Raw genomic sequence first — 288,358 nt, forward strand, 5'->3', positions numbered from 1 at the left:
AAACTCCATGGGAACAGGAAATGGAAAAGTAAAGGCTTCATCTTTCCTGTAAGGTGGAAGTCACTTGTGAGGCCTGGGGTCCCCCAAGGTGCCAAACTGGGCTCCAGCCTGGAACATGCCTCCAGGAGGGGATCTTGCACTTGCGTTGGGACTGAAATCACTCATTCCTGAGCCTCATGAGCTGCTGCTTCTGCACCTGAGGAGTTCAGATCTCCCTTGGCTGTGGTTTCCCCTGGTTCTGGGGGACTGTGAGCCCCTCGCTGTCCCTGAGACAGCACCTGGAGAACCAAGTAGAGCTGTGGGCTCAGCCGCAGATTGTCTGTGCCCCAGCCCCTGGAGCGAGCACCCCTTGGAAGGTGCTGCCTCCACAGATAGACAGAGAGCTGCCCCCACTCAGCTAGGCCATGATGTCACAGAGCACCATAGTGCCACCCAGCACTAAGAACCGCCGCTCAAACCCAGCCCTAACTGCAGAGGCAGCGGGAGAGGCCATAGCAGTAGCTCTACAGCTGTAGCAGCAGCTATACCAGAAATAGCAGCAGCAGCAACAGCAGCAACTGCAATACCAGCAGCAGCAGCATTAGCAGCAGGAGCTGCAATAGCAGCAGCAGCCTCAGCAGTGTGGTGTGAGTGCAGGGAGCAATGGCCCTCGCTGATCACCTCCTCCTCATCCTCCCACTGACCTCACAGCCTGCACCTGCTCCATAGCGAGCGTGGAGAGCAGGTGAGCAGCGGCGCTGGTGCTTCAGGCAGGGCTTCCTCTGTGTGCAGGAGCACTCCCTGGAAGAGCGCCCCAAGTGGCCTCATGTTGGTCCTTCCACCCCTCGAGGGGTGCTGGACATGGCCTTGAAAGGGGCTTTGTAGCTGCTACATGCCAGCCAATAGCTCACCAGTACCCCCAGAAGCTCTGTCAAGCTCCCACGTTGTTACCTGACCCTCGCAGTGCCTGATGTTCACTAAGGCAGAAATGGATCTCCAAATGTAATGCAACGTTTCTCCCCTGTGTTTGGGTCTAGATAAGGCCGATGGCAATGGTCGAGAGGCTACTTGGCAGGATGTTGGTTTAGTGCCCTTGGAGACCTTGGAGCAGCCTGGGGGTAAGTCCTCAATGTCCCTTTCTTTGAGAGAATCAACAACTGTCAATGTGGCAAGAGCTTATGCATGTGCAACATTCCTTCAGATCCTCTCCAGGCCAACGGCTTCCTAGCTCCTTATGCTGATCTTCTTCCCAAGCCTGAGAGCAATCCTACAGCTATGGCAGAGGGAGGAAGAAGGAAAAAACGTCCCTGGAGCAACCTCAAGTCTCAAGGCAAATATTGGAGGAACTGGAGAGAGGACATGGGGGGTTTTCTGTAATTGTTTGTATGAAACTGAACCAAATACTTCCTGTTCAGGTCCTCCAAGAGGAAAGCTCCAGGATGAAGGCAGAATAACGACCCCAGAGCCCTCTGAAGTTCTAAGGCAAATACTGGAGGAACTGAGGAGAGGACACGGTGAGTCTATCTCACTCTGCTTTAGCTGTGAGGTTGTAGCTACACATCTGGAGTTGCCATAGCCTGCCCAGAGAGAAGGGATCGATCAGAGCCTCACTGCAGCGATGCTGCTTTCAGGCCTTGTAGGAGCTGGAGAGCACAGAGATGGGTCAGAGCCTCTGCTGCCAGATGTGGTTCCAGCGAGTGCCAGGGGCAGCTGCTCCCCAGTGCTCCCATTAGGGCTGAGAGCTGGTCTCTGTAAATGGCAGTAGCAGAACTGAGGCCTGGTGTGTGCCCAGATTGTGTTCAGCTCATGTGCAGCGCTGCTCAGCCACAGGGCCAGTTGCAGGTGGGAACGAGGTCCCAGCCAACCTGGCAACCCTTTCCCAGCACTGGAAATTGGGTGGAGATGCTGATTCAGCAGCTTCTTGGGATGTATTCCATTTCCTGCCTGCAGAGCGATGGCTGGATGGGATGAATGTGACCACTGCTGGTTCTCATAGGGATGGGTGCAGGAGTCCTTCTCAGAAAGGCTGTTTCCTCACTGTCCTGGCTGCAGCTTCCTCCTGTCCTCTCTGAAGAACAATTTAGCATCACCTTACAGGGGACAAAATGCACTTGTGTACTGCCCACCATGAGGCAATTGTCAGTCCCTGGTCCCCAGTGCTCAGGCTGGTGGCTCCATGGAGTAGTGATGAGATGCAGCACCAAAACCTGGCTGATGTCCTTGAGAACGATTGCCTCATGAAGGTGCCATCTCCCTGGTGGGGAACGGTTCCATCATATCCAACTTTCTTTCCCAAGGGATGGAACAAGAGGCTGTGCAGAGCGAGGCGGCTGCGGGAGGACGCAGAATCCTAGAGCCTGTCTCTGCCCAAGACACAGCAGCGATGCAGGACACTGACATGCCAGGTAATTGCCCTGACTGGCAGGTTGGGCCGGGGCTTAGAGGGAACCTCCTGCCCTCCTGCCCCCTCTGGGCCTGCACCAAGCTGAGGCTCTACCTGTCATCTCTGCTTTTTGGCAGCGATGTCACAAGCTGGAGAGGAACAGCATGGCCGCTTGTATGCCTTCTATTCATTGGACTCAGGTACTGAATGCCGTTGCTGGGGTCCCTAAGCATGAGACACATCCCACAACCTGGGAGGGGCTGTGAACCGTGCCTGTGCTGGAGGCAAGGCAGAAGGGGAGAGGAAAGCTCAAGTCTTTCCCGAGAGGGGTGTCTCTGTCCCCTCGGGGTGTGGGAGCTGGCCTGAGGTGAGGGAGAGCTGGGGCTGGCACTGCCTGCTTCAGGGATGGGTTCTGTCCCTGTCCCTCGAAGGGGCAGTCGGTCAAGCAGCTGTGACCCCCCAGGCTCTCCTCCTGGCCCCTGAGTTGTGTTCACTGGGGCATTCTGGCCCAAAGGCAGGGAGCAGCCTCCAGGCACCAGCCCTGGGGGAAACAGTCTTTCTTGGGCACAGCACCATGCTGCCAGTTTAGCAGCTGTGCACAGGCCACGCTCACCTTCTGAACTGCCCCTGCAGGCGCTGACAAGGAGAGATCCTCAAGCACTTCCAGTGCTCAGGGTGCCGCAGGTTCTGTGTGTCCACAAGACGTGAGAAGGAGCTGCATGATCGGCACAGCAGCCATCGTGATTTCCGTGCCTCTTGCACTTGTGTTTTGCTACTGCATGTACCAGCGACGGAAGAAGTCATAAGAGTGAGTTGGTCATTTCTCCCACACACACTCTGCTTCCTTCGTGCCTGCTCTTGGTACAAAGCATTTCTCATCAGGCTGCTGTGGAGTGGCAAATGTGTGGTTGGCCAAGACAATCTGTGGAGGTTTCTGCTGCAGTCGAATGTTTTAATTGGCCTCTTAACTCCTGGCCCCCCTTATGGGGAGCCCACTCTGACTGCAGCCGGTGCCAGCTCCAACAGCCTGCCGGGACAACAGCAGCTCCCAGGAGCGACAGGCAGAGGCAGGGCGAGATGGGGCAGGGGATGAGTTTGCACTGCGAGATGGGAACTTGTGCCCTCTCCTGACGTGTGAACCTGTCCAGAGGAATGCCCCTGCTTGCTGTGAGGTGCACGTGTTCACCTCGGTCACAGCGCGCCAGCAGCTGCACTCGTGGTGGCCTTGCCAGCTCTGTGCTGTGGAGGAGAGTCCCTGTGCCCCATCTGCAGCCGAAGGCTTCAGTGGCCTCCTATACTGATATGCACCTCTCTGCAGGCCAACAGACCACCTGGAAACTGGTGCCTGCCCCTCGTGACCGGGCAGCAGGACCATCCATGCTATCACACCTGGGAGCTGGACCATCCAAACCATCACCCTGAGAGCTGGACCATCCAAACCATCACACCTGGGAGCTGGACCCCACACCAAGAACTGCTCCTGCCTGGAAAATCATCGTTCTCAGCTTCCCCATGGGCCCACACCTTCCAGCCTGCCCTCACGGTGCAAGCAGCCCAGCATCCTGCAGCCCCAGCTGAAACAGCCCCACTGCTCCTGCCCTCAGCTACGGCTGAAGTGCCCCACCAGTCTAGAGACTGGGGGTGCGCTGACAGAATCTGACTCACAGCTTCGGGGGTCAGCTGTTTGAGCCAGTAAAGATGAAAGCTTGCACAGGTGTCCCAGAGGAGAAGAAGTGGAGAGAACCTTGGCTAAAGTTAATGTAATAGGAAAGACACAGCCTCAATCTGTGCAACAGACCAAAGCAGAAAAGGGAAACTGAGGAGTGCCCTCCATCAGCACTGAGCATGAGAGGTGATGGGAGATGTGCTGGGAGATGTGCTTAGACAAAGGGCCCTCCCTGAGTGCATTAAATGGGCTCACAACTCCCAGTTACAGCAACTGGTTGGGTTTCCCTCATGAATTCCTCACCACTGTCCTGTGGGATCTATGTCAGGAGAGGGATTGACACCATACAACATGGTGTTTGGGGTGTGAGCCCAGTCCATCAGCATTGAACCTAGGCTGCCAACATGCAGGAATCAAGACTCAGACCTTGATCCTCAGGGCCGCTGTCCCTGCTGCTCTGGCTCCCAGACCTGAGCTGATGGCAGCTGTTACTGATTGCTACTTCACAATATTCCTTACGGACACAGGCGCCTGAAGGCTGATGGTAGATAGGGACACGAGAAGGAACAGACTCCACTGAGGAGGCACATTGTTTCTCTTTCAGGTGGCAATGGCAACTACCCACTGGTCAGGGCTAAGTTAATTCTACCTAATGGACAGTCTGGCTTTACTTCTAGGTCACATAATAGGTTAGTTATGGATGCAAAGAAGGGTCAGTTGAGGGTGGACTCGTGGGAAAGATGGGAAATAGGGGCACCATTCACTCTGCTCCACAGTTTACCTCCCACCAAGACATCCCTGGGCATGAACCTGTTGCGAACACAACTACCAACACCACAGCACATCCAAAAGTTAACAGACACCTCACAGTTAGATTATGGGGACCTGGTTTTCAGGATAGATGGAAAGTCCATATCCTCTTCTGTGTAACGTTCTCCCACAGGATTTTATGATCATCTGTTGTCCTTAAGACCCTAAAGACAAGAGCAGGCTGCAGGCCAGCCCACAAGTGCTCACTATGCAGGTGCCACAGGAGAGCCCAGGTCCCAGGAGTAACACTGGGAGCACAGAACTCAGTGGGACAGGTTTCCTTGACCCAGGCTGTGAAGCAGTGAGACAGCCCCCACAGCTCTCGTGGCATCAAACCAGGCTGCTCCCAGCTTTGGAGCACTTACATTCCTCTTGGGCACTGCAGCACAGCCAGCAACAGAGGAGGGCCCCCAACAGCCCCCCAGATTCCATGCAAACCAAATTATGAGCAAAGAACAAAAACCCGCAGCCACCCCTTCCCACAGCCTCCCTCTGTGCATTGCTTCCAGTGCCGTGGCTATATCCGCTTCAGAACATCAGCTAAGTGCATTGGTTTGCCTTGCTGTGCCACCTGTCCCCATTCCAGGAGCACACAAGAGGAGGGGAACATGCCAGCAGGCAGCAGCCCAGGTTATTCACATGACAGAATCATCAGGTTTGGAAGGGACCTCTGGAGACCTGGTCCAAATCCCTGCCAAGGCAGGGCCACCCAGAGAAGGTTACACATATGAGAGAGCAAAGCAAACAGTGCACTTCAGCCCTTGGCTGAAAAGGAAATATTCGTGTCCATCTTCTTTAGTAAACACATGTCTATGGAAATCTGTGTTTGATGCAACATCTTCCCCTTTCAAAAAGTAGTAAGAGAAATAATCTCTGTATCTAGTTTTACATCCATGTTGAGGGACATCAATGAAAAACAACCTGGTGAGAGCACAAGAGAGTGACTGATGGTGTTTGCCCAGCCATGGGCTCTTACCTTCTATTTACATTTCAGGAGTCACACACAGAGACTGGAATTTGCTCTCCTTCTCACACTGAGGTGACCTATGAAGTGCCAGGCCCCTTGCACACTGCACAGGGGCTGGACACCAGCCCTGTGGCAACTCAGCTCCTTTTAATCCAGTTTCTGATTTGTGTATGTGAAACTTGACCAACAGTGACATGTCCGAGGTCATTTTCATCTTTAGAAACATGTTCCTGGGTTGTTTTGGGGTTTTGAAAAAACAAGCTATCTATGACAAAAGAGTAAATGTCTTTCATAGGATGGGTTCTGCAGTTTAGGACAACCCCTGTTTGTCAGAGAAATGACATTATTTTCACAGATCTGGGAAACCAAAAATATTCTGACCTTTCTGCATGAAACAACAGAATTACCTGTAATCCTTAATCGTGACCCTAGGAAGCACTAAGATATCCCAGTGAGGAGCAACTTCTTGGAGAGACTCTTTTGCAGTTGGAGATTTGTACCTAATCACAGCCAGATCAGCCACCACCATGACAATTCCAGGCCTTTTCCAAGATAGCTTTGAAGGAGTTTTGCTCTTTTGTGTAAAACCAGTTCATGTACGGGGCACCTCTGACAAGGTCACCTGCCAGGCTCCAAACACAGCAGGATCCGGGAAGCTCCCAAGGACACCATCCTGGTTTGTGCTGGAAGAACTCGCTCTCCCTGATGGAACAAGGGAGGTGCTCTTAGCCCCATTCCCACTCCTCCAGCTGGAGATGCAGCACCAATGTGGCTCCCGGCTCGCTTTCCCATGAAACCGATTTCAGTGCTGTGAAAGACATTGCCTCTGCACACCAGCTCAGCAAGATTTGAGAAGCTTTATATCCTTGTTTACATTAGCTTGTTGGGTTCTCTGAACAAGAGCTTAGCTTTTGAGTGATATATTTCACCTGGCAGAAGAACTAATGCTCCATTTCTTACAGAGGCTAAACTCCCATTGACTTTAATAGCTGTCTGGCCAGCTGTAAGACCTGGAAAACCATTTAATGGAGCTATTTAGTACAGAAAATGGCCCAACATCCATATGAAAAGAAGCTTGTTTAAATGTTGGAGCCAATTAGAGCACCCCTTAAATTAGTCAATGGCAAATCTTTCTCCTTCCCTCCCCTCCATGACTTGGGAGCAGCATGCTTTGACACAGTTCTTTTTCCCAGAAACTAAACTGCCTGGTTTTAATCTGGAAAGAAAAAGTCAATGTGTTGTGCGTTATCATCATCAGAATGAGCTGCTCAATAAACACACGTTAACAGCTCTGACTGTGGACTTATTTCCTCAGACTTTAACTCTGAAGGATTTCTGTGAGCAGTTATAAAACAGGCTCTATCATATCACCCCATGCAAGTGTAGTGCTATCATCTTCAAAAGCAGTTTGAGGCAGTGCTACAGCCTCCAGACATTACTCTGGAGTCAACCACAGCAATATGAAAGCTTTAGTGATCAGGTCTACACCAATACCAACACCTCTCTCACATCCGGAGCAAACACCAAACCATTTCACACCTGAACAGCAAAGCTGCCCATGGAAAAACACATGCTGAAGGGTGCTCTGACTCTCAGGATGGACACTATCATCCTGCATTAGGACTAGATGGGGACCAGAGATTACATCTGGCAAGAAGAAAACAAGGTGGCAGAGGTCTCTGGCACCTACCCAGGAGGGCTGCCCAGACCAGAGCTCTTCCAAGCCCACGTGCCTGCTGACACTCCAGGTGGGAACAGCTCCACAGCTCAACCTCTGAAACCTGCAATGTCCTGCAGCTGCAGTACCCAACACAACAAAATGAGGCAAATCCTGCTCAGCTATCGGGAGCAAGTCGAGCCAAGCCAAGCTGTAGGCTGTAGGCTGGCCGCTTTGGTCACCATCCTGCCTAATCCCAGCTGCACCTTGCTGTGCTCTAAATTTAAACCACTCTTCTGCTCTGTCGGATGTGCTGGGGTCACGACACCAGGACTCTCAGAAAGGCCTCAGTTTGAGTGGTCAGCAGCGGCCTGGCTCCACAGAGCACACACTGATAAGCTTTGGCTATTTTGAGAGTACAGACTTGCAGCCCTGAGGGGGGAAATCAAAGCCCATGGACACACTGTCTCTCATTTTATCAAAAGGCTTTGGACAGAGATGAGGGAGCCCCGTTCTTCACAGCTGAAGCTCCTCTGCCCTGTGAGGACAGGAGCTTTCTCTCTGTTTTTCTGACATTTGTTTTACACTGGACAAGAGGGGTGGGATTTATTTGGCTCCCTCAGTAACGGAGCTGGGAGCCTGCACCTTTCTGCACCTCTCATTTCTGGGGATTTAGAAAACTCACCTGAGCTCTTTTCCTGCACAGCAAAAGATAAGCAAGTCCCAGCTCCAGCCCCTCATGCATCCACTGCCCACAATGAGGAACAGAACAAATATGCTATGCAGGCAAACACAACATCTGCTTTCCGGATGAGAGTACAGGGTGAGGCTTGGGCTCTGCATGTGACTGGAGAAGAAGGTCTAATGCAAACATAAGAGACACACTGCTATTCAGGTCTTTGATGCTTGCAGGGTGCAGATTGCTCTCCGTATATTGTTAGAGATGACCCCTGGTCTTTTCATTCTTAGCTGTTCCTTTGATTTATCTTTCTCTTCCCAAAAGACAGAGCAACACAGGTTGGAAGCACTGGGACCACCCTTTCAGAAGCTGTCAGGGGTACAGAAAAATCCATGTTAACTTCTCCGCTATACCCTCACCAACTCGCATGCACCACTCCAGGTTAACTCACCTGATCAGAAGAGGTTGTGTACTTTAGGAAACTACATTATTGCTGATTAATAGAGCTTTTTCTTCTGCTTAATAAGCTTTTAACACTGCTCAAAGGTGAATTAATATTTTGAAAGTTAAAATCTCCTCTGACTGCCCCAGAGATCAGGAAAATCTCCCCCTACATGTACAAAACCAGAAGTGAAGAATTGTCTCAAGGAACAACTGAAATGTAGAAAATGTTTCCCTTTCCTTGTTTACTAAAAGCTTAATGACTTCCTAAACCACACAAAACCAAACCAACAACCCCAATCTTCCCTAGTGGAAGTGGGACTTGTCAAGTTCAGAGGCCCCTTCTCCTCCTCCTTCAGAGCATCCCCAGCCTCCAATATCTCCCCACGTTGCATCTCTGACTCCCAACAGACTTGGGGGTTCGAGTCACAGATCCCAAAACAAGGAGCCTGTGATGCTCTCCTTGATGGTGCTCAGGTTACAACCCCAGAGAAGCTGTGGCTGCCCCATCCCTGGCAGTGTTCAAGGCCAGGCTGGACACAGGGGCTTGGAGCAAGCTGCTCCAGTGGAAGGTGTCCCTGCCCGTGGCAGGGGTTGGAGCTGCATGAGCTTTAAGGTCCCTTCCAACACAAACCAGGCTGGGATTCTGTGATTCTATAATTTGAAAACACAGGCAGTGTAGCAATAACTACTGATGACAGGAGACAATGTGTGTGTGCGTTCTCACCCTCACAGCAGCTGCACCCTTGGCCTCTCCTTCAAAGCATCCTTACCTTCAGAGAATGAAATAGAGCGAATGTGACGTGGCATGAAAGGGGAAATGGAGGTCAGCCTCTCACTACTGCCCACCCCTGTCTTACAATTCTTACGCAGTGCTTTTGCTTAAAACTCCCTCGATGTTTGCATATTTTTCCACTTGAGTGCAAAAGAAGAAAACTAAATGTGATACTTTGAATGCATTGGGTTGCCCCAACATGACTGTGTTGTGCCTACAAAGAACAAACAAAATGCTTTTGCGAGTGAACTCAGTATGTGAAGTACTGTAAGGTTCAGATTTCCTGCCAGAGTTTTGTGTTGCCCATCCAGACAGCGTCAAAGTATTTCTTTAATGAAAAACAAACCAGGAACTCCAATAAAAACCTGGCGTTAGTTGTGACTGGGATAAATGTAGATGCAGAGCAGAAAACAGTGTTCTAGTTGGACTCGGTTGTATGGCCAAATCATGGCTTGCCATTGTTGTGGACACATTAAGATGTGTTTGCTAACTTTGAAAAGAATAATGAAAAATGTCTTTTCCCAAAAGGACAGCCATGCTGCTGGGTAATGGACAGCAGATATCAAAAAGTGTTTCAAAGGCTTGAAAAAGAAAGAAAACAAACTCAGGAACGCAGCACGCAGGCTGTGGTCACCGGCTGTGACAATCCCCAACACCCGTGTGTTATCACTTTGCTTTAACTGGGGAGCACAACCCCTGGGGCTCTGGCATGTGCGCTCTGTGCCCATCCACCCCTTCCGCAGCACAGACCTGGCCCAGGAAGGGAATCTTTTCCCAGCAGTGGGAAATCTCCCTTCTGAGGAGAAATTGCAAGACAAAGAATAACGTGTGCAGCACAACCAAGGAAACACAGCAGGGATGCATGTCATGCTCCAGGCATGGGTGCCACACACATAGGCCTTCCCTGCTACGCTCCTCCTCATCTTCCTCCAGGGCCAGGGCAGGAGCCAGGACTCTCACACCAAGGGAAAGGGCTGGATCCTTATTGGATGCATGGCAGCAGATTTGCTTTGGCTTCAGGCAGCAGTTTACACCGCTGAGTAACCAGCTCATTTTTTAAGCGTTTAAATTGCAAAACTGAGTTCAAGTTTCAGTGCGATTTTATTAGAGGGCAGAATTGCAACCAAGTGTTTATCTGGTGTCTGGCCTAAGTGCTGATAAAGATTTGGCTGAAATTTATACCATCTGCCATTAATAAATGTAATTTATGATAGTCTCAAGGAAAGACACGACCACTGCTGGCTCCATTAATGGTACTCTCAGCAGAAGCCAAGGATTTAGTCTGTACAGGGACAAGACTTAATTCATTTCTTGTCCCTAAATGCTTGTGATTTAGGTCAGGACCAAGAAAAAAAACCTACGTAAACCTAAAGGCTCCATCCAGAACTGCCAGGCTTTGCTAATATGAGCTCAGTTGCTTTAATACAGCCCAGCACCCTACTTTATAATTCCATCTAAAGCAAATGCTGGCTCCAATAACCACACTCCAGTTAAAGCGATAAGCCCTGAACCTGACATAAATAGATGCCTGAGCTTAATTTTACACACTAGGAGTAGTTCTGCTGAAGAGCAGCAGAACAGAGCATGGCTCATAAACACCTTCTCAGGACCAGAGGCATCAAGATCAGAGACAGAGAAAACCTATTACACTGTGTGGCCCAGGCTCCCCCTCTGCTCTCCCTCCTTTCTTCCTGCTGTGCTTTGGTGAGCTGGGAGCTGCTCAAGCTCTCTATGTGCCTCACCTCTGCTCAGCACCCACCCTGACTGCCAGGATCCCAGCTCCACACAGGTCTGCTCAATGCTCATCAGCTGCTGAACACCCCTGTGCAAAACACTGTCAGGAGAACTACCATATGCAAGCGGGCAAAACAAAACAGAGAATCCCAGACTGGTTTGGCTTGGAAAGGACCTTAAGATCATCCAGTTCCAACCCCCTGCCATGGGCAGGGACATATATACAGGAATAACTTTGGTTGCAATTCACGATGCTTGATGAGAACAGAATTAATTCAAGGAAATAAATTTACTTGCCAAATGCTGACATATTTGAAATGTAACCCCAGCTTAACACAGAGCTGCATATTCCATTGCCAATGATAAATTTAAAATTTACACTTACCATTAAAGGAATATATACAAACCTGATCCTTATGTAAGCTCTGCAGATTTAAAGGAACTTATATTTAAATGTATATACACTTTATAGTTTGAATTCATCCTCTGAAAAATTCCATGGCCCTATCTGAAAGCCAAGAGACATTTCAAGATCTGTGATGAATGAGATCCAGACACAGGGCTGTTTCACCAAGTATCACCCATGCCAAAAGCTTCATCCAAAGAAAAATTCCAAGAACAATTATGAGGATCTAACTATCAAAGCCCCAGTTCTGCTCTATTCCAAGCAAAAGAGAAATTTATAAACGCATGGATAAATCACTTAAAAAGTACATGCCAGAAGACATTAAAATCAGGCACCTAAAATAATTTCGAAGATATTCCTAAATGAACAAAATTTGCATTATCTTTTCAGTGTCTAACATAACATCACTGCAATTTAGTGCTAAAGGATCCTGATATGTTTGCTCATTTTAACCTGGAATTTAATCATCAGAGTTTGAATCTTCTAGATAATATGACCCTGCAACATGATGAAATTCAAAGGAGACAATGCAAATAACAGCAAATGCTGCAGAATTTCACTGAAAAACATTTAAAACTCATCTGGGCTCTTTTCTCTATCCCCACCTACTTCAAGCTCCTTCACAACCCCCAGTCAGAGGGGACAAAATCTCTTGGCATCAAAGGTTAAGCCATGACCAGACTTGGGCTCCAGGTATGAAGCTCTCCAGGACAAATCTCTGCCAGCTCTTGCCAGGAGACCCAGCTTGCAGTCCTCTTCCTGCTGTGGCCACCCTGCTCTCAAGCACCCTCAGATGGTGGGACCACAACACCTGCTGGCTGTGGGTTGCAATTCAATTGCAGACATCTCCAACATGCAGTCCTACACCTGCTGGGCTCTGAAGAGACCTGAGAGCAGGCAGAAAACTGAGCTCCATCAGACAGTGATTGAAAACAGCAACAGTCGAACTGTGAGCTTTTGGGAACTTGGGCAACCTTCCGCTATCAATTGCATCTAATCCATGGCAATGCAAGTGAAGCAGTGGAGATGAACTCCATTTACAGCCACTAATGGGAAAAGGATTTCACCTCTGTTGAACCCAAGACAAAACCTGAGCATACAGGGGGTGAAACAGCATGCAGGGTGTACCTGCTGCTTTCCAAGGAACATTGCTGCTGCTGTGGGGTTCTCTGACAGACATGTCGACCCTGACTCTGCTCAGCCATCCCTCACCACAGTCATGTGGGTGAAATGTCCACTGGGAAAGCTGGGTAGAGCAGACATATGAAGACCCTCCTTGATTTGGTACATGGGGGGTCCTCAGGTACTGAGTTGTGATCAAGGCAACTCTCACTGGCATCCCAAAAAGAACAGCCCAACTAGTAGGTATTTCTGTGCTAAAACCCCCACAACTAAAGTGTAACATGTCTATGACCACGCTGATGAGAACAGATGTTGATTAAAAGACAGCAAGCATTGCAGTGCTGAGGCCTTTAGACAGTGACTCAGTGATGGTGTGTCTGTTTAAAAAGACACGATAAGACTTGATACTGTGAACCACAGTACTCAAATAATTAAAATGCTCTATAACAGCACTACACTTGAAAAAGCATTCAACAACCTCAGCAGAGAGCACGTGTGTGAAAAACACTGCTTGTAAATGACATGATTATTACGTGTGCTTTATAAGATTTTGTCATAGAACAGAACAGTTTGAGTTGAAGGGACCTTAAAGTTCATCCAGCTCCAACCCCTGCCACAGGCAGGGACACCTTCCACTGGAGCAGGTTGCTCCAAGCCCCTGTGTCCAACCTGGCCTTGAACACTGCCAGGGTTGGGGCAGCCACAGCTTCTCTGGGCACCCTGTGCCAGCACCTTACCATGGCATAGGTGGTTTCCGTTCTCCCACAGGAGGCAGGCATCCCTTGGTGATACCCATGAGAGAAGCCAGGACCGTGTTTATGGGAATCACATAGCTCCTTGACTCACAGAGGGACCACAGTGTGGCCGAGGGCATCCTTCATACCATTTGCTCAGCTTCAGGGGTGGCATGCCCACATTTTATGGGTCAGCCACTAAACAGTGCTGATCTGGATGACTTGCCCAATTGTGCTGTGGTGTGATTTTACTGTTTTTTCTTTTAAGTTTGTAAGCCTATTGAACAGACCCATTTACAGCAGTTTTCACCAGCAGTTTTGGGGTCCAGCCAATACTCACAGATTTTACTTAAACTCCCCTCATTTTAGCTGTACTGAATGTGACAGAACAGATACAGCACTAAATTGCAAAGAGACTGCATTAGCAGCTGGGATAGCTGCATTAGCAGCTCTCCCCTCCAGAGAGGAGCCAGCTCAAGATCCAGAACACAAAGAACTCTTTACCTGTGCAGACCGGAGGGTGATGAGTCAAGGCAGACCTGCAGGAGTGCTCACCTCAGCAAAAATCACCCATCAGCTGGTTTGACACAGAAGGAAGCTCAGTGCAGTCACAGAATAGTCCTACGTCCTGTTTTAAAGACAAACCCAAATGCTTTCCTAATAAAATGAACACAAAACAATTGACATTTATCATTGCTTAGGTAATTGATTTGGGCTTCCAGCTGTATGAAAGTGATCAAGCTCTCTGTATTTCCATACATGAACCGTTATTAGCTACTCAACATTCCCTTTTCTCAAGCAGCACTGTGTTCTGAGCAGCCCTGTTCTTACCAGAAGCTTTAGGGCTACAAATCTCAGGCATCTGTCAGTCAAAAATATGTTTCCCATCTGGCTGCCTTTCAGTCAAGCTCAAGCCTCAAGAGACCTTTGCACTGAAGTGATTCTCAGAACAACAGAAGAGCTGCTCAGAGTATGGGAACAGAACTCACCACAATTACAACGGAAATTAATACATGCGCTTGTGGGTGAAATAGTGCTTGCTGGCAGCATCCAGCAAGGAAATCTGCAGACATACTTTCTGACTAACGCACAGAAATGCTTCCTAGGAGTGATCAGTTTACCTTCCAGATACAGCCCCTGCCAGAGCTGTTTACTGGGGTTCGTACATCTACACCACAACATTCATCTCCTTTTAGACAATTCTAATAGTTTTACTCCTTTTTTAATGTCCATGAGGTTCTTCGCTTCTCCATTATTAGTAGAACAATACCAAATTTTCCACATAAAAGGGGTATTTCGGATAGCTTGTATTTCTGGGGAGCAGACACCAGTATGAATATCCATCCTGGAGGGAGCTGTTGAGAACCAGTGAGATGTGCTGCAGAGAACAGCAGTTTTTATACGAGGCACACAGGCACACCGGTGTTGACACTGCACAGGAACTGACTGACTGATACTTTCAGACTATCCCATCTCCTCATGGTTATAACGGCACTTTATCAAAGCTGAATTCACTTTGACACTTCAGTGATTCACAGAAACTGAACAGAGCCAGTTCTGTAACTTAACCCAGCAAATTGCCTCTTTCCAATCTGCAGGGTATGGGACGCACAAGCGGCTCTTGGAGGAGATGAATTTATCTGATTCACGAGGGATGACTTCCTAAGTCAGTAAGTTCATGATGCAACCAAAATGAGTTGTGGGATTCAGCAGAAGAACATCTATATTCAGTTATTCCTTATGGTTATAGCAGCTCTGTGGATGTAATCAAAAACCTAGATACATTGCTGCTACCGCCATGGGACTCTGTTACAATTCCATGCCCTGATCAATGAAAGCAGCAGCAAATTCTATCAGCTTGCCCTGAAGCATACCTATATTGTCCTGCTTGGATCCCACTACATAAAACAATGCTTTTTGATGGACATCCTACTTCTGAAGCTGTTCCAAGATGGAGACAGAAAAAGAACTGTACTTTCTCCTTTCTCTTCCCAGAGGAAGCAAAGCTCTGCCCCTGTTTCCTATACATGCCAGACCCACACACTGGGCTCAGCACCATTCACTTGATGGCCTCCTGATTCTGCCATAGCCAGAGCACAAGAGCATCATGGGCTGGTAAAGCATGAGACCATCCCACCCAGCTCTGCCATCACCCTGTGGAGAATCCCCAAAGGGAACGGTGTCTTTCTTGCTTCCTCTCTGCTGCTCACAAGATCAGCATGGGATCTACCTTCTTGCACAGTCCTTGTGGTGTGCCTTAGAGCAAAGGCCAAAGCTTAGCAAGCCTGAAAGAGACTAACAGTAAGTGTGAGCCTAACCAATTGCTCACAGAGGAACTCACCCAACTGAGGCATCACTCTTTATACTGAAAGGTCTCCCAGCAGTACTTTGCTTTTTTTGCAGCACTAAGCAGTAAGATCAGGTATTTTCTTTCACCTGGGGAAGGACAACATAACTGTCCTTGTTTGGGCACTGACTCAGCTTGAAGTAGAATCTGAGCATGGCAGCACTATGGATAGTTACAGTGCAAAACAAGCAAATCTTATCTGAGATTAAGTTAATCCAACAGAAAGACAACCCCTGTAATTTGGCATTTTGAACATGCAGTGATTAATTTCCCTAATAATAATGAGGCAGTGTCCTCTAGTGGTTAAAGCACTGGACATGGAGTTATGAGCCCAGCAGTTCACTCTGCTCTGCAGGTAACTTCTGCGGAGCCTTTAGCTACTCATGCTGGGTATGTTCCATAAAGCTATTGAGGTACGTAACATGCATTAAATTAGCCCAGGGAGCCCAAATATTTTCAGGAACTTGGGGTCCAGCCAATACTCACTGATGCCCTACTTGCAACATTGGGACTTCTTAGAACCTTTTATTTCTTCATTAAGTCATGAAGACACAGAGACCCCTCCCAGCGCTAGCGTAGCTCTTCTAATAGGCAGGATATTGAAAAGGGCATGGACAGCCCTTCACCACATGGGGCCCCATGGAGAAGCTGCTGGGAGGCCCATGTGGAATATCTTGGCTCTGCTTCCCAAATTTCTCATTAAAAAAAATAAGTACATCAAGCTACTCACCATGAAGACTCATGAAATAAGATTGAATAATGCACATCCTAGAACAAGTGGGGTCTAGGGGATCCAGATCTGGAATACACTGAAACTCTATGAAAGATTAGTGCCCTGTTTTACTATAAGCCTACCACATTATCAGCATCTTTAGCCTGGAGTGGTAACAAAGGAAGAGGGTCTTTGATCCATATGCAAACCTCATTGTTCTTTCAGCTGAAAATGATGAAGTCATTTGTTGGGCTACTTTTTAACAATTTGCTTGAAGGCACCATGCCAAGCCAAGAGAGGTCTGGTGTGAGATCTCAGGTACACTGTCAGCCAGTTTTACGCACTACAAATCTTAGCTTTGATTCACCAAAGATTTCTGTATTTCCACCCAGAAGAGAAACACCATCTAGATACAGTTCTTACAGAGATTTAAAGATTAAATAGACTGAAGTAAACCATTATCATAAAGTTCTCATTTAGTATGGTTGTAACAACTAGCTCAGGGACTTTTCAGATCTCCTGTATGTATTGGTTTGGACTATACCGAGTACACTGCTGAAAGCATAGCTAATTTCTGCTTTAGCCCAGAGTTAAGTGACTGGATGCTGCACACATTCTATCAGGTTAGGTTGATTAAAACTATTGCAGTTTATGGAATTAGAATAGATAAATACTCACAAAACTCAGTCAATCTCATCCAAAGCATGTAACATACAGTGAAACAACAGTGCATAACACAAATGCAGTCTGAAACAAGAAAGGAAGAATATTATTTTGATCAGACCTCTCTCCTAAGAGAATGTCATCCAGCATATACAATAAATACTCTCAGCTCATTGCAAAGTTGGTAGATTTCCAAGCAATAACAATTGTGATACATGGAGACACGTTTCTAGGGAACTGGATGAAATGTTGCAGTTGAAAGGTTTTTTGACCTAGTGGGAGTCCTGGAATTTCTCAGAGCATTGCATGTTTCTATCTCCATTTCAGTCAAAACCAGCAGGCCAGCCTTCAACATTAAATGCTTCTCCAGAGCACTTGCAGCCTCTACAATGGAGACAGAAAGCCTAATCACATTTTAATTGAGCTAAATCAGATTTCCAAATTCAACACACATTCAAGCAATATTTCCTCCAGTGCAAATGTAAAACTGCTAGGCCCTCCTGCAGTAAGTAACTTAAAAAAGCCAGACTGGAGGGTTTAAATGTGACCATGCACACAGATGAAAACACATCTTTAAAAGCATTACCATCATGAGGATAATTGGTATTGTCTGCTCTTCAAGGCACTGGCTTTTCTTCTCCATTAAAACAGCAGGGTTTCCCATTAGCTTCCTGTAAACACTGGTCATCTTCCCCATCACCACTCTTTGCTGTGAGGAGAAGCTGAATGGGATGGTGGTGAGATTGCCACGGGCCACAGAGGCCATTTACTGGCAGCAAGCTGGGCCACACAATGATGTCATACGAAAGGGACCAAGCAAGAGCTCATGAAAAGGCTCACACAGTGACTCAACACTTGCTAAACTGAGCACTTTTGGGTCTTTCATTGCAGAGCACTGAATCTGTTCTAAATGCAGTAAGAGTTGAAATAACTTAATTTCAATATTGTGCCTCTTATGTTATGCTGCCTGTTCAATAGGCCTGGAAGGAACAAGTGTGACATGGTCCAAGAATAAGTGACAATTATTTACAAATGGCCTGCCAGCGCAGTGCCCACCAACCCAGCTCACATTGTGATAAACACCAGTTATTTTTCTAGGGCTGTTACGTCTTTAAAAAGAGGAATAATGCAATCCTGTGCTCACTGACTGATAGAACCATACCCTTGTAGGCAGCAGGTTGCTTCAAAACACCTCACTTCTCCCCCAGCTGTTTTCACAAAGATTTAAAGGTAATTTATTTCCCTGATCATGATATGACTAAGTTTAAAGGAAATTTATCATTTGGTTCAAGCAAAGCATTGCTATTTCCTCCATGGAAATGGACGCACTAAATCATATATTTTTCTCACATACCATATTTTGAAAGGTCTGCATTCTTTCACGTTTCACGCTCAAATGTTCCCACAACTAAAGCTTATTATAAAAGCATTCAACTCCTAAAGCACTCCCACCTCTAGTAAGCAGTCAACCCAAGAACACCCCAGTTTTACATGTAGCCTCGTTCATCCAAAATAAATAACTTGGCTGGTCCACTGGAGATTTATTATCTTAATGTGCTCATTTCATTGTTGGCCTTGGCAGAGATGTCCAGGTTCAGAATGAAAGACAGAAAAAAATGACAAACCTTAAATCCCAGGGCTACAAATTCCTATTAAGTAACAGATGGAAAAGATAATTAGCCTACAACTCAACCATCACACGCTTCATTAGGAGCCCTGCTCCTATCGGACACAATGTCTCAGAGTCTATCCCCATGACAATAACGGCTGTTGTTTTCCACCACAGGTCCTTGAACTGGCAAAACAAGGCAAGCTCTTGAAATCTAGAAAACATTTCTCTTCTTTAAATCCAGTGGTTTACTTACATGTTAGTAACTATAGCCATAAACCAGAACTAGGATTGCTTGGTAGGAGGTTATCTTAGTGGCAGAAAGGACAGTTCAAGAGTGTCCTGGCAGCAGAGACTTGTTAAACAGCTATCATGCAGTGTAAAATGAATACATGTACACATACATATACCAACAGCAACGACAGTTTCCTCTTGACGTGCATGCAGCCAAAATTTAACCACTCTTGCTCTGTGTTTCAAAAGAAATACTGAAAGAGACTTGGGCATCTTAAATTGCTACACAGCTCTGCACTGCGTGAGAAGACACTCCAAGTGTAGATAGATGAATATCCTTTAATGTTACAATAGCTTGTTGAGATTTGTATGTCACTTCTCTAGGTCAGACCAATCTTTCTCTGGAAAGACCTCTGGAAAAAAAAAAAGGTAATTTCTAGGATTTGTGGCCTCACTGTCCCTCGATGAGTTACTTGCCCATGGGACAAACCCTTGCCTGCTGCCAGACTCAGACTCCTCAGCCCCTGCAGGGTCTGTACCTTTCCTATCATTTGTGTGATACCCTGTATTTCTAGTCATATTTTCACTCCCTCTATAAACAGTTAAAGATTAAGCATTGTATCTTTTGAGCAGTTGTGCTCTGGTTTATTCATCTAACATAGAGACTGCACAGCAAAGGAACCCAATGGAAGCAGAGCAGAATACCAAATACCACGTAACACACAGGAACGTTCAAAAGCAACTTCCACACATTCTGCCATTTCTGTATTAAGTCACCAAAGATTATGCAACTTCTGGTTGATGACACAGAGACTGCATCCCCCTCTCTTCCGTGAAAGAACAGCTTGAAAACCACCCATACAGAGTGCAAAAGAAAAGCAAGCCATTTCCATAGTTGCAGGGGAAGTATCATTATAAAAGCAGCATATTTTTTTCTAATCTACAATTTTATTCTCAATGGAATTCTTCCAAATAGTCAAGGAAGAACTGAGCCAAACCTTTGATTTGCAAAAATCTTTCCCACCTCCTTTTAAGCAGAACAGCTACAGCAGAGGAGGGAAGAGATGAAACACAACCAGAGCCCCAAGTATTAGATACACCAGGAGTCCAGTTCGGTAAACTTAAGCTGCTATAATGGAAGGAAAATGTTAAAAATAAACAAAAAAATTAGACATTTTAAGCATCTGATTGATCACCTTCAAGTGTAAAATACCTTCAGTGAGCTGCCAGTCCCTGAGTCTGGGCAGCACTTATAGGCAGTCACAGGTCAAGGGTGAGCAACAATATTATTCCTCTCCCTGAGGTGAACTACCATCAAAATATACCTGCCTGGATATTACTCTGCTTCTAACTTTGAACTGTTCCTGATGGCTAAAGTGACCCCATGATTCCCTTTAGGCTCATTTAAAACACTGCCGAGTATTACAAAAGAGTCTGCTTGTTCAGAAAGGTGGTGGATGCCCCATCCCTGAAGACACCCAATGCCAGGCTGGATGTGGTGGGTTCAGGGGTACCTGCTCTAGTTGAAGATGTCCCTGCTCATTGCAGAGGGGTTGGACTACATGAGCTTTGAAGGTCCATCCAACCCAAACTATTCTGTGATTCTATGACTGCACATTTCCAACTATTCCCCCTGGATGCCATACACTTCCCAAACAGTGCAGGCTGCTCTCCTCACAGCACAGGAGGAGGTATACATGTATTCTATAGGGACAGTATGGAAGCAGCATGCACCTCAAAGACAGCATCTCACTGAGATGTGCTAAAAGAGTGAATTTCCCACACTGTGTCATTTAAGGTGCATGCCTTGAAAAAAGAAACAAGAAGTGTATCGCTGTTGCGTGACCATCACTGATTCCATCACCTCCACAGCATGCTGATTTGGTCTGTTGCTTGTTTCTTACCCCAGCAGTACCTCAGGGGTGACAATTAAATCAAACCCAAGCCTCTAGACACTGTCCTTGTGGTAGAAATGCACAATAAATCAGGCTCAACTTCATTAGCTCTGACCTTGACAATTCCTTATAGGTTTATACTGTCCACATCTAAGTTCAAATATTCCTTGTCCTTAGCTGGGAAAGACCTGTCTGTGAACTAAAGCTTACAACTTCATTTCTGAAACATTATCACCTCTTGCCCACAGCCCCAATAAATTGGTTTTATAATAAAATTGACTTTAATAACAACCATCCAGATAACTGTGCAGCACATGTAGTTACTTGGTTTAGACCAACTAGGTGAAGGCTCTGGAAGGACTGACCACCTCTATGGACAAATAGAAGGTTAGCGTTTGGTTTTACCTCTACTCCGAGAATGTTTCTTCTAAATTTCCTCAAGTTATTTGCTTAAGAGCATGAAAGGGAGACATAGTGTATGATCCTCAAGTTGTAAACGACATGGGAATGGCCATGCTACAAGACTGGAACGCCCCATTTTCACTGCAGTCTTTGGGAAAAATCAGCCTTCCAGTTTCAATGAGGAATATAAAAAAGGCCCAGATGGCAAGTGTTTTGAATGCAGTTTATTGCATTATTTATTTGGTGACTCAGCTTTACTTCTCATGCTGGGTAGACCCATCTCATCAAGAGCATCAGGTAATTAAAAATAAGATAGAATTACTGAAACTACACCATAAAGAACAGATCTCTTGTAGCTTGTTAATTTCCAGACATATTTACTTTTCTGAGGTCAAGATAAGGTAAACTTCTGGAATTCTTAATACTTTTCTCTGTAACATGCAGCCACATCTGCAGTTCATCAGCACTGGTGCTGTCACACTTCATGAAACCCTTTAATTCAGTGTGCTGGCATGGCAGGCCACCCATTTATACTGCAAAACTCACCTTTCATGTTCCCACTCTGTGTATGCTGTTGGTCTGTGCAAATAACATTTTCATGAACAGGCAGAATCAACAACAATTTGCACATATCAAGCCAGCAGCACCAACATGAGAAGGTAACAGTGATTATTTGGGCTACCCCATAAGCCAAGAATTGCTATAAAATAAGGCTACCTAGCCTTTCTTTTGGCACATCCAATAAAACATCCTAACTGCAGGTTCAGATGATTTCTGAAAGTCCTGTTACTGAACACTTGTTAACAACCATCATTACTTTTGTATCACTATGTACTCAATTTTCAATTTACACTACATATGAGATTAAAAGTTTAAAGTGTATTCATTACCCTCAACTCTATTCAAGGAGCTGCAGCATTCAGACTGATACTACACTGCTTTCTGGCTTGTAAAGAACCATCAGTCTAAAAATGGACCAGTTTGGGTTGGAAGGGACCTTAAAGCTCATGCAGCTCCAACCCCTGCCACGGGCAGGGACACCTTCCACTGGAGCAGCTTGCTCCAAGCCCCTGTGTCCAACCTGGCCTTGAACACTGCCAGGGATGGGGCAGCCACAGCTTCTCTGGGCACCTTGTGCCAGAGCCTCAGCACCCTCCCAGGGAAGAGCTTCTGCCTAAGAGCTCATCTAAATACTGTATAAAACCAGATTAACTGACAAAATAAATCATGAGGTGCTTTGATGTATCAGTACAGCTGGTGACTCATCTTTACAGCTGCCTTTCCATTCTGACCGTTATTTATGGTATCAGAGAACAGGATTCCAATGTTGGCATAACACGTGCACAAATGGACACATGGAGAACTATCTATGCAACACAGCCTGCTTTTGTGAGTGGGTCACAAAGATTCTCTACAGACTGAGTAGAGAAATGGGCCTTAAACTTCTTGCTGTGATAAATTCCGCAGAAGTTCTCTCCTGCTGTAGCACTTTAGGAAATGCGCTGTAACTTCATTAATGATCAAGTCCTTTCTGTACAGCCACACACACATCCTCAACACCTACACAGAGCACCCTGTAATTGCTACCATCACACAGTTTCTGTAAGGAAGCAAGAAATCTGGGAAGAGTTTTTAAATAGCTTTAAATCAAGCTTTGCTCTTCATCTTTCTCTTGTGGCTCAGCAAACTCTACAGTCACAAAAATGTCATCTTTCTCTACTCAGCTTTTTGGGGTTCCCCCCCCCCCCCCCAGCATATCTTTCTCTGAACTAGTTTTGCTAGTTAACCAGCACAGAAATACAGCTCATATTTTAATCAAACAAATTAAAGCAGACTATAAAGCATTTAGTAATATCCCAGATTCTTATGACAATATAGCAAATATTGTCCCTAGCAGCAGATAGAGCTGATGAAGCATTAGGGTTTATATGGAGTTGTGTTCTTCAGCACAGTTAGATACAGTTTCCAGATTAATTTATCAGCATATGGTCTTGTATCTAATCACAACTAACACTGGGAAATCTTGATGGACCATGGAACATCTGTCACTCACCAGTTTTGTTTTAGTATTCTACTCCCTAAAGAGTAAATGAATGCAGGCTAGAGAAAATACAAGACTTCCCACTGCACACTGTACTTACTTTTCTTGCATAATATACTTATTTACTGTGTTAATCATAAAACTTGTGCTTAATTAAGTATTGGGTAAAGTGTGCATCTATTTGGGGGTTGGAACTGGATGATCTTAAGGTCCTTTCCAACCCTAACTATTCTATGATTCTATTCTACAGATCAGTGTCAAGTCCGAAACACTTCAGGTATGTTTTAATGCTATTGGCAAGTTGGAAATAATTCTTACCTGGGAAGTCTTAAGGCTTTCTAACAATATCAACAGTAAGAAGAAGAAATCACAAAGACAGTTGGCTTGAGCTACCTTGGTTGGTTTGCCTATTATTGGAGTTATATGGCAGAGTTACTTTACTGTCTTACTATGTGACATGTTCATAAATTAGTATACTAAGATAAGGAGGAATTGGAGGGCATCATCTGGGAAGCAAATCTGGGGTGATTTTCCCTCCAGAAATCAACACAACTGTTTAAATAAGGCTTCCACTCTAAAACTGCATCTTTGTGACACCACATTTACATCTAGAATCAGTAACCAAGAGACAAAAGATTAGCATCATTTACAGAGCTGGTGGTACTGCAGATTAGAAAGATTTAAAGGCTGGGTTTGGTTTTTCTCCTTCTCAGACTGCTTTTATACAGCTGTCTGTTTCTACCATCTCAAATACTTCTTTGAAAATCAATCAGTACTTAATGTTTGCCAGTTCTGTTCAATTGCATGGTATCAAGCCCTGGTCTGACTTTACATATAATTTCATAACATAATCATCAATCTTATATAATCTCATCACAGAATATTTCTTTGAGCTGTGAGTACATCTAATTTCTGTTTGTAGAATTTGTTCTCTGATCGTAATGTGGTAGCAACAGCTTTAAGTGTATTATTCAATTGCATGCCTAAATAAAAACTCCTGAAAGCATTTTCTCATAGTCCCTGTGATGCCCTGTGATGACCCAACACAAAGTTGCCCTGAAGTGTGAGGGTTTGGCTTTTAGTTTGGGGGTTTTTTTCTGCTTGGTTGGTTGTTTGTTTTGGTGACCAAAAGGCAACTTTAAGAAACAGTGGCCAAGACAGTTAACCTCAGAATCAGTTTCAGAGCAAGCAACCACAAAGCTGAAACAATTCACCCAGAAAAGGCTAATTTCATCCATATTTCTGTTTGTGACTTCCAATGGCCTCAGCACATCCTCTAACAGTATTTTGGGAAATTTTTATGAACTCAGTTCCTGGATAGGAAGAGTACTGTGCAATCTCACAGGGCCACCTGAGACAGATGCAGGAGAGCAGGGACCAGAACTGGGTGCTGCTGCTCCAGAGTGTTCCTGAGCAGCCTCTCCCATGGACTGCAAACAATTACATTTTAACTCTTCTGGGAAAAGTAAATAAGAATGAGAAACCTTAGAACCATTTACCTAATACAGCATTTCACCCTCCTGCTTATGTTCACAGACCAACAAGCATGGCTGCATCTTATGCCATTATTTCCTCTGCTAAGCCAAAGCAGTGCTGTATTCAAACTCGCATCGCAGCACCTGCAGCTCTGCCTTTTCTCCTCTCCACTTTAATCTGCACTTCCATGACTATGACAGGATGTAGAGTCTTGGCAAAGACTAACTCATCTAATTTACAATAGTACTCCATGACAATCATAGTATCTTGAAATTAAGAACCATCCAGAAATTAAGACATACCAGTTTTTAGTCATCTCACAGGAAAAACAAAATGAATCTACTTCTGATGTTTGTCAACCTGTTTTCATTTGTAAAGAAATCAAATTAAAATCTGATGCTGTTTCCATTCTCCAACAAGATATTATGTATTACTTGTACTCAGGCAGCAATCAAACACCTCTTTCTGATGCGGGGCCCTGTTGAGCTGCTTACCTTAAGCACAAACAGCTGTCAACCAGAAGTTGCTGTGTGTACCTGCCACAGACTCAGATTCCAGTGCACGTGCAGAGCCCACCTTGGCACATACATTTCTGAAAAACTCATATGCAAAACAAAATCCAAACCCTGATGTAGCCCAGACCAAAGCAAATAAGCCCAAAGTCCACTAACCCCTGAGACTGAGAATTTCTAAGTAGCCAGAGGTCTCTATAAAGTGGAAACCACTCAGCAGGAAGCTGTGCCACTGGTGGAGAACAGTGACAATGCTGGGGAAGTCCTGGTCACCAGCATGGGACAGCAGGAGGCTCCTGGTGACACTCTAGGTGGATGGTTGTCACAGGAGAGATTAGGAGAGAACGAAGAAAGAGAGAAGCTAGAGCACACACCATATATGGGAGCAACAAATAAATATGCCAATACCCACATACCAGGAAAGATTCTACCCAATTCACACAAGAAGTAGAGAGGCTCTTGCTGGCTGCAGCTCTGGTGCCTCATGCAAGGAAAGCAGAGAGCAGGCTCCATCTTTTTGTTTCGGAAACTCTCAGTATCCTTGTCTCATCTCTGCTACAGACCTAAGCAGACTTTAAGTCTATTCTGCCCTCTTCTGTACCTGTGGCAAATACAAGGGCAAACCCCACCCAGAACAAATGACAAGCTTTTAGCTAACAGGGTTAACAACAACCTTTCTTAGGTGTCAAAATTATAGGAAAGGAGACACCTCTTTGCTCTTACAAAGCATTGCAATCTGCTATAGCTCTACTAAGGGCTAAATTTAAGACACCATAAAGACAAGATGCATTATTTTAGGTTGGCTTTGAATAAATTTTCCTTTTTTTTTAAATCCATAAATCCAACATGCATTTCCAGAACAAAGATAATCAGTACCAGACAAGCTTAAAGGACATCTCTTCTCAACTGCAAAATAAACCAAGAATTTGGATCTTATTAGTGAAACATATAACTAACCTTCCATGTGACAACAAAGAGTTTAACTAATTATCTTTAATGCTACTTTTGAGAGAGGAAATGGTTTATGGAAGTGTGCCATGGCTCCACAGGCCACTGCACTGGCAACATACAATACTGCAGGATGGTAATACAGGAAGGGCATACAGGTCTCTTAATTTTTGTACTTAACTGATCTCCAAGCAGAGGCCTAATCTCAGGTAAGCTGCTGGGAGGGAGGCCAGAACTGCACCAGGCTAGTAAATCAGAACTACAGCCTCACTACGATCATTTCTTATGTTCACTCAACCTTTTCAATCAAAATGGCATTTCTGACTTCCCACAGAAGACTGAACTGAGCTTAGGGAGTCATCGCTATGTGCAGCACGCTACATTCTCGCACATTCGAAATCCTGTAGGAAAGCTGGGCAGGAGTTACTTGCTTTGTGTTAAAGGTCATCTACAGGTGTGTACTGCACTTGCATTGAGTGAGGCAGTGAGTGAAACCCACCTCCAGTTCTCAGTGCCATGGGAGAGAATCAGGCCCAGTAACACGGATTAGTCCTTCATGCAGTTTACCAGAAAACATCAGCTCTTTTTTGAAGGAATTAATTCTACTGAACTTTGGTAAAAAAGTGAGTGGTTGTAGCAAAATGGTCTGCATAAAGGGTAAAATAAAAAAGGGAAAATTAGATGCGCACTGCATGGAAAATCTAAGAGATTACCAAAAGCATCAGGACAAAGGAAAGACTAAAAACCTGAAAGTCACACCTGTTTGAAGTCTAAGCTAAAGTCTGGCACACAGCGAACAGCTTGCAAGCTTGCCTCTGGAATGGCTGGGGAATACATGCTCAATTCAAGTCAAGTTAAGACTTAGAATTAGGCCCTTTATTACTGCTTCTGATATGCTATTCATTTCAGAATCAACCCAGGGGTATATGGAAGATCATTTTCTGTTGCACAGACAGGAAGCGAATTCGCTTCTTCACCAGGGGATTGCAGTTTCCTTGAAAGAAAAATGTTTTCAATTATTCAAAAACTGGCTTAGTACACAGCACCACATCCAAACCCTGCAGCTTCTGAACCCAGCAAGCTCCTTCAGCTCCTAGCAGCACAGTGTGAGCAAAGCCTAGATCCAAGATTACTAACTTCATAACTTCTGGATTTGTCAGTGAGTCTTCTCCCCAGAGTGGCTCTGTTGCCTCTAGGACACAATGGTACAGTACAGTTTGTAAAGTACAAGGAACTCCACAGTGTCACTTCAGAGAGCACAAAAAAAATGTATGTAGCCAGCACTGACAGGAATTGTGTGCCTTCTGGTACATGCAAGAGAAGGCAGAAGCATTGCTGAGCAACTCTGGTAGCAGGAACAGAAGGTACCAAGGAACTGCTTCAGGGCCATTAGGTTCCTCAAGCTGTGAGAAACAGCAAGGAGCTAGGGAACCTGGAAGCACAGACATTTATTATTCACAAAACATAGGCTCCCCACACAATAAGCTGTCTACCAATTCATTTTCATAACCTCTAATTTTTCTTGTATTTTTTGGTTGCTTTTCTTTTTGAAATCACAGCTGTGGGACACTGGGTATTTCCCAAATTCATTCTTGCATTCAAGACAGGAGCCTGGGACTTCACAATGCAGGGTGTTAAAAACCCACAAGGGCAAACAAAGTCCTACCTTCAGCACGGAAGAGATGAAAGCTAAAAAATTCAGTGAGCGTAAGACTACAACCACAACACCCAGTGTTTTGAATGCCAAGCTCTATCCTGTGTGCCAACTGCCAGGCAGGCTGAAGCTCAACATGCCAACTGTCAGATCAAATAGATCAAACAACCACCTCTTCAGTTTGTTTCTTAAGTAACTTTCACACAGGGATCACTAGCAAGAAATGCAGGTTTGTACATTAACTATAAGCTACTGAACGATCTCAGCATTTCCGAAGTAGTTTGAATCAAAACATGTGTCTTATTACAAAGGATAAAATCTACTAGGTCTTCCTTCAAGACAGCTTTTTGTTGTATGTTAGGGCATCACTCCTGAAACACTGCTTCCTGTGATGGGAGAATTTTAGTGTTACAACTGCAATTAAGAAAGAACAGAACCAAAAAACTTGACATCTTTTCCCCACAATATTTGTGACTCCATGGTATTCTCCTAACAGACTTATACAGGATTTTGCGTTCCAAAAATCTGCAAAATGATAACAGTACATTAACTATGAATCATAGAACATCTGTGGTCTAAATTCAACGTAGAAACAGTTTCACCACTTCTTTTTGAAAAACAGTACACATTTATCTTCAACAAGCCAAAAGACTGATTTCTACACATTAACAACCAAGTCAAATATCACAATGAATTAACATCTTGAAAAAATATGAAGGAGTTGCCTGTTTACCCATTCTAACTCTGTCAGGCAAGTGCAGTCAGTACACCTGCTGTTTAACAACTGCAGACTTGCCAGGTGATTCTGAAAGCTACTAGCTCTTCTGCAAGCATTTAGCTCTCTGAAAAGATATTGATTTATAAAAGACTTCAAACTATTGCAGCCTTAACAGAAGCTTAGCAATACCTATAGCAATAAAATACTTGAAATAGGAATTACAAGATAGATAATGGGGCATAACTTGGAAATATAAAGTGACTCTGACCCCTTATGATAACATCTTAAAAGTATCTGGATACAAAACTTCCAAGCTCAAAAGTCATCTGCTGTTGACAAACTTGTACTGTTCACCCTTAAGACTCACTGCAGTTTCAGTTACATTTTAAGTATGAAAAACACATCCTCTTATCTTTTCAATAAGCTCCATTCAATTTTAGTAAGTTCCATTCAAAGCTTCTGACAGCCAAATACATGTAAAGTGAAAAGAAAAGTCAGTCAGCATTGTTCAACATCATTTTAATCTCCACTGAGAGAAAACCATATAAACATGTTAACACAAACAAAAGATGTTTTGGAAAAGCCCATATGGTACGATGACAGGGTTTAGGTTATAGAAATGTAATTTAAAATTTTATAAAAATTACATGAAAGAATAACAACATCTTTCAGTAACATCAGACAGTGTAGAAAAAATAAAACTTGACATTAGCTGTACTCTGATGGTTCTTCTAGTAAGAAATTTAAAAGTGCTTCTTAATAACAGTGCTGCAACTCAAGATTAGTGCAATACGTCAAATCTAAAAGCAGATATTTATAGCAATTGTGCATGTTCTTACAATTAACAAACCCCATCAATCTAAAAATTAACACTACGTGAGGTAAGTACTCTAATTAGAATTAGCTATTCCTTATATAGCTTACAAACCAGTTCTACATGATGTGAAACCTGTACTACAAATCAGTCAATATTTGGAAGTTAAAAAGGTCTTGCAGAATATATAGTTCAGTACATTTATGACCCAATGCTACAAACAGTGCCTAATGCAGTAAACACCAACTTAACTAAAACCAATTTTTACAGTTAGTGTACTGAATTTGCTTTAGAATATACTATTTTGTTCCCATCTCCTCATGGAAGCTCCTATATAAAGTTAGCACATTGTAAAAGACTCACTGTATTTTTACTGTAAATATGAACAATTAGGTTATCAACTGTGACTACTCATACCATCACTTTCTGAGCAAGTGAAAAATAAAGCACTACTTGAGGAAAAAAAACAAGTATCCAATTTACCTCTTCACTCATTTCTACATGACAAGCTGGCAATAATAAAAGATACCCTGTATTTCTACATTGTGATTTTGGCAGGAATTCTCAGAACTCTAAAATTAGTCTTCATTTTCTTGTAGTTCCTTTACTCTGTGATTTACAATGCATAGTACCTAACACTATTTATATGCAGGCCTCATTTTAAGAGAGGCGAAAACCAGAGTGTTAATACTGAGCCCTTATGGCTCATTTGCATAAGCAGCCAAAGGCATTTCATACTCTGTTTCTCAAGGTGTTTATAAGTAGGATTTAAGTCACTATCAACAACAATGATAAAATATAAATTAATAACTATTTGTCCTAATAGACTATGGCTTCGAAGCCTACCAACTGAACTGTTTTTTATAGTATTGCACTTAACTTTAATACTAAAGTGACAGTTGAAGCCTGCACAGAACTCTTTTTATAACAATATTTTGATTTTAAAAGCAATAAATAAAATGCAGTATCTAAAAAAAAAGTGCCAGTAGGTTTAGTCTGTATTTTCCCCATCACAATCCAAACTGCATCATCCAAAATAGGGCCAGTCTTTGGATACTAACTGCATAGTTCTTCCAACATAATAGACCACCCATAACAATAAGAGAAACAAAGCTATCTACAGTAATATTATAAACTGAAAGACAGTACCCTTGAGTATACATCTCAATTAGCTAAAAAGGATTTGTTGCCTTTGCTCAAGATAGCTTCAGCAGTTAGACACAGTTATTCTGTGACAGCGTATTATCTGTACTGTGCTATTTTACAGGCAAGTTGATTCTTTTTTCAACACATTTTATTAACCCTGATAACGATGTGCAGAATCCCTGCTCCTAAACCAGGAAGTCGTGTCCTAAAATTCAGTAACTTGTCACTGCAGTGACAAGTTGGTTAAGTCTTTAACAGAGTCTCTGATCATCTGTTCTACCCTAGGGTTTCCAGCTCCACTGGTTGCTAGCTCCTTGTCAATAAGCCCCAGGTTGTGCAGATTGAGGATGGAATCAGCAATGATCCGCGCTGTCCTCTTCTGGTAGCCCCCAGATGTCACCATCAGGATTGGGATTCTGCGGCGTCTGGCAGCCTTGAACACGACCTCATCCCTCTTCACAATTCCCTGCAAGTGTACAACAGGTGCAAAAAGTGTTGTATGAATGTGTTTTAGTTCTAGCCTGTGGCTTATGGATTTATAGTTATTAGCTACTCCATAAGTGATTAAGCTTTACATTTTAAAGTAGGAACAAAACCTCCATTTAGAAGTCCTGTTAGCTGCCCTACATGCATCATCACTAAAATAAACACAAAAAAGGAAAAAAAGGCAAATAAAAAATCCTTGACTTGCTTTTAGAGGGCACAACAGATAAAAGTCTTTAGTATCAATTCCTAGAATTCCTGCTCAAAGGCCTAAGATCTAACCTGAGTGCAAAGTTAAGGAATGTTCACCCTATTTTACATGTGAGGAATTGAGGCCAAGAAAGACTGAATTCAGAGTGGTTTAGTTTGTGCTCAACTTGCCCGGCACTCTCTGAAAAAAGCTAGTCAAGATTTCACAGACCTACAGAAGAACGAAGAGTCCAAATCAGACTGTACATGCTCACAATCACTAGCTGAGGTAGCAGCTTCCAGTTTCTTTAATAAAAGCCTGTAGTTAATACTAAAAGAATCCGTGGCTGAAGAATAGTTGCAGATATAATCAGTGGTAAATCCAGAAAAAGGAAAATAAACTCCAGATTATTTCTTACTAACAGAGAAGGGTATTGAACTAAAAACAGCAAAGACTGCTGACCAAGAGATACTGGACTGTCACTGAACAGATACAACAGGAGAGTTCAAGTCTCTTGGGCCTCAAAAAGTACATGTAGGAAAAAAGAGAATTCAGAAATAATTGAGAACAGAATTCAGATCTGCCTTTGTGGAAAGTAAAAGCAGAGCTGTAGATCCACAGCTGGCATAAATAACCCATTACAATGTCTCAAAAAAAAAGAAAACAGAAAAGGACTAACAACAAAATAGACAATAGCTTACAATGGACAGCTTGAAATGTAAATAGCTGCAGAACTTGGAGAAGGGGAAGGGATTCAAATGCAATCAAATATAAAAAAATGAGGAAGCAGCAGCCAAAGTGTTACACAATGAAGATGAACACTACTCTCACTGCTTACAGGAAGGCTGTAAATATAAAGAAATATTACCCTGCCATTAAAAAAGACCACAAACAAATGGTAAAGAATAAGATTCCAACACAGCTGACAAGAATATTGTGTAAAACCATGGAGCAGTCATGGGTTTTGTACAGACTGACAGAGTCCTGTGGAACAACAATGGGAGTAAGGAATAACAACTGAAAAATAAAGGCAAAGGAAAACAAAGAACTGCATTTGGAACCGGAAGTAACAGAGTTACTGTACATCTCTTGGGAACCATCAGTGGGTGCTGGAAACATTACAGCATACTGTTCCTAACTGCCTCATCCCTGCTCCAGCAACTCTGGTGCCTGAGCCTGGGAGAACTGAGAGGAAAACACATGGACTTATTGCAGCATCTGTGTGAAAGAAAAAAACAGCAGATGAATACAACAGCCTCATTACAAAGATTAGAAGGACTGAGCTCCTATACCTCGAGTTTTCTGGGTAGTTTCTGGCCTCAAGCACCAAGAAACTATCACTCATAGACAGAACTCTCAGGTGACACACTTCTAATAGGATTAACATTGCAGCAAGATTTTAAAATATGACACCCACAACTGTAGGACTGAAGACTGGACTAATGAACCTCGACAAGATGAGTTATCCAGGCTCAATGCTCAGTTTCAGCATTTCCAGTAGCCTGGAATTTCAAGATTGGTGAAACATGCCATTCACACCTAAGCCAACAAGATCCAAGAGTGACAAGAAACCCTGTCTTCAATTCAGAAAACAAACACTTGAGCTACAGAAACCTTTGCTCCATCAGTGTGCAGATGGCACTCTCTGACTTGCACCTCTACATGTGACCAGCAGAGACATTTCACCTTTCCCTCCCCAATCCTTACTTTCTGTCTGTCTTTCTCTATAAGCTGCAGCAACTCATTTCTCATTTTTCTTGGCACTGCTCCTTCTGCAAGAGAATGATTTTAACCCTTTCTTTTTTAAAGACACACCTTAAAGTATTCTCCTTCACTAAGTTTCTGTTTCTCTTAGTGGCCATTGCTTTCCGAAAAGCTCTCTTCCACCAAATGAGATCTGAACATCTTGGGTCATTTCCTTTACAAGGTCAAACCCAAACAAGCGGAAACACTCAGCTCTTCCTTCTCCTTAAAGACAGTTTTATACAGCCAAGGAAACAAAACCTGGAGATTCAGAGCAGCTCCCAAGTGGTCCCACCTTGGCTCCATCAAGGACTCTGCAGGGCAGTCAGCAATGAAAAGGCTGCTCAGTGACAGATGGTAAGAATGAGGAAATGCATAAGGAAACCCATAGAAACCAGCAAGGCACTAGAGACCTATGCAAGAGAACTAAAGTACTGCAAAACAATATGAGAACTGAGCAGATCAAGTGATGGCTCATCGAGAAGGAAACCCAAGAGCTCATATAGCAAGAAATCATTTTCCTATACTGAATGCGTGGACACTAAAAGAGTTTCCACCAAATGTGGAAACAGGAGAGACAGAACTGAGGAGCTGTCAGAGAAGGAATCATTAAAAAAAAAAAAAAAGGAGGAAACAGAAGATCTGCAAGTTATTTTTATTTTGAGAAAAGCAGACCCTGGAAGGTGAAGATTCCTTTAAAGCCATACAGAATAAACCAAAATTTGTATCTGGTACTAAACTGGGCGGGGGGGAAGGTAAACTGAACTGAGAAAGGGTAATGGTATCTGTGTAGAAAAGCACTAGGAAACAGGTGGAAAAGATCTGTTCATTTGCTAAGAGCACACAGGCAGCACAGCATTGCTAGCCTGGGAGATAACTGATGAGCACTTTAAAACGGCTGGGAGTGCTACAGAGAAAATTAAGTGTAAGAGCCATACTGGGAGCAGGTGATGAAAGTACATCACAAAATGGGGTATGTGAGGGGAAAAAGAAACAATGGAAGAACCAACCAAACAGGAAAAACACAGGTCAGATGAAGCATAAAAATATATGCATCTCTGGTTAGCCTGGATGTTCAAAATCAGTGTATTTTAGAGAGAAGATGCAGGCACCCTGGAGAGGAAAAGTATTATGAGTCAGGAAGAGACAACAAAAAACCATATGGTGAAAGAGCAAGGGAGATATATCTATACGTATCTATATGTATTTGCACTGGTTTAATGCAACTTCTGCACCTTACCTTCATCTAACAACTGCCACAAGTCACTCTCAGGACTGCCTTCAGTATCTAGTGAGGAGTGAAAGTCTGGAGATACATTAGTGGTCTACGAACCTGAGGTGAAATAGCAAGTCCTCCCAATGGATCACCATCCAGAATATCAGTCCCAGCATTATAAACAATGATGTCAGGTCTTAATTCATTTAATGCTCCTTCCACGTGAGTATGCACCTTCTGCAGGTATTCTGTGTCCTCTGTACCCCATTCTAATTCCACCTTGCGTTTTATGGCACCTAAAAAGAAATCGTTTCAATGTCACTCAATAAACAAAGCACTGCTTTGAAAGAAATGCAAGACTGAGGTAAGCAAAAGATACATTGCCTCTTCATAGAACCCTGAGCTACAGAAACGTATCCAAGTGCTTGCTTCCCTAGCAAATGTAAGCACAGTGACCTTGAAAAAATTCCACTGAAGAGAGAAAATCAGATGCAGGGGGAGGGTGGGGGGAATCTCTCAGACACAAGAGGAAAATGTGATTGAAAGGCAGCTGATGTACAAGTCCATTTACCAATCAGCAAAGAAATCAAAGAAAACTACTAAAAGTAACCTAAATAAAGGATAAGGGGAAGAAAACACTGAATTGTTATTGCAGTTGGTAGAAAAAACAAGATAAATATCACAGAGAAATCATTAAGATGTTTTATTTTTATCACAACACGCAAAGCTTACCAGTAAGGGATCACGAATTCATGTGAACTGCTTTATGAATGTCTAACAAGATTCAGCTTTGCCCTAAGCATTTTCCATTTAACGTTCTTACCCTGTAATCCTACCAGAAGAGCAAATATCCATTCTTAATTTAAATCAAATTATTTCTAATGCTTATAATAAAGTATTAGAAGAGGAGGGTTGAGAAGGTAGAGGGAAGAAGCCCAAGGTTATCCAGCCTAGCTTTGGGTGCTTTTACAGAGCTCTGTATAACTCATTCTGAATGAATCAAACCTATGCCAGAAATGCCTCAGGGTACAATTCTACCTCACCATACCCTATGCTTTCAATTAAATGATGGGTGTCTTACATCTTAAACATGTATTCAGCACCCACCAATAGTGCACAAATGCATATGACACAGAATGATGGTTACTTATTCTCTTCCCTGCTTTGTATCCTTGTTCAACATCAGTGAATCACACACAGGGGATGTACTTCTACAGCTTTGACAACTATAAAACAACACTCACACCAATAGCAACACTTTTCTAAGACCTGAACTTCAGTTTCCAGTTGTCAACTTATGCTCACTCCTCAGTGAATCTTCATCCAGGCTTTTTCCCCTGTGTGTTTTCTCCTTTCTTTTCCTCAAAATCTGCATAATTCCAAACTACTTCCACTTATGCACTCAATACTGTTATGGCTAAGCACTAGGCAACGTTAGCTCATATTTTTACTTCTTTTTTTCTCCCCTAATGAAGTGCATGGGGCAAAAAAAAAAATGTACAGAAGAAAGTCCTGTAATAAAATGTGCAGGAAGGTCACAGAGACAGCGATCTGTTAGAATTTAACCTAAATATTCAAACTCTCAGGTCCAACCTCTATCTTCCGTCAAAAAGATGCCCTCTGATCTCACTTTCATCTGGTCATGTAGCCAGGTTTGAAGGACTGAGCCACTGCCAACTACAAGAAACTACATATCCACGTGTCTCTGGCCACAGCCTTGTGCCTCATGCTTCACCGTGCAAAGGGAATGCTCATGTTCCCAGCTGCACAGGAGAGGGCTGAGCTCAGTACTTCACATTTGCTGACAAGGGCTTACTCTGCTTTGGTCTTAATCCAGCTGTTCAAATTGTTGCCATTTGATATATGAATAGAGGGATCCTTTTGTTAGGGAAAAAAGTAAATTTTCATTTGCTTAAATCTGTTTGCTTACAGACATGATGTGCTTTAAATGTCATTTTTCAGTTTAATGCCTTGAAATACATATACTACGATTTTTAAACTCTTTACTAGTTAAAAGTAGAATGCAGTGCACCTAATCTGTGCCAAGAATCCCAATTAAGTAGTCTTCTCAGAATGACAGCAGCATTGAGGAATTCAGCAGCAGAACAACATCTCCCCCAACAAATTATGATTCATTTCACAAATTAAGCCGGCTATAAATGACAATGTAACAGAATCAAAGATCAAATGAACTTTGGGCTTTTGTATTCCAAGGAACCATTATCAAAACATCAGTAATGACTGGTGACAGGTCTCAGACACAAGGGGCAAGTCACAGTAGGAATAAATAAACAGCAATAAAATCAAGCACCAGCTCTTAATGTTTGTGTGACTTCCTTCTGTTTCCAAACTTGTTTCACATTCATCAGGATGCTTATAAAACAAGTTCTACTGCAAAGTCAACACCTAAGTAATTTTCAAAACATAAAACCTTTTTACACAGTATAAGTCAATCCCTAATGAATTCCTTTATAAATTTACTGTAAGGCAAAGATTAAGTTTTAACAGCTCTCTTTAAATCCAAAGGATTATTTAACTCACTGTTCTAAGTGTGGCATGAGATTTTGAATGGACTACTAACAAAACCCTCCCTTGCATTCCAGAAATCCACTCCAGGAGTGAAGGGAGAACTGAAAATTGTGTGTTCAATGTACAATTTTCAAAAATAAGTATCTAGTTAACCTTGTTGCAGGAAAGCATTTTGGAACATTATTTTCAATCATACTTACGTTTAGCAAATCCGTCCCCTGGATAAATATATCTATTGTAGGCATCCATAATATAGACCCGATGATCATCCATAAAATCCCTCTCATGGCCATTTCCCTGAAGGAAATTTACAGTTAGCTACTCCTAGCAAACTAACACAGAAATAAATCACCCACAAATCCTACAGTAATTAAGCCTACAAAGATGTAATCTTTAAAACTCCTGTGTCATTTTCCTGTTTATAGCCTTGAAGGTTATTCTGAGGCAGAGAGCTCTGGGGCCTTTGATAGCATCAGTCTGAAGACTGCAGGTTTTATCAAAAGCAACATCCTTTTATCTCTGAGAAAGTATTATCATAGATCTCACTGCACACAGAAGTAAAATAAATGAAGATTAGAAGTTAATTGTCTTCAGCAGCATCACAAAAGCAACTGTGACCACTAAATAGATCCCTCATCTTCCAACTGGGGGAAGGATGGATGACACACATTACTTTCAGCTGCTATAGGGATACTCATTCTTGTACAAGGATTCATAAATACATAAAGCAAACTACAGCTCTTGATAATTCAAGCCTTAATGAGAAGTAATCCCTGAAAAAAATCACAAATACTAAGGACCCAATAGTTCTGCATATAGAATCATAGAATAGTTAGGATTGGAAAGGACCTCAAGATCATCTAGTTCCAACCCCCCTGCCATGGGCAGGGACACCTCACACTAAACCATATCACCCAAGGCTTCATCCAACCTGGTCTTGAACACTGCCAGGGATGGAGCATTCACAACCTCCCTGGGCAACCCATTCCAGTACCTCACCACCCTAACAGTAAAGAATTTCTTTCTTATACCCAGTTTAACACCAGGAATTTCCTACAAAAAGACTGCATTGGGTGAAAAGATGGATGGATGCTCAAGAGAAAACTCAGAGCCTAAAATTAAACAGCATTCTTTGGGTTCTCATTTAGACTTTTTTTCCCACTAGTACAAAAATCATCTTTTCACAGCAATCACCATGATGACATGATGACTGTATTGAAATCAGTGTATCATACAGCACCACAGACCCTACCCACCAGAGAATTTCATTGAAACTATTGAAACAGACATTTCCACAGATAGTATCTTTTGGAATTCTGTTACACAATTCAAGTTCCTGGGAAGCACCAGAACTGCTAATAAATGGCAACTCCTGCTTACTTCTTCAGCACCTTTGTTATACAAATGAAGAGCTCGTGAACAGAAACCCAGGAATATGAAAGTCTCCAGGAGAACCATTTCTCTGTGAAAGGTGAAAATCACCAATGCACCAAGAGCTGGACCACTGACAAGATGCGAATATCTGTATGCTCAGAGATGATCTGCTGAGTTAGTACATCCCACACCACTTATTCCCCAAAGAAAGGAAACAAATGGGTGATTTAGTGTGCAGACTGAGGTTACCTGAAAATCAAAATATATTCCAAGGAGGTTTAAAAAAAAAACAAAAAACCCAAAACCAAAACAAAACAACAAATAAAACATCCCAAAGAAGCACAACACATCCAGACCCTGAAAGAAGTGGCTGAAGAGAATCACAAACACAAAGCACCTTTCTATTGCATAATGTCTGTCCTTATTTAATAGTAATGTTAGGATGCTTTAACTTGCAGATAAGAGAAATGACAGAAGATAGAAAACTGCAGCCTTTAAGCTTTGTCAGTTCCATGGAACTTAAATGCTTAAAAATGCTTTATTTACACATAATAAATTACCTTCAATGGTTCAGCCTGGATATAAGTATGGTGCATTAACTGCTTTTCTAAAAATACCAGTTCCCTCCTTTCAGGATTTATTTTGGAAATGCTACCAAAGATGAGATCTTTTCTCAGTGCCCACAGTAAATCACTTTACCAGGTGAAGAGTGATGTGCTCTTCACTTCATTAGGCTGAAGCCAGGCTTCCCATTAAAACATTGAAGGTCAAATTCATCCCCTGCAAAGGTTGCTGCAACAATCATGCATGCTGAATGAACGGTAATTCTGCTTTAAAAGATTCTTGTTTCTTCTGGAATACTGATCTGCTCTGCAGCCTGTGTATACCACTCCAAAACAGTTCTACATCTAGCCACATGATGGAGCTACAACTCAGTTTAATTTTACTAACCTGGCCTACAAGCCTTTTGGGCCAGAATATAATTAAACAACTAAATTGTTCACAGTTGCCATCATCTATGATTATCTCTGCATTCCGAAAGCTGACAGTTTATACCACTATTACAAAAAATGGTATTTATCAAACACTTTCATTTCAAGCAAAACAACTGCAGCACTGAATAGAGGTAAGGTACTCACCTGGTGCGCATCCAGATCAATAATTGTGGCTTTAGACACCCCTTGTACTCTTTCAAATAGGAACTGGATATATAAGCAAAGAAAAAGATGGAGAAAGTTATGAAGCTGGGTGACAGATTAAAACCGGGGGCTTGAAGCTTGCCCAGTATACTACTGGTCTGGTTTGAATGTACTACATTTCATTCACCAAATGAACAGCTAAATGATTCCAATATATTTAATGGCAAAAGCTCTGGTTATTTCACATAATAAGGTCATTTTCGTGGTCATACAATAAAAACGCTATACATTTACACCAGATGAAATGCCTGGGACATGCATTTTGCAGTCACCTGTGCAGGTATCTGCCTACCTGCAGAGCAAGTCAGTAGAGAGAAGGAAGAGAGAGATTTCTACTAATCTCTTCTACCTCCCACAAAGCACCAGACATTAACATCAGATCAAAGATGTGTCTTTAGGAAGCATAAGCCCAATGGCCCAGGGTAACAAACCTGGCTGCAGCAGCGCTGGCTCTACACAGGGGTAGTGGGTCTATCTCTGCGCCTCACCCAGCAAGCCAGCAAAGGACAGGTCTACTAGGGGTTATAAAGCTGATCACTGGTGCTGTCACTGATTGAATGATCAGTGTCATTGATCACTGGTGCTGTCGGAGGCTGGAGTGGAACCAGCAACAGCACAGAAAAAGCAACAGCAACAACTGTGGGCTGGGATAGGGTAAAATAAGAGCTTCCCAGGCCCTAGAACATCGAGGAGCTCACTTCATGAGACATCAATGACAGCAGAAGTGAGGCTTGTTGGCAGAGAGGGAAAAACACCCCACTGTGATGACATCCACTGTATAAGCATAAACTCCACCATTTAGGCAAAGCTGCTGAAGGGACTGTATGCATTAAAGCCACTTTTAGAAACAGAATTAATTTCTTATCTCAGTCTGTGAAGAAAAAAAGCTTTTGAATTCTTTGAGTCTTAGCTTTGACAAGCTACTATCTTTAACACAGACATGGTAAACCCCCAGGATTTTGTACAAACTGCCACCCGCTCTAATTTCTCAATCTGTATTTTGATGGCAGGAAAACAGAACACTGGATTTCTTTTCTGAAAATTACCACGTACAGAAATTAGGATGTTATGTCATGTAGTGTGCCGCAATCATTAGAGCTTTTTATGTTTGATTATTACTGATACTTTATAAATAATCTAGTATACAAATATACCATAGTACATTTGATAAAAATAAGCCCTAATTGCAGAAGTCTCTTGCTTCAGTCTTTCAACAGCTAAATACCAAATGTATTCATTCACAGTCAGTGATTATTTTGGAGACATTCACATTTTTATTCATGATTTTGAACCACTCTGAGCACTGTATAGTGCAGCTTGATTCAGAGAGAGGATTGCTGTCTACATTCGTCTTGGCTATAACCACTGAAACTAATGTGGAATTTTCAGGTTCAACTGCAAGGCTGGGATAATCATCAGTGAGGATATTAAGTCAATCTGGCTTGATTTTGAGTGGTTTTTTTGCAGTTAGACATTATTAATGCAACTGTAGTAGTTCATTATTACATTCAGAATTCTGACCCCTGCAAGTCTTCCCTCCCACTTCACAATACTGCACACACATTCTGTTCTGCAGCATCAAGTATCACACCTTTTTCCTATTCCAATCCATCTATAGATGGCTTTATGTTCTCCTATTAAGATGTAAATTAGTCCTTATGAATTTATGTGGATTTTTTCCATTTGCATAAACAGTAGGAAGTACTGTGTTAAGAGCACTTCTTACCTTTATAGCCAGTGTGATATCAGCATATGCACAAAATCCTCCACCTTTGTCACTCGAGCAATGATGAAAACCACCCCCTAGACACAAAAATGTTGGCAACGTGAAAAGCTAGATACTAAGAAACATTTTGGTCTTCGCAAAGAGATGGAGCTTACTTACATGGCACACACTACCTTCTTTAGCAAATACCACCCCTAGAGCCATCAAACCCTTACCAGAAACACAAAACATCTCATGGGTTTCTGTACATACCTTATGTGTGGCCCAGTGAGCATCAAGCAAAGCAGCTTCCCTTTCATTTAGCAGCCACCCTAAGAACTAAGGAATGAATGTATGTTCAAGGCTAGGCTGGATGGGGCTTGGAGCAACCTGCTCCAGTGGAAGGTGTCCCTACCTATGGCAGAGAGTTAGAACTGGATGAGCTTTAAGGTCCCTTCCAACTCAAACCATTCCATGGTTCTATGGTAACACACAAAGAATTTCACTGTGACCATTCCGCTCACCAGACATGCTGGAGGTTCAAAATAAACATTATGGGCAAGTGGGAAGGACATGTAGAAGGTTCTTTTCCATGCTAAACACCAAGCTAAGCAGTATGGTGTTACCACTTGCACGATGTCTTTTGCAAACACTCAGACCAGAAGAAACTTTAGGTACTCCTCTTTACAACACAAACACACACATTCTTTACAGGAAAAAAGTACTTGGGCCTCCCCTTTCCAGATACTTTTTATACAATAAACTGGAACGTTTTACTGAAAAACCCACTACAAATATCTAAGCAGGAAACTTAACAAGCTCACTTATGTATCAGTAAATAAGACAGACCTTGGGCTTTGTTTTTAATGTCTGTTTAATTTTCAATATTGGATGTTCAGTTTATAGAAGATGTAAGAAAGAATAGAAAACCCCCAGAATTGATGAGCTCTATGGAAACAAGAAGCTATGAGTCAAGTAACACAAGCTATTGCTTCAATAGTTTCCTGGGTTTGCATTGCTGTTTGCTGCAAGCAGGAGAACACATTTATAGTCACTATAATTTCATTTCATGTAATTTCTTCATAATTTGTTCATTCAAGTCTTTCTCAGGAAAAACTGCACATAGACACTACCTGGTGCAGCCCTGCTCTCCAGCCTATCCACCATTCCTTTCAGTGCTATAACATATAAAATAGCTGATGATAAAATCTACAAAAATTATAAAACAATTTAATGAAAACAAAGACCTTATTGAAATATTTACATCTACTCCAAACATTTTACCTTAATACTTTTTGCACTACTTCAACCGAAACACTTTCATTATATATATATATATATATATATACATATATACACGATACCACTATCTTTATCCATTATCTTCCTTTTTCTTTCAAAAAAATATTGTAATTATAAACCACAATAGGCTGATAGTGGACAAGAAAACAAATCCAGCACTTTTCCCATTTGTTTTATCTTTAAAATTGAATTTAGTTAAACACAACCCAGTCACTTTCTATTATTATAATATAGATCATGCTAAATGAAAACAACAGTATGCTTTTAACCATGCTATTTCAAGTGTCACTCAGTGCCCCACATGTGTACTTACCCACATTGATTGCCCAGCCTCTTTCAACAGCCAGTTTTCCTGCCTTAAGGAGAAGACAGGGAGAACTTGTGAACAAAAGAGGAACCATTTCACACCTCCTGCTCCCTCCCAACACACAGCCCCTAGTCTCTGAACTACTCCCATGGAATGCTTGGATGTTTCACCACTGCAGGTCACTCTGAATCAGGTCTCTAAATACGAGCCAACCAAAACTATCCTCAGCATAATTAATTGAAAATACTATATGCTCTCTCCTCTGTATTTCAATCTCTGGCAATTGAATAGATTTAAAGGCAACTGAGCTTTGCAGAGGTGAACACTGACCCCCAGCAGAGAAATGATACAGGAAAAGTACGAGCACTTGTAAGAGTAAAAAATGAGCAAGGATCTTCAGTATCATTCCTGTTCATGGCAAAACAGGAGGAACCTAAGCTCCAGATCTTGAAAATACAGATGAAAGGTTACAGCAGGGGGTGAGGACAAAAAAAATGTTAGTGTGAAGTGTCCTGTGACTTCTTATTTTTCAAATGCTAATATATCCATAGTATAGAATATTACCAATCCTTTTTCCCTCCAATACAGCAAAACTGTGCCTGTATCTCTCCTTTGAGCTCAGATGACATTCAAGGAAGGGAAAGAACTGACAGAGAAGAGTTACACAAGGCTTAAATGATGACATTTTAATTGGAAAACCTGACTTATTTTGGCCTTACTTTGGTTCAGCAAGTGTATAACTGCAGTACTCCCTAATGTCATGTCAAAAGGAAGAAGATATTACTAGCTGTGATTTAAAAATAAATAAATAACTGAGAGACAAATTATTCTTTTCCATAATCATGGAAAGAACATATTACACATCATCTAAGGAAAGAACTTGGAGCAGCTGAGGATTCTTCATTACCAGTATTTACATTTGAACAGTTCTAACTTAGTATTAAGGACACTACTGGGAAGATCAACATCATTCTGTTATGAACGCATTAACTTACACAGATTAGATCTTGAGAAAAGATTGTAGTTTCTTAACTATAAACCCCATTAAATCACAGGAAAACACATTATGTGTGATTTAGCAGACTGCCTAGGGATTCCTCCCCAAAAAAGCAATCTTCCCATATTGCTAAAAAAAACATCATTAAAAGCACAGATACAATAATCTCCATGATAAACAGGACCATTAGCAATAGAAGATTGTACTTCTGGCTTGTACTGCACAAAGTTTACTCCCTGGTGAATCAAAACTGCTTTTAAAGTTTTGGTACCTACTTCCCCATAATGAAAACTAAAAAAGGTAAAACTAACAGCATATGGCATCAACAGCAATCCAAAAGTGAAGAGCAATGGCATCTCTATTTCAGGAGGCACGATACAAAACATAACAGACGCAGTGGATAGCTCTTCTACATGGTCATGTTTCTAACAAGTGCACACGCGTTTATAAATTAAAGATAACACCAGCACAATGAAAAAAATCACAAAACTACATAAAAGAATTGACTAGTTAGAACCAGGTTGAAATGGATACCATACACACGTACTGTCAAGGTTTTCACAAAGTATCAAAAGTAGACTATTAGGAAACTCTAGATTCTTCCCAATTATTTTTCTATTCTAGCATTTCCTTCTTTCCTCACAACCATGGTACAGAAAGTCAGTGTGGCTATAATAAGAGAAGGCTCTGCATGTTCCTATTCAGACAGGACTTTGTCAAAACCTTCAGCTCAATGAGAGCTACTGACTGCAGTCAGAAACACAGCACACAGGAAAGACCTAGCCAGGAGCCAGAAATGATGATGATGAAACTGAGACAGAATGGAGCTACTTCTTTGTCTGAGAGTGACAATCAAACATTTATATAAGCACCTTGAAGTATAGGAACCACATGAAACAGTAATTCTTTCTCTCTACTATAAATGCATTCAGCTCTGGGGCCCCCAACAAAAAGGTGGGTGTGAACCTGCTCAAGTCTCAAGGCTCTCCACCCCATCTTTCCGGAAGCAGGAAGGGGAAAAAGGGGGGGGAGTGAGTGAGCAGATGCATGGTTCAGAGTTACCAGCTGGGCTTAAAACCACAACAGTTCACCTCAATGATGCTCCAAAGGCTGGAGCAGCTCTGCTCTGGAGCCAGGCTGAGAGAGCTGGGCTGGGGCAGCCTGGACAAGACAAGGCTCCAGAAGGGGAGACCTGAGAGCAGCTCCAGTGCTTAAAGGGGCTGCAGGAAACCTGGAGAGGGGCTTTGGACAAGGGCCTATAGGGACAGGCCAAGGGGAATGGCTTTAACCTGCCAGAACAGGGGAGACTGAGATGAGCTCTCAGGCAGAAGTTCTTCCCTGTGAGGGTGCTGAGGCGCTGGCACAGGGTGCCCAGAGAAGCTGTGGCTGCCCCATCCCTGGCAGTGTTGAAGGCCAGGTTGGACACAGGGGCTTGGAGCAAGCTGCTCTAGTGGAAGGTGTCCCTGCCCATGGCAGGGGTTGGAGCTGGATGAGCTTCAAGGTTCCTTCAAGCCAGACCACTCTATGATTCTATGGTGATACCATTACCCAGCCTATAACATCAGGTTGTTTTTCTGTTTTGTTGGGGTTGGTTTGTTTGTTTCTTGTTTGTTTGTTTTTTTAACAATACCAGCAAAACCAGTTGTGTGCTATCTCTAGCTCCTGCTGGTAAATTGACAATGTTCCAGGTGGTTTATGCAGGTTTGCATTAGGGAGTTGCACTGCATTCCACTTCCATTACTCCCACTTTTGCCAGTGAGCACCTACTAAAGAAAGTAGCACTTTTCTTTATCTAGTGTACTACCATAATCCAGTAAACCTAAAGATTTATCCAGGACCTAGCATTTCTTTCCAAACTCATGTGCTTTGATAGTCCTTATAGTTGGTTTAACATTTGAAGTTATTTACCTATTTTTCTCATGCTTATGCAGACTTTTAGGCTTCAACAAAAGCATCAGACATTGCTACACTGTACAAACACTTCCATATGTTTCCTTACCTCATTATCCTTTGACTTTAAAGTACACATACATCCAAGAAAACAGAGTAACACAAAAGAATTAACGTACAATTAGGAAAGGAGGTGAGAACAGCAATAGTTCAAAAAACAGAGTCCAAGGTGGTCAAGAAACATACAGGCTTTATAAAATAAAACTATTTCCCACTCACAAGCCTGAATTAAAATCAGCCTCAGCAACTGTCAAGGATCCTTTAACCTGGTGAATGTCACAGGACTCTTCTATGATTTAGGAAGAAACCACTGGCCACTTTCATTTAACAGCTGAGAGCAATAAGCAGTTAACTCACTCCACACAATTTCAGCATAGAGGATGTGACTTTTTCATCCTTTCTTCTAGTATCCCCATACTATAGAACTTACTGGACCTTTCCTTTGCCACTTCTATGATTACAACTCTCAGCTCTTCCTCCAACCATGAACAAGATTTTTGTGAACACATAATTACGATCAGTGTTTGGTTTATTACAAAGGCAGTTAAGATGACCTACCTAAAACAAAACTGCACTGTTAGAAGATGCTTCTGAATCTTTATAGTAGAGATTTAAGATCAGTCACAAGTTGTCCAGTCCATTCTACTCCTTTGTCTACTACCTTTTGTAACAGACAACAACTGGCAAAGCTTCACTTACATACACACATGCAAATCCAGCAGCTGGATGGGACATAGGTTTAACAAGAGTACTAAAATACTGAATGAAGTTGACTTTTTTTCTGATAAAGATCAAGCACTGAATAGTTCTATCACTAAAAAGAAAATTGAACAGAAAAGCAGGATATTTCATCTTGCCTTAAAATCTGGTGAAAACTTGCTCTTTGCTTTCATTTCACACAGTGAAATGTAAGAGGGATGATACTAGTGCTCAGACCCACTTATACACACCAGGGACAGCAGCACCAGGTCATCTCACATCAGTTCCACAGAATTAAAGAGAACTTGGAAAACTGCTTCACCAAACTTCTGGGCCCTTTCAAAGACAGACTTCAACCTTCTTCACTGATTCTGAAAACTGCTGCACTGCCTTTGATGTTCTTCAGATGATTTAGGTCTTTAACAAATTGATACATTAATGAATGTAAGCATTTAAAAATAAGAAGCCTTGATTCCAGCGCAGACTAAGTACCTACATGTCTGTTGACACCAAAACATGCAGCTCCTTCCATAGAGCACCACAGCTCTATGGCAAACACGTGCTTTAAAAACCGCTTCTGTATCAGCAATTTGAACACTGTTAGAAGCTAATTCCACTTATGCATATGCCATAAGTCCATGTCTATTACTGCCAGGTCTCTTCTGCAAATTACAGACCATGAAATCGGGCATGCCCTTCTCCTGGGCAGCTGCTAACAAGTGGCAAACTGTGCTCATGGTCAGGACTGTAGCATATCTCACTTTCCTGCGCAGGCTTTGCGCTACACACAGTATTAACACTCATAGGTTTATAGTGTTTCAATCACCAAGTTTAAATAGGATAAAAGTGACTCAAGATCACCTTACCATTATTGTTCCTCCTGTCTGGGTCCGTAGAGGTTTCAAAACTTTTCTCTGAACCACAAAATTGGGCAGGAAGGCAACTGGTGGGATTTCTGTGATTGTAGCAACCACAAATGACCACTACAATGAGAGGAATAAGAAGTTCCAGTTAGTGTAGTCTGTCTTAATGATGACATTTAGATCTCTCATGACCCAAACAGTCCTTATTAGTAAGCTCCAAATATATTCATCCTCAAGTTGTTAACTACGAAAATCATCACTCCCTATCACCATTGCCAGGTTTTTCAGACCTTAGTATCAAATGGGAATAAACCGGCAATTTTCCAGCAAGCCAGTATTTCAGAAAATCTAACATCCCTGGGACTGGGAGGAAGAATTGTAACATGTCCTTCAACAGCATTAATAGCAGGCTATGCTTGTTCAAGCCTAAAGTATCGTTTCCTGTGTCAAGTAAAAGGACATACCAAGGAGAAAGGAAAAACAGACAACTAAGAAGTTCAATACTGAAGTGAAAGCACAGTGCGCATTTGAGCATGAAGAACTGATTAAAATTTATTTAGCATATTAAACACTTCTGGAAAACATTTCAAGGAAATGTTTTCTTGAAAAGTCCTATCATCACAAACGTGATTTGAAGGTTAGAACACAAAATATTTGCAATATGTAAATGTTTTTTTTGCAAACACATACATTACTTCAAAGAACTTCTACTAACATTGCTACCAGCGATAACACTTCTAAATATAATTCAAAGACTTAGTCACAAGCAATAAGATACCTCTTCATCCGATACCAAAACGGTCAGGTACTGAGAATTATGAAATAGACACCCTGCACAAAGAGTCTAAATAAATCCCATTTTAGAAGGGAAGAGAAAGCTCTGGGGAGAACTTAGAGCAGCTCCCAGTACCTAAAGGGGCTACAGGAAACCTGGAGAGGGGCTTTGGACAAGGGCCTGTAGGGACAGGCCAAGGGGAATGGCTTTAACCTGCCAGAACAGGGGAGACTGAGATGAGCTCTTAGGCAGAAGCTCTTCCCTGTGAGGGTGCTGAGGCGCTGGCACAGGGTGCCCAGAGAAGCTGTGGCTGCCCCATCCCTGGCAGTGTTGAAGGCCAGGTTGGACACAAGGGCTTGGAGCAAGTTGCTCTAGTGGAAGGTGTCCCTGCCCATGGCAGGGGTTGGAGCTGGATGAGCTTTAAGGGCCCTTTCAACAGTCTGGGATTCTATTTTCTTCAGCATTAGGGAATTAACTACATTCAGTACATTTGCTGCCCAACTGCTGTTAGCTGTCTGCTTACAGATTATAGGAGGTACAAGTGGTCAATTTTAACCAAGGACAATCTCATGCCAATTTCAGGGTTCTCTGACATTTAGAAATGCTTTGGCTTCACACCTACCAGTGTTTCAACTACAAAGTACAGTGAGATGAGCTGGAGGGATGGCATTATTCATAAAGTTAAATACTAACTATATTTTGTGAATAGTTCATTTTAAGCTCTTACTACTTTTATATTTGTAAGACATTCTGTTACTATATCATCAGGTCTCCAACATTAATGAAGTACCTTAACTATATTGCAATACAGTCAATTTTGGTAAAGTCCTTTTGCAAGATATTTTAGCTTTTAAGCAAGCATAATGTAAAGAACTGAGTTCAATCCTGTTTTTCTAAAATGGAATCAAAAAGGTCACATTGGATAAAACACAATTTGATCTCAAATGTGAATGATGATCACAAATTCTCCCAAAGTTTTAACATAGTTTTAAAATATTTTAATCTCAATAGGAACAAGTGGGAGTAATACAGACTCAAATGAGCATGTACCCTGCTGCAAGCTTTGTGGTGACTGCAAGAAATCCATACATGGTACAAGGAGAGTATGCACAGCTTTCTGTCCACAGCTGAGGATGCTCACAGAGCAGTGCCAAGCCCAACAGCTTTCCCTGCTTCAGATGCAGTCCTTGACTGTTTGTGGAATTCCTAACATACTGGGGAAGAGTCATGTGACTGTGACAAAAATCTTGCAGTTCAAGAATGCAGCTACAGACAAATTAAAATGCTTCCCCAAAACCACCACTGTAATAATAGAGAAATATATTGCCTCAAGTTGTGGACAGTTTTGTGCTATTTTAATTCAATGTGCTGATTTTGTTTTCCAACATTTCTTGCAGTAACTCCTCAGAACAGCTCTGTACATACTCATAAAAAGGAATTAAAAGCAATTATTTGATTGAATACTTTTTCATACTATAAAAATAAAATATGATTTTGCATAGACGAGGACTACATTAATTACATTTTCCAGGCTGTCAGTTGGCTTCTGTAACACGAGTCTTCACACACAGCAGTCTCCTACAACAGAGAACCAACCCTTCACATTTTATTTGTTTAATCACTATTGTTTTGCATCCAAATTGCACAGACCAGAATAACGCCAGTGACTGTTTTTTTTTTGGTAGATACTTGCTCTCACTCAGCCACCATCAAATGACTGACTCCGGTAGCATTTTGTAAACACGTAATTATGTAACTGAACAGAAATGAAACCTTGGTCTGGATTCAGGGAAGAGTATCATATATAAATTTAATAACACACCTTCACTTCCTCTTTAGTTATCAATTCCATTTAACTCTTCTTTATTTCTATTGCTCACAGCAGAAGATTTAAAAAAAAATATTTACTTTCCTGTGTTCTAGATAAATAATTCAATGCATAAACTTAAGTTCCAATTTTATGAAACACCCACTCCCTGTTAAAAGGGGTAAAGAAGCCAGGTGAACCCCTAACGAGGTACATTCTCCTTTAACACACCTCCTACTCAGTTAACTACTAGGTCGTATTATTAAACGTGGCTAAGTGCAGTAACTAAGGTTATATCCAAAGTTACATCAAACAAAACCAAACAAACCAACCAACCCATCACCAGCTTCAGAAGTTCGTAGTTTTCCTTGCTTACACCCAAACTTTCTAACAGCATAAAAATTTAAAGAGGATATTCTTGCAGGACTTAATCTTTGAAGTATTACCAGTATTAACTTTAGTTCCTTAACTCCAAAAACATCTTTTTAGTAAGGTTAAATGACTTTCCAAACCATTTCAAATTATTAGTGCTCAAGGATTAAAAGTTAAACTGAAAAACCAATATCAGGAAGAGAAAGCTAAAGTAGTTGCTGATATATCTGGATTAATACAAACAGCACGTTAATGATCAAAACCAACCCCTGATGTACTGCCTTGTGTTACGCATTCAGTGCATTCCAGTATTATGAAATACCCAACAACACATCAGGTTTTTAGGAAATGTGCAATTTCATTTGTTAATATCTAAATTTTACCTGTGTTTAAATCTTCGGTTCCTACAGCTACTCCCAGCTCAAAAGAAGATTCATGGACTTATAATTCCAACACCAAGCAACTGATGTAATATTCAGAAGATTGCCTGAGACAAAGCTATTTAGAACCATCTTCAAAAGATATCAAAAGTATGTCTTTAGCTTGAATTACTTCAGACAGTACCATAAAGGTGAGCAGGAAAATTAATTTCCACAAAATCTTCCAAGGTATGGAACACACTATTGGCACTGGAAATGAGACACTGTGCTGGCAGCAACCAATGGTAGCCAGGTAACACCACCCAAAAACCAACCAGCCAAAAAACAATTTGGGTGCAGTCTCCCACCAATGAGCTGGAAATATTAAAAGGAAAGAAAAAAAATAAAAAAAAAAAAAATCACTGCTAACCAAATGCTACCTTACCCTGAAGGGTTTTACCAGTCACTTTAGCTGCAAAGAATGCCCTGCAGCATTTGGGCAGCAGTGTAAGCACTGAAACCTGCCAGACCTTGTCACCATGACTATTCTCGTTCAGTTTTTGTATATTCCTACAGACCTCCCCTGACACATTAACATGCACATGAAAATTTAGGTAAAAGGGATCAAATTCATTTTTCTGCTCTCATGACCTTTTAAATTAACATTTTGTAGTAAATCACCACTCACCTTCATGAATTTCTCACCAATGAAGCTTGAAAAAAATTGAGCCAGGAGAAGGCACATCGCAGGGAGCAGAGACAGTGCTGACAGCACAAGCACTACATCCACTGAAGAACTGGACAGGGAAACCATGAGCACTTCTGAAGGAGGCCACAGCATCCAAACTAAACCCACATTTTCAGCTGCAGTCACCAGCACAGTGCACACAGCCCAAGCAGCATTCCATGTTGGTTTATCTCAATGCCAAACACAGCCACAGGTATTGCGGGCTGAACTGAGTATTTTATGAGACTGCTTCGACTGCCTTCACTCCCCAGAGTCCAACTCTCTTCTCCAGCACCCTGCTGACACGACCACTAGACAGGCAGGCAGGCAGGTACCTCAGGTCTCCTGGCAAAGGCACTCACACCACCAGGCAAGAACCAAAGCCCATAAGCACTTGAGCACCAGACAACACTCTTTGTAATCACATCAACCCACTTCTCATGGGTATAAAACCTCATATTTTTAACAGAACTATTAATTTAAACCTACAACATTTAGAAATATGTAAAACAGACTTGGATTTGCAGTTCAACTGATGGATCATCTGTTTTGGATCACCTTCAAAAAAGCACCTCTTGCATTCCACTGATGCACAAGCATCACCCTCCTCATCTGCACTTCAGTATTTGCTCATTTATAACAGAACTTCTCACATACAAAAAATGGTTCAAATGAAGACTCGCACTTTCTGAAACCTGCTTTAGCATTATTGCCTACCTTCTTCCAAACTTTCATAATGCTGCTATGCAGGAAATTCATCATTTTACGTATCACTAGAATGAGGCAGTAAGTGGAAAAGTAATGCAAGCAAGTTATCCAAAGTCCAGTCCATACCCTGCAAATCTAAACTCTTCTAAGGAACAACTGAGGGGGAAGCACCCAAATCAAAATGCCAAATGCCATGCTACCTAAAGCAGGGAAAAAGGGAGACCATTCCTTCCAACACAGACCTAATGTCCAGTACAGCTTGATCTACTTTGTGCACACCATTTTGTTTCTCTTCAACCAGCCTCCAGCCAGCTCCTCCAGCTGCTGCTAAGGTACCAAACAGCACTTCCTATCAAATTCATGCTCAAGTTTTACATGAAAAGTACTCAAGTGATCCATTACTTTAAGAGAGCTAAGCATTCCCAGAAAGGCAGGCACCTTTGTAGTCTTCAGAGCTGATCTAATACAAACCTACACGAGTTATTGGTAGGTCTGTATTGGTCTGAATTTATATATAGAAAAGCACAGCAGACTTTGGCTAAAGCCATACAGAGGCCTTTTCATGTTTAGCCATGTTCTTTTCAATTTGCAACTAAGCACTTCTATTTTCACTGCCTGGTAGGAATTTGCTGACCTGACCAATTCAACATCTTCCAGTTTCTACAGTTGCAGGAAATACTCTCAAGGAGAGACGCACAGTTCATCACACCTGAAAGCATACCACAGTACTGGTTTTGAACACCAAGATACAAGTTATGCAGACAATTCCCTGTGAAGCCATCCTGTAGGTAATAAAAATATCACAGTATTCCAAAGTGTGCTATGCACATTACACCCCACTTCAAAGATGTGCTTCAGTAGTAGAGGTAGGTGGTTCAATGGAATTAAAAGCTCAATATCAAGAAGAGCTGCAGTAAGATCAAATCTAATGATGTATTAAATTCCATATAACTTTATAGCACAGAAAGAAGCATGAGACAACTCAGAAAAGGACTAAGAGTGAAAAAGGTTGACACAAATTATAGAGCCCTTACACAGAAAAATAAGACATTCCAGAAACAGCAATACAAGTACTCTTTCATTGCAGAAGGGCAAAGGTGACAAAAATAACTCCCTTTGAATTATGAAATGGAAAATTACTTCTCATACAAATCCCTTCTCTGCCCTCCAAGAGTTGCAAAATAAAAGCAATGTCACCTGCACTCATCTGCTAATTCCACCTATAGATGACTTAATATATTCAGACACAGAGATCTCAAGTTTATGTTTTAAAGCTACATTTAACAAGCAGATGTTTCATCTAGAAATGCTTAGTGAATACTCTTTAACTCTGTGAATATGATCTTATATAAGCTGGTACTGGAAACCTTCACACACAGATAATGTACAAAGTTATATCCCTACATCTATCTTTCAACTCTCTCAATTTTCCACTGATACAGGCTGTGTCTAAGTAGGAAGTCATTACTCCCCCCACAACAGACTGACAACAGAATCCCCATGTGAGTGCTCTTTTGAGAGTACATAAACCCTGAACTCACAGGGCAATCCCCATATTAAAAAACATCCAAGGAAGTATTCCATTTTAGTGCTCTGCAATGTATTTTCAACTTCAGAAAAATTTAGTAAATGAAAACTTACACTGTTGAAGACAAACTCTGCTACTAAGAATATAATTTACATCTCAACCATTAACATCTTCCTTATGTTCATGTATCTAACATGACAGACCACCTTTTCCCTCTATCCCTCTCTAGTGTGAATTGCTTACTATGGCTATGGTTTTCTTTCCGTCTTCTCAATAACAATGTTATCAAATATTACCAAAATGTATCATGTTATCGTATGGAAAAGAGGATTCTGTAATAAATCTAGTAGGATATCTGTTACCTTTGACACTAATTCTAGACAATCTGCTTGAAAAAACAACATGAATGAGTACAGCACCTTTAATTTATTAAGGTAGCGCCTTGTGTGAACAACCAAGAGATCTTCATCAGTGGCTTCCCGTGCCTGTACAATCAAGTCATCTGCAATTAGTTTTTCTTCTGAAACAGGAGAAAAATATCAATTGGCATTGCATACCATCACTTCCCATAGTCCACCCTGCCAAAGAAGCTACTTTGACCTTAACGTAATGACTTCATCTGTAATTAAATCACTGAAATAACTTCTGTTCACTCATTGTTCACAATTTCCAAATACAGACTCTCCACACACATAAGCTATTAGGGTAGTGTGTATATGATAAACATCGTTTTCAGTAAGTTTTCAGAGTGTAACCATAGTAACTTCTTGTTTAAACTGAAACAAAGGACAGGTAGTGACAGAGATGCACAGATACAAAAGAATCACAAGACTCCCATCAGTCTACAGCTTGATACACTGTTTCATAGCAACAAATATTCACCATTCTTTAACATGCTTTAAGAAACTCCACAGTTGATGCTAGTATTTAATTCCCTAAACCAAGGAATTTTAAAAAAAAATCAAAACAAAACAATTGCTTGGATGTTGATGGAAGCAAACACTTATGCTTAGCTAGGGTATTTCTGTCACACCTCTACCTTCATTTAATGTTAAGAAATACCAATGATCAGCTCTTAATTCTTCCCCTTAAGAGATCAAAGGATAGTTTATTTTATAAAAGCAAATTACAAAACATCATTCCAAAATCTCATAATGTGATCACAGATCAATCTGAAGGCATACATCTGGATATCCTACCAGGAAGTTCGTCAGAGTCAGCTTAACCAGTCCAGAAGTGCAGAAGAACCAGGCTGCTTTGCATCTGATCACCCAAATGACAAACACAAGGCATCATGCTGATCTCCCCAGACAAATGTTGATACTGAATTGCTGCACAGCTGCAGCTTTCTAAGACTGTACCTCTTCTCCAATTTTGCACTTGCAGGAGGAAGAAAACAACTCATACATGTGAGAGGTTTTGTTCTGAAGTGTTAGACAAGAACAGCACCTGCAACAATTATTTGTTTTGGCATGCTTGTGTTTCTCCTGACTGAGGCTTAAGAAACTTTTCATTCATTCAGACAGACACCACACTGCTAACAGTGCCATTCCTGAGGAAGAAGGAAAGTGTGGGAAGGTTCACACTGGTGATTTTGTGGAAGACAGCAGGTAACAGGGTAGATCATCTGTCACCAGGAGTTGCTGCAGAGCCAAAGAAAACCAGGAGCACCCTGGAGTATCCTGTGGCATCTCTCTCCTTTACAAAATGAGGACAGGAAAACAATAGGAAAAAATTATTTTCTGTGAAAGACTAGGAGTAAAAAAAGGGACACTTCACTCAGAAGAGCTGGAGGAAAAGCCTTCCTACAGAAGTAGAAAGGCAATGGTTTTGATTAATTAAGAAAATGGTCACAGAACCCAAGACTAAATTATTTGAGATTGTTAGAGAGAAGATCCAAAACTCAGCTACTCAGTGGAGTGTTAACATATGTCTAACGAAGGTTAGATGAATACAAGGCAGACTGAAGGTACAAGGACAATACTAAACTGGAAAGATCATCAGCTGGAGGAGTCTTTAGGACCACATGAACGGAAAGGCTTACAGAAGAGGCTTGGCTCTCAGACAACCTTGGCAAGACAACCTTGGCCTTTTCCCTTGATGAGCAAGCTTACACCTTAGGTGAAGAGATGTCAAAACTTCATAGGCCCTCATCCTAACCTTGCTTCTGACACTTGTATTTCCTTAATGCACTTCTGCCTATACATTCCCATTAGTTTAAAGCAGAAATAACAAAACAAAAAAAAATCGCAGAAAGTTCTTCCTGTCATCAGAACTCTTCCCAAACATTAACAGAATGAGGCTGATAAGGAATGAATTTATACAAGCTGCACTTACCTTTCAGCCTGAAAAGCACCATTTGCCAACAGACTGTCTGCAGCCTAATTGAGTAAGTCACATCCCACAGCAAGCTGGTCGTTAACACCTGTAGTTTCACAGAGTGCGCTAGTTCTTGCTACACCAGGTGCACTGGAAGCACAAGGAAGCTTCACACACCACTCCCAAACTGCAATTCAGGTCTTGCAAGCCAAAACATTTATAAGCTTGCAGTGAACACTGGAAAGATTTTTCATTCATTGTTACAAAACTAAGTCTGTGTTGGTTTAGACCCAGGCTTGGCCCTGAAAAGGAAGAAGAAACTGGAACAGCCAACAGCAGCTACCCTCAATAGGAGACTTAGAGGAAACACTGCTCTTATACATTAATCTAGAACTGAAAGAAAGTGTTGGCATCATTAGAAATCTACTGAGTATGAAAACACAGCACACTGAGCTATGTCCATGAGGCTCTAACATTCTGCACCTAACTTGGGCTGGGCTCAAACACAAGGGTCTGGTGCTCACTTGAGCGGTGGAAACAGTTCTCAGACATCCCACATGAATGTTTCCTGTAAAGGCCAAGCAAGGAAATTCTGCTCACTTCACACTTTCATTCAGATTGCAAAGAACATAAGTATTTTCATATGGTCTAAGATATTGCTATGCTCCCTTTTCTCCTTCCTCCTTTCTACTCAGTCTTGTAAAGCTCTGGTCCAGACTGAAATGAACCACACTAGTTATTCTGACTAGTACTATTCATGCCTTTGGGGAGAGCAAATCATTTAATGAGCTTGAAATTTCCAATCCCAGTTCATGAGTTTCACTCTGCAGTGACACCATGACTGAGCTGAAACCAGACTGTGGGATTATTCAGTGGAGCGGGACAGAAAATACATTTTAAAGACCTTGAAAGGCCCTCGTGTAGTACGTTAGCTTTAACATCACAATTTCATCTCTTAAATACTTCATAGACAAGTTCTTCATCAATGTTGTCCTGGGTTCAGCAGTAGCAGTCATTTTTTCTCCTTCTTGGTAGCTGGTGCAGTGCTGTGTTTTGACTTTCAGGCTGGGAACTGTTGCTGATAGCACTGATGTTTGTAGTTACTGCTCAAATGTTTGGTTTGTCCAAGGCCTTTTCTGAGCCTCATGCTCTGCCAGGGGAGGAGGGGAAGCTAAGAGGAAGGAGAGACAGGACACCTGACCCAGGCTAGCCAAAGAGGTACTCCATACCATAACACGTCACACCCAGGATGTAACCGGGAGAGACCCGGAAGGGGAGAGCTCTGGGGGTGATGGAAGAGGTATCGGTCGGTACTCGGTCAGGCAGGGTGGGGTGAGTTATGGGTCGGTGGCTGGTGAGGTGTTGTATTCTCTTCACTTGTTATTGGCTTTATCATTATTATTTGTAGTAGTAGTAGCAGTAGTGATTTATGTTATACCTTAGCTATTAAACTGTTCTTATCTCAACCCGTGGGGGCTACATTCTTTGGATTCTCCTTCCTAACTCTCCAGGAGTTGGGGGAGCAAGGGGGGGGAGTTAGTTGACGAGCTGTGCAGTTTGGTTTTAAACCACGACAAATGTGTAACACATGACATCTGACTCACCTTAGAAATGCTGCAATCAATTTAACTTGCTAAGATTAAAGTGTGCAAATATATAAGAACACCAAAGCACTCCACAAAGTATTAGAGTGAAGCTTAAATTTACACAAGGAGCAATGAAGACGTACAGTCACTATTATATCAGCAATTATTAACATAAGCCTGAACTAAGTGCAGCATTTCTGTTGGCTTTTGTGCAAACATTGGTCTAAGAGGTACTTTGCATTGTTTTACCTTTCAGGAAATTGATAACTTTCCCCCATTTCCCTGCATCGAATGGATGCAGCTTCTCAAGTCCCATGAAGGTGATGTTGTAGTCAGGAGAATAGACGATGGGCCAGCATGATGATGGGGGATCCTCATACAACTCAGTTCTGTGAGGCCTTGGAAAGCAAAAACCAAACTAATCACCACTGTTAGCAACTGTTCACAAAGTCCAATGTTTTTCTACTAAAATCCCAAACTAGAATCATTACTAATACTGCCTTTACATCAGGAATGATTCATGAAGATGCTATGTCCAACAGTTACGGAAGAAAACATAACACTTGGTCATTTAACTGGGCTTCAACAGTAGGGTGTCAGGGAGAGTAACATCCTTCACCTCCAACCAGTACGGTTACACTACTCATTAATGAGTTATCCATACCCACTTCATTGCAGACCTTAATTTATGGAAACACTTGCTTCTCTCCACTTGTCTTTCAATCAAGTCTATCAAGTCTATCAATCAACCTCTACCCTTAGAAGGTGTGTCCAGTTTACAGACCACATAATCTTCAAACAACACACAATTAGACTCACATGGTCAAACCTGTATTCAAACCCGATTGAAAAAGCCAAATCACACTGCTCCTACAGGACACCTCCATCAAAACAAGGCTGGCAAGACTTCCAGGATCCTTTCCTTGGAGCAACAGATTACTTTGTGACCAGCCCAGCAGAAGTAAAGACACTTGGGTCTGTACCTGTGTACCATACAACCACAGGACATAATCTCAACTCTAGATCTCACGAGTGTAACCCCTACCAATGCTTTCTTTCACCTTCTCCTCCAACTTCTTGTATTCCCCAGGTACAAGGGGAGACAGCATTGCCAACTCGGAGCCCTCCTTCACAACCTGTCCACCGAAGGGGCAAGCAATGCCGTGCTCTGCATTCACAAACATGCACCCCCGGGGTGCAGTGGATGCCTGTGGGCACACAGTGTCAGTGGGCAGCCAGGGTCCCAGGAGGGGTCTGTGCCCACTCTCAGGCCATTCCACCTCCCTTCTCCACCCCAAGGCCCCTGGTCCTGAGCCGAGACCCCTGAGCCCTCAAATTTAGCTGAAGTTTCCAAAAGGCTTCACAACTTACCGAGCAAGACAAAGGCATCTTTGTCAGATGAACAATACAAACAGGGGAAAAAAAAACTTATTTCCAGCCTAAACATGCTCAAAACCACCCTTTTAAAATCCATCAAAACCCAAACAAGCACGCCAGACACGAGCACAATGGAGGTTTTCAGCCGCTTGCAGTCCCTGTCCCCACACGCTGCCCACCAGCAGAGCCAGGGCTCGGCGGAGCCTTCCCTCCCACCGCAACAGAAGGCGGCTTCTATAGAACTAGATGTGAAAGGGACCTTCCCTCGGGTCCTCCCCAGCGACCCGCGCACTGCCCTCGGAGGGGCCCAGCACACCTGGGCCAGGGCCACTGGGAGGAGAGCAGAGCGAGGCCCTCCCCGTGTTGGCCTGAAACCGGGCTCGGGAGGCTTAAACCCTGCACCTGTCGGGGCGGGCCGCGGCGAACGGAAGCGACGATGCCGCAGCTTCAGTCCTCCTCGCCGGGCCCACCTCAGGACTCTGCCGGGGACAAGCGCGGGCGGCGCAGCCGGGAAGGCCTCTCCGAGCCCGGGCGAGCGCTCCTGCAGCCCCGAGAGCCCCCAAGTGAGGAGCGCCCACCCGTGCCCCGAGCCAGCCCCAGCACGGCCCCGCACGGTGCGGTACTCACATCCCCCAGCCGCGCGGAACGGGGCGCCCGCCGCCCAGCACCGACAGCCCCTGCGGCCCCGCCCGCCGCGGGGCGGGGACAAGGAGCGGCCGGGCAGGCGCGGGGCGGGTGGACCGAGGCCCGGAGCTGTGGCACTAGCGGGGAGGCCAACAGTGGGAGAGGGCAGGGCCTGGGCTCCGCGCTGGGAGGACTGATGGCACATTGTCTGCTGCCAAGAGTTTGCATCACAGAGCGACTGAACCCCAGCCTGGCTTGTGTTGAAGGGACCTTAAAGCGCTTCCAGTTCCAACCTCTGTCACGGGCATGGACACCTTCCACTAGAGCAGCTTGCTCCAAGCCCCTGTGTCCAACCTGGCCTTCAACACTGCCAGGGATGGGGCAGCCACAGCTTCTCTGGGCACCCTGTGCCAGCACCTCAGCACCCTCACAGAGAACGGCTTCTGCCTAAGAGCTCATCTCAGTCTCCCCTGTTCTAGCAGGTTAAAGCCATTCCCCTTGGCCTGTCAAGAGCCTCACAACGATTCCACACAAACAGTGTCTCTGGATGGGAAAACAGGATTCTTCTTACAAAATAAAGTTAGCAAGATGAGGATTCACAGCAGGTCAGCAGCATCATGAGGAAAGCAAATGTGAAATAGTGGTGGTACGTACCTGAGCAGCAGAATTCCCACTGGTTTTGTCACATCAAAGCTTCACCCCAAGAACACCATTGCTGATTCAGACACACAAGAATAATAAGCTTGTTTCAAGTCAGAAGCCAGTTTCTAAATGTACTTCGCTAACCCTGCTTGAATAGATACAAAAAGCATTTCTTATGCAGTTGTACAGCTAAATCGATAATACCCTTATGAAGAATGGTCCCTCAATAGCAGCAGTATCTGTCAAACCAAGGATAAATGTGCAGAAGCACTCTTTTCTCATGAGGAATATTGTCTCTTTATGAGAGTTCCAGATAAATGTCTTTCATTTTAAAATATGCTGCATTTGGCATGGCATTCAGTTTTGATGGATGCCTGGACTTCACCTTGGTATTTATTCAGCAACAGGAGACTGTTATCCCAAGAAAACATTCTATCCCTTTGACATTATCTTTTAATTAACATTTCTTTTCATTCCAGCCCTTTGTGCACTTGCTTCAGCATTACTTCAGCATATCTACCTTTTCTTCCATGTTACTGACGACTTACTGCTTGGTCCTTAATTAGAACTTGAGTGTTCTCTGGTTAACTAGATACATATATAACATGTTGTTATTTTCATTTAAATTAACTTCTAAGCTTAAATTAAACTTGCAGACTAGCTTCTGCATTTGTTGGATGCTGTAAATTGTTTTCATATTCACCTTCCCATTAATCATTCACATCTCAACTATGATACACACACTTCTCCAAATGTCAATTACTTGTTTTTTCACCACCAAAAATGACATGAAAACACCTACTCCTCCTCCCTGGCTAGCCATGATGTCTGTTGCTTTTATTTCCCTCTTCTGGTGGTACAGGAAGCTGGATTCCCACCTGCAAGATGATTCCCAATGGGCCCCCGGTAATGCCTTTACCTTCCTGGGTCAGCAGCAGAGGAACACTCTCCTGGACACACCCGAGGAAGTGCTGTGCATGTCTAGACTGATGCCTGATCACTCTTGCTGGGGTGAGGTTCTGTTTGTCTCCAGCAGAAACAGAAATACAATTTAGACATGTACCTGTTTCCATGTAGGACTCACTCTTTAATAGAAAATACTGTTTATAGCATGGATTTACCATCTGGACATTCTGGAATTGTTACTTTTGATAACACCATGCTCCAAGGAATTGTCACTGTGGAGGCCAAACACCCCAGGAGGTGCCTGCACGTGGGCAGTCCTCATGGCAGAGGAGGTACACCCAGCTGTGGAAACATCTGCTTGTAGCTTCATTACACCAACAAGTTTCTAACAGTTTTTAAACAAACTACATGGGGCCTAACACTGTCATAGAATCATATCACAGCCTGTTTTGGGTTGGAAGGAACCTTAAAGACCATCTAGTTCCTCAAAGCTCATCCAGTTCCAACCTGTACCTTGGGCAGGGACACCTTCTACACCCTCACAGGGAAGAGCTTCTGCTTAAGAGCTCATCTAAATGTACCCCATTGTCAGTTTAAAGCTCCTCTTACCCTAGCAAGGGCCTTAAAAAGATTGTACGCAAACAGTATCTCTGGATAGGAAAATAGGACCTTGCATTGCTGTTCAGTCGTATCTTTTTTAGTAGAAAGGTAATTATCTCCTTATGGATTAGGCTCAAGATACACAGGAGAATGATCTGTGCTGCATTTTGGACATTCCTTGCACACCAGTTTTCTGCCAGAAGACTTTTCAAGGTGAATGGCTTGCGAAACCTTACAGTGTGAGAGAAGATACAGAGCTGAGCAAGTAATGATGTTTCTGGTTCACTAGACACTCTGAAAGAAACTTTTTGAAGCAATTTTGGAGTTCACATTATCTTTTTCCATCATTGCAATATGTGAAACAAAGTGAAATTTCACAAAATTCAGTCTGTCCTGAAATTGTATTTTGAATACATAAAAGGGAAATATTTTTATTTAAAACCAAAAAAAATCATTAACTTTTGAATGAACACACATCCACACATTTGCTAGAATAGAATCATAGAATCATAGAATAGTTAGGGTTGGAAAGGACCTCAAGATCATCTAGTTCCAACCCCCCTGCCATGGGCAGGGACACCTCACATTAAACCATATCACCCAAGGCTCTGTCCAACCTGGCCTTGAACACTGCCAGGGATGGAGCATTCACTACCTCCCTGGGCAACCCATTCCAGTACCTCACCACCCTCACAGTAAAGAATTTCTTATTTATATCTAACCTAAACTTACCCTGTTTCAGTTTGAACCCATTACCCCTTGTCCTTTCACCACAGTCCCTAATGAAGTGTCCATCCCCAGCATCCCTATAGGCCCCCTACAGATACTGGAAGGCTGCTATGAGGTCTCCACGCAGCCTTCTCTTCTCCAGGCTGAACAGCTCCAACTTTCTCAGCCTGTCTTCATATGGGAGGTGCTCCAGTCCCTGATCATCCTTGTGGCCTCCTCTGGACTTGTTCTAACAGTTCCATGTCCTTTTTATGTTGAGGACACCAGAACTGCACACAGTACTCCAAGTGAGGTCTCACGAGAGCAGAGTAGAGGGGCAGGATCACCTCCTTCGCCCTGCTGGTCACTCTCCTTTTGATGCAGCCCAGAATACGGTTGGCTTTCTGGACTGCGAGTGCACACTGAAGCCAGCTCATGTTCATTTTCTCATCGACCAACACCCCCAAGTCCTTCTCTGCAGGGCTGCTCTGAATCTCTTCTCTGCCCAACCTGTAGCTGTGAATATCCCAGCTTCGGCTGAAAGATATTTCATTTAAAAGTTCTGTTGAGTTCCAGTCTTCTCTTTACATATTTGAGAAGCAGGACACTGGGCACAAGCAGCAGCAAACACAAGAAGATGACCAAAGTCTCTTAGAATAAAGGTGCATACTCATAACAAGCAGAAAACAGTTACAGGGCATACAGAACCCAACCTTCTCTACATTTCTTGGAATCCTTCAAAATTAGGCCCAATATACCATGAAGGTGATAAAGTGGATGAATTGCCACCCAACTCATGCAGTGTCCTGGTGTTTTATCTCAACAGATAGCTCTACTTCCCCAAGACAAAGGAAATGTTTTCCCCTCACACCATTTTGCCTCTGTTAAGACAAAGTGTAACTTGAAGGGTTTTGACAATATTATGGATAATGCTGGCGTCCTGTGGAAAGGGAGTTTACTAATTGCTGCATGCTTGAAAGCACAGTTACAATCATTGTTACAATAAATAACCAGCAAGCTTGTGGAGACAGTGTTCTCACAGAGAATGGATATTTGGTACATGAGCTCTGAATAACTCTGAGGGATACAGCAAGGCCATGGGAGGCCCGAGGAAGCCTAAGCAAGCAAGATAAGATGAAGCTGTAATTCACTGAGTTATGAGAACTGTGGACTGTTGGCAAGCGTTTGAGGTCAAGTTCTCACACCTGTGCTTAACCAATTATATGTTAGTCACTAAGGGTCCTCAAGACAAGTATCCAATCATGATATGCCAAATTGCTGTAGGTGTGTGTAAGCAATAGTATATAAGTAGTTAATGCTTTGCGATAAATGGCTTTTTGTCTGATCATATTGGTCTCTGACTGAGTCCGTTCCGCGGCACAAGCTATTAACTCTCAAGGTTTGGTCTGTTTAACATGTTCTTCATCATCCAGAAAATCATAGACAGACAGTGTGTTCTTCATCTCACACTGAAAATCATAGACAGAACCTCTGGGAGGACAGACTGCCTTCAAAGAGAAATGCTTTGTTATAACAGGCTTTGGTCATTTCAGACCATTTCAGGATTCAGATAACAGCCTTGTCCTTCTGGGAGCTCGTTCCAGGCTGCTCATGGGATTTATCTTTTTAAAGTCCAGGGATCTTCCAGGAAATTACTTAACCCTGATGAGTGGTAAAACATAAGGGGATTTCTGTATCAAGAAACAGGGAACTTGGAGAAAAAAGTCAATGGTAGCCAATTCATGATACTATGAAAACTGGGACTATGCACCCAGTTATTAATAATTTGCACCAGTGATATAACCTTTGGGTCCCCTGCCTGACAGGTGAAGCAGTACAATACCAAATTAAGAGTCAATGCAACTTGCAAGTATTATTTTAACCTCCTAGAAACTTCCCAGCTATTGCCCGGAGATGGAATAATGCAAGAGTTGGAATAGTCCCAGTAGGTTTGACCAGGACTGACGTGTGCCTGTGTATGGAGGCAGTTTAGCTACCTCCAAGGTCTCACCCCCATCTCTTGTCAAGACAGCCTGTCCTCTGTAGACAAAAAAAGCAGTGTGCACATCAGCTCGGCTTGTTTCATGCGTGAGATGCAGAACAGCCCTCCTCAAAGGGCAGGACACCCTCAGCACAGAGATAAGTCACAGGGAGTTTGTGTTACAACTACTTTGATTTGAGACTTGAAAGAGAAAGAATGTGCTACAGATAAACTAGGGATGAAAAGCTTTTAAAGGAACATATAGAAAAGGGATTTTTAATTTATATTAGGACTGGAAATTTCTTGGAAAAATGTTCAGTATAATTCAAAATTATTACATGATTTTCTACAGAAATTTTAATCAGTGCTTTTCATTCAGAGAGCCTGTGCTACTGTAATCTCTTTTATCCTGAGGGCTTTGAACTGTGCTGTAGTGACATGCCTGAGATCAGGCATTTACTTCTGTGATGTATAGAAAATGTGAAATTATTGATTCTTGTAATCCAGCAGAGCAGAAAAAGGTCTGTGCTTTTTATAGCTCAGAAACTGATATAGTTTTCTTCCTTTGCTTCGCTCAGAGCAGCAGGAAATGAAAATTCCTTAAAGATATTATTCTCCTCACAGTCTGTCTTCCCTCTTATTAGCCTAAGTAAGTCCTCCCTTACTGAATTACAGCTATCTGCAGTCCTCAGTTTTTAAAACAATAGAGCATGACACCACTAGCCACCACTTTGTGCCTGCAGTGTCACACGAGTTTCAAACTGAGAGATGTAGAAAACAGCAACAGAGCTCAGATTATACACATCCCAGCAAGGCTTTAATGAAAACAGACCTTAAATAGCCTCGCATTCACCAGAGGGACTCTTCCTGGCACTGTGAGCCCATGACCAGGGAAGGAAGCCATGAGACTTGATTTACTCCCATGCACTGTAGACAATCTGCAAGTCATTATCAGCATGGAGAAAACAGCATTTAGCACCAGGAGGTGCTTTTTGTAACAAGAGAAGCTTTCAGACAAGTGTTTCATTTGCAGGTGCTGCCAGAGGTGCAGCCATCTCCTTAACTGGGGGAACATAAGCACAGAACAGAAACACGATTCATTAATAACACATACCTTATTGCCTCAGGTTTTTCTCCAAGTTAATTTGCATCCATTCTCCCAGAACATATTTATAAATGTATATATGGTGTGAAATTTCATCATTTCACTGCCAGTTACAGAGACAACCTGAAGTCTAACACTCCCTTACCTATCAAAATAGGCCGGGTTGTGTGTAACTTGTACAGCTTTCATAATGTTCACTCCTAGGAACAACCAGATACACAAAACCTGTTTTCATCTAATAATTAGCATGTTCAGATGAGCACATTTAGTTGGTCTTTGCTCTGTTCTGATTTGTGAGTGCTTTGGTAATATGAGTGATATTTAGTCTGTTTATAATACACAAGAAAGCAGTGAAGTAAAACACAAAATTCGTTTCTTCATTTTCCAAGCACATTCCATAGGAATACATTCAGACACCTGGCACTCAGCTGGTGATAAAAGTGTAATAAACATTAGCAATCTACCAGGGAAAGACTGAATCTCAGGTTTTGGGACATCTTTTTGTTTCTGATGTCCTCATGAACCTTTCCCATTGACAAGGTAACAATTGCTACAGTTTCCAGTGGATTACTATTTCCTAGTAAAATACTGAAATAAGTAGAAAGGAGAATTCCTACCGGAATAAAGTCTAGGAAGGGACTAATGTCCAGTCCAACAGTGTTATGAGAGAAGATTAATCAGAACCCTTGGTATGTCCTTTAGGTACACATCACATGTTCCTTGGAAGTGCAGCATCTTTATAAAAGGTACTGCACTATAAGTAAGGACATTCAAGCTGCTTCAAAACAAATAGACCTGGAAATTCAAGTTCCTTGAAAGAACCTTCTCTAAAGAGCAAGGTCAATATAGAAATCTGGTTTAAATCAACAGAAAAATTATATCTGACTACTAGTTAACAAAGTAGTAACTTAACAGGTTAAAGCTGGGCACTTAAAATGTAAGCAAGGGCATGAGTCTTCTGCTGCCTCTGGACAAGTAGCATTTGCAATGACCAGGAACAGATCTGCTGTTCCAAGAGAAGTGAGAGGTTCAGTGAAGTGAGGTGTGCCTTGTGGGAATAACCATCATGACATGAACCATACTTGAAACATTTCAAATCCATCATCCCTTCCAATATTTTCCTATTTCTGTACTAGTTTTAGATTTCTAAGTGCAATGTAACAACACCTCAAGAGAGATCCTGAAGGAGTTCCAACAGCAACATTGAGCTGAGCACAATCAAGAGAAGCAAAGGAACTACAACTATGTGACCCATTACTAAATGACCTGGCTTTATTCCAGGCTTTTTAGGTTTGATAAGCTTTAATAGTTTTGAACAATTCAGAAATTCTCCTTCAGAGTCAAAGGCCTTCAGATGAAATTCCTCAATGGCACCATGAGATGTTTAGATAGAGATGTCTTGGGATAACTAGTTAGGACATTTTATGTGTTCTCCAATATCATGGCACATGATAGAGATGAACTGTATTAGGCATCATGAATTAATACCAGCTCTTGTTTTCACATGCAGGCAGCTAGTACAATCCAGCTCCTTATGCCTGCATAATAAACTTCCCTCCAGTAAGAGAGAAGTTTCAGCTGCTGAATGACAAAGATGCCATGATCACAAGAGGACAGACATAGGAAAATGTAGCTAAGCAAGGCCACGCAGCTCCTGAGAGCATTGCTGTGCACCCTGCCATTGGCCAGGCCATGGCTCTTGATGGAAAGAACTCAACTGTTACACAAAGCATTTAAAAAGAAAAATGGCATACATGGGGAATGCTGGGGATATTCACTGTTCATTTTTAAAGGGTGAAGAACACTCCTTCAACTCATGGTGATCACATTCTTTAAGGAACTTCCCAATGGGAATTTGAAATCACTTTTTCAGTGACTTTAAGCAACATTTTTTTAAAATTGACTTAATTACAATTGCTCTAGATTGGGATACACTGCTCACAGAATTCGAGATGCCAGGCAGGACCCTGCCGCAGAACGGACTCAGTCAGAGACCAATATGATCAGACAAAAAGCCATTTATTGCAAAGCATTAACTCCTTATATACTGTTGCTTACACACCTACAGCAATCTGGCATATCATGATTGGATACTTGTCTTGAAGACCCTTAGTGACTAACATATAATTGGTTAAGCACAGGTGTGAGAACTTGACCTCGAACGCTTGCCAACAGTCCACAGTTCTCATCACTCAGTGAATTCCAGCTTCTTCTTATCTTGCTTGCTTAGGCTTCCTCAGGCCTCCCATGGCCTTGCTGTATCCCTTGGAGTTATTCAGAGCTCATGTACCAAATATCCATTCTCCTGTGAGAACACTGTCTCCACAGGACCCTGCAACTGTGCTTGTTCTGCTTTGTACCCAGGAAGCTCTTCAGGAAGCCAAAAGTCTATGAAGTGAAGATAAACCCTATCAGTAAGAAAGTGTCAAAGGAGAGCCTGCATTGGCTCTGTGTGGCTACAACACAACTCTGGGCTCCTCTGGTGGGTGGCCAGAGGAAGTGCCAGACACAATCTACCCCAAAGCTAGTTGTGACAAATACCGCTGCATCACCCCCCTGTATCTGCAATGTGATCTCTGTTTCCTTAGAACAAAGTAACATAGCATGGATGCATTGTAATAAAAATTCTTACTGGTGAAGAACCATAAGGTGTATATATAGAATACATATACATAGAATCATAGAATAGTTAGGATAGGAAAGGACCTCAAGATCATCTAGTTCCAACCCCCCTGCCATGGGCAGGGACACCTCACACTAAACCATATCACCCAACACTTCATCCAACCTGGTCTTGAACACCACCAGGGATGGAGCATTCACTACCTCCCTGGGCAGCCCATTCCAGTACCTCACCACCCTAACAGTAAAGAATTTCTTTCTTATATCCAGTCTAAACCTCTGCTGTTTAAGTTTCAACCCGTTACCCCTTGTCCTATCACTACAGCCCCTAATGAAGAGTCCCTCCCCAGCATCCCTATAGGCCCCCTACAGATACTGGAAGGCTGCTATGAGGTCTCCACGCAGCCTTCTGTTCTCCAGGCTGAACAGCTCCAACTTTCTCAGCCTGTCTTCATATGGGAGGTGCTCCAGTCCCCTGATCATCCTCGTGGCCTCCTCTGGACTTGTTCTAACAGTTCCATGTCCTTTTTATGTTGAGGACACCAGAACTGCACACAGTACTCCAAGTGAGGTCTCACGAGAGCAGAGTAGAGGGGCAGGATCACCTCCTTCGCCCTGCTGGTCACTCTCCTTTTGATGCAGCCCAGAATACGGTTGGCTTTCTGGACTGCGAGTGCACACTGAAGCCAGCTCATGTTCATTTTCTCATCGACCAACACCCCCAAGTCCTTCTCTGCAGGACTACCATGAATTTCCTTTTTGCCTAACCTGTAGCTGTGGCTAGGATTGCTTCCACCCAGGTGTAGTACCTTGCACTTGTCATGGTTAAACTTCATGAGGTTGGCATCAGCCCACCTCACAAGCATGTCAAGGTCCCTCTGAATGGCATTCCTTCCCTCTAGCGTATCAACAGAACCACACAGCTTGGTGTCATCGGCAAACTTGCTGAGGGCACACTCAATTCCATTGTCCATGTCAGCAACACAGATATTAAACAAGACCAGTCCCAACACCGATCCCTGAGGGACACTACTCGTTACTGGTCTCCAGCCGGACACTGAACCGTTGACTGCTGCGGCCAGGTGGAGGGGAGAAAACACCGATACGATGTAGGTTCACAAAATGCTCCATTTATTGATTACAAGGCTGCTCTTAATATACTGTCTTACACGCGATCACGCATTACTTGATTGGCTGCTTCACTTTGCCCACGAGGGATACACACTCCCCTTTACCTCTCCTGATTGGTTTCACACCTTCGCTTCAGCTTAGCGTTACATCATGCTTCTGCAATTACTGGCATCCTGTTATTGCATTCCTGTTTTGCTGATCTTGACACTTCTTCTTCTTTTAACTTGGGGTCATAAGTTCACTTTCTCACAGCTTGCTGTAGGCCTGTTCAAGCGCCCATGCTCGACCCCCAACAGTTGACCACAACTCTTTGAGTGTGGCCATCCAGCCAGTTCTTTATCCACTGAGTGCTCCACCTATCAGATTGATGACACTCCAATTTAGAGACAAGGATGTTGTGTGGGACAGTGTCGAACGCTTTGCACAAGTCCAGGTAGATGACGTCAACTGCTCCACTCCTGTCCATCACTTTTGTAGCCCCATCATAGAAGGCCACCAGATTGGTCAGGCAGGATTTCCCCCTAGTGAAGCCATGCTGCTGTCACCAAGCACCTTTCTCTTTTTCATGTGCCCTAGCATGCCTTCCAAGAGAATCTGCTCCCAGATTTTGTCAGGCACAGAGGTGAGACTGACTGGTCTGTAATTCCCCGGGTCATCCATTTTCCCCTTCTTGAAAATGGGGGTTATATTTCCCTTTTTCCAGTCGTCAGGAACTTCACCTGACTGCCATGATTTTTCAAATACGATGGCCAGTGGCTTTGCAACTTCATTTGCCAGCTCCTTCAGGACCCGTGGATGGATTTCATCAGGTCCCATGGACTCGTGTACATTCAGGTTCTTAAGATGGTCTCGAACCAGATCCTCTCCTACAGTGGGCCCAAGGTCTAGGTTTTCACAGTCCCTGTGTCCGCCTTCCAAGACTTGGGTGCTGCGGTCAGAGCCTTTGCCAGTGAAGACCGAGGCAAAGAAGCCATTCAGAACCTCAGCCTTCTCCAAGTCCTGTGTAGCCAGTTCTCCCGAAAGCTTCCGTAGGGGGCCTACATTGTCCTTAGTCTGTTTTTTAGCTGCTACATACCTATAAAATCCCTTCCTATTATCTTTAACATCCCTTGCCAAGTTTAGCTCCAATTGGGCCTTAGCTTTCCTAACTTGGTCCCTAACTACCCGGACAACATCCCTGTATTCATCCCAGGCCACCTGTCCTTGCTTCCACCTTTTATAAGCCTCTTTTTTCTTGTGAATTTTTCTCAGCAGCTCCTTATCCATCCAAGGAGGTCTCCTGGCCCTCCTGCTGCACTTCCTTCTAGTCGGGATGCAACACTCCTGAGCTTGTAGCAGGTGATCCTTGAATATTAACCAAGAGTCTTGGGCCCCCTTGCCCTCTAGGGCTATATCCCATAGAACCTTGCTAAGCATGTTCCTGAAGAGCCTAAGTCTGCTCTCTTGAAGTCCAGGGCAGTGAGCTTACTGCACGCTCTTCTCACTGTCCTGAGGACCTTGAATTCGACCATCTCGTGATCACTGCATCCAAGACTTCCCTGGAGAGTCACATTTCCAACAAGCCCTTCCCTGTTGGTGAACACGAGGTCAAGCAGGGCACCTCTCCTCGTTGGCTCCTTTGTTGCTTGCAGAAGGAAGTTGCCTTCCACACAATCCAGAAACCTCCTGGATTGCTTGTGCCGGGCCGTACTGTCGCTCCAACAGATGTCAGGGTGGTTGAAGTCCGCCATGAGAACAAGGGCCTGCGAGTGTGAGGCTCTTCCTATTTGTCTGTAGAGTTCTTCATCCACAGGTTCCTCTTGATCAGGCGGTCTGTAACATATCCCCACAGTAATGTGTCCCATCACCGATTTCCCCTTAACCCTGACCCACAAACTTTCTGTTAACTGATCACCTGTCCCCAGACAGAGTTCCATACTCTCCAGCCTATCCCTAACATAAAGGGCAACTCCCCCTCCCCTCCTACTGGGCCTGTCTTTTCTAAAAAGTCTATAACCTTCCATTCCAACACTCCAGTCAAAGGAGCCATCCCACCATGTTTCGGTGATGCCTATTATATCATAGCCCACATCTATGTAGGGCTGTGACCACATCTCTAATTCCTCTTGTTTATTCCCCATGCTACAGGCATTTGTATAGAGGCATCTGAGCTGAGCTCCAAATGAAGCCGGCTCAGTGGCTGGAGCGGCTAGAATATTACTACATTGCTCAGAGTATTTATTATCAGTGCTGGCAACTGACTGGGTGTGTTGGGATGGAATGATGCTATCTATATATATATCTGTATCTATCTATATATATGAAAAGGTAGTAGAAGGAGTATGGGAACAAATATACACCCAACTGCAGTTTAAGAAATACTTGGGTTTTAGGAATTCCCAAAGTATCCTTCATAATGTTTACAAAGAGTAAGGGAATTGCAGAAAACAATGAGCCCTTCTGTCTCCCTCACATCTTCCATATGCCTAACACTTGCAGCCAGAGCAAAGTCTCCATGCTTTTCAACTGCCTCAGCAATATCCCTTACAATGGGTGAGAAACAACACACACCTAATTTTTATTCCATAGGAAGTTGTTTTGACCAAGACATGTTGATCATACAAGGTGTTGATAAGAAACCTCCCTCACTTCTGAGGCTAATAGGCTGTTGATAGGTTGCAGTATGTCAGTAGCCAGCAATTAGCACCCTTCTCATTCAGCCTTTGTGATTACACTAATTCTTGTATTAGTGCTGCATTAATTGCAGCTTGTATCATCCTGATTTGGGGTGGTTTAAAGAAGCAGCATGGGGTAAAGACTTCTCTTGCTTCTTTTAGTGCTAGAGAAGTTGTAAAAATCATGGAAAGCTCAGGTAAGGCAGTTCATCTCCTGTCTGCTGCCTTGCCGTAGGCTTTCCCCTCTTCTCCACACCCAGGCCCTCTCTCTGATTAGCGAAGCCCATGTGACTATTTGCAGCTCTGAAGTTCTCTTACTGAATATGGGATTAACTTCAAGGTGAGTCAGTTCTGCTGGGTCAGTCTGGTCTTTTCTAGTTCTCTAGTTGAAATAATTTACCTGTGAAAACTCCAGACATCCTTGGGCTATGTGGCTGCTATGAGGGACAGAAGATGCAGCTGGGATTTGGCAGAACCCCCAGGAGTTTCATGTGTTTGTAAGAGCTGTTATGGTTGAGTATGGGGAACCAAAATATGTAATGAAGTATATTCTTTCTAGGATCTCCCAGTATCAGCTTACTTCTGAAATTGTGTCCTTCATAATTAGGACCAAAGCTTTTCATTGAATGCTTGCTAAAAACACACTGGTTAGGGGATGCCTGAGGTTGGCACACTGCTGGGTTGGCATTACAGATTTATTGATAAATAAAATGAACAAAAGTAACATTTAAAGGTATCAGTGTCAGGAGTCCTTGAGTATGCTCCTAAACAAGGACATTTTTAATGAGTAGCTGTGAACTGTGGACCTGCGGCTCAGCTGTACATGTGTATTTAGCATTATTAATGCCACTGCCTCTGTAATTACACAACTTCTCCGTGGTGCAGGAGATCTGTTTGCTGTTGATGGCTCTTGGATGGGTGGATGTGACAGAAAAGGACATAAATTATTCTTCTGCAGAGCATGGTTTGAATCATGCACAACAGATAACTTCTGGGCACATGTTTGAATAACGAGGAGAAAAGAAAATATTTCAGTATTGTCCTTTCTGTGCCCTTGAGTAGAGATGGGTCCTTCTGAAAGGTCCCTGCCCATAGAGCAGCACTGTCTAGAGAGGTAATTAAAAGATTCTAAAATATTACACATGAAAGAAAAGGTGTATTAAATCTGCACAACTAATCTTATTCAGATATTACCAAACCCTTCAGTGTTGTTATTTTATATATATATAATTTTTAGCATCTTTTTATCTGAACTTGTATGCTTTGTAACAGCCTTTCAGCAAGCTGTTATTGCTTTATTTGAATATTTGCATGATTAAACAGTGGCATTTGTTAAAAAAAAGAAACTGAATAGTGTGTTTTCCCTGTCCTTATAAACTCCTCTCCATCATGGAAAACTAACCTAGCCTGGAAGCCACCTTCCATATGAGCCCAGCTGAACAGTTGCAGTACATTTCATCCATTTAAAGTGTCAAGATAACTAAAGCCCTTGGGGAGCCACCTTCTTCATACTTTCAAATGTGTTTAAGCTGAAGGCCAGAGGCAGGATGTCCATCATCACAGATAATTCTTATTCCACTGTAAATGCTCCATGCATTGGGTATGATGCCAGTGTCCTACTGAGAACACTACAAAACCTCATAGTATTATTCTGGACTCAAGATGAGCTGGAGGCTATGTCAAGTGACAGATAATGAGAAACAAACTCCCTAGTAAATACTTAGCTCCAGAAACAGATGACTGTGAGTTAGTCTGGCTGCATTTGAAATAAGCTATATGTAATATTTACACAGATCGGTGCTGTCTCCTGGCAGTGCAGTATGCTCTGGGTTTCACCTTTCCCTCTTATGGAGTTTGTGTGCAGAGCTCACTGCCTAGGAGTGAGGTAGTCAAGCAGAGGGACTGCTTACCCCTTGCTAATTTTCATAGAATGCCAGACTGGTTTGAGTTGAAGGTACCGTAAAGCTCATGCGGCTCCAACCCCTGCCATGGGCAGGGACACCTTCCACTGGAGCAGCTTGCTCCAAGCCCCTGTGCCCAACCTGGCCTTGAACACTGCCAGGGATGGGGCAGCCACAGCTTCTCTGGGCACCCTCACAGGGAAGGGCTCCTGCCTAACAGCTCATCTCAGTCTCCCCTCTGGCAGGTTAAAGCCATTCCAATTGTCCTGTCCCTACAGGCCCTTGTCCAAAGCCCCTTTCCAGGTTTCTTGTTGGCCCCATTAAGGTATTGGAAGCATGTTACAAGGTCTCCCCAAAGCCTTCTCTCCTTCACATGGACAAGTCCATTCACACTAAGTTGACATCTCTAGAGACTATTCCCCCTTCCCGGTGCCTGCCTTGCAACACTGAGCTGTTTACCCACTTTAATTATTAGACAATAGCATTTCTCTGCTCCTTCTATAAACCAGGACGCAAGGGACAGCTGAGAGAAAGAGAAGGGGTGAAGAACTGTGCTGTGTAAAGACAAAACTTCAGGTACCTTCTTATTTTCAGTATCCAGTATACAAGTTGTTGGTTCATTAATAAGAAAATAAATCCTTTCACTTTATGAAAAGCTAAATTTTAGCAGTTACAAAGAATATCCGTGTATTTCAACCACATCACCAAGCCAAATTTGTATTACCCACTTATATTGCCATAGCTAAAATGTCATTCACACTTTTTATTCCTTGTCAGTGGAGGCTAGTGCAGTGGGAATTTGCTGTGTTAGCAGGCAAAAAGGCAACACAAAGAGTAGATGGTGAACTGCAGCAAAATGCAAATGCATCATGGGTGTAGGTATATAATTGGATACAATCAGTAGCCAGGTATAAATTCAGGTCAGCAGCCTGAACTAGATCTCCTGGCTTGCAAGGCAGATACGCTGTCATTTGCAATGATGTTTTCAATTGTCTGTCATGTGTTAAGATATAGTCTTGTTTTAATTTTTCTTCTAAGTAGAGAAAAGATTAAAACCCATCAATTTTTTCTGCTTGTCAATTGATTACAGAACCCTCTGAAGGAAAAAAAGTTTATCTGCTTCTAACAATACCCTGCTTGGCCTTCTAAGGCATCAAGGTTTTGCTTTAATGTTAGTCTCTACCCAGAGCAGCCCAGTGCTGGTGGGAAGGAATGTAGAGTCTAGAGTAGGATCCAGGACAGTATTTCCAAAATGCCAGCTATTTGCTATTATAAACCAGAAGCAACCATGAGCTGCAGCCATATATCCACTTCAGATACACTCACCTCAACTGTGGATCAATTTAAAGCAAAAGATGCAATTCATATGTAACAATTCAGAGGGCATGCAGTGTGCCAGGGTAAGTACATGCACACATCTGCTGAGGAGCAGAGCATCTCCAAGTCCAATGATGCATTTCTGAAACAATTTGGAAAGCCAATGAAATATTTAGATATCTTACAAATAGCTTCTGCACTGAGGAGTATCTTGTCCTCTACTGAATTGATTTTAATTAAATTACATCCTTTACAAGGAGATCCAGGATTAAGACAAGAGCACAGTTAAGTGACTGAGATACAGCTTAAATTTGAATTCTGAAGCAAATGTTGTTTTTTGCAAATATAGCGCTTACACATGCACCCAGTCCTGCAGTGTAATTCATTTGTTTAGTTCATTGCAAGATGAAAAGCCTAAGTTGGAAGGAAAAAAACTTTATGAGCTTTTAGCATATTTTTTTTAGTGGAATAGAATGACAGTCTCTAAAGCTAAGCAGATGCAAGATCAGATCTGAAAGAAAACTCCATGAAGGTCAACCAGAAGGTGCTCTGGACTCCCAAAAGCCAAATACATCGTATTACAAAGTTACAGAACAGATAATGGAGGGTAATTTATCTTTTATTTTGGGGTTTACATTTAAAAATTAGGGCTATTCATTATTTATACAGAAAAATCTCATTTGTCTTTTGCTTTTCACCAAGTACTTTTCAATTTGAAAGAGTCATTTGCCTGTAATTGAGCCAAATGTTAGTGAATAATTCACTACCTTTTCCCTTCACCCTGCCCTATTCATTAAAGGCAAAAGGTTCAAACTTTCAAATACCAAATCTTTATTCAAACAATTGGTAATAACCAAAGTCCCAAAAGATGCTGCAGCAGTCGGCTGTGAACAGAGATCATGGTTGCAAAATGAGAACTACTAAGTGAAAAATTCAACAACTTGCATATTTCCAAGCTGCAGGCCTTTATCCAGTGTATTAGTGGGAATCTCTGACTAATTTGATTTGATGGACACAGAGCTCAGTTTGGCATCCTTATAATTAATGTAGGCTACTGCATAAAAATATGGGAGGAATAATTCACAAGGAGAAGCCACGTGCTGTAGTTGCTTTAAACCCTTTTTCCTCTTTCTAGGAATGATGTCAGATCCCTTGTTATATAAACCAGCGTGGCACTGGGGGGGGGCTCTCATAATGTGAAATACTCAGAGGTGTACACATTTCAAATCAAAGCCCATGACTGTAAAATAAGCCAAGATTGGTCTATACAGAGATTCTTCTAATTTGATTCATTTCCTGCAACTTGTTGCAAACCACTTACATGAGAAAAGTAAGAAAAAATGTTGGTCCATTGTTACTGAAATGAGGGAAAATTTGATGATTGCATGAAAACCTGCGATTCTGAGATAAAGAGCCCCCTGTGGGGTTGGGTCTGAGTTACCACCACAGCTACAAAGAACTGTTCGCAATTCCACTGGAGAAAAAGTTAAGAATTGCAATTTCAATGCTGGAGCAGAGTTCATTTAACAAGTGTTTAGTCTTGTAGGATTAATGTTGCTTACAGTGTAACTAAGCTTGGCTCTAACAAGTTTATAAGCTGATCTTCTTGTACTGTTATCCTCCGATTAGTGTGCTAGTTATGCAGATAACTGACCTGAGATAGTGAGAACTTACTCAAAAGGAACCAAAACCAATAAGAAAAGCAAATGGGTGGAAAGGAGAATATAAATGTCCTCAGGATCTTCAGAAGAAACATTTATAAAGAATATAACAGATAGTGCAATCAAGATGCTAGCTGGTTAAGAGAAACCACATGGAAGATGGATGTTGATGTGCTTGGGGTGATCATAAATGAGTAAGAGCAGACTGATGACATGTAGCAAGGAGCAGATCTCCCCTTGATGAATGGACAGAACAGAGAATATTACCAAATGGCACTGAGCTTGATAATGAAAATCAGAGAGAGGCAAACTATCATCACAGACTCCTACACAGCCCAGCACGTGCTGCATGAACTGGCTTCCAGCTGCTGGCATTGGAAATAAACCAGGTTTTAGATGCATTTAGGTGTTATTAGAGATGTGGCCCTTTCCTATCATATCTCATGTGAGATGGAATGACTATGGCTTACTGTAAAGCTTAAAGTAAAACCGAAGGTTCTGTTGTCCACTACATTGTGTGACTTTTCAATGCTATTTTTTCATATTACAGTACCTTGGGTTTGACTGCTCTGGGAATTGAGAAGTTTTTAACTGCTGGGGGCTCTTTTTCCCCTTGGCAGTGAGTGATATGTTAGACAGGGCTGTGTGTACAGTGGGTCAGATTTTTCATTCTAACATGCTGTACCCTGCATTTGTCAGTGTCTGAATTTCATCAACCATTATGCTGCCAATTTGTCTAGTTCTGTTTCCATGAAGTTCATCACAGCCCTCTCTTACTAAGCCTTACACTAAATAAGTTTGTCATCTGCAAATCCTGCTGAGCTCAGTTTTTTGTTCTACCCCTCGTTTTTGCCTTTCTGGATAATGAATTAATGTATTAAATACAAACCACAGTTCAGATCCTTGGGACATGCTAATACTAACCTCCTAGTGAATTGAAAACTGATAGCCTAATTAATAAAATTCCCTTCATAGGAATAACAGTGCTGTTGGTGAAAATTGAGATGACTTGTGATTTATTCCTAATCTGAAAAAAAAACCAAACCACACCAACTACGCAAAACTCTGCAAGTACACGGACCTGCAATCTCCACTGAATGATGGACTTGTGAAAAACAGGCTACTTAAGGAGAAAACAAAACCAATTGAAAGAAGAGGAAATATCACCTCTGTCCACTTGTTCCACTTGCTGTTTGCAGAATCCCTGAGCTATCAAATAGTCCCTTTTAAGCACTTTTATCCCCTATGAAATTGTTAAAAGCGTCTTGGCTAGAATAACATTGGAATGTCAAAATTTCAGGTATTTGATCCACAGAGGACAAAGTATAAAATCTATAGCTAATCAAGTAAAAGAGAAATAAAATGTACTAAACTGTTGACATCTGTAGCTATAGTCATGTTGGCAGGATATGCTTCCTTGTCCAAGTTCTCCAGATTTTTCTAGATATCAGAAAATGACTCACATTTCTCTGGCACTTTGATACAGTGCCTGTAGCAGATATTTCTGTAAGTAAAAAAACGTGCTCGGAGCAAACATCGCCAAGCCACACAAAAAAGGGCAGTTTCTCAGTGTTCTGCTACTGTTACAAAAACTAATGGATTAAAAGTTAGATGTGTTATCAACAGCAGCAGAATGTCTAGAGTTCTTTCTGAAACTAGTATACTTCAGCATGTACAATGATGTGTAATTTATACAGCAGCTTTAGAATGCTCTAATTAGTGTCTTCTGAGTACAAATCCTGTTGTTTAAACTTTGTACCAAAGAAGAGCTAGAAGAATAACACAAAAAAATGCTAATGAGTATTCACATGCTTTTGAAATGGACCTTCATTGCTGAACACTCAGAATTCCATTAGCACAAATGTTCACAAAAATATACAGGTGTAATAATGCATTTAAATTCTCAACATTTTCATAACCTGTATTACTGAGCTAATAGACCTTTGCATAGGAAGCCATAAAGTTATTTGGGAAGTGTGCTTGTCTTAGTAAAATTTTGTATATAGGTTCTAGTCAAAGCTGATTCTTTTACTTAGGTTAGAACATTTCATGCAATTCCTGCATCATTACAAACATACTCACATTTAATCACCTGGATTGGCAACTGCAGAAACAAAGACCCCATTTCAAAGATAAATTAGGGGCCTAAACTGAAGTGAAGGCCATTCTAACTCGACTAGACTATACTTTCAGTGGTCATGCCAGAGTAGCGCAGTGTTCAGTATGTCCTAATTCTTCTCCATGTATATCCAATGTGTCAATTTAGATGTTTGTTATTCAGTGGGCCAGACAGTACAGTCAGATTTACTGTACATATCTGAGTACAGCCTATTATAGGATGCACAGTGCCTGCATGCAAGATTTACAGGTGCCCAGCAAGAGCTAATGAGACTTGCCTGACTGAAGAAAGCCCTCTTCAGCCTCCAAAATTCACCCAGATCACACTTCCAGGCTTGATAGAGGTCACCTGGGAAACCCAAACACATAGTACACATATGTGGGGAACCCAAACATATAGTAGACATGTAGTGGGGAGGTGCTTGGTATGTTAGACAGGGATATTGAATGTTAAAAATGTTATTTCTAGCATAATCTCAGATTTCTTTCATAGATTTTCGTCACATATTTGCAAAATAGGGATAATGGGCAGCTGTGAAAACATGGCCATTAAATAGCTGCGAAGTATCCTGGTGCAGGGGTGAAGTGGCAGTCTGAGATGCAGAGCATGAAGACCAAAAGCCAGAATGAATGCCTGAATGTAACTAGGGCGAGCCAGAGGCAGCACAGACACAGAAAACCAAAGAGTCTGTATGCATGTAGAGATGGCCACAAGCAGCAAAATTCAGATCTCAGTTTCAAAGGCTGTGCCACACTGCTGGCCTGGGCCCAGTTTCACTCCTGCAGTCTGTGGCTGTGTTGCCAGGACTAGACCTGGATTTGCCAAGAATCTGGTTTTAAAACCCAAGAAACCTGTCTCTGTCCAGTGCCACACTGCCCGCAGTACACTTGTCTCAGTGATACTGTATGTATGTTTTCTTTACAAATCTGCAGTTGCAAATTCACATTGAAGCCAACTTTTTGCTTCAGCAATGATAGCTGGTTTTAAAATGTTGAATATTCCATTTTCCATTTTTGCATTCCATTTTCCATTTTTTCAATGGCTGACCAGAGAAAGTGACCCTGAAAGGAATTAAGGAGACAAAACAGAAATCAGTTCACTTCAGTGCAATGTGGATGCGACTTCTTACATTCTGTTGTATATTGCAGCACCTCCTGCTTTTCTACTAACATTCTACTGCCTCCTCTGGAAGGACGCATTATACACATAACAGAATTTGTGCTAGGTTTCCTCAAGGTCAGACAGAGGTGCTGAGTTTATTGTGCTTATGTATATATTAAAATGAAAAAAAATTGATTTTGAATAAAATTTGCGATTTTATATTTGAAATATATCCTATATTCTGCCAGTATATATGGAGAAACACAGAGGAAGTCTGACAATCTTGCTGTGTAGGTAAAGAAACCCTCTAGATTGTTGTTGCCCATGCTGAGATAAGTGAGGTCAGAAGACTACTGCAGGAAGAAAACGGGAGAAGTAGAAAAGATCATGGACTTTCATAAATTGTCCCATGTTAAAAGCATAGAAAATAAACCAACTCAGAACTGTGTTAACATTTAAAGAGACTCAGAATTTTTTGTATTTCTTTGCTCACTTAAAATTTGAGGTGTACGTTCCATAATTTTCAACCAAGTAACCCTGAAAAGATTACAATTCACTTAGCACTAGTAACTCAGGCATTAAACATATGCACATGCCTATTTATAAATTGTTCTGATTATTTTCCAGATTTAAGACTACTGTGTTTTCCTAAGTGTCCCTGATGTATTTGAAGCAGAAACAAAGGTTGGGATTTCTCTGTGTGTGACTTGTCTGACGCATTCCTATTACTACTACATTAATTCAGTGATTTCTAGCTGTGAATAAAGGCACAGGGCAGAAGCACTGTTACGTAACAGTTTGAACTGACAGCTATAAATAACCTCCCCTAATAACAATAAATTTACATTAAAAGGTAGATCAACTCTGAAGTGAAAAACATTTTTATCTGATACTACTGTTTAATAATCTCAGTGTTATCAGACTTATCCTGAATAACTTAGTAGGGTCCTGGGGTTTTATATTATCTGGCAAAATCTTGTGTATCAAACAAATTTATACGATAGGACCAAATTTAAAAAGAGCTACATTTCTCTTTGGGACTCCATCTTACTTACCTGGTCTACATTCAAACATGCCCAGTGACATCCATGGCAGATTGGACTATGGATGGCAGATTGAGTCCTTATTTTACTGATCTTTTAAACACAAGTGGTCCTCTCTGAATACTCTGGAGGAAATCAACCTTGGTGGCATTTTAAATTTTCCTTCCTTATTACCATTAACTGGCTGCCTTAATTTTGGAAATTTACTGGATTCATGCCTGCCTTTGGCCAAGCATCTTCTCTTGTAAGGAAAATACTGGCAGGCATAACCAAAGCTATGCCAGTATTATAGCTGCTGACAATCCATCATTAGCTCTGTGTGGAATGGTCATAAGGCTGAGAGGATGTTCTCAAAATCTTCAATGGGCATATGAAGATACAGAAAGTCTAATACAGTAAATTGAACATGATAACTCTACTAGTAGAGAAAGTGATAAAGAAATAATTGAAAAAGGAGAGTTGGTTTATATACTCTGTAAGTCTAAGATACCTATTTTAAAGTAATGAAATGTAATGCCTCCTCACAATTCCATCTCTACCAGGCAGGAGCAGCTGAACAGAGGCATAATGCAGAGGCAGGAGGATCCTGTCCCACCCACTGCTGGTGGCAGGACCAATGCAAGTCAAGCTTAACAGCTGTGTTCATCTGTATGTACTATGTATGTATGTAAGATCTTCCACTTCCATTTGAAATGATGAGTGGTTATAACCACAGCTCAACTAAATGATCTGTGAATAGTACTAATAGCCTTTTGCTATTACTAAGGGACACCAGTTGTAATGGTAATTCTTCTGATGATTGTTTTTTAAGTACCTTTTCACCTATTGGACTACCTTAAGTACTACTTTGACTGGTGTTTCTTTGGTGGAGATGTTTTGTAAGGCTTTGCAGCTATGAGGATGGAACCACATAGCCAAGGAAGCAGGAGACAAGCAGAGTAGTGAAAGCCATAGAGCTGCTTGGCCAGGAAATACACATAAAGCACTGTACGTTGTGTCTGTCTCACCCATCGCTGCTCTCAAAGGGAGCAGCTGAAGTGGTGCAAGAGGCAGCTTGAGAAGGAGGAAGCAAACAGTCCATCTTTACAGTGATTTTTGCAGGACACTATTTTATTGTTCAGTTTAAACACAGATAGTGCCAGACAAAAAAATGACCCATCACTGTTATTCTCACTTCAAGTTACTATTCCCAGACTACTGTCTTTCACCAAGTCTGTTAAGCTGCCCTACTCAGCCTGGTGTAGGCAACTCTTCCCAGACAGAGCTTTATCCCTAGAGGAACAGTCTTTTCATGAAATGTGTATGCTGTTATTTGACAGCCACTCTTTAGTCTTTAAATCAAATATAATTTCAGATGTTCAAGAGCTTGATGGCACAGAGTATTTTTCATCATTCTACAGTGCAAGCTCTGATTCTTCCAGCTTAATGACACTGTTCTTACAACTAGGTTGTATCCAATGCATTTAGCTGCTGGTACTACACAGAGACAGCCTTATACTGTTAATTCATGAATATAGACATATCTGCAAGGGTTATAGTTGGAACTCTTTCGAGTTAGCTTGACCCAGTAAACTTTAAAATCTTCCACACCTCACTGCCTTATTTTGCTTGAATTTCACATTGTGATGTGTAATTATTCAGAGTTTTCTGGTTTGGGGGTTTGGTTTGTTGTTTGGTTTTGTGTAGAGGAGTATTTTTAAAGATTTTAAATTAATCAGACTTTTTAAAATACAAAATGCCTGGAAACAGTCAGGCATTCCTTGGCCAGATGGTTTTAAAGAAATCTATTTTTTTTCCTGAATGAACTCTAAAACCTGAGTTCAAAATGTTTCAGAGACTCGGGCCTCAATCTGGGAAAGCATGTAAGCACAACCCTAAGATTAGACACACGCTTAGTACTCATATCAAGCTGGTTTAGCCTTTCTGAATGTGATGAGCTCTGCAAGTCCTTGTACTGCCAAAGGACAAGTGGCATGTATCCCGTATACCCTCAAGATCTGAGGACTGGCGAGGTATTGAGGCAATTCAAGGAGAAAACAATCAAATAGGCACCATCATCATTGTGCCAGTCAAAAGTTTTCTTTTTCTGAACTAGGATTTAAAATTATTTCCCTGCAAATAGATTTTGATCACCTCATAATCTACTGATAGAGGTTGTTTTTTAGCTTTATAAAAAATACCTTCCCACCAGCAACTTCCCAACCAGAACTTTAAAGATTTAATCCAAGTATATGTCTCCTTGCTTCCTCAGAAGTGTTTTCAGATTTTCAGAACAACCAAGTGAGTTTGTAAAACTTTTCAGTAATTGTCCCCTTTTCATTTTTGTATTTCAGTAGAAACATTATCAGCACCTGTTTTTTTGTTATTTACTAGGTGTATTTTGATTGCCTCTTAAATCTCCTTAAAATGTGATTCTTCCACAGATGGCTCAGCTGCTTGGAGAATGACCATTTATTGCTTGCCTTTATTCCTCTCACAATTAAGCAGCTCATTAAAATACTCCCTCTATTGTTCTATAATTGTATTCTTTGTGAGGAAGGAATTTCATTTTTGTTCTTTATCAGACTTACTTAGGTGTACATTGATGAATGTAGAATTACCTCCTAATACATCTCTCCTGTTCCACTTCACTACCATGACAGCCAACCACCCCACTGGTGGTGAATGTAGCTACGTTTATGTTCTTTGCACTGTTATTTTAGTGTAAGAAAGGATGTGCTGAGTCCATACCGATCTCATCACTGCAGTGTGGGAAAAGAAAGTAGAGCACTGCAGCAACTATGTCAAGTCAAGCTATGATTTTAGTAACCCCTCACCAAGCATGCAGCTGCACTCTCTGCCCCGAGCCCACTCTTCTCTACCCAGCACAGTCTCTAATGCTAACACAGTGCTGCAGTGAATGACTTTCAGTTTAAGTAAGTGGAAAATCCTTTCATAATTTTACTGTGTAATGGAAACTGCAGAGTTGCTCATCATTGTTCTGCCTTATTCTAATCTTACAATTGCTTAGCATGCTTTTGAGTATGATCTGTAAGATATGTCAGACATTTAATTGCTGTACTTACCTGTCATGTTTCATCAATAAGTTTTGTGGTCCTAAGTGCACTTTGCTGTTCCTTATGAAAATCACTCAAGTCTAAGAAGTGTTTGAGAACAACAGTAATTTTCCTGTAACACACTGAATACCCATCACCATACACAGCTGATGAAAGAAAGACATATATTGAGATTGCAAAACCTACTTTTAAAAGCTAGGAAGTACTGACATTTTCTTGCCTCATTCACAGCATAGGATGCCAGGTACTCACTATTTACTTCTTGTCTACTCAGCTGTAATTATATTAACAGCAAACACACATTATACTGGTTTAGTCATTGGCTATTTTATCACATCCCTCCCTAATATTGAAGTCTTCACTGAACTCCATAATATGCCTATGAACGAAGGTTACAGATTGATTGAAATGAAAAAGTAAAAAAGAAAAATACCAACAAACCTCTGTGTTTTGGGGAGCAAGTTAAGATGCCCTCAGCGTATGAAGGACATGGAGCTGTTGCAGCAAGTCCAGAGGAGGCCATGAGGATGATCAGGGGCTGGAGCACCTCCCGTATGAAGGCAGGCTGAGAAACTTGGGGCTGTTCAGCCTGGAGAAGAGAAGGCTGCGTGGAGACCTTATAGCAGCCTTCCAGTGTCTGATGGTGGAAAAGGACTCTTCATCAGGGGCTGTAGCGACAGGACAAAGGATGATGGGTTCAAACTGAAACAGGGTAAGTTTAGGTTAGATGTAAGGAAGAAGGTCTTTACTGTGAGGGTGGCGAGGTAGTGGAATGGGTTGCCCAAGGAAATTGTGAATGCTCCATCCCTGGCAGTGTTCAAGGCCAGGCTGGATGGAGTCTTGGGTGACATGGTTTAGTGTGAGGTGTCCCTACCCATGACAGAAGGTTGGAACTAGATGATCGTAAGGTCCTTTCCAACCCAAACCATTCTATGTGCTTGATGTGCCAGAGCTTTTAATACCATATATCTTTCTGTGCCCACATCCCAGTGACTTAAATTGCAGCTGTAAAGTTCAGCTCTTCTTCAAATCAGACCTCACGACTTCAAGATGTGCATTCAGAAAATGAGTAGTAGACAAACAGAAGCTGCAGTGAGAAGTGAACTGTACAGCAGCACACAGTCCTCTGGGATAGGAAATGGAATAGCCTTGCTGAGGTATTGATAAATAAAACACTAGATTAATAAATTATGAAGGAAAAATACTCCTAGGTAAATAAAAAGTCTTGTGTAAGTTTACTTGCTTAGAAAAGAACTGGTTGACTTCTGAACTGCCTAAATTACAGGTGGTTAAACTCTTGAGTGCTGTCCCTGGGTAGCATCTGAGCTTCCTGGGAATAATCAAACTGCCTTAAATTTCAAGATGATTGTACCCTTCTTAAAATCCCTTCTCTCACTGCATACCTATACTAATCCCTCTGTTGTAGGTAAGGACAGGGAGACCCTCTACACTGTAATTGTGTTCACTAAATAGCCTTAGTTCCAGGAGCATGACCTTTCCCATGCACCGTGAATGGTGAAGAGATCCGACCTTTAAACATACATTGACACGATACACACAAATGCATACTGACAACAGAGACAGAGTCACACTGCAGTAATACCAGCCTGACTTCTGGCTTACAGAGTAGAATGGTCTTTCACGAGTACTTTCAGTTGTGTTCAATGTTTCAAATAAATTCCATCCTATGAAATCACACATATACCACCAGTTCCTTTGAGTCTTCAGCAAAAAAATCTGTAACAAAGTGAACTGAGTAGTATGATGCCATCCAATACAAAGTCCAACCACCACCAGGAGGTAAAATATACATTTTGTTATATGTTTACAAAATAAGGGGAAAATAAAAATATCAAGATTTGTGATTCCCAAATTCCATTCCATGCTCTGAACACACTTAAATGATTACAGATCTGCCTGTGATGGTTAATACTTCTTTTTCTTCTTCTTCCTACATTATCCTACTTCCCATGCTGTCCCACCAAACTTTTAAGCAATACACAGAAACGGTCAAGCTTGCATCACACTTGCTGAAGAAATCCAGCTACTTACTGTGTTCCCTGGAGGAGCTCCAAGTGTCTCAGATCAAGACTGCTTGTGGTATTCACCTGGTTTGCATAATTCCTGTCTTGGCTTCTTCACCTTTTTCTGCACTCTGGTCTGCCAGCCATCTTTTTTCCCTAGGACAGAAAGAGTAACAGGAAAAATAAGTCTTCTTACTTGAAAGGTATAAGGATATAGATAATTGGCGGCTTTATAACAAAACAACTTGCTTAGCTTCCCAGTTAGCATCACTCTATGCAACCTACACCCTGGGGTTGCTGGTTGACAGACAGCTGAATATGAGCTGGCAGTGTGGCCAAGAAAGCCTACGGCATCCTGGCCTGGATCAGCACCAGTGCGGCAGCAGGACCACGGCAGGGATTGTGCTCCTGCACTGGGCACTGGTGAGGCCGCACCTGAAATCCTGTGTTCAGTTCTGGGCCCCTCACTGCAAGAGAGACATTGAGGTGCTGGAGCAGAGCCAGAGAAGGGCAATGGAGCTGATGCAGGGCCTGGAGCCCAAGTGTGATGGGGAGTGGCTGAGGGACCTGGGGGGTTAAATCTGGCGAAGGGAAGGCTCAGGGGGATCTGATGGCTCCCTACAAGTGCCTGACAGGAGGATGGAGCCAGGAGGGGCTGGGCTCTGCTCCAAAGGAACGGGACAAGACGAAACAGCCTCAAGCTGCACCAGGGGAGGTTTAGATGGAGCTGAGGAACAATTTCCTCATCAAAAGGGTTGTCAAACATTGGAACAGGCTGCCTAGGGAAGTGGTAGAGTCAGGTATTTATGTAGATGTTGGGCTTGGGGACGTGGGTTACTGGTGGACTTATCAGTGCTGGGTTAATGGCTGGACTTGATGACCTTAATATTTTTTTCCAACTTAAATGATTCTAGAATTCTGGTTCTACCATAACATGAATATTGAAAGAACATGGCATGTAATAATACCCATATCCGTGATGGACTTTTAAGGGTTTTCAAATCCATAGGATTTACAACTTAATCCACTTAGTTGTTTGTTGTTTATTTTCTTAATCCATAGGTCCCATTTGTAAAGCCCCATTCACCATGCTCTGCCCTCAGCAGGGCTGGGGGAAGGTGCTGCCAGGCAAGGTGAGGGCAGCTGGACATGCCATGGCCTTCACCCGTCCAGTACAGCTCATGCTCTGTTTGGTGACAACTGGAAGCGAGCACCGAGGTGGCTCTGCTCGGCGACAAGCACCTTCCAGGCCGCGGCCGCCTGGCTTATCGCTTCAGCGGGACGGGGCAGGCTACCTGAGCAAAGCTCACGTCCCGCCCCAGCCGCTGCAGCCGTTTACAACGCGGCGTGCCCTGCGGGAGCGGTTTGCGCCGCCGGGCTCCGCCATAATGTGACTTGGCGGAAGGCCCGCGCCTCGACGCTGCGGTCGCTCCCCGCTGTCGGCGCCAGTGAGGGCCGGGGCGCGCAGGGGGCAGGCCTCTCTCCGCTCCTCGCTCCCCCGCCCCCCGGGGCACCCGGCCCCGCCGCTGACGTCCCTCCCCTCACCCCCTCAGCCGCCCTTTCCCGCCCACACCGGCGGCGGTTGCCCGTTGCGGAGCATGGCTCTCCCCGCGCCGCTGGCGCTGGCTGTTCTCCTCCTGCTCTGCCCCCGCCTCACTGCCTCCTCCAAGCTCAACATCCCGAAGGTGTTGCTGCCTTTCACCCGCGGCACTCACGTCAACTTCACGCTGGAGGCCAGCGAGGGTTGCTACCGATGGTGAGTGCAGGTGCCGCCGGCCTTTGTCGCCGCTCTCTCCGTCCCCCGCCGCCAGGATGCACCTGCGGCGTTTCCTCGGCCCGCGGCGGGGCCTGGTGCCCGGTCCCCGGGGCACCCAGGAGGGCCAGGCTGCCCCTCGCCGCTTTCACGTTACTTGGGGTGTCGCAGCACCGTGGGGGTACACGCGAAGATAACCCTCGAGGGCAGCGGCTGGGCTCTGCAGGCTGTGTGGGTTGAGTTGGTTTGTGCAGCGGGGGTTGACCCCGCTGGAGAGGAGCTCTCTCTAGAGGCCAGGGCTGAGCAGGGAATGCCCCTGCGGCTGAGAGCTTCCCGCCATGGCTGGGCGCCCACATGCACCCACCCCACCGTGCCCACCCCGCTGCTTCAGGGACCCCAGCATGCCCACCCTGCGTCCACACACACCCTCAGTGACACTGCAGCCCCACGTGTGTGCAGGCGGCACCCGGGGCTGGTGGTTACACTGCTGGTGTGGAAATGCCCCTTCCCTTGCTGTGGTTATAGGGAAGTCTGACTGCTTTGAACCTGGGATATGGACTTCAAGAGTCACAAGTAGCAAATAGCTTAAGTTGAGAGCCTCTCAGTGCTGCCGTTAAGTGCAGACAACACCCTGATCATGTCAGCTGGGGATAGTGAAGTCAAGTTGTCCAGAAGCGAAGTCTTCTGTTGGAGGCCTTAGTGCTGGGCACATGGGATACACTAGTGTCTGGGAGCACCCCTGACCTGCTTTGTGCAAGCCGGGGCCGTGCTGGCCAGGCACATGGGAGGCAAGGCTGGGCTGTGGTGAGCACCAGGGGCTGGAGGCAAGTCTCGCAGTGTGGATTTAGAAGCCGTCTTTATATTCAGCAAGCGTTACCAACTCCTCGTCCTCTCTTTAGCATACCAGAACTGTAATTTGGATCAGAAACGAACAGGAGGCACCCACCTGAAAAAAATGTGGCAGTCAGGATATGTTTAGGATCATACTTCCATGTGTGCCAGATGGATAGCAGTTTGTATAGCAGTTTTCAGTTGTTATTTTGTGGTTGACAGTTCTTGTAAGGTCATGTTTTCACTCTGTATCAGTTTATTCGCCTGGTGGTCCCTCACTTCTCATCCCTGGGCTGGTTATGAGCCTTAGATCTGTAGCAACTTGCACATTTGAATGTGTACATAAGAAGTGCACACAAGAGCACTAATAAAGAGTTTCTCCAGAAGCTGCCTCAAAGGCAGTTAACTAGATGAGCTCTTTGTGGTTGTGTAATTTAATTTTCATATAGGCTATCTTGGTGAAAATCTTGTATGTTTTTTTATTTTCTTTTTCCTTATTATAATCTTTGAGGCAAATAACTCTTTAAAAGGATTTGGTTTATGTGGTAAAGTACGTTGTAAGAAGCTGAAACACAGACTCATCAAAGCACTAGTAAAATCTAGGAGGTATATCCCATTTAGCCAGTGAACTGCTAGGTGATGCTGAGCTGGCTGCAGCCATTCTTGCATATGCCTGGCTCTCAGAAGTATGCAGATGTTTGCAGGTCTCACTGAAACTTACAGATGAAAAGATGTAAGGTTGTACTTAAGGGAAATACCAAGTTTGGTCCACAGACCTATCTAATGAGGGTGATTTGTAAGCACTTCATAGCAGGTTATATTGGTGCCCATTGCCAGCAGTGGGTCAGATCCCTCCTGATGTAGATAGACTTTCACATGTTTTTGATCCTCTCCTGTCTGCCCTTCAGAGATTAATTTTGGTTAAGCATTAAGGAAGCTATATCAGTTTCATCGAGAGTGTGTCATCATTTTCTGTACACGGGTTGTAAATGGGTATTCACTTCTGCTTTGCAAGGACTGGCAGGATGTGGGTGCTAAAACTCAACGTGTGCTTACAAAACCATCAGGAGGAAGCAGCAGCAGCCTGTGTGTGTGTGACTGAATGGAGAAGTAATGCTCTTCACAGTGCTCAGAGCACGTTTGCTAGACTGCATCTGCAGCTCTTTCCCTTTACATCCTTGGCCTCAAAGGCCTTGGACTGTAGGGGATTAGAAAGTGGTGTACTTTGAGCAGGGAGGCAGCTCCACAACTACTTGCTGACAGGTTTCCTGTACTTTCATTTTGAAGCTCTCAGTAGTAGCTGTTACTGGAAGGAGGCCTTTAAACTGAAGGAGTTCGTAATTGTCAAATGTAGTGACTTCAGGAGTTGTGACCATACCTCAACCAGGATTTGTAAAGGGATGGGTGGCTTGCATGCACAAAAACATGGATTTGGAGTAGAAATCATGAGATCCAGGCCCTTTGTGTCTAGAGGAGGGATTGAGGTTGTGTAATATGGCTGAGTGCAAGGTGAGAGGTAGAGTATGAAAGTTGTTAATGTCTTAGAGCAGCATCTGTCTTCAAAAGCCATCCTTTGAGTAACTGAAGGACTGCATTACTCATCTCAAACATTCAGCATTCATACCTGGGTGTCCAATTTTGTGAAAAATCAGTCAGTGGCATGCTGTGACCTTATTTCTTTCCAGTTTCCCATTGGGACTTCAGGTTTACCTCTGAAAGCAGGAGATTTTCAACGTGATTGTAGTGGTGTCTGAGAGTTCCAGTGGTTCAGAGGAAAAAGATCAGTTTTTATCATCATCCCAGCAGATTGGGAGCCATGATAAAATTACAAACATGGCTTTAAAGTATTTTCTGATTTCAAGATGCTCATTCCTTCTGGCATGAGTTGCCTTTATGTTTATTTTTTGGTGAAAGCTTTGTTTTCAAAGCATGCATTGTTCCCATTGGTAAATATTGTATGTGGTACTGTCTGCAGGGACAAAACACAGTTTGTGTGAGTATATTTAGCATTTAAATTACATCTGTATTTATCTTTAATTACCTTAATCCAGAAATTGCACCTGGAAGAATTAAAGCATTCTGAAGAAGAATTCTTTCCTTGAAATCTGCCTTAGCATAATATTCTGGGCTGTAAGAGGAAATACAAAAAGAAAACCCCGTTCCCCCCAGGGTATACAGTGTGGCACAGGGTCTTTACAGCAGAAATTGTAGTGTATAAATATGCTTCCATGCATGTAACATTATTTTATATCTTGTAGAATTGATACGCATGGTGAGAACTCGGGGAAAATTAAGCTCCGGGTATTAGCTTTGAGAAATTCAACTGATAGCATTTGAACCATTGAGCATTGAAGTCGGAGGTTTTGCTGTGGAAAGTTTACAGCAATAGGAAACTGCCCAAAAGTGATGATGGCCCTGTACGTGTTGTTTGCTGCAAGTATAATGATGGAGAGTTTCTTGCCACCTTAATAGAAGGATCTGTGTGTGCTGCTGAAGCCTTCTTCACTGATGTTGCTATGTGAAGCTAATTGCCATAGTGAGAGAAGCAGGAGGCAGAGCAGGGGGGTGAGGGAGCCAGCAGCTGGGTGGTATCTGAGCTGTGTGATGTACAGGTACTTCCAGAGAACCCCAAACATACATACTGTGTTGCTGTTGCAGTACTTGCTGCAGAGCTCATTTTCTAGCTCATTATGTTGTCATTTTCCAATACTGGGTAGTAAATTGGCCTTACCACTCTGTGTAATGTGTATGGTGCTTACATGTTTTAAAAATGTATGTTATCTTAGATTCACAGACTGGTTTGGGTTGGAAGGGACCTTACAGCTCACCCAGTTCCAACTGGGACACCTTCTACTAGAGCATCTTGCTCCAAGCCCCTGTGTCCAGCCTTGCCTTGAACACTGCCAGGGATGGGGCAGACAGAGCTTCCCTGGGCACCCTGTGCCAGCGCCTCAGCACCCTCAGGAAAGAGCTCCTTCCTAATATCTAATCTACATCTATACTGAATAGTGTTTCTGATTGAGGTTTGTTACTTTGCTATAAATCTGCATCTCATCTGTGGTAATCTCTGGGGGTTTTGTTGTTCTTTCATGGATTGCCTGTTTTACCACAGATCTAAAAAACCCTCTTTGACTTCACTGAAAAATGTTTTGTGTGAGATACTGTTAATTTCCCTATTATGAAATGTCATCTGAAATAATGATTGTTATCCCCTGCACCCCTTTCTGTGGGTCTCACCTGCTCTGCATTTCCTAGTTAGAAGGCCATTCTAGCAGGCAGCAAAATGTTCTATCTCCCTCTGGGGGTTACTTGCGCTGCTGACTGCTGGGTAGGCTGGCTGCACTGTGGTGTGTGTTTCCCCAGTGTGGCTTCAAGCTCTTGTAGAAACCAGAACGAGCTCAGAACTGGGTTGAGATATCCTTGTTGGTGAAGTGAGTTGTGCTGTGCTGCTGGCTCAGGGCTGTGTTACCTGAATGTGTTGGCTGAAAACCAGAGCGATGCTGTGAGTCTGTGGCATAGGGGTCCTGCCAGACTTGAAGAGGCAGAAGAAATGATCGTGATTTTTGCCTTATTCAAGTTGTCAACCTGCAGTGTATGTTTACTGCTGAAGAAACCTTTCAGAATGTGAGCATAACCTGCCTGGGAAGGAGGACAGGGAGCGGAGGGGCTGTGCTTGATTTTGGCAGTGTTCATTGCTGAACACCCATGAAATGTTTTAAGAGTTTTACTCCTTTTGGGTTTGGGTCTCATCTCAGTAATTGATGCTTTAAAGGTGTCTGCATGTGAGAAGGCTTAAAAGGGGGGATAGTGGGAAAGAATGCGAAATGGGACATTTGTGTTTTGTAAGTAAACTGTTTTGGGGTTTTTTTGTTTGTTTTGGTTTTGTTGGTTTTATTTTTTTATTTTGTTTTATTTTCAAATTTGAAATCGGGCTCAGCTCATTTCAGAACAACTTGTGTAGACCAACCCTCATATATTGCATTCTCTTAGTTGGAAGATGAGTGTCACTAGTGTGGCATGCCAGTTTCCTTCATGCAGCCACGAAAGGTACAGAAATAAGCATTTAAGGTGAAATGCTTCTGGTCACCAGTTGATTTGACAAAGCATCCAAGTTACAGCTGGGCATCTGGGTTGGATTTTGAGAACAATCATCACTGGTTTAATTCTGCTCACTTTGAAGTTAATGGCCATGCCTGCTGATCACCATTACAGCCTCCACCCCGGTAAGCAAAAGCTTTGTCTTTGGCTCATTCTGTAGTGTGACGTTGTGATTTGCTTTTAAAGCAGAACTAGATGGAGGATTTTTGTTTTCCCAGTACAATAAGAAACATCCTAGGAGAGGGCTGAGTGAACAGTGGAGAGAGAATCTGCCACTGTGCCATTAAAAATTCTCAAGAGTTAGGGAAGTCTGCCAGGCTCCCTCTGTGTTTTCTTTGGAATGGGTTCAGTTCCCAAATCCTTGGTTCTATGGGAATCTATTTTTTATCATACAACTGCAGTTGCGTGGATACTGTTCTGGCTCTTGTGTCTCTTTTCACTTGTGTATGTCAACAGTGCTAGTCCCAAGAGTGACTGGAAATAAGGTACCTGATGTATTGGTCAGTCCAGTCTTACCGCACTCTTGCAAAACTTTACTGTCCAGTTTCCCACTGGCTACCTATCTGCCCACATGCCTGACAGAAGTTCTAAAAGATGAGATCAGCTGTAGTCGTGGTGCATCTCCAAAAGGGAGGATTTGTTCTAATGTAGGCCCTGGAGTTCAGTCTGAAGAGCTGACAAAAAAAATGCTGAAGCAGTAAGAACCAACAGAGGAGGGTAATATTTGCCTGATTTTTAAACCAGCTGATAAAGTATAATCCTTGAAGTAGTCACATGTGGTATTAGAGAACAGTTGATTAAGAAGCTGCAGGATTAGGTTTGTGTAGATCTGTAGATACAGTCTTAGCACACAGTGTCAAGGAGGTGAAAGTCATATATGAAATGGAAATGACACTTTCTTGCAAGTGTTATTAATTCCCGGCAAATAGGATTTTATTCTGAGGGAAATAAATACAGGGACTTCTGTTAGCTCCCCCCCTTCCCTTCGTGCTTCTTCCTAGAGCTTCCCCCCCCTGCCTTGCTTGTTCTTACAGGCATTGGTATGGGATCAAGAGCTAGTGCCAGAAATGCTTACCATGGCTCGCTTCTCAGGATCTAATTTTGACCTCTGACAAGCCTAGCTCTCAATATCACATGCTAACATGCTGCTGAAGAGCTTCTGGAATTGGAAGAGGGTATAAATGCTGTCTTTGATGTAGTTTTAAAGCAAAAGTTTCTTTCTCTCATCCATCCAGGGTGCAGTAGTGATCCTAGTGTGTATTATTGCAGATGAATGCCACTGACATTCAGCCTGTTTGATAGTTCCTTATCCCTTCTGTTCTTGACCCTGAGTCGTATATGCCTGTAAACAGAACTTGCTTTTGATATTGCTGAATGGTATTGAGGGATCATCAGATATTTCAGATGTTATGGTGTAAAATGCAAGACTCATGCAGATTGGTTTTTAATTTAACTCAGTAGTAACTCAGCTCTCAGAAAGGCCCTGCTTCACCAGCCCAGTTCAGGCAGTTGCCTAAAATTCCATCTGTTGCCGTCATTACTATCCTATTGGTAATCAAACTAAAAACGTATTTGTATTAACAAATTAAGAAATTCAGCTGATATTCTAGTTCCTTTTTTAAAATACTGTTAGAGGCCAAGTATTCTCTGTTCTCAGGCTCCCTGCTCCAGTGACAAACAGGAGTTAACCAGCATTCCGTTGGAAAAGCTTAAAACTTCCTTTACACTTGTGGGCTGTAAGTTGACAGCTAAAATTTAATACAGACTTTTAGTTTATCTATGTTCCTTTTTCTAGTCTGAAAAATGTTCTGTAATTACATTTAGTTTTACAATGCTGCTATTAGTGCAGACTGTAGTGTTTATGTATTGTCACGCAGCCATCTATTAAAAGACCAAATACAAAGCACATTGAAACCCCTGTAAACACAAGCAATTTCTTATTGCAAGAATGCAAACCCCTCAAATTAGTAAAAATAAAATTAATGGCAGATAATATTAGTCGATAGAAAGAGCTAAATAGTAAAAGTCAGTTTCATACATATAATGCTTATTTAGAAATGCCTGCATGCATGTTCAGTCAGACTGGCATGCCCAGCTCAAAAAGTCTACCAGCCAAGTGCAGAAGGAGCCTTACTGTTTGTGAATGCTAACATCGTTGAAGGAAGCTTGCAAAGTGTTGTAAAACTGTTTCAGGGCTGCCTAAGAAGCTACAGAATGACAGGAAAATAATTGTTTCTCCTGAATTAATCTCTGTAGAGTGAAGCTAAATGTACTACTAAGAAAGAAAATAAATCACATTGGTTTAGAAACACTGTACACCCCAAGTATGACAAAATAGGCCCGTATTTGTATGCATTGCTTATTTATCTAGAATATAACAAACACTTTTAAGGCTTAATCTTCTACATGGTGTTTAAATTTTCCATTCCATGCTGCTTGGGGTTGGTTTTCCCCTGACCAGATAAAGTAATTTGAAATTTCTGCATGAGCAGTTACTATTGTTATTTCAGAATCCTTTAAAACTAACCTTTGTGTAAGCGAAATATTGTTGGGAGCACACCAATATTATGAATTTGATTAATAATTCATTGAATTAATGAATTTTGGCCAAGACAAGCTCCTGTAGTGCTGTGCAGTGCCTGTGAGCCTGCACACTGCCGTGAACAGGTGTGACTGCAAATGCTCTGGCCAGCGTTGGGTGCCCTTGGATGACAAGCTTGTTGGGACAGTATAGCATGATAAAATCCAGACACATATGTAGGGAACTGGAGAGCTGAGACACTGGGTTTGTTTCATGTGAAGTTTTGGTGAGGAATGAAGCACTAGCCCTCTCAGACTGCTTCAAGCTGAAGGATGAGCTCTTGGTGCTTTGTCTGCAGGCTGCGCTGGGCCCTGCTTAGTGTTGAAAGCAGGATTTGAAGTTTTATTCCAGTGACAAGCACTGCATTGGTCCTTGCTTGCCTGGACTGCAGCTGTTAACATTATGTTCCCAGGTAACATATTAACAGTTGTCGCAGCATGTTCAGTTATCTTACAGTTATTTATCGAAGTGGATTCAGTTCTAGCTAAAAGAATTTTTGTTGTTCACTGTTATGGATTGGTTGGTTCTGCCAGTATTAAAAGTAGCTAAAGCCTTCATCGGCGGAGAAGGGCATGCAGAAGCTTGCTGTTTGTTTGCAACTCCTCTCCAGCTCCAGTAGAGTTAGGTTTTCCCCATAGATCTCAAGTAGGCATTTTGAACATCCTCCAGAAGAGAAGCCTGAATCAGTCCAGTGTCACCATCTTTACCAGGTGCAGTTCTGGTGCCTGGTTAGGAGTCTATTTACCAGACAATGCAATGCTGTCATCATCTGGGAGGATGATGACATCTCAGCAGTTTTGTCATCAGTGTTCTCTTTCATTGATTTAATCCTCCCAAGGACCGTTGTGCAAGAGCTTTCACTGGGATCCCAAAGCAAACAGCAATGGCTTAATTCACTAGCGGCTTAGCAGGGTGGTGGGCCCTGGGCTGTGCATGAGCAGGCTGCTTTCTGCTCCCTCTGCAGGAGCTCCTGCACCAGTGGTAAAGGAGAAGCCCTGTCCCAGTTCTCATCCCAGCTGGGGGGAGTGACATTCCTGAATTAGTTACCACATGTATGGCCTGCTTGAATCTGTCAGTTGTTTCGAGCACTACATTCAGGCCTCAGACACATATTGCTGTTATCTCAAATTTAATTTCAAAAGGCTTGGTTTCTAATAATGTAGGAATTTATTTTTTCCTCATCTCAACATTTTTTTCACACAGGAAGGGAGGGCTGGGCTCCATGTCATAGAATCATAGTCCATGGTTCTCACAAGCTCATTCCTGGAGAAGTTGTCTTTGGAAAAGCCATGCAAGTGAGAGCAGGGATTAACAGATGCATTGATTTTAGGTTGAAATTTCATGTAGGCTTATTTTTTACCAAAGATGATTATACATATTTCAGGCTAAAACCATTTAAAAAATGCTTTGTCTTACTCGTTGAGAGGCTCTGCCATAGCAGACTTACATAATTGTGATGTTCTGCTATCAAGGAAAACTTCCAGTGTTTCCAGAACTTTGTTTCAGACTTGCTTTGATAATGCAATTACAGGTGGTGACTGAAGTTCAGCTGAAATTGTTTTACCTTCTACTTCAGTATTCTGTATGTGGTTTTGCTTGTTCCATGACTCGTAGCTAATAAATGGTCAGCCCAAAGGCTTTGTGACTGTTAGAAGTGGTGCAGCTCTAAGGCAGCCGAATGTCATTCAGCAGTGACCATATCACAGTGGAGGTAATGCTGTGTTTGCCTGGGTGCTGGTGGGCCTCTGCTTTGTGCTCTTCCCTTCCTCAGCCTGCACTTGCTTTTCCTGAGGTCCTGCAGGAGCTGTTGCAGTCCAGCTCTTGTGAAAGCCGGGCCCTGACCAGACAGCATGTCTCATGTAAATTATTTTTGTGGCTTTTTAACCAGACCCTTGATTTTTTTAACTGGAATGCTGCTAACACAAGCAAATACCCTTGTAGGTCCTCCACCCGGCCGGAGGTGGCGAGCATAGAGCTGATATATCAGGATGAGCGCCAGTGTTCCCAGAAAGCTCTTGTCCAGGCACGGTCCTCACAGCCCACCCGACTGACAAGTATCATCTTTGCTGAAGATATAAGTAAGTTTTCACTTTTGTAACACACCACTTCTTGTTTATGGGCATCCTGGCATCTTCCAGAAACAAAGCAGAGATTAAAAAGTGCCCAAACCAAGAAATTTCCATTCATATGCATCATCATGACTATACAGAATCACAGAATGGTTTGGGTTGGAAAGAACCTTACAGCTTATCCAGTTCCCACCCCCTGCCATGGGCCAGGACACCTTCCACTGGAGCAGGTGGCTCCAAGCCACGTCCAACCTGGCCTTGAACACTGTCAGGGATGGGGCAGCCACAGCTTCCCTGGGAACCCTGTGCCGGCGCCTCAGCACCCTCACGGGGAAGAACTTCTGCCTTATATCTAACCTAAATCTCCCCTGTTGAAGTTTGAACCCATTGCCCCTTATCCTACCACTACAGTCCCTGATGAAGAGAACATTAATGATACATCCAAGAAAAAGGGTAATTACTTTAAAAAAAAACCCAAACAAACAAAAAAAGGCAAGGGTGGTGGCTGAACATAATTTTCAGTATGTCCTTTTCTAGAATGCAAATTCAGATGTTTTGCATTTAGACAGCTGGAAATTGCCTTTGTGTCTGTCATACAATACACCTAGTTAGTTTTTTATTATCGCAGATAGGCAAAAATATGATCAATTAAATATCTTGCAGTCACTAGATGAAGAGGTGTACAGGGGTTTATCATCTGTGGGTGAAAGTCCAACAGTTGCACTGTAAAAACTCTAAATATGTACTTAGATAAACTATTTAACTGTTAGTGTAGATTGGAATCGTGTTTTCTTAAGATTTATTCCAAAGTTCAATGAGGAAGGAAACTGCTTTTCTTGCTTAGCCACAATCACCATTTGACCAAGAGTTTCTTGGTCAGTTTCATGACCTAGTTTCAGTTCCTTCAGTGTCTTGTGCCCTGAGCTGAACTTGAGCTGTGTTTGTCTTGTGGGTGCTCTTGATGAGTGCATCCAGTGTTGCTGATCTCGTGTGCTCTTTCTGTTTCTCTTCAAGTGACTGGACAAGTGCTTCGTTGTGATGCTATAGTGGATACAATTCATGGCATCCAGATTGTGTCCACAACAAGAGAACTCTATCTTGAAGATTCACCACTGGAGCTAAAAATTCAGGCTTTGGATTCTGAAGGTAAGAGATTGACTTACTAGTAGGAGATAAAATGCATATTGAACTCTTAATTGTCTGACACGTCCACTGGTTTTATTTGTGACACACCTGAGTATCAAAGTGAATAATTTAAAGGGAGTTCTTTGGATAGTATGTTAAGTAACCTCTTCGTTCAAGTGTAAAATCTAAATGCCACCTGAATAGGGAAGTCAAACACTGCTTTATTTCCAACTTTTGCTTGCCCTTTTTCCTTATTTTCCCAGGAAACTTAACTGTAGTGCTAAGGGTATTTTTAGAAATCAAGGTTTTACTGCCAGCTCTTGTCCTGTGGAAGTGTCCCACCAGGATTTAACCAGACTGAGCAAGGCTGCACAGGAAGGTGAAGTAGCCTGTTTGTTTTTTTTCTTTGTCTAAAGAATTTTGCAGAAGGACATTTTATCTGAGTCCAGTCAAGTATCCAACAGGATGCTGGAGATTATATAGAAGTCCGAACACCTGTTGCTTGGATTAATAACTGTTAATTATTATAGAAACACTCATTTTTGGGAGGCAGCTTTCAGGCTCATGACAATCAGAGGTGCTGAAGCAGCACAGAGGAGCAGCTTTGTCCATGTAGGGCTGTGGAGCACAAGTCACTGCCTGTACTGACATCTGAGGAGCCTGGCGGGTGATGTGGGAGCTGGCCAGGCAGCTGCCCTGCAGTTCCTGAGACAGCCCTGTGATCCTGCAGGGAGGGAGAGAGACATCACCCAGTTCATGGCTAGTGCTGTGTTTCCTGTTTGCTTCCTTGGGTACTGTTTCTGATAGGCTTAACCTGGAGACAGCCGCGGCCCTCTGTGCTGCAGGGGTAGCTGATTCTGTCTGGGTGTCTGAGACCCTGCATGGACTGCTAGGTTATCTGATAATGTCTGTGCTAGGTTATCAGAGATAAACTAACTTTGCCTTTGTGGTGTAGGACTCCAGCAGGAGCCAGGGCATCCACCGTGGTGGTTCAGAGGCTGAGTTCACTGTGGTGCTGGCTGTGCCCATGCGTAGCCTCTATAGTGCCACCATGTGCAGTTCTCCACTGGCCTCATGATGTTCAGCTGGAGCAAAACAAAAATGTGTCATACAGCTTTACAAAGCTACAGCATGCATCATTAAAGTTAGACTTGAATGCTTGTTTAAGTAATCCAGTCTCCATCCATTTTAACTATATTGCTGTGTTTTGAGAGTTTTGTGTTCAAATCCTGTTTATTTGGGATTTGGTACTGTCTGCAGTAAGCTGCATAGAAATAATGTAGGCTGTGTGTTGTGTTAAACTTGTCTTAAAATATTTTTGTGACTTAAAAGTGCCATAAACCTTTAAGCATAAGAACTTGGTAATAAATTTGCTTTAATTCTTTATGAATATAGCTATAAATGTCAAAGGGAGTACTTGAGTGTAATCATGAAAAATCTTTGGGTTTATTCTATTTATTCCTTTCTGTTCCTTTTTAATATTTACAATTGCTCATGTTCTTGTGCTTCACAGTTTCTAAAAGGAAGGTGCTCAGTTTGAGTTCTGTGAGTGAAGACATATTCCTGTTAGGAGTAAATAATATTTGTGCTCAAATCCAAAGCAATCTATGAGGAAATTGTAGTTCACCAGTGAGGTGAACTCAACTCACCAAGTTGGTATCTCAGATCCCAGTGTTTGGGAATGAAAGGTAGTTTAGCAGGTTATTTTGATGTCCTGCTAATATTCAATAAATAGTAAGATTTTTGTGGTTTAAGTGGAAGAGAAGTGATGGGTGCCAAGACTGAATGGAGGCCTCATAGCAGCTTTCCAGTGTCTGAAAGGGGCCTACAAGGATGCTGGAAAGGAACTCTTCATCAGGGACTGTCGCGACAGGACAAGGGGTAATGGGTTCAAACTGGAACAGGGTAAGTTCAGGTTAGATATAAGGAAGAAGTTCTTTACTGTGAGGGTAGTGAGGTGCTGGCACAGGGTGCCCAAAGAAGTTGTGAATGCTCCATCCCTGGCAGTGTTCAAGGCCAGATTGGACAGAGCCTTGGGTGACATGGTTTAGTGTGAGGTGTCCCTGCCCATGACAGGAGGGTTGGAACTGGGTGATCTTAAGATCCTTTCCAACCCAAACCATTCTATGATTCTGTGATATCTTGGGGGCTGATGAATGGAGTGTAAGTGGTGACCCCTGCACCTATCTAGCGGGCTTATAAAGAGACAAATGGTGTAGCAAAATGTGAACAGAAAAGCCAGTTAACAGAAACATCTTCCCTGTGCCAAAGTCAGTCAAGCAAGCTAGGTTGTGGTTTTTAACTGCATACAGATTGAGCTTCCTGTAGGGAAAAGAGAGGGAAATTTCCAATGGGAAAAGTGCTAGCTTCTGTTGCAGGAAGACTGCTTGTTACTTAGTTTTGTTTTGATCTGATTGTTTGATCTGTAGGAAACACTTTCAGCACACTGGCAGGGTTAGCCTTCAACTGGACAATAGTAAAGGACACAGAGGCTGATGGCTTCTCGGATTCCCACAGTGCACTGCGGTGAGTTCATTTAATTTGTTCTCCAAAGTCTTAAGTCCATTGAGTTTGATGTGTGCAAATATTGCCCCACATCAGGCAGCTCAGAATAGGGCTTACAAGTAAATTGTTTCAGGGGGCTGGGTTTTTAAGTTTCTACTCAACAGCCTGGGCACTTTGATCCCTGTTAAATTTAACAACCGATAGCTTTATTGAGCAGCCCAGGTAGCTCTAATGCAACAGCTGGAAATAAGTAGATGCAGTTGTTGATCTTCCTGAAACATCTTGCGCAAAGGAAAGATTTATCAGTAAGACTTATCTCAGGATTTCAGCAGGGAGATATTTATTTATTTATTTATTTATTCTTTTAAAGAAAAATATCAGTCCTCTTCTTTCAGAAAGGACCCCTGTGAACTGGAGAGTTTTAGGTTTCAGTTAGCGCTTAGTTCTGGTGTTGAAATTGCTTTTAAAGTAGCTAATCTTTAAATTGGAATGGACCAAGTGGCTGCTTGTTAGCTAGATAACACACATAAGACCAGGTGAGATTCAATGAAAGGTATTCAGTGAAGGTACTCAATATATTGTCTTTCAGACAAAGCAATGACTGGAAAGCTTTTGCTTGATAAATAAGCCGTGGTGTTTGATTCATCTGTACTGAGTCAAAGAGTAAGTTAACTGGAATTTAAAAATGCAGTACTTTGTGGAAACTTCTGTCCAAAGATCTTGACAGTGCTTTTCAGCCCACTGAGGAGATAAGTGGTTTTCAGCATTTCTGTATAATAAGGAAGTATTGCCTCCATTTAATGGAGGTGGAGTTCTTGCCACAAAGTCAGAAAGCTCACCTTGGCAGGGATAGGAATAAAATCCAGACTGTAAAGTTCCCCCCCATATCTGTCACTGGACCCTTTTTGGCCTCTGTTTTGTTGCTGTTTTTATTTTATGAAGCGTGTACACTGTGTAGATTTACAGTGATGACTTCATTCTTTGTTCTGTTCTTCAACAGCTTCAAACAGAAAGTTGATTTTTCCATCCATATTAAACTAACCAGAACTGAAGGCTACATAGCAGGACCTTGTATGGGATATTTCTCAAGTTGAACTCCAAGAGTTTTATCTTTGTCCTCACAGCAACTAGTGTCAACACATCAGGATCCTGTTATCCAGCAGTATTTTGCTGGTGCTCATCATATTACATGTATTGGGAAGAAGTTCTTCCCTGTGAGGGTGCTGAGGCGCTGGCTCAGGGTGCCCAGAGAAGCTATGGCTGCCCCATCCCTGGTAGTGTTCAAGGCCAGGTTGGACACAGGGGCTTGGAGCAAGCTGCTCTAGTGGAAGGTGCCCCTGCCCATGGCAGGGGGCTGGAATTGGTTGAGCTTTAAGGTCCTTTCCAACACAAACCATTCTATGATTATGTGCCATGGTGAATCTTGACTTTGCTTCATGTGAATATTGGTAATAAAAAATGCCTTGATGTATGTGAATTTGACCAGACTGCAAGTACATGAAATGTAATTTTTCCTCACAAAACATTTTACAGATACTTCTTGAATACAGCTTTAGTCAAAACCTCCCTAACTTCTAGTAAGTTTGTAAGATAAAGTAGATTCAGACTCGTAGAATCATAGAATCAGCTAGGTTGGAAAAGGCCTTTTAGGATCATCAAGTCCAGCCATTAATGGACATTAATTAATCATGCAGCAGAGGCTTCAGTTACTTCAGCAAACAGGTCCCATCAAAGGGGAGGTAGAGTGTAGACATAAAATAATGTAGGGAACTATATCATAGAATTACAGAATGGTTTGGGTTGGAAAGGACCTTATGATCATCCAGTTCCAGCCCTGTGCCATGGACAGGGATACCTCCCACTTCCTTCATAGGATAATTCTATGATGAGCATGTGGGGGAACCAGTTTTCCTAGAGAGCAGAATGGCTGACACTTAACTTCCATCCTCAAACCTATATTCCAAATACATTGGGAGTGGGAGCCCAAAGTAGACTCTTTACTGGGTAAACAGAACCCCCCATTTTGCAGTCCTAGAGAAACAAAGCCACAGCATTTCCTGAGAATAGCGTGTTAAAGCCCATAACACACTTGAAGCTGCAGGTGTGAATGTATAAACCCTGTCTACACTGAGAGCAGAGTGTGTGCATGGTTCAGTAAGACTGATGAGCCAAGGCCTAGTCCATAGGGAGCATTTTATTTCAGTGTAATTATTTGCTAGAGATGTGATTTTCACCAAATTAATATTGATATATGCTCTTCTGTTAACACAGCTATGAGAACATAAAAAATATTTTAATGGTGTTACAGCTTTGCAAAATGAACTATAAACTGTCATAAATATGTTAATCATAACTGTTTTCAGTATGGCTTTATTGATTTTACTGTGAGAGTGCACATAAAGCCAAACAGATCATGTGCATGCAGAAGCTGGCATGGTCCTCTTGCAATTTCTGTCCCGTCATTTACCCATTCATGGCAAATTCCCTTCCTCTTTGCTGTCACATCTCATTGAAATTTGTAACACTCACTGCAGGGTTCTGCTTGTAGGTATTTTCATAGTCATTTATTAAATTCATCCTCACTTCTTCATGTAGTTTAAAGGTATGTTCTGGTTTGTTAAGCTGTTGCTTTTATAAACATAAGCTTTGGGTTTTCCACATCAGTTGTTCCACAATAATCTAGAGGGCTTTTGCACTCTACAGCTACTGTAAAAACTGGAGGGATCATTATAGCCAGCATGTGCACTCTTCTGATAGCTCTTGAAAGCCCACAAACATGTTTCAGACAAACTTGTATCAGTCACAGAAATTAGCTGCAGATATCTTGAAGAATGAGTAAAATTTGGATATCTGGACCCAGGCAGACATCTTAAATTTGCTTAAAAATGGAAGTAGCTGGAATAGATGCTGGTTTTGTTTCTCTGTGGGTTTACAAAGATTGGTTGACAATTTTCTGTCCATTTTTTATTTTACTTTTCAGTATACTCAAATTCTTTGAATCCACTTATATTCCACCTTCCTATATATCAGAGATGGAAAAAGTTGCTAAGCAAGGAGATACTATTTTGGTGTCCGGAATGAAAACAGGGAGTTCTAAAATAGAAGCAAGAATAGAGGAAAACATCTATACGGTAAGAAACTGGCATTCCTTTTATTTTTGTAGTTATTATTTAGTCTTATAGTCCAATGTTACAGGAATACTGTACATTTGCCCTGCTGCGTTGTTGCCATTATGGGTATCAGTGCTGCATCTCTGCCATACTGGATTGTCTCTGTAGTCTGTATCACAAAAGATGACAGTGCTGCTCCAGCCAGAGCGGGCTGGAGTTTGAGGGAGTTACTGTGGTGTGGTTGTCTAAGCCAGTGTCCTGGGTTCAGCTTAAACCACAGCAGCCAGGATGGTGCATGTGCTAGAGATCATTTCTAATCCTAACTCTGACAAAAGGCCCAGCTCCAGAGGAATACAGTTCAGATACAGGCAGTAGAGTTTGTACAATTTTATTACTCCTGATATTCATATTATACGTATAAGTAGAATTATGCTGAATTAGGCATTGGTCCTTTAGCTCTTTTTAAAAATAACCAGCTAGAACACTTGAGGTTGTTTTGTCGATAAATCAATGGCTAGAACAGATATTGCCTTATTGGATGTACCTTTATATCCTGTAGTGCTTTGAGTGAATGGCATACGAGTACTTTGTTAGTATTTAATTCTACCTCATGAGATTCTAGTCTCCAAGGAAGGACTTTGGGATCAGAAGGTCAATGCTACAAGGGTGTTAAACTGCAGTATTGGCAGACTTCCCAGCTGTTCTCTGGATCCATGCTGTTTCTTTCTTTGTATCTTGCGGGAACCGAGTTTTTCATTTAACTCTGGCAAGAACTGTTTTTCCTCTTAATAGAATTTACAAACACCTGAGTTTTTGTGGGTTGTTGCTCACAGGAATATTTAGCATTGTGCTCATATCAACTTAATAATGCACCTTAGAAAAATCCTTCTATAAAATCTGGTGTTTTCTAAAGTTCATCTCCTATCTGGTTTTGCAGATTTGTGTTACTACATGTTGTACATAATGTATTTGCTTAAAGCAGGATTGTCTTGGACCGTCTAACCCATACTTGTAAAAAGTGGTCTTTGACATTGTCCTGTATGACATCCTTGTCTCTAAATGGGAGAGGCACAGATGTGTAGAGCACTCAGTTGATAAAGAACTGGCAGGATGGTCGCACTCAAAGAGTTGTGGTGAACAGCTCGATGTCCAAGCTCAGATCAGTGACCAAGTGGAGATCCTCAGGTTGGTGTTTGGACTGGCACTGATCAGCGTTGTTGATGACATGCACAGTGGCATCGAGCCCCTTCAGCAAGCTGTGTGTTGGGTCAACGTGCTGGAGGGAAGGGATGGGATCCAGAGGGACCTGGACAAGCTGTAGAGATGGCACCATGCAAACCTTCTGGAGTTCAACAAGACCAAGTGCAAGGTCCTGCCCCTGCACTGAGCAATCCCAGCACAAACACAGGCTGGGGGAAACTGGATGAAGCAGCCTCAGGAGAAGGACTTGGAGGGCTGGTTGATGAAAAGCTCCCCATGACCCGGCTTCAGTGTGCACTTGAGCCTAGAACCATCCCTGTGTGCTGAGCTGCACCCCCAGAGCTTGAGCAGCAGCTCAGGGAGGGGATCCTGCCTCTCTGCTGTGCTCTGGGGTGACCTCCCCTGCAACCCTGATCCAGCTCTGGGGCAGCAGCACAAGAGGGACGTGGAGCTGTTGTAGAGAGGGCAGAGGAGGCCATGGAGATGCTGCGAGGGCTGGAGCAGCTCTGCTCTGGAGCCAGGCTGAGAAAGCTGGGCTGGGGCAGCCTGGACAAGAGAAGGCTCCTGAAGGGGAGACCTTAGAGCAGCTCCAGTGCCCAAAGGGGCTGCATGAAACCTGGAGAGGGGCTTTGGACAAGGGCCTGTAGGGACAGGCCAAGGGGAATGGCTTTAACCTGCCAGAACAGGGGAGACTGAGATGAGCTCTTAGGCAGAAGCTCTTCCCTGTGAGGGTGCTGAGACAAAGGTGTAGATGCAACTTTAAGGTTCCTTCCACCCAAAACCATTGTGTGATTCTATATGAATATTGTCTAAATGAATGTAATACTTGAAACATGGCACATGTGCATATTTAGGATTGTATTTTTATTACAATTCTACCTGATTGTGCTCAATATAATTACCTGTTACCAGGCTGACTTTTTTTTCTTAAATGCTTGTAAACTTGCTTTCCATTTTAATATTTATTTTTCTGAATTAGTTCTGAGCTGATGCTGTAAATGAAATGGAAATAATATTGTTCTCTATGCAGTTTTTCATGGCTTTCTGGTTAGTAGTTCCTTTCAATCTTTCACTTCTGCCAGACTGCACATTTTCAGTGAACATCCCTTACACAATTGTAATAGAACTGGTACAATTATCTGTTTCTTTCCTAATTTAATAGACCAATGAGTTTGATACAGATTCCTCAGTGAAGTTGTGATGGATATGTTGTATGGAGGTACCATGTTTTACAGTAGGGAAAACAAATTTCTGGAGATCTGACTAGTCGGTGTGTGTCTGCCTCAACTTCTTCCGAATCCTTCAGCAAATGGAACAAAACTGATGTCCCTACACACTTGATTTGTTTTTCTTTAGCCTTTCCAGTGTGCACAGAGCAGATCTCTATTCCAGTCATTGTCCCTTGCATCTCCCTGTTTGAGAGATTTGAAATGGTAATAAAGAACCAATTACAATAAGTAGTACTGCTCACTCACAGTCTCTAAGTTATAGCTGCATGGGTTGTTTCAAACAAATGAGCTGCTGTAAATGTGATTGCTTTTCCTTTCTTTCCCCTAAATCAATAGCATGTACAACCTGCAGAAGTCAGATTGCTCATTTTGGAAAACATCCTTTTAAATCCAGCGTATGATGTTTATCTTCTGGTAGGAACATCAGTTCAGTACCGAGTTCAGACAGTCAGGCAAGGGAAGATCACAGGTTAGTTCTGGTCTCTTTTCTTTCTTTGTTTTTCATTAATGCTTTGTGTGAAATTTTAACTGCTGAGAAAGTTTTAATTGTGTTTAAACTACTTTGTTAATGTGTGACATCATATGTTGATGGAGCTGTGCAGTTTCTTCTGTCAAAGCCCTCATGCCTTTAAAGGATATATACACTCTTGCAAATTTGTCAAGGATGTGAAGGTGGCTTAGATCAGGAGCTACCACTGTCATTTCAGAAGTCCTCATTTGCTTCACATTGCCTGAGAAACTGTGTCTGGCTTAAGAAATAGTTAAATTTACATTAGTAACTTCTCCAACAGAAATGTTTTCTTGACAGATGAATTTGCTCCAGTGCTACATGTGGGTTTGATGGCTTTATCTCCAGTTCAAAAGTGGGAGTTTGGAATCAGGTGCTTCCAAGGAACCTGTGCTGGGAATGACTTGTCTTTTTTTTTTTTTTTAAGGAATTTTGGTAGGAAATATTTTGCTAGGCTGGCAGACGAGGTCAGTGCAGCAACTCATAGTGCACTGTGGAGCAGCAGTAGCTCTACAAAGTAATTTGATCACTTCAGAAGCTGGGCATGAATTGGATGTTAGGTCTAAGCAACAGGATAATACTAGTGGGGAATTGCAGCTTCAAAGAAGCTAGGTGAGAAGCTCGTTTTCTGAGTGTAGTGTTGATGTAAGCACAGAAGCACCCTTTCTACAAGACATTAAATATACTGATTTAATGTGGCACTAGGCAGCAATAAAAATTCATCAGCAATAATTAGCATCATCCAAGCACTGCCACACTTACTGTTATTGTTCCATGTGTTGTCTTGTTTTATGCACAGAATTACGGATGCCGTCAGATCAGTATGAGCTGCAGCTACAGAACAACATACCAGGTCATGAGGGAGATGCCGCATGGTCAGTTGCCAAGTTGGACCAGGCAAGCTCAGTTGTAACTGCACTGCGGCGGGGACAAACTAACATCGTACTGGGGCACAAGAATATCCTTCTGAGGTGATGCTTTTCTATCCACATGTTTTTGGCAGGAGATAAAACTTTGCCCTTTGTAGCAAAACAACTTAAAATTAACCACAGTTTCATCAGTGGTCTTGAAAATCAGGGCCACCTGATGGAGCTATAGATAGTGGCAGTGATGTGAATTCAGTCTCAACAGAGCTGCCTGGTGCCTTAGAATGTTCTAAGAAATTAGGTTGGCAAAAGATCACATAAATCATATCTGTTTCCCTCAGTCAATGCGGAAATGTGATGGGGCTTTATTTATAGATATTCTCTAGTGGCATCTCTCTGAACTGCTCACTGGCTTTCAGGGTAGTGTTTATTTATTTATTTATGCATTTATTTCCAGTGTACAATTAGCTTTAAATATCCAAAGATGCACAATGTGCCCCAGGAGCATGCTGGTCTTTGCTTGACTTCTTTCAAAACTTTTCTGTTCCTTTACTGAGACTTCAGGTATCCGCATGCAGGGGGTTTCCAGGCTGCCAAACAGCACTGTCTACGTTGTGGATCCCGGGTATTTAGGTTCGTACTGGCTGCAGCTTTCCTAATTGCTCTGGATAACGTCTTGCCTTGTGTTTCTGTTGGTGTTTCTCTGTGTGTGTATACATGCTTCCAAGTCTCATACTATTGTTCATAGAAAAGTAACTTTATTTATAAAAGTAGCTCACTGCAAAATAGGTTTAGTAGTAAATACTTTCTTTTGTTTCATCTTTTTGCTCAGCAGCTTAAGACAATGAATGTGCATCTTCAGAGTGCCAATGGGCACCAGAAGCAAAATGCTTATATCCATTATGTCAAGAGCCTGATGGCTTGTGCTGTTCAATATTTCCTGTTTTGTAGGATTTACAATTCAACCATGTGACAGATGGGTCCTAGAAACAGGGAGACTTTATGAAATTACAATTGAAGTGTATGATAAATCAAGCAATAAGGTGTATTTATCTGATGTAAGTTGAAATGTTGATATACTTCTGAGTGTCTTTCTCCTAAATCCTGTCTTTCTTTGAAATAACTTGAGCAGTTTCTGATTTACACTGAGATAGGACATTTGAAAGCATCTTGTTTCTTGCCTTTTCCTTTTTTCTCACTGTTTTGTTGTTGTTTTTAAATAAAGTACTCTGGATGATTCCTGTGATTTTCCTAGGAAGGAGGATTGAGGCTCATGCAGCCTGGACAAGAGAAAGCTCCTTAAGGGGAGACCTTAGAGCAGCTCCAGTGCCTAAAGGGGCTACAGGAAACCTGGAGAGAAGCTTTGGACAAGAGTCTGTAGGGACAGGCCAAGGGAAATGGCTTTAACCTGCCAGAACAGGGGAGACTGAGATGAGCTCTTAGGCAGAAGCTCTTCCCTGTGAGGGTGCTGAGGCGCTGGCACAGGGTGCCCAGAGAAGCTGTGGCTGCCCCATCTCTGGCAGTGTTGAAGGCCAGGTTGGACACAGGGGCTTGGAGCAAGCTGCTCTAGTGGAAGGTGTCCCTGCCTGTGACAGGGGTTGGAGCTGGATGAGCTTTAAGGGCCTTTCCAACCCAAACCAGTCTGGGATTCTATGTGAAAATGCCCATTGGTATTTAAGTGCTGTAGAAAAAAATATGGAAGAAGTTGGACAGTGACTTCAAACATGGAACACAGGCATTGCACTGGAAACTGCAAACTGGTGTAACTGCTGGGAGTAGTACTACATCTCATCAGTCCTTCCTACAGAATATTGTCATGTCTAGAGGTAGTCTTTCCTATTAAAGAACGAGGTAGGTGTAAGGTAGTCTTAACAGCACTCGTGAAGAAGTGCCTGTTTCAACTGATCATGGGGAGAGTTTTGGTGATTAACCTTTAAACATTTCACTGTTTGGTAGTTCAATAAGAGGAATTCTTGGTACCAGACACCAAATAGATAGTGACCTTTAAAAAAAGAAAATCAACAAACCCCTCCCTTCCCTCACCCCCCAGTTAAATAGTTAATCTGCAAGCAGAAAAACTTTATTACATCAGTGCTTTTTGGAATACCAGCTTTCTGGGAATGTGATTTTATTTGCCCTTTTTGCTTCCTGAGATCCAGATCTGAGTTCCAGCTACTGGGGCAGTATTTTTGCACATTCTTCCCTTTTTGTTGTTTTTAAGAATGCCAAAATTAACTATTACAAAATATGGGTTATTTAGTAGTAAAAATATTGGTAATTTTCATGTTAAATTACAAGTTGCTGATAATTTAAGTAAGTAAATGTTTTCTGTGGAGTTAATGTCTAAAATATATAATCTTATTGAACAACTGAAACTTACATAGGGAAAAATTCTTACTCAGCTTCAGATAAGTTTCCTTGAACTCTGTTATTAAACAATTGTTCTCACTGATGTGTTGCTAATACCTTTCTGGCTGGTTGTACAGCATTACTGTCAGTTACCTCAGGCAATATCTATTGAATGTTCTGGTTTTAGAGTATCAGAATTAATGCAGAGCTGCCCAAAGAATATTTTGAGGTGCTGAAGTCATCTCTGAATGGATCATACCATTATGTGAAAGCAATAAAGAAGGGTCAGACTGTTCTCAGTGCTGCACTGACATCAGTAGTGGATCAGGTAGGTTTTTATAATAATCCCTCTGCTTTACTTGGTAGGCCTAAAAATAATCTACTTGTGTAGTAGTGACTTAATAGTGACATAGTAAAAGGAAACCTGGGAATTACATGGGTCTAAGTTGTCTTTGTTTAAACAGAACCAAATTCTAAAATCCTTACTTCAGGAAGACTGCCAATTAAGTCAACAGAGGATTTGCTTAAGTAAAGATACTGGGATTCTGCTACGGAGTATGTGTCAAATGCCTGTGAAAGCAGTGGTGCACAGCACTGATTTGTTTTTTCATGGCAGATACTAATGTTGGCACATCTCGTTTCCTTGTGCTGGTGCAAAGGTCCTCTCACAGTCCCTGAGTGAATTTTACAATTTATTGTGGTAGGATCATCAGTGTCATACCCTGTTCTGCTCTGCATTCAGTTACATTTGGAAAGTTTTCTATCATTTGGTAAGTGATGTTAAATGCTGGAGTGAACATCTGCCAAATGTATCAGCCTGCAAATTAATGTTCATTGACTTAGTGCTGGTTGGGCAGGCTGCTGTATGTATGGCTAACCAGGGCACATACTGTGCAAGTGATGGGCTTTGCTTGGAATGGGGAAAAGTTTAGCACTTCAACACATTTGCTGTGAAATAGCTTTAGCAATTCCTTGAGTAGAATTTAGTAGATCCTTGTATCTGACAAGCCATGCTCAGTCTCGTGTTAGAGAGGTACTCTTGGATGAAGTGACGGCGGCTGCAGCTGTTAGAAGTGTCCCTTTCAGAGCTCTAGTAAGAAACAGTGTGTTGTCCCAGAGGGTCATGGCATTACAATGACACCGAAGTGGTAAAGGCCAGTGTTTTGGGATGAGCTGAAGAATGGGTCTGTTAGGCTGAGTTTTGTCTCCATCTCCTGCATTGCAGAATGAGCAAAGAGTAAATGCAGGTGTGGAGTTACCTAATTAGTTCCTGAGACAGTCTCAAAAACTAGGAATAGGGAAAAAGTATATTTCTTATTGCTGTTTGCTGTTAAAATTAATGCAGGCACCTGTATCTCCATAGAAATACTACTCATGTAATACAATAGCACACTTAGCTTCCATGAGCTATTTCCTCACAAGTAGAAGTGTTCATAAGTGACCCTAAATAGTTGCTTTCCTTTCTCTCTGAGATACTTCCAACAGCTTGTCTGTATATCAGGACTAAACATTAATTCCCATAAGCCCTCTAGTGTCATTTGTAATACTGTGCTCTTGCTTTTTGTAGGATGGAGGTGTTCATACATTACCAGTTCCAGTGAAAAACCAACAAGATGTTGAAATATATGCTCCCATACTTCTTTCCCCCAGCATTTTGACGTTTCCTTGGCAGCCCAAAGCGGGAGTCTACCAGTACACCATACAGGTATGACGAAGAAGTTTCTACTTCAGAAAGTATTCCTCAAGCAGGCACAGGGAGGCCTGTAACTACTTCTGCAGAGTTGATGTTGGGTACTTCAGGCACAGTGATAACTAAAAGTTTTCCTGGAGGAATTGTGGTTTATGTTAATTGCAGGACTGCTTTGCAAAAAGCACACAAGAAACCAATGAACATAAAACCCCCACTGACTTTCACCTCTTGTCTTTCATTCACTTCCTTTCTCCCTCATGCATGCACAACACACAGACACACAGAGTGGTTTGGAATTACAAAAACATCTTGGGTACAAAACTTCCTAGCAATAACTGAAGGCCACTATTTACTGTGAATGGATGGAAGTGTGGGTGAAGTATGAGGGTGAAGTGATGCAGAACACACATGACAAGATGAAAGATCAGCTCCCTTTCTTCCTGTGATATCAGTATCCTTCACTTGCATACATCTCATGCTTCTAAATGAAAAGTTAGGAGGCAGAGGTCACAGCCTCATATACAGTGTGCCCTTCTTCAGAACTTTTTTAGACTTTTGTCATACATTTCTTATGTATGTCTTTGCTGCCATGGTGCCAGGCCTTCTGCATGCTTCAGGAGTATAGTCTGGCTGGAGAAAAGAACATTGTGCTTCACAGCCCAGACTCTTATCCCAGTACAGTGATAGCCAGACCTTGCACTTTTTTCATGTACAGTCCTCACCTCTCCCTTTTAGCACAATGTAGTGCTGAGTTTTGGGTCTGTCTTCAAGTAAACAGGATACAAAAAGAGGCAGTGGGACACCTGGTGTCTGAAGTAACGTGAAGTGAATCTCGTAAAGGTAAAGTTGCATTCTCTAGTGTAAATTTGGAGGTAGCACCAGTGAGTTCAGCGCTCTCATCTGTACCTTTAATTTCTGTGGGATGTTTCATTCAGTTCGTGCTATACTCAACCACACCAGCAGAGTCTGGTAAAAATTCTAAGTACAAAACCACATTTTCAGTACTTCATCCTAACTGCTGCTCAAGTTTTAAGGGAAGATAAATGTGTTTTCCCGTCTCACCTTATCTTGCATATATCATATCTCACTAGAGAACATTCCTTCGTGTTACACCAATAAATTCTTCGGGACTCTTACTTTACTGTGATGTTTTTCATTAAAAACATGCATTTTTTTCCCAACATTTGGATTAGTTTGTGTTTACTGAAGCTGAGAACATTTTCCAACTCTGCTGGTTCAACAGCACTAGTGCTTGTTTACAATAGCACACAGCCTGACTGGTGTTCCTGCTCGTAGGCTGCTGTGTGCCTCCTACTTGACAGCTCTTGAGTCAGGCTATTTTAAATTGGTGAATAGACTTTTTTTCTGAAAACAAATTGAAGGAGATTTTTGGATCTAGCCAAATTCTGTTTATAGCTAAAGTAACTCCTTCCAGATGGTGTCAGAATGACTTTCAGGTTTTACTTTGTCAGCTGTTTTTTTTTTTTTGGTTGGTTTGTCCATACTTGTGCTAATAAGATGTAATAAGATGTTTTTTACTGCAAGTAAAAAAGAAAAGAAAAAAGCATTAAAGGACATTTCCTTCCTGCTTTCCTTCCTTCCCTGCATTAGAGAAGTGTCATCTTTGAGAAGTTAAGGATTAGAGAAGAGATTCAGAGCAGCCCTGCAGAGAAGGACTTGGGGGTATTGGTCAATGACAAAACGAACATGAGCCGGCTTCAGTGTATGCTCGCAGCCCAGAAAGCAACCATATCCTGGGCTGCATCAAATAGAGCGTGACCAGCAGGTCGAAGGAGGTGATCCTGCCCCTGTGCTCTGCTCTTGTGAGACCTCACCTGGAGCATTGTGTGCAGTTCTGATGTCCTCAACATAAAAAGGACATGGAACTGTTAGAACAAGTCCAGAGGAGGGCCATGAAGGATGATCAGGGGACTGGAGCACCTCCCATATGAAGACAGGCTGAGAAAGCTGGGGCTGTTCAGCCTGGAGAAGAGAAGGCTGCGTGGAGACCTCATAGCAGCCTTCCAGTACCTGAAGGGGGCCTATAGGAATGCTGGGGAGGGACTATTCATTAGGGACTGTAGTGATAAGACAAGGGGTAACAGGTTCAAAGTTAAAGAGGGGAAGTTTAGATTGGATATAAGGAAGAAGTTCTTAACTGTTAGGTTGGGGAGGCACTGGAATGGGTTGCCCAGGGAGTTTGTGAATGCTCCATCCCTGGCAGTGTTCAAGGCCAGGTTGGACAGAGCCTTGGGTTATATGGTTTAGTGTGAGGTGTCCCTGCCCATGGCAGGGGGGTTGGAACTGGATGATATTAAGGTCCTTTCCAACTGTAACTATTCTATGATTCTCTGTGGAGGTTATTTTCTCCCAGTGAGGGCATCACTGTCACTGGTAGCAGTTTGTGGAGTTCAGCTAACAGGCTTTGGATACTTTGTGTAATGATTAGACTGAATAGAATCTGGTTTATGCTTTCTTGCCACAGTGCAAAGTGAGTGCTGGAGAGAAAAATGTAGTAATGAATGCCTCTGCTTTGTGTGGCAACGGGATGTGAGTCCATAGAATTATTAGCAGTTGGATATTTCCATTTGCAGCTCTCTTCTCATTTCCCTGTTTTAATTGAAAATATCTTTGCAAAACATTTTGAACTTTTACATTCCTTAAACATTTCTCACCTCATCCGATGCATCTCCTTCTGTCACACACAATTACCTCTTTATCCACTGTATCCTCTGCTCGTTCTGTGCTCAGGCTGTGCACATGCTCATGGGAAGGAGAAAGGGAAAGGACTGTCCTTCTGATATGTCCCACCTCTCCTCCCCAGGTAAAAGTTATTTGCTGAATTCCTGCATAATTTAGATTTATTCTCCACACTGTCCTTCTGGACAAGATTTGTCATCTTGTTTGGTTTAATTATGAAATGGTTAGAGCACATGCTGAGGAAGTTAAATTAAAATAATACATGTAAACATAAAATTGTTCCCATGTTCACCCTGGTTTTACTCTGTTGGAACTCTGAAATCTGTTTTGGGGTGTGAAAGCCTTAATTCTTTAAAGTTGCTTTAAAAATGCATTATTCTCAGTATACAGCTCTGCACCGTATTTGTCTCAACAGACACTTTCTGTAGCTCACAATAATGGTGTTGAAAACCTCTGCGTTTTGCAGAATTGCAATGATTATGTTTCTTCAGTCACTAGTATTGCACATTGAGAAGGACAGTACTCTGCTTGTGTGGGCAAAATGGTTTTTTTGCCATTCACTTCATAAACTGTGAATCTGCAACAGATATTATCCCAACCTGACTGCTGGATGCTCATACAGTGGGTATTATAATTTGTCTCTATTAATGTGGACCTTAAGAACAAGTAACTAGTTTTTACCCTTTTGTAGAATAATTACACTCACTTAAGGTCTTGTAATCATGAAACAGCTCTTCAGGTGCTGGGAGCTATAGGGAGAGGATGGGGCTTGCTTTCTTGTTGTTTTGGGGTTTTGTCATGGGAATCTGTATAATAATTCTGAGCTCCTAAGTTTGGCAGTTACTGAGTCCTTCCTTGCCAATCTGATGTGGAAGTGTAGCCTGTCTGTGTTGCAGACCCTTGCAGTGCTTACAGCAAGAGTTGGCAATTTCTGTAAATGCCTGTTTCTCATTCCATGGCTGATCATTGCTGGAGCAGGATGGTCTTTGAACACCTGTAAGTAGAGATGCTGATTTTCAACAAAAAGATGCAAAGCCAAGAAGAGAATGACTTCTTTTTCTTCCCTCCTCTTGCCTCATTCCTTCCCCTGCCTCCCACCTTCTTTTTTCTCCCTTTAGGGCCCTTAACAGTCCCCATTGAAAGAGGTGAGTAGGAACAGAGTGTCAGCAGCTCTGAGCCCCCAAATCAGCACTTTGGCTGTCAGAAACAGGGAACAGTGGGAGTTTCCAGCAGTACAATAACTCCACGTGCCAGGCCTCTGGTGTGCTGATGTGGGAAATGCTCTGCTGACTCAGAGCATTATCAATCACAGGAAGTTGTGAGCTTCAGACTTCTGCAGGTGGGAGAGAGATATTTGAGTTAGCAGCACTGGTGAGCATGGAGGATATGTGCATGAAGAAAGCTGAAATTAAACTGAATGAAGGGTAATAATCCCCTCATCTCTTAGTTCACCTTGCTTATTTGAAAGTTCTGAGGTGTTCTTTTGTTTGTACTTCCTCAGTAGCAGCATTATTATTGCTCAGTGTGTCCCTGGTGTTTATGTGAGAGTCTTGACACCTAAGGAATGTGACAATCATGTACTTCATAAGATACTTGAAGGATTTCCCTCTGTGTTCTAGGCTCATGGTGGAAGTGGAAATTTCAGCTGGACCTATTCTAACCAGGCAGTTGCTACAGTGAGTGCCAAAGGAGTAATGACTACTGGAAGTGATATTGGCGTCAGTGTTATTCAGGCAACTGATCTTCAGAATTCGATACACCGTGGAGAAATGAAGGTAAAATTCTTTTCCCTGGTTGCTCTTGAACATGGCTTTTGGAAACAGTGAAGAAGCTGACAGTGCCACAGGCATTCCCCGTTCCAGAATGTTCCTGAGAGGTTTCCTTTTCTGCCTATGGCAGGTTTGGTCATCAGTTTCAGAGGTTGTGCCTCAGGGATTCCGGCTCTCTGCACTGCACTAACTTCCAGTTTTGCCCCTTCCTGCTTTCTTTGATGAGTCTTTTTTTCTTGTTGAAAACTGAGTGCTAGAAGGAAATAGTAATTTACTACTGGCCTGGTCAAAACTAACAGTGTAGTCTGAATTGTAAGAGGTGGGCGCTTTCCCTCAATATAAAAGGATGACAGATACTATCAAGATGTGCAAGAGAGTTCCTGCCTCGAGAAGTGGCTGGAATGGAAAATGCCACATAATGATTCTAGCTACCAAAGCTGGACAAGAAAAAAGCAATGTTTTAAGGAAAATAGGAGAAAATGGAAATGGAAAGCACATCTCCCACGAGGGATTTTGTGGTCTCTATGTAAGTCATACCCTGTTCTTATGGACTGGTCAGGGTGATCAGTGTGTGGTATGGAATGAAGAAAATACAGGAACAGTGTATGTAATGGCCACACAAGGAAGCATGTGCAAAGGCAGGTGAAGAATCTGCACTGATTAAGACACTAAATCTATGCTCTTACATAGTTTTCTCTAGAATCTTACTGATTTGGAAATACCTCTTTGTGTCCTTTGAACACAAGTATTTTTCCTTAATGAAACTGTGTCAGTGCTTACTGACAGCTCTGTCAAGCTGTTAAGAACTGCCAGACCTCTAATGTTATAGAACAGAAACTAAAAAGAAGTACTCCTGTGATGTATATTTGCTACTGTGAAGTTGCAGTACTCTGCTACCTTCACAAACCTGAGGCATTTTAATCTATGCTCTAACTCTGTGCCTTTTGCAAAGACCTAATTGTTGGAATGGAAACCTGACAGAGAATTACAGAATCCCAGAATGGTTTGGATTGGAAAAGCCCTTAAAGCTCATCCAGTTCCAACCCCTGCCACAACTAGAGCAGGTTGGATGGGGCTTGAACCAACCTGGCTTTGAGCACTGCCAGGGATGGGGCAGCCACAGCTTCTCTGGGCACCCTGTGCCAGAGCCTCAGCACCCTCACAGTGAGAGGAAGCTCACTCCTAACCTCAGCAAAACCAAGCGATGGTGTCCTGAGCAAGTGTGACTCACCTGGGAGCCAGCAGCTGTGAGTGTCTAACGGCATCGTCATAAATGAAATTGGTGTGTTTATGCTAAGCGGATGCTGTTGGGGCTGGCAAACAACCTCCCTCTGACTGAGGCTTTAGAAAGGTGATGCTCATTGTTTCTGAGGGGACAGGGAAGTTGATTTAGGAAGCGTGTCTTGCAAGTGCTGGGCAGTTCACCTTCCCTCCAGGATATGTGCCTGAAATTTAGCAGCTGGTGGGAAACAAGCAGGTTGCATCAAACATGCACACTTCAGTATTCTCTTGGGTTTAAACCACAACAGTTCTGCTATACAAAATACCTTCTCATCTGCAAGCATTCCCATGTGCAGCACTGCTGTTGCACCAAAGTCCCTTTTGACAAGAGTGTTGAAAAATTTGTTTGGTCAAGACTGCCAGGTCTGTCCCCTAATGAAGAGAGTGCGATGAAAGCAAGTCTCTCCTTGATTTTTAAGTAATTATGTTTTGGGAAGGATATTTCTAACCAAATTTTACTTGAAACAGCTGCATCTACTAATGTTGGGGCTTTTGAGGGGAAAATTAGCTTAGGTTTTGTGCTCAGATTGTTTGTCAGTTCTACCAACTGGATTTGAGGGGTACTAAACTGCATGCTTAAAATAACAAATGCTTAAAATAATGAGACAAATTAAAGCTTATGTGGAATTTAGTTCACAGGCTTGCTCTGGAATTATTCTCTGGACAGCCCAGGATGCTGCTTTTTATCAGTCTGACAGTTGCCAGCTACCAGGAATGAAGATTTTTCAGTGAAAACTTCTTATCCTCAAACAGAAGTCAAAGCCTGAAGACAGAAAAAAGGCTTCTCTCCATGTGAGCTTTCAGAGCAGTGTATTGCACAATCTGAATAGGTTATTTTTTAATGCCTTTGTGCTCATGTTAGGAATTACATTCTTTGTCGAATAACTCTTCAGAGTTCCATTTAGTGACCTCAGTGAGCAAGTCTTTGGAATAGTTAACTATGTTGCACAAGGATTACAGATTTATCTCTGTACCATATGGTTCAGTAGTCTATCCTGAAGCTATTTGCAGATGGTTAGGAAGTTAAGATACTGCAAATGAAAAGCTTTGATCGTGATTGTTACGAAACAGGCAGTTAGGCTGTGGTGGATTCTTTATTATTAGTGGAAAAAGCAGCAAATTGGAATACAAATGATATATTGAAGGCTTGTCCAATATATCAGCTATATCAGCATGGAAGATCTGTTTCTCCTGGTCTTATTTCTGGAAGTAATCCTTTTGGTTTCAGTGGTGTGTCTCACATAAAGGTTATTTGTTCAGGCAGAAGGCTGTTAGATGAGGCAGTAGATACTTGTTCACTTATTTTAGATTTCTGCCATATTACTGTGGGGGAATATGGAGCCCTGGGCACCTTTACCCATGTTTTGCAACAGAAATGTAAGAAAGAGTAAGGAAAAAAAGAAAAGCCATTGAGGAAATGCTCTAGTGGAAGATGTCCCTGGCCGTGGCAGGGGCTGGAACTGGATGAGCTCTAAGATTCTTTCCAACTGAAACCAGGATTCTGTGAAATTCAAATCATGAGTTCCAGTAAGCTCTGCAGACCTGCTGCTGTGAGTGGTGGGGCTGGGAACCTTGCTGACTCCCTCAGGTGTAGCCCAAACAGGCTGTGGAAGTCCAAGTTGGATACTAGATCTGTCCCAGTTGATTACAGTGCCTCCTGAGATACCACACAACTTAGCCCACACTTCAACAAAGCAGAAGAGAGAATTATAGAGGTAGCAGTAAAAGGATCACCAAGCTAACGTGAACTTGGACTGTTGTGGTAAAAGAGCAGTGAAATAGCAGCAAGCTTTTCCTGGCCCTTTCTGAGATCTTCCTGCAGCAGGTAAACACAAAAGCAATGCTGAATCTGAGCAGGATCGTTTCCAGCCATCACAGGGAGGTCAGTAGCTGGGAGAAGTAGGGATAATTGAAATAAGGAAAGCATGAAGAAATCTATGTTTTTCCCTGGTACGTTTTTGTGGGGTTGTGTTCATACATCTATCCTCTGCTTCTTTCTTCCTTCAGGTGTACATAACTGAACCTACTGGGATGGAGTTCACACCCTGTCAAGTTGAAGTATATGTTGGCCAAATATTGGAGCTGCCCCTGAAGATCAGTGGCCTGACGGATGTTGAAAAGGGTGAGATAGTCGCACTGAGCGACTGCTCACACTTCGACTTAGCTGTGGAAGTAGAAAACCATGGTGTGTTCAGGCCACTTCAAGGTGAGCTCACCCCCTCCTTGTCTGGAAAGTTAAAGTAAGATGTTACGAAGTCACACACCTCCTTTGAATCCCTGTTTCAATTGCTGTGTGCAGCGTTCCCACAGAGGAGCTTACCTGCAGAGGTGCAAATCAGAGTGGTTTTCTTTCAAAGGTGTATTTACTTTTTTATGCAGAGCTTCCCTTGGATATTTTTGACATTTTGGGGGACTCTGAAAGCATTTTGGCAATTATTTTGTTGGATAATGTGTAGTTGCCCATGTGTCTTTCTCCTGGTTTAGTATTTTTAACATGCCTCTGTAATAGAGCTGATGGGTTTTCTCATGAGGAGTCCATGTATATTGTGTTTTGAGGTAGCGTTGGAAGACCTACAAGAACAGTAAGATTAATAACTGCTTTGCCCAAATTGTCGAGCAGTACTTTCAGTGCTAGAAAGACACTGTGCATTCCTTGCTCACAAGGAACTAAGACAAACAGCTGCTTAAATTTTGCCAAAGCTCTGTTATTGTTCAGCTCATTGCTTTAAGAACTGCCTCTTGTCAGGTTTATTAAGAGTGTGGAGTGTGCATGTGATATTTAAAGATTGCCATTAATGCTGCTGGGCTAAGTAGGCACCGAGCAACATGCTTGTTCCTGTGTCTGCTGCATTCAGTGCCTTACTCAGACGTACCATGAATTTTTTCGAAGTGTCTCTTGTATGGAAGCTCTTTCCTGTGCTACTGAGCCAGTAAAACTGATCTGCATTGGGCCATCTGTTTGCCTGAGAGGCAGCTATTGGAAATGTCACTGTGCAGTTGCACTGTTTATTTTGAAAACAGAAAAACCCCTCTCAAACCCCTGCCTTTTAAGTGAGCAGAGGAATTTCATAAAAGTACTTTCAGCTGGGAAAATGACCTGTTGCCTACAGTTCAAGTTGTTCCATGCAAGAAGGTTTGTCTAAGCAGTGTGGCTTATTTGTGCTTCATTACAAGCCAGTTTCACTTTAGAGCAGCAAGATGGAAATATTCAGTAAGAGACAGAAGTTATATTGGCTTGTACCACAGTGAAAACTCATGTCTTGTTTAGGCCAGTATGAAAATAAAGAAATTTGTAAGATGTGGATACTTTGGTAAGTGTTGGGTTTGAGATGAAAGACAGTAGTGAGCATTTTTACCTCTCTACTTGAAGAACAGATATCTGCTGACTTCTGGTGGAAACACTTGAGAGAAGCCATCTTGGACTTGCATTAAAATACTTGGGCATTTCTCTCCAAATATGTATTGATGTATTTTTAATTCATCTGACAGGAAGGCTTCAGCCAACTGCTGATTTCTGTAGTGGAGTCCGAGTAAAAGCTGAAACTCAAGGATACACAACACTTACAGTCAGCTATACCCATGGTCACATCCACCTCAGTGCCAGCATCACCATTGCTGCTTATCTACCATTAAAAGTAAGTCTGGTTTCACTGTTCCTAAAGCAATCCATCACTTAAAATGCTTTTAAATGACAAGTGTTAAGTTGATATTATGTAATGAGTGTGTTTAAAAACTGAGGTGGGAAAAATTTTATGGGCTGTTTTGAGGAATTGTGTTTTAACCCTTTCTCAGTGGCACATATATACAATAGAATTTGACTGCATAGACTCTGCAGGCCCCAGCTGTAGAGGAGCAAGTTGTGTGACAGCAAACTCACAGATTCCTCTGAAGTGGAAAATGAAGTGGAAAATGAAAGAGAAGAGTCACAGTTGCCATCATGTGAAGAAACGTGCAGGGTAGCAGTAGGGTAGCAGTAGGAATCAACCTCATCTGAGTGAGGATGTGAATCCTGTTCTGCACAGCATATCTGAATTACTAAATTGCTTTTTAGCAGACTCTAGATGAGTGAAAAATTATGTGAGACTCAATTTGTTTCTTGACTGTCCATTTGAACTGGTTAACAATTGGCTTAGTAAGGTGATAAGGTGGCAGTCACAATTCTGTGTCCATAATGTCAAAAGGAAGCAGGCCGGGTTTATGATTTCTCATTTCATAATATAAACCTAATTTTTTTGCATGAAGGCAAAGTTGGCTTGCCTATATTGGCTGTGAAAATACGAATGGAGAAAGCTATTTCACTGTTGGACAATTCACTAAAGAAAGCAGGAAGAACCAACCTTGAGTACAGGATGACCATATGGAAATATGAGACAATTTGCTTCATCTTCAGAGACCTAGCACTGAATTTGCAAAGCTAAACTCTAAAACATTTGGCCATAGCTTCTCCTCCACATCTGGGACAGAAGTTTGTGCAAATCATACAAATTCATGACTATAAAGATGATTTTGCTTTTTAAATATGCTTTTCTATTAAATATTTTAAATAGCTAAGTATAATTACTTGAAGATGCCAAGACATTCTAAGCTGTCTGTTATTGGCAGCAATGTGAGAGGCATAGTCCTCTTAATTAGGAATTTTTCATAGGTAGGGTATCATTCACATTTATTAGCAGAGCCCTTTAAGGTGTTGTAACACTGCATGACAGGTAAAAAGTGAAATAATTCTGGGGTACTTGACAGAGCCAGGACATGGTGACATGGGGGGGGAGATTAAGTGCACTTTGAAAGAAAAATAAAATTATCTTTTCCCTGCTTTCTGTAGAATGAAATGTTTGTGATGCCCAGGAATGGAAGGCAGCATCTTCCCATTGGAGAGCTATTTAAAACCATAATAGTATAACATAACAAGTGGGAGAAAGATGAGCAGGAGTGAAAGGGCAGGCAGACTCCTGAGACTAAATCTCATAGTTTTTACCTTTATATTACAAGTAGAACCAGGGAGTAAATGGGAGGATAGAGTGATTTATGCCAGCCCTTTTCTTCTCTCTCTTTCTACCAAAATGCACCTAGGGAAAGATTTGAACCATCCTGTATTTTAGCTGCTATTTCCTTCTTACTAAACACCTAAGTAATGTAATGATGTGAAAAACAAGCTGCAAATGGTTATGGTGTATTAAACTGTCAAGTTAATTTCTGTGATGATAAACAGCGCCATCTGTCCTGGTGATACACATCAATGTAGAATTTGTCATAGAGGTTTGAAGTAAAACTTGTGCAGGAGAGTAATTACATGGACAGAACTGCCAGAGAGGGCACTGTCAAGTGAAAATAAAACTTGCCATTATTTTGTTCATTTGAAGTACTGTCTGCGTAAGTAGAATACTATCCAAGTCTGCTCACAAGAGTAGATTAAAGGTCTTCTTGCTTTAGTTCTTCATTAAAAGGTTGTGATTAGAATGTAGGTAAAACTTCCCTGGATCTGCAGGTTCCACTGAATATGACCCAGCTGAATTCTTGTAGGTGATGCTGGTTATTTTGGTACAACTGTTCTTTGTATCCATGCTTACAAAGCTCAGTGTGGGAAAACTGGTAGCCTAATGAGAGTAACAAAGGTAGCTCTTCCATTAAGAGGGAAGTTTCTTTTCGGAAGTACACCCAAGCTGTATGTAAATAGAATGATTCATTTGTAATTAATTCATTCATTGCAGGCCATTGATCCTCTGACTGTTGCTTTAGTGACTTTGGGTTCCTCTAAAGATATGTTATTTGAAGGAGGACCCAGACCATGGGTACAAGAACCTTCAAAGTTCTTCAGGAATGTCACCGCTGAGGATGCAGAAAGTGTTGGTCTGTCTTTATTTGGACCTCCTACGTCTCGAAATAACATCCAGCACTGGGTTAGAGTGTCTTGCAAAACCCTGGGGGAGCAAGTAAGTGCCAGAAGGTATCTCTTGCCTTCCATCACACACCAAGCTGAGGCAATTGGGAACAGGCTTCAGACAGATTTATGATACCATATACCTTTTATGTAACAAGTAGTTCTTATTATAAGGCAGTGAAGAACTTGGGTAAGTACATTGTTTATACAGGTTTTAGAGTGAGCATTTCATAACATTATGTTATAAAGTGGTTTATGATGGGTTTATTGCAGTATAAAGCCAAGTCACAGAAACCTTATGTTGTAGAATGCATTAAACATCCTAATAAGTGCAGCTTCAGTGTGCATAAATAGGATCATAGCAGAAGGCTTCTGCAGTAAACTGACTACTGCCTGCCCTGCTCCTCTTAACCAAGTTACCTTCCAGTGTAATTCTGTTTATTCAGACAAATGACAGCCATATGAATTTACTGCTCTGGTATTTGTGCAGTCGTTGTGATAATGGATGTAGTCATTCTACCTGGTCTTGTTTACTCTGACATGCAGAAGTGATTTATCCTGCTTTACTCACCCTGGCTAGTCTATAAAGCATTTTGCTTTGATTTAATGTTTTTCTCCTGTAATTCTACAAGGCCTAAGAGTTTTGGTGTAGCTGCCAAATTGCTTAACTGATTTCCTTAGTGGGCACTGTGCAAAGCATAGCTACTTCTGTAGGTGCAAACTGTGTGTGCTTTGGCTGGTACCGGTACATGAGTGAGTAAGGCATGTAAAGGAGCTACTTCCACCTGCTGGGATGGGCTTCTCTGTGCTGTTAGCCACTTTGTTTTGCTGACAGCTGAAAAAGGAATGTAAATTAAACAGAAGATGTTTTTAAACCCCCTGAGGTGACTATAAATATTGTCTTTGGGCTGTTGTATTCTCACTCTGTGAGAAAAACACCTGCCTGTTAGCTTTTTAGATTACCAAAGATTTGTTTATTACTATCAAACTTCATTTAACTGTGAATACCTAGGAAAAGTTCCCAGGATTACTTTGGTAATGGTATAGAAGTGTTCTTGAAATATGCACCTCCTTTTACATCTTCTCCGTGTCCTAATGGTGTTGTAAATTTCCAAGAGCCATAATTTTGTTTGCTCATTCTGAGATCAATAAAACAGAACATGCCTAAACTCAGTAGTTTTTTCTCTCTACTCACTTGCCTGTTTTCATACTTGTACAGGTTATTGTCTTAAAGGCTGGAAACAACCCCACGATCACCAGCCCTTTTCCATTGGTTGGGTCTGCTGCAGTGAAGTTCGTCTGTGCTGTCCCTTCCCGACTCACTTTGACTCCTGTTTATGGAAGTCCTCAGCTTGATCTCTCCTGCCCCTTGCTGCAACAAAACAAGCAAGTGGTAAGCCTGGAAAGGGACAGGAAAAGAATGTCTTCTTGTAATTTAAAGAGCAGTGTTTGGACCTCTCCATGCAGATTAGGCATCTGATTGCTGAAAAAGTAGCAGTAACAAGTGTTGTGGGCTGTCTGCTTTGCAGAGAGCAGTCTGAATCAGGGCTTCCTACAGTGATCATTCAATCAGGTTTATAAAGGAACCTACCAAAAAATATAGGAGCATACATAAAAGCATTCGGATGGTGGCTTCCTACAAAAGTGGCACTGTGAGGAAGCCCTTCTTAATGAAAAAAGAAATTTATCTCAAGAGAAGCTTCTGTTTCTAAAGAAAGTACTTTTCTATGTACCACTCCATTCTGATCGTAACTTTCTACTGAGTACAAACATATTTTATCATATATGTATTGTTACACGAGTGTATGTTTGTGTGTGTGATTAGTAAAGGCACAAACACTGCTGATGTGAAGATACCTGTGTAAGTCTGTGCAGTGAGTGTTGTTCCATGACATCAGATGTATTCAGCTTTGCAAGTTTGAGTCATAATAAATGGCTGATGCATATGTGTAAATTGTCAAGCAGAAAGAACTTCTGTACCCTGATGGGTGCTGTCACATACTGCCTGATGAGTAAGCTGTGTGTTCTGTCATGTTAATATTACCATACAACTGGAATGTGGTGAATCATTGTTGGTGAATCATTTAAGTAACTTCTGTGTAATGACAAGCTGAGGAGGAGGTTTTGCGTATTGTAAGTCACTTCAGAGCTCACCTGTTTCTCTAGTTCTGTTGTGTGTCAGTTAGACCACATCAGTACATGGCTATTGCTAATGGATTTCACAAGGTGAACACTGGAATTTTGAGCAATGTCTTCTGACAAATAGTGGTGGTTTACAGCATTTGTTAGAAGTCCAAAGACAGGATAATTGAACCAAGTGCTTCCATTTTTGTTCTAAGGTAACTCACTGGCTAAGGAAATTCCCACCCCAAAAAAAACCCTTGCAGTTGAAGTACAACTTAATGACTTTGCATTTATAGCTCGTTTTAATAACCATTACTCATAAAATCATAGAATAGTTAGGGTTGGAAAGGTAATGAATATTACAGTAGATCTCATGGAACTTGGCATACTTTTTTTTTTTTAATGATTACAAAATCCTCTTTTATCTGTTCAGTTCAAAGTATTCACTCTTTTTCAGGTTCCTGTTTCAAGTCACCGCCATCCAGTTTTGGATTTGGCTGCATACGACCAACAGGGCAGTAGATTTGATAACTTCAGCTCTCTTAGTGTTACCTGGGAATCATCAAAACCATCCTTAGCTAATATTGAGCCTGATATGCCAATGGAGCTAACTCTAAAAGAAGATGGAAGTGGTCAAAAGAGAATGCATGGTATGAATTAGTTTAAACACAAGCATTTCTTGATGTGAAGAAGGTCAGGATTAAATCTGTTTGGTAGTGTCTGAGCTTGATCAAAGAAATTAATGTAATCTGCAGTCATATTTCATCTTATCCTCAACATGTGTTTAAAGAGTGTGCTCTTCAGGGGAAAAAGAAAAAGGGGGGTCAGGGAGAACAAGCCAAGCCCAATGCCTAGAACCTTCCTTCAGAGAGAACGTCTTTGTGTAGAATGATTAACAGTGTATATTTCACTTTTTTCTTCTCCATAATCAGGTTTCTTTGACTTTTTGTTTGATTCTAGGCTTACAAACTGTTGTAGTTCATCATGAATCTGGAACAGCCACCATCTCTGCAGTTGCAGCAGAATACCAGCAGTCCCATCTCCAGGCAGCGAAAGTCAAAACACAGGTACCCAGAACTCTCTTTGCTATTGACATTTTCCTCTGATGCTTAGTGCAGGGTGTCCCTATGGATTTATTTCTTCAGTGCATAGTAATTTAAAAATAAAGCAGCTCTATAGCGGATTCTGAAGGCAGATCCGTGCTATGATGTTTCTGTTGTGTTCCTGCTTTTTTTTTCCTTTTCATGTTAAACCAGCTGGGCAAGAGGATTACAGAGAATTCTTTCAGCTGGGTTTGTTTCCATTTAGGTTATTTAACAGTGGTGAATCTCTGCTGCTTGTCCTTTGCTAAAGTAGACATGTGCTTAGTGCAGCTGTCACTGGGGAAGGTGAATGTATTATTGTCACTGGAAAACTGGGTAGAAAGGTTCTGCATGAGCAAAGCAAAAGCTGGCTGATATCCTGATGGACCATGAGTAAAATCTGGGTTCTGACTAATACTCTTTTTTAACTTAGTCTCATGTTGATCTTACAGAAGGGAGAGACGACTGATTTGTACAATGCCAGCTCTAAGCCTAGGCTCTACTACAAGTCATTAGCCACTCCCCAGAATACTTGAGTTTGTAGGTACTCAGCATAGGGAAGAACAACAAGTAGTGATGATGAGAAAGAAGGCAGATGTAAACAGATGGCAATTTTCTGTTTGGGCCACTTTATCTAATTGAATATAAAGGCATGTTTCAGCCTATGGAACAACCTGACTTGCAAAGTAAGTAGCACTTCACCTATCCTGCTACACTATATTGAAGCTCTATTTAATTTGGTTAAGCAGGATTTAAGTGGGTTTTGACTATATGTGGTTCTAAATGATGTGCCATGAAAATAGAGTTGAGACAAAGAGTAAAATACGGAGCTAGAGGTTACAGTATTATTAATTCCAAGCAGGTAACAGATGGGCACTAGTAATGGAAAATATGCCATGCCCTAGATTTCTGTCAGTATGTCTAAATTTGGTATGGTCAGTATGTCTGGATGGTCAATGTCTTTGGAAGATGATCTGTATTGCCAGTTGGTTCTTGTCTTGTCAGTGAGGTTTCCGGTCTGCTCTTGTTGGGAAGCATGTTGTAGGTGCATTTCCACTGAATAATTTGACTTAGTCAAAAATAAGGACACAGTTTCCTTGCCATCAAAGATGCTTGGTTCTGTAGTTTTTTTTCTCGTGAGAGAGGTTCTGCAATGAACTAGATCAGGTTCTGAGAAACCAGACCTAGTTGAAGATGTTCCTGTTCATTGCAGTGGGGTTCGACTAGATGAGCTTTGAAGGTCCCTTCCAACTCTAACTGTTCTATGATTCTGTGCATTGTTTTGTAATTCACTGTGCTCTGCTTTATTAAATTAATAGTCACTGTTCTTTCTTACATTTAGAGATAATTAGAAAAGTGAATTCTCTGAACTTTGTCTCTAGTTCAGAGAAGTTTATTGTATTTCAGAGTGGGATACATACCTGTGAAATGGCACCAGTGTTCCCTTGAGTTCTAGTCTCTATGTTTAAGTTCAGGAGGAATCTGTTTAATAGTTGAAGAATAGTTGTAAATACCACTTCTTCTATAGTTACATAGGTTCATGTGTTATTTCTTTAAATGAGATCATTTGCTTGTTTCCAAAGCGTTGGAACTGGACTGCCATATTCTGCTTTCAAACCTGTCCATACTTATTTCCATTTCTGTCTGTAAGAAGTATGAAAATCTAATAGATGGTATATTAAGATGTCTTGGTCATTGTTCCATGTTTATGTGGAGCATCCTATTATGTCATTAGGGAAAGATGACAAGCTTTCTACATCAAGGAAGTAATTCTACTAATTAGGTGAAATGGGTCCATAATACTTACTTCCTCTACAAAAACATTTTCCCTTTCTAAGCTAATGTTGTTATCAGTGAATGATTAAACTTGCATTTGGTCCAATGTTTATTTACTTGCACTTAAGGAAGAATTTCTTTTGGTGGCTTGCTAGAAACAATCTGAAGGAGATGAACATGAAGTAGAAGAAAACATTCTGTCTCTAGACTGTATCATTTTTGTATGAACCCAAAGCATGTTTCTGAGTTCATACCCTGTCTGTTGTGTCAGACTTGATAAACTGATCCTGCTGCATCTCTTAAGGCACTGGCCTTTGTCTTGGTCAGAGCTGCAGAATACCACAGCATGTGCTGTGTATGACCTTACCTCTAGCAGCTGAGCCGATTACTAGATCTTGTGGATGTTTTATTAGCATAAACTTCTCCAGCTCTGGCTCTCTGCTCATCTGCTTTCAGCACACTTCCGTGCATGTGTGAGAGACTTGCCCTGCTTTCTGACTCCCAGTGTTTGCTGTAATACCTAGAATTGTTTCTTTCAGAATGAACCTCTGCTACCACTTTCTGCCACCATTGAACTAATGCTAGTTGAAGATGTAAAAGTAAGCCCTGCTGATATCCCCATTTACAATCACGCTGATATACAGGTAAGGAATTATTCTGGTGCTTTCTAAGTGCAGGGAGAAAAAGATCAAAATATTGTATGATATGTGTAAGGATGCCAGTTTTAGCAGTGTAATAGAAAGCTACAGTCTAATTTTGGATGCTTCTCTGGTTTTGCAGGCAGAAATTTTCATCAAAGAAGGTTCTGGGTACTTTTTCATTAATACTAGTGTTCCAGACATTGTAAGAGTGACTCATGAGGAAACTCAAGGTATTGCTTTGGTGAGTGAAATATTTTGTTACGTTGTATGTCTTTGGCAGTCTGAAAATCATGCTGCAGTTTCATCACTATTGGTCCTTTTAAAGTACATGTGGATGGAAATAGCTGAATCTCGGGTGAATTTCTTTGTCACAGTCAACCTGGCAATTTCAGGTGTAGGAAATGGTTTCACTGCAGTTGTGATGAGAGTCCAGAGGAGGCGATGGAGATGCTGTGAGGGCTGGAGCAGCTCTGCTCTGGAGCCAGGCTGAGGGAGCTGGGCTAGGGCAGCCTGGAGAAGAGAAGGCTCCTGAAGGGGAGACCTGAGAGCAGCTCCCAGTGAGATGAGCTCTTAGGCAGAAGCTCTTCCCTGTGAGGGTGCTGAGGCGCTGGCACAGGGTGCCCAGAGAAGCTGTGGCTGCCCCATCCCTGTCAGTGTTCAAGGCCAGGTTGGACACAGGAGCTTGGAGCAAGCTGCTCCAGTGGAAGATGTCCGTGCCTGTGACAGGGGTTGGAGCTGGATGAGCTTTAAGGGCCCTTCCAACCCAAGCCAGTGTGGGATTATATACTCTGTACAAGATAAAGCCAGTACCAAGCTGTTCTTTACCCATTTTGCTGTATAATGTTCCTGATTTCATAAACACAAAATGAAAAATGATGTGACAGAATTATTCAGAACTGATTAGTTGGTTTCTAGAATAATATCAGAATATTTATTGTAGGACAGTGCTTCTGAAATCTTCAGATCCTTCTTCTGTTGGCATTTCAGGATATTTTGCTGTCACAGTATTTTATCCTGATTTTCAGAATAAATATCTATTAAAGAGTTTATATCTTCTTATGAAGTTTCATTATGCTTTTTTCTGCTGGGAGATGCAACTAAACTATGTTGTAGGAAGTCAGCAAGTTCCAGGCTGATGTTATGGCAGTTATCAGTGGAGTCAGGTTGATACAGGATGGTTTGATAGTAAACTCTTCTGAGAAACTAAATTCAAGCTCTGTAGAGCAGTGATTCTCAGACTTCTTACTGGGGCTGCCAAGAATATATTCTATACCCCTTGCTCTCTTTTTGACACTGGAGCTTTTCTGGGTAGTGCAATAGACTGTACACTGGGGAGCTAGTGGACACTGAATAGGAGATGAGAACAAAAGAGGTGGCTGGGACAGGATCAGTAGTCCAGCTTCCCCTTTTTGCTCTCCACTCCTGTAGCTTCTTTCCTCTGGTCTCTCAGCTCAAGCTGAGCTCCATCACATCTTCCTCCCTATGGTCATGCTGGCTGCTTCTTCCTGGCCACATCCCTTCTCTGCTTTTCATGCTGTGTGCTAATATATGCCCCCAGCACCTGTATTAGTCACCCACTTCGGGAACTGCTGCTGTTCTGGAAGCTGACATCTATTAAAACTTTATATTCTTTTCTATTTTGAGGCGAAAGTCAGAGTGTGCCCTCAAAGCACAAAATGTCAGCTCTTCCCACTGCTCTTGCAGCTAAATGCTGCCAAGTAATGCTGTGAATTATACTGCATTCCTTTTAACCAGGGGCCTGCCTGTCCATCACCCCTTGTTTCAGGGCTCACCCTTGTAGCTGGGTGAGAGCATAGAATAGGGCACTGAACATCTGTGCCTGTCCCTGGCCAAACGGAAAGGACTTGTGAAGGGAAGCAGAATAGTTGGGATTGTCCCTGAGGTGTGGGAGAAGGTCAGGCAAATAGCAAGAGAACTGCAGAGAGACTGTGAGCAAGGTGTGGATGCACGGCCTGGAGCAAGGGTATGGAGATGGCTGTGGGGTTGGTGCTGAGTTCTGAGGGCCTGTGTTTGTGAGCAGAGGTCTTCTCACTGTTTGAGTCTTGTTGTGTTTGGAGAAGTGGAATGTGTCCATTCTTTGTGTAAAAATTCATAAAATAATAACAGTCATATCAAGGAAATACCTGATTTGTCAATCATCCTCTTACTTGGGAAATTCTACCACCAGATTTTGGTGGTTCAGATTCAAAGCAGTAACTGTGAAATGTGAATCCTGTGGGAAGCAATCCCAGTGCTTTAGAAGCCATAGTCTCTGTCCTGGGTTGTTGTTTTTAATTCCTTATCAGGGATTTTTTTTCACTCCACTAAGAAAAGTTTCATTGCTCTGAATGGTTTGTTGTGTTTTTCTGTCCTGGTGGCAGAAGGATAATAGCAGGATGCCAGCTGCTGCTAGGTTAAGATATCTTAGTTCAGTTGCTGCCCAGTGGCTGTTCGCACTAGCCCAGTAACATGATACTTTTTTACATACATTTAGCAGCTTTACTCATACTCTGGTGGAAAGATAATCTGTGTCTAAGGCTGGGAGACTTGGGCATCCAACTGTGTCTACCCTGAAAGTGATGTACACCTTCTCCTGTGAATGACAGACAAGTGAAAATGAGAAGTGCTGTAATAGAATTTTCTTTTGGTATTGCAGGTGCATCCCCTGCTGCCAGGATCGGTGACTGTGATGATTCACGACTTGTGTTTGGCTTTCCCTGCAACAGCCAAAGCTGAAATTTATGTCTCTGATATCCAGGAGCTGTATATCCGAGTTGTTGACAAGGTAAACAGCTTTGAAACCAGCCTTATTGCCTGATTCAAACTGCTCTGATTCCTTGTGCTGATTGTGAATGTAAAGACGAGAGGTGTGCAAGGTGACACAGTGTAGTGGATTGGGTCACTGCTGCACCAGTGTGACCTCGGAGAAACAGATTAAACTCCCCATGTTTCTGTGTCCCCCTCCCAGATTTCTCCTTTTAGCTGTAAGTCTGCCAGTATATGGTGTCCCTTCATGTTTGGTGTGGCAGCAATCTCAGTTCTGCATTTACATAGCAGTGTTAATTCATAATTTATCTGAACATGCTCATCTGTTTTTTTAAGTCCATGAGAAAATCCTTTTAGGAGCAGGCTTTGCCCCAAGGTCGTTCTCCATATGTCATGGTTTAAAACTTACCAAGCCCACCTCACTCACTGGCCAGCTTGGGCAGGTCTCACACAGATCAAGTGTTGATGTTTGTGCATGTTTTAATGATGCCCTTGCCAGCTGCATGCCTTGAATTCATTTATTTCCATTGAGGGTAACCACAGCTGGCAGTGATCACTCTTTAAAATGAGTGTTAATCTAACCTTGGGGCTTGAACTCTAATACCCTGCTAACAGTGTAATACAAAATAAACTGTAATGTTGATGCTGATAAATCAGAACAGTTTAAATGAGAACTGACTGGATGGGACTGTGTTTCAGGTGGAGATTGGGAAAACAGTTAAAGCTTTTGTCAGAGTTCTGGATGACTCTAAGAAACCTTTCCTGGCAAAATACTTTGCTGTGATGGATCTAAAGCTAAGGGCAGCATCTCAGATTGTTTCACTCGTGTAAGTTAATGTTTTTTTTTGTTAATCTGCAAATATCCTGATAGGCAGAATAAGCAACAAAAGAATAAAGGGTATTGCCCCAGAGGTGTGGTAGTAATCAGTGACCAAGTTCCTGTTTATGTTATTTTTGTAAAGTTTTACTTACCTTTTAAATGGTAAAAGATGGTTGGTTGTCAGGAAAATTGCCTAAGCTAATGGTCTAAATCTTGTAGACTGCTGAATGAGATTGTACTCAGGTGCTGTATTATTTCATGGAGACTTATACATCTTAGAAGCAGTGACTTGGCAAATAATGTAAGGTGAAGAACTGTGTAAAGACATATCTGATGTTATCAGATTCATTCTGCCTGTTACTTAACCCCTTAGGAACAGGCAGGCTACCCCATCCTGTTACCTTGACCCCCCCTTATTTTCCAAGCTCTAAATACCATTATTAAAATGAAAAAAACTTTCTAAACTGTGGATTTTAGTGTTAAGGGAATTGGTAAAACTCATTCTGCATTCTGTGGGGAAATGTGTGTGTGTGTGTTTCCAACCACCATGCAGTACAGCTTTGCTGCATCTACCCCACTCCATTAAATAGTGTCAAGGTACATAATCAAGGCTTGTGGTACTGTTGTCCATGCTGCTGAAATTATTAGTGGCAGAGATTTGGTCTGTACTGATGCTCTGGTTTCATTTCTGTTTCAGGTCTTTCATTTTAAGATAAAACAAAGGCTATAAAGAGCCATTTTGTGATACTACATGTAGAAATATAAGTCAGGTTGGATGGGACTTGGAGAAACCTGCTCTAGTGGAAGGTGTCCCTGCCCATGGCAGGGGGCTGGAGCTGAATGATCTTCAAAGTCCTTTCCAACCCAAACCAGTCTGGGACTCTGTGATTCTATGAAATGTGAAATTTTGCTTAAGACAATCACTTAGTGATAAAATTGCTATGCACTAAGTCCTTTGCGTTTGTTTCTTGTGCAATTTATTGTGTTTCTTGCTGCAGTCCACTCAGCGAAGCTCTTGATGACCACACTGCTGCTTTTCTTGTCCATGGGATGGCCATTGGTCAGACTAGTCTTATGGCAACTGTTGCTGACAAGAGAGGACAAAGAATCAATTCTGCTCCACAGCAGATCGAAGTAAGTAGTTTCAGATAAAATATATGCATAGGCAAAGTCTGTGTTACAATGGAATAGGAACAGTGAATCATTGTTAATTTATAGAATAGGAACAGTAAATCATTGTTAGTTTATAGAATAGTTATTAATTTGCCAGAAAAAAAGATGTCATTCTGTCCACAAGTTACCCAGCTGCTGGTCTGCTTCACATTTAGTAGCTTTTGTAACTGCATGTGAGGAGTTAAGTTTCTGCATGCTCAATTTACTGTAACTAAGCAAACGAAGACCCAGTTTTGCACTTGTATGTGGTGGCTCTGGGTTCTAAATGACGGGATTAACTTCACTCGTGTTTTAAGTTAAATAAAACGCTTTTGCAGTTAATCATATTTTGTATTGGAAATATCGAAAAAGAAGGATTACCTTTCAACAAGATGATGAAAATCACGGGCAGCTCTAGATTGTCTCCATGGCTTGTGATCTTCAGATCCTTTCCAATCCTAGCTATTCTGTGATTCTATTAGAAGTTCTTTACTGTGATGGTGGTGAGGTACTGGAATGGGTTGCCCAAGGAAGTTGTGAATGCTCCATCCCTGGCAGTGTTCAAGGCCAGGTCAGACAGAGCCTTGGGTGACATGGTTTAGTGTGACGTGTCCCTGCCCATGGCAGGGGGGTTGGAACTGGATGATCTTAAGGTCCTTTCCAACCCTAACTATTCTATGATTCTATGATTCTGTGGTTTGTGACATTATTCACCTGACGGATACAGTGTGCACACAAGTGTCCTTAACTCTGTTTGTAGGTCTTTCCTCCTTTTAGGCTGCTACCAAGGAAGGTAACCCTGATCACTGGGGCCATGATTCAGGTAAGGCATCTTTCCTATCTTCTTTCTGTTGTAATTTCTGTTTTAAAATCAATGTATATGACTTATTTTTTGGGAGTAGATACTCAGCTGGCAATTCAGCTGTGTTCACACCCAGTCCTCCTCCTAACAAGAAGAGCTTCATTCTTGAGCACCTTCCATTTTACTGTATTGCTGGATCAAAGGGTTTATGCTTATTTTGTCAAGGGAGTGTCAGCTTTTCCAGTGTTAGATGCCAGCACAGGGTTAATCAATCTATCTCACCCACGACATTAAGCACAGTGGGTTAGTTATGTAAAGTGAAAAACAGAGCAGAGCTGTAACATGTGTGGTGAAGAGAAAGGTGAATTGTTCTGAAACTTTCTGGATGTAGCATCAGGCTATTGCATTCTGTGGAGCACATAATCCACTTTTGTGCTTAGCTCCTACATTTCCCTGCCTGACATCCCGCAGAGACCAGTGTGCAGAAGACATAAGCCCCGAGACAGATACCCTGGGAAGATGCAGGCAGCCTTTGCTTTGCTGAAGACATCATGGTGTTGTGCTGGGAAGGGATGTATCCTGTAACATTAACCAGAAGAAATGTCTGAGGGTTAATTTTAATTGTTCTGTGTGCTGCTCATTATAGATCACTTCAGAAGGAGGCCCTCAACCTCAGTCCAACATAATTTTCTCCATCAGCAATGATAATACTGCATCAGTGAACAGCACGGGATTTGTCAGAGGAGTGGCGATCGGGAATGGGACGGTGACAGGAGTGGTGCAAGCTGTTGATGAAGAGACAGGAAAGCTTGTTGTGGTATCTCAGGTAATGTTTTATGATAGATTTTGGGGCTAAAAGAGGCTGTCTAATTCATGGGTTTAGCTCAAAGGGGGTGAGTAGTCCCTGGCTAGTAATGCTACCTTGTGTACTTCCCTGTTTTCCTTAAGGAGATGAAAAATTGGTGTTTATTGCTCCCTGGCCTGTGAACTTCAGCATGTGGTGACACAGGTGATATAGATACAGCTAAATCTTGTTGTACCTTAAAATAAAGTTCTGCTGATCACCTAGGGGCCTTTGAGTGGTCTGATATCTGTAGAACTGATCAGTAAATCTAGAAATGCCCATGTAAATAAGCCTTTCTAAAACAGCAGAAGTTTGTCCTTGCCTGCATCACATTACAGTTTAGCAGCATCTCATGCCAGCAGAAGTCAGAAGGTAACTGTTGCTTAAGAAACACGTTGTCTCTTAAGCTATAGGCAGGCTATATAGAAAGCTATGGTCCTGTGCTGTGGTCTGAATCCATCCATGAAGCTCAAGCAATGAGTACCTGATACTCTATCAGAATCCATGTCCATGTAATTTCCTGCAAGCTGAGCGTGAGGGGGCTGCTGAGCAGGCCTGGACAGGAGGGAGCACATGGCCCTGAGACTTGGGGCATGAGTGTCATGAGACTCAGGACAAAGGAACTTGGGCCAACTCTTCTGGCTCTTCATCTGAGGTCAGGGCAGGACAGCTGCTGCACACCACAGAGCTTCACTACTTGAAAACTGTCACCACAGGCCAAAAGGAGACAAAGTGATTTAAAAATATATATAACTAGACTTGTGCCTTGTAATGTGGGGCAGCAGCCTGCCCTGATGCAGAGGCAGGAAGCAGAATGAACTTGAAAGCTGAATCTACTGTCCAGTGAGATCCAGGTCTGACCTTTTCCTCCCCAGTGTACAGAATAGGAATAAGTCTATCAGGAATGTCAGTATTTGTGAGGAGACATCAGAATACTGCACATATCATCCTTTATTCAGTGTCCTATTTGCTGCTTACAATTTGCATTTCCTTCTAATTGTCTCAATGTCTTCTTTTACCTTCAGGATTTATTACTCATTTTTCAATGCCTATCTAAAGTTAATGCTTTTGTAGCTTTTTACAGTCCTGGCTGTCTGAATTGCCCATGATAAGTTACACACAACTGACGTGGCAATAGTGATGGTATAATGTCAAAACAGTGGATAGATCCTGAAAGTGAAATGTAGTTCACAGTTGATGAGTGCTTACAGTGTCTTCCCTTCCTCCTTTTAGGACAAAGTGGAAGTTGAAGTAGTACAGCTCACAGGTGTTAGAATTCATGCACCAATAACACGAATGAAAACTGCAACACAGGTTAGTCCATTTGTGAGTAGCTTGTATTGCCTTGAAATCTTGACCTGTAGGCTGTGCCCATTCTCCCCAGATCATCTGATAATAGCACTTCAGCTCTGAAGGATGTTCCTGCTGTTGCAGGAATGAATGTGCTGTCAGTGGAGAAGCTCCAGAGCTGAACATACTAGAACAGAAATCAGGACAAGTTTATCTAGTACACCAGAGTGATTTTCAGATATTCAGGCTTGCTGAAGCAGCATCATTTAACCTGGGGAAGGGTTCTCTCCTCGTTCTGTTTGCAGTGGAGACTTTCTTCGTTTGTATGCTAAAAATCTACTGTATGTCTGCTATATCCAGAGAAACAGAGATTGTTCAAATTTTCTTCTATTTTATAAGAGCCCTGTTCCTCATTCCAAAATGGCTGTTAATTCTAACCCATTGGTCCCAGGTCAATGGTTTGCAAGATGCCTGGTTTGTGTTTCTGTGTTAGGGTGTCTTCATTTGGTTAGTCAGAAGGGGAAGTTCATGTGTGGAGCAGAGTTAATCAGGGAGATCATCTGGACAAAGATTTAGAAAACTAGAGTTTGATTTAACTAAGATGAAGTGATTTCATGCTACAGATGGGACAAATGAATTACTGAGCTGCCTTTCCTGATGGAAAACTGGTGTTTGTTTTATGTAGAGCATGTAGCAAGTGAGGATGCATCAAAGTTGGTGGTTGAATCTTCTGCATGGTTCTTGTAACATACAGCAGCCAACATACAGCTGTTTGTAGGAAATAACATCTCATGAGCAGTGGATTTGAACTTGAATTATATTTGCTGTGTGCAGGTTTGGTTAGCTTCCTAAAATTAACCAAGAATGTTGGTTTCCTTGTTTCTAGATGCCAGTTTATGTAATGGGCATCACCAGCAGTCAGACTCCTTTTTCATTTGGCAATGCAGTGCCAGGATTAATGTTCCACTGGTCTGTCACCAAGAGGGATATTCTGGATATCAAGACAAGACACAGTGAGGTAAATTGTGTGTGTGTTTGTATGTGCATGTGTGTGTATCCTGGGAAAACGAAACTGCCCTATGAGGGGAATTGAGAAAATAATGTTTGTTCCAGTTACTCAAAGAGTGCTTGTCAGCATTGGGTCTGGTCTTTCCTCTGCATCAGCGTCAGCTCTTTCTATGCGTAAAACTTTAATCTATTTCCCCTCTTCAAGGCTTCTTTTCAGCTTCCTGCAAAATACAACTTTGCAATGGATGTTTATGGCAGAGTAAAGGGAAAAACAGGCCTGAAAGTTGTTGTTAAGGTCCTTGATCCTGCAGCCAATCAGTTTTACAACATGGCAAGAGAACTGTCTGATGAAATCCAAATTCAGGTATGATGATATCATGGTTAATGGTTTAATTCTTTCAGAGTTGAATTCGAGTCTGTATCTGAAGTCAGGAATTTGAAATGCAAAGGAGTAGTTCCAGCTTAGGTTTATCTTTGAGCCCTTACTCTTGTTTGTGTCACATTCTGCTGTTTGGAAACCCCCAAGTTCCCTGAGCTGGTGAGGTTTGCACTCAACAGTCACACATGGGTGTGATGCCTGAATGAAACTGGGGAGTGAGTTTTTCTTGCAGACCACCTGAAATTGGGGTGTCTTGTGGACAAGCAGCATTACAGCTGCGAAACAACTTCGCTGCTGTTTTTCAAATACTGATGTTTAATTTTCTTTTTCACCATGTATCTTATGCAATGTAAAGAACAAAAGTGTGTTACAGTTCTGTAAGGTGAAATAAATTTGAGGCTTTGAGGTGAAATAAATGGAAATATATTACCTGCTGCACACAACAGTAGGTGAAAATAACTTTTTATTTTCCAGGTGTTTGAAAAGCTTCATCTAATCACTCCAGAAGTAGAAACAGAGCAGATCTTAATGTCACCAAATTCCTTTATTAAACTTCAGACAAACAGGTTAGTGATCAGTTTTCACACTCTGGTTTGTGATAACAGTTTATCAAAACTGTAAAGAATTCTGTTTGAAGTAGGCTTTTAAAAAGCATATCACAGTACATCTGTATCATATGCAGCTTCTCTGGTGATTAATAGTATCTTATCTCTGCTCAGTCTTTGTCAAGTCTTGTATTAGTTAGAGTGTGGCTAGGAAATTAATTCACTTTTTGAACTTCTAGTTCCATACTTCAAAAGATGCTGAGTCAGTCAAAGCAGTGGCCCACTTCCACTGGAGTTTTTTGTGGGTGATCAAGGCTTTATGGAATGTTCCCTGTAGCTCTTGCACAGAGGCTATGACTAGGTTTTGAGATTAAAATGTCCTTTTCAAGTGAGAAGTAATTTTTACATAGTCTGTTTTCAAAGACCTACATTTCAGACTCATTTCATGTTTAACAGATGGTTTTCCTAGCAAGAGAATGTGCAGGTATTGACAACAGAACATAGGCTGAGGGCCTGGAATTGGATGCATCCCCTTTTTTAAGGGGAGGGAACTTTTAGTTTTACTGGAGCTCCGGTGACCATGGTCATTCAGCAATCCTTTTTGAAACAGTTATATAGGAACCTTGTCATTTGTAGTCACCTAATGGTGATTTCCTACCTCTTCTGAGCAGTTTTTTTGAGGGTCAGTCATTAAGATGCCAGAGAGCAGTTTGTACATGTCTTTGTCCTATTATCTTCACTATCCAGTGTTGGAGCCCTTATGTCTGAACTCGGCCACTAAACCTAATTACACTATTGCCAAGAAAAGGATAACTAAAATCCAGTTTTAATGCTTTTTTTCTAGGACCAAGTAGAGTATTTCTGTCTCAGTGGAGGAGCCTGAGAGCAGGAGAAAATCTCATTCACAGATCTTTTAGAAGTGACACTCAGAAGTAGCTGATGTCTAGGGTGCCCCCTAATCACAGTTTATGTGTTTGCTCACTTCATTAATATGCAGGTGCCATGGTGAGAGTTACTCCAGAAATTAACCTTGTCTGCAAAAGCATTTACAGGAAACTGATTGGATCCACTTCATCAAGCCCCTGACTCTGTCTCTAATACCAGCATTGGCCCTGGCAGACTGATCTCCCTCTAATATTGTTTACAGCAGCTGCATGTTGTGGCTTTAGCCATTATGAGCTGGAATCAAGTTTACATCAGTGAATGATGACATTGTAGGACGGTGGATGGGAACTAGACTGCAACACACGCCTAGGCCAGACAAGACTGCTTTGAAGTGAGCTTGAATCAGGACTTCAGCTTTTCTTTCCTAGACTCTAGAACACAGGCTGCTCAGTTTTTATTGCAGACATGTGGAAAAAGCCACACATCAAATAGTCATCTTTTAGGTTTGCTCAATAGATTGGTGTAAATTGGGTTTACTCAATTAGCTGTTTTGTTTGTTTTTTAAGGGACCGAGTGGCTTCACTGAGTTACCGTGTCCTGGATGGACCAGAAAAAGTTCCTGTTGTAAAAATCGATGAGACAGGTTTCCTTAACTCTGGGTCTTTGATAGGATCATCAACAATTGAAGTGATTTCACAGGAATCATTTGGGATCAACCAGACCATTGTAGCTACTGTTAAGGTAGTATTGTCTCTCTTGCTTTGCTGTTCTCCATTAGAAGCACATCTTTGCTACTACAACAGGAATGGTTAACAGTCCCTGCTGTTAACCATCTGCTGTAATTGCAGAAGTTCAAATAAAAAGAGATGTTTATGTCATGAACATGTATTTCAGTGTGAGAAAAAAGTAAGTATCATCTGGAGTAATGAATATAAATGCAGCATCTGTTGGGAGGTACCTAAATGAGCCCTAGATTTTCAAGGTATCAGAGAGGTAACTGTACAGTGCCCCAAAATGTCATTTTCTCTGCTGTTGCCCAGCACATCAGCTTTTGCATACAAGGAGAATCTCGGCATCTTATCAGATGCAGTGATGTAGCTGCTGTTGCCTGTCTTTGGTGAGCTGGCAAGGAGCATGTCCAAGGCTGCCCTGTGTGTCTGGGCCACACTGAAATGGGGATGCTTCAGGGAAGGATGAAGCTGTAGCAAAATCAGTTTTCAGGCTAATGAAACATATTCCTCAAAACTTTATGTGATGATTGAGCACTGTTACGTTGAAGTCAGATGTATCTTACTGGTAGGGTGTGTAAGGTATAGGGAGCAGGTGTCCTTTGTTTCTGTTCAGAAGTCCCTGTGCCAAGAACTGTCTCCATCCGGCAACATGAGCCTTGAGATACTCACTGATCCATCTCCTCTTATCCCTTTTTACTCTGTCAGCATCTTTCCTATGGCCCAGCTAAAGGAGAAACACATCAAATTGAGTAGTGACTTTAAATCACTTTTAAGTTTAACTGTTTTAATCACTGTGAAGTGGCTTATTTTTTTGCCATAACATTCACCTGTAGGACAGTATGTGTGTCTGCCCTCCTGGGTAGAGACTGAAAAAGAAGTGGTGCTTTATTTTCAGTAATGCCACTCCTGCTGCGAGGTGGTGGCAGTGAATTTCTACAGCTCTGCTCCAGATGACCTTGTTTCTCCCTTTCGCTGCTGAATCCATTGAGTGAAAGACATCTGATGAGTTTGGGGTTGGGTCAGATGACGTTTTGTCAGCACATAGTGGTACTGGAGTGAAATTCCCCCCTTGTGCATTTTTTCCATGTACAGGGTATTGCAGAACTGTGCTGTCAGTGCACTGTGATATTAAGCTTGTGAGCTCTTTGTAGTAGGAATTATCTTAGTTCAGCATCTTGTACACTTGCTTTGTTTTCCTGTACTCGCTAGGACTATTACACTTCTATGGAAATCATATTTCTAACCTCAAGTAGTGTTGGGAGGTAACACACTGCTGCTGCCTTCAATTTACAGATGAAGAACTGAGAGTTTGAGTGGTTCTGATGAAGGTCATGTAGAAAAATTTGTGACAGAGCAGGGGCTGAGCTTTGATCTTTTGGGTCATTTGAAGACAGAGCGCTGTCCTTCACACCATCCTTCCTTTCCTAAGTTCTTGTTTTATCTGTTTACAGCTGTACACGATTAAGAACCAAAGTGCTGTGGCAGCATCACTTAACACTGAGACCTTCAGCTTTGCTCAAAACCAGACTGTCTTACATAAGCTGAGGTGGAGGGTGGAATGGAGGAGTGACAGTGTGCTTAGTGTGGCAGCAAGCTAAGCACTTGTCTGCACCAGCTGTACCCAACTTGGGAGTTTTAAATTAAAAGACATTAAACCCTGAGATGCTGTAACAGTAACTAACTCGTTTCATCAATATGAAATTCGGCTGTTGCCCCGTGTGGGACAGCTCCTGACATGTTAAATAAAGCAAGCTTGACAATCTGTCAGGAAAATGAGGTTTTTGTTGGCTTGTAAGCTCAGCTGCTGGTGCAGATGCTGCTGTGCTCTGATACTCTAACTGATCCAGTCAGCCTGTGGAGTAGACAGTTGGATACACCGATACTATAGCCCCTTCATTTATTTATTTATTTATTCTAGATTCACCAAAGATGCTATTTGCTTGAGGCCAAATTTGTCCTTCCCTTTTTAAATTTTGCCATGTATGTTTTCAGATTGCAGAGTTTTACATTTTAGCTGAGCCTCTTAGGTCAGAAACAAGAGATTTAAAGGGATTTTCCTGCAAGATAAGCTTAAGGGCTGCTTTTAAAATAGTTTTCTGTATATATTTGAGGGATTTTGCTTTCTATATCCTTCCATTATTTATTTTCCAGCAGCTGTAACAGAAAGTACAGATACAGTTGGTTTTGTTGGGTAATTTTGGTGTTTAACCTAGATAAGTTAATAGAGAATAGTAGTAATATGTTGTTCAAAAAACAAAACCAAAAAATGGTTGTGAAGTCTTTGTATTCAGACGGACTTCCTTTGCTGGAGTGTTACTGCAGAAATATGGGGTGTGCACATCTGGATAACCTAGCAGGCTTTTCCAAAGGATCTGGAGCAGTTCCTAACTTCTGTCTTGGTTAAGGAGAGGCACTGAGGCAACCAGATGCACCCTGCTGACCCGTTGGGGTTTGTCAGATCGTAGACTCATGAATCAGACTGGTTTGTGTTGGAAAGGACCTTAAAGCTCATCCAGTTTGAGCCCTCTGCCATAGGCAGGGACACCTTCCACTAGAGCAGCTTGCTCCAAGCCCCATCCGACCTGGCCTTGTTGCTGCCAGGCCTGACTGCTTTTGTCTGTCACACTTCACCTCTATCTGCCTATACTGGGGGCTGATGGCCTGGCCACAGCAGCAGACAGGTGGGTCAGAAACCCACCCCAGCACAGCTTGAGGGAAGACCATGGGTGTTGTTTCTTCCCACTTCTGGAAGTCCTGGGGTCACCATGGAACAGTTCAAGAAGCAGCAGTTTGTAGTGTCTGTGGTGTTGCTTGGTAGGGATCCCTTGGGAACAGCTTTGCAGCTATTGCTCATGTTCCCTCTGCTGGGCAAACCTTTGCTGTTAGGAACTGCATGTTTCATCTGGGCTTTCTCACCTGGTGCAAGGGCATTGGGGAAACAGTGGCCATTTCATCTTCTTTCTCTCACACACATTCCAGTTTACTCCTGTTCTAGGAACTGGGAAATGAATTACACTTTTTAGTTCAAGAATTACAGGGAGAGAAGTCTAGGGGCCACTTGTGGTCCTGCATATCCAGGGGGGTCTTTAACAGTTCTTATTTATAGGATGGTAATGTGGTCTCTGAAGTCTGCAGTGTGTGTTTGTACATCATTACTGCTTGCTTCAGTTCGCAGTGCTATTGGAGAAGAATACTAATATCTGATGGGAGGGTGGAAAGGACACCTTTCCCAGTGGTGCTCAGTGACAGGGTGAGAGGGAACACACGAAACCTGAAACACATGGAGTTCTGTCTGAACACAGGACAGCATTTTTTTACTGTGGTGAATGTTGAACACTGCACCAACTGCCCAGAGAGAGGGTGTGGAGGCTCCATCCTGGGAGATGCTTAGGACCTGCCTGCACATGATGCTGTGTGCAGGTAACCCAGCTTGAGCAGGACGGGCTGGACTAGGCCATCTCCAGAGCCCCCTTTCAGCCTCAGCTCTTCTGTGACTCTGTGACATACATGTGCTGATGACAAAATCTTCATGCCTCAGAACTGCCACATGGCTCAGCATATAGCAAATGGTTCATAGAAGAAGCTTTAGATATTTGTGTAAGAAGAGCCCTTTTAGATTACTTTATAGAGGCATCAAAAGAAGTGTTATTAATGTGCTGATGTTTTTACAGGTCTGCCCCATCTCATACCTACGAATCTCCATGAGTCCTATTCTGCACACACAGAACAAAGAGGCATTGCTGGCTCTCCCCATGGGTGTGACACTGACCTTCACAGTCCATTTTCATGACAACTCTGGAGATACTTTCCATGCACATAACTCTGTCCTCAACTTTGCAACGAACAGGTAGGTGTCTGTCCTGAGTGTTCACTACAGAGAATGAAAAAAGGCCAAACACTCATAGCCCAGCCACAGCAAGGAACAAGGATTGTTCCAGAGATAATCAAGTGAAGGTATAGCTTGGACTGGGATTAGCCAAGAAAGGGTTTCATCTCTGTGGTCTTTAGAGACACTGTAGCAGAAAGAAGAGTTCCAGTTAGCATTGGATGTTCTCTGGTAAGCGGGAAATTGCCCAGATAAGCATGATCCCCCACGGGATGTGCTGGGGGACAATCTGGTGTAAGTGACTCTGAATCATCAGATGGCATCCATATAAACAATTGATCTTATCGGCATTTCTATTCTCTCTCCTCCCTGTGCTTTGTTAGCCTGCTTCACTCATGTAAGATGGTGAAGATTCTGGATCAGCCTTCTGTGGTCATTACTAATCCATCACTAATTTCATCACTGCTTCCATCACTACCAATGGAATGTAGCTTGTTTTCTGCAGAGCACCTTGCAGTTAGAACATAGCAATCATGATTAAAAGTGGGGGACTAAAAAGGGGTTGAATGAAAGATTTTCTCCCACCTAAATGAACTGCAGACATTTCTATAGCGTGCGGAGGTCCCTGATTGCTGCCCTAGCTTCCAATAGGCATAACAGAGCTGCTTCAGCCCACGGCTAGCTATGAGCCTGCAAGAGAGACTTGCTGCTCTTTGACTTCAGGTGCTGCTCTGTGACCCAGCTCTGGTCTGTTAGACCTGCACCCCTCTGCAGTGCTGCTGATGCCAGGCTCTGCACTTCCCCATGCTCCGTGTGGCAGCATGTTTGGGAATACCAGAACTGGCAGTCACATGTGGTTTAGCTTTGTTAACTATGGCTGGAGAGGTGCACATTGGTTTCAAATTTCTTTACTTCTCCATGCCCTGAGAAAAGAGACAGATTGCCTCATGCTAAAACCTCTGCAATTCTCCACGTTAGGAAGTAGTTCTCACACATAATTTTGGCCTCAGTATTTCTTCAGCATGACCATAGAATCATAGAATGGTTTGAGCTGGAAAGGACCTTAAGATTATCCAGTTCCAACCCCCCTGCCATGGGCAGGGACACCTCACACTAAACTATGTCACCTAAGGCTCTGGCCAGCCTGGCCTTGAACACCGCCAGGGATGGAGCATTCACAACTTCCCTGGGCAACCCATTCCAGTGCCTCACCACCCTCGCAGCAAACAACTTGTTCCTTATATCTAACCTGAACTCCCCCATTTTAGTTTGAACCTGTCACCCCTTGTCCTATCGCTACACTCCCTGATGCATCGTAAATGATCCTGCTTTCCCAAGTTAATTTGAAGTGAGTGCAGTGGTGGTATTTTGGTACATGCTACATAATTAGAGGTTCAACATCCCTGACTGCAGTATGGTTTGACCAAGTGCCTAGAATGAGTGAGAACTGAAATTTGCCTTAGTAGCACCTGAAATATTTTAACATTTTCCTCAATTTATCAGACTTTAATGAAGATAACCAAGGGCAGGCTGGGTGTGGTTCTGGCCAGCCTCAGCTAGGTGAAGATGTCCCTGCTTATTGCAGGGGACAGTGATGAGCTTTGAAGGTCCCTTCCAACCCCAACTATTCTGTGATTCTAAGATAGCTGGAAACAAGAAGTCAGCTAGCTAAGGAGAGTTCAACACCCACTATTTGTTGTAGAGATAATAACATTAGCAAACTTGCCTTAATGTAAAAGCGTTGCTTTTTATTTTTAGAGATGACTTTGTCCAGTTTGGGAAAGGAGCCACAAACAATACTTTTGTAATCCGTACGGTAAATGTTGGCTTGACCTTGCTGAAAGTCTGGGATGCAGAACAGAGTGGAATTGCCGACTATGTCCCGCTTCCTGTGCAACATGCCATTTTTCCTGACCTCACGGATGTGGTGGTAGGCGACGTCCTCTGTTTGAGCACCTCCCTGCTGAACCAAGAAGGTAAATGCACTGCTGTGGTTTTGCAGGTTTGTAATCTGACATCAGCGTGACTTGTTCTCGTTCTCAGGAAAATGAAATGCATAATGTATGATGTTTCTTCAGAATTAAATGTCACTGTTCTTGCTAATGATAAAAATAGGTTTGATCAACTCCTCTAACTTCAGTTGTACCATGTAGTATGTTACTTGTATTGAACTTGCATGTATCAGACTCCAGACATTTTTATACAGTTTGCTTGAAAGGCTTGTTTTTATGGGAATCATGAAGAGTCAGTACTGTCTAATTTCACTTGCTGTGTTTGACTCAGGCAAAGTAACAGGCTTTGTCAGCATAACTGTGAGTCAGTCTGGTGCTGGGCTACCAGCCTCCCACCACAGGAGACTCTAGAGCCTAGTTTCTGTGTACCCCTGCTGCTGTGTGGTGGAGATGCCCATGGGCTCATGAGCACTGCAGTTATAGGTGACCTTTGCTGAACAGTGTGCGTGTGTGTTGCCAGGCCCACCAGGCACATGGAGCTCCTCACTAAGCAGCGTGCTTCAGGTCGACCCCAAGACTGGTGCAGCCATGGCGAGGGAGGCTGGTGTTGTCACCATCTACTACGAGATCCCTGGATCCTTGAAAACCTACAGAGAGGTGAGCACTGCTGCAGCTGGTTTCCTTCAGGGGACCCTAACCAAAAATGCATTCTATGGTTTTTGTTAGTTATCAATATTTAGAAACCCCCTTTTGAAAAGGGAAAGTACTAGAGAGGCGAATGGAAAACATTTGGTATGTATCCAAACACGTCATGGTTTTTTTCAGTCGATGATAAGGAGGAAAGTCTAGCGTAATAGTTTCTATTCTTAGTCTGTGCTGCTCTGACGTTGTACACTTTGATTCCTTTGCTTGGCTAAGTTGTTTCAGATGCTAAGCAGATTGTGAGCGTGGCTGTTTTTGTGAATGAAGTTTCACTGCAGGATGAGATGCCAGCAAGACCTTTCTAAGTGTTGTGGAGTGTTACTGTGCGTCACTGAGCAGAACTACTGTTACGTTATTTTGTTTCCCTGTGGCACAGTCACGCTGTTGACACAGTTCAGGCTATCCGCTCCTATAAGCACTAGACATGCTTTTGAAATTAAATTTGGACTTAGAGCTTTATGTGCCTTAACTTTTGGGGGCTGGATACAAGGGTTTTACTAGCTTTAACTGCCAGGAGAGGCAGGTTCTGCAAGTAGGGAAAGATGACTTCTTGGAGGGTTCTCTTCTGTTCCCCATGCAGGGACATGTGCCTTTCACAGCCATTCTGATATGATTTTGCCTTAATTTTTATTTGTTAATCCAATTTTTGGTAGCAGTGTACTTCATAATTTTTTCAGGTATTGATTAACGTACCTCAGAGGACAACAGCAATGCATGTAAGTGGAATCAAAGCAAGCTTACAGGGAGTTGCAGCCTCCAAAGTAATTGTTTCAGTTGGAGAAAGAAATACAAACTTAAGAGGTATGACAGAAAAATAAATGTGCAATTATTTGTATGTGGTTTTATATTTTTGATGGGTGGTTTGGGGTGTGCTAGGGAGGGGTTGTTTGGTTTTAAGGGTTTGTGAAACGTGTTGCAAGATCTCTGTGAACCTCTAGTGCCCTTCCAGAATCTCTAGCAGAATCTTAGGGCCACGTTACAGAAGTGGGAGGCTGTTCTGGGGCACTGTTAAGATTTCAACACTGATAAAATTGGTAAATAATAGAAGAGTTATTTTTTTTTGTCATATCAAAACCAGTTAGTAAGCAGTCAGCTGGTAAGTTGCTGATAATTCCATTTGCCTTCTTGAAGTTACTTTTTCTTCCTTAGCATGGTTAAAGTAGTGACCATCCTTAAATCTTCTACAGAAATTATCAGCAATTAGGATCAATGTAAGGATTAAGCAGCATGTCGTGTCCTCTATTTAATAAACTGTATTTTGTTTAATTAGAATTCCTTTTAGTTTTTAGCTTAACTTTGCACTTGTCCATATAGTATTTTATTGTGCCTTATGTAGATCATTAGCCTACCAAAATCCTATCTTGCCAGAAACTAGAAAATGAATCATGTTTCTCAGGTTTATGTAAGTTATTCAGCAGCCACATCTGATCTGAAAATCCTCTCTAGTTGAGTCTTGCCTGTAAATAAATTATTCCAGTCAAAAAAATCCCACAACATATAAAATTGCTGTTTCTTTGGGACCAGACCTGCAACAGGGCAGCTCTCTGTGATTTCCAGCTATTTTAACATCATTATAACCTTGTGAAACTATTTCAGAAGGTGGCAGAATAACCTGGTATTTCAAGCCATGGTTTTGCTTTTAATTAATTAAAAATTAATTAGTTATAATTTTATTTTCTAAATAATTAATTAGAGATTAAATTATTTCCCCCCCTTAGGGGAGTGCTCGCCTGCTCAGATCGAAGCCATTTCTGAATTACAGCCACAGTCCATTATCAGCTGCCATCTAGGTTTTAGCAACAGTGTGTTTGACTTCCCAGCACGTGATATTTTTCTAGCAGAACCTGGATTTGATGCAGTTTCAGGTAAGATGAGACAAGATTCCATGCTCCAGGCAGACACTTGGAATTCTGGTATGGTTTAGTCCAAACTTCTTTGACCTGGCAGATTTCTTCCTGAAGCCTCTGAATGTTGCTGTGCGGGTCCTCAGGCTGCAGTGAGGAGTTAACATGTGCTCTCCTTGGTCAGCTCTATCTGACTAAACCATTCACTTGTTTTCAGACAAAGCTGGAAACCGTTGTGTTTCTCAGGTTGGTAATAGTAAGCCAGGAAGAAACTCAGAAACATTATTTTCCTGGGGGAGGAGGAAACAGTGCAAATTTAGATCGTGATTTTGCACATTGCTGCTCCTATATTTAGAGACAGTCCAATCACAGAAGCATGGGATGGTTAGGGTTGGAAAGGACCTTGAGGTGGCACCTTGAGAGGAAAGTGAGGGTATTGCAGAATGCTGAACTGTACAAAAGCTAGATTGCCTTGTGTCTAACAATTTAGAAAGGGATAGCAGGCCCTGTATTTGTGAAACTGTGGAAATAAATCACTTTCTCCTTGAGCTGGTACAAATGAGCACTCAGGTGGCAGATACTCCAAAATTAAGTATTTTTGTAGCTGTAAACACCTTGTGGCTCTTTGAGATATGTTCTTGCCATACATCAGTGCCTTTACCATTAGTGCAGTGGAAGTTAAGGCTACGGATAAGAGAAGCAATCATGAGTTTTAATGTTTCTGTACCAAGGATCTTTAGTTCTCACCAAATTATGCCCTGCAGTCAACTATTCTTTCTGTTTGATAATGGTCTTTTAAAAGCCCGGCCACTATAGTTACTGCAGTTATTAACCTCAGTGAGTTAAGTGAGAGGAATTGTGTAAATGTGAAAATCTGGTAGGAGTAATAAATTTTGAACTCTTTGTATTCAAGTAATACAAAGAATTTATATAGAAATTCTTTGTATGCTTCTAAACTGTTCTCCACAACCCAAGTGCTATAATGTCTTATGAAAGGCAAAATTCCTGTGTATCCCCAAAGCAACCTGAACTGGGGCTTAAGAGGATGGGCAATGACCAGGCACTGTGGAAAGGTAAATAAAATTGTGGAAATCTAAGCCATGTGTTAGTATTTCATAACTATAACATGATTTAAAAAGAACCAAAACACCATGGACTAGATAGAAATGATATGAACTAACTGGTGAATTAGCCCCTGTACCCCGTGTAAAACACTGTTCTACCTTGCATAATAGTGGCTGCCTCTGTGCTGGACCTAGTGAGCTGCTTGTTACTTCTGCTTTGTATCTTCATACTGGGGATTTCTTTTATTCTCTTTATCGTTAATAATAGACAGATTCTGTAAGAGACAAGAAACATGGTGAATACCTAACCTTTAAAGAAGCTTTTCTAAATAATAACCCATGTGTCCACAGAACGGGTGATAGTAATTGACTAAAATTTTAATAACATCAGGAGAAGAGAGTATGAAATAGGATGTGAAATTTTGTTTTCAGTAAAGCTTTTCTAACAACCTTAGCATAAATGTTCCATTCAGAGTGGAACTGAGTCTCAGTGGTGTATTAAAATAAAACATGACTGGAAACTGCCATTTCCATGCTTTTATCAGGATGTTTAGTCTGGGACAAAAAGTACCCCAGTTGGTTTAGTGCTTGGGTTGATGCCTGGCCTAGCAGACACACTGTCCCATTTGCCTGTGTGCTCCTGATCTTGCTGTTTGTTGAATTTTGCCACCTTTTTTAGCTCTTTGAAGATTTTTAGATCCTAAAGACGTCTTTAGAGAAATCTCACCCTGCATGGAAGAGAAATCCATAAAGATGAGCAATTAACAGTCAAAAGTGCTTTTGTTTCTCTAGGACATTACACCTGTTCCATCACAATGCACAGGCTCACTGACAAGCAGCTGAAGCATCTCAGCATGAGTACAACTGCTCTCAGAGTTACAGCTTTGATCCAAAGCAGCCACTTCTCTGGGGAGCAGATCAGTACTGAGGTGCCATTCAATCCTGGGTTTTACGCTGACCAAACGGAAATGCTTTTAAGCAATCATTACACGAGCTCTGATGTGAAAATATTTGGTGCCACTGAAATTCTTGATACCCTGGAGGTGAGTGCATTGCTGGAAAATACCACATCACAGTTGCAAGCATTTTGGTCTGTTATATGCAGCTTTCTAGCCAAAGACACTCTGTGCCACCTTTACCATGTCAAGATTGTTCCTGAGATGATTTGGAAATACACATCTTGGAATGTGTTCCTCTTCAGTTTTCATTTTTGTTTTGGGGTAGTAGAAACATGTCAGGCTTTCCTGTGTGCTACTTGGGATCTGTGGGGAAGCAGAAAGTCTGCCTAATCCCCAACATCGAGGTTAGGTTCTTGCCCACATACTTGTTGGACTGCCCCTGGCTCACATAGCCCAGTAAGGGATGCTTTGATTTCTGCCTGTGGGGTATTAGCCCGGGCCCACAGAAAGGGAAGTTAACAGGACAGCCATAACAATAAACAGGGATTTAGTGCTGCAGGTGTCACTGTGAAGTTCCAGCCAAGACTCCTGAGAGCAAGCTGCTCTGTTTCTGGGGAGTAAGGATTTCTGATGTGTGGCCTGGAAGATGGGCGTGTGCTGGGCTTTCTCAAGCAGTCTGCTTCAGCTGGGCTTTTTTCCTTGACAGGTGAAATGTGGATCACCAAGAGTGAAGGCATTTGAGAAGGAGAAATCCTACGGGCTGCCTAGTTACGTAGTCTACACTGTTAGTCTGTCTGACCCAAGAGTTTCAAGCCAGGGATCATTGTCAACCACTCTGACTGTCTCTAGTCCTGTGACTGACCAGTCTATTACCATCCCAGTGACAGTGATTTACTTGACTGACAGAACCAGTGCACCAGTGAGACGTAAGTTTATCTCTAAACCCTTAACTTACACTAATGTTCATGAGGTTACAAAATTTGGCATGTGAAAACCTGAGCTGGCAGCTAACATTCTGATGGACATATAGGCTGCTCACTGAGACCAGAGGACTTGAATACGATTTCTTGTTATGACTGAAGCTGAACATATTTCCCTCTTGGTTCAGCCCAAAATACTCTGTTCAAGTTGGTGTCAGTATCCAGTGCTGAAGCGTCTGAAAGCATTTTTTGTTTTTGGTCTGCTTCTCTTTATGCTCACGCATGCCTTGTTAATTTGAAAACCAATCATCGCTCTGTGGCTGGGAAAGTGAAGAACATACTTAAGACATTATATATCAATGTCTTAAACTGTTATTAGCAAATTTTTCAAAGACTGCATTGGAAATAGTCACTAGAATCGAAGTTGTATTACCTGATTTGATTACACTTATTTGCTGTAAATAAAACCCTTTTTTTGTCTATCTCAGTTTGAGTTAAGAGCTCTGAGCTCTCTTAAAGCAGATTGAAGAAACACTCTTTTAACTCAGTATTGTCTCCTCTTAATCAATTCTGCAGATGGAGCCAGTCTATTCCAGCACTTTCTTGATTCTTACCAAGTAATGTTCTTCACGCTTTTTGCACTATTAGCAGGGACAGCTGTTATGATTATAGGTAAGAATTTGCCAGGTGTTTTTTCTATAACTTCTTACAGTGCATTAGCTGTAAGATACAAAACAATAATTGCCATGCAAAATTATTTTGTTGGTTTGGTTTTTTGTTTGATTTTGGGCTTTTTACCATGTCTTCCAGTCTATCATGCAGTTTTCTCACCTAAAGAAGAGCACAGTCATCCAGCATTTACCCCAAGGACCACTCCTCAACACACCTATAATAGTAAGCAGCTGTTACCCAGTTCTAACTGAATGAATTGATTACTCTGGCTGTTGTGTTGGGATTTAACACAGGGAAGTATGACTGTGAGAGACTCTGTAGTGAATTATATTACAAGCAGCACTGTGTCAGTTCCTATGTAATTTGTTGCTTCTGCTCCACGCCTCAGCTTCCCCTTAGCCCACTGCTAATTCTTGTGAAACACTCAGCCAGCTTCAGCCACACTGGAAACAGGGAATGGGTTAAAAGTGTAAGAATTCCTGCAAATCACTGGATGGGTAGAGGAGAGATATCCACAGTTCTGCTCCTACTGAACTGTGGTGCGCACTGCATCGCTGGTGCTGTCAGCTGGAAGGTACTGTGAACTGGGGCTGCTGTAAGAGACTGGGAAGGGCAAGGGCAGGGGGCAAAGAACACAGGCCTATAGAAGAGTTGGTTGTGTTGCCCAGGGAACAGTTTGTTCTTTCACTACTTCTGATCTTGCAGTCATGTTTTAGCTGTGGTTTTGGTCATCATATTTATTCCCTATTTTACCTATGTGCAGAGTTCCAGAATCAAACTCTTTCAGAAATACACAAAAAAACACCCCTTCACTTGGCAGGCCTGTGATAGACAGTGGCCATTAAAACAAAATCCACACTATTACAGCTGCATTTAAGTTGTGGTGTGCTGCAGTCCTGCTTATAAATACACGTACCTGACACTCCAGATAAAATAAGGCAAATTCAGGGTTATTTGCTGAGGTGAAATGTGTTGTACCCCCCTCAGATGTAATTAATTCTTGAATTACAATCCTTACTAGGAAGCACTACAAAATTGTGATACATAGAAGATGTCTTTTTAACAGGCCATAAGGTAAAGAGTTTATTTCACTTTGAACAGATCATTAGAGTCACTTGCCAGGTGTTGCAGCAGATGATAACAGCAGTTATTTGCTTCTTACTTCTGACATTCCTGAGTCTGACTGGGTTTGTTCTCCTTTTCCCCGTGTTTTAGGTTTCTCCGCATCACCCGTGCTTCCCTTCAGTCCTCAGTCCTCAAGCAGGAAAACAAGCCCATCACCCACGCTCTGGAGCACAGGCTATGGTTCCCGTTAGGGGCAGCAGGACTCATCCTTGTGCGCTAGGGCTGGAAAAGCAGAAAAATGCAAACATGAGTGCCTTTAACAATTGTGACTGTAAGAACTTTCACAGTTTTGCTGTAATTCATCTCTAGAATGGAACTGGCTTCTTTTTTATTTTTAATTTTTAATATGTATTTAGAGCTTTTTGAATTTTATGCCTTTTTGTTTTTTGGTTAGTGTTCAGTTTTTTGGAACTTCCTTTACCTGCTGTTTTACACTTAGATGGCAAGGTTGGCTGGACAGAAGCCGAGTTTATGCTAAGCTTTCTTGCACTCTACAAGCAACTGGAGGTTATGTCTAAGTGATAGAGATAAAAAATGTTGGGGTTTTTTTGTTTGTTTGTTTTTGTAAAAGTTAACTTTTCGATTTTTTTTTTAAAAAAGAAATAGAAAAATAGGTCAAATATGAGCCAAAACTATGAAGGGATTGTATATTTCAAAGAACTACTTTTTATTTTGAGTTCCAAAGTCTCAGGAATGTACTGCACTGATAAGTGTTCTCACATTTAGCCTTACAATGTGATTCAATCACCATAATGTGCTAGTTTAACATTAGGAATGCTGGAACAACTGTGAATAATTTGGAGCTGTTTTTACAACAAAAAACAAGAAAACCAAAACTCTTAGTGCGGCTTCCTTTGGGTACAACTGCAGTATTCCTGTCTTGTTACTATAAGCACTTTTTTTGTACTGGAATGTGAAAGCATGTGCCTTTGAAGTGGACCTTTCTTCTGGTAGTAAATATTTTTAATTGAAAGCAGTTGTCTTAACTGTGTTCTGATAGAAATAGAATACATTTAGATAAATTGTTTCACACATAAAAGTACCTCTGTAGAAACTGAGCCGCCTTTTATTACCACTAGTCACCTGGTGCACTGGAAAGTGGCTTGTTTCATGCTTGGAATGAGTGACCTCTTCAGCTGGTTCAGTCTGCTCCTCTTAGGTGTATTCATGTACAGATACAGCTGCACCCAGAATCTTCCTTTCAGCTGCCCAGTACCGTAATAGCCTATTAATAAGCACTCATCTGTAAGTCTGTAAAATGCAATGTAGGATTTAATCGCTTAGGTGTTAAAGTGGGGGTCTTTTGGTTGACTTTTTAGTTTTCTTCTTGACAGACAGGTACAAAATGCACAATTCTGGGTACACCAGAAAGTACTCTGCTTACCCAGGCAGTTACCACTGTGTGCTCATATGTAGTTTGCTTTCTAAACAAGATGGCAGTGAGGAACGCTTACTTGAGCTTTTTTCTTATGTGTAAAATTCATTTGGAAAGACTTGGTTCCAGTTCTTGGTCCTAAGGTACTTCCCTGAGAATAGGGGGAAAAAAGAAAACAAGGAGTATTGCAGTAGGATTATTATTTTGAGGATTATAATATTAATCCCAGTAATTCTTAATTCATAAAGAGGATTTTGCAGCTATCAGCTAAGGACTTTTGTTTACATATAGCAAGGATCACAGTCTGAATTGTGACTATTCTGGGTGTCTCTCCTAAGGACCATAATGACAGTGATGGCAATTGCCCTGCTTCAAATAACAAAATAGTTTGTGCAAAATACATTGTGTGCAGAACTGTGCAGACGAGTAGTCAGGAGTGGAGTGCAGACGTTGTTCATGGAATACAATTTTGGTTTCACACAGTATTACAAAACTCAACATTCTTACATGTTATTATGTTGAGTCTTGTGTAACTTACTGGTTGGTTCTGGAGTTGTGCCTTACACGCTAGTACTACTTAAAATGACAATTTGGATGTAAATAATAATGTGTCATCAAGTTGTGTCTGTATTATTTAATAAAGCTTTGTAAGATTCCTTTAGTATGCTGTTGATGGACTTGTTCTTTGGCTAGTCACAATTTAGCACTAGGCTATATTATTTTTACTTCACCTACTGCTCCTCAGTACTTGCAGTCATGATTTTACATACTCAATTTTGATGATGTAAAGTGCTTAAATATTATGACTTTTCATCTAGTATTTGTGGTCAGGGGCTTTTCCCAGGTTTCACTAGCATCCTCAATTCCTGCTGCAGTCAGTGGGGGCTGAAGAAGCAGCTCTTAATTTTCCAGGTTTGTTCAAACTTCACACTCTTCATTTGGGTTTTTTATGAAATACGTCATCTTTCCACTCCTCCTTTCAGAGAGAAATGAAAGGGACAGGAAAATCTGTGGTCAGCATTTCAGAAATGCTTGCAAGAAAGGTTTTACTTTCCTATTCCTTCTCTCTCCCATTCAGCCTAGCCTGTGATTTGCAAAAGCTAGAGCCAGAGGGGAGCTAATGAAAAGCCTAAGGTGAAATAGGGAGCTGGTATGGGTCAGGATCCAACGTGCTACAGACAGTAGTGAGGGTAGTAACTCCATAGGGCCAGCACACCCTCGGCTGGCAGCTCTCCACTTTCATGCTTCTCAAACAGTGAAACTGGTGTTTTCTGTTAACAGCCTGTATCTACAACCATTGGCTCTTACATTCTCTTGTCTCTGTTTAATGACACAGGATAGACTGATTTCACTGTGCTTGTTCCATGAGAAAGGGTCTCTGATCTCAGGTATGATTTTTAGTTTTGGGATGAACCAAGTTCCTTCAGGAACACAGTTACACGGTTGCCTTCTGTTCTGCTGAGCTTTTCAAAACCACTTTGCCATCCTCATCTCTCTGAAGTTACCTGTTCCTCGTCCTCTGATCCGCATCCCATGGTTCATGTACCAGCCTCCTCCATCTCCTTAGGGTCTTGTAGGGAAACAGTGTTTTTCCTTGTAGCATGCAGTTCTAAACTCAAAATTATCAAAACCTTAACTTCTTTATTACCAGGTAACAAAATGAGGTTTGGGGTTTTTTTGCATTTAATGCTGGTTTTCCTCTTTTTACTTACTGCTTGTTCTTGAGTGTTGCTGCATGGGAGAAGGGCTGCTGGGAATGTGTATGTTGTACATGAATGTCTGATGTGAGCTGAATTGTTTTTTCATCAGGTAACAAAACATTCCATGCTGCACTTGGTCCCAAACCTTGGTCCCACCACATGCAGCAGGAGCGCTGGCTTTGCCCTGGGGCAGTTGAGGGGGCAGCAGCCACTGCTGTGGGGCTCATATTATAGAGCCCCAGAGCAGGAGGAAGGGGGAAATGTCTTAGTAGGAACTTGGGATTGGGTTTGGGGTTTGCTTTAATCCACACAAACCTGGAGCCTCATGAACTTGGATGAGGAAAGTCACCTTGAAGGTACAGCTGTGTTCAGCAGTAAGCATCTGCAAGGAGTGGGGAAGAAAAGGGAAACTGTGTCTTTAAAGGAAATATGGTGAAATCCCAGTCAAGCTGTAGGATCTGGGGAGGGTCTGAGGGAGATGTGGTGCCACAGGAGGGCTGGAGGGTACCCAGTGGGTGTTTGGGTGCTCAGAACAGATGAAGCACTATGGAAATGGTTAATAATAATTACTACTGAATCATCCTAAATACTGACTAATAGTGTCCTACTGATGTTACAGAAAAAAATAAGGGTATCATTAGAATTACAGAGAATTACCATGTCTGCAAGAGCTCTCTAACAGTGGGTGAGCTCCAGGTCTGCTGTGTGTGCAGAGCTGCTGAAAGGAAATCAGTGCCAGTCCCATGGGCTTGGTGAGGCAGCTCAGGCTGCTCCCCTGGTCACTGCCACCAGGCCTCCTCACAGCTGCCTCTCCTGGGCTGGCTTGCTGCACCTGGGAAACTGCTGCTTGTCAACGGTGCTTTAACAGCCATGTTGCGGGGAATTATTTAATTAGATTAGAAAGACTAGGTTAACGTTAGTCTTCAAACCAACCTGTTCTCTAATATAACATCCCAAAAGAGCATAATCATTAACTCCCCCCTTAACATGCAAGGTGGGTGATGAATAGAACATTGAGCCAGCCTTTACAGTTAGGAGTTAGTTGTGATGAGGAGGTGCAGGATCATCGGGTGGTGCTTAAGGAGGTTTTCCTAGCAGCATGTTTGCTGACTTCTTTATATGAAGAGTTTAACTTTTACAGGTGTTAATCTAGGCTCTTTGCTAATAAATGCATTTAGTATAAAGGCATCATTCTTTTCTCTATTTGGTTGCTGATACGTGCATTCATAAGCTATGCATGTGTCAGTCATTCATGAATGTCCTCAGGGGATTTCTATGGGGCCTCCTCCTTCCAGTTTCACCTGTTAAAGGTACAGCTGAAGGAGAGCAAGGTCCAGTCAAGGCACATTGCTCCAGCTGTTGCCTCGGGCAGAGGGTCTCCTTAAGGCAGCCAAGCAGTGCCCATTGAAATCCTCTTTCATGCTGTAGGCAGCATCAGGATGTACAGGTACGTTTGGTGAATTTCCTTGGCCCGGATTGTTAATGTATGTGAAGATTTATCAGAAAACTCTGGGCTTAGCATTGTGTTTGTGACAAAATGAGCACAAATGAGGTTCCTGAATGAATGCCAGGGGAAGAGCCTTGAGGAAGAAAGGTAAAGTTTGAAGGCAAAGACTTGCTTTGCATTGTTTTGAGGAAGCAATAGCAGCACAGTAGCACAGTGTGCCTTCTACTAGAGCAGTGCAACAACGAGGTATTTGTAGCTACCCACAGGTACTTGCAACCCCTAGCAGCTTTATTGTGTAGCTCTAACACTAAGTATGTAGGTTGCAAAATTAACCTAAATGTAGTGTATAGACAGCTGTGTCTTGAAGTAAGTTATTGCTAAAATAGTTGTTTGTAAAACCCTGGGTCCCCTAAGCTGCTGGCTTAGACCTGTGTGACATGGGTACCCAGGTACAGCTGCAGGTTGTGCTGTCAGCGGGCACCACGCAGTTCACTCCTGCAGGAGCAGTAAGCAGGGTGTAGCAGAGCATGTGCACCTCTGTTGTACTAAACATCTTGGCCTCTCCTTGCAGGATGCCTCTTGAGATCCTCTGCCAGCAGTGTGCCTTCTGTATATAGCTAGCTATTCAAGAGAGACTTTGCAAAGTTGTTGTTCAACAGCACCTTACCTGGCTGTTTCTGTGACACACTGCTTGCACCTACATCATGCTGGGTCTCCTCATTCCCCTGTGATTGCAATGGAACAGCCTGAGGTAGGAACTGTACCTGGAGAAGCCCTGGAGATCGTGTTTGGTTGACAAGCAAGGTATGTACTCTAAATGAACTCCTTTTCCTTTAAATATTTTTCCTGGTAAGGAAACTTGAAATTTGATTCATGTATTTAGCTTTATGTTGGTCTGTATAGTATTGATGTGTCGATTATAACCATTCACTTTCAGCTTTTTCTTTGTTGTCTCAGTTACAAGTTTAAGGTCATAGCTGGCTTTAAAATCCAGTTTGATCTTCTCTGCAGCACAGGCCCCCTACTTTCCTCTCATAAGAAATGCATCAACCTCTAGGCTGTTAAAAAGGGAACTTAGTAGGTAGTGGTTATCTGGCTTAAGGTCTTCAGGTAACATTAAATCTTCCTTATTTTGTTTTATTGGCAAAATTAAAAAAAAACTGCTTTGAATGAATCTGGTTTCACTTTTATGCTGTTAACTGCAATGAGACAACTATGTAAGCGAGGCACAAGATTTGGTGATAGTTTCTTGAGTTCTTCGCTTGAAGCTTGTGAAAATCAAGCAAGGATGGGAAACTAATTTTCATCCTTGATTCATATTTATCACCACTGTATCTGAACTGTGCATTTACCACCAGAAAGCCATTTTCTGTATTTTCCCTCATCCTACTTGTCCTTTCTCTCTTGGGAGCTATTTTTGTCACAGGTACTGTGTTTACCACTGCAGGTGGCCTGCTCCAGAGCTTTTTGTATTAATGAACCATTTCCTGCAATTTATAACGTCCTCACAATTCAGCACAGCGTCTTGTTTCTCTGTGCTAACTTGTTTCTCTTGTGCTAACTGTCTCCATTCCAGTGCTCTGGGGTCTGTTTTACCATAATTACTAAACAGACTGCAAGATGCAGTTGCTATTTTCCATTTGGCAGATGCAGTGTGCATGTTTCTAATCCACCCAATCATTCATTTTTCCTGAGTTCTCTCTTCACAGTTGCCATGTTATGTTTTAAAGTGCTGTTTCTATTCTGCTTAGTCCAAAGGACTATGTTATGCCTCTTACTTTAGCATTTAGCATAAATAACTCTACTTTCAGACTGTTGTGTTTATGGATGTCAGCGTCACTGTTATGACCTTTTATTATTTTTGGTTGGTTGGTTTTAATTTCATTTTTCATAAGGGATTGTTTTTTTATTGAGCAAATAAACAATGTGAAGCTGCAGCCCCAAGCATTCACCTTTTGTGTTAGAACTCCACTACTTCCAGGAGTTATTCTTGGTGTTGACCACCATATTCCAGTGGAAAAAAAAATCTTAAGCATCTTAATGTTATAAAGCTGTATTTCTAAATATAGACTGCACCAAGCCAGATGTTCCAGTGGCTACAGTAGTTGCATGGTATGTGCACATAGCTCTGCATTCAAGGAGGCTGATCTACTTTTGCTGGTTGTTCTTTCCTGGCAAGCCTCCTAGTAAGTGGCTGCCTTACATGTATCAGATATCTTGAGATCATCCCAAAGAAAGGGCAAGGGTTTTAGGAGGTATTTCTTCTGCATCATCCCTCCCAAAGGAAAAGAGAGACCTCAACAGAGTTGGTGTAAACTGCTGTTTATTTGTACTGCAGCGCTCACCTAACCCTTGTAGTTGAGCTGGTGTCCAGCTTCTGCTACTACAGTGTCACTGGACTGAGTCTGTTTTACCAGCTGACCTGGAATGTCTGAACATGGAATCAGGTTATGGACAGCAATATGACTTTTAATGTCACTGATACTGTAGAGGGCTTTGGATTTTCTAGGGGAAGCAGCAGAATGAATAGAGGAAATACCAAATGGATGAAAGTAGCAGAAACAGAATACTGACAAGAAATCTGTTTGAATTCTAAGTTATTTCTATTTCCATCAAGGCTGAATTTTGACCTGTGAAGCGCAGGAGCGGGGAAGTTAAGAAACATTAAAACACATTAGGAGGAAATGTAATGAACAGTCAAATGAAGGAATTGACTCTATTCTCTAGGGACACAATATATCAAAGGCAGTAAGTTTGATGGATTTAAAGGAGGAAAGGCTTCAAAGCAAGGATGGGTATGGCAGGGAGAATAGTTCCCTGAATGCTGCCTTTGGCAGCAAGTCCATGTGAGAAAAGTCAGCATGTGGCCTAGAGCCAGGCTTCAGTGATGCAGCCCGAACTGCAGCAGGTTCAGAAGGAATACCCCAATGTGGAGGATGTTTGAGCCAAGGAGCAGTTAATTTTCTTTCTAAAGCCCCTGGTCAATGTCTGGATGGCAATGTAGGGTCAACTGGCAATGCCTAGAAAATACATGGCATAGAGTCCAACTAGGATCTAGCTTTCCCCTTAACCCAGAAAAGATCAGGATCAATCCATCTACAGGGCTGAAGATCAGAGAATAAAGATGATGATAACTTTGCTTCCCTCAGAGGAAATGTGCCTTATCCTCACCTAGGGAATGATTGCTGCTCATTTGTAAGAGATATGGAATGTCAGAATCTTGCAGAAGAGGAAATACTAATGTGGGTTGCTAGGATGTACTCTTTGCTAGGATGAGGGAGCCTGTGTAGGCATCTTTGGGGTCCTATAATTAATTACCTGTTCTTATAGGTAAGGACAAGGATGCATAAGAAAGAGTTTCAGGGTTTGTTTGGTTTTTTTAGCTTTAACCACTCTTACCAGCAGGTAATTGGAGAAAATGTCCCCCAGAGTGATCCACTAAGGGGGAAAGGAAGAGGCAAATGGGAGATGGGCAGGGAGGAATAGGAGGATGCTCCAGTGATGGTCTTGGTACTGAAGTTAAATGGGCACTAGCCAGGCAATACTGAGCCTTGTCTGGGATAGTAATTGGAGGAAAACATCAGGATGTAACAGCTTTCTCACACAAAAGCTATTGGGAAACAAATGGTTTCACAGTGTTCTCTGACCGGGAAACATTCCATTCCCATTTGTGCAAACTAATTCCCACCTAAGGCCATCCATGTTGTATGTGAAAGCAGCACATAACCTTACTAGAGAGTTAGACGAGCCATCACTGCAAGCAGAAGGCTCAAGGCTGCCTCTGACACTCTGATCCCTAACTCATCCATTTTGGGCCAAAAACTGTTCATAGCTTAGAATGAACACCTTTAGGGGAAAAAAAGGTGAGCAGACCTGTCTGGATAAAACCTGATGACTGAAATACAATTTACTGTTAAAGAGCCTCTGAAGTTCTGGAACTAGTTTTAAATAATTGTTCTATTTCAAATGTATTTATCTTTGAAAGAGACAAGAGGTGGGAGATCCTTTTGTCTTTCGTGGCATATGCTTTGCTTCAAAAATAGAATTCTGAGAATCTGTAAGTAGTGAGAAACTGTCCTGAGTAACAAAATAGTGAAAATTGTCATGTTTTACCCAAAAGGAAGGGAAAAAAACTCATTTTCTAAAGTAATAACTTGTGATTTGACAGCATGAGTCACTCGTGTCGTTATGAGTGAGTCATGAATAGAAGAGGCACTAAGAGAGGGATTTTTTTTAGCTGTATTAAGATAACAAAGAAAATTCCTCTTACAACATGATGCTAATAAGGCAACAATGTATTGGACTGTCTGAGGCAAAGCTGACTTGAGTTTTTAACAAGTTTACTCATTACAAGCACTATTTTAATGAACTTTCACTGTTCAAAAAATAAAGATAAAGGCTGTTTTCAATTGGTTTTGGTTTCCTATGAAAGCCAATTTGCTTGCCTTTAATGGAGGCTTGAAAAACATTATCCTTAAAAAGCTGCTAAGGAGCCCTGAGCTTCAGTATTATGATCCAGCTCAAATATGTATTACCACCAGAGATCCACACTTCACCTCTTCTACAATGCAGAGTTCAGCTGAAGTCACCATGGGCACAAACACAGCTACTAGAGATGATCTGGTCCCATTAACTTTGTGATTGCTCCGCATGTTCACCATGTACCCTGAGGTGGGAATAATCTGGTGAGAGCTCCACAATGATGTCACTGACATTTTCAGCCTGGTTCTGTAAAGAAGGGAGGCACTTTCAGCCATGCTCTCCCTGTCCATGGCTGAAATACAAACCTGTATATTCTTATATCTGTGTGCTTCCACTTGACTTTTGAGCCTGATCCCAACCAATTTCGGTAATAGAATGGGTATCTAAAAGATAATGAAGTTGACATGAGTTTTGCAAAACTTACTCTCTGTGTAAGGAAGACTTTATAATTCTATTTTTAGTGTTATGTGGGCTCATCCTGTGTTAGCTTCTAGATTATCCACAAAAATGCAGGCCTTTACAAATGCCAGATTTGTATGAAAATCTTTAGTGAGAGTTTGCAGCCATCCATGGCGATCAAGCTGTAGGAAATCAGGTTCCAGTATTCTCTTCATCCCAAGTAGAGAAGTTGTAGCTCATGGACAGAAAAGGACAGTGGAATAAGGTAGCAATAGCCATGCAATAGCCGCCATGCAACATATACATTGAATCAGTTGCTGAAAACTGGAGATTTAATGAGACAAAACTTTGTGAATGGTACAAGCTAAACTAGTAAAAGAATAAAGTCAGTAATTTACATCTTGTAATTGTTCTGCATCACTGACTGGATTTCAGCAGTACTTGGAGTTTTTACTCATTATTAACAATAAAATCTGCAACGATGGCAGGCACAAAACCAGCATCAAGTGGAAAATAATGAACTTGAACAAAAAAAGTGTTAGAACAAAAAGGAATGAAGCAAATAGAAATCAAGTTTGAGTTAAAGGAAAAAAGAGCAGTTCTTTGCAGAAGCAACCATGATGTTACACAGAAAAAAATTCATTTGAATTGATCTTGCTGCTTAGAAATGAGTGACACAAGATAGCAGTTACCCTGCAATTCTGAACTTGTAAGCTTTTAGCTCCACTATAGTAAAGCTCCACTTTACCGTATTCTGTCTCACACACACACAAAACCACACATTTATTAAATGAAAACTCCTTGGTTTCTGTGACTAAAGCATTGCACTCCCCTTGTGCTGCACTGGAAGGACAGTCAGTTGTGAGCTTTTCTTTCCTGAGGATCTGGCGTGGCAAAAGCAGAATGACTGTATTCATTGAATTCAAGGAGCTGAGGACTAGGGTCCTCTATCAACCTCTATTTCTTTTATAGATTTCCAGGCTGAAGCATGTGCTGCTGCTCAGTTGGTCACTGTTCTTTACTTAGTCCACCCTTTGCCTGACGTGATTCCCATTCCTGTGTCTGCACACTTCCTAACAGTGCATAAGGAAGGGCTGGATGCTGTGTTTGCACACTACCCAGCAGTGCAGAAGGAAAGGCTGAATGCAGTGCTTGCATACTACCTAGCGGTGTAGAAGGAAGGGGTGGAATAGGCTGGATTCTGGCAAGGTCTACTTATCCTCTCATGATACTGGCAGCCTTATCATTTCATTAGTTGCTTCTGATATTCTCAGTGTCTGTCAAAATTCACACTTGACAGGCTCACCTACCTGCTATTTGGTTGTAAACATTGCTTTTTGTATTCTCTGCTGAAGAACGTTTTGAAATAATTACACTGGATTATATTTTGATTCTTTATTCAGTGGCTCTTTGTATCACATTTATGTAGAGAAGTTACTTGTCAAAGACACTGGGGAAATGGTACAGTTCTGTATGTTTTCTTTTGTTGTCATGCATTTTGCCACAACAGCACATTGACCTTGGTTTGTGAAACACTTATCCACCAGCTATGTCATTAAAGACATGTTCTAAAGAGCTTTAGATTGAGCTATTCTGGCTGTGATAACCAGGGGACTTATCACAGGCAAGGTGTTATTTTTCTGTTGTTTGCATTCTGGAGAATGGCAGAAAATATGGAAACTGCTCTCTGGCCCCACAGACAAAAGAGCCAGGATGTGACTCTGACCACAGTGAGGTGAAAGTCAAGGGTTCAAGCTGAAACTGACTAGAGAAGCCCTAGAAAATACAGACTAATGGAATTGCAGATGGGTCTGTATACAAACCTCCTTACTTGTCAACTGCAAAAAAGACTGGGGTATACTTGCAGAGCTAGAATACAGAATGTATTGTGTGAGGGACTGAAGGTACATTTTCCAGCCCTCTGTCTTTCGTTGTGACTCACTGGTCATCATGACCATCATCATGGTCAGGTCCTGGTGGTAATTTGGAGATTTGTTCATTTGATGCTGGGTTAAGCTTGGCCAATAGAGATAAACAGGCTTTAGTTCTAGCACAGTGAAGTATCTCTTGGGGAGAAAAAAGAACTGTCTTGTCCTGAGCATCTGACCCCAGCTGGTTGATTCTCGCTGCCAACTGTTTCTTGCATGAGAGGAAAATGAATAAAATTTCCAAACAAAGAAATATTTTCAGGAAGTACCCAAACATTTAAGGCTAAATATCATCCTTGGAATGCCAGGATTTGATTTCAAATAAGCAGCTGAAGTGAAGGATTATTTTGATAGCACCATAGAAATATTGGTCTGGAGATGTTTAAAGGTCAGATAGAGTGTTCTGTGTGGTTTTTGTTGGGGTTGGGTTGTGGTTTTTTGTTGGCTGACTGCTCAGATCTGGGCATGCTGTCTTCACAGAGTTCGTGCTGAACATATAGACTCCCACAGTCCATGTTACACAGGTTACTGCCCTTGCCAGGTTTTCAGTACTCCTCCATTACAGAATTGTGAATATGTGTTACTTTTCTTTGTCTTTCTGGTAGAGATTCCACCTCTTTCATCAGCACGAGACCATGAGTTGAGATATTGAGGAAGTAGAGAGCAGTTGCTACCACTCTAAAATTATTTAATTAAATTATTGATAATTTAACCAGAGCTATACTGGTGCAGGGTTCATGGCAGAATGTAGTTTGGGCATCAAACATGAGAGAGCAATTTCATCCAGCTTTACTGAGCATGCTTTTCAAACAGCCAGGGGTAGGTCACTCTTGTGTTTCAGTTTTAGATTTAGGGTTGCAGTAATGTCAAATGCTAGCATTAACAATGAGGTAAAGGCAGCATCATGTGTGGTGCTGGGTTTTAATGTTGTAGATCACTGTAAACATGCACTCTAGATTAAACCACGTGGTCTTTGTGACCTCCACTGTGCACAACAGTGCCATGGATAGCAAAACATTTCATTCTGGTTGTGGTACATGAATCCCAAAGTTCTGAGTCCATAAAAGAATCTGTGTTCTCCTGGTGCTGATCCTATTGAGACTACTGTGTTGCCTCTGGGAAGAGAAATGGCAATGTACTGTAGCTTTTGTTAGGCAAGTATCTGAAGATTTTGGTATAGCATCAGCTGTTTCCTGTTAGCTACATGCTGTGTTCACAAACCGTGTAGATGTGGCCCCCAGTGACATGGTTTATTGGTGGCCTTTTCAGTCCCGGAGTAATAATTGAATTTGATTATCTTAAAGGTCTTTTCCAACCTGTTTGATTCTATGATTCTGTTCCTCATACCAACCTGACTAACCATCTGCACTGAATGGGTTGAATGTCATTAACTGACTGATAGAGTACAAAGAACTTTTGCTTCCTATTCCAACGTATTGCCATACGTTACACATGTACAACATACTCTATCATAGAAATCATTTCATGTGGCTGTAACCGGATTTGTCTGTAGCATGATGTTGGTGTTACCCTGATCAAATTCTGTGATTCTTCACCAAAAGAAGCTGTTGTTCTGTGTGGTGGGTTCTGTGGGAGGTGAAGGTGATAGGGTTTGCATGAGAAACACTCTGGGAACAAGCTCTGAGGCCTTGATACTGAACAAGCCTTGGGACAATAAGTTGGAATGTCAAAAGATAGGAGATGTAAACAAGCAAGGCTTTGGAGGATAAGCCAGGATGCTGTTGTAACAAAGATTTTCAGTTGGAGGTCAGAGGATGTGGGAGTCTTGAGAAGAAGTGAAGCAAGAAGGTGAAACTGTCATGGGGAGAACAGGGTGAGATCAGCATTGTGATTGGACTATTTAGCTGGGGGATTCTTAAAGAAGCCAGTGAGATTGAACATGGTGTGCTTGTGCAGGTTGGGAAAGTACCAAACAAAGGGTTAAAAGGGTTTGTTGTTCTACAGTTTTGTCTCTGTCTCAGTATCCTCACCAACCTGAGTCTGTGTCGTGATACGCCACAAATGGTACCCAATGTGGGGCACGCAAGTGACTAGTCGTCGATCCGGTGGCATGGCTCAGCTGAACTACACGCTGAAAGGAAGCAAGTGTATGTGCTGAAAAGAAGCAAATTCAGAGCTCTTGATTGCCTCTCGCAGGATGACTGTAAGCGGCTGAGAACTATGGGGACTGCTTGAAAAAGAAAAGTTTTGCAAGTCTTTGCTAATGTTCTCAAGAAGTATGGGAAAAAAGTAGATGAGGAAGAATTGAAATGTATCCTTCTCTGGGCATCAAAAGCCGATCCATCTATTAATGTTACTAATATTTATACCCCGGAGATCTGGGATGAAATTGGTGTTAATTTGTGGCACTGTGCCACAAAAGATGATAAAGTTGCTGCCACTTTATTGAGCCCTTGGCCAATTGTTTTTGAAACTTTGAAAGTTCATGTTGGCTCACATGCAAAGGAAGCAGAAGCCGCACCCTTGGCTGCTTTAGCACCACCCTCTTTTCCAGACTCTGCCGCGAGATCAGAAAGTCAGTCTGCTTTTGCTGCTCCTGCCGTTTTGCTGCTCGATAATTCTGATGATGACCTGGATAGTCCTTTTGACTCGGCCTATAGATCCGGAAAAGGAGCCTGATTTATATCCCCTGATCCTCATGATAAATGGGCATCTGTAAAGAGAGAAGCGAGGTGAGTGGGGGATGCAGATCTATTGCCTGCTTTCCTGGTGATGTATGTGCTGGATCAAGACCTGCAGTGGGAAGGGCTCTCGTATGCTCTTACCAAAGATATCAGGCAAACAGTGATGGACCGTGGACTTGGGGCCCCATATACAACTCATTTGATACAGTCTCTCTGTGATAGTAATGTATTTACCCCAAATGATTTTAAAACGTCATTTTGTTTGATAATGACGGATGTGCAATATACTGTGTAGGAGTCGAAAATGAGGCAGCTCGCAGGCGCCCAGGCTGCTGAAAACAGCGTTGGGGACATGTGACCCATTGTGAGCAGTCACTGGCGATGCATTACTGGGGAAAGCTGGTTTTGGCACCAATGCTACTCAAGCTAGGATTTGCCAGGCGGGCTTGCAGCAAGTTAAACAATTGTCACTTCGTGCCTTGAAAGCTGTCCCTGAAGCCGGAAAACATAGACAGCTTTTTGTCCGAGTCAAACAAGAGGCAAATGAGCCATTTATGAAATTTTTAGACCGACTTAATGGGGCTCTGGAAAAACAGATTGATAATGAGGAAGCAAGTGAATATATTTTTAAGCAACTTGCTATTGAAAATGCTTGTATGAATGTTGGGTCTAGACAACACGATCTGTCTCTGATTGCAGAAGCATTTGCGGCATTGTCAGTTAAGTCACAGCAGTGCTTTTCATGTGGTCAGTATGGCCATTTGAGAAAGAACTGTCCAGTAAAAGCAAATAATAAAAGGGGAGCACTTGGAATCTTCTCGTCCAGTCATAAAGGGCATCATAATGCGAATCAGTGCCAATGAAAATTTGATGGGGATGGCCAGCCTTTAATTTTACCGGGAAACATCAAGTGGAGTACAGTGAGGGGCTGCTCCAGGACAGCAAATGACCCCTCCTAAAGGCCCTCTCATGGAGCTGCCGCAGTTTGTCCACCAGCACAAGTGGCAGTGCCAGAGTGGACCTGGCTACATAGGAGAGACAGTAATTCAAGACACATCAGTTGTGCTTATTCCAGCTGGCACACATGGCCCACTTGGGCATGGAAAGGCAGCGCTGTTAACTGGATGATCTTCTGCAACAATAGGAATCCTTTTTGTGCTGCTAGGGGTCATAGAAGCTGATTTTGAAGGAGAAATTAAAACTGCATGGACTCCAATGGCACCATGTACTATACCAGCAGGAAGCCGAATCACACAATATATTTTTCACCCCAGTCACTGGGTGCTGTCCACACCGTGCAGGGCTCAGGGTGTTTTGGATCTACAGGGATGCCTAAAATCTATTGGACCCAACAGTTTACTACAGACCAATGCTAGTTGTCCTGTGCTTTAAAATCAGGAGGAACAAACATTACTTTGCGAGGAATTGTTGATAGTGGAGCAGATGTTACAGTCATTTCTGCACCACAGTGGCCCTATCAGTGGCCTTTAATGGACGCTCATGCTTCCTAATCAGGAATTGGTGGTCAAACCTTTCCAAAACAAAGAGTTTGTTGTTATTTTTTGAACAGAAAGACGATCTGCTTTGATCAAGCCCTATGTATTAACTGCATCTCCTACCCTATGGGGCAGAGACCGTCTAAGCCAATGGGGAATGTATTTAAACAGGGATTTTTCCTAGGGACCACTGTTCTGCAACAGGGCCCACCTTTAACCTGGAAATCAGATGAGCCCATGTGGATAGATCAGTGGCCCCTCCCAAAAGAAAAACTGCTGCAATTACACAGATTGGTGGATGAACAGCTGAAAGCTGGTCACGTAGTCCCAAACCAGCCCATGGAACACAACTGTCTTTGTGATTCAGAAGGAAAATAATTCTTGGAGGCTTTTACATGGCCTAAGAAAGATAAATGAGGTCATTGAGGATATGGGAGCTTTGTAACCCAGGCTTCCCTTGCCAACAGTGTTACCGCAAACATGGACTCTCATAGTCATTGACTTATATAGCACTCTTAAAACTGTGCTGCAGAAACAAAGAAGGGAGAGTTCAAGGTTAACCCCACAAGAATGCATAGCAGAAGCCTGTTATGTTTTGAATTTTTTTTAACTGTTGGACGGAGGATGGACCTGCTATACAGCACCATTTCGGGGGTTCTGAGGATTTTAAACAGGAGAAAGCTCGTGTTAAAGTATGTAACCTTGAAACTTATAAATGGGAAGCCCCATTCCTTTTAATAACCTGGGGACGAGGTATGCTTGTGTTTCCACAGGTAGAGGAACGTATTGGGTCCCTGCACAATGGGTTCATCTGGCCTTGTCTTCTGCCTCTTCATCATAGCAGGATTGAGCCTACTGTGGCCTTCTGCCCAGCAAAAAGAAAACATCTGGGTAAGGTTAGCCAGTGCAACAGGACAAGACACCCTGTGCTTGTCGGTTGCCACACCTATGAATTCTTTCAGTACATGTCTGGTAGGACTGCTGTTGGACAACTGAACAGCGGCTGTCATCCCTTCAGCAGCCCAAGCAACAGCAGCCTTGAACCCTGTGGACACGTGGGATGGCTGGATGGTGCAACAATCAGTTGTCTTTTTAGGACCACAAGAAATTGATTTATTAGGATCTATAAAAGTGGACATGTGTTTATATTTTCATTATACAGGATGAAATCAATCAGTGCAAAATGTTAACTGTTCGTTAGCTGTTTATTAAAATGCTTCTGTGTGGTGTAATTATACTTCTGTCAACCTTTCTCGCTCTTCTGGCACACTGATATAATTTCCTCGAGGTATCTTTTTAATCTGTGGAGATCAAGCATGGCCTGGCATCCCTTCTCACCTATGAGGAGGCCCTTGTAGTCTAGGCTGATTAACAATGTTAACCCCAAATATTTCTATGCAAAGTAAACAGTGCTGCATCTAATGCTCTTTCCAGTCTCATCCTTGATGTAGCTTCTGTAAGACATGCAGCCTTACAAAATCAGGCTGCCATAGATTTTCTTCTCCTTGCCCATGGTCATGGTTGTGAGGACTTTGAAGGCCTATGTTTCATGAACCTTTCAGACCCTTCTGAATCGGTTCACAAAGGTATATACTGTCAAAGAACTTGCAGGAAAACTTCAGCTTGAGGATGACTGGAACTCTTTTTCAGGTTTATTTGCTGGACTAGGAGCATGGGTAAAAAAATTTATTGTATTAGGAGCTTTTGTTTTGTTAGTGTTTATTAGCTTCTTAATTTGTATTCCTTGTTTAATGAAACTTATACAGTCTGTTATTGATTGAGCTCTTAAGCAGGTAGTAGCAGATGTATAAAAACAGAGAAGGGGGAGATGTGTAAGGTGAAGGTGATAGGGTTTGCATGAGAAACACTCTGGGAACAAGCTCTGAGGCCTTGATACTGAACAAGCCTTGGGACAATAAGTTGGAATGTCGAAAGATAGGAGATGTAAACAAGCAAGGCTTTGGAGGATAAGCCAGGATGCTGTTGTAACAAAGATTTTCAGTTGGAGGTCAGAGGATGTGGGAGTCTTGAGAAGAAGTGAAGCAAGAAGGTAAACTGTTGTGGGAAGAACAGGGTGAGATCAGCATTGTGACTGGACTATTTAGCTGGAGGATTCTTAAAGAAGCCAGTGAGATTGAACATGGTGTGCTTGTGCAGGTTGGGAAAGTACCAAAGGGTTAAAAGGGCTTGATTGTAATAAAGTTTTGTCTCATTATTATCCTCACTGACCTGCGTCCATGTCATGATATGCCACAGGGTTCTGAATGCTGTTCATGGGAGTAACACTTAGAGATCCAACTTTGATTATGAAAGCAGGGAAATTGACCTGCGAACTTAATCAATTTTCATGGGACTTTTTTGTGATGTGTAGATGGAACAATAAATCAAATGTTAGCCAAAAGAAGAAAACAAAACCAGCTTCTCCCAGTGTTCCCCAGTTGGGATCCTCGCAGAATGTGTATATATTGTTCAAGGATAAAGACTAGAGAATGTTGTAACATCAGAAAAGAGTAAATCAGCCTTTCTGATTTGCTTGAGCCTAATGTGCCAAATGTACCACAATGTATGTAAATGAGGTTCCTTTCCTTCTTATGTTTTCTGTTCCACGTATTTTATAAGTTCCATGTCATTTAAAAAAATGAACCATAATGGATGTAAAGCTGAAAGATCAGTGAGGCTCCCAGTGGTGAAGATTTAAATTAGTGAGGTTTGGATTGCTTTTGTAGAAAGTAGTGCTACTGATAATCTTAAATCCTTGTATGCCATCAACAGTATAGCAAATGTATTAAGTTTATGTAAGAAAACATGTATCATAGATTTGACCAGGAATCTAAAAGTCAAAGCGTGCTCTGGTGGATTCTTTCTCCCAGCTTTAATGAGTAGCCATATTTTGAATTTGCTTATTTCACAGTCTATCTGTTTTTAAAAGAACTGTGGTTACTTGATGCTTAAAACTTGCATTCATCTTGTGTAGTTCAGATGTAGTTAACAATTCTGTTGATGGTGTGGGAAGTGGAATCTAATGCCACTCACTTTACTGCATCTGTGTATGCTCCAGAAGTTAGTGATGGTGATAATGATCATAGGCATTAAATTACAATAGCCTCTGTATAAATGAACAGAAATGCCAATTCAGCATGAAAAGGATTGTTTTATTTTTGAATTGTCACTAAATAAAGCCTCTTACTGCTTAGAATTGTGTGGGTTTGATTTTTTTTTAAGTTCAAATCTTTTTGTAATTTTAGGAAAATTATCTCCATCTAAAGATTCCTGCTTCCAACAGTGACTGTCTGGAATTCTTTGCAGCACTTTATTTTCTTGGCTGAACATACGTTTACAAGTCACATTGCTGTGAAAAGCACCAGAGCTTTCAGTCCTCCTTAGCACAACATGTTTTGTAGCTAGGAAGAAGTTCTCATAAACAGACAGGCATTTCATTTCTTATGCCTGCTGAGGTAGTTAGGCACAACTAAATGCTGTTAAGTGATGTTCTGAGATGGGGAGGGGAAGTGGAAGGTTTGGAGATACACCACCCACAGCAGTATGTTGTTGAATGCTGATATGGCTGAGGTGCATGATGAAACCAGAGGAAGGTACTTTCATAGCTGGATTATTATGATTAAAACGGGGAAGGAAGCAGCAGTGCAGAATCTATATGGAAGCACACGCAGTGATTCTGCAGAGTGGCTGTCTTGCCTCTTCGTATCCTGGCATATCTCATGCCTATCCTTATCGAAGCTTCTGTTTCCTATGGTATGCTGGGTCAGTCAGTCAGTTTGGAAACACAGCATTAGACAGCTTTTAATCCTGGTCCTTACTTGGAATTAAAAGTATTTCTCAACAATTTGCTTTTCTCCTGCCATTCCTCTTGCTGTTGGTATTCTCTGATTTCATGATTCCACAGTTACCCTCTCTGAAAGACCTGTTCTCTCTCATTCTGACAGTGGTGGGCAGTGACCTTTCCTACTGGGTTTTTATTATTTAATATCAAGTAGCTTATGTAATATTTTGTTAGTAATAGAGGATTGATCCATTCCTGTAAATCAGCCCTTTATTTTCAGGGACAAAATTGTGCATTGTCAGACTGAGAGCTTCTTTTTTTTTTTAAGGTCATATAATGCTGAATGTTTTGTGGGACAATTGCTAGTAATTGTTAGTAATGTGCCTACTGGAAGTCAGTGCTGAGGCTCATGGCTCATTATAGCTCGCATGAGCTATCTCAAGCTGTAATTAGGTACCTAATAGATGAGATGAGTTTATAGCACATAATTTGAAGAACAGCACTTTCCTTAATTTCTTAAATTTGATTTACAGCATTGTTAAAATAACAATCCTAGGCAATAAGATGCTTTTTGTGTGCTGTGTCATCTAATCTTATTATGCTATCTAATCTTGCATCAGGCAAGAGAAGACCCTACTATGACACTGCAATAAACCACTTTTACTTTGTCATAAAGTTATATAAGCCTGTTGTAATTTTGAGGTGTTTATTACTATGCAGAAAAATCTGTGATAATATTTCTGTCCTGGGACCAAGGGAAAGACCATGTGCCAAGAAGGAATTTATTCTCCCCTAATAATGTCAGAAGAGATGAAACAAGCTAGTTTGTGTTATTAAAATAAGTTTACAACTTAATTTTGAAATCAGTTGAAACATCTGTTCAACTTGCTCAACTTTAGATAAGACAATATAACATTGCTTTTATATAAAAATACTATTTCAGACTTCTTAATACTTATACCTGCTGGCTATGTAGAATAAAGTCCTATTTGTCGTCTTCAGTTCCACTGCAGGCAATGTTAGCAGGGTAATGTCTGTACAAGTCAGACATTCTCTCTCTGGCAAAATGCTGATGAGGCTCCATCAGTCTGAGGCCTCTCTCCTCACTCAGCTGGTACTGCTGTCATCACTCTTCCAGTATCCACTTTGGATATGGTCACCAGGAGTCATGGTGCAAGTATTGTGTAGTGGTTCCTTTCCCACCCATCTGACCATGCAGATCCTAGGTAGTGGTGGCATAAATAACTGCCTTTGGTTCCTGATGTTCTTCCCTTAAAGCCTAACTCTTTTTGGTTGCTATTTAGGAACAGGTCTTATTTAACTTATTGGTGTCCCTGAATCTGTGGTTATTCAGCACATGCAGTTGGGTATGTGCAGGTGAGAGCCATCCTTTGAGCAGTACTCAGAGCCGTCCTTTTTCTTCAGCTGAGAGAAAGAATAAACTTCACCTCTAATGCAAGGACTTATGAAGTGATAGTGCATTGATGTGAGAAACTATTGTTTCTGAAGACATAGAGTGAAAATATATCAGGTGTTTTCCAACTGGTGTTTCCCAAGAGACATTAGAAGACTCCCCATTCCAGCATTGAGTCACAGTAAGTATGTGTAGAAAGCTCTGGACAGTGACATTGTCCTCCTAAATGGGGTGGGGGAGGAAGGGCAAGGAAAGGCAGTGTGTTTGGATATGTGGGAAATACACTGAGCCATAGGTTTGAATGTACCTTTGGGATATTAATATTTGGAATGTGTGAACATCATAATAAAAATTGTGGAATTTCAGGGAACTTTTGAAGTGAGCTATTTTCCTTCAAAACTGTCCAGGTTTTTTTTTGTATGTTATGCCTGCGTCTGGCCTCATGCCTGAACTCAGCATCTTTATACATGCAGATATACATCCTTTTGTGCATTGCTCTTAATATCCCTGTCAGCAGCACTCTTCCGTCTGACTTAGCAGGTGAGCTGATCTAATGATACATGAGTACCTGATTCCCAAACTGTAAGTTCAGGGCTTCCTGGCAAGTACGTTTTAATTTTGGTAATAATACTCTTACAGACCAAGGATGATGTCTTCATATTCTTCAGACTTATTCAGATATCTCTGAAACCTTATTCAGCAACCACATCTTGTCATTCAGACACCAGTAACTGAGCTTAATGTTTTGCAAAAAGAAGCTTTCTGTATGACTCAGCTGTTGTTTTTCTGCTAATTCCCTCAGTATATGTAAATGTAACTACTTTGATATAGATGGGCTGGAAACTGGGATGTACACGTATTTTCATGAAATTCATAAAATGTCATTTTAAAGTCAAGAAATGTGCTCTGCAGCAGAGCAGGTGGAATTACAGAGCAATATGCCTGGAAGAACGCTATTGTGAATGTGTCAGCATTTGTCCTGGCTTCTGCATGTAGGCTTATCTTTGAATAGCATCCTGCTGGTATGACGGGCAATTGCTATCATGAATAAGATCTCTTTGGTTTCAGCAAAAAAAAAAAACAGTTTATATAGAGAACCCACTATTGAATAGGACCTTAAATATTTATTTCCCACTCTTCTTGCCAAGTAATCTTCAAGGTGAAGCCTTTTTTCTAATGAAACAATTCCAGCAGTAAAACACAGGTCTTGAGGCAGTCATGGTTTTAGAAATGAAAGTCAGCAGCAGAAAGCAAGCTGTTAATGTTGAAATTCTGTGAGCTTGGAATTATGGAAGTGGATCCTACTGTGGTGAGCTTTGGTGATCCCAGGAGCAATCAGCATCAACCATTGCTTCAGGCTACTTGCAGACCCTCATCGTATGTAGCTTGACTTCCTTCCTGAAGACATTCAAAGACAGGCTGGATCTGGTTCTGATCTAGGTGAAGATATCCCTGCTCATATCAAGGGGATTGGACTAGATGAGCTTTGAAGGTCCCTTCCAAACTATATTATTTTGTGATTCTGTGTGTTACCACTCTATCCCTGGCTGTGCTGTTGCATAAGCTTCAGTCTTGGCATTTTTATAAAGAGTAGTCTTGACTGATGTTTTGGCTTTGGTAGGCCACTCACAAAACAACTGCTTTTTTCTTGTAAACCATTATATAAGACAGGAATGTCTAGTTGTAGAGTTGAGATTTTTACAAATGAAATTCAGCAACAGAAACCAAAGCTTTTTTCCTCTTAGGTTTGCCATATGAAGACAGCTAGGCTGCTGAGGATTGGAATAGTTCCAGTTAAAGACTAACAAGCCAGCATTTAGAAATAGTTGGAATTAATCTTTGATGAGAGGGGGAAGAAACATTCTCTTAAAGACAACTCTTAAAGAATTGTTATTTAGGAAAAAGTGGTATATAAGAAAGCAAAAACATGAAAGTAAAATCCACAGCTTCTGAGCAGTGGCCTCAAAGGCACAGGAGAGAAGGTTTTGAGCAATGAATTAAAATGAAATGTAGACAAGTAGAAGACAACTCTTATTTTGTAAGCAGGTCTGCATAACATAGTGGGGCTAGCAAAGGAAGTAATGCTAGCGGTGTTCATCTCCCATTTTTATGAGAGCCTGGCCGTGTGGAATAAAACTGGGAGGAGACAGCAAGGTGTGAGAAGGTGACTTCCTCCAAGTATAACTTCAGAATCGGAAATCGTCTTCAATTCTGGGTCATCTTGCTTTTGGGTTAGTAGTGTACATGTGTGTGAGCCAAGAACACTTGTTTTGCTGCTGGAATTTGACCTTTGACACCAAGTCTCATGGATTGCACTGTTCAGTTGTGCTTCAGGAGTTCCCTTAAGTTATCATTATAGATTTCTCTCATTCCATCTGCATGGGTAGATAGGACTGCACTAAACCGGCTATTAAATTTTTAGGTTGTTTCATTCCAGAGAAATAAAATATTTAAAGTGAATCTTTTTCCCAGCACCTGCAGCTGCTCAGAAACACAGCACAGGACATGCAGCTGAATTCAAGCAGTAAGAGCTACTAACTTTCAGTGCCAGTAAGGTTTAGGAATTTTGGTGTTCTTTGAAAACAGTTTTTTTTCCAAGTCACTATTCTTTGAGAACTTCAGCTTCCATGTATATATTGTGAAGGTGTACTTGGACCTCCTATGAGTAACTAAATAGTCACCTGTTTATATGACTTTGTTGTCTTGTTAAGCCTGTTGCTCAGGCTGTAATTCAGCCTTTATGTGTGTGCTTCTAGAGAAGCTGTCAGCATGTATTGCTCCATCACTTGCTATCCAAAGCTTTAAGCAGCAGTTTTCCAGTGTTTTGGAGTGTTTTTTTTCTTTTGCATTTTGGAATTCAAATGTTACAGCCCAGAACTAACAAAGCACATATAGAAATCTCATACTTGCTTTGCAAGTGATGGAATCATGGGAAGTGCCGTGACTTGAGTGGCTGATGTATTTGTGGCTCCAACAGGAGCATGCCCCTCCCACAGAGACTGGATCCTGTAAGTCTGTGACTCTGCAACAGCTCCTATACAAATTCTTAACAGTCCTCTTCTATCAGCCTATCTTGATTAGTGTGAATGTGCAAATCTCTGGGTGCATTTGGTGACCCAGGTTCATTATACGGATGTGCAGTGCAAACACCAGGTTTGCTCCACGCAGAGAGGTGCCTGGTATCCTGTAGCTGCTGCATTTGCCTGAGCCTTAGATCCTGCTCATTCCTGAAAATGCAGAAGCATCTATTCAAAGTTCATTAATATCTTCTAAGTGTCAGTTTAATGGGAAATGATTTGAACATTAAACCATGAGAACTCACTTAGCATGTGTCCAAAGTGAGCTCAGACCTGTGCCTTAGGCATTGGAGCATGTTTCGTTTGCCTCTGTTACAACATGGCTCTTGACATCCTTTAACTTGGCTTACCAAGCTTATAAAACAGTTCATGGGGTAGTGCTTCCTTTGATTCAGTTTGCAGAAAGGTGTTCTCAAGAAGAATGAAATTTAACTCATGAGCCATCATGGAACTGGTTCTTTCTCCCTCCTTCATCACTGTGTCACACTTTACAAAGGATCATTTCACTACTGTTTTAGACAATTATTTACTGTCCCCGTGTAAACTTTAACATTTTTATATTCTGTAAATTACACTATATGAAACATTTAGACTTATAAAGCTTCTCAACTGAAGTTTACTTGTTTGGATTTTTGTGTGGAGAAAGTAGAAGGAAGGAGGGAAAAGTGGTTGTCTCTGGAGCCCACAGCATTGTTTTAATGCTGGGTGTAGAACTGTGAAGTATTTTGTTGAGAATCCGTGTCTGATGTCAGTCAGAATTGTTAACCTCATCTCATCACTGGGAAGGCTGAAGTACACAGAGAAACCATTTGCCCATACCCTCTCAGTGGCGGAGCTGAAAAGAAAAGCTGTGTTTGAGCTGAGTTCATTAGTCAGTCTGACAATGACATGCTGAAGACTAAGAGTGCAAGTGAAAAATACTACCATGGGCTCAGCAGTCACACAGCAACGTATCTGTGAGACCCAGAGAGACACTGCTAGCATTCCACAGAAACTAATTTGCTTTCAGTGTTAAAGTACTACATCTATTGAGGAAACCTGTTCAAAGTCAGTGGTCAGTAAACCAACATCTGGTTTAAACTTTAAAATAATGACAACTTCTACTTTCTAGCACATGTGAACATTTAAGTACACGGCCAAGAATCAGTGAAAATTCCCCTTTCCTAGTGATTGGTTGTGCATGAGAAGAGCAGTGCAGGGCTCGGAAGGAGCAGAGATACACTGGTGTTTGACAAGCACAGAGTGTATCGCTGGCGGGACTCTGGCATATCAGGAATGACTGCAGCTCAGCCAGGAGCACGCTGCAGGGCAGTGCACTAAGTCCAGTGCTTGTGGTCCTGCACTTGACTTTATGGAGTTGAATAAGTAAGCAGGTGCTCTATACAAAAGTGATTTTTTAGTTGCTTTGCATTTAAAAGTATTTTGTTATTTTTATTTTTTATATTTAGTTTATATAAATTTAAATATATTTTATATATATATTTTATAAAATTTATTTATATATATATTTTATATATATATATATATATACAATACAGTTCTTTGCATACCCTATAGTGAATGGGAATCTGATTCCATTGTGCACATGGCACTGGCAGCATTATGCATTTCAAATGAAAAGATGTTTCTGAATCTCTGTATAACAATCTTGCCCTATGATATTTAAGTATTGAGCTATTTAAGTATCAAAACTTGTTATCTGGGATAAACTGGTATATGTGTTTACTCTCTGCTTTCTTCTCCATTTATTCAGATTTAGAAACCAAAAAATGTGCCTGATTGATCAAAAAACTTAAATATGTATCTAGAATTGTGCCTAGTACATTAGTTCCATTTCAAGTTGTTCTACTCAAATGCATAAACTTTTTAGCATGCTGCTGTTATATATTAGATCAGGGCTTTGAGAAGAGAAAGAGATCCATATGGAAATTATTTAACTGCATAAAACTTCTGTTTGTAATTCAAAAGCCTCCTGCTATGTTCAAAGCCCAAACACAAAGCTTTTTTTCCCAATAATTAGTTGGTTTGTATGTATTCCTGAAGGATTTGGAGCTGTTTAATCCAGCGGAAAATTGCTATCTGGTGGACAACAGGGGAAAAGCATGACAAACTTTTACTATTTTTAAAAATGTAGGCAATTATAACTAGACAAGAACAAAGCAATAGAGTCAAGTAATGAGAGCAGCTACTCCAAGCTTAGCGTGGAACTAGTGCCAGAGTCATTAGCAAAAGCACAGCATGGCTCCTGTTAGATTTAGGCAGTAAAATAATTGAGATGGCAGTCTTTTTATCATTTTGTTCTTACTGTAAATAGTTAGAGAATTGGCATTGCTTGGTTAGGAGGTGGTGGGCAAGTTCTTAAAGCTGGCAGTGATCTGCAGAATGGGTCTGTAGCAGTTTCTGGATCTTGAGCAGTGTATGAAGAGTTTGCCTCTGGTGCTGTTTCCCTAATGGTCCTGGAAAGGAACCATGGAAGGGAAAGATTCTAGTGCATCCTCTTTGCTGTAGTATTCCCTCCTGATTTAACACTATTGTTGGTTCCCCCGTGCATTCCGGATGTGTGTGCCTCTGTGAGCACACACTCCAGGAGAGGGAAGGAGCCTTCCAGATGGAGATGACTTCAGGCCACGGTATGGCCCAGAAAATCACAGCAAGCACTGCAGTTATCTAACAGCTCTCTGACCTGCTGTTTCGCTGTTGCAGGGATCTAGGAAGGATGGGTGTGGGGAATTCTGTGGTTTGTCCCTGGATTTATTTTTTTTTCCCATTTGGATGAAAGGAGAACACTAGAACAGTGAATAAAACAGAATAAAACCTAGGGATGGTAACAATGGGAAGGTTTCAGCAGCATTGTCTGCAGAACAAAGTGTGTGCCTAGAGGGAAGAAAATGAATTAAACTGAACCCAAAGTGTCTGCTGGGCTTCTTTTAGTGCTGTTAACAAATCTAATGGGGATATAATTAGGTTTTCTCCAATTTGGTTTATTTAAAAAAGAAGATATAGGTAAACTCTTTACTGCTATTTGAAATTTAGTGCTCATAATAACTGGATGTGCAGCCTGTTTCACGTGTGAAGTGCACAGGCTGGAAGTGCCCAGCTTTCCCATCAGAATGAAGGGAAGAGTGAGGGGCAATAGGAGGAAGGGTTACAGAAGTCTGGCTCTGAATTTACTTCTGAGAAGGATGGTGTTTGCTTTCCGACAGCAATCCCATATTAGCTATCCTTTGGTAAAATTCTTGTGAAGGTTTATCAAACGGAAATACAGAGTTCTTCCCAGAATAGGGCAAATATGTGCAGCATTATTCCAGATCAGGTACTGATGTTCCACCTGGACTATCTGACAAAAGATAAGTAAGAGCTGCTCGATTAAATGTCCCTCTTACATAGAGCAGTGTCACCTCCATGTACTGCTTTCATGGATGTGATATTCTGGAAAGGTGAGTCTGTACTGGGCTCCACTGGCCCACGTGAATTTATCAGTTTGAATGTCAGCATGATGTTCCTACAGTTGGTACATACCTGTCTGTGGGACTCCTGGGTCTGTTCCAGTGTGACCTAAGATCATATGTATCCTTGGAACTCTTGTGATTCTCACCAACAAATCCCAACAGGGGTTTGGATGTCTGCTTGTGCAACACATATGCGTCAAGTGTGACACATTAGACTGCTTCTTATCGTCCTCACCTCTAAACCTGTGTGGCACCTCTACACACATCTGGTAATCTGCAGGCCATGGAGGACATTGTGGAAGCACATGAACAAAACCATGAGCTCTAAAGCATGACTCTATCCTGCAGACACTGTGAGCAGTTCTGACCTGGGTTGTGATTGTTATGTTGTTGAATCGTTATCTTTGTTAGCCTTGAAACTAATGCCAACAGTGGAGAGAGCTGCTGAAAAAAACCATGACAGAAATCATTTACTCACCACGTGGATGTTGAAAATACATGTGCACCTTAAATGCACCTTAAAAGAACCTTAAGTGAAGGGTGAAAGTCTGGCTTGTTGTATGTCAGTGAGAGAAATTTCAGGTTGGAGTTTCATAAAATCAGCCCTAAAGGATTTATAGAAATGGTAATATGGAGACAATTAAAAAAAAGAAAAAGAAAGGATTCTGGAGCAGTTGATGGAAAGATTTGCAAAATAAATGCTGTAACCCTGAGGTATGACATAGCTAAATATCCTATTTCCAGAAGTGCTTTTAGGAGTAAATCTCAGACTGTGGGAATACAGGCCACGTGCTCTGTTGTCAAAGGCATGGTATTACTGTAGACTGGATTTGGCAAACTTTGAGGTATAAGACCTCTACTTAGGGTTAATGTAATATAGCCCTCATTATTTTTGCTCGTCGATTTGTATTTATCTTCTTTTTCATGCATGATGAGTTTCAGCTAGGGGTTCCAGAATCATAATTTTAGATAATCTAGGTTAGACTATCATAGCAGCTACAGAGTTGAATCTGTGTACATGTTGATGTAAGTATTGCAACACAACTGTAGGCAGTAGTGCAGAGATTACTCATAGGTCTGTCCTGTGCCCCCACATGGTGATGGGTGATCCTTGTTGGAAAGAGGGAAGAGCTGGTGTTAACTAGCTTCAGTCACAGGCATCATGTTATTAATGGCTAGAGAGAACTTCTTCAGGTGGCAAAATCTTTTGACAGTCTGCAGAAGCTATTTGCTGTGCCCCTATTCAGTTAGGGGAGTGGGACAGCAAGCAGAACACACATTAGTAAATAATATTACCTGAAGAGTTGTTGAACTGCAGCTTAACTTTGCACTTTTGTGCTCTGCTGGCAAATTTCGAAGCCCTCTGAGGATAACTGGCTTTAGATTTTGGTGTGTAATTGGTAATGAGGACATTTCCCTGTGTGCTATTCATGCACAAGATCAGGCACCTCTGTAAGGAAGCATTCATTACTGCTGGGTATGGCCCATGCCAATGCAAATCTGGTGCTTGTGCCCATCAGCTCTGCCTATTATGCAGACAGCATCCCCTGCCTCTCCCTGATTAGTGTTCAGATCAGCTGGATAAACATGCGAGGGACAAATCATCCTCATTACAAGGTATTTAGTAAGCCACTAAGATGGGTTGGTATTTGTAGTACTTTGAACTTCTGAATTATTCTGCTAATCAGTATATTGTGTCTTTTCTAAGAAAAGAAAAATATATTGTATATTGTGTCTTTTTTAAGAGAAGAGCTGAGAAAGTTCAGACCCTGCAGAGGTATCTGGAATGCAATTACCTAGCCCACATAGTGCCAGCACCCTTAGTGAGGCTTGATATGCTGAAAATGACCACTGAATGCTTTGAAACCTGGTGAAGAGCACTATAAAAGAACCAGGTGATGTTTATTGCATGAGGGCTTTATTTATGTGGTATCTTTACATTACATTTGAGGAAGGATTTTTGTTAAAGCCAAAGTATGTGTCAGCAGTCTCTGACCTTTGCAGTGGTACTGCATCCATTTCTTGTTTTGAGTGGCCTTTCCTCTACTTATTTAGGGTTAGTGTAACATAGCCTTCATTATTTTTCCTTGTTGTTTTACATTTATCTTCCTTTTCATGAATGACGAATTTCTCTAGGGGTTCCAGAATAATTTTAGATAATCTAGTTTAGACTATATCTAAAAACTAGGACTGTCAAGACAATGAATGATCATTTAGTCCTCCTTGCCATGAGAATGAGATAAGGAAAACCTAGACTCTTCCTGATAGATGCTTTATTTAAACTGACTCTTACAGCCTGCAGAGGAAGAGTGTCTGCAGTTTCCTTTGGTCACTCATTTGCTGGGGTGCTCTGAGAGCAGCCTATTTGACTACTGCAGTTACTAATGTAATTAATTAATGCAATTAATCAGAGCCTGTAGTTGGAAGGGTGACTCCCAGGTACAGCTCTGGGGCCCCCAACATGAGAAGGGTGGATGGTGGAGCGAGGCCAGAGGAGGCCATGGAGATGCTGCGAGGGCTGGAGCAACTCTGCTCTGGAGCCAGGCTGAGAGAGCTGGGCTGGGGCAGCCTGGACAAGAGAAGGCTCCTGAAGGGGAGACCTGAGAGCAGCTCCAGTGCCTAAAGGGGCTGCAGGAAAGCTGGAGAGGGGCTTGGGACAAGGGATGTAGGGACAGGCCAAGGGGAATGGCTTTAACCTGCCAGAACAGGGGAGACTGAGATGAGCTCTTAGGCAGAAGCTCTTCCCTGTGAGGGTGCTGAGGCGCTGGCACAGGGTGCCCAGAGAAGCTGTGGCTGCCCCATCCCTGGCAGTGTTCAAGGCCAGGTTGGACACAGGGGCTTGGAGCAAGCTGCTCCAGTGGAAGGTGTCCCTGCCCATGGCAGGGGTTGGAACTGGATGAGCTTTAAGGTCCCTTCAACCCAAACCATTCTGTGGTGCTGATGACAGAGATGTTGCTTCGTGAGTAGTGTGCTGTCTTGCTTGCTCATGTACAGGGCACTGTGTGATGCATTCAGGGAGTCAGAATTCACTGGATGTGCCACAAGCACGGATAGGCAGCAGCGCATAAGATGTCCCAGAATCTTACAGCTTTGCTCACAGTTGGGTGGGTGGGGAAGTGATGGGTTTTCTGGTTTTGGAGGTGGGGGTGCCTAGTATTCAACTTGCATTTTCTCTTCTACAATTTAAAGCTGACTTCTTGTATTCTCAGCTGTCATGCAAAACAATCAGTACTGGGTTTACTACAATGCTTGGAAGACTGTCTTTCTAGTTCTCCTAGCACAAACAAATCTCCTTTGGTTACAATTTCAGGCAGTGCATGTTTTCTACCACATTTATCACTCCCTCTCTAATCTGTACTTACTTTCAAAGCATGCAGCCAAAACCTTCATATAGCACTCCAAATGACGTCTACCTCCACTAAGTAAACATGAAATAATTACTTCCTATTTCTTGTGCACAGATCTTCTCCTAGCGCAGTCTGCCACCAGATGCTTTACTCTGAGCTGCCAGAAAGTCCAGATTGATTTTTCCCCGTGGTATTCTGTGAACACTTACTCATAACCTGGTATTTCCCATTTGCAGTATTTTTTGTTCTTCTGTGGAGAGTTTTATTAACATTAAAACATCTATAAGAGATGAAATAATATGGTTATCTCATTAGTATTTCAGCAAAGGGCTGGAAAGGGAAGTAATGAGGATAGCTGATGAGGAATTAAGGAGCTTCTTTGACAGGAAGAGCAGATTTCTTTGAGACATCAGTGAGGGAATTCCTCAGCAGTGTGGAGCTGCTCATCCTGTGCTTCTGTTCTATCACTGCCCACATAGCACAGGCAGAGGCGTAAAGGAGCTTTTTTTTTCTGTCCATGCAGCACCCTCGTTCTTTGCTCTCAGTTTGTGAATTAAATGGCAGCACATTTATTAAGCAGAACTAGAACCTGCTGTGATTAAAAGCAGAACTGTGGGGTTGTTTCAGTGAGTTGCTTCTTTCTCCACCGACTGCAGTTCAGAGGGCTAATTCCCCAGTGTTCAAATTCTTGCCGAATTTGACCCCTGCCATCAGAGTGAAAAGAAGAAAATAAATGTATTTTGGTGGGAGCCAGTCTCACTGACAGTTTATTCTTACCTGCCCTTGTAGTTTTTCCCTTTTGTTCTAACCATTGAAAACAGCCACAGGTTGGAAACAAAGCTTATGGGCAGAGCTGGAGAGGTGGCTTTGTAACGCTGCTGTTGTCTCAGCGATTTCTCAAGCATGACCTGGAAGTGTGGAGTAATTTGCTTCCTTTATAGCACTATAACTCTGGACCTGAAGCTCTGAGATGCAAGTCCCAAATCCAGGAAGTCTCTTTTGCTTTTTATTTGGAAATATATTCAAAATAAAGCTATAACCAACCAACCCACCAAAAAAAAACCTTAAATGCACGTGGAAGGAGCTAAAGGCCTCTCTAGAGAAGCTGCAGGAAGATGGGGGACAGAGGCAAGAACGACTGCAGACCTGGCCCCAAACTGAGAGACATCAGCTTCCCATGTCTGTTTTGCAGTCTTAGCAGGTGATATTTTTGTAGCCTCTGAGTATATATGTACATGTAGATATTTATATGTATAAACTCATATATGCTTGTCACATCATTTATAGTGTAGGACTAGAAGGTACCCCTGGGGTCCCTGCACCAATATTTCATATAATTCCTTTTCAGCAGGGAATATAAGCCAGTGTAGGGACTGTAAGAATGGAATTGCTGATTGTCATAACAAATATGTATTATTCCAGTAACTGAATTAACTATAAACTGCTAGTTGTTAGGGTTGGAGTATTTCTTTATATTGAGGCAATCAAGGTCAGAGTTCTCAATAAGAATTCTTGCGGCATGTATATACGTATTTTCCTGCTTCAAGTTTCTTTAAGTATGTGAGTCATGAAATCACAGCAAGTCTAGAAACCAGTGTTCATGCTAAGGAATCTGCTGGGGATAAAAAAAGCTCTAGAAGACAATACAGGGCTATTGGGTGACTTGTTTCCATAGGCTTAAACAGCAGCATGTTTTACACTATATAATCTTTAGAGTTATTTGTAGGGGAAAATGAAATTTAAGGGGAATCTAGAAGAAGACATATTTACATACTAAATATGGAGCTGAGAGTCAAATCCTGGTTCTGCTGCTTTTTAACATGAACTTCAGACAGTGAGTGAGTGCCTGCAAAAGGGCTCAGGTTTTTGCCAGTATTCAGAGTAAGGACTAAACTTTTCAGTTGCATCTTTTTTTCTCTTCCTTTTCCTTCTCATTCTGTAAAAGCAGCCTTCCTAACAGTAAGAAAACTAGGGAGAGCAGCATCCTGAATTGCATCTTTTAACATGCAGTTATTAATGTTGTTGCCTTCCCAGAATTTCCATTGTGTTATATTTCTTTTTTTACCCTTGCTGTGCATCCCTGCTGTTTTCAGTTGCCACTGCAGTGTTTTGTACACAGTTCTAACTTCCTCCCTTCACATTGTAATTGCATTGTAGCTAATAACAGCATATCACTGACATCTCCGCCACAGTGATGGCTTGACTTGTCACATAAAAACCCAGTGGCTGAAAATCCTAGTGCCTTCTCCTTTCAGGTACAATAAGCATAAACACTGATCATGTGCTGAGACATTTCATATGAATTATTAAACTTTGATGGCTCTTACCTTTCTGTTTTTAGAACACAGTGTTTGTGAACATTGGAGCCAAGGGCCTGGAATTTGGTTCTACAGTCGAGGTTTAGAAAAGGAAGAATTCACGCTTATTTGCTCAATGTGCTCTCTAAAAGAATCAAACAGGTTTTCTGAGCTGGAAGTAGGTTTCACGGTCTGATATGTACTCTGACGTTGTTCATATATATAATAACATATATTTCATATACATATAATAATATCTTTGCAACACATAATTCTATATGCTGTAGCACACAACTTTAACCAACTGGCCTGAATTAGCTATGGTCTTGTCCAAAATTGCTGGAGTTCTAATCCAGTTCTCATTGAAATCAATGGAAATGGTTTCATCAATTCAGATTTAGTTCTTTGAAATGAAAGTATGTCATGAATGAACCCTGTACATGCTTACTTGCAGATGTTTATCCAGACATTTCCTTAACACAGTTTTGTGGGGTCTTATATTTCCTATGTTTTGATTTTGGGTGTAAATGTTGTGTTCTTTGGGTTTGATTAATGATCATGTGTGTGCCAGAACTGTGGAAGTTCCTTCCTAATCTCATCTTCCTAATGATAAACACTGGCAGGAGATCAAACCAGTGCCATATCTTTTGGAATGTATGGCTTGCTGTGATAGCAGCGTATCACAGAATGTCAAGAACATACAAAATGACACTGTTCTTTTGCATGTCAAACAACTTGCTGTGAAATAAATAGCTAAAAGGAATTCCAATGGAAATCTTGACTGCAGTAGTTAAGACAGAAAGTGTCAAGGGGAAGGGAGATCCATTCTGAGGGGTAGAACCCTCCTTAATGGGAAGTGCTGACTCACATTCAGTGAGCAGACAGCTGTGAAGGTTTAAGACATTAAATCCACCAGCTGTTACTCACTCTGCAGCTGGCACCCACTGCCTGTGCATTAGAGAGCTGCCAGAATGCAATGTGTGCCTGGGCTGCAGGGGCTGGCAGGCTGAGCTCAACCACCATTGCCAGGGCTTTGCATGGGTATTCAGGACATAGATAAGGGCACCTCCTGATTGCTGAGGAAATTCAGCACCAGCAGAAGGGCAGGGCAGGTCTGCAGGGCTCAGTAGTGTCTTAAAGTGCTGCAGCAGCACCAGCTAAAGCTCAGCCCTGGGCTGAATGGAAGTGGCTACACCTAAACTGGGGAGCATGGGGCTGCAGTCCTGAGGCTGGAGTATTCTCCTGCCACCTCTGTTCAGTGCTGGGGGTGACACACAACTAGACGTTATTTTTCACTTCCACTCTTGCTGTTAAGAGCTAGAAAAGCAATGCTGGATGCTTGAAGGGAACTTCTGTATTCTTTAGCTGTTTAATTTATTTTGGCCTTAGAATTCAACACAAACACTTCATAGAGACTTTTACTTACTAGCTTCTATAAGTCTTAATTTTCTTTAGAAGCAGAAATAAAGAGCGCTCCACCCACCCACCCTTCCAAAGATGCTCATTTTCAGTGCTTGATCTCAAATGAGAGTCAATCATACACTGAAGAAAATGTAAGGAGGTGGTCGAGTAAAGCAAAGAGGGAAATCCCCAGCTGTTGCAGACTTGAGTTTATTCAAACTCCTTCAAAGGAGCTGTGCCTCTTTCAGCTGTAATATCCTTCCTTTCACAGTAGACTGGTTTGACCTACAGCATGAGCTTAATGTTCATCCTAGTTAGCAATCTGTACTAGGAAATGTCTGTAATACTGGGTTTGCATCCTTCCTCAATTCAGTGAGGCTTTCTCTATAGCCCTGTAGTGCAGGAGAACAGAAGATGCACTTTCCAAAAGCCCCAAACAGGACTTTGAGCCAAAGATCAGTCTTTTGAAATTACTTACTCATATTCTAGATATCCAGTCCCAAAGAGCAAACATCAGTGAGTGTAAGGACAGTGAAGTGGAGGTGGCAAGCAAGACTCTTTCAAACTGCCGTAAGCAGAAACAGAATACTGAAGAACAATGTTCAATTGTTCTGCTTTCAAATGGGAGTTTTGCTACAAGTTCTAATTAAACAACTTTACCACAAGACACTAAAGTTCTTCTTCAGGCATTGTGTCTTCAAGGACAAATCGAAGAAAATAAAGATTCCTGTTACCAAGGAGAATCTACAGAGAAAGAAAATGGAGCATATGGCCTTTTTGACCTGCTCTGCAGTCTTGCCCAGGGATACCTGGAGAGGGTGGTATCAGCTATAAATATTCTACCTGAGTATAATATATATAAATATTCACTGAATATTCTAAAGCTGTCTTGGGCTGCTCATTTGCTACTGGCTTCTGAAAACAGGAGTCAATAGCAAACACCAGCCACCTGCCAAAAAGCATCTCGAATGAGGGAGGAACAAATTGGAAGCATGAGGGCAGAGCAGGGACATACATCTTAAGAGCTGTGATCTCAGGGTTTGTGTCTGTGATACAACGCCTGATTTGCAGTTTGGGAACTTTGCTAATGATGCTGTGATGACAAAAATGTGTTCGTAATGAGGGAGAGTTCAGGGACTGTCATACACAGTTCTTTGCCAAGAGGACTGGCAGTTGGCCACTCTGCTCCTGCTGTGCAGAGCCAAACAGAAAGCTGAAATGATGCCAGCCCCTGCCTCTGTTTTGTATTGGCTAGGGCTTTTGCCCCTGCAAGTGCTGTGCTAAGCTCATTTTAAGCTATCTTTTGTATTGTATTAAAAATACACTGGAGTTGTGGAGGTTATTCTAAACACCTGCTTCTGAGCAACAGATTTCATTATAGTGATGGTTTATGTAGAAAATATCTAAAGCATTCTACAAATGGGGAAGCTGACCCCAAATCCTCAATTGCATGAGCAGTCAGTGCTTTTTTCTGCTCCCTGAAGCCTACTTTGTGTTGCACACTTGTGAGGGTGAGTCTTCCTTCAAAGGAATCCCTTCACTCGGGCCTGACACAAACTACCTGCAGGAAGGGAAAACCCAGCTGCACTGCAGTGCGTGGGGCTGCAGACAGGACAGAGAAATTAGGTTAATCTGGATGGAGGTTTCTGTTTGTTCTGAAGGAGAACAAACATGTCCATGTAGGATGCACTTCTACCCTCTGAGAAAATACAATTGTATTTAAAATGTGACATCGTGCTCCTTGGCTTGCTTCCAGGTCAGGGTTTCAACCACAAGACAATTCAGTACTTTCCTATTACTGTGGGCCCCGTAAAAACCTCTCCTTTCCAGAGGGTTTGCCCCTGGTTTTTTATGCTACTTCTGAAAATGACACTGGTCTGCTTTAAGACAGCTGCATGTGCAGGTGCTAGATCAGATCTGAGGTAAATACTGAGCTAGTAGAGAGGAAAATACACATTCTTTATACGTAATATATGCAGTCCCTTTGTGGTTTTGGCAAGGCAGGGACATAGTGCTTTGAGGGTCAAATTGCAGGAATAGTTTTTCAGAGCTTTAGGAATTATTTCTCCAAGCTCTACTGCTTTGGAGGTTTTAGAAGTGGTCATGCTTTTGCTATAGTACTTGATCAAGAGATTGTAGAAGTGGCAGGTAGGAAATAGGTTTTTCAAACAATGCTGCTTCATCTTCCAAATCTCATTTTTGCAGAGGCTACATTGCCTATAGCCTGCTTTGACAGAGTGGTGTCAGAGAATGGTGTTTTTTACATATCCTGTAAATAACAACCAGAGCTAAAAACAGATCCAGGCATTCTGATACTCAGTGTTGCACTGTCAGATCCATGTTTGGCTCCTCAGAATCCCAGAATCCCAAGGGTTGGAAGGGACCTCAAAAGATCATCTAGTCCAACCCCCCTGCAAGAGCAGGGTAACCTAGAGTACATCACACAGGAACTTGTCCAGGTGGGCATTGAATATCTCCAATGTAAGAGATTCCACAACCCCCCTGGGCAACCTGTTCCAGTGCTCTGTCACTCTCACAGTAAAGAAGTTCTTCCTGATGTTAACGCGGAACCTCCTATGCTCCAGTTTACACCCATTGCCCCTTGTCCTATCACTGGATATCACTGAAAAAAGCCTAGCTCCATCATCCTGACACCCACCCTTTACATATTTGTAAACACCGATGAGGTCACCCCTCAGTCTCCTCTTCTCCAAGCTAAAGAGACCCAGCTCCCTCAGCCTCAAAATGCTGACAGTTCTGTTTCTGGTATAGGGACATCTGTGCCTCCCTGTTAGTGTGGTGTGAGATGGCTCAGCTGGACAACAGGACCTGGCCATGATGTCAAATCCTGCCTATTGCTAGAAGTCAGAGTCAATTTTTAATGTGTCCATCCAGGTTTCACAGGCTCTCCCCTCTCAAAAGAAAGAGGCCTGATTATACACAGCAGGCAGTAGACAGATAGGAGATAGATAGGAAAATTCAAGCTGAAAGGGACCTCAGCAGGCCATCCAGTCCAAGACAGGGTCTCCATAACCTTGCTGGACAGCCTCATGCCTTTACTGTGCTCATGGTGAGAAAGCTTTTTCTTAGGTCTAACAGGAGCCCCTGTGGCTTTAGCTTATACCCATTGCCCCTTGTCTTCCCTCCGTGTTCTGCTGCACAGAGCCTGGCTCCACATTTTCACTAACCTCCTCACAGGTACTGGAAAGCTGCGCTGAAGTTCCATAGACTGATTTTCAGACTGTCCAAGTCCACTTCCCTCAGCCTGTCATCACAGGGGGAGATGCTTCAGCTCCTGAACATCTTGGCTGGCCCCCTGCTTCACTCATGCCCATTCTGAATGTCTCCTGGATTGTGAAGTCCCAAACTGGAGGCATTATTCTTGATGTGGTCTAATGAATGGTGAGTAGGGGTGTATAATCACTTCCTTCATCTGCTGGCTTTGCTTCTGTCAGCACAGCCCAGGACACTGTCCTTCTCTGGTGCCAGGGCATCTGCTGGCCCCTCTTCAGCTTGCTGTCCAACTGCTCAGCCAGGTCCTTCCTGCAGAGTTGCTCCCCAGCCTCTGTGTTTCAGGGGTTCTTCCTTCCCTGAGGCACTGTTTAATGAATGAGTTTGTAAGGTTCATCTTTCAGCCTGTCTGGGTTCCTGTGAAGGATAATCCTGCCCCTAACCTGAGCACAGCTGCCGATTTTCCCGTGTTTGGTGTCATCTGGAAGCCTGACAAGAGCGTAGTACCCCATCACTTCTCCTCTTAGTAAAGCTGTTAAGCAGGACAGATGTTAACACAGATCCCTGAAGAACTCTGCTTGTAATAGGTCTCCGGGTACAACAGGACCTGTTAACCACTCTGTCAAGCTCACATCCAGTTTTTTACCCATCTTGGTATCCACCCATCCAGCCCTTACTGTCCCAGCTAGGAAACAAGGTTATTGTGGATCACAGAGTTGAAAGCCTTGCTAAAGTCAAGGTAAGCAACCTCTGCTACTCTTCCCATGCCTATTAAATGTTTATTAGGTAAAAAAAGTTGTCACGGCTGTACAGAATTAGAGTTGTCTTGTTTCTAATGACAAGTATTGTAAAGACTCACTGGCAGCCCCTGGCAGGCAGGTTTGGCAGTGCTCAGCAGTTGTGCTAAATGAGGAAAGGGGATAATGATCAAGTTAAAAAAAAACCCAAACAATTATTTCATAGATGATCACTTAGATTACTGTGAACCATAGGATGAGGAACACTGGCACAAACCTCACACTTAGGACATGGTTGAAGACAGCCAAAGACTCAGGAAGGTCTGTTTTGAGAAAAGTTTCTTTCTCTATTATCTCTTCATAGAAATGTTACTCTTGCACAAAGGAATTCAAGGTCAATGAGCTGAAGAAAAGGACAATGTTGAATCACTGGTGCAGGGGTCAGGCCGGTGACTTGGATTCTGGTCCCTGCTTCAAGGATATGTTAAACAGCTGTTGGGTATAGTGCAGTACTCCAGTTTTGTGAGCTGTACAGTAGATATTTGAGTTATACATTGCTGTCAAATTAGGGTATTTCTGGGTCTACAGTGGAGGCAGAATTTTGACAGATCATTACTGTCAAAAACCAAAAGAATAGCTGCTTGGGTGAGGCAATGTTTGAGGATCATATTCTTGGAATTATGCATTTAAATTAAGCCTAAAATATCTCTTTTTGGTCTAGAGCCAAAGTTAATTTCTCAAGCTGTTTTTCCAGGAATGGGAAAAAGCAGAAGCTTGGCAAGAAATGATGTGGCACCTGGAGCTGTGTAACATCATATTGCCTTGTGAAACTTACAGCAGGTTGAGCTGTGTAAAGAGAATATAGGCAGAAACTCTGTGGTTTTGTGGTTTGACTCATTATGGAAAAGAAGGATTGCAGGATGGAAATGAGGCCAATAAGCCTTGTCTGACATATGTGTAAGTTATAGAGCCCTCTGTCTCTCCTTTTCTCTGGTAACTACTACGCAGTTCTTAAACATGCAGCTATGAAACAGAAACCCTTGTAAGCTCCTATAGTCAATTAATCAATTTACACACAACATCAAGCCACAGTTGGTGCAATTCCATAGCAAAATAACTTGGAAAATCTTTATTTTAATTAAAGTATAGGAATTGGCTTGTATTCAGGATGTATAAGCATAAATTGAGTGATTATATAGGAAATGGAGGACAGCTTAACTATTTTAACATTCAGGATGTTGTTAAATAGAGGAAAAGGAAAGTTCCCTCCTCTCTTTGGAGCTGTTGTTTTATGAGGTGGGAGGACAGCAGTGTAAATGCAGATTTGATTTTACATAGACTTTCTAGTCAGGTGCTTTATGTTAAGCTGAATTGCATTTAATAATGAGATATATAAAGAAATTTAAAATTTAAATGAGAAATTAATTGAAGAGGCTTTTGCCATCAGACGCCATAAGACGTGCAAGGGTTAATGGCATGAGAAGCAAAGGTCTTCACATCCTGATTAATCCAAATCCTCTCCCAGGCAGTTTCCTGTTCTCCATGGGGCATCCTCACTTTTACTGTACTCTGCCAAGGTTACTTTCTTTGTTCTTCATTACCCTTTGTGATGAAAATACAACACTGTTCTTGTACATGCAAAGCTTCTGTGACTGTTAGCACACAAGGAATGGAGAATTTGGGTTTGAATCCTGAAAGCTGCAGGTAGTCACACCTGGAATTTGCACCAGAGGAAATGGGCTGATGTGCTACCATTACCTTTATTGTGGGTCAGGTATGCTACATCATGATCCATTACAAAATCTATAGGAAGAGGGGTGTGTTGAATTATTTTACCACTGCAATCTCAGAATGCAGACTTGTCCTGCCCTTCCTGAGCCCAGTTTGAGTGGGGTGATTTTATTGTTTTGTATTCAGTTTGGTGGCGAACTGTACCCAGTATATGACAACAGCAGTTTTTCACCATACTCTCCTCAGGTCATCACAATATGTTGATAATATGATCTGATTCTCCTGCTGTTGCTTATTTTCAAGCCCCCATTTAGTTGTTCACCATATTCTTTCGGAGGGGAATTAAAATCCAGAATACCTGAAGCAGACTAAAGGGGGCTCATAACACAGGTGGTCAGGAATCATGAATAAAAAAAACATAATACAATTGGTAACAGCAGGCTAAGCACACTGGGTAATTCAAACTACTTGTTTTTTAAATCAGCATGTTCCTCAAGGTTCTGCTTGATAAGGAAGTCACCCATGTCCTGGGCTGCATCCCCACAGCATGAGCAGTAAGCAGGTTGAGGGAAGGGGTTCTCTCCCTTTGCTACACTCTGGGGAGACCCCCCCCTGCAGTCCTGGTCCAGCTCTGGGGCAGCAGCACAAGAGGGACGTGGAGCTGTTGGAGCGAGGCCAGAGGAGGCCATGGAGATGCTGCGAGGGCTGGAGCAGCTCTGCTCTGGAGCCAGGCTGAGAGAGCTGGGCTGGGGCAGCCTGGACAAGAGAAGGCTCCTGAAGGGGACACCTGAGAGCAGCTCCAGTGCCTAAAGGGGCTGCAGAAAACCTGGAGAGGGGCTTGGGACAAGGGCCTGTAGGGAGAGGCCAAGGGGAATGGCTTTAACCTGCCAGAACAGGGGAGACTGAGCTGAGCTCTTAGGCAGAAGCTCTTCCCTGTGAGGGTGCTGAGGCGCTGGCACAGGGTGCCCAGAGAAGCTGTGGCTGCCTCATCCCTGGCAGTGCTCAAGGCCAGGTTGGACACAGGGGCTTGGAGCAAGCTGCTCTAGTGGAAGGTGTCCCTGCCTGTGGCAGGGGTTGGAGCTGGATGAGCTTTAAGTTCTCTTCCAACCCAAACCAGTCTGGGATTCTGTGATTCTGTGATTCTGTACCTGCAAAACCATATATATTACCCTATGTGATAAGAGAAGGATTCGATTACATGAATTTCTGTATTGTCATTCTTACATGAATGAAGACTGGTGTAACATAAGTAACTGGTGGTAAAAATATATTCTTCTCACTTTTCTTCTATAATTTGTTAAGTAATGCATATCTGAAGGCATCTGCTTTATATTTTCAGAATGAAAAGTTCCCACTCTATGAAGTGGTGAAAACTGAGGGTACTTTTATGAAATATTAGTTAGCTTTTGTAGAGCTCTTTCGGTCAAAGAATTTACAATTTCCCAGAAGAAACTTGGGTGAGGGAAATGAAGCATGTCAGAATTAGCAATCACTGCATGACAGGTTCAAAGCATCTATTACATGTAGTAGATGAGAGTAGGACTGCAGATGATTATAAATACATTGCTACATTGATAAAATGATCTTTTAACTATTACATGACAATTTGATTACTAATTCTTTATAAACCAGGAATGAAGTGGGCCCTTCTTTACCACTTCTTCAATGCATTCCAGTTTGTTAGAGAATCCTCAGATTTCTGAAGTGCTTGTTGATAATCCCTTCATCTACCTCAGAGAACACCTGAATGCTGATGAGTGTTCTTGTGCTACAGCATCACATGTTTGGGAGATAGATAGCTCAGAATGAAGGGTTGTGTGTTTGTACCTGTGAAAGCCTTTCCAGATTAGCTTCTGTTACAGTGATGAATGAACTCATTCTCAGCATTTTTCTGCATTATAAAATCAGTTGTCAATTTTTCATGACCTTATGTATGAAGCATATACAGATAGGTCCAAACCACAGTCTGATAAGTGTTTCCACAAGATGACAATGAGAGAAAGAAGATTACTTATTGGAGCACAGCATCCTCAGCTTCTGCAGCTTCTTAACCCAAAAGAAAGGATTCAAGATTACTCTCCTCCAAGGTTTGCATACTCTTAACTGTGGCCTTTTGATGTTGCAATAATGCTCTCTGTCAAATTTCTTTCTAGAGGCCTTCTGTGTCTTTAGTTTTATCTGAACTGAACTGCAGTTCTCTCTGACAGAAAGCCTTCCTTTTGTACTGCCTGTACAGCACATTGCACAGTGGCATCTGGTCTGCAGGGAGAATTCCTAGGCACATGATAATACGAATAAGGAAAAGTAAGTGGGAGTAAGGCTGCCTGAACTGAACAGATAGCTGCCACTGCCCAGTTGTTAGTATCTTTGCTGGTATCCTGGGATAAGGCCTAAGGACCTGTGCTCAGCAAACAGGGCTTACAAGGCAGCAGGCATTAGTCTGCAAAGTCAGGAAGTCAGTAGCACATACAGCTGGGAAGAGGTCTATGGAATGCTGCTCATGATTGCAAACAGATCTGTGAAAGGGTTTTTCATGGCATTCAGAATAGGAAGAAAATGTAACAGATGCTTTGTGCAACTACAAAGAGGGGCAGCACTGATCATGTATAAGAAAGCCCCACCAGCATAAATCATTTCCCACAATAGCTCTGGATCACTTCACCTTCCTCACACTGTTCTTCCATGCAACATATTACTGCACTGGAGTCAGAAGAGGTCAGGATAGAGAAGTCCTTCTGTTCCAGAACACGAAAGACAGATTTGTTCTACAGGCTTTGTCACCTGGAAAAATATGCAATTTTATTTGATAACAAATAGTACATAGAGCCACAGAAAACCTGCCAACCATGGCAGAGGCTGTAGGTTACTGCTAACATGGACAGGTTATCAATGACAAGTTAAGGAGAATTAAACATGGCTACTGTGGCCTACCACATATGAGCTCAAAACTTGATAGACATCTAAAACCCACCTAACTCATAAAGGTTGAAAGCAATGTATTAAAACCAACTACAATAATGATTCATTCCAGGCACAGGGGAGAATAAACTAGGTGCACACAGCTCAGGGGTATACCTCCTGTGTTTGGTATCAGTATCTCACAGTACTTGTCAATACTTCATTTGATGTTACTAGAGCTATGTTTTCTTTATACAGAATGAAGAGTAATGGATACCAGATAAAATGTTTGTGGGAGGGAGCTTATGAAATGAAAAGAGCAAAAGACATTTTTTCATTAAGAATTCCATTCCTAAAGAGTATCCTTAGCTCAGGGGACTGGAATGGGAAGTGTGGGGAAACAGCTCTGCTGATAGTGTGCTGCTTAAACAAAACCCTTTAATCGCAGAACACTTGCTCCTGAAAGTGAAGTACAGCTTCTGTAAGAATGCTGGGAAACCCACACCAAGATTAAGGGAGCATATATAAAATCTTGCCCCGTAGCTTCAATAATAAAAATGTAAATGTATGAATATGTTGGATATACGTTGTGCATCACAGAGCACATGCACTGAATGCTATTTGTTGTTCTCAGGTGCAAAGTCTCTTTTCCGTTTTAGTTATAATTGTTCCATAACAGTTGTGACAGGAACAGGAAATACTGGGAAATATGGGTCATGATCATAAGGGATAGCTCATCAGACACTCAAGAGAGGACCCAAGTTTTGAGGGACTGGGTGTGAAGTAGTAAAGGAAAGGATTTCAGAAGACAGCATTGGGAATGTTGATCCCTATTACTCCTTGACCTTGCTGACCCTCCCTACACGTGGTAGGAGCCGAAGTTGCCTTTATCCAGCACCAGCTATCCAGCCAGCATAAGGCTGTTGTTTCAGGGTACACAAATTTGCATATATGTTGCTCCTGACTATGATTACTGCACTGGAATGTTACTGAACTGCAGTGATGTGCATCACTGAATGACATGATCTCAATACCATTTCACTAAAGGAGTGCCTGTAATTGCTTGCTATGGAAGAAGATGCCTCTGATACAGAGGAAGGAAAATACTGTGTATACTGGGATGGAAAGCATTGCTTTTTGGTGCCTTGGTCACTGAGGTTGTTTAAAGTCCTAGGAAGCAACTTCTTAAACCTGAGCATCAGTGTGAGTTTCTTGACTCTGCCTTGCAGCCTGCAGAATTGTTGCCTGATGATCAGTGTTTAAAAGGTAGCATTGATACCAGAATGTGGCTGCTGCATTAGAGCCATTTCTAGTTGGTCACTAGACAAGAAAAGAATTTAAAACTAATACTTCAGCGTTATCCCCAGTGTAATGGATTAATTCTTCCCCAGTACCTAACCAGGTGTTCAGTAACTACACTAATAGTGTTATCTCTGTTATTAAAGAATGTCTTATCTCACTAATACTATTAATTTATATGTATCTAGCATAATTGTGCTTTCATGACTTTTTACGTCTTTCCTTTGATTCTTCCTCACTCCTTAGACATAATGTCTTTCTTGGTAGGCAGAATGCTATTTCTATCTCCAGGCTGAAGTGGCACACTGTTTGTTAGCAACAATGGAGAGCTGTATTTCTGCCTGACAATGTGGGTCTGTCCAGTTGGGAACCTCCCACTGCTCTCTGCTAGAGACAGCAAGTCTGTGCTGGCTGGGAAGTACCTCAGTGCATGTTGCTCCCATAGTCCTCTTCAGGCTTATAGGTGAGCAGTAGTTTCCATATAAACTATCTCAACTTTGCTTGGAATCTTCCTGGTTTTGAGATTGTTTTTAATAAAGTAGCTGTTAGCTTAACTTGTTATTAAACCATTATTAAACAACTAAACCAGCTGCAAGAGGCTATTTTGCTTTCACTGGAGTTTTGATGGGTTTTCTTGTCCTGCCCGTTTGTTGACACATTTGGGTTTAACGATGTCATGGATCAGGAACTTCTCAACTTTTGTCCAAGAGTTTTTCCTCCAAGCTTCAAGAAGAGAACATTTTCTGAGATGCGAGATTGAAATTTGGATTACTTCAGTGCCTTTTACAGACCCTGGGATTGGTTTTAATTGTCTTTTCAAGCACTTAGGCATTTAATAGATGGGAAATAGATATTTCACAAAGTATGTCTTGTTTATACCATACGGTTTGGTGAGCCATGGAAAAGTTTCTTTCTTCATAGGAATTTAATGTTTATTCAAGTCACTGAAAACATGAATTTTGATTGCAAAAGCTGCACCTAAGAATTTCTGTTTCAGAGAGCTCAGAAGATGGTCTCAAGGACCATCAGTGACTCCTCTAAATCTTACTACATGTAGATGTTGCTCCAGGAACAAAGATTCAGGAATCAGGGTTATGCTTCCTGGAGACCAAAGAGCTAGATCAGGGTGTTACAGAATACATTTAACTAACTGAGTCTTCAGCAGAACAGGAATCTTCTCAATCACCACTCAAAAAAGGAACAAAAAACAAAATCAGGGAAAAAGGAAATATCAAGACATGGAGCACTAAAACCAATAGGGAAAGGGAAGAATCCAAGGTCTTCTTAAAGATTCTGATTCCAAATGAAAGAGTTTTAGTCTTAGATATCTAATTGTTGAACAAAGAGGTAGGGTTTTGGTGTGATGCGCATTTATTTATTGCATGCCTATTGCATGCATAATAATGCTCCTTGACTTAAGCAATATATGTAGATATTGGCCATTTCTTTTGTTCCAAGTGCTGGTCTTGGGAATATTCACCTTTCCCATCCCATTCCTGGCAGATGGAAGTTTATGCATGTGGCAACAAATAACATTTACCCAGTGAGAATGTCCAAGTACGTAATGCTCCCTCCCCTTAGTATCCTGCTAGTTTTAGATACATGCAAATGAACAAAACTACTTCTAACTAAAAAGCTTTCCTGGGTGAACACAACTTGTCCCTCTGCTGTGTGCAAGCAAGGTGTTTTTCAAGGCAGTGTGCCCGCTTGTCACCTTTTCTGTGCTTTCAAACAGACCTGAAGGACCACATCATAAATCTTGTGGCATGGACCAATGCTGATGGGAGAACAGTGTGTTATACCTCTGACAATATTTCCTTACTATTTTTTTACACTGGTTGCATGGTTTTTCAGATCCTGCTGTTATTTGGGTGTTTCACAACATAGAATAGCAATTTTCATTTTTATTGAAAATAAGTGATAGCAAGGGAGTGACAATATCACTGGTAGGAGGTTTGGGTTTGTTTGTGCCAGAACTATATCTGTCAAATGAAATGTGCTGGATTGTGAAGAACCTGTTAGAGCTGTAAATTCAATATCACCGGAATTGCCTGGTAATAGGAAAGAATACTACCTGGGGCACTAATATTAATCTGATAAGAGCAGGGTTGTACAGTGTGTGTTTACAGTCACAGCTGAAGAGAAGTCAGGCTTCCAAATAGTATTACTGTACTTGTTCCTTTTTTCATCCTTTGTGCTCCCCATCCTTCTTCAATCCTGATGTCTCTCAGTGCTTATTTTCTCTTTGAGCTATAGTTACAACCCAGTGGTAGATACTGTTTGAGGCATTGCAGAATACTGGTTCTCGTAGGCTTTGGCTATAATCTGTTGGGCTGAGCACCAGCACCTTCACTTACACTTCCTGGAAGAAGCAGGTGTTTTTAATAAAAATGGTACCCCATGAGAGCTCATCAGCTGAATTCTGCCAACGTGAGGAGAAAGAAAAGTGAGATGTCATTGAGAATCAGAATACTGGAGACTGCGATCTGCAGTGATTTGTGGCAGAAAAGACCCAACCTGTATCTGTGGAGTCACACCAGGAATTAAATACAACCTGATCACATCCCACCTAAGCACTCCAGCAGCACACATGCAGTTCTCAAATGAGTATCTTTCACCGTGGGAATTTAAAGAAACGTTCATTGTGTAGTGAAATACCCACAGTTATCTCTGGAGCAGGGGGACTATATTTGGATATATGCTACACTGAGGGCCACGTGCAAGATCCTGAGCCAGCTCAGAGTGTAAATTAAAGTTTAATCATTTTTCTTTAAAAGTAAAGGCCCAAATTCCTTAACATTCCTTGGGAATGCCCCATTCCCTCCCACCCCATTCACCATGGAAAAAATTCAAATCTCAGCTTCACTGTGCTGTATACAAGAAAAATGTTTAGAATTAGGGGCAAAGTAATGGATTTAGAGCCAGGGTAGGGGGGATATCTACCGTCAGCTCAAGGTGAAATTTAGAGAGAAACTACTTAAGTAAGAATTCAGGTGACTTTGGGGAATGCCAAGACCAGCAGCCATTGAAGAGGGCAAGCACAGTGCCTCAGACCTGGAATGTTTTCATCATGGCTTTGTCCAAGTAGCTTCTTTAAAAACCTTTTACACGGAGCTCCTCCGACACAGCCACCCAGGAACTTCATTCTGGTGCATCAGGGAGCGTGACACAGTTTGGCAGTAAAGCAGCCACAGAGAGACATCAGGAACACTTGCCCCTGCCTGATGATCTCTCTTCAGCTGTAACTTCCACATCTCCAAGTGCCCCACTCAGACAGGAAATAACAATTCTATTTATTTACTCATCATTCAGGAAACTGGGGAGACTTGAACCCAGGCACCCTGAGTCTCACAACATCCTTCCTCTCCTGATAGCGTAGTGCAAATGTGGTGCCAAAGACAGGGAAGAAAGTAAAATTCCATCTTCTTTAAAACACCCCAGGAAACATGGGCTTCCCTATGCCATACTGTGTTTCTTGTCTTGCTGGAGAATGAATTAGCTTTTCTGCGGTGGTTTTTTACTTTGCTTTTTCATATTATAACTGGAAACCCTAGAAAGGTTGACCTCCATCTATAGAGGAAGAACTGATAAACATGTGGGTTTATTTCTAACAGATAGGAGTAGTTTCACAATTTCATGGGATGCTGATAGCCTGTCAGTGGGAAATGTGTGCTTTGAGAGTCTGGATATGATTTATCTTCATATAAAACCTGGCATGAATTTCTACAATGCTTTTTTAATTTTACTTCCTTCCATTGTTATACAGAAAACCCCATCTGTTGAGTTGCTACAAAACACAGCGTTGAAAGTTCTCGAAACCAACTATATGCATGAGTGCAAAAGCACTTTATGAGTTGCCACATGTTGGAAATACTCATTTTACAAGTGTTTATCAAACACACTGCAGTGAAGCCGCTGTGTGTTGCTCACTTCAGCCATGAAGTGTCCATTTATTGGTGGTATGAGGGATCAGAAATAATCTCGTGCTCTTTCAGTCACTTGCTTTGATAGCTGAAGAGCTTTAAACCAGAGAATAATCAAAGTTGAAGTAATTAATTAAGTTTTAATTAATTAAGGGAACATCATTATATTCAACCCCCCCCAAACAACCAAGCATCTGAATTCTCAGTATCTTAATTGCCACAGAGGTGATTTTGATCACCCAGAAGTTTTAAAGTTCAGAGGACACAGCAGTAGGGTACACGTAAAAACAACTTCCCCTTTGCTGTGTAGTGGTAGTTGCTTCAGAACTGTAGAAACAAGTCCTCAGCAAACAAACAATGTAAATGAATATGAGTATAAATCACTTCCTAATGACAAGAAAGTAGAGTGATGCCTCATGTACCCTGAGTGCTGGGTGTAACAGAAAACCTCTCCCGTATTTGCAAAGCTCAGAACTTTATTTATCTTGTTTTGAGCCAAGTACAAAAACTGGAATGAAACAAGAAAACAGCGCCCAAGCCTCTGGGAAGCCAGGCATTCCCTCTGTTAACAGCTCCAATTGAAGGGTACAGCAGAGCCAGGGTATGTCACTATCGTAGCAAAGGACATTGGGTTAGCAACAGCTTTTTAACTCTGTGGAGGCTGATGATGGTATTCTGCTCTTGAACAGGAAAAAACCCAGAATCGGTAGGTCAGATTGCCCCCTTTCTGTTAAAAGGAAGGTTATAGAAATACTCCTGTTACAGCATTTCCACCGGACACCTCTGCAATCTGAAACAAAGATAGCATTATAGTTAATAGATACAAATCGCTGAGAAAACAATAGCATCTGTAACACCTCACTGTGATCAATTAAAAGAAATGTAAAGTCAAACCACTAAGTCCTATCTCAAACAAAATTCTCTTTGAAGCCATGGGTGTTTGGTAAAAAGAAGTCCAGTAGCACTTGTTATATTATCTACTACCTCCAATCCCTGACAAATATTTAATAGGATTAAATCTATCTTCTGCTCTAGATTTGTAGAGCACTGTGAGGGCATAAACTTTATTAAAGCTCCATGTAATAGATACTTGAGTCCTGACTAGAAGCTCTCATTTTGCACTATCAAATAAGTTTTATAACATCTATTTTATTCCGATTTGATCATCACTCCCAAAATATGTTTCCATTAATTTGATATTTTCATTTGCTTCCCTTACCTTCAGCAACTTCTAAGGTGCTAATTTCAGCAGCTCTGCACTCACATTCAAACCACACGCTTTATACAGACTCTTACAGATGTGATTCTGTGCCTAGTGAGGAGCTGTGCTTCCTCAATAATAGTTAAAATCAGTGAGACTCGACATACTCAATGCAAAAAGGGGGCTATTCCTAGAGCTCTCTCTATGTATACGTATGAGTAAGTCCACATAGTTCACAGGTTTTCACAGGTTTTCTTGTGAAAATCAGAAACAGGAAGGAAAAGTTATCTCCACTTCTGTTCTGCTTCAGTCAGCAAAATCCAGCATTCATTAATGAAAAAATCACGTATTTTCCTTCTCCTTCTTTTGTTCCACAAAATTAATACATGCATCTATTACGATTCCTGTCTAATTGCAAACAGCCCCTTAGGCCACTCCATAACCAAATGTACTTTGCGGGGCACAGTGTGATTGCATGGCCTTTGCAAGCAGATGTTAACTTCTCTGCCCATGCTGCAAGCCAAAAAGAAACAAATGAGCTTGTACTGAGAACCTGGGTGTAAATATTCAACAGATGCTTTAGAACTCGGGGCCCAAATTCACAGTTGTGTGCTGTGTGAGCAAGCATGCATGGTAAAATCAGTGTATAATTAATTCATTTGCTGGCTCAAAACTGAAGTGCTGATTTGAACAGCCCACAGTTAAGTATATTTTTTGCTACCAGCTGTGGCCATAAATGAAACAAGTTTCATATTAATGTATGCTATTTACAGGCAAGTCAGGTGCTGTACTGGGCACTCCTCTGCCATAAATCATTAATAACCTTTGCACTGTTTTCACTTCTCACCTGAAAGAGAGGGTAAGTTTGTCTTCCTTTCACACAGAATCACAGAATCCCAAGGGTTGGAAGGGACCTCAAAAGATCATCTAGTCCAACTCCCCTCTCAAGTACCTCTAAGTATCTTATTGTCATACCTACCTGGAGGTCAGCTCTTGCTCATGCTCTTTTAGTTAATGGAACTTACACCATCCCTGTAGATGATATGAGCATGTGGAATCATCAGTGATTACACCAAAATATGGCCATAGAGGAACCACTATATAGTCACTGTAACTACATACATCAACAGATGACCATGACATTGCCATCTTTTACCATGGTTCAGAGCATCTTTATTTCTATAATTTAAGTGCAGAGCACAGGCTTCGAAGGCACTGGGCTTCCCCATGTTTGTAATAATGCTGTCAAACCACCTTCTATTTCATGAACCATGAGAACATTTTAATCTGTTGGCATTTCCTTAACTAAGGCAGTATTACTGCTGCCTGAAACAGAGGTGTTACATGAGCTGAGCATTGCACTGTATAAATGATGGGATCTGTCTTGTGAGCAGCAGTTTGCCTCCTGCATTGATGAATGACCTTGAGTGCATTTAATTTGAATGGATGATCAGAAGTTTTTGAAAATTAATATCTACCTTTCTAGGAAATTTCCATTATGTTAAATTACATTTGAAAAAGTGCATTACATGAGTAATGGTGGTGTGTATGGATTCATTAAATCAGCATTGCCTGCCACAGTGGAGCCCTTGTAAACAGCAACTGAACAAACAGAGATTGTTGGAGATTTACTGCTTTGTTGAAATTCTGAGAAAGGCTCTTTAGGTGGAAATATGTTTTACCCTTCTATATCAAACTGCACCATACAGCTCATTCTTTTGCTGTGATTGTATATGCCAGTGGTGAGATAGATCCAATCACTCATATGTATCATATGTACCAAATTAAATGAATTTCAGAATCTTGCATTTTTTCCCTACTAACACTCCTAAGCAGTCTATATTCCCACCCTGAGGCATTCACTGCTTACAGCAGGTAGAGGAACTCTCCTGCAGAAAGCCAGGGTTTCATGCTTTTGAAAAGGTGTAAGAGCTCTTCTACAGATGCTTTTAAAACACGAATCAAGAGCTAATTTCAGACGCGCTTGTAATTGCTCTGGACACAGCAATCCACCCATACAATGCACAAGGAAGGTGGAGGCTAAGGTCAGCTTTCAAACTATTGATAGCAGAACTGAGGAATTATACTTTGCCCTATTAGTTTCAAGGCAGTTATAAAGTCAGTTGCTGCTTACAGAGCATCATTGCAGGCTGAAATCAAGTAAAAAGATTGATACTATATTAATACCAGTACAGGTGTATATGTGCCTTGAAGCCCCTACCTCATGACAAGATCACTGACTATGGGATCAAGAGCCTCAGGGTCTGAAGTTACAAGACCACTTCATGTTAAAAACAAGCTCTGTTTTACCACAGTGAAGACCAGTGTCATTTTGTGAGTGTTTGAGGGTTTTAAGATACTGAAGGTAAGCAGAGGCAGCAGAAGGGGGAGTAACATAGATCCTTAAGACTCTAATCAGTCTTAAATGTGCTCTGGCGGTACCGAAACAGATGTGGTTGTTAAGCTCTTTGTATCAACAGTTCTGCTCAGTAGTTAAAACACTCCCAGGGAACTACTTCAGGAGTTATTGATGTGGTGTCCCTCCTAATAGCAGGCGAGAGCTGGAAAACAATAGCAAATGTGAGTTCCTGACTCAGGGGCTGAAAGCAGATGGCTCCTTAGGTCCCTGCTCCCAGGCACCAGCAATGGGCTCAGCTACACTCATACAAAGATCTCACACAGCTCTGTGGCACATACAGCCATGGGCTCGTGTGTTCCCCAGACACCTTTTAGCTGCTTCCATAGTTACTGCTACAGATACGCAGCAGCAATTACTTGTCTGCGAGAAGCTCCAGAGGATAGCATATAGACACAGGAATCCCAATCACACTCTGGTGTCTGAGTGGGAAATGAGTAAAGCCAGTGCAGGCAGTGAGCTCCCTTCCCAGAAGGACAGCTTTGTGCTGCAGTGGGCTGGTAGCACTTTACATTAGAAATTCCTTGCTCTTACCTGGGTAAAGCTTTCAAGTTTATGGAGAAAACTCAGTGGACTATGCTGGAATTTCCTCGTGTTCTCCTAATACTTGTATCTTACACTTTGTTCTGGCAGGGGGACTTCACCCCTTCCTGCTCTCTGTTCCTTAATGCTATTGCAGCTGCTTATTGTCCATAGGCACCCTCCCTGGGAGAGTGACATATTGTATTTCCCGTTTGCACTGCAGCTTGTTTACTTTCTTAGCTGTAATGCTTAAAAAATCAGTAAAATGTTGTAAATAAACTATTGCTTTACCTCATTATCACCAAACCAGAAACCCTAAGTGGTGGAGAAATGAGAACACGGGATGAATTAATTGCTCTCTCCAACTGGTTGGCTTTTTTTTCAGTTTAATTTTGGAATGTAAAGTTGGGTTAATTTTGTAAAGTATTTGCTAAATGCTACTAGTTTTATTTTATCATTATCCTGCATGGAAAATATGTTTGTGACTGTGACTGCAGCTATGCCATTAAAAGCTCTCAGGCAGCTTCCTCTTTCTCCTCTCAGAGCACAACAGACTTCTACTCAGGCTGCTATCTCAGAAATACTGAGAGTGATGAGAGTCTTTGTGGGTGCTTCCTCACCCTACCAAAGTAATCAGTGTGACAGTGCTTTTCCACCTTTTTAATGCGAACTTTCAGGAGAACTGGCTACACAGGACTTGGAGAAGGCTGAGGTTCTGAATGGCTTCTTTGCCAAGGTCTTCACTGGCAAAGGCTCTGACCACAGCACCCAAGTCTTGGAAGGCGGACGCAGGGACTGTGAAAACCTAGACCTTGGGCCCACTGTAGGAGAGGATCTGGCTCAAGACCATCTTAAGAACCTGAATGTACACAAGTCCGTGGGACCTGATGAAATCCATCCACGGGTCCTGAAGGAGCTGGCGAATGAAGTTGCAAAGCCACTGGCCATCGTATTTGAAGAATCATGGCAGTCAGGGGAAGTTCAGGTTGGGCAAAAAGGAAATTCATGGCAGTCCTGCAGAGAAGGACTTGGGGGTCCTGGTCAATGAGAAAATGAACATGAGCCAGCTTCAGAGTGTGCTCCCAGCCCAGAAAACCAACCGTATCCTGGGCTGCATCAAAAGGAGCGTGACCAGCAGGTCAAAGGAGGTGATCCTGCCCCTCTACTCTGCTCTCGTGAGACCTCACTTGGAGTACTGTGTGCAGTTCTGGTGTCCTCAACATAGAAAGGACATAGTACTGTTGGAACAAGTCCAGAGGAGGCCATGAGGATGATCAGGGGACTGGAGCACCTCCTGTATGGAGACAGGCTGAGAAAGTTGGGGCTGTTCAGCCTGGAGAAGAGAAGGCTGCGTGGAGACCTCAGAGCAGCCTTCCAGTATCTGAAGGGGGCCTACAGGGATGCTGGGGAGGGACTCTTCATTAGGGACTGTAGTGATAGGACAAGGGGTAACGGGTTGAAACTTAAACAGCAGAGGTTTATACTTGGTATAAGGAAGAAATTCTTCACTGTGAGGGTGGTGAGGTACTGGAATGGGTTGCCCAGGGAGTTTGTGAATGCTCCATCCCTGGCAGTGTTCAAGGCCAGGTTGGATGAAGCCTTGGGTGATATGGTTTAGTGTGAGGTGTCCCTGCCCGTGGCAGGGGGGTTGGAACTAGATGGTCTTGAGGTCCTTTCCAATCCTAACTATTCTATGATTCTATGATTCTCGTTCAAGTACTTGCTACTTGTCTCTTGAGTCATTTTGTTGAGTGGCCAAGCCAAAAAGGCCACTGCTGGCTCTTGGATCAGGGTTTCAGAATCTTGGTTGCACACAGCCAGTTTTACCATGCCCAAACTTGCTTCCATGCCATTCTCAACCTCCACATGAGTGATTACACTAGGTAAAGTGACAAGGCTCCAAAATGATGGCCCTAGGACTGGAGTTGGTGATGCTGCAGCCAGGCACCAAGACTGCTGAACGTTCAAAGGGGTCCCTGCCTATGGCAAGGGGGTTGGAACAAGATGATCTTTAAGGCCCTTTCCAACCCAACCCGTTCTATGATTCATAGGTGCAGCATCTGGAGTGTGATGGATTTCAGTGCCACATGTACACCCCCTGGCTCACACTGCACTGGTAGCAGTCAGTTGGTGGCCTCTGCACCAGTCACTTGTCAGCCAGGCTGCCCTGTTTGGTAGCCAGTGGTGCCAAGTGATGGCCAATTGAGCTGAGGGCTGTGGGAAGGCTGACTCATGTTCCTTTTGCTTGATGTGCTGTTGACACGTATATATGTGAATGATTCAACTAGATGTGCTCTCCTCCTTGCTTATTACTGTATTGAAATTGGACATCCTGCATATGAAAATTACAGGTTACTGTGAGCTCCATTCAGAAGGGTGATTCACAGAACAGCATAACAGGCAATTGTTGCTGGCAACTCATAATGACTTCATCCCTTGCTGTTGTTTCAGCAACAGAAAAGTTTATCTAGAATAGATTTCTGACCATTCACATAGATTTTTTTAACCTTAACTTCATAATTGTCCATGATAAGGGGGAGCTGTTGGAGCAAGTCCAGAGGAGGCCACAAAGATGCTGCAAGGGCTGGAGCAGCTCTGCTATGGAGCCAGGCTGAGAGAGCTGGGCTGGGGCAGCCTGGACAAGAGAAGGCTCCTGAAGGGGAGACCTGAGAGCAGCTCCAGGGCCTAAAGGGGCTACAGGAAAAAGAAGCTTTGGACAAAGGTCTGTAGGGACAGGCCAAGGGGAATGGCTTTAACCTGCCAGAAGAGGGGAGACTGAGATGAGCTCTTAGGCAGAAGCTCTTCCCTGTGAGGGTGCTGAGGCGCTGGCACAGGGTGCCCAGAGAAGCTGTGGCTGCCCCATCCCTGGCAGTGTTGAAGGCCAGGTTGGACACAGGGGCTTGGAGCAACCTGCTCCAGTGGAAGGTGTCCCTGCCCATGGCAGGGGTTGGAGCTGGATGAGCTTTAAGTTCTCTTCAACCCAAACCAGTCTGGGATTCTATGATCAAGCCTTTTTTGGTTAGTCTGAATCCTTAAAGCACAAAAGAAATAGGTTGCACCCTCAGTTTGGAACCAAATGCTTGTGATCACTTTTCTCTTGTTTCCTTTGATGTCCTTGGTCCAGACACCGAGCCACTTTTGCTGAAAACTTTGTCACACTGTTAAATTGTCCTGGGTCACAGATAGTATCACCTAGGAAAGGTCTGGCCCCAGAGCTGAAAGTCAGTGTATACAAGCTCATGCAGTCAGCAGCCGGAGGAGAGGAGGGCATGGACAAACCTATGGTGCAAGAGGATTCCCTCTGTTGTGGCACAACAGCAGAAGTTGCACATGTTGAGACTGCATTGGAAATACATCTGGTTTAAGAGGACCAACCCCTTGGCTTTCCCCCACAGAAACCTGGTAGATGCTCACAGCTAGGTGTGACCATCAGCAACCACTTCTCCTGGAAAACCCTACTTGATGGTATACGCTTAATGGGAATTCTTCAGACTGAAATAGCTACAATGGGACTTCCTCAGTTCAAACCCAGGTTATCTTCTGACTGGGGCTTTAAATGGTGACCTGAATTTACATGCTTTGCAGGGATTATTTGTATGGGTGTTTAGATATCAGCTGAGTTTTTCATAGGCATTCGAGCAGCTCCTTTTGAAACTATAGCCCAGCACCAAACCCTGTTTCTTTGTCAGCAACTCTGCTTCAAGAACTGACATCTAGAGACAAGGATAGAAAGCAAATCCATCCCATTATCCAGTTCTCTCTTCTCAGAAGGATTTAGTAACAGATGTACCAGTGCCTCACAGCATATGTCTTCTCAAGTTGGAATATTTCCTTGCACACTAAGAAAAGAACATGGAACCTGTGTTTAAGATCCATATGGGTGATACTGGCCAAAAGATACATTGCTGTAGAAAACTGTATTTCCCAATATGCATATACCTATTTGGGGGGACGAAATACCCCAGCGAAACCTTCCTATGAAAAGAAACCCTAAATTCACCTCGAGAGGATGAATCTCCAATAGTTCTCCCAAGGAATTTTTCACATTTTCATAAATGTCAAATAATAATAGTTCAAACATCTATTAAAATCTTGGCTAGGAAACCTAAATGTCTGGGGTCTCTGTGTTAAGCCATGTGTACCAAAATAGACTCTGTACAGCACTCAGCAGTGCAATGCAGCACCATGTATTTTCCCTTTAGTAAGAAAAACATGTTTCTCCCTATAACAAGGCATTGAGTGTTCTATCCACAAAAATTCCTGATGAGAGCAGCTTAGGCCCGTGGACAGGAAGTGAAACAAGAGGAATCCTGTTTTTTGAGTTGAAATTGGGAATTGTTACACTCTAATACCTGCACTGGGAAGACATTTATCTGGGTATGACAATCAGTTGTATTTTCACTCCAAGCTGTCCTGTCTTTGTGGGAATTTCTCCAATCCACATGTTCAGAGGCAGACTCAGGTGCACATACACCCTCATGAGAGTTGCATGGTTAAATCACTTTGCATCCTTCTGGAAATTTACCCCTTAGTAATTCCAGAAAGCATTTTGAGCAGATTTAATTGACTTCTGCCACCAGATGGCACTTGCAGTGGGTTTATACTGGAAAAAGATGTGTCTCAGCTCTCCAAGGCAAAGCATTGAAATCAATTTAAAGCACAACGCTGTTTACAAACAGGGACTTTGCATAACAAGGGACTGCTTCCTTTGCCAGTTGGATTTTGGGAGAGCTGATAGGCAGTGTTCCACCAAGCAGCATTTTGCTTTCTTCTTTTTAGAAGGAATGTTCTCTACATGCAGACCTTGTCAAGAATTCCTCCTGATCCTGCACTGCAACAGTGAAGGATGAAGAGCAGAGTGCCTGAATTACAGTTTTGCTGACCTTGAGTTCACAATGGCATGCTCTAACTGCTCTGCAGAGGGATCACGTTGATGAATAATGTCATCAGCGTCTTTCTGATGAAAAATAAAAAGCAAAATGGCAGATTAATAAAAAGAGAAAAAGGGAGGAGGAAGAGAAAGAAGAGGAAAACGAAGGAGAAGGGGAGATGGAAGGGGAAGAAGGGAAAAGAGAAGAAAACAGAGAAAAAAGGAAGAAAAAAGACCGTTGTCAGGTTACAGCTGTTGCTGCAGCAAGCAGAACAAGGGCTTTGTCTACTTCACATTTTGAGTTTGACTCTTACAGAGATAAATCCCTTTCTGACAGGCATTCTCTGAAGCAGCAGTGAACAGCACAGCAAAGGCCTGCATGAGTTCAGATGTTGGGCTTCTGCTTTGGGTAGCACCTGGCTTCAAGGAGAACACTCACATGTAGTAAATGCCTCATGCTTGTCCTTTCTGCATGGACGGTAGATGGAGTGCAGAGAACTCAGGGAGTTGAAAGGGGGAAACAACAGACAATAATAGAAGGCGTTCAAAAAGGAATGGGTTGAAACCTGCTCGCAGTTGTAGTTATGCTGTTTTGAAAGCCCTTTTTTGTTCCCAAAGACTGAATTTATTTCATTGTACATCAGAAATTCCTAGAGATTGATTTCAAATGTCAATGTATAGCGAGCATGAAATAAAGAAATGACACAACAATGACTTTTTGACAAATCTTAGCTGGGAAGTGATTTATTTTTGCAGCATGAAGGTGAAAGGCATACATTAAAGTAATGGAAGAACCATGTTCTTAACAGATCTGAGCAATACAAATACAACTGTGAGGTATTTTCTTTACATTGCTTATGGAAAATCTCTTTCTCAGGTGAAAGGTAGACCCAAACATTAATAATGGATCTTTTTTCCTGTAGTAATTCAGCAAGGAAGTGCAGTAAGAAGCTTAAATGCCTGAATCACTGAGAGGCAAAACAGAGTTTCCCAGTTAGCAGTTCTGTCATTGTATTCCTCAAAGACAGGTCTCAAGATCACTCACTCCAAAGTATTTGATTAGTGACACTTCTGTGCTTCAGTAAAGAGCTACTCACATGAATTAATTCAAGATACAGAGGATAGTTCTTGATTACATGCGGCTATGAAATACAAAGCTCAGCACAATAAAAAGCTTTAAATGGAGATTGGGATTAGCTTCTCCATGTGGGAAATGGATCAGATTTAGCACATTATTTAAACTGCACCTTCTCTACTAAGAAGGAAGCAGCATTTCCAAAGGTAGAAATGCACTTAGTTGTCAATACAGAGGAAATAAAGTGTCCTGAACAGGCTGAGGATCAAAATTATTATGAATAAAACATCTTTTGTTCCTATGTCCATCCCAGAAGAGTGGGGGAGAGATTTGGAAAGCTAACATACTTCCTCAGTCCACGTTCTTCCTTTGTGACTGAACCCTGAAGTATACATGGACACTGAGGCCCCACAGATGAAGGGAAGGATCTAGCACATGTCAGATCCTACAGACTTCTCTGGGATTTGGACCTGGCTACACACAGAAGTTAGGAACCATTTTCTTCTTTTCTATTATTTGGGTCCTTCTAAACCTTTACAACTACATTGGCCCTGCAGCTTGTAAACAAGCACTTTCCTTTGCTCATAGCTTTTGCCTGACTTGAACAAAAAACAGTTGCAAGGAAACACTAACACTCAGGTGCTGCATTTTCCTCTTGCATTTCTAGACCTTACATCTCCATCTCTTCTTCACAGAATGCTCCTTCTTTACTTTCCCTTTTGAGTAGAATCCCAATTCATCTTTGGAGTGAACCAAGTTACTTTTGCCTTCAGATACCCACTGACAGGGCCAGTTCTGGAAGCTGTCTTAGAAAAACAAGTCTGCCAGTCTGCCCTCTGCCAGTCTGTAACCACCCAAGTAAGTGTTCACTGAGCTCCTCTGGAGAGAGGGTTCTGTATGGGAAGAGAAAATCCCATTTAAAAGCAAGAACATCTCAGGTTTTTACACTTCAACTGGCAAGAACCTAGCTGGAAAAGCTTCGAGAAATGACTGTGGGTATCTCAGCTCTATAAGAGAGCAAGGTCGATGCTTTTCAAGAGCACTGATTCAAGTGAAGCCTTTACTCTGATCGTTTCTGCTCACAAGCACGTGCAGGGCCCTGATTGTGTGACCAGCTCTGAGGCACTGGAGATGCACCATGTGCATGTGAAGCACTTTAACTGTGAGGTTTTAATAGTAATGGGAAACATGCAGCCAAAGCTACGTGCTCCGTAAGGTCAACATATCCTTGAGACTAGAGTGCCCCAGGTATTCCCAATGTTTCACAGCCTTTGCTTATGCAACACTAAGTTCTGATTACAAGAGTAAAACAAAATAATAATAATGAAAAAAAGCTTTTTTTTTTGCCACTATTTGGCAATTATGAAGAAGCCAATCTGTTTTTTCATGTTAGCTTTGACAGAAATAACTCCCTTATCTTTAAACCTTCAGAGAGTTCAATAGAGTTTAACTACATTGCTCTAGGGCTTCTCAATGCAGCTGCAGTACAAATGCTCATAAAATGGAGAGGCTGAGGAGTCACAAACGCTAGCTTGGAGATCAAGTGATAAAGTACTTTCCAAGGCTTCTAAGCTGAAATTGTAAATAACAGACTGGTACTAATGTTAGAGTCCAGCATCAACGCATTTTATTCCCTCCTGGATACTTGTTGACAGCATGAAAGAGAAGGGATAAGGAAAGGTTGATCCTGTCTGACCTTAGCATTTTCCTATTCAGTTTTTCATTTCCTGATTTTGAATCTTCACCTAAGACAGCTGGAGGTTTAGCACTGGTGTTTTGAGCAAGAAGCAATTGAAATGGATTTGTCCATCTTGGGATGCAGTGTCTTTTTTTGGAAAAGGATCGAAGAGTTCCCAGTCGGAATTTGCACATTGATTTTTAAGTATTGCTGCGAATAACATGGAATAAGTTAAATTTCCCTCAGCTGTTGTCAGTGATAAAGCTGGGGGATTACTTCTATTCCTTGTTTACAAATGAAGTTGTTTCTCCTTCTCATAATACAGACAGCACTTCTCAGGTCCAGGAGCTATGCTGATGTGTACTGCCTGAAAGGGCTGGCAATGCTCAAGTTTCCAGCATTCAGAAGTTAGTAAAAGCTGTAATTAGCATAACCCATGCCACAGATTCTTCTCTTTGATCATACACATTATAGTATGCCCTGCTTTTAAAGAATTAGGGATTTTATCCATCAGATTCACATGGAATGAACAGAATACATACTGAAAATACCATCTGAAATCAAGTACTGTGCCATCTCGGTGAGTTTCTGGTCATAGTATCCCAGAACCACCATGCCAGCTACAGATGTGGAATGAGAACAAGAAATCAATGATAAAAATCTGTGCTTTTCATCAGTCTCATGAACTTAAAACCCCTGTGGCAAAGGAAGTAAGCATTTATGGAGACTTCATATTTTATCAGAGTTGCTTCTTCTGGCTTTCCCCCAGCTTCTGTTTCCATGGATGTTTAAAATAGACTAGAATAGGATCTGATTTTCATATTTTCTCAAAATCTTATTCTGAAAAGCAGCACATGCTGGAACTCGCCAGGACAATTCAATTGGAAGAATATGTCAGCCAATTAAAGTATAAGAAAATGTTGAAATGGAAATATATGGAACCAAAATGGAATACAGCATCTTAAAATGGAAAATAGTGGGGGAATTTAACTCTTGCAGCATAGCTAACTATTTCTTTAAGTAATGCTTAAAACAACCCACGCACAAGAACCTCCAACACTTCAGTATGAGCAAGTTTGCTTGTTGAGTTTTTACCCAGAAAACAGACAAGAAAACTTTGCTGCATTTTGTTGTGGTTTTCTATATTGAAGTGCTAGTATTTAATATTGTATATGATATTTTATTGCTTTGTAAGCGTGAAAGAACAGCATGCTGCAATGAAGTCATGTAACTACAAGAAATGGTGATGAAACATGGAAATGGATATTTGAGTGTTTGCTATTTCTCCTTGTTCTCAGTGCATTTATGGAGCTGTGATTTTAGGAGGGTTTTATTGGTTTGCTTTCCTCTTTTAGTATTCAGCGTCCTAATCTGATGCGTGATGGTTTTTGCTCCTGCCAATAAGCCTGTGCTGTTCATCTTTACTCATGTGAAGTATTTTCTTCTGGGACTTGTCTGCTCTTGACACTAGGTATTTGATACTGTAGCATACATTTGTCTCCTTCAGTCACAATTTATCCTACAACTTAAAATATTATGACTTAATGAAAGTCCTTCATTCCAGCCCTGATTTGGCTTCAACTTCATCTTAAGTACTAATAAATGATTTTCTGCACCATTTATAAAATAACTTGTTCAATTATCAGAGGAGCAGTTACAGCCATACCCAAAATTTCATTATATTTATTGCTAAATTAGAGTTCTAAGTTCAGTTCAATCCCTTTTCAAAATGAATTCTCACTCTCACAGCAAAGTTCTTTCTGAATTGAAATTGTCTTGTTTGGTTTCACTCTGAAAGATTAATTCGTGTAGACGAAAAAGAGCCACAAAACTATTCCAGACCTCTTCTTAAGACCCATTCTCAATGTGAACTATCATAAAATGAATTTTAAACAATCTTCTTTTGAGTTTGTTTGTTATTATAACTGGTCATGAAAATCCCTGTGATCACCATAACCAGGAAGCTCAAGTAGCTCAAGGCAAATTTATAGTCCATATACCCTCAGAAATGTAACACAACTAGAAATCCTGTTGGAGTGAATCCAAAGGAGGCCACAAAGATGCTGCAAGGGCTGGAGCAGCTCTGCTCTGGAGCCAGGCTGAGAGAGCTGGGCTGGGGCAGCCTGGACAAGAGAAGGCTCCTGAAGGGGAGACCTGAGAGCAGCTCCAGTCCCTAAAGGGGCTGCAGGAAACCTGGAGAGGGGCTTGGGACAAGGGCCTGTAGGGACAGGACAAGGGGAATGGCTTGAACCTGCCAGAACAGGGGAGACTGAGATGAACTCTTAGGCAGAAGCTCTTCCCTGTGAGGGTGCTGAGGCGCTGGCACAGGGTGCCCAGAGAAGCTGTGGCTGCCCCATCCCTGGCAGTGGTGAAGGCCAGGTTGGACACAGGGGCTTGGAGCAGCTGCTCCAGTGGAAGGTGTTGGAACTGTGGCAGGGGTTGGAGCTGGATGAGCTTTAAGATCCATTAAGCCCAAACCAGCCTGGGATTCTTTAAGTCTGTGTTTATCTGAGCACACTATCAGAAGTGAATTTGGATGTGTAAGCTCCTTTCTCCCACACTTGGCTGGTAGGACTCATCTATTGCAGTGCAGTTGCAGATGATGACAGACTCCCAGAGTCATTTAGAAGAAGCCTCCATCCCTCTTCCCTTGTGATTCTCTGCTGCAGTACTTCCCAAGTCCCCTCTGCACTACTGATATCCAAGGGCCGAAGAAGTGGTTTGCAGCTCCCCACTGATCACACTGGGTGCTCCATTTGCAAGTTCTCTGCATGGTTTTATTGTTCTTCCTGCCACTTGGCAAGAACACAGCATGTGTCCCATAACCCAGAGTATCAGCACACATGTCCCCCAGTTTATGGCAAGCTTTGCATTAGTGCCACTGCCACATCATACTCCCCAGGAATAATGGGGAACTGTCTCTTTAAACATCATGTTCTTGCTTTTATAAGGCCATCACTGATTTTTCCTCTTTTCCCAAAGCAGCAAAACATTCCTTGTAAGTTACCCCACTTTAATATTCGAGAAGCTTGATACCTTACATTAACAGTGCTTTTTATCAACAGACATGGTCCTTTCCCAAGGAGTTTGCAGGAGATGACACAATTGTTTTTGCCTACTAACATTCCCTAATATTGCTTATCAATACAAGATACAGAGAGAACTCACAGAAACTAACAGAGCCACAAAGGAAATACTTTTGTGACAGGCTCATTAAAGCCAAAGACTTGGTTAAATCTGGGTACTCAGATGGATTAGCTCTGGACAAAACTACAGGAAAACTTCCAGATTAAGCTAAATAACCTGGAAGAGCCAATTTATCATTTGTTTCATAAATCAAAAGGCAATTCATGCAAACAGTAATGATTGGTACACTCAGAATCAGCACTCATAAAATTAAAGCTGAACTTTCTCCAGCCTTGTGTATACGCCTTAAAATATGGTCTATAATTTTGGCACATTTACCTTGTGATATTTCAAACAGTGTGTAAACTGGTCAGTGTAAAACCACCCCCTAATTGTTGTCATGCTATAAGAGCTATGCAGGTAACATAGAGGATGCTCACAGTCCTGAACGAAAAGCAGAGGGCTCCAGAGCTGAGCCTGTAGCTGACAAGGGTTGTCCCTTTTCAGAAGAGGAGTCAAGGGATGCAGAGCAATTTATCCAAGAAAAAGTTAAGTGGAGTTATGATTATATTTTACAAGATATTATTGCAAGAAAGATTTGGGGTAGGAAAAGGTATAGGGAAGTATTGCGTTTCTAAGTAGATATCAGATATACTCTTAAGAGAAATAAGCTGTCAGGTTTTAACAATGGGTTACATGTGACCCAGAGAGGGGAGAGAACAAGCCACAGTTTCTAACAGACTTCAGGTGTCAGTCTCTGGGGCAGCAAGTGGCCTGTGGGGCCCTGATCAGCTCTGGGATCTCCATTGCCTTATTTCTCCAAGGAATCTCAAACACATGCAGCAAATAGGCTGCAAAGAACACTGATGTTTCTGGTACTCCCCAGGCTGATTCCCCCATCAGCCCACTGGCGATGAACAAGCATCTGGGTGTGGGTAAACGCACAGTTATGGAAGAAGGAACATGTATGTCATGTATAAGGTCACCTGAAAGAGGGAACACATGTTAGGCACATAGAATCATAGACTCAGCTAGGTTGGAAAAGACCTTTAAGATCATCAAGTCCAATCTTTATCAAGATCATCAAGTCCACCACTAAAGTCCAGCACTAAAACAGTAAGACATAGAATCACAGAATCATAGAATGGGTTGAGCTGATCACCTAGTTCCAACCCCCCTGCCATGGGCAGGGATGCCTCACACTAGACCATGTCACCCAAGGCTCTGTCCAACCTTGCCTTGAACACTGCCAGGGATGGAGCATTTACCACTTCTCTGGGCATCCTGTGCCAGTGCCTCACCACCCTCACCATAAAGAACTTATATCTAACCTGAACTTCCCTGTTTCAGTTTAAACATGGGATGAAAGAGGTTGGTGCCTACATATGAACTCTAGTAACAGGAAAAACTCTAACAGCAGGATAAAATTCCTTAATATGTAAATGCAATACAGAAAAACCAAGAAGAGAAGAGAACTAAAGGTGGGGGTGGGAGTAATAGAGCAGCACAAGCCACAAATAAGCAGCTTCCAAGAGAATTCTTTAAGAGAGAGATGGAGGGCAGAGTTAAGATTGAGCACAAATCACTGCGTGACTTCTGTTTCTTGGGTTTTTGTATTACACTGACCTAATTAATTTTACATGGAAAATATGTATCAGAGGCTTTTCTGTGGTCTTATCTTACTTTGAAAATATCACTGGAGCTGTTTGCTCACTCGTGGCGTTACTGGCCGCATACACCACTTCTGGAACAGGATCATGTGCTGGTAGGTTTCATACAGTGCAATAAACTAAAACCTGAGAGAACATTGCTGTTAGCCAAGCCTGTAGCAAGCACAAGAGCCAGATTTTCAGAAGCAGGCAACGTGCCTGATCTTTGTTGGGCATCTAACAGAATGTGGAGTCCTGGGAGCCAGGGAGATGCCTCTGAACACCCATCAGTTTGGCCAGGCAGCAGAAAGCATCCCCCTGTGTTTGCACATGATACTTGGCAGGGTATGGACCTGCCAGAAAACACCACAGCTTGACACAGGCCCAAATGAAGCCCATCATGAGGTTTCTCCAAAGCTGATGAGATATTTATGTATTGCTAATAATAAATTAGTAGGAGAATCCTACTAAATGAGCAGGATTTCCTTTTGTATTGAAATCCTCTTTCCCAGGCAAGAACTAATCATTTGCTGCCCAGCTAATAAGAATGGGAAGGCTGAGATAAGGTGTTACAAACAAGAAGGATGCTGTTTTGGTGATTTTCATATGTAAAAAGGTTAGGCTTGATGTCACTTAATTTTCTAACTGAGCAAATCTGAACAAGCTGGATCTGCTTTTACAATCTGAGATTTCACAGAAGAAGACTACATATATTACAGACGCCATGAATGTGCTTATCTTCTAAGTTTACCTCTTCTTGGTAATGTATAGAGCATGATGAAGCACACAGGCCTTTTGAGGCTCACAAACAATCCCCTCAGACACAGAGCACTCCTTCCTTCCAAATGCGGGGTGTCACAACACAGGCCAGGGAGCCACCGAGGGCACCCCTGAGGATTTACTTTATTTATCAGTCTAATTCAAGGTTTCCTGGGAAGAGGTTTGATGTTCTTCATGTCATAGAATCATAGAATAGTTAGGGTTGGAAAGGACCTCAAGATCATCTAGTTCCAACCCCCCTGCCATGGGCAGGGACACCTCACACTAAACCATGGCACCCAAGGCTTCATCCAACCTGGTCTTGAACACTGCTAGGGATGGAGCATTCACTACCTCCCTGGGCAACCCATTCCAGTACCTCACCACCCTCACAGTGAAGAATTTCTTCCTTATATCCAATCTAAACTTCTGTTGCTTAAGTTTCAACCCGTACCCCTTGTCTACCATCTATGGAAAAGCACAAGCAGCTGAGCTTCTGACTAGCAAGTCAAGTTCATTCTCTTGTTACTATACCCTCCAAAGCCAATCAAAGGCACAAGAGAGCCCCTAGCCCCTGTGCATGCGGCTGTTCCTCAGTTGGCTTGTCCATCAGGACCATAAGACACCAGACGAATGAGATCCAGCTACTCCACTTCAGAACTGAGGCATGTCCTTGTGATCTGTAAAAGAAAGATGGAATCACACTTGAATGGGCACACGCCTCTTCACCAGTGCTGCACGGGCCCATGAGCTTGGTAATTTCTACCTAAAAAGATGGTTTTGGACCAGATGCTGGTTGTTGTATATGACCTCCCCACTGCTCCACAGCAGCTGTCCTCTCCCAGAAATGCTTCAAAAGCTTTTAGTGTCTGCAGACACATTAATGAGTTCTGAGTGTCTCACCTTGTGTTTAATTTTGCACACAAGCAGCAAGTTCACTTGCCTTATTGATCTATTCCAGCCCTGACCAACATGCAGCTGCCTCACACACTATTGTGCGGCTATCCTGAGGCATCCTGTGATGAGCAGTTCTTCCCACAAAGAGCAAATACTGATCAAGATATTGGAAATATTCAAGGCCAGGTTGGACACAGGGGCTTGGAGCAGCTGCTCCAGTGGAAGGTGTCCCTGCCTGTGGCAGGGGTTGGAGCTGGATGAGCTTTAAGGTCCCTTCCAACCCAAGCCAGGCTGGGATTCTATGAAAAGGAGCTTGACTTCTTCAAGGAGCAGCTAAAGACTTCCCCATGAGTTTGTGATCCCCACTAGGACTGGAAATGGGTCTTCCATGCTTTGGTCACGTGAAGAATCCCAACAGCCTTTTGTTGAACATATGTCCACAGCCAAAGTGACTGTTTTGTCAGTAATGTATTCCTACCCAAAACCAGAATGCACATGAAACTGCCAGATGAACCTTGATGCTTCCAGGCCTGATCCTCTCCATGTGCCACTTCTCCCCATATTGACAAGCAAGCAGGAAGACGCAGAGGGGGGCAGTTGGGATAACCACTCTCCACTTTCGAGCTCTGTTCCCAAAGCTTCAGCCTACGGGCAGATAGGGTGATTCCAACCTCCCCTAGGCACTCCCAGCCCCTTGGCCTGGCTCTGCTCAGGCAGTGCTCCAAAGCCAGGCACCATGGAGTCAGAGTCAATGCCAGGAGAAAGGGCTTGTGTTTTACTGAGAGCAGAAACGGCTGCTTCCAGAGAATTGTACTAATTGAAAACTTGGTAAGTTTAAAGGTGAAGAGGTAGAAAAGCAAGGGTGGTGGTGGGGGAAGGAGACATTGAGAGGAAGAATGGAGAAAAACACATCTTCACCTTCCCATCTCCTTTCTGCGGTATTTCCCTATGTTTCCCTTTCCTATTCCCGATTTCCAGAAGCATTCCCTGTTCAGTGGGGATTACACAGGACCCGCACCCCAGCAACTTTCCTTGGCTTGACGCAGCTTTATCGGAAGCAGCGTTTCACCCAGGGAGGCTCTGGGTGTCCGTCCAGGCTGCTGATAGGAGAGACAGGGTCCAGCCACCCGAGCCGAGAGTGCTCGACCAGACCCCGGGCACGCAACGGGAGAGCCCCAGCTCCGGGTACCGCTACCCCGGGGCTCTCGGAGCAGTCAGCAGCCACTACGGGGACGGCGGGTCCCGCTCGCACCACGCTGCTCCGCTGGCTGTCTCGGCACCACCGGGCACAGCATCACTGGGGCCTGGCCGAGCTCCCTCCGCACCTCTCCGGGGCCGGCGGCGCCCACCGCGCCCGCGGAAGGGTCCACGGGCTCGCGCAGGGATGGGATGCGATGGGATGGAATAGGATGTGCCGCTCCGCGGAGTCCGCTCAGCCCCCCGGTGGTGGCAGCGGCTACTTAAAGCGCATCCCTGGGCTCGGCGGGCGAGCGGCCCCGGCGCAGGAGTAGCCCTGGCCGGCGGCGGGCTCCCATGCCCGGCTGCGAGCTCGGCGGGGCGCTGCCAGACGGCGGCTCCGGCGGGGCGGGACAGGGCAGCGCCCGTGCGCCAGCGGCGGCGGCGGCAGCACCGGGGCTCCGGGCGGCTCTGGCGGCGGCTCTGCCCTCGCTCGGCGGCGGGGAGCCGAGCATCAGCAATGGCGGCAGGGGCCGGGAGCCGCGGCGCGCCGCTCCTCCGCCTGCCCAAGCAGGCACTGCACTAGGAGGGGAAGCGCGGAGCTCGCAGGGGGGCTGGTTTCCGGCGGGTTATTTATTTCTTCCCTCTCGCTCAAGTTCCCAGCGGAGCGGGCTGGCCGGCACCTGCGCCCCCCGCCTGCCTCCCGCAGGGTGAGAGGTGTGGGGAGGCCATGGAGAGCCCCGCCGAGAACCCCAGTAAGGCGGCGGAGTACCTGAAGGAGCTGAACAAGATCATTGAGACACAGCAGGAGCTGCTGGAGAAGCAGAAGCGGAGGATAGATGAGCTGGAGCAGCAAGTGGCCAAGTTGTACCACGAAAACGCCTGTCTCCAGGACGAGCATCACCGGCACCTAGCCACATGCAGGCTGCAGCAGGGCGGCCACCCCGCGCTCCCGGGGCCGCTCGGCGCCATCCCGGAGCACGCTAGGCACGACAAGTAAGCACTGCTGTGGGGATTTGCCCCGTTTTCCAGGAGGGGTTTCCATAGTGGGGCTTTCCTTCCTCCTTTGTCGTCTCCTGGCATCCCAAAGCTGCCTCTCGTATGAGCATTGGGAAGCCGCGGGACTCCTGGAGATGTGCGCTCGGAAGCGGGCTCCGCTCTGCCCAGTTGTGGGGGGGTCCATCGCCTCTCAGCGGTGCAGGGTGAAGCGGTCGCCTCGGTCCTTGTTTCGAGCCTATCAAGCTGCTGGTGCCTCACCAGTTCTCTAGCCGGGACCCCGCGGAGAGTACAGCTCCCCTAGGGGGCTTCTCCCGCCGTGCCCGCGGCTTTTTGGGGATCCCGGTCAGCGGCAGTAACGGGGCCGGGAGGAGCGAGGCCAGCTCTGCCTTTTCTCCGCTGCCTGATCCCGGGCAGCTGCGCCGGGTGAAGCCCCCTGTGCCCCCGGCCGTGCTCACAGGGGTGCCCGGGGGGACCGGTGGGTACCGGCGGGTCGTTGCCGGCCGCGATCGCTCCGGCCGCTGCTCGTTCAGCCGCTGTTCTGCGCCGTTCACCGGGCGCTGCTTCTTAGGAGCTCTTGGGCAGCAGCGACTGCGGTCGCGGAGCCTTCCCGACGTTTTTGTACTGACAAGAAAGTATTTCGGACTTGGTTCTGCTCGGGTGGAGTGGGACGAGCAGCGTGCTGGAGCGCCGGTACAGCACAACGGGCTGTTTGTAACCCGGCGGACTCGCGTTCCCCCTGCTCCGAGCCCAAACCCCGGCCCTACGCGGCGGTTTTCTCTCGCAGTCCCGGCCGAGCGCCGCTCCCGTCCCGTGCTGGCTGTATGCGTGCGTGTGTGTGGGACACCCCGCGTCCGGGTCTTCCCTCTGGGGGTACCGGGCAGTGCGGGCTGGGGCAGGGGCTCCCGCGGCCCTAGGAGCTCCTTCCTCCTCCTCAGGGCGCCGGTGGGAGAGGGGGGACCTGCTGGGAGCGGCGCCTTCGGGGGACTGTGACCGGGTGGAAGTGATGCTGCTGCCGCCGCCGGAGCCCGAACGCGCCGTGCTCGGAGCTCGCCCTGCTAAACGCGCTTCTGGGAGGTGGGGGACATGCGGGAAGGGTGGCTGGTCCCTCAGGGCCCCTTTGCCGGCTCCTGCTTCCAGGTGTCTGGACAGAAATGTCTATAAAACTGAGCAAGCAGCTCCTTAAACAGACTGGAGAGCATACGGTGTCATTTACCAATAAATCCCTTAAGGAGAAAGAGCTCTTTCCAGAAAGTGTGGAGTATTTACACAGATCCTACCCCATGCCTCCATGTCCAGTACTGGAGGGTTTTTTGAGGCTGTGCTTCTAATACAAGATGTCAACTCTGCTATCTTGTCCCATTTGTCTCCTACAAACGACGTTACTAAGAATTGTACAAATGGCTTGCTGTGTCTGATAATATTTCTCTTCTCCAGCCCAAGATTCATTTGCAGAGCCCTCTTTGGGCAGCAGCTCTGGGCACTGGGAGGCTTTTACGTCTCTTAAGTGGATTTAATGCTGGGATCAGAATTAATCTGTGATATTTATGGCAGAGTTGTATTGCTTTGAGGCGTAGCCTGCAGGGCTTATGGGGAGACAGTTCTTGTCCTGAGCCTGCTCCTGGGTTGGGCCCTCTGCCTGTGCATGTCTGTGGGGAGTCGTATTTTCAGGACCACCTTCATCTGAGAAATACTGTTTCCCCCTGGAATTGTCCCCTGTCTGTCTGTCAACCCCTCCCCTTGTAGGAGTGAGCTTGTTCTGGCCTGCAGCAGACCCTGCCTCCCTGGGTGGGGTTGACGGCACGCGGGGCTCTGGCAGGGGATGCAGGGGCCCGGCTGTGTGGGAGCAGGGGCAGACAGCCAGCCTCAGCATCAGCTTACGCTGGCTGGGTGCAAAAGATAGCGGAAATCTCCAACTTTGGAAATAGAAAATACGCTTGTTTGAGAGTCCTCTCCCAGTCCCACAGATGTCTTGGCTTTCTGAACACCAAACCTGCAGGTTCTGGGTGCCTCTGTGAGCTTCCTGTTCAGAGGCTCAGTCTTGGTTTCTCCAGAATTAAACATCATGTGCACCTTTTGTGTGTTTGAGTGGGCAGTCAGGATCCCCCATCTGCTGAAGCTCAGTATCAGCTGTCAGTGGTGCCTGTTTGGGGTGTTAAAGGCAGGGTGTGAGGTGGCATGTCCAGCTTGTCTCCTCCTGCCCCTGCACACAGTCTCCGTCCTGTCGTCCCCCCCCCCCCCCCCCCCCCCCGCCCATTCAGAGGCAGCAGAAGTGCCTTGTGCCTGAGTGCCAGCAGAGATATGCTCTTCTTTACTCTCCAGTGCCTCAAAGCTGAAATGACTGGAATCCTCCTTAAAGGAAACTGGGCTCTCTGAGTCTAACACATGGTGAAATTGCTACTTTTGGGAAGTAATTTCTAGCACTTGTCCTTTGAGATGGAATTGGGTGTTTTCTAAAACCTCTGCAGCAGTTGCACCTGTGTGCAGTGGGTGCAGATCACTGACACTGTAGTGGCAAGACAGCTGTTTCACATTACCAAGTGGAGATTAATGCATGTGATACGAAAATAAGCATGGAAATGTTCTGCGAGAGAATATGCTTACCATTAGTTCTTAATCAAATATGGTAAAAAAGCCTCCCAACAACCAAGCAGCAAAAACCCCAGAAGTCCTGAAACTTTTCAGATCTTACAGTGGGAAGAATACACAGCTGAAGGCTGCTTTGATAGTTTGGAAAACTGGCATATTTTAGAGATACTTTAACCGGATGTCTTGTGAGGTGGGGAACTGTCAGTGCCCTTGGTGATAGACTTCTGGAGGGAACAGCCACCAGTCCAGGAAGGTAAAACTCTCTGGTTTGTGTCCTTCCAAAAAAGACCCCAGAGAAGAGAAGTTTCTGCTGGGTAGGTGGTGATCTGGAGGAGGGAGGAGCAGAGGGATGGATCAGTAGGTACAGATGTTACCTTGCACAGAGGACGAAGCAGGAAAGGTTTGGGTGCTGTGTCGCTTCATTCTGTAGTAATTTGCTGAGTGCAAATCAGCCTCAGCATCTGCAAGTGGAGCTGAGGATAATTAGTTGATCACAAGCTTTGTTAGATGTAATGAATCAGCATGTTAAAGATAACAATTGGTGTTTAACTCATTAGGTTGCATAAGGCTAATTTCCAGTTAATCCATTTTATTTAACATCTGAGAAAACAGCAAGAACTCCTGAAGCTCAGCTGCTCAGTGGGAGGAAGATGTGTTCAGTGCATCCATTCTGATAATGCACTTTTTAGTGTAAGTATGTACAAACAGATGTACTGGATCTTCTCAAATCTGTGCAAGTGCCACTTTTCCAGCTCTGAAAATCCACCACCAGCTTAGGGAGTTAAAAACCAAGTTAAAACTGTGATGCTTTTAAGGGAGAAAGTGCCTGGTCAGAGTTTGGGCAGACGTTTGCTGAGAGGGAGCAGTGTTAGAGGGCTGTTATCTGCACCTCAGCCTGATTTCTGCACCTGCTCTGATTTGTTTTGTAAATGCATCTCAGGCTGGCTTTGTTCTCCAGGGAACACCAGTCACAACACAGGGCTGTACAAAACCGAAACCTCGCTGTGTCTAGAGGATACTCAGTGTCTCGGCTGAGGTGTGCATAGTGCAGTCTAGTGAGGGGAGGTTGTTGCTCTGGTGACAGTCACATGTGGAGACAGCTTTATGGCCTCCAGGAACGGAGCTTGTGGCATTGCATGTCGCTGTTGGTGCTGCGTGCTGCCCTGCACACAGGCTCAGCAGGAGAACAGAGATTGCATGAGGATAGCCACCAGCCTGAGTCTGTGTTTTGGTCTGGTTTTTCCCCTCCAGAGATAACTCTCACCGAGGCAGCCTGTTCATGTGATGTAAATCCTGTTTCACTGTCTGTGCTGTGCTTAAGCTGCAACTTGTTTTTGTTTGCTTTAATGAAGGAGAGGTATCCAGCATCTGTTAAAGGATGCTCATGTTTGGGCAAGATTTTGCTTTCTCTGCCTTCTTGTCAGCACGGATGTAGCTGAAGTGCTTTTGTTAGGTCCTCCTTCTCCATCAGCTCTGTAGGGAAGTGTGATTTGTGACTGAGTCTTGCTGGAAGAAGCCTATAGTAGAAACACAGTAATTACCAAGAGATGCACCTCTACCTAATTAGCTTGTTTTGCTCATGAAGAGTATATTTATGTGGAAAGCACAGTTTGTGTCCAAAATGAACACTTTTTGAGCAACCTGCTCTAGTGGAAGGTGTCCCTGCAGGGGGTTGCAACTGCATGAGCTTTAGGGTTCCTTCCAATATAAACCATGATGCATATTCTGTCAGCCATACAGCTGATTGGGCTGGTGTAATTCTGAGGTTGGGCAGAAGGTGAACTTGCCTCTTCAAATAACTGAAAGCAAGCCTGTCTGCTTTATTTTCAGTACATAAGTGGAGCAGTCTGACTACTGAGTGATGAGGGTAAGGGTTTGACACTGAGGGGAGTGCTTTTGCTTTTGAAGTGCTCATTTCAGCATCATTAGTGTGATTTGTACATCAGCAGATGAGTGAGCATCTCTCAGAACAGGCATTTGTTGTTATGGCAGGCTGGAGGAAATCGATGTGTAATAAGATAGGAACTTGCTAACTAAACTCAGCTAAATTATTTTGGGTCTCTGAAATATTGCCAAAATTTTCTACTTAGTGTCGGCTAAATGTTAAGCTAAATGATAACACATAGAGACAAATTAATCTGAGAACTAGGTATGCACTGTATAACTATAAAACAAGGGGGTTGGGCAAAAAGCACAGTGATGACAAGATAAGATGCTGATATCAAGAAAATTCCTGGGAAATCAGAAGGTGAAGAGAAGATAAAGAAAACAGCAAAAGTGTATGCTGTTCTGGGAGAGGAACACCAGTGCAGCAGAAAGGAACCTGTGCAGTAATGCAGTGAGTTGAAAGACAGGTTTATTTTGTTTTAACTTTGAATTTAAACTCTCCATTTAAAGCAGAGCAGACCTAGAGGATTTGAAGTACTCACTGGATTTGAAATCCTTCCCTAATGAAGCCTTTTATGCTGCTGACACAGGATGCAACTCTTGAGCTTTCTAACTTTGGAGTTCTTGTGTTCTGAGCTTTAAGAAGAAAGTACATCTTCATTCTAGTTAGTGCTTTGATGGTTTTCCTTATGAATTCATTGTCAAGGAAATGGAAATGCAATTCCAAACATCTGCTTGTGGAAAATATTCATCATTGTTCATAGATCCGAGGTCCTCAGTGAGCAAATGAGAGCTGCTGTGATTACCGTGAGTCAACTATGTCTGAGCCCTTTCCCTCTCCTCCAGAAAACCTCCAAAACAAGCCTGTAGGTGATGCTCTATCTGTATATTGCTCACCAGCAGTGTACTGACTACTGGCGATTTCTCATGTGAGATCTGTAAAGGAAGCCCCAAGTCAGCCTGCTGGTTATTCCTAGAGCCCGCAGCTGTGAGTTCAGGGTGCATGAAACAGGCACTTGAACTTGAGCAGCTCTGTGCTTAACTTCGGAAGAGCTGTGGAGCAGTAGATTGTTGTCATAAGGCAATGGCTCCTAGGTCCATTCTAAAAATTAGTGTGATTCCCACTGTATTAACTGCCACTTGGCAACAGGCTCGTTTTTACACTGTAAAATGATTTAGAGTTATGGCACTGAACAACTACATAAAAACATGGGAGCAGGAGCACACCTGTTCTTCACAAATGTGTTAGACACAGTACTGCTCATGGAATCCCAGCCTGGTCTGTATTGGAAAGGCCCTTAAAGCTCATCCAGCTCTAACGCCCTGTAATGGGCAGGGACACCTTCCACTGGAGCAGCTTGCTCCAAGCCCCTGTGTCCAGTCTGGCCTTCAATACTGCCAGGGATGGGGCAGCCACAGCTTCTCTGGGCACCCTGTGCCAGCGCCTCAGCACCCTCACAGGGAAGAGCTTCTGCCTCAGAGCTCATCTCAGTCTCCCCTCTTCTGGCAGGTTCAAGCCATTCCCCTTGGCCTGTCCCCACAGGCCCTTGTCCCAAGCCCCTCTCCAGGTTTCCTGCAGCCCCTCTAGGCACTGGAGCTGCTCTCAGGTCTCCCCTTCAGGAGCCTTCTCTCAGCCTGTCTCCAGAGCAGAGCTACTTCAGCCCTCGCAGCATCTCTGTGGCTGCCTCCGAAGTTGCCCCAACAGCTCCACGTCCTTCTCGTGTTGTTCCCCAGGAGCTGGATGCAGGACTGCAGGGGGTCTTGTGAGAGCAGAAGACCTGTTGAAGACCTTGGCTTCCTGGTGAGTGAGGGATGCTAAACTTTGTCCTCATCTGCTGAGGGAGTATGTGCAGGTTAGAAGACATGCATTTCTGAATCGTAGTCGCAGTCTTGCTGGCCTGATTATTTGCATGGGAACACAAATCTCCACCAGCCCTTAGGAAAGATGTCTTCTGGCAAAAAAAAAGGAAAAGTAGCAGTAGCAGCTTTTTGAAAATCTGAAGCAAAATGCACCACTTTCAAGTATCTGTAGGAAGAATTTACTCAATGGCAGATCACAGGAACTATGAGGAGAAAAGAATTTTCATTTCAAGGTGTTTTCTTACAGCATACTGATGGGCAGGTAAATTATTAAAATTAAAATAGTAAATTATTAAGTGCTTCTTGCAAGTAGCATCTCAAAAAGAGGTAATTTGGATTTTTTAGACCCAGTAAAGCAAGGGGCTTTTATTCATGTGCTGGTCATGAACTGGAGCTGCTGTGCTGGGTCCTGTGTTGGACGCCAGACTGCAGCCTTCAGGGGCTGAGTTTCCACATGGAGTGGTTGCAGAAATGCCTGGGCTCCTTGAGGACTCCAGGGGTACAGGGCTGGTTGTGAACAGCAACAGTTGCTTCTACTGAAGTCCCAGCTTTGACACTGACTTTGTGGTGCCTGTGTGGTCTTGCTGTGCAGTTCTTCAGAGCATGGCATTATGCTGAGTTTCCTCTGGGTTTATGGCTTGTTTAGGATTATGGTCCCTAATATGGGATGAGTTGCCTACCAAGTAGGCAGCCTATACCCAGGTGAGTGAGGTGTTTGTCACTTGCACCCTTTTCCTGCCTGAGGGCTCCTGCTGTCTGCATGCAGGTGGCAAGGAAGTCATCTCAAGCTAGTCACCAAGGGAGTGTGTGGAAGCTCCTTAGGTAAGTGGATTTTGCAGGTCTGAAGTACTTCCTGATATACAGTGCACATTTGTGTTATTCTAACGTGATCCTGTTGTTCCTACTAATACCCCTCTATTATGTTAATTCACCCTTTCTGTGGTTTGCAGCCTGCAGATACTCTGACTGTTCTTGCCAGGCTCCTGCCTTTCATCTGACAATGCGGGAAGCTGTGAATGAGGCAGTTGTAATTCCATTCTTCCTGCATCCTTGCCTAATTGTAGTGTTTTTCTCAGCAGAATTGTTGAATTAGATATTTGGACAATCTAAGCAGCCTTTGGTACAGCAGAGCAGCGTGATTTGAAGAGATAGCATGTCGTAGTCCATCCGGCTGTGTTTTAGCTGTGAACAGCTACCAGCTGTGGTAGCTGATCCTGATATGGGCTGCTTTTTTTATCCCATCCGCTTTGCTGGGGTACTTCTTGGCAGATTCTTCATGGTATTTCATTGAAATAGCAGAGTTGTCAGCTGCTGTAGCTCCCTGTGCTACAGCAGAGCAATGCAAGAAATCGGGGTAGAACTGTCACCCTCTGATGGACATTACCACCGCAGTATTGTGCTTAAGGACATAAGTAAGAGTGAGAGGTGTTTCTTTAGTCCTCACTGGTGATCTGTTTTTGGTCTTCAGCAGAACTGAGCACTGCTAATGATTGCTGTTTTACAGATGGGCAAGTCAGTGTTAAAGTTAACCACCATCTTTAATAGGTTGCTCAGATTGAGATGAGAAATGGTTGCATTAAATACTGCACTCGACAAGCTTTTTAAAATCCTGGGTTCCACCACAGCTTTAGACCAACTTGTTTGTTTTTAAGGACGTTATTTGTATGGTTAGTGTATTAGAAAACCCAAATGATGCTGCTGTAAAGTGGCCAGAATCTTTCAGCAGGGCGAGTGCTGTAAAAGGACACGGCTTTCACAGCAGAGGCTGCAAACCGAAGCCTTGAGTTCCCCAAACAGGCGGGGATGTCTATGGATCTCTGTTTATCTACGCTGTGGTTCTGCTGGAGCCCCGCTCCACCCCCCAGCGGGTCTGTCTGGGGGGCTTGTGCTCCCTCTGCCGTCTGCCTTTTAAACTGCTCACCATAGTTTATATCCGTAGATATAAATACGTAATATACACACACACACACACACACTGTAGAATCTGCTTTTGAATGGCAGCATCTGTACTACTTCTGCATCTCTCCAAAGCGTTATAAAGTACATGAACATAGCTGAAGATGTCTCATGATTATTTTTATTCCTTCCAGTGTTTTAAAGTGCAGAGGTAAACTTGGTTTTCAAATACTACTACTTCAAAACATAGAAATTACCCTGCTGTAAGGCATCATGTAGACTGAATGAGTCTTACCGCGCTGCTAGATAAGAGAAATACTGCTACTGAATAGCTCTCTATAGCAATTGATTGAAACATAATATACATTAGTTGCATGTTAGTAAGATTTCTAGTCAGAGTTCCCTGACAAACACGATTAGATGAAGACATACATGTAATACAGCTTTTGCCACACCATGGTAATTGAGATTTACCAAGTGTAAATAGCACTTTATTCTGCATAACTGGTCAAATAAAGCAGAAGAGAGAAGTGGGGAAACGGTCCTCCTGCCCTTTTCAAAGCATAAGATGTTGTCCTGCAGCTGTGGCTATTGTATTTCTTTTTACTTGTTATATCTAAAATGTAAGTGTAAACTCGAGCAGCATGAGGTCTGTGTATGTGGAAATGGCTGTTGATCAAGGTGATCTTGATTCCTTGATTCTCCTTCTTGAACTTTGTACTAATGTGCCTTTGCACTAGCACTTACACCAACCATTTCAGGGTCATGTTTGGAGTCTAAACTACCCTATTGTGCTGTTGCATCCTCTGGAATTGGCTGTACTAGTTTTGCTGGGTGGATGGAGCTGTCTTCTACAGCAATACTGCTGTGGTAAACAAACCCCTACCAAATTCCCCAACTGCCAGTGTTGAGCCAATATGCACCATGCTGTACACCTGAAGAAGTCTGAATCACTGCCTAAGTGAGCTGGCTTTAAAGTCCTTTCTGTTCATTGAGAATGATGCTAAAACTACTATTTGTGCCACCCTCTCTATTTCTCCCACCTCTAATTTTCAAGCAGTTTGAGGTCTGTAAAATAAATCTTTAACTTTTACTGCATTCAAACCTCTGTTATGTTCCAGTTCCTGGGAGGATTTTGGTTTCCCCCTGTGTTTTTCCACTGTGGAGTGCCATGGGGATCATTGCAGGGTCCAGGAGGTGTCAAAGCTGTTTCATGAAGTTAATTACAGGTTCATAGTTGCTTGGTTGGTTCAAAGTTGAGTTAGAATTGAAAGGTGTCTGCTGCTTTTGCTTCATCAGCAGGTGACCTGAGGGGGACAACATGCTGCTTTTCCTCAAAGGCTTCTTGCATGCTCTCAAATTTGGGAAAGCAGGAACACAGCTTGGGTCTCCTGCATGGTACAGAAGACTTCTTAGTCCTGAAGATTATTGCCTACGTCACTTTACTGGAGTCTTTAAAATTCACAGCAAGCAATTTTTATTAGCCTTAAATGAACACTATAAGGATCCCTATATAAGAGTGTTGAGTTGTTTCAGAGCTTTGCTTTGGCTTCAGTGAAAATGCTATATCTCCAGCTTAGGGTTATTCAGAGATCCTCTCTTCTGGGACCTGCTTGGTAGAGAAGATAAAGCCCTGGAGGGGAGAGGGGCCAGAGAAACTCGGTCAGTATTCAAGGATCACCTCCTGCATGCTCAGGAGTGATGCATCCCAACAGAGGAAGGTGGGCAGAAATACCAGGATGAACAAGGAGTTCCCAGAAAAACTTGAACAGGAGAAGGAAACCTACAGAGTGGGAGCAAGGACAGGCAGCCTGGGAGGAATACAGAGAAATTATCCAAAATGGCACACTCTTGGACCAGTAGAATGCAATATCTAGCTGGGGTTGGTTACAGATGAGAAATGGGATGTTTTAATAATACGAGGTGAAGATGACCTCTATTCACTTGACTAGTTGAAGTTAGCTTTATTTGAGACATTCACTGCACCAACATTTTGGTTTTCATTGTCTGTCTATGGGTATAATGGTTCTCTGCTCATGCTTGGGGAATATCAAATCTCTTTGGCTGTCTTCTGCACCCTATTGATGATCCTGGAAAATAGGTCAAAATGTCAAAGATATACGTGAGATCTTCTAGGCAAATGATTGGCTTCCAGCTGAGGTTCAAGCATGTCACATTGTTCTGCAGGGGTGATCTCTTAGTATGGCTGTTCTGAATTTACTCAGGTAGATTTCACAAGAATGATGAAGTTTTGACAAATCAAAAGCAAGTAAAATCACCTCTAATGTATTGTAATATATAACAGCATTCTTTTTGACGTAGTTTCTTGGTGGGATAGACACATACAGCATTGAAACTTAAGGGCTTCTAGGAACTTCACCTGCATCAAGCCTGCTGCAGAGGGTAACTGTTGTGGCTGTTCTGTGGACATGCTATTTGATACTTGTTAACAGGTAAAGCATGTAGGTGCCACTTGTGCTCTGTGCCTATAACGGAAGCAAAGGGCCTGGATCTTGCTCCAGGTCCTGTGTGGTTGCCATACACTGTGTGTCCAGGGAGGTTGCAAACAGCCATTAATCTCCCACCCTGCAATGCAGCTGGGATGTTGTAATTGTGCTAAACTCAGAGGGACCTCTTAGCAATTCTGATCACGATGGCTGCAGTGGAGCCGAGCTATCATTCTTCTTCATTCTTGCTGCTTACCTTGCTAGATTCACTTCATCTTCCTTTCACTAATGATTTTAAAGGATAAACTGGTTCAGACTACAATCTGCTTGATGGGCTTTTGTTCCCTTAATAGTTTCCTTAGTGGGGTAGATGCATTTCTCCAGGAATGAAATTGTTACTCAAATCCAAACCAACTTGATATATCAGCATTTTAACTTTTTGGCTTGAGTGCCAGGATCCACTGGCACATGGACCCCAGGGTGCACATGTGTGAGGCTGTGTGCTGCATTCCAGATTGGCTTGCTTTAGATTATCCAGTGGTGTCTGTTGTGCATGAGGAGGTAGGGCTAGTTATGTATGAAAGGTCTTCATGGAAAGCAAGAATTCAGTTGTATGAATATTCCTTAGGATTTGCTCACTGCTAGAAGTTGATTAATGGTTCCTTGTTGTGGAGAATAGGTGTGGTTTGACTTTTTGTCTTGTATTCCATCTTTATATATAGGCCCATAGCAGAAACATTGGATTAATCTTGGTTCCCAGATGGGGAAAGTGTGTACACTCACAAGTATGTCTGCTTTAATCTGTTGCTCTTCCTCCTTAGTTTTCTGCTTGACCTAGGCATGGCTGTGAATGGTGATTCTTAACCTGTATCTTTGTTAGTGAAATCTGCTGTTGAAACCCAACACTTTTGGTGTTTGTCTTGATATTTATAAAGACAAAATGGCCTGTGTCGTCTTGTGTCTTTATTCATGCACGTAATGAAGTTACAACTATAGTGCTGTAGAAGTCACCAGGCTCCTATCAGAGAAATAAAATGGTTATGTCCAGCCCTTCCTGTTGGTGGCATCTTTACCTCTATGAGTAAATCATTGGGATGATTTCCCTCTTCATACAGTGTAGTCTTTTCTTATGTTCATCTCCTGATTCAGGGACCTGAAGAGTGAGGTATTTATATGCAGAGGACTGTGATTCAATGCAAATGAACTAGCTAGATTTGAATACGTTAAAATCTATATTCAGCTTCCAGGCTTGAGTCTATTTTAAGCTTTTAATTGAGTCCACCACTTCTTGAGTGCTTGAGGTTGTCATGAGTCAAGAGAATGACTTTGTCTTGCAGAAAAGAGCTTTTCTTCCTGATTTGACTACAGTTTGTAGGTTTGTGTTGGAAGGAACCTTAAAGCTCCTCCAGTTCCAACCCCTGCCACAGGCAGGGACACCTTCCACTAGAGCAGGTTGCTCCAAGCTCCTGTGTCCAACCTGGCCTTGAACACTGCCAGGGATGGGGGTCCTTATAAAAGCAGAAAACCTCGTGAGCCATGCCTTTTCCTCCCCCCACCCCATTCTCTTTCTCAATATAGTGACATCTTCAAGATGGTACAAGTTCACCTGACTCAGAACTTTTCACTGAGAAACTGGTTCTGATATTGGTGCTCAGAAATAGATCTCGGGCTTTTATCTTGTAGGGTTTTATGTGCTGGGTCATGACTTTTCCCACCTGCATTTTGTTCAGCCACCTATTGATAGCAGTCTTGCCTCTACCCAACTGTGTCTTGTAAGAGCTCCTAGCCAGGAACTTGAGGTTTGTCTGTCCTCCAGTCTGCTCCCTCTGTAATCAAGGACCTGTAAGTTCTTTTAAACATATTTCAGAGTTGTGTTACTTTTCCTCAGGAAAGTGCTTTCTAGCACTGAGCTGTGCTCACTATGTAATGTGATATATTACCAGAACCTGCTGACATAAGCCGTGATCCTCACTTCTAATTGCTCATGGACAACATTATTTCCTTGACCTTGCTTAGCTCTAAGGGTGGTGAGCAGTATTAGAAACTTGTCTGATTATTTTACTCTAATGTACAGAAAACTGCTGGTAAATCATGGGACCCCTCTGGTTTGCTTAGAGTAGTTCATCATTTGTGTCTCATATCTTTGTTCTTGTGGGACTGTTGTTGCTTTAAGCAACTTCTTGGTATGCAAACATCTTTCAAAAGCATGTGCTGCCCAGATTTCTAAGACATGATCAGCAGTGATGCTGTCTAAGTGTGGCATGGCGTGACCCTTTTGAGCTGTTCCGTGAGTCATCTTGCTGTGAGCGAAGGATATCATTAAACCTCTTTAGACTAGATGAAGTGTTCCTTTTCGATAATGTTATTTAGCTGAGAATATACTTTACTTATGGCAACCTGTGCAGGACACCTTGATATTGCCAAGACTTTTAACTAGTTTTACAAAGGTAAGTGTGAAGGTCACCAGAGTGTTGTTTAATTCCACACCTTATCCAGGTTTGTGGTTTGGTCAGTCTGCATGCATTATGTTACTGTGTGCTCTTGGAGACTGCCTAGTGAATACATTATGTAGAAGTGACTGTTTAGCAGTCTGCTATTGCAGTAATAAGTCTTAAGTAAAAGTGGTGCGAGGTGCTTTGGATTTCTGGGGATGAGTCAAACCCACAAGACACTGGACAGTAATCCCAGCTGAAGGGCAGGCTCTTTGTCTCCTCTGAGGATCCAGCATGAATGGAACGAAGCCCTTGAAGTACACTCTAAATTGTTTGGTTTACTGTTTAATTTGGAATCCAGAAAATGTCACAAAATGGCTCACTCCTGTTTTGGTAGACCTGGTTGTGATGCTGAGTGCCAAATACGCAAGTTAGTGGCTTTCCTTTTTAACTCATTTTATGAAAAGAACTAAAAGACTCTTTAGAGACTAACAGCTGATTTGTAAGTCATCATGCACCTTGGTAGCTGGAATGCCAACAGTCCACATCACCTGCTCAACTATGCACAGGATATTCACTTTACTCCTTGTGCTGAGGTTTTTCTGCGGGTGGAGAGTTAACTGGGCAGTTCTCACTTGGGCAGACATGATGCTGGTGGTGGTCAATCAGCTATTCTAGATCTGCTCCTTTTCCAAATAACAGGAGTCTTTCAAGAAATCTGTCTTTATAATTGATATCCAACGTATTCTGTTGCCTTCACCAGTTAAATGCCGTTATTTGAAGAAAGGGAAAGGAACAGAAAAGACTCAAATGTGCTGCCTGTGGCTTTCCTCCAACTGACCACATAGTGATCTTCATAGAATTCCAGACTGGTTTGGGTTGGAAGGGACCTTAAAGCTCATCCAGCTCCAACCCCTGCCACAGGCAGGGACACCTTCCACTAGAGCAGCTTGCTCCAAGCCCCTGTGTCCAACCTGGCCTTCAACACTGCCAGGGATGGGGCAGCCACAGCTTCTCTGGGCACCCTGTGCCAGCTCCTCAGCACCCTCACAGGGAAGAGCTTCTGCCTAAGAGCTCATCTCAGTCTCCCCTCTTCTGGCAGGTTAAAGCCATTCCCCTTGTCCTGTCCCTACAGGCCCTTGTCCCAAGCCCCTCTCCAGGTTTCCTGCAGCCCCTTTAGGCACTGGAGCTGCTCTCAGGTCTCCCCTTCAGGAGCCTTCTCTTCTCCAGGCTGAACCAGCCCAGCTGTCCTTGACTGATGGGTTTAAATTCTTCATCAGCAGCTAAGACTTCTTTTATTATTATTTTTTTCCCCTTTAATTTAACCAGGTTGTTTCTCTTCCCAAAGGGTAATGCCTGTGTGGGATAGCTTCATCTCCATGTATAAGATGGATTCCCAGGAGATGGAAAAAACTCTTTGATTAGAAGTCTGACTTACTTGAGAGAGAAAGCTAAGTTATAAGAAGTAGTAATTTCTGGGATGCAGTGATAATAGCCAAAACACTGCACTGCTTTGAGGACTGTGAAGCTTGTGATGCTGTCAAAACAGATAAGTTGTCCTCCCTTGGCTAATTTTGTATTTAACATAAAGCATGGAGGTGCTATTGCTCTCCCTTCTACACTTGGGAAAATGTAGTGAATGAAGAATGGTTGAACACATCAGCTGCAGCTTTGCAGTTTGAGACCTCCTGTATGTTAATTGTTATTTGAATTGAAAGTCTTTCAAAGTTGATAAATTCCTGGCACAAATGAGTGAATTGAGGTTAAGTATCATTGCAGAGTCATGCTTAATGTCAGAGGTACTGTCTCCTAGTCCAGACTCAGTGCACCTGTAAACCAGCATCCTTTTCTCAACCTGGGAAACATGGCAGCATGGTGACCTCTGGTCAGCATGGGCTGAGGTCCTAGTTTGCTGCACAGATGGGCAGGGAGACCACACTCAGGAGCATCACTCAGGCCTTTGACAGGAATTCTGATCCCAGTGCAGGATTATCAAAGTAGATGCAGCACTGAAGAGTTTTCACTGACCCTGCTAACATAAGTAGCTCTTGACAAGCATGCAAGCAAAGTGATAGCAGCTCCAAGGTCACTCCAAATGCCTGCGTGTCTTGTTCTTATACTCCTTTCAAGCTAGCAAAGGGAAACAATGGAGATCAGGGCTTCTACTGGAGACTGTTATTTAATTGCGTCGTCTAGTGCTGTCTTTACTGACTATCCCAGGTATAGATCCAGTCCTTATGAAGCATATGAATGCCCTTGCACACCAGGTGGGATGTTTTGTATTTGAGGACTTGGTGACTGCAGCTTGTCTTGGTGGCTGTACAAAGGCAGAAAGATGTCCACTATTCCAGGTCAGCATCTGTTCAGTGGTGGAGCTTGCAGCTTGATCTTCCCAGGCCTTCTGCTGAGGCTGTGCTTTAGTAAGCCAGTGAGCAAGGTGTTGGGGATGCTTGATGCAGTTCTAGTCAACATTTGACTGCTAATCAAGTGTTACAATGTTTTGGTTTTAATATTTTTGTAGGAATGGGATGGTGTGGGCAGGCAAGGTGGGATCCCCTGCCATGGGTGTCTCTAGTTTGACAAGAGGGAGGGCACAGGTACTTGCTTTATAGCAGCTGAACACCCTTGACATAGGTGTATATGTAACAAAAGTACATTGTTCTGATATTCTTCAGTGTGTGAAAAACCTCTGTCTCAAAATGCTATGTTTCCAACCCATGCAGGTAAAGACTAAATTATTTATCTGCTTAATTTATGATCTATCCTGTGACTTGCTGCAGGAAGTGACTATTTTGCATTTTTCTTTCTCCTGGACAATCTTTCTCTGTTTGAAAGGCAGAGGCTTTTTCTGGCAATCCTGGTGCTTTTGAGGAATGTTCTCTCATTCAGGAGCACAGCTCACTTTTCCTGCTGTGTTGCAGTGCTGCTAGGAAGCTTGGTTCTGTGCTTACTGCTTTGCTCTTCTAAAAGCACTACAGATACCCCCTCCCAGATCTAACTCTCTGCATTTCCTCAGCTTTCCTAAGCTCTGGGGAGTTTATATTTGGGATCCATCTGTTACCTTGGCCTCACATGACAATTTTATATGGGCTTGTTTCTTTTCACTTCCATCATATGGATGTGAGTTGTTTGGATTTATTCTCAAACTGAATGCCAGGATCTAATTCGTTGATGTTGTACTGCCCACAGAGCTGCAGGTATTTCTATTTGGATGTGATCAATATCTCTGTTAAGCATCAAAGTCACTGTTGAAGATTTCCTGTTGGTAGAACAGGATTAGAGACATTCAAAGGCACAGCACAAACTTATTAACTATTAATTATGCTATTTCTGTGTGCAGTAGTTGCTTCTGGATCTTCTCCCTTGGTAGCTCTGGGAAAAGGGCTGTTACTGAGATGGCTGGTATCTTCTGCACTTCTGGCCATTCGGGGATTCTTCATAAGACAGACTTTGAGCTGAGTGAATAAATCATAAGTAAGAAGGCAGCCTGAAAAACCTGGCCCTGCTCTCTAACCTGCTTTGGGAGCAAGCAAAATGATAAATCATGTTTCCCTCCCTGTAGGTAACGTAGACAATAACTGAGGCTTCAGGAAGCTTCTGTTCCATTTACCTAATAGTTTTTCTTTAGAACAAAATTAAACCCAAACACTGCCAAACCCAATGACAACAAAAACACAACCACCAAATATTTGTCTGATTCTAGTGGATTTCAGAACTTCTGCTTTATTTTACTGTAGCAAACAAACATTGCAGGGCAGCCACTGATGCCCTTTTGTCCTTCCTCATACAACAATGTACTTGGTGTTGCACAGCTGGAGTGCCTAGTAAATACAGCGCAGATAGTACTGAAGGGGAAAACAAGGTGTCTTCGTGTTAACCTGTTTCTGAGAGTGTTACTTTGTGCTGACCACTGTGCACTTATGGCTAATGTAACCTATCTGCTTACTGTGGAAGAAGCTCATTTGAGGTGGAATGAGCGCTTCATGCTGGATGGGGAAGATGATGAGAGAAATGCATTTTAGTCTTCTCACTGCATCTTAGACTGAGTTTGGAATGCATCGTTAATCTAATTTGAGATGTTTCTCACTGTGCAGAAGAGAAAGATGTCATTTCCATCCTGCCTTCCTAGGATTGTAGCCGAAGATGACCAGCAGGGATTGTGGAGCTGGTGCCAAGTGTAGCAACCGTAAGGGGTGCAGGGAGACTCACTCCCCTGTCTGCTCTGGGAAATAGGAGTAATTTTCCTTCCTTGAAAATATGCTTTTAAAGCTTTACAAATAAGAGTGATGTGGCTCAACTTGTAACTGGAGGTAGTGAGAAAGAGGCGCAGTGAGAGTTTTATGCTGAAATCTGGATTCTATGTGGAAAGTACTGTAATATCTATAGTGTATTTGACTAAAGCTGTTGGACCTTGTTTTTTTTCAGTGGTTATTACTAGCATGTGAAACATCCAAATAGAACTTCACCTTAGCCTTTAAATTGTCCGCCTGTATAAACAGGATGTGACTACTCTAGGTTGGATTTTCTTTTTAAAATTGAAGGCAGCTTTGCCTGCTGCTTTCTTGGAGAACACTTTTCCATGACTGGTGTTTATAATGATTTCAGGTGTGTTTGCATTCTGCTATGTGTTCTTAGAATTGGGGTTTTGGTTGGCGTTTTGACGAGTGGGCAGACTTTGAGTTGGAGCTACTTGCAGTTGTGGGCAACTGTCATGGTTTAAAACCAATCCACACAGCTTGCATGGTTTAAAACCCCACCTCAGTCTCCCACAGCACCACACACCCCTTTTCCCTCCCCCCCCCTGCTCCCGGAGGGATGGGGAGGAGAACCGAAGGAATGTAACTCCCATGGGTTAAGTTAAAACCAATCCAGTAATTAAGGTATAACACAAATCACTACTGCCACCACTAATAAAAACAATGATAGAGGAAATAAACAAGGAGAGAGAATACAATACCACCCGCTGAAATGAGCCCAACCCGGAAGAGAGCTAATTCCCCCGTTCCGGCCAACTTCCAGTTACCTCCCCCAGCATGACATGCTATGGTATGGAATACCTCTTTGGCTAGCCTAGGTCAGGTGTCCTGTCTCTCCTTCCTCCCGTCTTCCCCTCCTCCCTGGCAGAGCATGAGCTCAGAAAAGGCCTTGGACAAACCAAACATTTGAGCAGTAACTAAAAACATCAGTGCTATCAGCAACCGTTCCCAGCCCGAAAGTCAAAACACAGCACTGCACCAGCTACCAAGAAGGAGAAAAAATGACTGCTACTGCTGAACCCATAACAGTAATGATAAAACAATGTCCTAGTACAGGAGTGTTTTGCTGCTGAACAACAGTTCAAGCACATAATGAATTTAATGAAAATTCACAAGTAGGTTATGCTAAAGAAGAAATCCTGGCACTGCAGCAGGAAAGGGTTTGAGTTTGCTGTTACTTAGACTTAACAATTAAGAAAACCATACCAGAAAACAACCCTCTCCCAAAGAAATGGGCATCTGGTCTCCAGCAGGAGTGGTACTAAGTGTGGCAGTTCTATCCTAGGACTCTCAGTAGTTTGTACTGCTGTCAAAGCAACACTGATTAAAATTGAGTCTGTCTTTTGCTTGGTGCCAATAGGAGTGCACTGCTGAGCAGCGAGGAATGGCATCCCACCTCAGGCTTGTTTGTCTTGCTGCTTTCTGTGCTGTGTGTTCTTTACCACCATTTGTAAGTGTGTGTGTTGGAGATCCAAGCACCAGCAGATAAGGGATTACATCATGAATGCATGTAAATGGAGCTGGTAGGGTCTTCAGCACAGTTTCAGATGGAGTTTTGCCATTCACATGTCAAGAGTGTTGTTGAAATTCAAGTTTCATAGAAGTAGGCGTAGAAAACCTAGTTACGGAGCCGGTGCTTTTTACTGAAACCATCTGGTGCTGGATCTTTGGCATTAATGGAGAACTTGTTCTTTATGTAAAGAAAGGCAAGAAAATTCTTCCAGAGCAGTCAACGTAGGAAACATAAGACTTCTCTCCCTTTCCTCTCCTCCCTCCCTCCAGAAATGGAATTCAGAGAACCTACCCACAAACACTGCATGAAATGCAGCTAAAAGGTGTCTCTGACTGAATGTCTCATCTTGCCTAGAAGACAGTCACTGATATTTTTAGTCCAAAGTCAGAAATTACTACTGTGCTTCTGTTGTCAGCTCTGAAAAGTGTGGCTCAGGAAGATTTGAGCACCGGATGGTCTGTCTACAGCTTTGTGAGAAACAGGCTTCCACCCATACAGATTAAGGGCTGTAGATCCTTCTTGTTCTCTGTCCATCTTGGCAGAAGCTGAGGCTGTTGAAAAACTCCCTGAACTTCAGGAGGGATGGGGTCAGGTTGTCTAAACATGGCTTTATTTTCCAGCCAGCTGGTATACCTGTAAGTGTACCTATAGTGGTAGCCTTATGTCAGTGTAATGTAGCAAATGAAGAGTCTTGAGATGAATACTTTAAGATAAAAAAACCCTATTTAATACTTATAAATTGAAAGAGTAGGCTTGGTAAGTAAGAATTGAAGACTTCTTTCTCAAATGAATTAAAAGTTCATCTGCTTGGGGAGAAGTGAAGGGACTTCAGAGCAGATTATGGAATCATAGAACGTCTGGGTTGGGAGGAACGTTCCAACCCCCCCTGAAGTGAGCAGGGACATCCTCAACTAGATCAGGTTGCTCAAAATTTCATGTGGTAAAGTAACAAGTGACAGTAAGTGTTGAAGAGCAAGGAACAGTCTGTGTAAGGATGTATTTGTATCCACATCTTTGGCATATGTGTTGCTCCAGTCCCTCACTGCCATCCATTTCTTTAGGTGGTTGTTTCAGAGGCAATCAGGGATGTTAAGTTTGTGCTGTACACTGCTTGGAACTCACCTCCTGAAGAGGCAAGTGGGATAATTCAATGCAGTTGATGTAGCTTCTCAACTTAGACTTGGTAACGGGTGGCTGAGTTCTCCTGTTTGTGTAGATGACCTTTTCTTAGTGGAAGGACGAGGTAAAATTCTAGCTGAAAGATAAAGGAGTAACTTGCAATTTAGTCAGCTTTAATGGCTTTCTGAATGCGCTGACATTATTTATGTAATTCCATGCTGAGTTTGGAGCCAGGTGATTTTTTGCTGAAGCTTTTCAGAATCCTTAAGTATATTTTTCAGTGTTTTTTTTTCATCCTGCCCACAGGAGCACTGACAAACAGGACATACTTTAAAATAGCTAGTGTGAGTGCTGGAGCAGTTGTTCGGTGTAGTAATCCATGCTTTACAACTTCAGAGAGCTGTTTACTTTCTGACGATGGGTCATGTAAGTGTCTGCCTCCCAGGCATGTTACTTGGTGTTCTTATCACGTGGTTATCCGGTTTATTTCTTTAAGGGGTACTCTTTCCCAACACTTCCAGTTCACCTGTCTCTAAATATCTCTGCTTATTTGTTACTTCTGCTGGGTGCAATCATTAGGGTTAACAGAATTTAGCTACACATGGGTTTCGTCAAATAGGAAATTATGTGTATGCATGTGCCTATATCTAAGAATGAAATGGTTATCAGCAGTGACAAGCTGGCAAGTGTAAATTTTAAACTAGCTAGGTGGATAGAAAAAGTGAAAATTCCATCTTCCTGCCCTTTACCCCTTGTGTAGTGTACAGTCCTCTTGTATTTGCTTTCCCTTTGCATTAACAGCAAATGAAATAAGCTACCTATCAAATATAACCAAGGACGAAGTTGTAAAGATCTTAAGCAAATCTGTCCTCAGCTAACTGATCACTTTAAATGTCATAGAATCACAGAACCCCAGGCTGGTTTGGGTTGGAAGGGCCCTTAAAGCTCCTCCAGCTCCAGCCCCTGCCACAGGCAGGGACACCTTCCACTAGAGCAACTTGCTCCAAGCCCCTGTGTCCAACCTGGCCTTCAACACTGCCAGGGATGGAGCAGCCACAGCTTCTCTGGGCACCCTGTGCCAGCGCCTCAGCACCCTCACAGGGAAGAGCTTCTGCCTAAGAGCTCATCTCAGTCTCCCCTCTGACAGTTCAGTAATGGCAGTGATTAACCAGGGGGCTTCCACTCGTGTTTTAATTGCCTTCAACTCAAATGCTCAGGGTGTGCAAGCAAATATTACTACTATTTTTAGTTGTTACAAAGTGATCCCCTTTCTATATTGAAGTTTTGGTCTTGTCTTGTAGCCTCTCAGTTGCTCTAATACAAATACTGGCCAAATAACATTTGTTTGTCAAACCAAATAAATTGAGGGCACTTTGGTTCAATTTTTAATGTCTTCTGACAACATTAAAGGTGAACTGATTTGGTTTTAGAAGGTTCCCATCACGTTCTTTGTATAATCTTTCCTTAATCTTTTTGAGAGTATTGTACATTGATGCAGTCTGTCAGGTTTGGTGGTGCTCTTAAAGATGAACGATATTATAAAAGCCAGGTAGAGGAGGGAAGGAATGCCATCCAGAGGGACCTTGACATGCTTGTGAGTGGGCTGATGCCAACCTCATGAAGTTTAACCATGCCAAGTGTAAGATCCTACACCTGGGTCGGAGCAATCCCAGGCACAGCTACAGGTTGGGCAGATAAGAGATTCAGAGCAGTCCTGCGGAGAAGGACTTGGGGGTGTTAGTCAATGAGAAAATGAACATGAGCCAGCAGTGTGCACTCACAGCCCAGAAAGCCAACCGTATCCTGGGCTGTATCAAAAGGAGCGTGACCAGCAGGTTGAAGGAGGTGATCCTGCCCCTCTACTCTGCTCTCGTGAGACCTCACTTGGAGTATTGTGTGCAGTTCTGGTGTCCTCAACATAAAAAGGACATGGAACTGTTAGAACAAGTCCAGAGGAGGCCACGAGGATGATCAGGGGACTGGAGCACCTCCTGTATGAAGACAGGCTGAGAAAGTTGGGTCTGTTCAGCCTGGAGAAGAGAAGGCTGCGTGGAGACCTCATAGCAGCCTTCCAGTATCTGAAGGGGGCCTACAGGGATGCTGGGGAGGGACTCTTCATTAGGGACTGTAGTGATAGGACAAGGGGTAATGGGTTGAAACTTAAACAGCAGAGGTTTATACTTGGTATAAGGAAGAAATTCTTTACTGTTAGGGTGGTGAGGTACTGGAATGGGTTGCCCAGGGAGTTTGTGAATGCTCCATCCCTGGCAGTGTTCAAGGCCAGGTTGGATGAAGCCTTGGGTGATATGGTTTAGTGTGAGGTGTCCCTGCCCATGGCAGGGGGGTTGGAACTAGATGATCTTGAGGTCCTTTCCAACCCTAACTATTCTATGATTCTATGATTATGTCTGTGTAGAAACGGGATATAGTGGAATAGCTGTGGTGTCTTTGTTAATATTTTTACTCATCCCTTTATCCATTATATGGGTGGCTTTTGCAGTCTGATATTTTGCAGTCATTCTGATTCATGTATTAGCATCATTTTACTGGATTTGAATGATTATTAATAGAACTGGTGTACCTGTAATACTTCCAGTAATTGTGAAATAAAAGCAGTAGCTTATATGTGTATAGATGTTGACTTGGCTTCATTTGGAAGAGGTTACAGTTGGCTTACCCCAGTAAACCTGAAATACAGTTTTGCTATTGAGCTGCTGATTCTTTTGTCATCTCTGTGTTCCACTAGATTCTGAACTTGTGCTTTTATGTGCCTTTTTATAGATAAGCTTCCAGTTTCCAGATCATGTGTTTCAGGGCCAAGCAGTGTAACCTGTCTTGGTAAATCAGCCTAACTGTAGTCTAGCTTGCACAGCACAGAATGATAATGGATTTCAAATAGAACAATACTAAATGACAAAGTCCTAGCAAGCTTCTACCCATCACCCCTTCAAATGGGTTTATTAGAATTGTAATTAGTGTTTGAGATAGTGCATACTGTAGGGTAAGGCAGTACTTGAATTTCTGGATAGATCAACAGGCTGAATATCAGCAGTGTAGAAGTGGTTATTTGAGGGTTCAGAAACATAAGGACATCTTAGAGCTTGGCAGTAACCAGCAATGCTTGTTTTTGCTTGGAGGGGAATTGTGAGAGTTGTGTCGTGTCACTTACAGAAGAACTGCAGATGGGAAATTGGAGAGCTGTTTGTTAATAATAGAGCAGGCATCTATCTTGGATGTGAAAGTACAGGGAGTCATAGAATCCCAGGTTGGAAGGGACCTCTGGATCAGCTGGTCTAACCTATCTTGGCAAAAGCATGGTCTAGACAAGATGCCCAGCACCCTGACCAGCTGAATCCTAAAGTATCCAACACTGGGGAATCCATCACTTCCCTGGGGAGATAATTTCAGTGGCTGGTTGTTCTCATGGTGAAAAACTTTCCTCTTGTGTCCAGTTAGAATCCCTCCAGCAGTAACTTGTACCCGTCATCATCTCTCCCCTCTTCCATATGATGCCTTGTAAAAAGGGAGTTACCATCTATTTTGTAGCCACCCTTTAAATACTGGAACATGGTGACAAGGTCCCTGCAAGCCTTCTTTTCTCCAGGCCAAACAGTCCCAGTCCTCTCAGCCTTTCATTACTTGGCTTCCCGGACCCTGGGTCATCTTTGTTGCCTTTCTGTGGACCCTCTCCAGTCCATCTGCATCTGAGCCCAGTATTTCAGGGATGGCCTGACCAGCATGGAGCACAGTGGGACAGTGATGTTTTTAACTCTGCTGGTGATGCCCCTGTTGATGTATTTAGGAACCCACTTTGTCTCTGAAATTGGGATGGTGTTTGAATAATTTAATGCATATTGAGTGGGTAACTGAGGGCAGTTCTACTCTACTGGAGATGGTTTCATGTGGAATAAAATGCTCCAAAGATAGAGGAGTCTATACATCTCTTCTGTGTTTATTTTAACACTGTAAATGTAACTGCTTTTGGCTTTAAAGTAGACGAGAGTTAGGAATTACAGGCAGTAAGTTCACTGCGGGTTAGTGAGGAATAAATGCTTCTTTAACAGCTTAATTCTTGGTGTTGGGTTTCTGTTACCACATCCAGCTGAAGCTTAGCATCAGGCAGGACTAAGCTGTGCTAATCCTTCAAAAATGTGTTAACTTTGCACACAAGCAGTTAGTGAAGTCAGCAGCCCTACTGGCAGCAGTGGGTTTACAGGTTGCTGAGCTAGGATGTGTATTTTATGGGATAACAAGACATGCTGGAACTGTCAGTTTTCGTCCATGTGCCTGAAGGTTTATATGAAGACTCCTCTGTACTGTTATTGTCCTTCCTATGTAAAACATCCAGCATACGTGAAGCATGCTGGTGTTACGCACAGTGTGCACTCTAGAACTGAAGGTGGGGGATATAAAACAATTGTCAAGATAATCAGCTATCTCCATTCTGTTCCACATTCGTTTGTTTCCAGCCTCTGGCTGAAGCTCCATGGCTGGGGAGAGAAGCCAGGCTGTGGCTGGGAGGGAAGCCAGAGCCAGCTCTTGGAGGAGAAGCTGGCAGCTGGGTGAAGGATTTTCAAGTAATTGCATGGGGAGCATTTGGAGAAGGCTCTTGCAGATTTTCCTGGCCACACTTGTTGCTTCAGTACATCACTGGTCTATTGAAAAGGGAAGAATCTGTAATTGGGAATAATGGGAAGCTGGGGAATCCAGTTACCTTCCAGAAGTTAAGGACTGAGGCTGAGTAAGGTGTAAAAATAAGATGCGGTGCTGTTATCTACAGGGGGTAATCTTTGTCAGGTCTCACAGAATTTAGTAGTTGAACTCCCATCTGCTGCAGTCATGTTGTAACAGTCCCAGCTTTTATTTAGAGATGATATTTTTAAGCTGTCATCTTGATATATTTTGCTATGGCACATACGAACTTTTAATGCTCTCTGGGAGAGATGTTTGGCTTGCAGTGAAGTGCCAGAAGTGATAGACTGGTCTGTATTTTTATTTGCAAAGAAGATTTTGCTGAAGTCTTTGCCAAAAACCTTGACGTATTTAAGGGCAAGAGTGTGAGAAAAGGGGCTTGGTATAATCAATTTGTAGAGAAGCTACTGACTTCCTCGCTGCAAGTTGCAGGTTGAGACAGACAGTGCTTGCTAAATTTAAGCATGATATATATGCTCCGCAGAAGCCTTGTTGTTAGTGCCATTTTTAAATATCAGTACATCCTTACCAGCAGCACTAGCATTTCCAGCTGAAATACAAACCAGTCCTTAATGGACAGCATTGAATTCTCATCTTAATTTGTTTAGATGGGATTTTGTTAAATAATCATCTTCTGTTTATCAGATGAAATAGTTTGTAGCCTCTTTTCCTCCTGTCTCTTTCCTCAACACCTCTTCTCCCCATCCTGGGATATAAAGCACATGTTAAAACTCAGTAGGCTTTGGAGCAGACCTGGAATGCCCCAGTGCTCAAGGATCTCCAAGCAGTTTATAAACTAAGCATTATCCAGGTTACATCAGTCAGTGATGCTCAGTGCTTCCAGACGCTGTGTAGCAACGAGCTGCTCCTGTTATGTCACCAGTGTGACCCATTTCTAACATTCTCCATTTAGCTTATCAGAAACACTCAGGGAACCAGTGTAAAGTGATTTAGAATTCTTATTCAAACTGCTGCAAAACTCTGAGTAAATGCTTCTCATCAGATGAGAATAATTAAATTGCTATAGCTTTGATTCAGGTAAAACTATAGGGCAATTTAAATTGATACAGTTCTTAACAGTGAGCTTAATGTGACACTGTGGGCATTAGTATTGTAATTACATGGAGGGGGCTGTGTGTGTGGGTGCATCACAGAATCCCAGACCAGTTTGGGGAGAAAGGGCCCTTAAAGCTCATCCAGCTCCAACCCCTGCCACGAGCAGGGACACCTTCCACTGGAGCAGCTTGCTCCAAGCCCCTGTGTCGAACCTGGCCTTGGACACTGCCAGGGATGGGGCAGCCACAGTTCCTCTGTGCTTTGTTAGGGTTATGCCTAAATGAAGTGTGTTTGATCTTGTGTGTTGGAGATCGGGGCTTGGTGTGCCCATGTGGTGCTTGCCCATGTTTGTATGTTGATGAAGGCTCAGCCAGTGGACACTTCATCCACATGGGAGTCTCTGCTCAGTGAACACTGTTGGAGCCTTGACAGTGTTGGGGCTGTTGGAGCCCTGCCAGCAGCTGACCTGCTGGGTACCATATTTACCCTTTGCCAAGAACTTAAAGGGTATACTTTCATTTTGGGTTAGTGGGAGAACAGAGAAACTGGAGAGGGAAAAGGAAGAACAATATTGGCAGACTTGCAGAAGCCGTTGCTTTCCAAGCTTGCAGAGGAGCTGTGTCAGCTTTCCACTTGTCCTCATGAAAACGGTGGTTTTGGCTGTGTTTATAACCTTAACCTGTCCAAAGTCTAGGAAATATTAGGAAGAGCCTTCTGAGTTAAAGCTGACCTGAATTGTGGCCCTAGGGGTCCTGCAGTACAGTGGGATCCTTGACCTGGCCTCTGAAGCAGAGGTCTCTTCCAATTGTGTGCCACATTCTATTACCTTTTTTCATCACTTACTGGAACAAAAACCCAAAGTCAGCAAACCAGAACATAAACCCAAACTGTCTCTCAATGCAGAGTTCCATTTAATCTTTAAACACATACATAAATTGTTTTTATTTGTAAGCAATCCTTGCTAATACCAATGAGCAGTGCTAGCTCCATACATGATTTATTCAATGCTGATGTTTCCAACAGATGCAACTTCCTGTTAAACCAAGCATAACTAACCTCTCAATGTGGGTTCTTAAGGTGATATGGGAAAGGAAAGAAGAAGCTATTTTTGTGCTTTAGGTTACTTATTATTTTATGTTCCTCATATAATTATAGCCTAACTTATTGTATAAACTAGGATTCCATTTTAAACTTAAAATTGGATGCATTTGGAAACAAATTGAATTTTCAAAATAGAATCCAATTTTATTATAACGGATACAGTTAAAATGGCTAGTGGGGACAAAATGGCATTTGAAATAACAGTTGGTGTTGTAACTCCTTTGGATCCTTGTAGTAAGAAATATTACCTTCACTGAAGCATCACATGTGAGCAAATGGAAGAGCTCTGGATCCAGAATGTGCTTATATCCTTTCTGGTCTTGATCCAGTGTGGTGTTTTCTTAGGCAATGGCTTTCCTCATCTAGGTAAGACCCCGTCACCAGAGGAACAAAGTGCCTTTGGAATGTGCTTCTGAAAGGAAGAGACATTTTACAACAATTTTTTTTTTGCCTTAGCATGTTGGAGAAATACCTTGGCTTGTTTGTGCTTCATTGCATGTGAATAAATGTCCATGTGGCAGGAGATGTGGGAAAGTAATTTGAAGATGGCTAAAGATGAGAGTGTGGTGTTGATTTCTAAAAACCACTGGTTCTGGTTCACTCTGAAGTGAGTTTTGTCTTGGCTCAGGTGGTTTCAAAACCCTCTGTTATGTTCACTGGGAACAGCTCCTTGGATGCCAGCTCAGTCACTGTGGTGCAGCTATTGTGGGTGAGTACGGATCCTGTGGCCCATGGTGAGGTTTCACGTGCCCCTCATGATGTTAGGATCCTTCCTGAGCTCCAGTTTCAGTTTAGTGTAAGACGTTATACTGCAAAACTCCTGGACCTGTCCAAGAGGAATGAGCTTGGCTACATAAATCTACCTCTGTTTTAGGTGATGCTATGTATTGTATTCACTGTCAGTAAAAGCAGGGCTGCCACTCTCCCCTTTTCCTGGCACTGGGTGGCTGTGGAACTACCAAGTGAATGTAGCACTGGGCAGTGCTGTGAAGAATACAAGCTGTTTGGAACAAGCCCTACTAGTTCTTCGTTCAGGTACTGCTTCAGCCTGAGTGGTGGGAAGAGGTGGGCAGCACTGCTGCCTCTTCAGCATATAGATACTGAGCTTCATGTCAATTTTGACTCATCAGTTGGATCTATAAGCAAGGGCTCTGATTGTGGAGGAGTTTTGTGCGCTTGAGAGTTTTCAGTTTTGATGTCCTAGATAGGCAAGGACATCTGTATCTAATGATGACGTGTGTGCCTTGAATGATGTGCAAAGTTTGATCCTTTCTCCTTCAGCAGTACTTCCAAGAGTTCCGTGTTTCCTTCTGAAGTAGGAGGTGAAATGCATGTAGGATTATGGTTATGAAATTCATGGAAAATCAGTTGTGTGTACTGGTTTGGCACACAAAAAGAGTATGTTAACATCCTGCTTTTAACTTCAGTCACTAGGGGTTAACCTTCCCTGTCCCTCATGCCTTTCCTCTTGTCCTTGTGGAATTACAGAACATAAGATGCCAGTGAAGTAGTTGCCCCAGAATAGGCTTTGACTTGAAAATTCAGTTCTAAAAGCCTTTTTATATGGCACTTGAGGCTATCTGTTGAAGCATGAACATTCTCCTTAATTCTTCATTCTCCTTAAAACCAGAGAAATATTTAACTTGCTCCATCCCTTCTTTGAGGACTCTTCATTTGCCAGCTGGTGCCAGCTGACTGCTATGCCAGGTCATTTTACAGATCTCTGTGGATGAGGCATGAAACAATCCATCCCTGTTACCACAGTAATCTCCTTGCAAGGCTTGCCTGCATCTTTAGCAGTATACACTGGCTTTGTGCCTTTAGCTAACCCCTCATGCTGCTTGTCCAGGTAGTTTTGCTTTATGTGTAAATAGTGGTGGCATCCTGAAGGATTCGTAGCTCTAAACCAGTGCTCTTGGAGAGCGGAATTGAAGTGAAGAAAAATTGGAAAACTTGTATTGCATACCATGAGCGCCCTGAATTGAAACCTGTTCCCTGGAAAGAGCAGAACACTGTGTGAGCAGGCGCTTGTCCACACGGATACCTGGGTAGGAACATAAGCAGTGTCACTTGTTAAAACATTGGGTTTGGGGGCTTTTAGTACCTTGATAGAGTTTGTGCTGGAGCAGCCTGGCCAGAACGCCTGTGCGGAGGCTGAGAGGATGTATTGCTGTGAGAGCAACTCTGAGCTGGATTAACTTCAAACCTCTAAAAATAGCTTGCAAGCCATCAAAAGCAAAACTGCTTTTTCCTCTAGTGAATCATGCATTCTGAAGGGACGGCATATGAAAATTAATCTGTGCTGCTCTGCGGAGTCTTGCAGGGAACGGGCTAAACAATAGAGCACAATGCTACAGTGCACTTTGAATAGGTGGAATTTCTGCAGCAGTATTACAGCATAATACATGGCAAATGAGGTTTTAAATCTGATTGTATTAAAATGAAATACTACAAGAAATTTTTCTGCTTCTAAGCAGTTGGGTGTTTCCCCCCCTCCAGGCTTCTAAGGTTGCATTTGAGAGACAGTTATGTCCTAATATTTCTTCCTTTGGATGGTTATGAATAGCTTCAATTCCTCTTTTTCTGCAATCCTTGTATTACACCCAGCATTGGTAATAATGTCTTTTGATAGCTGGTCATTAGTGATCTTGGGTATTGATTAGGTGAAGCTCAGTATCTTCTGGAGTTGAGCAGCCAGTTCCAGGTCTGGTCTTGCTGGTGTTTTAGTAGGAAGAGCTATTCACTTTCTCAAATACAGCTTGTTGACTCTTTCTCCTTTGATTCCAAAGTGATAAAGCCAGACTAACTTGGCTTTTTTTGACACTATGGCCACTTCCCAGCAGTATTCCTCCTGTTGGCGATTATCTGTGGAAATAAAAACTTGAGCCCTTGCTAAGCAATGTTGTACTTCCTGCCAATAGAGTAGTGACAGGGTACAAGTAGTTTGCATAGGCAGTCACTCCTTACCCTGATGTAGCTTGCAATTTATTGTTTGGTTATAATGTGACTAACTAGAAATTTACACTGGAGTTCTGGCTTTTACTTGAAAAAACTGCAGAGGATGAAACTAGAGAAACATATTGAGAGTTAACTGTGCTATCAGAAACGCAACTGTGGTCTGAATACTGCTGCTTTGCTGGCTTGAAGGACTGATTCTTACTTGTCAGACTAGAAGTGGGCAAGCTATCCAAGACTGCTTTTGGTGACATGATGAACAGCAGAGGTGTTTAAGAGCATGTAAATCACATGTAGTATTTATAGGAGGTGCTGTTAATCTTATGGGCAGAGTTAAACTGGGTATTTCCACTTGTGTATAATTTATAATTTTCTGATCTGTAGAAACGCAGCTTGTAACAGTTCAGCCACTCTCCTTCCCAGCAATGGTGTGAAAGTATGTGTTGGCCACACATTTAAGAATAGAACAAATGTTACTGTTAGGGGGTGAAAAGTCCTTGTTCTTTCTGTACCAGTTAAGAACCTAATTACTCTAGAGCAGATCCTTTAACAGCTGCTAGCAGTGAGCAAATAGGAATATCATAATGAAGAAAGATCTGTTCATAAACATTTATTTTTCACTTAATGGGGCTTGGAGTAGCTAGTGACTTGAGACAAGTGCTATTAAAACACTCTGCTGGAAGAAGTAGCTGCTATAAGTCACTGCAAACCTGAGCTGCTCTTTCAATTATGTATTTAGTGGATGGTGTGACTATGGAAAAAAGGCTTCTGTTACACAAAGTGTCTTTTCTGAAACACCTTTTACCTGTGGGAAGTGTTTTGCCATGAGTATTTTTGACTTTTTATATCTATGGAGAAGTGAAACTTCTAATAACAAAGATCAGTTATTAAGAATTCTTACTGCAACATCTTTAAGTAAAGAACTTGTTTAAGCATTGATCACAGCACACTGTGTTGTACCACCTGAGTTTTAGCTTAAAGCGTTTCCACTGCTTGTATGTCGCATCTTTAGCACCAGGTTTGGTTGTCAGCACCAAGTGAAATGACTCCTCTGTGCTGTCAAGAGTGATGGGAATGGAAGAGGTTTCCTCTTCTATCTTAACACAAATGAATAAATATGTTAAGCCAGAAAGCTTATTTTCATGTTGAATTTAATCCAGTAAAACCTTCTGTTATAGTCATGGAATTCTTCTGGTTAGTTTTGTCCTAAGGTTTTGCATTTCAGTTTTTCAAGGCCAGGTTGGACAGAAGCTTGGATAACATGATCTAATGTCAGGCATCCCTGCCCATGGCAGGGAATTGGAACTGGATGATCTTAAGGTCCTTTTCAACCCAAACCATTCTATGGTTCTACGCACTGTGCTCTGTTCCCATGAAATGTTCAGTTTCTTACCTGAGAGACACTGCAAACAGAAGTGGTTGCCTACACCATTTTCTACCAGTCTGGAGTCTGAAAGCTGAAAACAAAGCAAGGTTTAAGGATACAAAAATTTTTTACCCCTACTTGGTGGCTGAAATTAATTGTATGTGATTTTAATAGAAGAATACACATCATGCATTGGCATTACTGAGAAGAAACTCAAACTGTGCTCCTTTTAAAGAGGGTGCTGAACAAATGGTTGAGTGCTGGAGGTGATTGTATGAATGAAGGCATGCAGGAGAGCATCGACATAGCACATGGAGAGAAGAAGCATTGAGTAAAACACGACTGCAAACCAAAATATACACTTGGACTTGTGTGGCTTTTAAACCTTTCATTGAGAAGCTTTATGAAGACAGCTTAGTCCTGTGTTGGCTTTTGGAGCATGGTGATCAACTTGCCATGTTCTGTAGTCCTCCTTTAAGCTTTCAAAGCTTGAGTGCTGACTACCTAAAACCAGATTAATTTCTGCCCTTTGTCTTTCACAATTTCAGCTTCTCAGAACTGAGTTTAAAAGTATTTTTTTTAAAGCAATGAAGATATTGGGTCTCAGATGAAGCTGGTTTATGTACTTGTCATTTGCTGAAGAGCAGCAGATATTGTTCACTCTTGCAATTCCAAGCGTTGCTTTCCAAATAGCTATTCTTCAGTAAATGCTGCTGCTCGTCATTGTAAAAGCAGTTAATTTCTGTAGGGGGAACTTAGTCCCTTGTAGATATTCTCATCCCACTTATCCACTGACTCTGTTTTCATAACCCTTTATCTGACCTTGTCCATCTCTGAGAAATGTGTCAACAGAAGTGACATTGGTAACTGAAGTTTGGTGACACTGTAATGTGAGAAGCAAGAGAACATCAGTTTCTCAAAATGGAACCAAGTGTTAGCTCCTGGCCTGTTTCAACCTCTTAGTGTGCACCTTGTTTCATGCAAGCTGAAGATAACTTGTGGTCTTTGAAATGGTTTATTCTATTACACCTTTATTGCTCCGTATCTTAGAGAAACCAAGAAGTGTGTTCACTTGAGGCCGAGCCCTTGGATGAGCTACAGGATGCTGTCAGTAAGCTGCAAGATGTCAGGAAAGCTGAGAGGACGCAGGACTGCTTGCTCCAGGCCCAAACAGCACAGGGGCCTCAAGATTCCCCTCTAACTCATGGAGGAAAGAAGGAGGCTGTTGATCAGGGAAGCTGGGAATTAGTAACAAAAAAAAAACAACCAAAGGAGGAAGAGAGCAATTAAAAGCAAGGGGCTTCCTCCTAAATCTGCTGAACCCACCCAGAACCGCTTTGCTGTCCTGCAGGGGGCTGATGAGGAAATGCACTTGCATCAGAAACAGTCGGCTGGTGCACTGGTACAGAAGATCTCTACTGGTGCCACCAGGAAAAAGCAGCGGGTTGTAGTAGTAGGGGACTCTGCCTTGAAAGGGACAGAAGCGCTCATCTGTCGGCCTGACCCGGTCACAAGGGAGGTGTGTTGCCTAAATGGGGCACGGATCGGGGATGTTGTGGAGAGGCTGCCTGCTCTAGTAAGTCACACGGACTATTACCTGCTTCTAGTAATGCATGTGGGTGCTAGCGATATAGATAGTAGTAGCCTGAGGAGTATAAAGAAGGACTACAGAGCTCTGGGAGAGGTGGTCAGGGGTTCTGGAGCTCAGATAGTCTTTTTGACAATTCTCCAAGACAGAGGGGAGGACCTTCCAAAGGCTAGGAGGATTGGACAGGTTAGTAAATGGTTAAAAGGGTGGTGTCATAGTCAGGGGTTTGGGTGTCTTGGACATGGGGCCCACATTTGTAGGCCAGGCCTACTGGGGGCTGGTGGAACTGCTCTGATAAAGAAAGGGAAGAGTGGCTTTGCTGGGAGGCTTGCCAGAATTGTCAAGGATGCTTTAAACTAGATGTGTTGGGGGAGGAGGGCATCATTCCATCCCAATACACCCAGTCAGTTGTCAGCACCTATAATAAATACTCTGAGCAATGTAGTGATATTCTAGCCGCTCCAGCCACTGAACAGGCTTCATTTGGAGCTCGGCTCAGATGCCTCTCTACAAATGCCTGTAGCATGGGGAATAAACAAGAGGAATTAGAGATGTGGTCACAGCCCTATATAGATGTGGGCTATGATATAATAGGCATCACCCAAACATGGTGGGATGGCTCCTTTGACTGGAGTATTGGAATGGAAGGTTACAGGCTTTTTTAGAAAAGACAGGCCCGGTAGGAGGGGAGGGGGAGTTGCCCTTTATGTTAGGGATAGGCTGGAGAGTATGGAACTCTGTCTGGGGACAGGTGATCAGTTAACAGAAAGTTTGTGGGTCAGGGTTAAGGGGAAATCGGTGATGGGACACATTACTGTGGGGATATGTTACAGACCGCCTGATCAAGAGGAACCTGTGGATGAAGAACTCTACAGACAGACAGGCACAGCCTCACACTCGCAGGCCCTTGTTCTCATGGGGGACTTCAACCACCCTGACATCTGTTGGGGCGACGGTACGGCCCGGCACAAGCAATCCAGGAGGTTTCTGGATTGTGTGGAAGGCAACTTCCTTCTGCAAGCAATAAAGGAGCCAATGAGGAGAGGTGCCATGCTTGACCTCGTGTTCACCAATAGGGAAGGGCTCATGGGAAATGTGACTCTCCAGGGAAGTCTTGGATGCAGTGATCATGAGATGGTTGAATTTGAGGTCCTCAAGACAGTGAGAAGAGCGTGCAGTAAGCTCACTGCCCTGGACTTCAAGAGAGCAGACTTAGGCTCTTCAGGAACATGCTTAGCAAGGTTCCATGGGATATAGCCCTAGAGGGCAAGGGGGCCCAAGACTCTTGGTTAACATTCAAGGATCACCTGCTACAAGCTCAGGAGTGTTGCATCCCGACTAGAAGGAAGTGCAGCAGGAGGGCCAGGAGACCTCCTTGGATGGATAAGGAGCTGCTGAGAAAAATTCACAAGAAAAAAGAGGCTTATAAAAGGTGGAAGCAAGGACAGGTGGCCTGGGATGAATACAGGGATGTTGTCCGGGTAGTTAGGGACCAAGTTAGGAAAGCTAAGGCCCAATTGGAGCTAAACTTGGCAAGGGATGTTAAAGATAATAGGAAGGGATTTTATAGGCATGTAGCGGCTAAAAAACAGACTAAGGACAATGTAGGCCCCCTACGGAAGCTTTCAGGAGAACTGTCTACACAGGACTTGGAGAAGGCTGAGGTTCTGAATGGCTTCTTTGCCTCGGTCTTCACTGGCAAAGGCTCTGACCACAGCACCCAAGTCTTGGAAGGCAGACACAGGGACTGTGAAAACATAGACCTTGGGCCCACTGTAGGAGAGGATCTGGTTCGAGACCATCTTAAGAACCTGAATGTACACAAGTCCATGGGACCTGATGAAATCCATCTCTGGGTCCTGAAGGAGCTGGCGAATGAAGTTGCAAAGCCACTGGCCACCGTATTTGAAAAATCATGGCAGTCAGGTGAAGTTCCTGATGACTGGAAAAAGGGAAATATAACCCCCATTTTCAAGAAGGGGAAAATGGATGACCCGGGGAATTACAGACCAGTCAGTCTCACCTCTGTGCCTGGCAAAATCTGGGAGCAGATTCTCTTGGAAGGCATGCTAGGGCACATGAAAAAGAGAAAGGTGCTTGGTGACAGCAGCATGGCTTCACTAGGGGGAAATCCTGCCTGACCAATTGGGTGGCCTTCTATGACGGGGATACAAAAGTGATGGACAGGGGTGGAGCAGTTGACATCATCTACCTGGACTTGTGCAAAGTGTTCGACACTGTCCCACATGACATCCTTGTCTCTAAATTGGAGTGTCATCAATCTGATAGGTGGAGCACTTGGTAGATAAAGAACTGGCTGGATGGTCACACTCAAAGAGTTGTGGTCAACGGTTCAATGTCCGGCTGGAGATCAGTAACGAGTGGTGTCCCTCAGGGATCGGTGTTGGGACCGGTCTTGTTTAATATCTTTGTCGCTGACATGGACAATGGAATTGAGTGTGCCCTCAGCCAGTTTGCCGATGACACCAAGCTGTGTGGTTCTGTTGATACGCTAGAGGGAAGGAATGCCATTCAGAGGGACCTTGACACACTTGTGAGGTGGGCTGATGCCAACCTCATGAAGTTTAACCATGACAAGTGCAAGGTCCTACACCTGGGTTGGAGCAATCCCAGGCACAGCTACAGGTTGGGCAAAAAGGAAATTCATGGTAGTCCTGCAGAGAAGGACTTGGGGGTCCTGGTCAATGAGAAAATGAACATGAGCCAGCAGTGTGCACTCACAGCCCAGAAAGCCAACTGTATCCTGGGCTGCATCAAGAGGAGCGTGACCAGAAGGTCAAAGGAGGTGATCCTGCCCCTCTACTCTGCTCTTGTGAGACCTCACTTGGAGTACTGTGTGCAGTTCTGGTGTCCTCAACATAGAAAGGACATGGCACTGTTGGAACAAGTCCAGAGGAGGCCACGAGGATGATCAGGGGACTGGAGCACCTCCTGTATGAAGACAGGCTGAGAAAGTTGGGTCTGTTCAGCCTGGAGAAGAGAAGGCTGCATGGAGACCTCATAGCAGCCTTCCAGTATCTGAAGGGGGCCTACAGGGATGCTGGGGAGGGACTCTTCATTAGGGACTGTAGTGATAGGACAAGGGGTAATGGGTTGAAACTTCAACAGCAGAGGTTTAGACTGGATATAAGGAAGAAATTCTTCACTGTGAGGGTGGTGAGGTACTGGAATGGGTTGCCCAGGGAGTTTGTGAATGCTCCATCCCTGGCAGTGTTCAAGGCCAGGTTGGATGAAGCCTTGGGTGATATGGTTTAGTGTGAGGTGTCCCTGCCCATGGCAGGGGGGTTGGAACTGGATGATCTTGAGGTCTTTTCCAATCCTAACTATTCTATGATTCTATGATTACAAATATCAGTTTTAGTCAGTTTGAGTATGTTTACTGTTCCCTCGCCTTATTAGTTCTGCAGTTTATCTGGATCCTGTATGATCATAGGCATTTCTTTAATCTTTGGATTCCCAACTGAGTGATTGTTTCTGAATCTTACCCTACTTTCCCCCTGCTGAACTAGGGGAGGTGTTATGGGAGGTGTCCCTAAGGTGTCTGCATGCTTCACCAGTCACTTGAAATAGAGCAACTGTGGGCACTTCCAGGTTGGACACCACATTTGGAGCTGCTCTGTTTTCATGAGGAGGATAGTTGTTATGTGCCACATAAGCAGAGGGAGGCTTGCCATCTCCATTTCACTGAATAAGTTTTCATTTATTTTTTTCAAAGTGTCTGCTGAGCTTCAGGTAAATGTTCCCAGATATCCTTCTGTGAAGCATCTCTGCTTCCGATGGTGTGTGTTCTCCATACGATTGTATTTGGTTCACAGGATCCCAGCCTGGTTTGGGTCGGAAGGGACCTGAAAGCTCCTCCAGCTCCAATCCCCTGCCAGAGGCAGGGGCACCTTCCTCTAAAGCACCTTGCTCCAAGCCCGTGTCCAACCTGGCCTTGAACACTGCCAGGGATGGGGCAGCCACAGCTTCTCTGGGCACCCTGTGCCAGCGCCTCAGCACCCTCACAGGGAAGAGCTTCTGCCTAAGAGCTCATCGCAGTCTCCCCTCTTTCAGTTCAATAAGAAACCGACTTTTGTTCCTTGATCTTCATTGACAAAACAACAGTAACTGTGGAGGAAGGGAGCAGAAGTGCAGAGCTATCACTAGGGCTATAAAAGAGCACATACAAACTGCCAGAGGTAGGAGGGAAATAGGCCTGGGTTTTAGCCATAATCACAAACTTGAAAGTTAAGGTAATCGTTGGTAAAAGTGAAATAGCAAGTCTTAAACAATTCCTTCCTGAATCCTCCGTATCAGGGCAACAACCTGCCAGTGGCAAATGGAGATAGATACTGATTTGTATGATTGGTTCTAATTTCTAATACAGTAGTAAATGATATTATCTAATTTATCTAATAATTTGTATAATTAGTAAGAATTAGTGTAATTAATATAAACATTAATGTGAAATTCAGAGGGTAAATATTAGGTGCTGTTTAACACAGTGATAATAAACACTGTAAATACAATTCCAGACCTATCCTTTAGGATTTGGTAGAAGGTTTCTGAAGTCTGACTGTAAAAACACTGCAGACATGCAAGAACATTGGATTTCCAGCTTATTTGGGAATGTCTTGTTCCTTTTGCTTCACTTTTTTGCCTACCACAAAGTCAACAGTTTGAGATATTTGTACTTGAACTCTCTTGAATGAATTATTTGCTTGAATTTTAATTGTGATGAGTAAAAAGATGTCAAATCAAAACCAGATCAAATATTTCCCCACCCTCCACTTTGGAGGACTTTTACGCTAGGGCATTCCTGTTCCATTACTAAGTAATAAAGAGGATCTCTGCAGTAATTTAGCAAGTATCTATAAAATGTGTCAAACTGAGCCAAAGTTTGAGGTGTTTCTGGCTGCAGCATCAAGCTGTTACTACTGCACATATTGTTTAATGTGCTGCTTTGGGAACCTGAGTAATAATATCAAGGAATTTTGAGAAGTGAATTGAACAGTGATACCAAGAATCACTGTAAACTGCTCTGCTGTGGGAGCACCAAATGAAAGTCCTTGACAGAACTGCAGTTCCAATTCACAGTCAAGAATAGGAAAAATATTTTAATGTCAATTTATTGGAAATTCAAGTTATTTATAGACCAATTGTGAAAGAAATAATGAAACAACAGTCTTCCCAAGGTGTTGTAAGAAGACTTTAAAAATAAGACTTACTTGAATGCTTTATGTAACTTTTGAAGTTTCTGAATGAATCCATAGTATCTTATTCATTTACACCTCTTCAAGATACTTTAATAAAATAGGCTAAAGGAAGAGTTCTTGCCAGTAAGGAAGATCAGGATATTCCATGAATCCTGGATAAATTGAGAGGGGAAGGCTTGAACAAGTGGACTGGGGAATTAAGTCTTTAAAACCTGTGCATTATGACATTGATCAGCAGAACTATGTTTTAGCTTTGGACTGTTTTGTGTCTCAGAGCTAGCAGATAAAGTCAGATTCCCACGCAGAAATGTGACTAGCATTATCCCTTTTAAATGTGGGACTGTTTCTGTAGGAGTACTAGGTTTCTTCCCTTCCCCAAGGAAATGAAGTCCTACAGAGAAGTGTTCCAACAAGCAAAGTAACCTTCTAGATTGCCAGTAGGTGAAAAAGCTTCATCAAGAAGTTTCTTCCTTCAGAGAATCTGAGAGTTTCTAAGGACTCCCTTGAGCCTCAGTCAGCTGCTGTAATCTTTGATTGCAGTGATGAAGTGGGATGTAGTGAACTGCAGCAGCTTGTCCTAGAGCAGGTAGTAACCCAGAGAATATGCTTTGCTCCATCCTGAGCCTTCTCCAGTTTGCAGTATGTCCGTCCACCCAATGCTCTTTCAGATCTATGGCCTTTGGGCCTGTGCCATACCAATACAGAGGTGTGAGTGTGCTGGAATGGCTTCTTGAGTGTTTCCATTCAGTGTTGAGTTGACCAGTGTCTTGCTGTATAACAGATCTGTCCTATGTATTTTATGTTAAGTAAATGAGATGTTAAAAGTCTCACTTGGTAAGTCTGTTCTTTATAGGCTTTTACGGAGCATAGTGCTTCACAGGTGACAGCAAAATCCCTCTTTGTAGGTTCTAATCTGTGCAAGTCCCAAGTTTTGAAACCAAGCAGTTGAGCATTTAGTGCTGCCAACCACTCAAAATTCTGCCAGACCTCACCTAGAATATGCTGTACAGGCCCAAACTCCAGGCTTTCATAACATGAAAACTGGTCTTTTTTTTAGTCAGCCCGTGGTCCTTAAAGAAATTTACCTAATGCTCTTTTTTGCTGAAAGTCAAGGATGTGGTTTGGGAGTTTTGGAGCATTTTGGTGCTTAAAGTTAGACTATGGGCTCTGTGATGGGCTTCGCCCATTGCCTTATGGCTAGCAAAGTATGTTTAACTCTTATCTGCTGGAAGCTCTCCTGTAGGGCAAAGACCTGAGTGTTGACAGTGATTGTGCTGGTTGTGGTCAGGGTTTTAGGTTGAAAATCCTACCTAAAACAATGGACTTGGTGTTACTTCTGGTGCTTTCATATATGAATATAATGTAATTATTGCAATAAAGAGGAAAAGAAAGGGAGAGGAATTGGGTCTGAGGAATCCTGGTGCTGCAGGTCTCCTATAGCTTGAATTAAGCTTGATCAACCTTGGAAACATGAAAGTGGGATTACCTGGAAGAGAAATAGTCTTCCATGCCTCATGGCTGAAATGTCTCATGCTCAGTATCGAGTGGAAAACTTTCTTAATGTATTCTGTAACTTTTTAGCAATAAGTGTGTTTGATCCATGTTCCATGTTCTCCAACACCAACTCCATAACTGGAACAGATTTCTGTTAAACGATTCCTGAAATACATTTCTCTTGAGTTTTTGCTAGGAGGAGGTGGCACATTTTGAGCAGACAGATGTTAATTCCATATTCTTATTTTTACATCTCATCCATGACTACTTGGCACATGTCTATGGATGGAAGATTTAGGAGCAGACATCCTGAGTGGCAACTAAATCACAAAGGCCACTGAGTGGCACTTCTGATATGGCAGGAGAATGGTTATAGTTCTTGTTCATAATGGTAAGTTGCCTCATTGCCTTCCACTGTCATTTGTAGGGCTGTGCTTGGCAAAGGACTATGGGATATGGCGATGGTTGTTTACCACCACATCAGAGCCTGAAATACCTGCTCTCTTGTGCCCTGATCGGTTTTTGCACAGAGCTCATGTATCAAATATTCATTCTCCTGTGAGAACACTGTCTCCACATTGTACTTTTTTCCTGGGCTTTAGAAAGTAGCTGAAAGCATGAATTGTGGATTTTGAATTTAAATATCAGAGTATTCATTGCTAGAAATTAATTTACAGCTCATTTTAAATAGTCTGTGAATCTATTTAAATAGTCTATAAATATATTTAAATAATAATCTATAAATTTATGTAAATAATCTATCATGTTAACTCACTGTATTGATGGGGAAATAATAAGGGAATGCTTTTCCCCGCCTTTCTCAAGCAGTGAGGAAGGCAGCTGCTCTGTACAGTGGTTCCAGTAGAACAGGTTCCAAAGAATTACTCTGTTATGTGACTTAACAGAGTAACTCTTTGAGACTCTGCTTTGAGCTGTGGAGGAGTATTGCGCTTTTCACTTGGCCCTACCTTAAAATGGACAGTAGAGACTTGGAGTAATTACAATATATTTAGAAAAAAAATGGAAATTCAGAAGAGAATTTGGGCTTGTTCTGTTTTGCTAGGAAAGATTATATCCAAGAAATTATATAGAAGCTCAAAACCTAAAATATGCTGCATCTTTCTTTCACCTATGAAATGCAGATTTGTCCTCTTAATGATGTGCCAAGCAGTGCACTGTTATCCAGAGGCTAAAGGCTCTGGAGGCTGAACTGGAGGACTGGAAGTTGGGCCAGGTCCTGTTCTGCATATTCCTAAAAGCTTCAAGTTAGCTTCCATCTTCTGTTTTATCAGATGTTGCCTTCCCACAGAGAAATCACTGCTGCAGTGACTAAGGTGTGGGAAGTCTCTTGCTATTTATAGCTGTTCTAATCCAGTGTTTTCACAGCACACAGGGTAGTGACTCCAGGTCGTCTGCTTGTGTTGTGATCAATATTGCTCCTCATTAACTTTGTCATCTCATTCTTTGATCCTTGAGAATGCCTGCCATCTGAGGGGATCCATCTGGATACCTTTCCTCTTGGCCCTAGGAATGTATTAGAAAGTTGGGTGGCAAGAGTATGAGAACTTGAATGTCTTCACTGCTGCTGTACAAAGATGAGGTATAATCTTTAGTGTTTCACAGAAGGCATCCTGTAGAAACAGTAATAAGCCTGCATAACGGTAATAAGACTGCATAACTGGGATGCAAATAGCAATATTAACAATATACCTTTATAGGAGTAAGTACTAATTATGTAGATAAGGAATATAAGGCCTATTTACTGCCCATATTGTGTAGAAAGCTAATCTCCTTTTAATGGATCCAGAATGATTAATACTTGATCACAGGACAAGTGCTGCTTTGTAATCTGAAGTGTCTGGAAAACAAAATAAGAAGTGTTGATGGGGTCAGTGGTTACCATAAGCCTGCACTGTATCTGTGATGACCATTTTCTGTGATTGTAATTAATGAACTGTTTAAGTTACAGAGGATATTCATATTATCAACACTGATGTATGTAGGAGTTGAATTTCTAATTGAGTAAATGTGTTGACTGTGGTAATACGGTTGGATAAATCAGACTTTAATCTTATGCACTCAGTTTGTACCTTGAACTATATAGGTATTTTTAGAAACACAAGATGATTTTGCCCAGAGAAGCTGTGGCTGCCCCATCCCTGGCAGTGTTCAAGGCCAGGTTGGACACAGGGGCTTGGAGCAAGCTGCTCCCGTGTGTCATGGGTTCAGCCGTGGGTGTCATTTTTCTCCTTCTTGTAGCTGGTGCAGTGCTGTGTTTTGACTTCTGGGCTGGGAATAGTTTCTGATAGCAAGTATGTTTTGAGGGTGTTTTTGTTCAAGGTTTTTTCTGAGCACGTGTTCCAGCCAGGTGGAGGAGGGGAGGCCGGGAGGAAGGAGAGACAGGACACCTGACCCAGGCTAGCCAATGAGGTATTCCATACCATAGCACGTGATGCCCAGGATGCAACTGGGAGAGAGAGAGCTGGAGGGGTGGAGCTCTGGAGAAAATGGAGGAGGGAGCACATGGTGCTCGGCCGGGCAGGGTGGAGTGAGTTATGGGTCGGTGGCTGGTGAGGTGTTGTATTCTTTTTGCTTGTTATTGGCTTTATCATTATTATTTGTAGTGGTAATGGCAGTAGTGATTTGTGTTATGCCTTAGCTATTAAACCGTTCTCATCTCAATCCGTGGGGGCTACATTCTTTGGATTTTCCTCCCTAACTCTCCGAGAGTTGGGGCCTTGGTTTAAACCACGACACAGTGGAAGCTAGATGAACTTTAAGGTCCCTTCCAACACAAACCATTCCATGATTTACAAGCTCATTTTAAAAAGTCCATCTCAAAACTAAGTGGTGCTTTTGCTCTGAAGTGCTCTTACCAGCTTCCTCTTTCACTAGAGGCACACAAATACTGCCTTGCCATCACATTTGAAAGAACGTGTGGAGGTGAAAAGGCAAAAAGGGAGGTGGATGGTGGGGGTGTGGTGCCAAGAAGTATCTTGGGAAAAGGGTCTGAAATGCTTTTGCAGGTTGCAGCGGTATCATGGTCCTGCACAGGTTCTCTGGCCTGTGAGCAGTGGGTGCAGCATGTTCTGGTGGCCACTGGTTGATCTCCACTGTTACTTGTTTTACAGATCTTTGCTGCTAGGGAACATGAAGAACCAATAAAACTGAATTGGCACTCTCAAAAAAAAGATTCCTTTTGGCATTTCAGATGAAAATAGTTTGAGCAAAAATCTAATGTGATGTTTTATTTGAAGAGTTGTATACTATGATAAATAATTCCTGTGCTATAATTTATTGTTGGGTTTAGTTGTGATATTGAGGTAAAACAAAACAGAAAATTGGTCTGTGTAGCACTCTAGAGGCACTACTCATAGTTGTAGCAAAACTCCCCCAGGTACTTAACCTGCAATAGCCACTTCTTGAATTGTTCTGAATCTAGACCACTGGAAGTGTTCAGTGAATTATGTAGACAGGACACACAGAATATGGGTGAAAAATCATGCAAAGATGCTAATGCCTTGGAAATAATGACTGTGTGGCCTGTTTCAGTAGGAGATGAATCAGCCTAGAGGTGCTGTTTTATTTCTTAATCACTATAAATGACAGAAGATTAAAAGACAGAATGGCCAGTGAAAGACTTCTTTTCTTTGAAAAGCATTTTGCTTACAACTTCAGAGGTTTGCTGTTTGACTTCCTGATGTGATTAGGTCCTATGTCCTTCAGTTATCACATTTGTAAAGTATTGGTTGGTCTCATAGAATTAATTCAGTAGACCAATCACAATAACTTAATCAAAGTGATACATGATGTCCCATCCCTGGCATTGTTCAAGGCCAGGTTGGACACAGGGGCTTGGAGCAAGCTGCTCTAGTGGAAGGTGTCCCTGCCTGTGGCAGGGGTTGGAGCTGGATGAGCTTTAAGGTCCCTTCCAACACAAACCCATTCTATGATTTTGTAACAATGTTCAAGGAGCTGAAGACTATAAAGGTGTGTTCCTTGTACAAGGTCCATCTTCAGGGACCTTATTTCAGAATCCCTGTATTCAGCAGCAGCACTTGCCTCCTCTAATATGTACTATGGTTCAAAGCAGTGGTACCTGGCACCACTCTTCAAAATATCCAAAATTATCTTCAAAATAGTTGCTGCTTACTTTCCTCTTCTGTGCTCTTGGCTGCTTACAACAGTAGTTAGTCACTTGAACCATGCATTTTCACCTCAGTCACAAGTTATTGTACAGAAAATCTACAGTCCCTCCTTTCGTAGAATAATAGAATTGCAGAGTGATTTGGGTTGGAAAGGACCTAAAGCTCATCCAGTTCCAACCCCCTGCCATGGACAGGGATGCCACACACTAGACCATGTCACCAAAGGCTGTGTCTGGTTTGCTTTTGAACACTGCCAGGGATGGAGCATTCACAACTTCTCTGGGCACCCTGTGCCAGTGCCTCAGCACCTTCACAGTAAAGATCTTCTTCCTTATATCTAACCTGAACTTCCCTTGTTCCAGTTTGAATCCATTTCCCCTTGTTCTGTCACTACAGTCCCTGATGAAGAGTCCCTCTCCAGCATCCCTGTAGGCCCCTTCAGATACTAGAAGGCTGCTATGAGTTCTCCACACAGCCTCCTTTGACATAGGTCCTCTGCTTACTAAAACTGTAGTTAAGGAAGCACACCTGAACATGTTTCATTGAAAAAGTCCAAACAACCCTGCAGCCTGCTTGTCTCCATGGCTTTCAAAGCACTCAGTGCTGTAGATGAGGCACCAAGGCAAGGACGTGCTGCTGGTGATGGAGGAGATACCTTGGCTAAGCAACTCTCCTTGCAACATATTCTGCCAGCTTTGAATTGTTGATGAAAAAGACAACCTGGAAGATAGAGGTACCCCATGCTAGCAAGTGTCATAACCTGGTCCATTTCCTGGCAAAACACAAGTATTCCTGGCAGCTTTGAATGAGGATGAATTTGAGGAAGGAAAGCTATCAAGGGCTGATGTGGAAAACACAGCAACAGAAGCCTGAGGAAGAAAAAGATGGACTCCATCTAAAGATGGGACATTTCTGTAGTGTTCTTAACATCTCTTCCAGGAGGGGAACCTTTACTAACATGCTTCCTGGCACGGGCTGTGGCTGCTGCTTCAGGGGCAGCCCATGGGGAGCGTTCTTGTCAGGCTGGAGATCAGTGGCTTCAACTGACTTCCTTAAATTTCTTAATGTGGAAAACCAATACACACCATAGTGCTTCGAGTGTGTTTGCCATGTGTTAGCTGAAGGTCACAGCACAAGAATGTGTTCTTAAATGTCTCGGTGTTTTGAGCAGTAGCTATTAACTTCAAGCCTGGTGAGTTCTTTTAAGGGTCTTGCCTGGCAGCTCTGTTGGAGCTTCCTGTGCTGTGTTTGGAGTTTTGCTTTGGTATTTTTCTTAGGAATAGCATGGTTTAGGATTTAACAGCTCAAGCAGTTCCCCTTCCAGTTAAAGAGATAGATTCCCCCTTACATAATCTGGAGTATATGTAAGTTGGTCTGAAACCAACCTATGAGGTCCATGGGGCTGACTATTCTTTCATTGACTTTCATGCTGAATTTGGGGTTTTGGAAACAGGGTTATATATATATTTATATATATAAAAAATTAAACTTACTGTATATTATATTGATATTATATTTATATTACACCATGTATAAGCTTATATATATAAATATAATCTTTGGAAAGATACTGCTTTTTCTGGCCAGGAACCATTATACAATGGTTCCTGTATACAACAGTATACAACAGAGGGTTAGTGTTCATGTTCTTTGTTCTTTGTCCATCCCCCCCACCTCCTTGCAATGTGCTGTGGAAATTGCAGTAGAATTATTTGCTTTAGACTGAAGCAGAGGCACCTACTTTAAACAAGTCTTGGAGTGCAGTGTTTAAGCCCTGGAAGAGTGTTCCTCCTTTCTTAGAGACCTATTTCAGTAGTGTATAGTTTTTAACCTATTCAAATACAATATAAAATAAGCACCCCTGATTTTGGAGGAGTGTGTGTGTATATGCACACTTATATATTTATCTGTCTCCTACCTCTTATTCCAGCCCTGAACTAAATTGTCTAAAAGAATATTCTAACCACAAATACTGAATTTTACTTCTCCAGCATTCAGCCTGTTCCATTTGTTCTGCCTCTAACAGTTCTCTAGTATTCAAACTGGCAGCTAAGTCAATGTGAAGTGTGCACACTATACACTACTTGGCTGGTGTCTTCATTTTGCTAATCTTTTAAGGCTTCATCCTCTCAAGGCTTTATTTCAGTGTTCTCACTAATGGACACCCAGAAAGACAACTACTCTAGTTGGCATGTCTGCAGAAGCAGTGAGTATTTATGTTCTTCTGATCCTGTGCAATCAAGCTATGAGTTAATTGATGGAGTTCAATGAATGTGTTATATCAGACAATTTCTTTTGGGCAATTAGAAATCTCTAGTACTTCTGAGCTTCTATAGGTCCAGTCTTTTTCCTTCCCTATAAAGAGTAAATAGGCCAGAGAGAGGCCCTTGTGAAAAAGATACTTACTAAAAGCATTGCAAGATTTTCCTAGTACACCTTTCTTGTGCTGGACATGATGGACTTATCTGTATCTCTCCTTTCCTCATCAGTTTCTTATTCTGACCTTCTGCTGTTATCTCACTTCCACGAATTAGACACACAGGTAGGTAGGGTTAGATGTTTTTCAGGTATTAGCTGTTGCAGCAACAGTTTTGTATCCTGCATGGCTCAATATTTGTGATATGGTGATTTTTATCTGTGATAGAACTAGTTGTTATTTGGCATGGGTAGAAAGCAGAAGATGAGGCTTTTCATGTGGATTTGATCTGAATATTCCTGAAACCCGCAATAAACTTTGCACCCCATTGGCCACAGCAATTACTGCTCTAGTTGTAGCATAGACTCTTTCCAAATGTTAGAGACAGGAGAATATCTCCTTGCTGGGAACATTTGCTCTGTCAGTGATGCATGAAAACTGTTAGACCAAAGTATCTAAAAGCTCTCTTGTCACAGACAAGAACTAAGATTATATACCCCAGCATGGTTGTTACAAGTTATAGGTTTGGCTATATGTTAAAAATTTACCACGTATTGGAAACACTTATTTTTCCAGTACACTGTGAATTCTGTAGGAAAATGCACAAAAGAAAAACGGCACTCCAGATTGCCTGAAGACTTATTACACAAACATTTGTTCTAAATAGTGATCTTCTTTATATACCTAACTTTGTGCATGTTAATGACCTACCTTTTGAATATAGAATATATTTTGCCTGATACCTGCATTGTACAGTACCAGGTTATGAAGAGCTGTCTGACTCTTAAAATTTAAGTTCAGTGTGAAAAAAATCCCATAAACTTCTGTGTATGTATATATATACATATATATATGTGTGTGTGTGTATATATATACATATACATATATACACACATTGTTTTCGACAGACTTGCAATGTCCCAGGAGTTGATTTTCCTTGTGGCAATGCAGGGGCCAATGCAATCTATTGAACATTGGCACAAAATATAGAAAATTTTATTAGTTTATCAGCTCCTGAGAGTTTGCAAATAAAAATAAATATTTTAAGGAGTCATTGAGGGCAAGAAATGGAGCATCTTCCTTGATTTCTCTTTGATTTCAGTGGTAGACAGTGAGGAGGAAGCTGTAGATTCCTTTAGAACATAAGCTTAAGGATAGCTTGTAACTGATTGCAAAGCTCACTGCTAATGGTTTTTCTGGAGTCTCTGAAATACTCTTGCCAACTTTTATTAAATTATATTCCTGACAGGGAACATATATAATAATATAAATTATAAATATAAAGTATAAATAGCATGGTATATATATTATATAAGGGACTTCTTTGGCTACAGAGCAAAGCTGGATCAAAGCCAGCAGCCAGGCTGTTCACTCTAGGCTTATGTAGGAGTCCAGCAAAGGTGGGTTTCGATGTGGCACTAATTGGAGTGTAAAACTAACCACAAGAAAATTCCTGGCTTTTTCAGGAGTCCTGTAAGTACTGAGCTGCCGCAGGCAGCCCTATCATGACCTTACAATACTGCTCAGTGGCACTTAGTTAAAAGCCTTTTTGCCTCTTCAATTGCAGTGTTTTGCTCTTACATGTTTAGCTACAGGATTCTGTGGTAGTTGAAAGTCATGGAATCCCAGACTGGTTTGTGTTGGAAGGGAGACCTTAAAGCACATCTAGTTCCAGTCCCAACCCCTGCCATGGGCAGGGACACCTTCCACTAGAGCAGGTTGCTCCAAGCCCCTGTGTCCAACCTGGGCTCGAACACTGCCAGGGATGGGGCATGTCTCTGTTGTGCTCTTCCTAGGAGTAGTGCCACATGATATTTCTCAGTATGATTTCAGTAGAGCTAATTTATAACTCGCACTACCTGAGGGCTATGAATGGCTGGGTTGGCTCTTTCATTAGGACAATTGTTTAACTGTAAACTGAGCTTCAGCTGATGCTACACAGCAGTCTAGGCTCTCTCTGTAGGTTGTTCATTAATATTAGCTCTAGTTGTGTGTTCTTCAGGCCATGTGTGATTGTTAAATCATATTTATAAGGTTGCCAAAATGTTGTGCAGGCTATGTTTAAACCTCGCTTAATTTGAACATTTTGGGGAAGTTTCTACTTATATTTACCAGTGAACTGAACAAAAGATTAGTTGTAAAAAAGTTTTGGAGTATGGAATCTGAAAATCCAGTCATCTGAGAAAGTTCTCTATAACTCCAGAAGGTTTTGCAGTTAGTGCTAGTGTATGAATGGTATTTAATGGCAGATTTATGGTAGTTAAAATGTTATGAATGCAAAGAAACCAAGAAATGAAACCTCAGGCTTGCTCCTGTTTGCTGTTTTGGTAGTGATAATCTTATTAGCTGCTTTTCTGTTTACTGCCCTTAATCTTACACGGGTATAAATGTAACCTTACAAACATATTTAGGCAAACGAAAGATGTTCTTCCTGCCTGTTACTATCACCATTATGTAGGTATTTAGGTTTATTTGGTTGTCTTAACTTCATTTCAGTTGCATTTACCCAGGGACCCTGTGGATCCTGTGGGCTTAGGTGCTGAGAAAAATGTTACACTTCCAGGAAATGAGAGAGAGAGATATTTTCCTTGTCAGTGGTGTTGTGCAGTGGGTTGTTAATGGTACTTCTGTATATTCACTTTTGTTACCAAGATCAATTTTGTCCTTTTGTTGTGACCCCCTTCGATTCCAAATTAAATATTTTAAAATGAGTGTATTTAAATAATAAGAGCTGGCAGAATAAATAAGGCTTTTGACTACTCATTATCTTACAGTTAATGCTGCTTACTTGCCTTTATCTGTCTCAGTTTGCTGCTCTTGCTTAGGAAATCAGCTGTGGAAGAGAGAGCGCTTCCTGTCCCAGAGTGGCAAGACTAGCATGCTGTAATAAAAAGCTTTATATAAGCTCCCCATGGCCTGTGTTGGTGAAATGAAGAAGGAAAACTTATGTCTGTACTCAAGAAAAAGGCCTCCTGTGTGATCCAGGAACTGCCAGCTGATGATTTCCAGTTCATAGATTTGAAGTTAACCTACTGCTGAAGCTGCCAGTCGGAAGTGATCAGTTGGTAGCTGGTGTTATCACCCATAACCAGGTAGTCCTGGTGGACCTTGCTGGAATGATGCTCAGTGAGTGTTCTACAAGCTTGGGAGCACCCCAAAGGCTGGAGTAGGAACACACGCTAGAGAAGTGCTGTGCGAAGCAAAGACCTTTGAATTCCAAATAGCTCTTAGAATAAAATCAACTAGGTTGGAAAACACCCTTAAGCTCATCAAGTCCAGCTGCTCCCCAGCTCTTCCAAGGCCACCACTAACCCATGGCATTGAGGGCCTCATCTACACGGTGTGTGAACACTTCTAGGGATGGTGACTCCAGCACTGCCCTGAGCAGCCTGTTCCAGTGCCTGGGCGCCCTTTAGGGAAAGAATTGTTCCTCATCTCCAGTGTTCTGCAGAACTGCAGCTCTTAATTCTGGTCAGATCTGTCTGTGCTTCCATAGTGGTGGTAACACAGCAAAAGACCTTTGTTAGTTTGAAGCTGGTGCTGCTTAATTGCAGCAATACATTCTAAGTTGGTAGAACAGCAGACTGAGGTCATTTTGTCTGTGTGGTGCGGTCCTGAGTCAGCTGTGTCTGCAGTACAGAGCCCCTTGCACCTGGTGACCTCCTTACAATTTAGGTTGTCTTGCATATGTGAAATCAGACTTGGTTACACTTCCGAAAATGCACATTCAAGAGTGTTTCTGCAAACCTCACCCTCAGTCTGTCTTTGGCATCACTGCAGAAGGGTTGAGTATGTTATTTCAGGGATAGCACTCCCAGGGTGACTTCAGTGGCATTTGGATAAGGGTTATTCTAAATCCTTTTTACTCAGATTCAAGATGGACTTGGAACACCCTGACCTTCCTGAACTTGAAAGTTTGAGTTCAAGTGCTTTGGTGTGCCTTTGGCTTCTCTACAAGAATGAGTCAAATGTGAGTGCTGATTTCTTTTGGGATGGTTATCATAGGGAATAATGGAATATTAAGGAACTTGTCTGAAAGCATCAAAAATAAGGTTGTGATCTGAGATGTCCTCTCTAAAATAAACTTCCTCAAGAAAGCTCAAAGTAGTACATTCAAATATATGCCCAGTTCATTTTGAAGTGGTAGGTTTAGCTCTAAGTGCCCAGAAGAATGTTTCCTTTCCTGGTGAAGCAAATGGCTTTCATTATGTTTATGCTGGCAAAAGTGATAGTCCTGTTATACAGAAATTCCTTAACTTTGGTTTTCTTTCAGCTGGATGTGTTTTACTCTGTAGGGCAATACTTGATTAAAATTATTTCACTGCCCTATTATTTTACTGAGCTAAATCATTCGAGTAAACAACTCCTCCCATAAAAAGAACAAAGTTAATCCAAATCGAAGATGATTTTTTGGCAGAGATGAGCAGTATGTAGTGTGCCTCAGAGCACATCTGTATGTACAGCAAACCTGATGGTGTACAACATATCCAGGTGGCATAGGTGTACCTATTCTTGGTAACTGTTTTCAGAGCAGCTATTCACAGAATACGCAGAAGCCATGTCAGAGTTTCTAGATGGGTCATTTGCCACGTTGTGCTTTGGGCAGTTGATTCAGGGCATGTTTTAGGGTGTTTCTCAAGCCTTTGTGTCAGATCTCTTGAGAGGATTTCTCTGGTTTGCTGCCCTGGTCTGCTGCCGTTTGAACCATGCTGGAGCAACCATACTTTGGATGAAATGGTTGTGATGGTTTGTCAACAGTGCAAAGATTAGTCTCAAACGGGCATTTAAAGAATGAGATTTAATGGGCTGGCTTCCAAATGTGTTTCAGAATCATGGATCTGCAATTCCTGTGAGTGGAAAAAGCAAAGCTGATGAGAAAGACAAAGAAATGAGTTTACAAAATAGTATTTGCTATAGTGTCTGAGGATGTAATTTCTCTAACATGCAGGATAATGAGAATGGACAGATTTTTGCTGTTCTTTGACCTACATTGCTCTTGCCCACGTAGTTCAGCTGCTTTGTAAGTTATAATGTATTGCATGAGCATAAGCTTTTGCATTGGTGAATGAAAAAGTGAGTCTTCAGTGTAACTTCCGTAACTGTTATAAAATCGCTGCTTTAGCCTGAGAGGTTCAAAGGCAGGCTTATTCGAATGTCTGCAAGTAAACAGCCTAAATACCAAAGTGAAAAAGTACAGTAAGTGCAGTAGAGCCGAACAACAACTGGGCAGTTGCTGGGTAGGTGAGCAGTTTGTGTGACTGAAGTAGTTTGTGTAGTGAGAGTAAGATTTCTACATGGCTAAAATTGGGGTATTAAAAATTATTGACAGCCTTAGAAACTAAACATGCTGTGGCTTCAGTGTATGTATGTATAGGTTAAAAATGTTCTTCATTTCCCATGCTTTCTGGTCATTGTCAATAACACTTTACAGTAGAAAAGACCAATGCTTTCAGTTTTAGTTACCTCTAAGTGTCTCTAGAGAAGCCCCAGCAGTGCTGTAACACACAAACACCTAATAGAATGCCTCCTTCGGTGGAACTGTTCTCAAAACTAGTGCTTTTGTGGAGAAGCACTACTTTCCACTTTTTGTGGAAAAGGTTTGTGTCTCCAGTGACTTCTGGATTCATTAGGATTTTTATCAGTCTGGGCACCAGGCCTGTGGAACGTGTGACTGCTCCTCAAGAAGCCAAATGAAATGTGAATCTGAAGAACCGAGGTGTGCTATAGATTACTTCTAGTTCCCCTTTGAAAAAGACAACTGGCTGTATAAACTTCTGTTTCTGCATTTTGGAGGCACTGCTCTCAGTCCCCAAGCAATCGGGGCTGCTTTCTCACAGTGTAATTCTGAGAGCATGAAGATGCGTTCTGGGCAGATGTGTGTTAAAGTTTGTGGTTCCATAATGAGGTAATATGGAAGTACTACCCATAGTTGTGTAGTCTGTAACTATTATTATTTGGTACTTACATAATATTGCAAATTCATACAGGTTATAAAATATAACTCACTGCTACAGAAGTAAAATTAGGCTTTTTTTTTACTCTTGTACATCTTTTAGGGGCACAGGAATGACAAAATTTTGTCCCAAACTACTGAGAACTTTTTTGGGTACAAAAGCATCCAGGCTGAATGTTAGGGGTTTTCTTTATAGATCTAGGATAGAACCTCAGCCTGGTTTGTGTTGAAGGGACCTTAAAGCTCATCCAGTTCCAACCCCTGCCACAGGCAGGGACACCTTCCACTGGAGCAGGTTGCTCCAAGCCCCTGTGTCCAACCTGGCCTTGAGCACTGCCAGGGATGGGGCAGCCACAGCTTCTCTGGGCACCCTGTGCCAGCGCCTCAGCACCCTCACAGGGAAGAGCTTCTGCCTCAGAGCTCATCTCAGTCTCCCCTGTTCTGGCAGGTTAAAGCCATTCCCCTTGGCCTGTCCCTACAGGCCCTTGTCCCAAGCCCCTCTCCAGCTTTCCTGCAGCCCCTTTAGGCACTGGAGCTGCTCTCAGGTCTCCCCTTCAGGAGCCTTCTCTTGTCCAGGCTGCCCCAGCCCAACTCTCTCAGCCTGGCTCCAGAGAAGAGCTGCTCCAACCCTCGCAGCATCTTTGTGGCCTCCTCTGGCCTTCCTTGAGCAGTTTGATGATGATTTTTCCATTGTGGCTACATAAAGTTTCTAATTAATTTGAAAACCCTCCAGTAGTGTGCTTGAGAGCTGGGATATCTCTGTATGGAGAAGCTGGTTTAGGACTGAGATTTGTATGAGTCTCTCTATAAGCTTATGCCCTTGCACTTGTGAGAATGGTATTGCAAAGCCAGTCAAAGTAAATGTTTTGAAATTCATAACACAAGTAAAAAAATCCCTTTTTCTGGACCTTGCTGAGCTGTCCAGAACAGATAATGCTGGGGATGAAGACTTGGTGGCCAAATAACAACAACAACAACAAAAGAACCAAATAATTCCTTATTTACCAGGAGAGCAGTCTTGGGGAGTTCATTTTAGTCCCGTATGAAACCTTGACTGCACTGACCTTACAAGGGGTAGCTCTGAAGGACTTCGGGTCTTTCATTTAGTCTTTAAAACAAGACATAAGGACCAGGTGGGCATAAGTGCAACTGCAAGTTGCTTTAGAGAGGCATGTGGATGGGATCTCATATGACTTGCGGACTTCAGTGAGAGCTGAAGGGGTGGAAACATGCTTGAGATTTATTTTCAGTGAGCCTTGCGATGTTCTTACTCCTAGCATTAGGAATATACCATGCTTGCAGAGACTGTTCACATCTTTCCATCAGAACATGCTGCAGTAGCAATTAGGTGAAAAATTCAAATGTGGAAGGATGGGAATTAGATATTGTAAGTATTTCTCTTAGCAAGTGATGGATTTTTATGTAAGAATCTTTGTTAATGCTGGTTTTTACATAATGCTATAATTTAAGTTATCCTTGAAGTATTAACACATCTTCTTCCAGCCTTCCACTTTTTCAGATAAGTCCATATAAAAGCACTATTGACTGAGTTATCTCTGCAAGCACCTCTAACAACCTTGGTTTTGATATCTTGGAAATGTCTGAGCCGAGAAAGCAGGATGTGCAAGGTGCTGGGATCTGTGTTGGGATCCAGATGCAGCCAGCTTGTACTGCCTCTGTCTTGACAACGTTCACCTCCACTCATTTTTACAGAGAAAATTCATTCAAGCTCAGTCAGATGTTTTTAGAATAAAAGTAGAATTTGTGACTTTTTATATAGGAGTTGGAGGTCAGAGAGGCAGAAATATGGCTTAATCCCTTCCCCACGTGCTTCTTGCAGTCCTAGCCTAGTTTTGGACTTGAGTCACAGTGGCATCTGCAGGCTCTTCTGTCTCTAGGACATTCTTTTTGTGGTTTTCTTTAACTCTGAGTAGTTTGTGATTTTTAGTTTGGCATCTGAATATTAAATAGAAGAGAAACATTAGAGGGTGTGTGAGAGGGATGTGATCCACTGGCTGGGTATTAATTTGTTCATATTACTGCTTGCATGAAAGGAAAAATGAATCTGTGAATACTGTGAATTCAGGATCAACACTTCATACAATATCTTGTCTCTTATTGAAATACATTCTATAGTATTGTTACTACACAACAACTAGTGATGAATGCAATCCTCTTACTGCTTTCTCTTTAGGGTAAAAGCAATTAACACTATTATAAATGTTAGAATTGAACAAGCCATTGGTATGTGTTGAGATTCATTTATGTGCATTTAATTAAAAGCAGAAGTGACCAGCAGACGTCAATGTAATGACCTGTACTACCCTTGACATGGTTAATGAACAAAATTATGCGTTGTCACCACTGGTATGTGCTAATTTCATTGAATTATTTGCCTATGAATAATGTTGTGCATAAGGTCTGAAAGCACTGCCATGCGGTCCTCGTTTCATATATGCTTAGCCATTGCTTGCCACTCTCAGTTAACTTACTAGAAACAAGTAAAAGCACTTCTACTCTTATAAGCAGGAAGTTTAAATGTCAAGAATGAAATCATCCAACTTAATAATACCGTAGGTGTGTATCACAAGACCGTCTTTTGTAAAGAGTACAGAAAATCAGCACTCAAACTATTAAATTCACAAATGACAACAAGTACACATCATGTTTTTCCATCTGCCTACAGGAAATACCACATCTTTTCGTTTCTATTTGCTGTAAAAACTTGTAACAAGTGCAGGAGCAGATTAAAAGAATATCATGCTATAGAGTCTTGGAACTGAAATTGAGTTGGAATGACTTGGAATTGTTTTGTGAGTGCTATATGGTAAAAGTTTATAAAGGGGGAGGACTTAAAGATTGGAATATATGTATTGAAGTAATTGAGACATATTTGAAAATAAGACAGTATCTTTTTATAAGCATCTACTTAAATGATCTCGTCTCTTCATACAAATCTGAAGTAGCTTCAGTAAACATAACCCAGACTTGAGAAATGGAGATGATCTGTAATGATGTCTAATACGTTGCAGTTTAAAGAGTCTCTGTAAATTGACTATTCTCTCTGAACCTGGAACTGAGACTAATTATGTCTAGTAATTGCTTTTTAACCTTCCACTAATTACAGAGAGAAGGTAAACAGGTTCAACAATTCCACATAGAATCATAGAATCCCAGACTGGTTTAGGTGGGAAGGGACCTTAAAGCTCATGCAGTTCCAAGCCCCTGCCATGGACAGGGACACCTTGTACTAGATCAGATGTGGAAATGTCCATGCATAATATCCCAGGAAGCAATGAATCCATGGTAAGTGATACAAGTAGTATACAGTACCACTTGGAAAAATTGTGGTATTAAATTATTTGAAGTGGAGGAGTTAATTGTTGGGTTCTTAGTTGTAACATCCTTGCTCTTTGTGCTTCTGACACATCTGCCCTGTAGACATGAGTGACAATGAGCGAATACAGGAGCTCTCTCTCCTAGGCAGAACTTGCACCATCAGTGCTCTCTGTGGCAGGACAGAGACCAGTTAGAGGTAGTCTGTGGGCAGGAAAAGCCAAACTAGTTGATCTGTTGAAAATACATAAATATAAGTTGTGGCTGACAGGGGAAAATAATCATCTGGGGCAAAATCAGTGTCTGTCATCTAATTGAATTAGGAAGACTTCATCTTGCTGGAAAAAGACCTATATTTACTGTGGTGCCTTGACATCAACAAAGGAGTCTGAAATACATGTGTTGCAGTTAAGAGATAAGGAAAATCAATGAGTTGGGGTTGATAGGTATGCATTTTGAAGTACTAAACCAAGGCTTTCTATAGCAGTTTACCTGCAGAGTTAGTTTTGGTACTACTGCCAAAGACTGAACTCACTCACCTGAAATTTTAGTGTGGATTAGACTTCTTCCAGGAGTTGAATGACATGGTTGACATGAGCAGCAAGTGGGTTAGGGCCAGTGCTGTACTGACTTTGCATTCAGAAAACTTGTGTAGATCTGGGCAACCTGATCTAGTTGAAGATGTCCCTGCTTATTCCTGGGGCTTGGACAAGATGAGCTTTGAACATCCCTCCAACACAAACCTGAACACCAACCAAACCTGAACAACCTCCAACATAATCCTGAACAACACAGAGTAGATTATTCTATGATTCTGTGATAAAAGAGGAGACAAATTAGTACTTTTTTGCTGCAGTGTAGTGGCTGAGATAAAGTTGTCTCATAAAACAAATGGTTGGTCTGGTTCACATAATCTTATAACAAAGGTCCTGTATTAGTCAAGAGAAGGCCTCCTGAGTAAGCAGTTAATGCTTCATTGATGTTCAGAACAATAGAATTCAGAAGATGCCGTTCCTCTAGTAATAACTGTTGATGTTCTGAGGGCTGGAGCAACTCTTCTCTGGAGCCAGGCTGAGAGAGCTGGGCTGGGGCAGCCTGGACAAGAGAAGGCTCCTGAAGGGGAGACCTGAGAGCAGCTCCAGTGCCTAAAGGGGCTACAGGAAACCTGGAGAGGGGCTTGGGACAAGGGCCTGTGGGGACAGGTCAAGGGGAATGGCTTTAACCTGCCAGAACAGGGGAGACTGAGATGAGCTCTTAGGCAGAAGCTCTTCCCTGTGAGGGTGCTGAGGCTCTGGCACAGGGTGCCCAGAGAAGCTGTGGCTGCCCCATCCCTGGCAGTGTTGAAGGCCAGGTTGGACACAGGGGCTTGGAGCAAGCTGCTCCAGTGGAAGGTGTCCCTGCCTGTGGCAGGGGTTGGAACTGGATGAGCTTTAAGGTCCCTTCAACACAAACCAGGCTGGGATTTTTTTGTCTTTTCTTGGAAAATTCAAAGAATAAGAAGTTCTGCTGACAACGGTGTGCAATAGGATGATCTGTAGTTATGTTGAATTAGTGTCATCTTTGGACAAGCTTAATGCTGAATTTGCAAGGCACTGTTACAGTAACTATGCACTTACCCTGGGGATATTGAAACTCAAATTGTAGGCCAGATAAAAGCACCACATGGCTAACTGTGGGATAAAAAAAATCAATGTAAATTAATAGTGAAATGAGCACAATGCCCAGGACATCCAGCCCTGTGCAGTTTGGTGCAGATAGCGGCAACAAAAATAGCCCAGTGGCAAATGGCATGGATTGCTTATTTTTTCTGAGGCAGGATGACATGGCAATGCAGATCTCTATCCCTTTTGCCTTCCCAGGGAGCACATTATGATGAATGATGAAAGGATGTTAGCAGGAAGGGAAAACTATCTCTGCAGTTCAAGACACATTCACAATAAATACTGACTTGTAGGCTTGGTGCAGTGTTCCCAGCCAAGTGTATCAAATTCAACAATCTGCTTCTGAGCCAGGGGTTAGCAATGCTATTTCCAACCTCAGCCTTCTTACCAGAAGTGAACAGTAAGTTGAAAAGATGGTCCTGTTATGGCCTAAATCTGTACGGTGTGCACTGTTCTGTACAGAAGTTACAAGGACAAGATGTCCTCTAAATTCTATCCCATGGGGTTCGATATGCTATTAATTAGGTTTGGATATTTGTCTCTCTTTTGAAGAAACTTATATACTTCTTTGTATACTATATGTTTCCATGTTAAAAAAGAAAAAAATCAACTGCTAATGGGCACACCTCCTAACGGTGTTCTCATTATAGCTCAAATAATTGTAACAATGAGGATGCAGCGGAAAAGCCTTCAGTTGCCCAAGGAAAAACCAAGTGTTTTCAGTAGAGCTGGTACATTTTGTTCTGATGTTGCCATGGGAATCACCATGCCCTTGCTGCTGTTGTCTCTTGCACTAGTTGAAGTTAATATTGCTGCAGTTGTGTAGGAATTACCTCTTAATCATGGTCAAACTTAGATAGATATTATGTGTGTGTGTATATATATATAAATCTTCTATTATAATATAATATCTAGAATATTTATATAATATGCCTATGCAATGAGCAGGACAGATTTGTAATACTCAAAAATATCCTATGTCCTGCCATCTCTCCACTTCTCTGCTTCTGCAGGCAGTTTGCTGCCATATAAATGCATGGCTGCTTGATCTTTGCTAAACCATGAAATGCTGGCTGTTATCTAAAGAAGGAATTGTACTGATACTGTTTTAGTTGTGTGACACTTGAGTTGACCTGGAATTGTGAAGGACGCTCTGAACAACCATTTGCGAAACAAAAACTTTGTACAGCATGGAAACAGATGTGTGTATCTGTGCTCTCCTTGGCCTCTGCTCAGTAGTGATCAAATACCACATCTGCACTAACTGCAACTGCAGACTGGCCTGGGGCTCTGCAACCATCATCCAGAAGAGCTGCTTTTTATCAGGCTAGGTTGATTTGGGAACTCTTTGTGCCAGGTAGCAGTGATCTGCCCAAATTGTTTCATAAACTGATTTTTCCACTAGGGCCAAACCACAACATGGGGACAGTTGATTTGTCATAAAAGAAAAGGGATCTTAAATTTTGATATGTATGTCATAAACCTCTTGAGTATCATCAGTGTCTGATCACTGAGTGTAGCTATTTCCCTGAGTGGAATGTTACTGCTTTTGTAATGGTGGAGTACAACAAAAATGGACTGTTGATGGATGAGCAGCTGAAAGGGTACTCTCACCCCTGTTCTGCCCCTGTTGCAGGTAAATTTGTGCTGGTTTACAGCGTTGAAGATAATAAATTTCATACACGTTTTGAGTGTTGACCCCCAGAAGACAAAGCCTAGTTGAGCAATCAATGTACCGAGTGCCAGATGAATGGCTTGTGCCAGTACCAGTCGTGGGGCTTTATTTAAATTTTGCAAGCAGCTCAAGCACTGCTAAAAGTAATTTCATTTGTTTATAGACTTCTTTGACAACAGCCAAAGAAAACCACATTATCATCTTTTGAACATAAGGCACAAAGCCAAATAAGCACTATAAGAGCTGAAATTTGTTGTTGTATGGCTGAGGTTGGTTATAGGTCTGCTCTTTCTCACTCCCACCCCCATTTTTCCCTTTGAAAACTCTTTTGCACCAGTGTGCTCTTACCAAAGTAGAGTATGTTGGTTTGCTGAGTAAACAACATCAATGCTGTGCACATTGCAGAGCAGCAAGAGGCTAAAAAGTGGCAGCAAAGGAATAATACTGGATATAATTTCCAGCCCCAAAGGTGGTACTTGGGGCTGGAAATGCAGAGCAAAGACCTTGAGTACGTGTCCATAAATCAAAAGGAAGGAGGTAGAGCATCTTGGAATGTAAGCACTTCGTGTGGAATGTAAGGCTTTGTTGCAGGAAACTATGAGAAGTGGCCCAGAGATCACCCGGCCTCCCCAGCAGTAGGGAAGCAGTGGGAATCTTCACATTATTTCAGGACAAGGGCAAAAGAAATTGAAGAAAGATAGTGAGGAGGACAGAGACCTCTGCTGTGATACTTTCCATTGTGCAATACTGAGGTTTCAGCATCCTGCAGCTGCAGAGCTCTGTAATGAATGCTGCTTTTAAGCAGTGGAAATGCTGAGAAGAAATGGATTGGCAGTAAAAATAATACTGAGAATGTCACTGTGGGAATGGCTTCCATCTCTCTCCCTAAGGAATAGGTAGGAAAGATGCAGAGTTATTACACCAGTTAGCATCCAACTCTGCCTGCTTCTAGACCCTGCCCTCTACTTGCTTTGCTAGTGGAGCAAACACGAATGCAAGTCTGGGGCTGTGAAATTGCTGTAGCTATGGTGGGGTAGATGGACCCATATCCATGTTGTTATAAAAATTTCCCATAAACAGGACTTTATCCAAATTAACTTTATTTACAAGTGATTAATAATTTGAGAGACAATAAGCAAAGCAGCACTGGGTGCGCAGGGGAGTCTCCACTCCACCAACGACGCACAAATGTTCTCCTGGTTTCCATCCTTTTATACACTCTTATATCCGGTCCACATCCTGTATACATGTCCTTTCATGATATCGTTTGAGTCTGTGCCATCCTGTTGCAAAGGGTCTTATTCTGCCTTCTTGAAGGCTCCTCAGTCTTCTTCCTCATTCCGTGACTAAGCAGCGAACCATATCTTTGCAGCAGTGCTAAGCTTGCACAGGCATTGTCTATCTGCGGTTAGCATAAGACTTATTACAATCTTCCATAAGCACATATTAATCTTTTTACCCCTAAATAACTGACATGAATCAAAAGTAATTTTCTTCACAATGTGCATCTACTTGGTAAGATAATGGTTAATCAAGTCCTGGTGAATATGCTCTTACTACTGGCAAATGGATCTATCCATGATCTGCTTTCACTTGAAGCAGAATGCTACCAAAAATCAGGACAGAAACATATTTCTGTGAACAATGACACAACTTGTCATTTAGTTTTGTAATGCTGTGAGGATTTAAAAGCAAGAGTAACCAAGAAAGATCTTACCCCCCCCCAGCAAGAAAACCTCTAAAGACTCTAAAGGTTGTGTCTAGGTCAGTAGGAGCTGTTTGAGTGTGCTTTGTTCTAAAGAAAAACTACAATGCTTCAGTGTCAAGAAGCAACTGGAAATACCAAAGAGTGAACTGAGGGGAAAGCAGGCAAAGTTGATAGTACTGGCATCTCTCAGGGAGTGCTTGAGTAACACTTGCAGAGGATAAAGAAGGTATTTGAGGTAATGCTTCTAAAAACTGAATAGATTAGTTGTTAAAACTCTCCCTGAAAGCTGTAATCGTACCGAAGCTTGCATGTGGGGGGCTGATCTTAAGGAAGAAGAAAGAAAACCCAAACAGCCAAACAAAGCCAAACCCCGTAAAACCCCCCAGAATAAAACCCAAACTAAAATAACCCCCAGAATCAAGCAAACAAAATGCCAGCAGAATTTCTTGTAAGGCATTTTTCATAAGGCAAGAGCTAGGCTATGCTGCTCCTTCCAGTGCCAAACTAATGCAAACAAATTGTAACCTCGGGGTTACCCAAGGAAGGGCATTTTATACTGGGGATGGCTCAGCCAATAACCACTGCAGGTTCTGGGACAGATGGAATGTGACTAATAGCAAGAAAACCATTAGCGGTAAGTACAGCCGTTATATTGAAACGGAAGCTTCCAGGCATCTACAAAGAAGCCAAGAATCCTGTCTGTGGGATTTTCTCTTATAATAGGACATTTTATTTTCATTTCTGCACGCAAAGGCTTGGTACTTACAAATTACAGTGCTTCTAAAGATTTAACTGAGTAAATGAGATCAAATTTAAGACTTAAATTCCATTGTTTATGCCTTCTGTCTAATGACTTGTTGTGCTAAAATATACACTTGTTTTTGCCTTCATCTCTTCAGTTTTTCTAATTTAATCATAGGTGGAGAAAAGGGTTATGTTGATGGTAGCAGAGCTCAGGCAGTGCCCACTGTAGTCAGGCTGACTTCAGGGGCAGATTAACATGGTTAGTTAGCAAAGAATGATTGTCTACCAGAAACGATCTGGAAAGTCAAACAGCTCCTGTCTTGATGGTGACATTTCTCTTCCCAGCAAAAGCCACGTCAAGTTCACTGGGAGCACGTTTTAGGTCTCCAAATGTTTCAGGTTGTCTTCATCTTTGGCATCATCCCAAATACTGCTTGTGTAGGCTGGGAGGTTAATCCCGAAGTTAAATGTGTTAAGGCTCCAATTCTTGTCTTGCATCTTAGTGTGAAATTTAGTTAGTGCTCTAAAAGTACCGCTTTAAAGGGTAACTTTGCTGGTTTAATGACAAATCACTTGGACTTCTAATAATCTGTGTGTGGCATTTAGTGTGTAGATGCCTCTCTTGAAGTAGACTGAAGTGTAGTTTACACTGAAATTTTACCCATGAAATACTTCGGTTTAAATTGCTTGGGGAGATTTCAGATGCTGGATTTTGATTTGTAATTACAATGGGATCAATAACTTAATGAACTTCTGGGATGGAAGGTTGATGCTAACTATGTCCCTGTAAGTTTTACTGCTTGTTCTTGCTCCTTATATAATAAGGACAGTGAGAGCTTGTCTGATATGAAAGGGAAGTGTAGAGATGTAATAGCCTCCACAGCCTGAGGATTAAAGACACAAATTCCACATGTAGAAAATAGTTCATTCATGCTGAAGGCTCCTTGGCAGCTCACTCAGACTTTAACCAATCCATGCATATGTCAGAAAAACATATTGGCAACAACCCTTTGCAGACAAAAATTCATAAAGGAAAATACAAATACTTGATAAAAATCAAAGGTGAAGTTTCCTTTGATCACTCTTTAAATCCTTATGGCTGATGATCATATATTTACAGGCTAAACTGATAAAGTGTACTGCTATAAATATCTTCCTGTCTAAAAAGCATTTAGGTGCCATTAGAGGTAAGGACCTCTGTGAGGGAGTGTTTGAATTGGAGCCCTGGCTGTTGAAAAGCCATACTTGCCTAGTCTCATATTGGTTTAAGTTCTATAAGGATGCACTCCTTAGTTAAACTTCAGTTTTAAAGAGCTTTTTCTTTGCTTGTAAGGCCTTACCTGTAAATGGAAAGGCAGTAAGCAGTCAAATAATCGTTTGTGGCTTGTCACTTACGATTGCTCTTCATTTCAGCTAGAATCATGCTTTATGCAGATACATTCAGTCCAGAGGAATGAGATATGCTAATGCTTCTTAATGCTACTTTGCATTTCTGCAGGAAAGTTTGTCTTCCACTTGCTCTCTGTGGAGATTTCTGAAGTACAGTTATATATTAAACACTCACTCTGCTGTTCTTTGTTTCTTCGAGGGTTAAGTTGTATACACATTTCCTCAGCTGTTAAAAAGATCTCACTCAATTAACTGAGCTCTAAAGAAACACGTGAATGGGTGTTGATCTGAAGTTCCTGAGCCATGGCAGAGGTGGACAAGTGTGCAGGTCAGAGAGGATATAGGAGGTGGTTTGAAAGGCATCAGCTGTAAGGGAGGAAAAAAAGAGGAATTGGCTTATTTGTGAAATGGTGTATGTAGTAAGATGAGATGTTTTCAAATGGATCTTTGATATTTGTAATATTTATGGTTTTCTCATAAGCAATTGCAAATTACAAACAATTAACAGTAATGGGAGGAGGGGGATGAAAAAATAAAATAGGTAAAATGGTTTTGAGAGATCATAAACTGAAGCTGTTTTAGCCAGCTATGTTTTCAGATTCAAGTCTTTATTCTGATGCTGACTTTAAGAGCACCCCCTGCTTAACAAAGCAAAATGTTTCCTTCCATATGGCTCTTTGGCAATATTCTTACTTAGATCATAAATTGGCTTCACTGCAGTCTAATTGCTTTATCTCATGAGACAGGTATTGGTGCTGGACTCCACATAAAGCAAGTGGAAACTGCAGAGCCTTTTTAGCACGTTGGTGGGTTGTTGTGGAGGCAGTAATTTCACTAAACCCTTCCTGCTACCTGCTGCAGGGAAGGATAATAGCAAACTTGGTAAACAAAGCCTCCTTGCTCTGTGTTCTGCTTGGCTGTTTTCTATTCAATGATCGTTTTGTCCTGCTCTGCAGTACACACCAAGGAACTCATTTTGGATGGACCTCTCTGCTAGCAGCATAACTAGTGGGAACGGAATGATGGCACACGTGTCACATACACAAGGCTTCTCAGGGGTGCAAGAAGAGGAGGGGCTTCTTAACTTACCCTCCAGCTTACCTGCTTCCCCTTCCTGAGATGGACAGCAAATGCTTCAGACAGAAACTAAGTATTTCAGTTGCTTTGTGTTTAGACCACTGCTGCTTGGGTATACACAGCTGTATTAACATGGTCCTTGAAAAGATGGACTTGTGTCTCCCTCGCTTCCCCCTGGTAACACAGATGATGGAGGATCATGATATTTCTCCAGCTGGCTGAAAGTGCCCTGAGGTAGTTGCATCTGTATGCTGAGGTTTATGTGTATTTAAATGTTTTTGTTAAATATCCAGGTGTGGAAGGCTATGCAGGTGGTGCCACGATTGGGTCTTTATTTGCATGCTGGAGGAAGCATGTTCCTCTGCCTCTTGCCGAGCAGCCAGATGGTATCTGTAACCTTGATGGAAAGCACTCGGCACAGGCTGGAGGGGCTGCTTTTTGTGAAAACGTGGGGCTTGTATCCATTCCGTTGCTGCAAACTGTTTTCAGACAGTAAGCACAAAGAGATTACCTAAGGTTACTGAAAAAGTGTGTCCTTGGTGAGCAAGGTGAGTGTGGAGAGGACACGTTCAACCCAACTGCTAACCAGCCTGCAGCACAGTAGGATGTGCACCAGGGGATGGCTGGGCAATGAAATCAAGCTGGTCTTTTTACCAATCTCTCATCAGATTTTCTTGGCCAGTTAGGCTGTAAACAATCCAGGCGTAGATGGAGCAAGCTCTTTATGGAGACCAGGTGCCAGTAGCTGCACTTCCATGGTATTTATGTTAGAATATCATAAGCTGTCTATGGGAGATAACTATTTTCTGCCTCTCATGGACTGAGAGACATTTCTACTTGGGTTTAACAGTTTAGCTTTAACAGACAAAAATGGCATCTACTGTCTAAGGAACTGGCTGTTTTCAGTGTTCCTGTCCAGGCTCAGTTAGAATTGATTTTCTTAACATACTAATTATAAGTGTCTCTGTGTTAACACCGTTGTAAGGACTAAAGAGGCTTTGGTAGTCACTGCCACATAAGCAATGCATTCCAAGAGCTGGAATGGAAGGATACTGCTTATATTTGGGGAGAAGACCTCCATCCTGAGTGCATACAAGGAGGAGCTTGAAGACTGCATAGTAGTTTAACCAATAGGAAAAAAGACAGCATCTGCAGAATATTATACTCATCACTTAAGATAGCTAAAAACTAAGTTACTTTTTTGTTTTTTTGTTTTTTTTTTAATAAGAGTTAGAAAATATAGGGCAAAAAGAATGTGATTAGTTATGTTCTTTGTGAAAAAGTGAATGTGGTTAGTGTGTGGTTATGGGTCTAATATCTGGTCCTTCTGGTAAACTTATCCATAGTTTCTTTTTAAGCAGTCAGTCACATGCTGTGCTGTAATACAGAACTCTTTCTTGTTACATCTCCTTCCTCCCTAGCACAGCAGGATCCATTGCACTGTGTTGTATCAGAGTACTTGGGGAGAATTGCCATAAACCAGTAATTCTCTGTTCCCAAGTACCCTGAGTTGGTCACAGAGGAGCAGTTCCAGCAGTAGAACTGGCAACGATCTACTTCATTGCTATGGTATGCAATGAGGATTGGGCACTAGATGTCATTATATTTCTTTTCCCTTTCGAACTGGTGCTTGAAAATGCTTTATATATAACTGATATTGGATCTTGCAGCTGGTGGATTATATACTTACCTTGTATTAACTTCATTAGGTGATTCCATGTGGGAGATGTTGTGCATTCATGCATGATCTGCAATAAGATCCACTAGTCCAAGTACCAGCCCAAACTGAGTTTGTATATAATTGTGATAGGAGTTTTAAGTTTTATACTGTCTGGGACTTGGATTGAAACTCTTTTCACTTTTGGTGATGGGAAATCACATCTAAGCTCTTCTTGCTTTTCCGCAGTCCAAATGTGTTGATACTGGGGGTTTTGTGGCTATGAGTACACAGCATGCATGAGGATGGAATGGTGCCCAGGGAACTGAAGCATATGAAGTATGGAGTAATGAAACGGAACACTCTCAGTACATTCATCATAACATGAAACCAGTATTTAAAAATGTGGCATCAAAGAATACCTCTTTCCCTGTGTCGTGAAGTTATGAAGAGTCGTGAGACCTTAGCATGAGGCTGGTACTGTGGTAACTCATGGATTTCTTTGGAAGACTCTGCCTTCTGTGGTGGGCTTGATTAAGTGGAGGAAAAGGTATCTCCTTACTTTGGCAGCAGAAGCACTGTAATAATACAAGATACTGATGCACTGTGTTGGAAAAGAACTGTTCTCTTGCTAGAGGCAATACAAACCTGTATATCTAGTAAGAATATCATGAGTAAAATACAAACTGATGCTACTTGAAGTGCCAGTATAAATGCATTTACATGCTTCTGAGCTACAGTTCCATCAAATAGTATGGGAATGTCAGCTTTTACTGATAGCTCTGTTTTGTTTCTCTTCTGTAACAGAATAAACTGTCCTGTTCCAAGTACTGAACTGGTGTAACTCTAAGCTGGTGCAACTGATAGTCAATAATTAGAGGTACAGTTCTGCATTATTCACCTACCAGTGCTAGCGCAGAGGAATTCGTGATTCATATCTGACAAGCAGTGAGAAGAGCATTCATCCTGACTAGAAACTGTTTATTATGGTGCAGATGATATGGTGTAAAATACAGATTTCTGGTACTAGAAATTGGAGAGGGCATTTTGGAAAACTGCTTCTACCAAGTATTGAGTTTTGGTTAAGAGCAAGAGCAGTAAAGGGAAACATATAACCTGATTTTATGTTGTAGTGTTTGCTGCAGGACATGAGAAGTGCACTTATTTTTGTTCTTGTTTCCATACAATGAAACGCGGAGGTTAGCAAATGTTTTGGATTGCACATCTCTGGAACACCCACCCTTCTCAGGGAAGAGCATCCCCTGGCTTAGGGGCAAAGGTTTTTCCCAACACCATTGCTGGGCTGTGCTGTGAGGTGTGCCTTTACTAGGAGTTAGGGATGACATTTTCAGTAACTGCATGGGAAAGACACATTCCTGCAGTTTCAGGGGAAGAGCTGGAGGTGGACCTAAGGCACTGCTAGCCCTCATGCGGCAAACCGGGGTGTTTCCTGCCTTGGAGGCTGTGATCCCACTGTCAG

General features: G+C 42.5%; 2 protein-coding genes across 4 annotated transcripts; one reads left to right on the forward strand and one right to left on the reverse strand.

Annotated features, from left to right (window-relative positions):
• Positions 1–29,066: 29,066 nt before the first annotated feature.
• On the reverse strand, positions 29,067–59,321 carry HDAC11 (histone deacetylase 11). Of its 3 annotated transcripts, none has more exons than XM_031049267.2 (10): positions 59,267–59,321; positions 57,512–57,660; positions 53,777–53,877; positions 47,085–47,201; positions 42,579–42,621; positions 40,985–41,061; positions 39,199–39,261; positions 36,886–36,982; positions 34,274–34,452; positions 29,067–30,990 (listed from the first exon to the last, which is right to left on the reverse strand). In XM_031049267.2, coding segments are annotated over exons 1-10 (1,071 nt in total). In that variant the 5' UTR covers positions 59,269–59,321; the 3' UTR covers positions 29,067–30,747. The 3 variants fall into 3 exon arrangements, with proteins under 3 accessions (XP_030905127.1, XP_030905129.1, XP_005149422.1); XM_031049269.2 differs by having other exon boundaries at positions 57,512–57,680; positions 59,267–59,296; XM_005149365.3 differs by lacking the exon at positions 59,267–59,321 and adding an exon at positions 59,042–59,169.
• Positions 59,322–87,432: 28,111 nt separating this feature from the next.
• NUP210 (nucleoporin 210) lies at positions 87,433–155,260 on the forward strand. The gene is made up of 40 exons (XM_005149366.3): positions 87,433–87,590; positions 97,039–97,175; positions 98,181–98,312; positions 100,721–100,817; positions 103,777–103,927; positions 106,672–106,804; positions 107,643–107,801; positions 108,274–108,342; positions 108,661–108,767; positions 110,246–110,386; positions 111,626–111,763; positions 116,068–116,223; positions 119,506–119,704; positions 120,988–121,133; positions 123,207–123,428; positions 124,596–124,769; positions 125,958–126,150; positions 126,461–126,567; positions 128,898–129,002; positions 129,139–129,240; positions 131,656–131,784; positions 132,465–132,592; positions 133,584–133,719; positions 134,498–134,560; positions 135,186–135,365; positions 136,617–136,697; positions 137,560–137,691; positions 137,887–138,045; positions 138,535–138,626; positions 140,057–140,231; positions 143,893–144,068; positions 145,806–146,023; positions 146,520–146,656; positions 147,379–147,502; positions 148,420–148,566; positions 150,402–150,652; positions 151,215–151,434; positions 152,005–152,100; positions 152,239–152,322; positions 153,316–155,260. The coding sequence occupies exons 1-40, from the start codon at positions 87,433–87,435 to the stop codon at positions 153,414–153,416; spliced, it is 5,655 nt and encodes a 1,884-aa protein (XP_005149423.1). The 3' UTR covers positions 153,417–155,260.
• Positions 155,261–288,358: the final 133,098 nt, after the last annotated feature.

This window comes from Melopsittacus undulatus, chromosome 9 (assembly GCF_012275295.1).
Source record: "Melopsittacus undulatus isolate bMelUnd1 chromosome 9, bMelUnd1.mat.Z, whole genome shotgun sequence".
Classification (NCBI taxonomy): domain Eukaryota; kingdom Metazoa; phylum Chordata; class Aves; order Psittaciformes; family Psittaculidae; genus Melopsittacus; species Melopsittacus undulatus.

Excerpts from the sequence above, each read along its gene's own strand:
- HDAC11 (XM_031049267.2), bottom strand. Across the intron at positions 42,622-47,084 it reads AGACAGGAGGAACAATAATG|GCAGGAAAACTGGCTGTTGA; the intron begins GTAAGGTGATCT and ends CTTCTCCTTAAG. Across the intron at positions 30,991-34,273 it reads GACTTGCTATTTCACCTCAG|GGAATTGTGAAGAGGGATGA; the intron begins GTTCGTAGACCA and ends GTACACTTGCAG.
- NUP210 (XM_005149366.3), top strand. The coding sequence starts at position 87,433 with ATGGCTCTCCCCGCGCCGCTGGCGCTGGCTGTTCTCCTCCTGCTCTGC. Across the intron at positions 135,366-136,616 it reads AGCTTGTTGTGGTATCTCAG|GACAAAGTGGAAGTTGAAGT; the intron begins GTAATGTTTTAT and ends TCCTCCTTTTAG. Across the intron at positions 136,698-137,559 it reads GAATGAAAACTGCAACACAG|ATGCCAGTTTATGTAATGGG; the intron begins GTTAGTCCATTT and ends CCTTGTTTCTAG.